This window comes from Triturus cristatus, chromosome 3_1 (assembly GCF_964204655.1).
Source record: "Triturus cristatus chromosome 3_1, aTriCri1.1, whole genome shotgun sequence".
Classification (NCBI taxonomy): domain Eukaryota; kingdom Metazoa; phylum Chordata; class Amphibia; order Caudata; family Salamandridae; genus Triturus; species Triturus cristatus.
The window spans coordinates 778,020,024-778,308,381 of NC_140583.1; the positions used below are offsets into that span (position 1 = coordinate 778,020,024).

At 46.5% G+C, this 288,358-nt stretch overlaps 1 protein-coding gene across 1 annotated transcript; it reads left to right on the forward strand.

Moving 5' to 3' along the window:
• Positions 1-49,666: 49,666 nt before the first annotated feature.
• BET1L (Bet1 golgi vesicular membrane trafficking protein like) lies at positions 49,667-208,641 on the forward strand. Its single transcript, XM_085644964.1, has 4 exons — positions 49,667-49,783; positions 101,401-101,492; positions 206,090-206,146; positions 206,390-208,641. Exons 1-4 carry the CDS (start codon positions 49,765-49,767, stop codon positions 206,555-206,557), a joined length of 336 nt encoding a protein of 111 aa, XP_085501090.1. The 5' UTR covers positions 49,667-49,764; the 3' UTR covers positions 206,558-208,641.
• Positions 208,642-288,358: the final 79,717 nt, after the last annotated feature.

The window sequence follows — 288,358 nt, forward strand, 5'->3', positions numbered from 1 at the left end:
TGGCTTCATTGCATATACTATTGAAAATGCTTCCGTTCTGAAATGGTGAGACTGTGAAAGAACTATAACGAGTTTCTATGAAGTTACAGCGCAGGCAGCGCAGAATTCAGATTGACTTTTTTCATCCTGAGGGGGAGTGAGGGCAAACATGGAGAGCCCCACAGGAACCCGTCTCAGTACCTGCTCTCTAGAACTGCCAGTGCTGAGCACTGGCAGGACCCGGTCCACTCAAAGCCCTGCCTATCACATTAATAAGCAACCACAACATCGGCAGGTCCACACAAAAGTACCAGGTACATACACTGGATCATTCACAGGGATGAACCCAACATAAGGCATGAACACAGAATCAAGCTCACAGAACATCGGAGAGGCACAGGTGTATTTATATGTGGTATTGTAGAATGTCTATTTCGCTTCATACCTCTGAGGCATATAGGGTCCCTGGGAGCTCTTACAGAGTACACGATTGAAAGGATGTTAGCCATAGTTGCGTGAGTGAGGTTCAGAGATCCTCTGAACATGGTGTGGCAATCTAGGAGCAGGTCATTAGCGTGATGTTTTCAGAAAGTATGACGATAGAGCAGTCAGGGCTTTAAGCGGGCCGGGTCCCGCCGGTGCCCAGCACCGGCAGTTCTAAAAAGCAGGTGCTGTGACGGGTCCCTATCGGACTCTCCATTTTTGTCCTCACCCTCAGGATGAAAACAAATCTTAACTCTGCAGCAGTGCCACCCTTCACAGCCTTTGATGTAACTTCAAAGGGACTCCTTATAGTTCTTTCACAGTCTCAGCATTTCAGGCCTGAAGCATTTTCAATATTATATACAACGAAGCCATGGTATTGCTCTTATGCAACTAGCAAGCATTGAAAAAAGCCAATAGTCCTGGCTTGTAGGAGGTATAATGGTACCAGTTGGATCACATATCTGGAAGCAATGACTGAAGCAGCCAAATGCTAGTCGGGCGCCACAATTTGCTAAACACAGATTTTTAGCTTAGGTGTTTTTAGACCACACCCTTAAATACATCGACCACGACTTTTTGAGAGACCCCCACACTCCCCGTTTTTTCGTCCCACTTAAACCCCTGGAATCAGTTGTGCCTGTGGACACCTTACCTTCCTTGGAGAGTTCCTTTTCATAGCTGTGTGTGGGAAGAGCCTCATTTTAAATGCTCTGAGGAATTGAAGGTGGCTGTTGATTATTCATTTTTCAGCATGTTTGGAGTTTCTTATCTTAGCTACCAGAACTGTAAACGAGTTTCCACGAGTGTAAGACTTCTCGAAGGAAGCCATGGTCAGAAATAGGGCCAGTTTGGTTTGAAGAGATCCCCTTAGCTTGGTAATAGCTTATAATGAAGAAAAAGAGGTTTATTACAAATGGCTTGATGTAAATGTGCATTGCTTTAAAAGTCGTATGGCAGAGTCACAAACAAGTAGCAAATCTACACTCAGAGGTTTACATCTACATCCAAGTATAGATTTACTCCTTTTTAGAATTAGGTATTCACATGGCTAGCTAGGCCAGGATCCCATGCTGATTTCTGGAAAGTCATTTGATTTTCCAATCGAGATCCCAACCCGCCGTGCAGAGTTCAATGTAGCAAAAAGTTCCACAGAGAGGGAATTAGCTCCCCTATGCTAATGCATATTCTTTTCCACCATAAGGAACCCTAAGGAATACCTACATTTCCATACCTTAAGTGGGATTTATGAGTACGGAGAACGCTAATGGCAGATATCGTCGCACTTGTAAATGGGCTTACGTCTGTAAGAACTCTCTTTGTGAATTCCTGGCAGCTGTAAGTAGGGTAAATTCAGTGCTGGCTCTAGGGTGGTGTGACCTGTGCAGCTGCACCTGGTGCTGAACTCAGGATCGCCATGTTTAAAAATAACACAGGTTTAAAAAGCACATGCAGCAAGGTTCCTTGTGTAGCAGTTTTCAGGCAACAATAAAAATGTCAAGATAACTGGGGTGATAAATGTTCCTGCTGGAGAGAGATCTTCTGTCTAGTGGCAGTTTCCACTCATGATAAAGTAGCATACAGGGTTAATATGCTTGCTGCGAAGAACGTGCACCATGCACATCCCCGAACTGTATTTTATGTAGATCGCTCAGTGGGCTATTGCTTTTGTCACAGCGATCCTTTACCTACTTGCAGTTCGTTACAACCCTAATATAGCACAGTGAGATATGAACTGTCATCGAAGAGCTACATGAAACCTGCACAGTGTAGGTTAGAATGTTGTTTTTCCCCCCCAGACTTTCATTATCCTAATTTTGCTAAAAACTGTTAATTTGGGTAGAAATACATTCCTTTTATTAAAGCAAACCACTGTGGTACATTTTATGGTTTAAATCTTTTATTAAGTTTTCAAGCAATAACAAACAAGACCCCAGCTCCATATGATCAATGCGACATAGACAACAAGTGTCCTAAATAATAGCATTACCGAGGTAAGACGCTCGGAGCGGGTCAACTTTAAACAAAAGAAGAGGCTGCTTTTTGCCCAGTGCATGGCAGATCTTAGTGCAGAGCAGAGTCCAGTGACAGATGGTCCTCTTTGCACGGCCTTGCCTGTTTTTGCTTCAGCGAATCCCACAAAGAGTTGATAACCCACTTGGTGTTCTCTTGTACAATTGATATGAAAGCTCAGTGCTCTTTTAGGGTCCAAGGGCAAGGTTGGACTGGCCTAAAGGGCAATCAGTGGGAAGTGGGAAAAACAAATGACACTAATCCAACATTTCCTCCCCCCACCCCTCACCCCGCTCGTCCACCAACAAAAAGAAAATGATACTGGGGTCAAAGTGGCCGTATACGTTGTTGCAAGGCATCAGAATGTGGGGATTGTGTATTGGAAAGACGGAGAAGCCTGAGGTATCTGGGACATGTCAGTTCGCGAAACTCCGATATGAGGAGGGTCAAAAAAGGCTGCCAAATTTCTTGAAAATCAGTCCCCTTCCCCGCTAGAGTGAGGGTTAATTTCTCCATACCCAATACCTGCCAGAGCCGCTGTAGCCAGCCCGAAAATGTGGGGGTTTGGGGAGTGCGCCAGTGAGTCAGGATGTTCTGTGTGGCTGCGCCCAGCGCAATGGCAATCGGTCGGCCTCTCTGGGATTTAAGCGGATAAGTTAAGGGGTTGGGCAGGCCCAGTAGGATGTACGCGGGGAATCTCGGGAGCTGTGTCTCGAAATGAGTGTCGACTTCATCCAGCACCTGTGACCAGTATGGCTGGGTACAGTCGCATTCCCACAGAAGATGTACCAAGGTGCCCACCCTCTCACAGCCCCTCCAGCAGTCAGCACTTTGTCGTGGGTCGAAGCGGTGCAGGCGTTCATGTGTGTAATACCAATACGTGGCTATTTTAGTCAGCGTCTCAGTGAGTCCCATGTGTTATGCTGAGTGTCGGGCCCTATGGTATATACCCTCCCATTCCTTGTTACTAAGTGTCCTGCCTAAGTCCCGTTCCCACCGAGCTCGGCTGGCGTTGTATGTGTGTGTGTTTGTTGCCAATAACATTTTATAAAGATCAGAGATGATTTGTTTATCGGATGTGCGGGTGATAAACCATTTTTCGTAGGGGGTCAGGAAGCGGTGGGCCTTAGGTTTAACCTGTGGGTGAAGTGTCCAATGACAAAGCTGTAAGTAAGGCAGGCGCTCCGATTCGGTGAGGCCATGGTCCGCTTTAAGTTGTTGGAATGGGATAATCCCTTCTAAATCGAAGAGGTGGCCCAGGGATCGGCATGTGGTGAGGCGCCAAGCAGGAAAGGCCAACACACCCATACCCGGGGTACGTTTTAAATCCTGAGTGTGTGCTTCTCCATTCCTAACACTCTTAACATATACTGCCTACTAGTATCGGTGACATGTGATTCCTACAACTTGTAATCCTTTTTATTTTATGTAAATTTCCTAAAGACTGGCTTACACACATTGGATTAATTGGCTCAGTATAATGTGTAGGTGATGTAAAGTGCTCTGAAACCCTACACTGGTATGAGTAGTGCTATAAAACAAATGAAGTGCATGTTATGAAGAGATGAGGGGCACTGGCGGAGTGTGGAAGTGAGGGAATTTGTGGAGAAGGAGGTTTTTGTGGAGGGACGTCAACAAAGCTTTTTGCACTGGGCGTCACCAGTACTAAAGCCGACCCTGGGTAGGTTCAGTTGTAAACCTGTGTTTTGATCCAGATTTACTTTGTGAATAGGCTCTCAAATGTCTAGTCACATACTGCCAATGTAAGGATTGAAGATTTGGTAAGGTGCCGGCCTGGATAAGGAGGTTGTCCGGCAGCTGCTTTCTGGATTCTCTGTAGTTCGCAGGTAAGGTGGTGAGAATGCTACAAGGTAAATACAGTATCGATGGGAAAAGTAATAGGTCAATTATGGTTTTTATTCATTAAGGGAAGCCCAGATAATTGAATATTCTTGGCATTGTCTTATGTAAAAAGAACTTTTGGAAATTTAACTATAATCGCAAGAAAGAGACTAGAGATCCATATTCCCAAAAGTGAGGCCAAGCTCTTTTGACCAGGTAGTGTACGTGTGGCAGTGATCCTTTTTCCACAAGATAGTATCCTAGTTTTTAACAGGTTCATTTTGATGCAGTTAGTTAGCATGCAATGGTCAACAGCTTGGATGTATTCACCTGTGGCAAAGGAATCGAGATGAACAAGTTACTTACCTTAGGTAACACCGTTTCTAGTACAGACTCCATCTACCAGCAGATTCCTCACCTTTTGAATATTTCCCAGGCATTAGACTGGATCTGGAAACTCTTAAGTAGCACCTCTGCTCCAGTAGGTATTGCCTTGCGACTCCGAACTGACACTGTTCTGCCCCCGAAAATGATGTGCTCGGCCTATATAGGTGCCACTCCTGTGCGCTGACGTCAGTTGCTTTCTAGACTGTCCATGGCTCCAGTAATTGAGCCCCAATAGCCAATCCGTTGTGACCAGTGTGCAGAGTGCCAGACTTGGGATCTTATGGGCTAGAGTCCAACCACAGGACAAGGAGGATGGTTGGGTAGGTAAAGAATCTGTGGTTAGATAGAGCTTCTACCAGAACGCGCATCACCAAAGGTAAGTAACATGTTCTTCTGATAGAGACTTTTAAGGGCAGATTACTCACTTTCTGTATAGATACCAAAGCAGTACCTATTTGGAGGCAGGTCTGTGAAGGGACTCAAACCAAAAAGTCCTGAAGGACTGAGGGGACGAAATGTCCCCCTTTGTGAAGTTCAGGAAGCACTGTCCGGACAGTATTGCTTCCTGAAGTTCAGGAGTGACACCCATATAGCTGTCTGGGAGATGTCCAGGACAGGAACCCCACATGCCAATGCAGTGGTATTAGCTTTGGCCCTAATGGAATGACCTTGCAGTGTTCTTGAGGCTGCTTTTTGCCCAGTGCATGGCAGATCTTACTGCAGAGCACAATCCAGTGACAGATGGCCCTCTTTGCACGGCCTTGCCTGTTTTTGCTTCAGCGAATCCCACAAAGAGTTGATAACCCACTTGGTGTTCTCTTGTACAATTGGTATGAAAGCTCAGTGCTCTTTTAGGGTCCAAGGGCAAGGTTGGACTGGCCTAAAGGGCAATCAGGCAGTCCCTAATGGGCCTTTCTGAAAGGTCACTGTATGGGCCATTTTTGTGGAGGTTTGTGGACCTGTTTTATTATCTGGTGGGCTGTTTTTGTTAGATTTGTGGGCCTGTTTTATAGTCTGGTGCTCACTGTCTACTGTTAACTTTCCTGATATTACCACAAACATTGCTAAAAGCAAGTTCATATGGAAGCAGTCTCCCATTCATTGTACATAAATCTGAGAGAACCAGAAAGTTGATTCCTGGCCTTAGATCCCAATGTGGCAAATATTTTGCTGCCTCTGGATTTCAACCTAAAGATTATCATTGGAAGATCTAAGAGCCCTTTGAATTATATGATGCACGAAGCAGTCTGACGGATTTTTGGAGCCAGCTGAATGGAAAGATCTGAAGATCAAGACCAAGGGTTTAAAAAGAACCCGCATGTGAATTGGTAGGCAGTTCAATTTTCTGAGCCCCTGAGAGGCGGAGTTTTTCAGGGGAAGCTTAAGAACAAGTCTTGCGGCCGAGTTATGAATCATCTGTTGCCTTTAAAGTAGATCCTCAGACATGCCTAGGTAAAGACTGTTACAATAGTCCAATGTAAAAGTTATAAGCGCAAAGTCTACAGTATTTCCTGCACCAAGAGGACATTTTTTAAATTATTTTTTAAAGTGATTTAATCACGGAGAAGTATGTGCCAGTTACTGATAGAACTTAAGGAACTTGATGAATGGAAGGGAGGATTTCAATGCCAAGCGGATGACCTCAGCTCCAGATTCAATGCCACCATCTAGTCATCCCGTCTCCAGGGTCGAGTGTAGACAAAGCCAGGACAGCAAGACCCGAGCCAGTGTGAGCATTTTGAATTCGTCCTATGGGAGAAAGGCATTGAGAGAGTGCAGGTCTAGAATAAGACAAAGACCTCCATCCTTTTTTGCCATAGGAATAACAACCATGACTGACGTCTGGTGCAGACACTCTCTCGATAGCCCTGCTTGCTAAAAGGGATTGCATTTCTTGCCATAATTTAGACATATGGTCCCCTGCCAGCCATTCAGGGGACAATGGAAGGTTCAGTGGAGTTTCAGTGATGGAAAAGGTATATTGGTTTTGATCTCATTGGCGTGGGGCTGCAGGTCGAGAACTTCAGCAACCCTGCTCATGACCACTGTGAAGGAACCTGTGGGTGTTAGAAGACCAGAATCAGGGGAGGTGTCAGGGCCACTGGCTCTCGAAAGTCACAGCACCTGTTATCCTCATGGTAGGGTTGGACAATTTCATCACCTGTGTCATAATTGTTGTCAGAATCGGTACCAAAAAAGGAAGCTAGTGTATGGAATCTTCCTTGTAGTGATGGAACATCAAGCAGTGCATGTTGCGGCTCAGTGGAAACCAAATGTCTACTCGATCAAGGTCATAGCGGCGCAGACTCGGAGTGGGCACCTCATTCTCTGGCATCAAAAGAGTTGGCATCAGTGTTGATGCTCCAGAAAGCAGTGTGGAATGTGGAACTGGAGGCAGAGTCTAGACAGGAGCCAGGTAGGCTCAACTGTGTTTTAAGTGGGTTGAAACGTGGCCTTGCAGAACTCTTAGATCTGCTGCAGTGTTGCAGACTTCTCCAGAAACTCAGGGTGTGCTGTGACAAGTTGCAGGATTGGCTCTGAAGTCAACCAACTTTGGTAATGAAGCCCTTGCGCGTCCTCATAAGTTTGCAAGTGGCAATTTTCTGTTTTATCTTTAACTTACCCGAAGATTTGGAGTGCGACAACGATCAATCTCGGTATCAGCTTCTGGGACTTCTGGATGCAGGGCCCAAGTTTCCAGATGATATAATTTCAAAGTATACCTTATTTCATTTTTTAATGTAAAGAAGAACACAGCCACCAGGTTTCGTCCCAAAAAACCATGCGACTTCTTAAGGACTTTTCAGAAAACAAAATAGGAAAAAATCGAACTGAGAACCCCTCCGTCTGCTACCACACCAGAACAAAATGCATGTTGGCAGAGTATTTTACAGAATATCTTATAACCCCCTACTTTAGAAATAACTTATCTCACCATGTTCCCAGCATTTACCAAGTAATTTCACCCTCTACTGCATAATAAATATTTACATTCAAGCACTATGTTAAGTTGTGTTAGAAATGAGGGTCTCTAGTTGGCAGAGGTATGTATCTTTGACCAAGGAGGGACTCTTGCTTCTAGTAAGGGTAAGGGGGAAACACATTTTGCATAACCTCTGCTCACCCCCTTGGTAGCTTGACATGAGCAGACAGGCTTATCCAAAGGCAATGTGTAAAGTATGTGTACTCAAAACACACAGCAACACAGTGAAAACACACCACATATGGACACCACACCAGTTTAGAAAAATAAAGCATCTTTATCTAAACCAAACAAGACCAAAACAACAAAAAATCAAAATGCATATATCAAAATAGCACTTAATAAAACAGTTACTTTCATAATAGCACTTGTAGAAACAAATAGCTCCACCTGGGGATATTACGACGTTGTGACCGGTTATGACAGGTATAAATCCAAAGTACCCTGGTTGCCACAGGTGAAACGAGGCATCGTGTACGCGAGGAGGTGACGTGTCAGGTCCAGGACAGGGGAAGACGGTGGCGGTGACGTTGAGGTGTCTGTTCCAGTGAGGCAATGAGAAGTTGAAGAGTACGTGAAGTCACCCTCATCAGGTATCAGCTCACCCATAATGGGATGCAGGCGCTGGCAGTGACAGCAGCGGTGCGAGCGCTGGCGTCGGGAAGGGCGATAACTGCAGGCGTCAGCAGGTGACGGAGCCGCGGTGCAGGCGGGGCGGTGCATCGTGCACTTCCCACGCGGTTGCTCCTGGCCTTGGTGCAGGTCACAACGTCACTGGTGGTGTCGCTGACAGCGTTGGAATTGTTTTTCTTGTTTCCTTTAAGTTTCTTCCAGCTTCCAACACCAGGAACATCCTTCAGAGCTGGAACAGGCACCTCCTGGCAGGTCAGAACTCCCAGCAGTGGAGTTCAGAGGAGCTGGTGGTGAAGTCTTTGTGTCCCTGAGACTTCGTAACAGGAGACCAGCACACAAAAGCCCTCGGTAATTTTTCTTCAAGCAGGTTCACAGCAGAGTTCCAGACTTTGTCCTCTACCTTGGCAGAAGCAGCAACTACAGGCCAGCAAAGCAGACAGCAAAGGGGCAGTACTCCTCCCTACAGCTCTCCAGCTCTTCTCCTTGGCAAAAGGTTCCTCATGAGTCCAGAAGTGATCTAATTCTCTGGGATTTAAGGTCCACTACTTATATCCCATTTTGTCTTCGGTCTCTTTGTGGTAAGAGTCTCTGAGCCCCGTCCAATCCAGTTCTGTCCACAGGAGGTGGAGACAACATTGTGCAAAGTAGACACAGCCTATTCAGGTGGAAATGAAACTCCTCCCATCACTCTAAATGCAGCCAAGGTCTATTCAGATCAGCTATGAGTCACCTAGGAAAGGCAGGACACACCTCAACCCCCCTTGTGACTCTCTACAGCGACTGCACATCCCCAGCCCCTGTCACTCCAAAACCAGACAGTCAATACACAAAACAGCAGAGGCATACAGAATGGTTAAATAAGAAAATGCCTACTTTCCAAAAGAATAGGTCAGAGCACTCATCTCACGCCCTTCTGTCGCACTGCGTAGTGGGGAACTTTTCCCTCATTAATCCATGTATTCCTTGTAAGCCATGTTTATCTTTAGAAACCCGAATTCATCCACTTCTTCTTGCAAGCTTAATGAATCACTGCAGAGACAGCGTCATGCCACTTCTTTGAATTTTATTTTCAAAACTCCAAATGAATACTGCGTGCCCATCCAGGCTTTTCACAGCAACACGTAATCCAAACAGTGGATGTACATCCGAATAGGATCATCGCTTCATTTCCCAATGCATTTCGAGTCTAATATGACTCTTCGTCAGGGGTCACTGCAATAAATTAAAAAACAACTGAACCGACTGTTCACAGGTGAGCTGAACTGATACCTAACTAAATTCTAATCCCGTGAATTTTATTCTAACCCAACCGTCCCACAAACCCTGCCCTAAACTAATTCCTCACTAAACAACACCCCCGAATTTATCCTCAACCCCTCCCGTCTCGCAAAACCACCCGTAACAATCGTGAAAAATTAACACACCGCTTGTATTTTTAAACCCACTTCATGCAATTATGTTCTCATTCAACGAAACCCAGAAACCCAGCTACAACACAAAAGAACCCAAAAACTATGTTTTGCTATAAAAATGCTTCCCCTTTAAACTAATACCCCAACCTTCAACCAAACAACACCCCTCCTTCCCCCACGCCCAGCAAGATTAATTACCATGAAAAAGCCGATGTCGACAGCCTAACCTCCCCGTTCACCTCTCTCATTAGTGTCAATGATAATGCTTTCACGCTGCCATACCTTCCTGTTTTATTTAAAAAATTGCTCCTCCAAGTAACCAATCATTCTCACTCATCATACCCCCGTGACTCAACACCCCACAGCTGTGCATCAATAATCCATACTACACCCAAAAAACTTCAACTCCCACGAAGCACTCAACAAAATTGCTCCGTGATTCAACTAAACTCGATCACCACGTGAAAAAGCAAAACCTGATTAACCTCATGAAGCACTTGTTCTACCCCCACAACCCCAATTTTTCTGTCCATTACAAGCCCTAACAAACCCTTGCTTTCTCTCCCCTGCACCCGCACCCACCGAAGACAAAAAGCCAAAACAAACTGCATGGTATATAAACATAAAATAAACAGAATTACGAGATCCCAACGATAAACAAACCTTTTCAGTGCTTCAAAGAAGAAGAACAATAAAAAGAAACATTGATGTGAAAAAGGAAACAATGTGTCCCTCAATAAGTCAACTGTTCGTAAGTCAATCACTGTTCTCTAAAATATCGTCTGCGTAGTTGAAAACTGCATAGAGTCCACTCCAAACTTGCGCTGTCTCTGCTGCGAAAAACTTAGTTGTAATCCATTCTAATTTTCATCCATGGGGTGCAAAACTCCTTTGGGGCGGGAAATTGCGAAGCACATATGTATAGAAATGGAGGATGCACACCTTCTCTTATATTTATTTATTGGTCAAGCATTTATCAACCTATACATATGTGCTTCGCAACTTTCCAAAAGTGGCATTTTAGAAACACAATTTAAAAACCATCTTCCTAAAAATTCTGAGTTCAGAGAGCCTAAACTCCACTTTTCTATCTTGTCACTATGGAAAGTTATACTTGTAAGATGTTACAAGATGTTACAAAGTAACTCCCATGTTAGTCAATGGTACAGATAGCCTTTTAATAGTGAAAAACGAAGTACACAGTATTTCACTATCAGGGCATGTCACACACACCAGTACATGTCCTACCTTTCACATACAATGCGCCCTCCCATGGGGGTACTTTGGGCCTACCTGAGGGGGGCCTTACATGTAAGAAAAGGAAATGTTTGGGCACGGCAAGTGGGTGCACTTGCCAGGGTGACATGGCAGCTTAAAACTGCACACAGACACTGCAGTGGCAGGTCTGAGATACATTTACAGGCTACCACTGTGAGTGGCACAATCACTGCTGCAGGCCCATTAGTAGCATTTGATTTACAGACCCTGGCCCACTCAGTGCAATTTACTAGGGACTTACTAGTAAATCAAATATCCCAATCATGGACAACCAATCATACACAATTTACATGGAGACCATATGCACTTTGGCTCTGAATAGCAGTGGTAAAGTGTCCAGAGTCCAAAAACCAACGAAAAATAGGGCGAAAAAAGGAGGGCAAAAAGCAAAAAGTCTGAGGGCAAACGCACTAAAAAGCCAAGTCAAACAGTAACTTTCTAAAAGTAACATTATTACGTTTAATATTGTATGCCAGTGCTTTTCTATGGGATCACCGCCTTGCTACAGTAAAAATAGCTTTTGGGACTTTTTCACTGTAAGGACGTGTAGCATTACATTTGTACCTGACCTACTTTTAAATACTATACACACTGCATTATAGCAGGGACATCTTAAGGATTTTGGGGGCCCTGGGCCAAACATACTTTGGGAGCCCCTGTTCAGAACAGCTTTAAATTTATGATCCAATTTCTATTTTTTCATGCCCTCTTTGGCCAGGTCACTGAGACCGCACAGACATACTTGTCCATATTCCAAATGTATTTACATCTAATATTCAGGCATGGTGACATGTGTTTTCAATATTGTAATACAGCAGCAGCTCACTAATATTACTGCAAATATTCTCTGTGACACCCTCCCACTTCTGATATGTGAGGTCATGTTTTGATTTAAACGAAAACTTTTTGGGGGGAATGTTGCATGAAAACGGTATTTCAAGCAATCTATTTAAGATTTATTAAAGGTCATCAAGGCAAGACTCTCTGCAGATTAATGCTGGCTCTAGCAGGAGCCACCTGACAGGCTGGGGCCCTGGGCCAGGACCCACTCTGAATAGTGATAGGAAACGGTTGCACTCACAATTTTATGAATGATAAGTGTATAGGGTAATCCTTATGTAATATTCTTCGGTGCTGGTGAGACCACCTCCTAATCAGTGAGGTGTGAAATAAATAAACTGTCTCGCTGCGTCTCAGGGAAAGACGTCCTCACTTTAGCACTCGGTGCGGAAGATCCGCATTAAATCAGATACATTCTTTGTAATTTAGTTCATTGCTTGTTTAATTCATATTCGATTCGTATGATTATTCAAGGAGTATGATGAAGCTCATACTGTCGATGGTTATACAATCCACATAGAGGTTCACACATGTGCTTTCGTTAATTAGGCAAGCCAATTTTGCAATTGTCCCCGATGCATTTCGGGACTCGCCCTTCGTCAGGGGGATTCTACAAAAAAACAAATGTACAAGGACATAAGGCTGTTGTCCAGGATGTGTAAACGCTTAAGAAATTAAGACTGAATAGAAAGTGATGAGTGTGTAAAACATGCGCGATCCATCAATAGTTAGTAGTGAAAGTGGAACCAAATATATTGCAATAATCTTAGGGCTTGTGAAATGGTGCTCGATGATTAGCCACAGTGCATAAGAAACCAGAACTCGAGAGTGTAAGAAACTCGTGGCGCGAAATAAAAAGTGTAGTGAATTAAAGAAAAATCAGGAATAACCGCAAGCGAGTACGCTTGTGTTTACCAAAGACGTCAACGTGAACCTTTAACAGGTGTTTTCCACCCCGTGTACGTGATGTAATCAAAGCGCTCAAGTGAAAGACTACGGCAAGGAACTCGATGAATAGCCACAGAGCATGAGCGACCGGAACTCAAGAGTGTAGCAAACTCGTTGCGCAAAATAAATGGTGTTGTTAATCAAAGAAAAAAACGCAAGCGAATGCGCTTATGTTTACCAAAGACGTCAACGTGAACCAATTAAAAGGTGTATTCCACACCGTGTACGTGATATAATTAAAACGCTCAGGTGAAAGACTACGGCAAGGAACAATCAAAGTTACCTGGCTTGCTTCGATAACGTGGGTGTGCGATAACCTCGTCCACTATTCCCATGCCTTAAAACGTCTCTGCATTATAGGCAAGAAGGCTTACTTCGGGGTGAAATTAATATTTCAAAGGAAGTTTAAGACCTGTCAAAAGTGCTTATTTTGATAGTTCAAATTGCAGTTTAAAAGCTTTAGTCAGGCTAATGTGGTAGGCCTGAAGTCATGTTTTACACTGTTAACTGTAGCACATGGCACATTGGGTGCTGCAGTCCACTAGTGACATTTAACTAACAGGCCCTGGGTACACTTTGTATCATATACAAGAGGCTTATAGTTAAGTTAAATATGCCAGTTTGGGGAATACCAATTTCATCATGTCGAAAGGAGGAGCCCAGGCACTTTACCAGTGGTTAGCAGGGGTAAAGTGCACAGAGTTCTATAGCCAGCAAAAACAGTTAAGGCAACAAACTTAAGGTTACACCACACAAAAGTTGGTCACTTCCTACAAAATGTAGTAGTGATGGATTTGTTTAGCAGCTCTTTTCTCCTTCTACCACAAGGACATCCCCGTTTGGTTAGCTTTGCGGGAATAGGCCACACACCAGGCTATCACCAGGTAAATTTCTCAAAATGAAGGGTATGCAAATGTGTATATTAACGATATCCGGAGAAGGAAAGAAAAACAGCAAAAAAGAAAAGAACATTATGACACGAGTCATGGAGTCAAGGTTTGCAAGATAAAAGTGGGAGAATGGGAAGGCTCCTTCAGGTGGAAGACTGTGTATTTTGTTTTTCACTATTGAAAGGCTGGCTACTGCATAGATTAACATGGGGCTGCTGTGTAACATCATAAAAGAGTAAACTCTTTAATTAGGACAAGATAGAGAAATGGAGTGTAGGCTTCTGAACTCAGAATTTAAATATACAACTTCTAGTGAACATGATTTTTAGGTCTCGCCTTGCTATCGCGTAAGCGATCGCAAAGCGAGACTATTGTAAGGGGCTTTTAAAAGTGCTCCCAAAAGCGGATTGCCTGGCTAGCACGCGCACAATCACGCGCATCGTGCCGCCATGCAATCCGTTTGGCATCGCACTTCAAAGGGTCCGCTCCCCCGCCTGGAATGCGCTCCCCGCCCCCGCCAAGCGCGCGCGCCACGCTCCGCCGGGCTTGTCTTGTTAATTAAAGCTTGTTTGTCTTGGAACTGTACAAGTGTGAACTCTGCACTTTTCGTCATTGCTGGCTCTCGTCTGTACTTTTTTTCCCAGTGACTTCTTGCTTGTGTCTGCATTGTGTACTGCCGTGTGCTTTGATTTCCACTGGTGCTGCTACATTCCAACAATGGGGTGAATAATTCAGGCCAGGAGGCCCATGCAACTTGTTTTCCTTGCTTGCATTCCGTCACTTGGCGTCTTTGCTACCCACAACCATCTGCGGTTTGGAATCCGTGCTCTGACTGGCAACAATGCTCGAATGGCCATGCTAATGGTGTTCTCACTTGTACAATATTCTAGTGAGAAGCCTGGAGACAGCCGTCCATCACAGAGAAGTCACAGGGTGGTGTGATCCTCGGCACAACCCTCGGACCGGTGCGGCGCAGAGGGGAGGCGAGGGCTTCAACACCCGCCGGGACGGCGTCTACTCTGCAGGGACACACAAACACACACACCGGGGAGCTGTGCAAACATCCAAACCACAGAACGTGCTGTAGGCACTTGAGGTGATTGTCGACACCGAACAATCTATCTCAGCCTATTTTAAATATAGAGTGAATGGGGCACATGCCTGGCTGCTGAGACTTCTGATCCTCTGCACCCCAGCCCTTTCTCTCAGAGACAGATCAGCATGTGCAGTATTGGCCCTTCACATGCCCCAGACATTATTACCCTTGTTTTAGTGGTCTTGCGGACTGCCGTCTGCTGAGGATCAACAGCGCTCTGCCCTAAAATGAGTGCCTTGGTTGGGTATTTGGGCACAATTAGGCTGAGAGAGCAGAGGGGTGACAACATCTCTGGAAGGTCAACACAGTGTATCAGTTGCTGGCAGCTGCTAGCTTCCTCTGCTCTCGCACTCGGTGGGAGAAGCAACAAGCATTTGCAATGCAATAGGTCTCGCATTTATGTGAGTTTGAGCTATTGACATTGCAAATTACAATGCCTTTTATTTATGTTTTAAAAACGAAAACAAAAATAAAAGGCACTGTCATTTGCAATGTCAATAGCTCAAACTCGCGTAAATGCGAGACCTATTGCATTGCAAATGCTTGTTACATTGTGTGTTTGAAAATGCCACTTTTAGAAAATAGGAATTTCTTGCTTTCCTATTCTGTGTGCCTCTGAAATTTGTGTATTCAACAGCTGGGTTTGGAATGACAGGAACTGGGGATGTACATTCATACTAGACAGAGACAAGGGGGGTTGAGGTGTGCCCTGCTTTTCCCCCGTGACTCATAGCCAGACTGAATAAAAGTGACTGCATTTAGAGTAGTGGGAGGAGTTTTCACTTGCACCCGAATGGACTGTGGCTGCCATCGCCAAAGCTGTCTCCACCTCCTGTAGTGAACCTGGCAGAACTGGTTTAAGTGTGCCAGAGGTACCAACATCAAAAGTAAATGTGATATAATGATTGGGGCCCTGACCCCAGGATTTAGGAACTCTTTGAGATCAAGAAACCTATGAAGGAGAAGAGCCGGAGAAGCTGTGAGGAGGGACTACCACGTTGCTGTGTCAGGATTTGAAAAATCCACTCACCCACACGCATTGTCGAGCAAGATTTATTCACGACAAGGTATTATTAGGGACTACTTGCCCTTTCTGACAGTTGAAAATCCTCTAATTTCAGGAAAGACAAACTGACTTTTGACCTCTGTCCCTGAAAGCGGAGCAAATGTGACAAGATAACAAGATATAAAGGCATCTTTGTTGCTCACAAAGTGAAAGAGCAATAAAAATGCCATTAACTCTTGTTATCCTGTCACACCCACATTTCCGGGGTCAAAATTCAGCTTATCTTAATACATTTATTGTTCTTTCTGTGACTTAAGTCAGAGGATGTTGTAAAGTGAACTGTGTGACAATTGAGCCATGCAAAGCATGTTAAATGAAAGGCTGTGAAAAGTCTCGCTTTTTTCTAACACAACACCGAAATAGCTAAGTGAACTGTTCAAACATTTCAAATATATTTCACTAGTTATGAAGACCCAGTTTTGTAATTCTGTGGTGAAAAAATATTTTTATAGGATCAAAACAAATTAGAACACTTTACTTGGTGATGTACACATTTTGAATATTGTTGCTGAAACCCAATTTCCCAAAATTGTTTATGCCCTATTTTCAGTATAAAGCAAACACAAGGAGTTCGGGCTGGACTGTTCCCATTGGGCACAGGGTCAAGACCGTTTTGCATATGGCTGGGTTCAAACTAGAATGGCATGGGGAGCAAAAGAAAACGATAGATTTAGGCCCAGATCTCTGTATTGGGGTGAATGTATGACATTGTTCTGGGTGGGACGAGCATGCCCAGACGTGGGTCCAGTGCTCTCCATGCCACTGGAGTCAACCTATCCTGGCTGATGAGGGTGAAACCCCGAAACAAGTCCTAGGATGCTTGTTTCCAGTCCAGGGAGGACCTGGCTTGGCAGTTCGGGCTGGACTGTTCCCATTGGGCAGAGGGTCAAGACTGATTTGCATATGGCTGGGTTCAAACTGGAATGGCATGGGAAGCAAAAAAAAACACAAGGGATATAGGCCCAGATGTCTGTATTGGGGTGTATGTATGACATTGTTCTGCATTCTGTCCATTAATTGTTCTTTTTGCTATTATCAGTAAAACCACATGTTAGTTGGGAAGCTTTGTGGCCATTTCAATGGAAAATATGCTATCTGTAAATGACAATGCACTACCACATCATGCTTTGATAATGTATTTATAAAAAGTGAGTTTTTAAACTTGAACTGGGGATTATTGCTGCTCCTGCCCAGATGGCAATGATATTGGGGAACTAAGAGGCAAGCCAGGAATCATGTGTACCCTATATATGGGCTTGATTCTTGTTACACACGGAGCAAACATTTGGTCTAGTAAATATAGAGTTTTCGTGTACAGCAGAAATAGTGAACTTGCATATTTGAAGGTACTTTCTTATGTGATAATAACGAAAAAGGGATCTCCATATGACAACATATTTGCCTAGGATCACACAATTTGAGACCAGTTCATAGGTCAAGTACATTACAGTTAGGACAAGTAGATTATTAAAGTTACTAGACCTGCAGGTCTAGTAAAAAAATTTAGGATTTTTCAAGCCCTGTGTGTTCTTTGCTGTGATGGCCTACAGTGACTCCTTCTGTCTTGGGCAGTGAAAGGACTGGACTGAACTTTCTACAACTTCTTCTTCTGAGTATCTCCAAGGGCTTGAAGTAGAGCTTGGCCCCTGTTCAGGAAGTCTCAGGAACAGCAAAGACGTTGCCTTACTCTGGGTACCACCTCTGGGATCAAGTGTTTCAGTCACCACAGAGGGAAACCGCAATCTGCCACTGTCACCGAGACCGCTAGTAGCTCTGTGACTTGAAGTCACCGCAGAGGGCACCGCCGCACTTTGCACCGCAACCCTGGTTTTACCGGTGCAACCACCGAGCCGCGGCTTGAACCACACCCTGTGGACACTGCACTCTGCACTGCTTCGCTTCACTCCACCACGGTCTCACTGATAACGGCACTGCAAGCTGACATCGCTGCTGCGGCCTGCACCATAGTTTGGGGACACTGCTCATAAGTTACACGATGCACCGCCCCATCCCACACTGCAGCCTCGGCCCACCGACGCCAGCCCCATCGATCCCAGATCATCAACAGACACCGTGGCCTGCACCGCGACTGTCAGCACCACATCCCTGGTCTCACTGACGCCGCTGGATGACCACCACAAGCCACTCCCTGCACCCTAACCTGAGGGCACCGCACACCGCACCACTCCGTTCACACCGCAACCTCGACTTCCGTTCAGCTGGCCCTCACTGCCTCGGTCGGCCATAATAAAAGGTACTGTTTGAGGGTCTTCCAACACCACAGCCGGGCTGCACCGCCACCGTCAGTCAGATCCGTGGGATTTGTTGGTTCACACCACAGTGGTATCCATGGACGGAGCTATCCACTTCAAGGAATTATTTCTAAAGTCTATTTTTGATTATTGATATTCTTGAGTAACTGAATGTTGGATTTTTATTGTTTTTGGTCTGTTTTACACAGATAAATACATGCTATTTTTCTAAACTTGGGGTGGTGTCCTTTTGTAGTGTTTTCACTGTATTACTGTGAGTTATGTGCAAATGTTTTACACATTGCCGCTGAGATAAGCCTGACTGGTCGGGCCAAGCTATCAAGGGGCTGAGCAGGGTTTTTTTCGGAAGTGTAACTCCCTTATCCTGACTAGGAAGAAGGGTCCCTACTTGGACAAGGTGAAAAGCATTGCCAACTAGAGACCCCCACTTCTAACAGTTTACCTACCTAAAGCATTTAGAGACTAATTTGCACTAACCATCCAATAGCAGTCCTCTGAGTGCCTAGCCATGAATGAGGTGTGAAAACGGCTCTCAGAGGAGGAGACGAAGGCTTGGTTGTGGTAAGGTGTTTCTGCTCCTCTGGCAAGATGGCCATTTAGATTGCACTCAGGAACTTGATTAACTTCAAAGAAGGCCTACCCTGTCACAAGAAAATATTAGCTGAAACCTGGGCAGAGCCTTTCTTTGTTTCCCCAACCAGGCAGGCTTCTGTCACAGTGGGAGGAGAGCTGCCCCCTAAACTGGTTTGAGGGGACCACAGAGGAAGGATGCTCATTTTCCTGGCACACTGGCTCCGCACAAGGGGAAAAGGATTTTATCATCTTTGATTTAGGCAGGAAGGGGCACTGTGGGATTATTTGTTATAAGGAACACAGGAAATGCTGCAAATGTTGTAAAAATGGGTAGGGGTTCTCCTGGGAACTTTAACCCATTGGTTAGAGAGGAGCCAGGAGTCACTCCCACCCACTGGCTAGTGCCAGGCATACGTGTGCCACTGAAAGTACCCTACTCAGAATACTACTGGACCTGTGGAAGAACACAAGAGGACTGAAGCTGCTGGCTGTCTGAGGCCTGAGAAGAGCCCTGAAGGACTGGACCTGCTTTTCCTCTTGTATCCAGGATAAAGAAGTGCAGTCCAAGTGTCCTAAGGCTGACCTCCTGTTCAAGCTACAGAGACACAACACTCTACAAGAGGCCTTTCATGTAATTGCCTAGTCGACCGTTTCCAACTGGACCTGCCCTGGACCTTGTTGGTGGCATCTGCTATAGTGAGTCTTGACCCTCCAGTGCTGTTCCTACGGTCCTGGTACCCTGGGCTGTGTCAAAGTATACTCCTCCTCCATCCTGAAAAATCTGGGACTTGCTCCATAGACCTCCGGAGGAGCGGAACACACCTGCCAAGCCGATCCATCCAAGGTGCATTGCTGCAGGCCTGATGATTCAGGTTTCCCCTGAGCTGAGCTTTTTGCCAGCAGCAATTACAGTTCAGCTGGACCTGACAGAGACGTCATCCAGCCTCATGAGCACTCTTCGACTACAGCCTGCAACACTGCCCCCTTGAGGAATCGAGCTCCAAAATACTGAATAATTGCGAACATATACATTTTTACCGGTGAAGGCGCTAAAAGTATCTGGCTGTCAAAAGAATTTCCTTGGGTGTGAAATTCTAATTTCTCCCACTTTGAGGTTTCCTGCCAAAAGTCAACAGCTTCACTGGGACTTTGTCTAACAGCTATCCAGCCTCGTAGAGCCCTTTTTGGCCACAGCCACTGAAGATTTTGGACTTCCAATTTAGAGAGTAAGTCCGAAGGTAGTGCGCTAGGTGGCGCCTGACCGTCATGGACGCCTTTCCGTGAGGCTCCCGGCGCCGGTCCCCGCTAATCCTCCTAAATCCCTCCTGCACTGCCCTGGCCGGCACGCTTTGAGTGGCGGTGACCTGTGGAGCTGCCCTGCTGTCCCGGGCCTGACCCAGGGGCGCCGCGGACATTGCAGGACCCGCTTGGACATCGCGGACCCCGACCGGCGGCGGATGGTGGCGGCCGTGGAGCTCTGGCCCGGCCGCGCTGAGAAATTGAGCCCGCGGCGCCCACGAGGGGCACAGGCCGGATCCTGCAGGAGACGAGGTGAGGGCGGCCGCGAGGCTTCCGCGGGTCCTGGTGGCACCGGGGGGGTGCGGCCCTCCCCCACTGGCACATCGCGGAGACCCGGGAGTGGGGCGATGACCCCCCCCCCCTGAGTGGACTGGAGCTGCGGAGCAAGCGGTGAGTGCGGCTGCGTGGGACCGCCTGGGACCGGGTGCGGAGGGGAGACCCCCCCATCGGGCTGTGCATTGGCAGCCGGGGGCTCGGGCCCCCAGCTCCCCCCCCTCTCCCTCTTCCCCCTGGCTGCAGTGTTGCACTGGCCCTACGGGCCCGAGGTCGCCCGCTGGATTCCGGGCGCAGGGGTCCCTTCTGGACTCAGGCCGCGCATCGGCGGTCGGGGGGGGCGTGTGGGCCGTCCTTCCCACTCCCCCTCCCATCGCTTTGAGCCCCGGATGAAGAGACCCGCCGAGTGACGACATGCCCCCCCCTGGGGCTGTGGGGGGACCACACCGGTGAGGCGCGGCCTCGGAGAGGTGGACTGTGCGCAGGAGTCGAGGCCTGGAGGTTATCAGCTGCGGGGCACTCGGGGGACATTCTAAGGGCCTGGGACCTTGGCCCTCACCTTGTCGGCGGAGGGCAACGGGCGAGACTGTGGCTGGGGGTCAGATCGGCTGTCCCGCTGGGACTTGACTGCTGGGGCGGGTGGTGCCCATCCACTTCTCGCCGCGGGACCCCCCGGCCGTTCCTCCTTCTGCTTCCGCTTCAGCCCGGGCACCCGTCCACATCCCACGGGGGGGTCTTCATCCTGTTGCCCGGCTTCGCTGAACGCCGCCCCCGCCATGGGTAAGGACAGGGCCACCAAGCCGGCGTCCGGGGCCACCCAAACCAGGATGGACAAATTCACGACCTCTGAGAAGGGGCCCGGCCCCACTGGCGAGCCGGCCCCGGCCCCCGCTGCGGACCTTGCTGCCATCCTGCAGGCCATCAACTCATCCCGTGCATCCCTTGAAGGCATGGTGGGAGCGGTCAAGGTGGATGTTGCTCTCCTCCGGCAGGACCTGCGGAATGCCACTACCCGCATCTCGGAAGCCGAATCCAGGTTATCCACCGCGGAGGATGACATCCGCCATCTCCAGGACCAGGTTCGGGAGCTGACCACCCACTCTAAGGAGCTACATCGCCGGGTCGAAGATGCAGAAAACCGCGCTCGGCGCAGCAACCTGCGCCTGGTGGGTTTCCCGGAGGGGGTCGAATCGGGCCGGGTGGATGACTTTATGGAACGCTGGTTCCGATCCTGGATGCCGGCGGACAGCCTCTCTGCTTCGTTCGTGGTGGAGAGGGCTCATCGCGCCTTGGCCCCCAGGCCCCCTGGTGCGCCCCCCCGGCCATTCATCCTCAAGCTCTTGAATTTCAGAGACAGAGACGCCATTCTCCGCGAGGCCCGGCGCACTGACACCCTCCACTACCAAAACCACAAAATTATGATCTTCCCGGACTACACTCGCGAAGTCCAAGAACTGCGCCGCTCCTACACTGAAGTGAAGCAGAAGATGCGTTCTCTGGGCCTCCAGTACCAGCTTCAGTTTCCGGCCCGCCTCCGGGTCATCTTCCAGCACAAGACATTGTTCTTTGACACGCCACGAGCGGCCTGGTCCTGGCTGACGGAAGAGCATCCTCTGCACCGCTCTGGGCGCGGCTCGCCTGCGGGTGTGCGGGGGGGACGGGGGAGGCCCCGGACATCGAAGACCTGCCGGCGGCACCGCACGTTACCCCGGGAGCGCACGGCGGAGGAGGTGATCACCACGCGCTCTGGGGGACGGCCGCGCCGGGGGTCGAGAGCATCTTCTGCCTCCTCGGCTGCGCCCACCAGTCCCGCGGCTGACGGGCGACGGGCCGTGTCGCCCCGGCTTACGGGCCCTGCGACCCACCCGGCTGAATTGGTGGATACTTTGGACCTCTCTCGCAGTCCTACCATTTGACTCTCTGTGTTTCTTTTGGGGGGGGCATGGGGGGGTGCCCGGGCGGGGGCTGGAGTGCTCCGCTGTTAATGTTGCTCTTGGCCAGGGCAGGTGAATCAGGCTTGACTTCAGCTGTACCAGGGGTCCACTAGTGCTCAAGCCCGAGCGTTCTAGCTTGGTGGTTCTTTCACTTGGTTCGGGCGACAGATGCTTCTGTTTTCGAAGTATAGGGTGGGGGGTGGGGGTTTGGGGTTGGTTTGGGGTTGTTTCTTCCTCATGGGGAAGGTTTTGTTGATGGGGGGTTACTCCTTCTTCGTTGTTGTGCCAAGGCATCTTGTACTCTTTGACCTGCTCTTCTGCCCGATGTCCCGCTGTCCATCCCTTGTAGGGGCGTGCCCAGCCGCGCCTCCAATGGCCCCCTCTTCCGTCCTGGACTATGGTTGACCCACCTGTTCCTAGGGCCGCCGTGCGTGTACTGTCCTGGAACGTTAATGGTCTTCTGGACCGTTTTAAATGCATGGCGGTCCTCAAATATGCGCAACGCGCAGAGATTGATGTGCTCCTCCTCCAAGAGACTCACCTTCTGGGCAATAACTATCCCTTTCTGTCCCGCTATGGTTATGACAGGGTGTGGCACTCCGGTTTTGCGCGGGGGTCCCGAGGGGTAGCTATCCTGCTCCGCAAATCCTTTCCCTTCGTCCTGACCCAGGTGCACTTGGACCCCCTGGGCATGGTGGTGGTGGTATGTGGTACTCTGGAGGGGCGACCCCTCACCCTGCTGTCCCTCTACGCGGCTCCATCCCTCCTGTCGTCGGCCCTCTCCTACACCGGGGGCCTCCTCCCGAAGCTTCCGGCGGGTTCTCTCATCCTCGGCGGGGATTTTTATGCGGTCTACGCGCCCCACCTGGACTCGACGGGTCCGGTATCCCTGGCCCGCGTCGCTCGTGCAAAGCAGCTTTCGACCTGGGCCGAATCTCAGGGCCTCTGTGATGGTTGGAGGATCTGGCACCCGCAGGCTCGCCAGTACACCCACACGTCGGCGGCACATCACTCCCATGCCCGGATCGACCTCATCTTCGTCCCATCTACCGACTGTGCAGGGGTGCAGGATGCGCGCATTCTCCCGAGGGGCCTCTCGGACCACTCGCCGGTGCTCCTGGCTCTTGGCCCCCCCCCTCTCTGCCCGTCCAATGTGGCGTTTGAACGCTTGGTTCCTCCACGACAAGACTTTTCGGAGGGTGATCGGTGGCGAGATAGCCGATTATTACTCTCACAACGCGGGCTCCGTCCCCTCCCCTGCTGTCCTGTGGGAGGCCGGCAAGGCGACTATTCGGGGGGCCGTTAAGGGGCATCTGCAACGGCAACGGCGAGCTCAATCCCAGAAACTCGCGGACTGCGAAGCTCAAGCCTTGGAACTGGAGCGCAACCTGGGGGAGTTGGGAGACAACACCCGGTCGCGTCGCTTGGCCTTCCTGCGGGAAGAAATTCGCCTACACTCCCTGGAGGCGGCAAAGACGTTGTGGCGCTCCTCGGTGGCCCGGGTATACGGCTGGGGGGACAAAAACGGCACTCTTCTCCACCGGCTGGCCACTTATCCTCGGGCAGGCAGGATTATTCCAGCCATCGCAGACTCTGCGGGCGGCCTCCACACAGCCTCGGTGGCGATGGCCCAGGCGTTCGCTGGCTATTATTCCCGGCTGTACCGACGCCGGCCGTCCACGCTCTCCCTGGAGGAGTTGCTGGGGACGAATGGAGCGGTGCTCAAGCGGCTGCTGCCCGAGGTTTCGGAGACCCTCGATTCACCTATCGAGCTGCAGGAGATTGAGGCCGCGATCAGCCGCCTGGTGCCCGGGAAAACCCCGGGACCTGATGGGTTCCCTCAGGAATACTACGCTCACTATCGGGAGACTCTGGCCCCGAGGCTTCTAGACCTGTTTGCAGACGTGGTGGAGAAGGGCTCGTTCCGGCCCGAGACGGACACAGCAACCATAGTTGTCCTCCCTAAGACGCAGCCCCCTTCACAGTCCTGCTCGGACTACCGGCCGATATCCCTTATTAACACCGAGCTCAAAATCTATGCCACGGTCCTCGCGCAGCGGTTGCGCCCATCTCTTGCCTCCCTGGTCCACCCGGACCAATGTGGATTCATGCCGGAACGGGGGACCAGACACTGCCTGCGGCGCCTGCACCTCGCTCTAGCGCACCGCAGCCGCCTTTCCCCCTATCTGGCCCTCCTGCTGGTCGACTTTGAAAAGGCCTTCGACTCAGTGGGGTGGGAGTACCTGGGCGAGGTCCTGGAGCATATGGGCTTCGGCCCCCAGTTCCGTGCCATGGTTGCGGTCCTGTACGCGAGCCCGCGGGCCCGTGTTTTAGTCAACGGAGCTCTATCCCGCCCGTTTCCCATAGGTCGAGGAACACGCCAGGGATGTCCGCTCTCGCCCCTCCTTTTCGCTCTGGCCATGGAGCCCCTGGCGGTCTTGATTCGCTCGGATCCCGCTCTTCGCGGGTGGGACTGGCCAGGTATGACCCCCGATAAGATCGCCCTATATGCGGACGACGTTCTCCTCTATCTCTCTGATCCAGCGACCTCGGGGCCCCAGGTCCGCCGGATCCTCCGTCGGTTTGGCCAAGCGTCGGGTCTTCATCTGAACCCTAAAAAATCCGCTCTAGTCCCTCTACACCCGTCAAGGGACTGTTTCGACTGGTAATCGGACATTCCCCTCCGGAGACTCTCCTTTAAATACCTGGGGATCTGGGTCACCCTCCTTCCGGAACTCTGCTGGGCCCTCAATGTGGCTCCCATAGTCAACAAAACCAGATCAGATATGCTCCGGTGGCAGACACTCCCATTGAATCCGCTGGGGAGAGTCGCCCTTTATAAGATGATGATCCTCCCCAAGTTTCTGTACATGCTACAAAACACCCCGTGCCCCTTTCCGCGCCCGTGGTTCCGGGAACTGGATAAGATGGTGGTCAAATTCCTCTGGGGCGGCGGCAGGCCCCGGCTGGCCTTAGATCGCTGCAGAGTCCCCTCCTACGACGGTGGCCTGAGCATGACTAACCTATATCTATATTACTTGGCCACCCAGCTGCTGGTGATCCACGACTGGTTCTCGAGTGGATGGGGCGATCCGGCCTATCGCCTCGAGGTGCAATGCCTCGAATTCTCCTCTATCCAAAACATGCTCTATGGAGCATCGGTCCCCCTGTCGCTCCCTGGCGTCGTGCGGGCCCCTTTTCTCGCGTGGCGTGCAGCTCTGAGGCACACCCGATGGTCGGGGACGAAAACACAGCTCACACCGCTTTGGCACGGGACATGGCTTCGGGAGGTGGTGGGACTGGCGGGTTTTCGGCAATGGGATCTCCTAGGGATCTCCACTCTGGGCGATATATGGCGGGGGGCCACATGTGTTCCTTCCAGGAGCTTCAGACCCGCTTCTCGCTGCAGTCTTCCCAATTCTATTGATACCTTCAGCTGCGCCATGCGGTCCGGGCCCACGTCCCTCTCGACTCCAGACTGCCTTCTCATAGCCCACCTGAAGCTCAGGTGATGTTGGGGTGCCTGGGGAAGGGTGGCATATCCCGCATTTACAAATCCCTGATTAACAATACCCCGGTAGACTGGACTGGACTGAAGCAGCGATGGGAGGTCTGGGTGGGACCCCTGGATGACGCGGATTGGAGGGACGCCCTTATGGCCCCTCGATCGCTTACCACCTCCGCTAGGCTGCGGCTCATCCAGCTCTATTACCTCCACGCCGCTTATCTGACTCCGGACCGCCTGTATCGGGCGGGCCTCCACGCGGACGCCTCCTGTGCTCGCTGTGGGGTGGCTCCGGCGGATTTCTTCCATATGGTATGGTCTTGCTCCCGCCTGGAGGACTACTGGGCAGCGATTGAGACCGACCTAGCGGAGGTCCTGGGATGGGAGGTCCCCCATGAGCCTAAAATGGCTCTGCTGGGCATCACGGACGGGCTGGATGGGTCCCGTAACGACAAGTATTTTCTCACTACTGCCCTAATGGTAGCTAAGAGGGATATAGCGGCCGTGTTGTCACAGCCAGACCCACCTAGCAGGGCTACTTGGAGTAGAGGGGTGGATTGGTGTGCGGCCCAGGAGCGGTCGTTATACGCTGCCCGGGGCTGCCCCAAAAAATTCCGCAAGATATGGGGGAAATGGCTGGGGGGCATAATTTGAGGGGTAGGGGTGCGGGGGGCGGGGGATGGGGGTGGAGGGGGGGGTCTCTACATCTGTTTGTCAATGCTTCCCTGATTGACGTTACTGATGCCATGTTCAATGCACTGTTGTGTGTCATCCTTGATATTGTCCTTGATGCCGAAAATAAAAATTTGTTTATAAAAAAATTTTAAAAAAAAGTCCGAAGGTAAAACTTCGGACCCGGTCTTATCTGGTTTTTATACCCGATCCGTGCTCCATCGCAGTTAGCGCCTAATGCTTTTTGGCACTATTTCTAACCTCAAACTTTAAAAATACATTTTTCTTGTGTTGTGTTTTGACTATAATACTTTTTTGGTACTGCATGAATACTATAAGTTAAACCTGTCTGCTCTGTGCCATATCCTACAGTGAGTTGAGCTCAAGTTAATTTAGTGACTTTAGTGGTCTACCCTGACAAAGACTGTGATCATTACTGGAGGTGGGTAGTTATCCCCTTCAACTAATTCTTCCAATTTCTTACACTTCCCAATCAAACTATTCCCACATGCAAATTGTATACCTTTCTTTAACATGAAATGAAACCTTTCTGGAACTCCATTGGAATGGGGGTAATATAAGGAGCATTTTTAGGTGTTGGCTGGACAGTGCATGCACTGTCTGGAAGAGACATGTTGTTTACAATACAACCCATAGGCTTAACATTTGTTTGCCACATCGTCGGTATTGTATCCTTAATTCCAGTTTGTCCATGGCATGAATGCTTCATGCCTCTTTCTGTGTTTAGCCTTCCCCCAGAGCATGGGCAAAGTACTTGTGTTGATCCACTGCTCTCGTTTTAGGAGCTCCTTTTTTCTTTGCAATTGAGATCTCCACATGAATGCTTGTGTTTTCACTAAGTCGGTCTCCTCCCACGCTCCCCTAACCCTGTTGCTTCTTGTCCTTCACAAATCGTTTTTATTTATTCACCTCATCACCTCCTTGTGTCATTTCTGTACCATTGTGTATGGTTTTTCATTATTTTAAAACAACTGACATAGAAACCCCCATTCCAAAATTAATACATGGAACTGTTTTGCTGAGGCCCAAGGCTTTTAAGATTACACTTCATATGGCATGTTGTTTATCAAGCCTGGGGCCACTCACATGTCCTCTTTTTTTAAAAACTTTTGCTTTGTTTTCACTCTTCCAGTTTACCCACTATGCCCCTCTCATTTAAATGTTATTGCCAATTTCTGGCAGGTGAGTCACAGCGGTGCTCACTACAGCTCAAGCAGACAAAAACAGGTCTGCTGTTGGGGGAATGGGCATGTGCCCAGAACCTGGCCAGACCAAGGAGGAGCTGTGAGATATGGGCTCAGGTAGTTGCTGCTCAAGCACTTAGTTTTGGTTTCTTTAATAGCTTCTCCTTGTGTGCTCTAGCCTAAATTTTTATTTCACCAAAACCTTTTTCTTCATTATCGAGCATGAAAACACTTCAAATATGTGAGCTCAGAATACAGCGCAAGGTGGGTCATGGCGCTTTTTTACACGACTTTCAGCCATGCTGAACAACAGCTGTGCTGCTGTTCAACTTGGCTAAAAGACATTGACAATGCCAATGGCTCTAGGGTGGCGGAGAACAATTGGTGTTGCCAATGCTTGTTTATGTTTGATGCCATTTTCTAGAAGGATAATTTCTACTTCCTTGGAACACAATTGTGTATGATTATCCATCAACATAGGTAATCCCTCATGCTCAAAAATATCCCTGCGAAACTTGATAAATTTGTGGATGTAATTTCACTCCCCCATATTACTTCTGACCACATTCAATAGAAGTCCACCAGAACTAACAAATTCAGAGTTATCCTTTCCCCATCTCAAGAAACACAATGTTTTAAAGCTACTTCATCACATGTATTGCTGGAGCCGCCGGACTACATGTAGGGGAGACATGAGGTTTTAACATTTTGCCACTCAGAGGACGATTACTACATTGTCTTACAAATTGCTCAAATTCCAGATTCATACCTCTCCACCAAAATCCAAACATAGCCTTTCCTTTGACTTCACCACATCAAAATGTCCATCATGTGGCAAATAAATAAGACTAGATCACAAAACCTTTGGTGGAACCAATTTGGTGTCTGTGTACACCAACCCATTCTCAACTGTCAGCTCTTTCTTAATTGTCCACCACGGTTTCATCTCCTCTTTAAACATGTTACGTCACAGCCAACCAGAATTCAACACATCTTTTATTTCACATAATATTTTCCTGGAAAGATACTTCTAACAGATTCTGCACCTTTAGAAAATTCCTTGTACGCCAGACTGGACCTGGAGGTTTTCATTGTAGTGATCCAGTGCGAAGCGAGATGCTGTCATGCAGCTCCGCATTGGCCTCGTTCAACCCCGGAAGTGAGAGGTCGGAGTGCATGTAAGCGCCATCTGTTTAGGCTGTTCCATTCTTTCTGCGCCTTTGTATGCAGATCCAAAGCTCTGCTCTATTTCAAAATTCTTTCCAGTGTGAAAGGGAACATTGTCCTCATCGCAGACTACTGGGTTGAAACCGTGCTATGACTGTCAGAAACAGATGTCGGTGATTGAACGCATGAGATCTGCCTCTGATGTTTGGCTCAGGGTACGACTCCAAATTGTGCAAAGAATACGCCCTCTGGTGATCCAGGACTGTGTAATGAAGCTGTATGTCAACTGACACCGAGAGAAGTCATCAGCCTCTTGCAACTCCCTGACCAGTTTGAGGGTGCAGTCTCGTACTCACTCCTGAGGCCATGCCTGCAACCGGTACTTATCATGAGTGAAGCTGTTTGGCAAGTCCAGTAGCATAAGAAGATGAAGAGGGACTTGACCAAATCCTGTCTAAAGAGAAATCAGGAGGGGCATCATGGTGCCAACTGATCGATCTCACGATCCCCGACTGTGGAGGCGATTCCTCAACTGGGCTCGGCACGCCTCGAGTTCCCGAGCTATTGGCGATGCAGCAGCAAGTTTAGGCCTTCATGGAGGACATGCTGCATATTTTGGCAACTTTACTGGCTCCTTTTGGTGTCCCTTTGGGCCTCAAGGATCCACAGGGGCCCCCAGTTATGTTAACACTGGCAGATCCATTCTTGGTGCCATCTGTCCCCTCTAACTGCGTTTTGGTCCACACCAACTTCAGTGCTGACACGACTTTGCCGAAGCTGAAGGTTGCACAATTGCTAAATCCACTGCCCCGCCAGCCAAAGTGATGGCTTGATTCCATTCTGCTTACAGCTGTACATGTTCCCAATACATTCTAATTCTAATAAAACTCTTCCTCTCCCGCGATGAGTTCCTCAGAAGCTTCATCACCTTTTGGGCTTGGATTCGGATCAACCTGATGATGGTGATGGTGATTATGGGAATGATTTATCCCCATTCAATGATGATGATGACATTTTTATGGACTTACAGGAGGCCAGTGGGCTGGATACATTCTTAGACAAAGGGTTGGTGTTTCCCATTAGACCTCCCTTCAGAAGAGGGGACATCTCTTGCTGTGGTGATTAGGCATGGTGCAGAGGTCCTGGATCTACTGCTACCTTCTGTGAAGTCAAGACAAATGTCCTAATAGAGGATTTGCAACGGGGACCTGCTTCATCTGACCCCTTACTTTCATTTAATTAAGCTCTGACTGACACACTTATGGGTAACTCTGGTGAAGCCCTGCTCTTGCCCACCAGTAAACAGGCAGGTGAGGTGGCCAGGCATCATAAACTGGCATTGGTCAAACCAGATTTTCTTACACAGCACCTGACTTCAGAGACTTTGATGGTGTAAGCATTAACCAGCAAAGTTAACCCTTATACATTACCAACGACTCCTCCCAACAGGGAATCTAAAAAAAACAGAGGCATTCAGAAAGCAGATGTTTTCCTCGGCCAGCTTGATGTTGAGATCTGTCGATGTGGTCTGCCTATTTGGCTGCTATTTCCACAGTCTTTGAGACATAGCTAGTGAAATCTTGTCGCTGCTGTGGAGGAGTTGTGGGCCTCTTTGGCTCAAACCATATAGGATGGTTAGGATGCAACAAATTATGTCATTAGGCCTGGTCTGGATATGACTAACTGCTTGGGGCATGCAGTGAGCACCATTGTGGCGGTCCACCGCCACACGTGGATGCAATCCACAGGCTTTTCTGGGGAAATACAGGTGTCTCTAATGGATATGCCTTTTGATGGACCCTGCCTCTTTGGCAAAAAGGCTGATTCCACCTTCGAGCATGTTAGAAAATGGGTCTCTAGTTGGCAGAGGTGTGCATCCTGTCCAAGTAAGGACCACCATCCTAATCAGGGTAAGTCAGGTACACAACTAAAATTTACCTGTGCTAACCCTCTGGTAGCTTGTCACCGAGCAGTCAGGCTTAAAAGCCAATTTCCACTCCAGGCACAGTATTACAGCTTTGAATTGGAAAAATACTAACCAAGCCAACCTGAAATGAGTAAAAGCAACCCCTGACACAGTGTTTCGCTCTCATTAGAGCTTTTCAGAGAGTGTGGCTGGTGTTGAGGATGCTCTATACAGGAGCTGCTTTCCACCTAAACTTGACAACTACCCAGAGTTCTCTGCTTCTTTTTTTGCATCTATATATATCTCCTTAAAACCCCCAAAACACATACCCACCCTAAACCCTAAAAATTCTCTTGCCACCCAATAATCCATACCCACCCTAATTCCTAAAAATTCCCTTGCCACCCAAAAACCCATACCAACCCTAAATCTTAAAATTACCCTTGCCATCCCAAAACTCATACCCACTCTAAACCCTAAAAATATATATATATATTGGATTATCATATAGTCCAAAAAGTGACTTCAATTACCCACAAACACGTATTGACATGTTTAGATTCATACGCAACCTTCAATCACGCAAGTACCACCTGGTGCAGGGTGTATCCAAGCAAAACCAAAAGGAAATACCTACTGGTGATATACCCAGCCCCTCCATGTTAACAGCAGGTGATGCAGATTTGTTGCAGGATCTAATTTGTCTACAGCAAGACACTGATGGTACAGATCTTGGAATCAATCAGGAAATGCAAGCGTATACTGGGGTATTAAAAACACCTTTTAAACCCAAGTCCAAGTTCTGTCCAATCATGTGAAGGGACAACATTGACGTGTTTAATGATAAAGTGACACAAGAACTGAAAACTCTTTACCGCAAGAGCGACCAAGTATTATACAAAGCAGGGCAATGCATATTTCCAACTAATGAAAAAATTGCAGGCTAATGATGACCTAATTATCCGTCAATCTGACAAAGGAGGGACAGTGGTGTTGTGTCTGCGCAATCTCTACATGGAAGAGGCATTGAAACAGCTTAAGGACCGGGATTGTTACAGGCGCAGCACCATGTTAATTGTCAGGTCATCCTAGAACAATTTCTACTCAAGTCTTATAGCTTGGAAAAGTGCAGGATTGTTGACGGCTGATGAGTTCAAATTTCTAAAAAATGACCATCCTGTTATGCCTGTGGTATATTTCATACCAAAAATACATAAAGATGTTAACAAACCACATGGAAGGCCTATAATATCTGCCTGCAACAGCATAATGGAAAATGAGTCCAAATATGTGGATTATCATTTGCAAGAACATGTGAAGAATCTTCCTTCCTGTGTGCAAGATACCAGCGATTTGTTAAGAAAATTGACTAACATCAAGTGGCAACCTGAATATCTTTTGATTTTGCTCGATGTTTCGTCTCTTTATACGACCATCAATCATAGAGATGGAATGAAGGCGATCAAGCATTACCTTGACACTCGACCTATGTACTTTTACCAACACAATAAGATGTTACTGGAAATGATTAGAACACAATTACTTTCTCTTCCAGAACCAGGTATTCCAACAGGGGAGAGGCGTGGCTATGGGGGCATGTTTTTCCCCCAGCTACGCCTGCTTGCACATGGATTTCTGGGAAGAAAAGGTCCTTAGGGTGTTATATGCAGAAACAATGTCTAACCATATCATGCGCTGGTATCGATGGTATCAATATATTGCCGATTTGCTCATATTATGGAAGGGCACTGATGAGAGTGCCCTCCATTTTATTGAACAAATCAACGACAGCAATTTGAATCTACAATTCACTGGCCATCTCAGCAGGGACTCCATTTTCTTTTTGGATTTTGAAATTATGGTTGTTTGTAACAAGCTTGAAACCAGATTGTTTAGAAAACCAATAGCTGGTAATACGCTGTTACATGCCTTGAGTCACCATCCGGCACATCTGGTCCGTTGCATTCCTTACGGTGAGATGCTGCAAATTTGTAGAATTTGCAGCACTGATTCTGAATGTGAAACTGCACAACATGACAGCTGCAAGAGATTCTTGGCCAGGGGTTACTCTGGAGGCGAAATCAACAAAGCCATAGAGAAAACTAGAAAAATTAGAAGATCTCAGGCCCTGATTTGCAAAGTTGATATCAATACAGAACAACCCACATTATCAGAACAACCATCAAGACTAATCCTGACTTATAGTAACCAACACAAGGCTATACGTAGGATAGTCAATAAAAATTAGATCTTGGTAAAAAATTATCCGGTATTGGGTGCTAATCTCACCAAATCGCCCAATATAATATTCAGGAAGGCAAGGTCCATGAGCAACTCTTTGGTCAGGAGCATCCCAGAAATAAGAACTAACAGTTCTTGGTTAGATTCCAGCAAGGGTTTCCGTAAATGGGCTACCTGCCAGGCCTGTAAACACGGGATAAACAAAACAGAATATGACACGCCATTTAGAAATGAGCCCACACACATAAACGAAAAAGTAACATGCAAAACGGAGTTTGCAGTTTATGTGCTGGAGTGTCCTTGTGGCTTGCGGTATTTGGGAAGTACGAAGCTGCTGGTGCACAAGAGTATACTCAAGCACATAAGGGCAATCAATAATGGTAATCAGGCGTATCCCGTTACCATGAGAAAGATGCCAGTGTCCTCAAGTATTTCGTGGTGGACACAGTCCCCCCTTTGAGACGAGGAGGTGACCGAGAAGCTCTCCTTAGACAACTTGAGACAAGGCATATACTAGAATTAGATTCTAAAACACCTCATGGTCTTAATTCTAGTGAAGATTTTTATACTTGCCTATAGTTTTACAGCGCCCAGCATACTTATATATACTTTTATCTGCTGCCTCTGCAATTGTTTTTATCATTCCCTATTTACTATTTCTATTTTTGCACATTCATACCTTTTGGTGGCAATTTATGTTAGTTGCACTTGCACTTTTTTGACGACTAGACATTGAGGGTCGAAAAGGCCCACTTGGGCTTAATTAACTAATCACTCAGCATGATTGACAAGTTGGGATTTCTTAGTACAGTTGGGAATGTTTATACATAAAAAGGTTTTATTTGAAAAACTTTGTAACATGTATTTTACCCTGTATTTTACTATGAAGTCTCGTTTTGCATTAACATATTTTTAACAGTTTTGCACCTATTTAAATATTTATTTTTTATAGCTGCATATTTATTGATAGTTAATCAAACTGTTGAAAATGAATTTAACATCAGTTAACTTATTGTCAAATGCGGTTATTAGTGCTGACTCCTCTATGTCTATTGTAAGTTTAGTCACCAGTTACAAGCACTGTCACTTTAAATAGAAGCAAACAAGGAACAAGTGCGTGATGTGATCAAGGCCTTTGGAAGGCCGAAACGCGTAATGGAGGTCGGTGCAGGGCACAAAGCAAAATAAAATAACAGCACCAGCAATTTGGGTCCGCTTCGTCTTTATCCTGATCTATGGGAGTGCATACGAGACGAGTAAAACTAATATATATATATTTAAATACTTAATAATTACCTGCAAAATACTTACATTTACTTGTAAAACCTTTACCACGCTTATGCCTTTACCATTCATGCCTTTAAAACAAAATTTGTTACTAAGGCATGTTTGGTAAAGGCATAATCGTTGTGAAAACATGCTTCGTAAAGGTTATGCATGCTAACAGTAGCTGAGTTGTAACAGCCGCGTTGTAAAGGTAATGCATGGTAACAGCCATGTTGTAATGGCTATTTCCCAACCCAAATGTATATTCAGAGACAGGCAGAGGCACAGAATGGTTAAAGTAAGAAAATAATAACTTTCTAAAAGTGGCATTTTTAGACTTACAATTTAAAATCTAACTTCACCATCAGTTGTGATTTTAAATTGTTCGTCCAAAGACACCAAACTCCAAATTTCTATATTTTCCCAATTGGAAATTTCACTTAAAAGATATATTAAAGAAATATTAAGCCCTGGGGGTTATAGGTCTTGCAGTAATAAAAACAAATGCAATAGTTTTTCACTTCCAGGACATGTAAAACCCCAAAATACATGTCCTACCTTTTAAATACACTGCACCCTGCCCTTAGGGCTGCCTAGGACCTACCTAAGGGGTGACTTATATGTAATAAAAGGGAAGATTTGGGCCTGGCAAGTAGGTTAACTTTCCAGGTTGAAATGGCAGTTTAAACTGCACACACAGAATCTGAAGTGGCCCACCAGAAAGATCCATTCCCAACAGAACAATTTAAAGAAAGCAGAGTCAACACTCTTTCCTTTGGCCTTCCCAACAGTTTCCTCATTAGTTGTGGCTCTTTCTAAGCTACTCCAGAGGAATGGCATGTAGGAATTGCCAGGCATCGCCACAACTTCAACAGTCACCCCAGGACATTTGAGGCCAAGGAGGGTGATCTGCCAGACATCGGGCAGGTCAACAGGGACACTGTTCCACTCAATCAATCAATTCTTTCTTTATTCGGTTATTGAAGATGAATAACCATAAAAGTACAGTAAAAAATGAGATAAGCATCTACATAAATAAATATAAATATATAAAAAAACCACGAGTATGTGTATAAACAATCATCATTACCAGTTCATATTTATATTACTGTGAATCAAGAATTGATTTTCGAGATCTAAAAACACTTTTAACAAAAGTAGAAACTGAGACCTTAGTTCAAATATTATCTAATCTCTGGATGGCTAAAAATGCAGGGCGACACTGATTGAGACCCATTGTCCTCAATAACTGTTCCACTCAGTCCTCTACCTTTGCATCATCAGCCTCTAAGCTACTTTAATTTGCCCTTAGTGGCACAAAGTCACCCAGTGGGAGGCAGGATCAGACATGTTCTTCAACAGTGGCAGGCCGTTACATCCAACAGATATGTCCTGGAAATCATCCTGTCATACAGTTCACACTATATCAGTAAGACTGTGCACTTGGACAGCATAAATGTCAAAAGTGTGTGAGACTGAGTCCACGCACATCATCAGGATATGTTGATCTTAGGGCTGGCTAGCCCACAGTGTACTTTCTAGATCTTTAACCTTACAGGATACCAGATGGTATGTATAACCTTAGAAAATGACAACTCTGACTCCACAAGGAAAACGTTATAACAGATTAGTCCCTTTCATTAGTCACTTATGCATACCCAAACAAGACACAAGAAATATTTGGATTGACATTTCAATCATTTATTGAAGCAATATTATCATTGTGTATAAGTGTGCTGCAATGATTAATAGTAGGAAACAGAACAGAGTAATCAGCATTACGAGGATGGTAAAGAAGATAAACAATTCAACCATTGTGCTGTTATATTGATTATATGCATACATATATAATCATACCTATACTCCAACCTAGCACTTCCTAGTCTAGTGGGCTTAGGGGGTGTGAATCTGCCAGAATACCCTAAGGTGATATGACTCACCAATTACTTGTGGGTATGTTTCATCTGGTAGCCTGTTCTGTGCAGAGCAGGCCATCATCCTTCTCAGGAAGGTAACCAGGATTCAGGTGGGCTTCAATTTTGGCATGGGGTAAACTCAGGAGTGACAGCGAAATGCTTCTCTGTCTAAACAAAGGATTGGTGTCATTTATATAATAAACTTCACCCATGTTACCATGTTGGAGCTCCAGTCAAGCTTTCATTTTTAATCCTACCCTTGCTGGGCTGTCGCCGAGCAGACAACCACAAACATTAACATTTTGTGCAGTGAACTTAAGCCTGGTATTAAATGTTCAATGCCCTGATGATATGCCTACAAAGTAGTGTAAATGTAAGCAAATCCATTTCAGAGAATATTATCCCATATGGTCGCACATGCAAATGTGTGTCAAGAGTCAACACTTAAGAAAGATGTCAACTTTACATATGAACATGTAAAATGACACGTATGTAACCCCATGACACCCACTCTTTGGATGTAAGGCGACTAAAAGCTTCCTAAAACATGTGCTAAAATATAAGTTCAAATATGTCATTTAAACCTAAAATCTCAAAAGCAAAGTGCTCTTTAAAATTAAAAGCACATAAAGAAAGCCAAAACGTATTTAAAAGGGAATATAAAAACAATGTAACAAGGCTGCATAAAAAGCAATTTTTGTAAGTAAAAACTTTGCCGAAGTCAAAAAAAATCTTCATTGCTTGAAACTGCTAGTTTGTTTAAATGTGTCGAGAAGCAGACAAAACAATACTGTTCCCAGCTGCTGCAGATGATGTTTCCATTGTCTCCCCTCTCACAAGTTCCAATGATCAAACATAGGCAAATTCACAGCCCACAAACAAGCTCTGTAGGTGTGACAGACAGTAGTGCATCTGCAGAGGAAGAGCCAAGATGCAGAAATTCAGGATCCAAAGCATCCCAGGATGGCTCATAATAAGCATCCTGTAGCAACAGAAATTGCACAGGGCAACTTGGCAAGTGAGCCCACCAGCAGCTCTATATTTGCAGTTTGAACTGGTTGCATTCCGAGGAATGCTTCTAGGGCAGCCTCGAAAGGGCACAGTAGACAGCGGAACACAGGCTGCATGCAGTGTAACTAGATAAGCCGAAAGGACAGGAAACAGTTATTATTTAGTTCCTGAAGCAAGGGTGAGACAAAATACTGAATCATCCTTTCACGACACAGGAGCACATGTGGTAGTACCTTCCCCATTTGCTGTGTGACGGAACATACATTGCTGAGCAGATAAAATAAAATCAATATCCCGGCAAAGAAGAACAGGACAAGTGGTAAGCCTCCAAAAAAGCTCTCAAGCACGGAGTGTCTAAACGATGGAATTGCTCTGCAACAGTTGAGATTGGTATTGAAGGCTAAATACTCTGTTCCCTAACTGAGCATGCAGGTGGTAAAAGCACTTGTGTACAACAAGTGAATGTATGACGTTACTACGCATACATTTACAACACGGTATTTTACATCACGTTCGTTACAACGCAAGTCGTTACAACGACTTGCGCTGGAGGGTGCTGGACTTAGGAATAGTATGATTTACTATTCCAACTCCAGTCTACGTACAGTAGGGAAGGTGTTGGAATAGTAAATCATACTATTCCTTAGGTTAGATCTCGATCCAGCACAAGTCGTTGTAGCGACTTGTGTTGTAATGACCGCGAAGTAAAGGCATTGCGATGCAATGCCCGCGTTGTAATGGGTGTTTCCCATAACAAGTCACAACCTTAGAAACCGTCACCAGATTCCCGACCTCATCCCACAGAAACCTTGGTCATTCAACATCAAATAGCTTCCATTCTAAAGCATTCTGAATGTTGGACGAATTACAGCAGCTGGTGATCCTTTCAGATAACAGGACAAGTTTGGCTTGGATGCATTAGATGCCCCATGAAGTATAACTTCCCTGCAAATTAGAGAATAGCCCAAAGTGTTCTAACAGTCTATAGCACTAAGAAAAACCTCAGTTGTACCATTTCCACATTTGTAAGTGAAAGTTAAGACCCATGCCTCATATATAAATCCCTCCTCTAGTGCTTCATATTTTACTACTTGATAGTGTTGTAAGTTGAAATTGGCAGATCAATAAACCTGTGTATCATCCAATGAGCTGATGGTGTCTCTGCTACATTGAATGTTAATTTTTCTATGTATAACATTGTGTATTTTGCGTCTTTTCTGGGCATGGTTTTCTATTCTTTTGTCAAATTAAAGGGTAAAAACAAATTTGTGGTGTTTAAATGCTTCCATTGCTTTAAGCCTGAAAAATCCACCTCAGTAGCATAACAGACTTAAGCTGCATCTGTCCATGTTTTAAAAGGGACATGTCACTCTGTATGATATCAATAGCAGATGACACAGTGTTACTCAGAGTATATATCCTATTGGATAATGAAGTCATACCATTGTCTACTACCACTAGAACTTTCTCTAAATTTGCTCTGTCAACTTCATGTATGTATGAAACTTTCCATAATTTATTGTATATTGCATACAAAAAGCGCTTTTGACAAGGCTTTCTAGGACCTAACAAGAAATCCTGTAAATCCATGTTATCAGAAATGAGAGACAAGTGTTGTTTCACCTCATATAACGTTGAATGTTTTAGCCAATCCAGGCTCAACTTTCCAATGCTATATGTTGTTAGCACTCCTGAGTGTTGTGTCTTTATATAACATGGGTCTTGCCTTTTGATCCTGAACCCTTTTGTGTTAAGAAAACGTGCATGAGATCCATTAGTATCTACTGACCACACTAGCCATCCCTCTTAACTGGAACATAATTAGATGTACCACTATACATATCTTCACTTTCAAATACAATTTAATGTTCTGAATTATCAAGCATTTGCTTTACTGCACAAAAGTCCTAGCCATCAGAGATGCTGCCAGAAGTGATAAGATCACTGAGAGAAGTAATAAAAACATATGGGACTTTTAGAGTCTCCATCGTCCAAATATATCATAGGGTACCTTATCCCAAACAATTCCACCATGAACCCGAACTGCTGAAATGTTCACAAGGGACAGGTCTCTTCACACTTAATGAAGAATGAGGCCTCAAAACCTCGTTGACCAGTTCAGCAGCAGAGCATTCTGGGAGATAGTGTCCATTCAGAAGTAAGAAAAAGACAGTCACAAAACCAATCCACTGGTAGAGGGAAAGTAATGATATTGAAATCCAAATGTATATCCAGGGTGGGATAAAGTATGTGCTATTGAGCCAAATTAAAAATGTGCATGTTCTATACTGTGGAGGAGGGTCAGACGTATCCAAAGAAAAGTCATCAAAGCCGACAAAGTAACCTGAGGCAGTATGTGCAAATGTAAGAGGCTCATGGAGCTGTGTAGAACTGGTAGATAACTCCAATGGTGGGGTGCTATAAACAACTTGTTTGCTTGTTGTGTTGAAATCTGTATAGTCATACATGATTATTGTTGTTTGTAGATGTAACTGGAAGTAGTGATAAACTTCAGTGTAAGCTGTCCCCAGCTGGGGAGAAGAAACGTCATTGTTGGCTAAAACTTGCAAAGAGATGTCCTGCATGGTAGTGAGAGGAGGCAGGTAACTACCCAGGAGACCTTGCGACTTACTATGTAGAAATGGCCACATAGTTTTGTTTGATGAGATCAATCAAAACAAATCTCTTATGTTTGCTGCCTGCAAGAGGCAGTAAAAGTACAATTCTGGTACATTCAAAAGCCAGGACAGGCATAGGCTGTCATGGCCTCCGTGTTTTGCTCTCTGCATGTACATCTCAGCACACCAATGCCTCTCAAGAGGTCGTGCAGAGTGAGGAGAGGAGCTTAAGTTTCCCCATCAAAGACCCACCCCTGTCCCGTGCAACCAGCACTGCCATATATACAAAGTGTTGTGTATTAGGACCTTGATATATGTGTATAATTAAGGCACACGTTATGTTTATATGATGCAAAGGATATCAAAAGTACATTAGTACCTCATTTGCGCACTCAGAACATAGCAACGGTTTGCATGTACAAGCGCTTGTTTTCTAATAAACATGCGCTTGGTTCGCTCACTTGATTTGTATCTGTGTTTCTCCTTTTCTCTGTCTCTTAACATAGGCACGACAAAAACGCATGCGCGGGGCACAATAACAATGCGTCATGACGTACACAGCCATATTGGTTCTGGCATCAGTATATAATGCCACACCCGACTTCTAGAAGGTGCTTAGCCCTCTGGATTCACTGTGTATACATGCACGTATCCAGGGGCGCTTTCCTGTATACCACATGATCCTGTTCTCTAGCTTTCTGGATCCGATGCTGCAGCAAGATCCTCGGCTAGTTCTTCCACTGAAGAGCAACCTGAAAGGAGAAAAGCACAGCATGCGAATGCGACCTGGTACCCAACGCAAGTAAGATTTATACTAACTATTTCTTTGCAAGGAACAATTTTCGGAACTCCTCCAAGCTAGCAATTTTATGCGCTTGGTGCTTCACAGCTTTTTTCAGATTTAATACATTATGTAATGTGTGAAAGAGTCAAAACAACTTTGTGAAGAAACAAACTTAAATAGTTATGTTACCATTTAGCGTCATTTGGCAATTTCAACCCCTCAAGAGTATTTAGGTGTCTACAAGGAATCTCCCCAACTTATCAAGAAGACAAAAAAACACAACGTGTGAGTATACCAATAGTGGAGAGACCTATCCAGAGTGAATTGGGAAGAGGGAAGGAAAACAGATATATATAAGGAACATGTCAGTTATTATTTCTCCTTCTTTCTTTTTTATAGTAATCAGTTTCACTGCCGCACTCTCCATCTCTTACAAGAGGAATCCTGACAGAACATCTTACTTACTCTTCACCCATACCAACGGACGCTTAGCAGTCGAGCAATTGGTCGCAAGCAGGACATCAGGGAACACAAGTGATGTGGTTCATCATTGTGGGTGGGAAGGGGGTTCGCACTCATGGAATTCAGAGAAAGTGATAGTGCCTTCTTGTTGCCTTGCAGGTCGATGACCAAGAAACATTAAAGCGTCCATCATCAGGCTCTCCTCCCTGAACCCTACTGCATCTCCCTTGTGTTACATCCCAATCATAGGCAGTAAGGTAGGGTGCTAGGAAGTTGGTCTATAACGTCTCTGTGAATCGAACAGTGCAGACTTTCCAGTAGGAACACATTGTTGATCCTGACACATACACTCTGTAAGATGGACCGAACTCCTTCTTGTCTGTTATTTTCTCCCGCACTGGATGACCGACCTTCATAATCCAACCTGGAGTTTCTTGTGCTGTCTTTACTTCACCAGTGGCAGAATGCTTCTGTAGCTCATTGCTTTGCTCATCTTGGAAGGTGTTTAGTTCCTCTAAGACAGCCAAATGTTCAGTGATATCAAAAGGTGTTTCTGCCACCATTGTACTGTGACTGTCAAGGTCTGTAACCCAAATCTTAATCCCAAACAGAACCTCATAAGGAGTCCGACCACCCAAGGATCCTATTGGCAGATTGTTTAAGGCTCTCTGTACCCCATACAGGTGATGGACCCAACTGCAACCTGAACCTCCTAGTCTAGCTGTTAAAAACAGCTTTAAGTCATGGTTTTTCATCTCCACAGCTCATTTCCCTCAGGATGGTATGGGAAGGAGTAGTGCACAGTCACACCCAATGTTCCAATGGTATCTAGGAAAGCTTGGGATGCAAACGCTGGGCCCTGGTCCAAGAGGAATGTGGCTACTGTATATGTGCTGATGAAGACTTGCAAGTTCTTTGTAAACAATTCAAGCATCAGCTGTTCGGTGTGGCCATACCCACAGGATTCAAAAGCAGGAATCCACTGGTAACATGATGTATTTATAAGACCTATCAGAGTGTAGTGGTCCGCAGAGGTCCAAATCAATTCATGCCAGAGGCTTATTTGAGATCAATAGAGGTGTCTGTGGTGAGCGAGCTGTGGAGGAATCATTTAGTTGTTGACAAATGTCAAATTTAAGGACAGAGAGGGCCTGATTTAGATCTCGACAGACAGGTTACCCGTCACAACGGTATTGGATATCCCATCCGCAGAAATATAAATCCCATTATATCCTATGGGATTTATATTTTGGCAGACGGGATATCGTTCACCATTGTGACAGACTAACCCATCCATCGAGATCAAAATCAGGCCTTTAGTCTTTTGTCTGTTTGATTAGACCTGCCCCCAAGTAGCACTGCTCCGTAGGGACCACTGTGAATCTTGAGGGCCTTTTCCCTGGTGCAGCGCTGTGGTGAAGAGAGGACTGTTGCCTTTTGCGGTGTTGTGACCTGAAGAGGTACGCTGCTATGTGTGCTCTGATCATGACGCCCACATGCCAATGGAGGCCACGGAGGAAGCTGAAGGCCTTTGCCCCTGAACTGTGTGCAACTGTGAATTCAGAGCTGCTACGTAGTTATCGGAACTCAGTGAGCACCCCAGGCCTGCCCTCAGAGACAGAGAGTATGTACTGCAACAACGGAAGGGCGCTGTGGAGATCCATATCCTGTACTGGCCGTGACTACAACTCATCACTGACACCAGCCGTCGTCGACAGCGACCCAGCCTCATCTCCAGTGGGAGTGGGTAAAGCTGCAACACAAGTCACAGAGTTTCTGTGGGGGAGAGTCTGCCCTGACTGGAGCGCCAAAGGCGCTGGGCCACTTTTGACTATGAATAGCCATTGTGGGACCTCTAAGACTTGTCTTCTCTAGCAGTACCCAGCTAAGACGTTGGCTCAAGTAAATGGGGAATAATCCAAGTCCATAGCTAGAAGTGCAGGATGCTGGTGCCTGAGCGAACAGTCCTACAATACAGACCTTATGCAGAGTGTGTTCCATATTTCGCTTTGTGTCTGTGTATAAATACTACTTTTTATTAAAGCAATAGTTTGGCTGGACATTCCTTTATTGGTGTTGCAGAATGCAAGTTAAGTTGGGAGCCTGGGTCCGCCCTACACCGACCTCAATCTCGAGAAACCTTGGACAGTTTAGCTAGCGTTACCACTGAGAGTCAAGTGTGGAAGGGGTACTTGACCCAGTTATTTGGAGTCCATAGGAGGCCAGGCCCTAGGGCATCATGAATAAAAGGTCTCAACCACCATATGTGGGCCAAGTAGATCCTGCTTGCTCCACAGTCCTCTGAAAGGGGTTCTAAAAATTGGCAGAAAGCAGTGGGATGCCTAACGATTAGGAGTCCAGGTTTTAGGTGTGGCATTGGTCTTTTCGAATTTACACCACTTACACAATAAGATCGGTGTTATACACAAAGTCTGTTCACATAAATGATGGAGAACACAGGGTTGGAAATATACCTCAGCTCCAAGTCTATAAATCAGATAAAGTACCTATGTACAGATAGAAGGTAAAGGGTTCCCAGGAGTAGGTATATACAAGTCTTTGCTGATTTCCTAAGTGACCAGTTTGAGACATTGGGTGAACAAGAAGAGGCAGTGGTAGACTCAGGGATGGGAACCATGTTAGAAACCCAGGAGAAGAGCACTGTGGAGTCAGGCTCTCGGGTCCCCTTTTCACAGATCTATCCTAGACACACACCAAGTGTGTCCCCTTATGCACTTTACACAGTTTACAGAAACACTCCCCTACTTTAGTTTCTAGAATGCCCCACTACCTTGGTTTTCTAGAGTACCACTGTCATCAATTTCAGGGGGAAATCCCTTGTGTGGGTTGAGTTTTGAAGAGACCCTGAACTTGACGTTGGCTCTTCAGAAAGATAAAGCTGAGCAAGAGAAGATGTATAGTGAGTTTGAGAGGGAGAAAATGAGACTAGATCACCAGAGGACAAGAGGAGAGGAGTCAGGAAAGACAGGAGGAACAGGCCTGGGAAGAGAAACAGAAAGAAAGGGAGGAGCAGGAAAATAAAAAGGAAAGAGAGCTGGAGAAGGAAAAGATAGCCCTTGAGAGAGAGGGAAGCTTAGGATGACAGCCATGACAACTCAATTGGGGATAAGTGACTCTACCATCAGTTCAGTCAGATTATGGGCAAGGTTCCAAGAGTTCCTGTGCATGTGTTTGCTGCAGCTCAGGACATCTTTTATGGTTTGTGAGCTCTGAGGTCACTTGTAAAGTGCAGGCCTTGAATGAGGTGTCTAAAGCAGCTGCCTTAATAGGTTGCTTGCCATTAGGAGATATAGCTGTCATTGGAAGGATGCCTTATGGTCTATGAGCGAATGAAGTAGGCTCTGATTCGAAGAACAGTACGTTCAAAGGTTCAAAGAATGCAAGAGAGAAGGCGGTGTTCGGTTTGAGACATAGATTCATGGAGAACTGTAGGATTGGAATGAGTGGGTGAGAGCGATGAAGGCCAAGAATTTGCATTCCCTTAACCAGTTGATGGTGACAGAGTGACTCAAGTTGGAGTGTGCTACTCTACTTAAGCAATACTTGTCAAATCAGACAGATAAGGATCCAGGGAAGCTTGCAGTGTTTGCTGGAAAGTGATTAGCTAACAAGGTGAACAAGGGGTTGGACCAGCATGGTTCTGACCCCAATGGGGGAGAAGAGCTCTCCCTAGTCTGGCGCCAAACAGGAAGGTAAGGGCCAGGGTTATTCCCAAAGAATCAGAGAAGGGCCCAGGAAAATGGTAATGGTAATGGTGTGTCTGATAAGGATCATCATAAAAAGGACAGGGAAGTTCTTCCAAGTCTAAGGTGGTAACTTTCTTCAAGTGCCACCAGGTGGACACATCAAGAGAGATTGTCAAGTGAAAGACCCTGAACATGCAGCGCCCGTAATTGCAAGTCTGCTTCACATGGTGAGTGGGCCGGCAGGATCTGGTTGCACTCAACCTGTTTGCTATGGACATTTTGGAGAGGGACCTAGATGTTCTGAAGCATATGCATCCTAACATGATTGGATTTGTGCAGAAAGTTAGTATCAATGGGAGGAAAGTGCGTACCCTGGGGGATACTGAAGCCTTTCACACAATGGTTGAGAGGAAGTACCTTAAGCCTGAGGAGCTTCTTGTAATTGAAATTGTATTTATATTGCACTTACTACCCCTAACGAGGCATTGATGTTCATTTCGATGAGTAGCACGCTACTGCGGAATCCAGGGTGGGTTAGTGATGGGTTAGTATAGAGAAATATAAGTTGTTAATTGGAGCGGTGTTAGAAGTGAGTCTGTTAGTTGGTTTGAATAGGATAAAGGAGGGAAAGAGGAGGAAAGAGTCTAGAAATGGTTATTTGGGAGATCATAGTAGCAAAATGAGGTTTGGAAAATGAGTCAAAGAGCGGATGTAGAGGATATATTGAAAGAGATATAGGTTGAGACGTGGAGTAGTGAATTGGTGAGTTTATCTTTTTTATATACAGTGAGATTAAAGTAATAGTAGTAGTAAAGAACTGAATATGTAGATACATAACTACATAAAAAGTATACATGTGAATGGAAAAAATTAAAGAGATATAAAATAGTATTATTTAAAGTCCAATATGTTCATGGATGGATGGATGGATAGATATTTAGAAACATGTGCTTTCAAGTATTGCTGTACAAAAAGATAATTTCTTTTTATAATATTTGTTGGTAATTATATGTTCCTTTTAATTTGATTATTTATTTAATTGGTGCACTGCCCAAATCTTACTATAACTTGTGCATCTGTGTACAGAGTGTCGTCCACTCGCTAGCCAGACTAAATTAACTATTACTCCACCCTCTACCATGCACAGTCTTCTCATAAATTATGTCATTTGAAAAGGCATGAGCATTGTTGTTATGAATGCCATGATTTAACATGCTATAAGTGATCCAAACCTTTTTCCCTCTTCTATCCCTCCAATGTCCTTCTCAATCCAAATAACTTACTAACATATCAACCACTCAAATTACTTTCATATCTTCACTACACTAATTCGCCACTAATCCTTTTTTGGTTCCCGAGTAGTGTGCTACTCGCTGAAAAAGCGCTTTGACGCCTCGTCAGGGGTAGTAAGCCCTATATAAATGCAATTACAATACAATACAATACAATGTAATATGAAAGGGTATAAGTAGTGCATTGGAAGTCGTGAGCTATAGTAAATTTAGTCTGGCTAGCGAGTTGACAACACTCTGTACGGAGGTGTATGAGATATAGTAATATTTGGGTGGAGAACAAATTATAACTTTGATTTATAGCTATCACTTTTGAATTTCTAAGGTTTGTGATTTATGAGTGTATGTCACATACACTAAAGTATCTATTGAAAACTGCCTATCTGCTTTGATTTCTCCTAGTGAGAGCCCTGTTCCCCATCATTTGCAGGTAGGGTTGCCACAAACCTGGCGTGTTTTCTACAGGCATGACCAGTATATATACATTTTTTTTAAACATATTTTTATTGGGTTTTGAGAGTACTAAGGCAAATACCCGACATAATCCACATGAAGACAACCTAATAAAGGGTTATCAGACGTGAAAATATCAGTGGGTACAATTTGTATATATAACAAACAAACAAACACTGAAAACGACGCGTGGACTTTCCCATCCCATCCACATAGGCATGCAAATTTCAATACCCTTGCATACCCAAAGAGATGAAACAATACATTGTACATTATGGTCAGCAAACCTCCGATAGGGCTATTGTTAAGGGGATTGTGATGGGAGAGGGGAAAGATCAATGCCCCGGTACGCGATCCACCGAGACCACATTTTTTCATGACCAGTATTTTTTAATGACCTAGCCGTACAAAAATTTGTAAAAATCCATTTTATTCCTTTGTCATTAGGTACTTAAAACTGCAAATTTAAATATAAGAATGCACTAACTCGTGCTTTCGAGCTTCATTCATCCCTGACTGATAGAATAGGCAAAGACAAAAAAAAGCAGTTATAAAGTGAATTCGGATTAGCTTACATAAAGTTTTATTAAAGTATCATGCCCAGGACTTTGGAGAATCTTAACACATGAGCAAATGGCCAGGATTTTTTTTCTGGGAAAGGTGGCAACGCAACCCTACTTTTATTAGGTCTCGCCTAGTGCAGCACGCATGCGTTGCACTAGGCGAGGGCCTCTTGGAATCAATAATGAAAGCACGCAAATGGCCAAAGACGGGTGCATGTCCCGCTTTTCCTCAAAACTTTCACTCCCATGGCCTAGGGGTCTCGGTAGCGAGCAGCGGCGCGCATTGTGCCAGCTGCATTCCTCCCTAGTCTTTATCTTGGCTTCCTCCCCGCCCCAATTTGCCAGGCAGACATTTAGCACCTTGTCACTCTAAGGCTCCTCTTGTGTTGCTATCTTTTGATCTTCGAACATAGAGTCTGCAACCCAGTCCTCTCTGCCCCATTCTTGTTTGGCTTCTCACGTTCCCTCTGCCCTTTTGTTATTCACACTCTTCATCTGTCCTAGTTCTCTCGCAGGGACCTCACTGTAGCTTGTGCCACCGCCATTCGCACCTCGGCCATGTCACAGCTCAGGTGTTATATCTGCCACAACTCTTCAGAGGCTGCGCCTTTTGTTCAGTGTTGCCCATTTCACCTCTGGTTTTCAACACTCGGTGCCGCTTGCACCTCGTTTCACCAGTTGCAGGGTGAGTTCACTATGTGTGACCTGAGAATCGTGAAACATTTTGCACCATTTTAGGTTTTTGAAACCACATCCTGTACAAAGAATGTGCACACCACAAGTACTACTTTTAATGTCAAATTATGTTTAGTTAGCCCGGAAAAAGTATTGTTGAGCGAACTTATGTAGGACTGTGGCAGACAAAAATAACACAATTAACTTTATTTACATTGCAATGTCTACCATTTTTGTTTGGTATCTAGGCACTGATATGTACATTACTACCCAACTCAATGTTACTCATTTTATCGACCTCTGAAGGATGAAAGACTGAATTTGGAGCATGTTATTACTATTATTATTCTTTTGAGATTAGTAACTAGCTAGACCCGAAGGTATCAGAGCGCTTTACATGTTATATGATAAAGTTTTTATCTCTACAATGTTTGCATTAGTTCACTTAGCTCTTTCACCAGCTTCCAAGCTGAGAAACAAATCACCTACCTCTACAAACGTGCCTCGTAGAATGATGCTAGTGTCTCCAAGCACTTCTGCATGAATGGGCTTTGTGTTTTGTAGCACTCTCAGAGGGGCCCAGCTCACTCCAGAAACAATACGAGATTTGCGAACTTTCCTTTCAAAAAACACCTCAATTGCTATTTTGGTCAAATTGCTCGGAATCCCGCACCTCTTTTCGAAATAGTACCAAACCAGTGCAGGGGCGCAGCTATCCAAAGTGCAGCAGGTGCAGTGGCACCAGGAGTCATAGGGGCCGACTGCATCCAACTACGGCTAATTAATTTTTTTCTATAACTTCCGCACTATGGGATGGGGGCTGGCTTTTTTCTTACTTGCATGAGGGCCCATGGCACCCTTGCTAGGCCGCGGAATCACTGGTGACCCTAGCTTCACATGTTATAGTTTCAAGCAGGAGCATAGATCATTCTCTTGGTGACGGACTTCTCACATAGTTAAATGAAGAGGTGTTGGACTCACTGCTGCCTTGTAGGTATGGTTTATCCTGGGCTCTTTTGTGATTACAAACAACTCGAGCCATGTGCATTGACAGCACCTGCAGTATACAGAGGGCACCCAGGCCTAGGGCTAGGTCAGATCTCAAGGTAATTGCTTATGTTCTTTCGGGGGTTTTCAGCTAATGTCTCTTGGGATCATCAGGTCTATTACTCTAAAGACTAAATTGTGCGCCATAAGGCAGCACATCTTGTGATACTAGTACCCGAGTCATTACTTTATCATATTTACACGTTACCACTATCTGGGCAAAGGTTTCACCTCAGCCAGAAATGTAAGTGGAAGTTTCCATTTGTATATGCATGAAATATGATAGAAAAAAGGTTTCGATATAAATAGATTTAGAAAGGCATGCTCCTGGTGGGAGTGGAGGGGCAAGGGGTGCTGTTTTTCTGTATCGTGTAAAAGTACAATGCAGGCTTCCCCGGAATGTACACAGCAGACCAGCTGGCAGGGGCATGCGGCATTTTCAAAACAAGTTGAAAGTTCATATTTAAAAATAACGTAAAGGGGACCTAGTGCCACCCAGGCCTGGATCGTATTTTGCAATACGCTTTGAATGAAGTCGAATACACTCTAGTTATCCTGTTCATTTTGCACATTATTTTTTGAAACTTTTTTGCACTTGTATAAATAAATGCAAGAATGCAAGGTCCCCTCAATTAAAAAACAAAAAAAAACTAGCATTGGCATAGCTAATAGGTCTCGCTTTTGGGACCTTATAAGTATTTAGTTATGTAGCACAATATCCTCGGTGCAACAACATCAACTGTTGCATGGCTAAACACTTATAAGTTCCCAAAGGCGAGACCTATTGGCTATGCCAATGCTTGTTCAATTCATATCCTAGAGGCGCATTTCAAGTTCCCAGTATATGCCGCTTGGCAGCAGATAGTCAGGTCTCTCGCCCCATCCATCCTTTATGTCGATGTCCGTTCTCTTCCTGGTGATTGTGAAGTCAGAGCGTGAGTTCCAAGCCTCGATGTGATAATTTTAATGCGTAATAAGAAACGTAACTCTGATTGGACGAGAGCAAGAAGGGGCTTGGTTTCGGTATCAGCCGGTTTGGTTCCACGTACCAGCGGATCCGGAGAAGAGCAGGATGGCAGATTGGGGGAGAGGTGAGGAAAAGAGTTGTCGAAATCAGGGGAAAAACCTTTCTGATGTGGGCTTTAAAGTATAAAGAAAGGAGAGAGAATATCTGTGGGAGAGCGCGGTGTTCAAGGAATGGAGGAGGATGAAATCGTTAGAGGGCGGAGATTTGTTTCCTGAAATGCCGGGTCAATTTTATCTCCGAGAAGACACTATAAAAGTACCCAAAATCCCAGTCAATTAAAGATTGATACCTCTCGGACCAGGAAACTTTACGTATTATATAGAATGGCGAATAAAGAACCTGCTTTTGTTATTTCAGTGTGTGATGATAAATAGTACGGTCTTTTTGGGGCAGATGTATGTGGTGGACACTGTGGGACCGCCACCGCATAGACTAGAGTGTGCCGCCCTGTCTGTTTCTAGGGTAGTTGTAGTACATGCTTAGTGTTTCTGTGCTTATGGAATGTTTATCCTTCTATGTTCTTCTCTGCCCTGTGTGTTCTACGTTCTCTTGTTAGACAGTTGCTGTTGGCTTCTGTCGTGGAGAGTCCGTTCTTGTGCTTGCTCTGTCTTATTAAACTGCTCTTCAAGAGGATACCTTTCTATGCCTACTTATTTACCACAATAGTGACATCCAGTGGCCACGATATAGTGCAGTTGCCTTGGAAGGGTACTGGTTGCCACCCCGGTTGTGGTATAGTGGGAAATTGTAAACCGGTGACGAGGTTTTTAAACCCGGTCTTCCCATTTGGCCAAATAGTGTGCATTTGGGAATATTGTGTGGTTTAAAAAGAACTGATTTGGTGTTATGTGGCGGGCGAGGAGGGACAGTGCCCATCTTCATGATCTTGTCACTAAAATGTAACATGGTAGTTAAGCTTTTGGAGCAAGCACTACTGCGCCTCTTATTTTAAACTGTTTAATCTTGACCAAGTCAAACTCTCCTTTACCTCTGTCCACTAATCATATGTGAAGTGTAGACATGCTAAGACCGTGGATGGATGGGATAATGATTAGATGCAGGGCTATGAGGAGATAAGAGAGTGAACAAATATATGTTTTTATGAGATGCGACAGTGATAAGTTGCAAGGGCGTGGAGAAATTATGAGAAGCTGGAGCAATGCTAGGTCTGTGGAGAGAAAGGGCAGTGAAGGGATTCAGGGGCTGGGTAGTGGTGGGATAGTGAAGAGTTGCAGAGGATGTAGCAAGATGTAACATAAGGGTGTCGAGCGAGGAAGTAAATAAGAGATTCTGGATTTTTACAGTGATTGTGAAGTGAAGAGAGGCAGAAGCTAGGTCAGAGCTGGCAGTAACCAATATGACTCTGCCGTACTTCAGAGTTGCCGTGGCGTTTTGTGGGTTGTTTTCACCTTCAAGCATTCATATTCTGCTCGCAATGTCACTTCCCAACCCACCCAAAACTTTTTTCTTCCATTACATTACCATAGGGCTCCATGTCACAAAAGATAGAATGGTCCTATTCGTGAGCTTCCTTTTCATAAATATTCGTAATCCAGTAATATAGTCCAGTTGTGGGCATTCATGGGAGTCGAGAACAAAAGTATCACAATGCATTGTGTTGTAAAATAAAAGTCCAGGACTGGAGGATTGTGCCCTTGGTTCAAGGAGTCATCTGGTCACCTCCACATGTTCCAGCATGTTAAGTGCTGTGTGTACATACATATAGATTTTTGTGGGTGTACATATATCTATGTATGTGTGCATATACTCACAAAATTCATTATTTCATTTGTAGGTTGCCCTACCAAATTTATCTGTGACTCTGCGTACCATCTAAAAATCAGGACTAAAAGTTCCACTGGTGATGCATACATATTGTGTATATGTAATGTCTGATTAAAATAAAAAATGCTGTAAATAACTACGCTTTGGTAACCTTTTTAATATGTATATTATTAGGCTTGTTAATAGAGCGTGTATTTGTTGGATGTTGGCAATAGGATTGTATCTATTCTCTTTGATGATCTGCATATGTTTTTAGGTCTCGTATAGGCAGCGCTTGCGCTGTCTCTTCGAGACATGGTGTATTCAGTTATGGACTTTAAGCTCTTCCTATTTTCAATAGGTTTAGTAGTCCCTCCTTAGTACCTCCTTTTGTCCTGTTGTAACCTCCGATGAGGACTACCCCTGTTACATGTGTTGTTAATCTGGATGTTTTAGTTCCTGTCAGTGAGCACTATTTTCTTAAATGACTTTCTCCTGCCTGCTGTTGCAGACCGGACACGCTATTCCACAACCGCTTTTTTTTTTTAACCAGCGCGGCTAGCCTGTGAAATTTGAGAGCAACTGACAAAACAATTCAGTTATTTCAGAAATTACTCCAGTGCACCACTTAGCCTCATGATTCGATTAATTTAAAAAATGGCGTTTGACTCGACTTCTAATGTTAAGTAAAAATAAAACACTGCAGCGATTTGACCATCCATCTCATTATCTAGAAGAGGGGGAACATTCAGCCTCTTTTCTACAGGCAAATCTTGCCTCCAAAATGAGACTTGGAATAGCAGTTGCTGAGTTAAGTCTGTTTGCGCTAAATTAATTGACGGTAAAATGACAGCCTTCGGTTCAGGTTGAAAGATTATTTGCATATACGTAAACCTCTCATATCCTGCAGTAGTGTTTCATCCTACAACAGCGTAGATTAACGTGCTCAAGGAAATAGTTAGTGCTTATGTGGGCAGTGAGGGAGTCAGGCTAGCAAGTACCTTGGGCATTTAACTCTCATTTACAGAAAAGAGGTTCTGTCTGGTACCCCCTCTTGTTTTTTTAGGTCTCGCCTGGCGTTAGCAGCGCGCATGCGCTGCTCTCTCCATGGCGAGGGCCTTTTGGAATCAATACGGATTCCAACCGTGCACGCGGGGAGACAGAAGATGTGCACGCGGGTACTGGATGCTTTACTGGCGGCGTGACACTCTGGGGACTTTTTTTTTTTGGCACACCGCCAGTAAAGCATCCAGTCCCCGCTTGCACATTAGGAGTCGGCAATTTAGGTTTGTTGTCACTGAGATCTATTTTTGGCTACGTGAAAGGGGCGTCACGTGCGTTAACCAAACTAAAAGCCAAGCGTTCTTGTGTTTTTCGTTTCTAAAATGTTCAATGTGTTGTCTCAGCGAGTGGCCGCGGCGAAACAAGTCAGCAAATATATATTCCCGCCTTAAATCACCAGCTCGAAAAGGTCCACTATAAATAAAAGACGTTTTACTGTTCCACTTGTTGCATGTCACTTCCAGGACACGCCCCTAACCCCAGCGAAGAGTGCAGGGGGCCTTGTTGTGATGTTTCATACATCCCTACTGTGACTAATAAAGCAGCGACGCACAACATTGTCTGAAAATGCAGCCGGAGACAGTCACAGTCATCGTTATCTTCCAAATATTTTTAATATTCTCTTTAATTACAGTCCTGCTTTTTCGACCCTTCTAAAAAAAACTAAGAAAATGCCAAGGCCGCTCCGTTAGGATCTCTTAATCGTGTGGTGTACCTTTTATTCACACTGCCTCATTGTTTGTCCCTGACCCAGACAGGGTGACTTGCTGAGCGGTTCTATAAGGGATTTGTTGTTGTTAGACTATTCACATGTCAATTAACTTTTTTTTGCCTACTTTCAGAAAAGCACTTGGCAAATAGGATTGTGTTTGTCCTCGTGTTAAATCAGTCCATGTAGCTTTCCCAGATGGCCTGAGCCTAAGCGAACTAGCAATAGTCCCTGCGATGGGCTGTAAGAGCTTTGCACCCCTTGCCAGCTTAGAACTCAGCCACCTGATCCGAACCTTCTAAGCATTTTTTCTACGGTTGCGGCTACAGCTGTAGTGAGACATCACTGCCTTGAAACAATTGCCACCAGTGGGAAGGGACTGCAGAGGAACTTGTCTCCTCCTTGCACCACCACGTCCACCACCACTACGCCTACCACCACCACCACTACGTCCACTACCACCACCACGTCCACCACCACCATGTCCACTACCACGTCCACCACCACCACGTCTACCACCACAACTACGTCCAACGTCCATGTCCACCACCAACACCACGTGCACCACCACGTCCACCCCCACCACGTCCTCCTCCACCACCACGTCCTCCTCCACCACCACGTCCTCCTCCACCACCACGTCCTCCTCCACCACCACGTCCTCCTCCACCACCACGTCCTCCTCCACCACCACGTCCTCCTCCACCACCACGTCCTCCTCCTCCACCACCACGTCCACCACCACAACGTCCACCACCACAACGTCCACCACCACAACGTCCACCGCCAACACCCCCACCACGTCCACCCCCACCGTGTCCACCCCTACCACGTCCACCACCATGTCGTCCACCACCACGTCCACCTCCACCACCATGTCGTCCACCACCACGTCCACCTCCACCACCATGTCGTCCACCACCACGTCCACCTCCACCACCATGTCCACCACCACCACATCCACCACCACCTGTGACAGGTAAAGTGTCACTGGAGGGCAGGGGTGATAGGAGTGTCAACCCCAGCTCCACATGGGACATTTAAGGATGCATTGGGTGCGAGAAGACGGGAATAGGGGCTAGAAGTATTACACCAGACCCAAGATACATTTTATAGAGGCGCAATGTCACAGGGGCTCCTGTAAAAGCACTCGCAGCATCTCTACCTCACAGTGGCATACCTGCACGAGCCACTCAAAACAAGCATTGGCCTAGCCAATAGGTCTCACCTTTGGGACCATATAAGTGTTTAGCCATGCAACACTTGATGTTGCTGCACCAAGGATATTGTGCTGGATAACTAAACACTTATAAGGTCCAAAAGGCGAGACCTATTGGCTATGCCAATGCTTGTTTGTTTGTGCTTATGCAACATGCCTATTGCCCACCTGCCAGCAGCGAAGGGTGTTATGCAGGAACACATGGCGGGGGTGCTGTGCATTGAAAGACAGAGACAGTGGTGCTACTTTGCTTTTTAATTTTTATTACTATGGCGCACATTTCACAGGCCGCCATGCACATAACTGTAATTTGCACAGGTGCCATGCTTTGTTTCAGCCTGGCGGCTGTTTTCATCTTACAACACAGGCGCTGCGCTTTATATTTCAGCACGGCGCTCAGTTTTCTGTTGACAAAGCTAATAGCTGTAAGTCTCACAAATGTGAGACCTATTGCATTGCAAATGCTTGTGTTCTTCCCAGTTTCTTCCCTTCCCGCTGCACACTCTAAGTATGTATGCAGTGTTTTTATAGTGCAGACCAAGCCAGAAGGCAGCTGTACAGGGCCAAAGACAAGCATACAGTCAACGAGAGATCGGAGGCATAGCTGGATTATGGGTTGTTGCATAGTGTTCTTTAAAGAAGTCTGTCTTCAACTCTTTTCTAATTTAGAACAATGTTGGGAGTACAGGCGGCGTTCCACTTATGGATGCACAAATGGAAATGTACACTGCCATGTGTTTTTTTTTATTTTTTTATTTTTTTATTTTTTCCTTTTTTTTTCTTTCTTTCTTTTTTACACTTCTTAGTGTTTGAGTCTGCTGGTATCTGCTTCAGGTGTGCTGAGAGTCAGCAGAGATGGTGAGGAGCTGGTCTGCATAATAGGCAGGGGTGCTGGTCATGATGACTTGGTACATGATGGAGTTGGTTTTAAAGATGGTGCGGGCCAGCAAGGAGCGCACATGGAGTTCCATCACAAAGTGGTGAAGTGAGCATATTTCTTCCTGCCCTGGATGAGATGTGCTGCAGCATGTTGTCTACCCTAAAGTGAGTGTGAGAAACCATGCATCAAACTTCACTTCCCTTAGAAGAGAGACCTGGTACTAGGCCATCTGTATTTGTTGGCAGTGTGTGTTCCTTGAGGGGGAGGTTAGTGTCCAGGATGAGTAAAAGTGATTTGGCATTCAGTGAAAATTTGGGTTTGAAACCATCATGGTCCAGGTCATTGAGTTAAGTTTGTACTATACATTGTTTTCTGTTCTCAGCAGGAACTTCGAAGGTAATCCTCAGTAACATGGGCTACTTAAAGAATTCATGGATGAAAACTACTGATACCGCTTCCCCACTCCAGCCGGAAATACAGAACCGGCTTGCCCTGTGAAACAACATTCATAATACAGAAGGGCCATGCTGAGGTGGCCCCAAGTCGGATCTTTCTGGCGTACATTCAAGTATCTTGGGAGAGAGAGATGTATCGACTTTAAAAAAAGAGAGAGTGGTCTGAGCGATGCAAATTACTGATAGATTCCTTGCACTTGCTCATTCCAGTCATTGATGTATAGCGATTTACCCAAGCAAGCCACTTACTAGATCCGAAAACCTTGTAAAACAGTACGAATGCTTGCAATCACACCACCACCACCCGGACACACCACCAGCATATATTTCATTGTTATGTACCAGAACTTACAGCACACCATTACCACACATGTTCCATTACAGTGGCAATTCTAGCACCAAAAGTTCAAGTGCCAGCCTTTCACACTGCAACTGGCAATTATACGCAAAAGGAGATAGAAAAGCCAATAAGGCTTCCCTGAAAATCTCCACCAGGAACCTCAACCCAAGGTAGTGGCATGCCTCCTGATGGCTGGCTCTGCTGGTATTAGAGCATCTGCTGTGTCTTAAGCTATTGAAACAGCTGAGCTGAACCTCTGACCAGAAAATTGTTTCATCCCCTGCTTTTCGGGACTACAAATAGACCATGCTTGTCTAACAATCTATCACTGATGTACAGATATCCAAAAATATCCCTCTTTCTGAGGTGCAGTATGTATCAAAAGAATAGCCACGCAATTGCACTCTGACTTCTGCAACAAGTCCTTTATTTTATTATGTGACCTACATGGTAGTAGGTTGCATTACAAAATGTCCAGTCGCAAGGGATTGCAGAACATCCTTGCTACTGCATATTAATTAGGCAAACCCTTGTAATTGACCTCAAACACAGGGAGGAACAACTTTGCATTTGCATTCCCAAGCAGAAAACCTTTTTTGTTTTTGTTTAATGTTGTCCTTTTGGGGAAACAAATGGAGCAAGCAGTGTCCCTGTGGACCTCTAACTACCCTCCTCGTCCCCGAGTACCTCCGGTATCTCTCCCAGTCCCCAGGGCTCTCTCTTTTCTCATAGAGGAAGGGGTGCCAGTGGAAAACGTTCCTCTTTGAGAATCTGCTATCCCCGCCCCCTCCACCTCTCCCTTGATGTGTAGGTAACTGATCAATGGCTCATGACTGCGACTGCTGCCACAAACCACTTGTACATATTGCGACTTGCAATTTGGAGAGGGCTCCCCTTCAAGCTTCCTCCTAATTGTGATTCGAAATTCTAGGAAAGTGCCTCTCTTTTGTATGAACAACTACAACCCCCCACCCTCTCCTCCCAAGTATCTGGACTGATGCTGTTGTTTTTTCGACTTAGAAGTGCACTGGGCCCTGCTGTTCAGGCCCCAGTGCATGTGCTCTAACCAGGGCTTGAAAAATCATAAAAATGTTACTAAATCTACTCGGCCTAACTGTATTGCACTTGACCCTTGAACTGGTCTTAACGCGATTGTCACACAGTTCACTTTACCAAGTCCTCTAACTTCAGTCTCAGAGAGAAAAGTAAATTTCGGAAGATAATTTTTCTTTTGACCCTTGTCTCTGAAAGCTGAGCAAATATGACAAGATAACTAGGGTTAAAGGCATCTTTATTGCTTATTCAGTTTGCGAGCAATTAATCTTGTTTTCTTGTCACGTTTGCTCCACTTTCAGAGACAGAGGTCAAAAGACAGTTTGTCTTCCTACATTTACTTTTCTTTTTGTGACTGAAGTTGGGATATTTTCAGCTCGTCAGAAAGGGCGTGTAGGTCCTTAAAATAGCTCGTCCTGATTAATTCTGGCTCGCCCTAGCGAGCGAGTGGATTTTTCAAACCCAGCTAACCCTTAAAAAGTAGATGTGCAATTGAGTGACACCCAATTAGCATACATTGTCTTACTTAGAAGTCTCTAGTAGATGGTACTACTTGTGCCTAAGACCTGTAAGTTAAATGTCACTCAAGGACTGAAACACTTATTGTGCCACCACAAGGGTGACAGAGTAAATAACCACTCCCAGGCTGCTATTGAATGAATGAATGAATGAATGAATGATTAACTTATAGAGTGCAAACAAATGCCCAAGGGCGTCATGGCGCTAATAGTGGGAACCTGGTCAGAGGTAGGGAAGTATTAATCCTCTAAAAGATTAGAGGGCAAAGAGTCAGGTCTTTAAATATTTATGGAAGAGAGGGTGTGATTCTAGACAGGCAATTTATGTAGGTAGGGTTGTTCCAGAGTTTAGATGCAGCCACAGCAAAGGCTCTTCCTCCCCACTTTGCCCTCCTAGACCTGGGCACTATCAGCCAATTTCTGTTGGCAGATTGCAGTTGTCTGGCAGGGAAATAGTGTTGCAAGAGGTGTTTAATTCCTTCTGGACCTGAGTTATGAAGTGCCTTGTGAACAATACGTAGGGCCTTAAACAGAATTTGCTTCTTGGATGAAAGCCAATGCAATTTTCGAATGGCAGCGGGGATCAAATAAAATTTGGGAAGGTCTAGAATCAGTCTCGTTGCAGCATTCTGGACAAGTTGCAGCTTATGAATAGATCCCCTGTTAATGTCCACATAAAGGGCATTACAATTATGCAATCTGGACTGAATCAGGGCAACAGCTGCGTGTTTTCACAATGAGAGGGATAAAAATGAAAAGATCTTCCTCAGGGTCCTAATAACCCAGAAATGGGATGCAACAGTTCTGTTGACCTGGGGATCAAAAGACCGAATGTTGCCAACTATGACCCCAAGATTCTTTTCAGAGGCAACAGGGCAAGGGCATGATCCAAGCATTTCTGGCCACCATGAGGGAGTCCATATATTTTGTTGGTTGCTAAAGACTAGAATCTCTGTTTTGTCACAATTCAGTCGAAGAAAATTGTTTGCCATCAAGGAGGCAGCAGCCTGCATGCAGCTGTTAAAATTGGCTGCGGACCCTCAAAGTTTTTTGTGATGGACACAATTATTTGTATGTCATCAGCATAGGCTAAGGCCTACACAAAGGTTCTGATCACCTTAGCCAGCGAGGAAACATATATACTAAACAAGGTAGGACTCGGAGAGGAGCCTTGCAGTACTCCACAGAAAGTGGATATGGGATCAGAGTGAAATTGGTCCATCTTCACTTCCTGTGATCTATCTGTTAGGAATGAGGCCAGAAGCTCCAGAGCAGAGTCTGACACCCTGATTTCCTAAAGATGGTCAGTCAGCCTTGTTGAGGAAATGGTATTGAAGGCTGCAGAGATGTCCAACAGTATCAGCAATGAGGTTTACCTGGCATCTACTTGGGTATGTATGTTATTTATTGGAGCTATTAACGCAGTCTCAGAGCCATGGCAACTCCTGAATCCGTATTGGGCGGAGTCAAGCAGGTGCTGTTGCTCCAAGTAGTTGCATAGCTGAGTGTTTAGGTGTTTCTCCATGACCTTTGTGGGAACAGGTACCAAGGAAATGAGCTCCGATGGGTCCAGGTTGGTTTTCTTAAGTAGTGGCTTGACAACCGCTCTTTTCCATCTGGTAGGGTAACATCCAGAAGGAGATGTTAGACGAGGAACCATAAATTCCCTTCCAAGCTTCGTAAGCTTCAGGGAGCAGGGTTCTAATGGGGAGCCAGACGTAATTCCCCCTAAGAGCTGATCATTCTGACCTTGAAAAAAAGTGGACTGACCTGTATCCCTCTTTCCAAAATTGAGATTGCTGTGAGGTGGGAAATTAATCTTTTGGGTGGTAATAGAGAGTTCAGAGTTAAGTTTTTCCAGAGAGAAATGGATCCCGAGAATTTTTGAGTGGAAATTTTTGGCCATCCTCCTATCACAGAAATCCTGCAAACTATCATTATATAATGGAGCAGGCGGCGAGGATAACAGATTAATCACTTTGAATAATTCAGTAGGAGATTTAAGCGATGTTGTCTTCGGAATATAAAATGAAGATTTTTTCTAATTTAACAGCTGCTTCATATTCTGATAACTTTCTCTTGTGACTTACTTTTTCGATTGGATCAAGATGTCTCCGCCAGATACGCTTATGGCGACAACAGGCTTGTCTGAGTTTTCTAAGTTTATCTGAAAACCAGGGAGCTCCAGGCTTTTTTCTGCCTGCATAGAGTTCTTTGATGGGGGCAGGAGAGTCAACTGCTGCCGTAAGTCGGTTTGAGTACTTAGAGGCTGACAAATTGGGGTCATTATGCGCTGTCCAATTTTGGTTGCTGAGGGCCTAGTAAAACGATTCCTTGCTAAAGTTTTTATAATTTCTTTTTAGCACCTTGTTGTTTTCCTTAATAGTTTTTCTTTTGTGAGGTTGGGGATGAAAGGGAAAAAGGGACAGCATAGTGATCCGACCAGTAAAGGGCAAGAGGTTCAGCCACCGTGAGACGAGGATCATTGGAAAAGATTCCATCCAGTATATCTCCTGCCTCATGTGTGGTTGTCCTTACTAGTTGCGATAGACTACAACATGCCAATGTTTCTTTGAGAATCTGAGATATCTTACATGAGGTGTTCCCCCCCAAATGAAAGTTAAATTCTCCCAATGGTGTTAAATGTTGTTTTCCCAGCTCTATACGATTAGTAAAGTCCAGAATAAAAGATGACCTAGCCCCTGGAGGCCAGCAGGTCAAAACTCTAGCAAAGGTTTCTGTTGGGAGTACTTTTAATGACATAAATAGTGCTTCACAGGAGTCTGTATGAGGAGTTGGTGGCTCTACATAGCAGATATAAGAATCCTTAAAAATCATGCCTAAATAATACCTAACCCCCCCCCATATCCCTATTGCAGACTGACATAGTGGTGTTTAAACTGGTAGCTCGATTTTGCCCTTTCAACCATTGGCAAAGGCCACACATGGACATCATTTAGGGCTTGCCAGGAGTCACAGCTGCGACCCCTGGCTTGCCCCTTGCTACCCCTGGCACTGCCTTTGAGACCCCTGGCCTCAGAGGTGGCAAAATCAGTGCCAGGAACACAGTGTTAGCTCGTCCTTATGGGCGTCCGTTGGGGCTGCACTCTTTGTATACTGTCAATTCTGTTATTACACTAATATTATATAAATAATATTTTTCACTATTAGTGTTGTAAAAATGGAGTTCAGTTAGCTGAAATATGACCCTCTCTGGCAGCTGAGGTATGTAAAAATGCTTTTAAATGTATGTTGTGTGCATGCTTGCGAGTGACAGTGTGTTTGTGAGAGTATGTCTGTAATTGTGAATGTGTGTGTATACGAAAGCATGTGTGTGAGTGAAAGTGAAGGTCAAAGAGTGTGTGATGTGACATCCACTACCTAGGCATTTTGGTGAATTGACGTGCTTGAGTCCAGCCTTCCTTTTTAGGTCGAGCCTAGGCAGCGCATGCGCTGCTCTGCGAGGCATGCTGGATTCAGTTTGGGACTTGAAGCTCCGCCCACTCTGCCCATATTTTGCGTTGGCTTGTCATTGTCCAATGTAAGCTGTGGCTGTTCATTGGTCAATAGGCCTAGTAGTCCCACAATAGTACACTTTCTCTCCTAACGCTTCTTTTATTGCACGCATTTGCAATGCAATAGGACTCGCATTTGAAAGAGTTTAAGCTATTGTCATTGTAAATGACCATGCTATTTATATCTGTTTTAAAAACAACACATAAATAAAAGGCATTGTCATTTACAATGGCAAAAGCTCAACCTCCCATAAATGCGTTACCTATTGCATTGCAAATGCTTTTTAATATTTATAAGCTACCAGTAAAGTAGACCTTAAGAGCTCCTAAAGGCAGAGTGCATTATACTAACAAGCATTTGTAATGCAATACGTCTCGCATTTTGTGAGTTAGAGCTATTGAAGTCTTAATAGATGTCTTTTACCTATGCGTTTTTTGTTTGAAGTGGAGTGGATGCATGTGGCTAGGTTGTTTTGGCTTTCCCACTTGAAGAGAGTAACATTCAAGATACTCACCCACGCCTACAAGTGCCTCCACAACACCGGACCTCAATATCTCAAAAAAAGAATCTCCTTCCACGTACCCAAGGAAACCTCCGATCCGCTGACCTAGCCCTCGCCTAAACCCGCGATTCTGCAGAGCAAGAACGGGTGGAAGAATCTTCTCCTACGTCGCGTCAAAGACTTGGAACGAACTCCAGATCAACATCAGACTCTCCCCCACTCTTCACATCTTCAGAAAGACTCTCAAGACCTGGCTCTTTGACTGACCGGAGCCGCACGCCCTCTCCCTGCTCCCCACCTTCACCCCCAGCGCCTTGAGACCCCTTCGGGTGAGTAGCGCGCTTCACAATTCCCTGATTGATTGACTTGAGTATGTAATTGATGGTGAGTGAGTAAAAAACGACTTTGTAATTTGAAGAGCAGTCTAAAAGCATTTGGCATTGGCTGGTGAGGGGGGCTTTGTGTTTAGGTGCTGTAATATTGTTAAGTATCATCCGCATTGTGCAAGGATGTGAGAAGTTGGCCTGATGTATGATGTCACTAGTTCTAGTGTACACCTTATATCAGTCCAAATACCCTTATGGTGATTGGTTGTAAAGTCAACCTTATAGACCAGCTATCCTAGTGGTAGCATGGACAAGAGCAGTCTTAGGCTAAACTCTGAATGGCATGTGAAGCCAGCTGTGATACCATATATAATCCCTTGAATACCAAATGAAAGGACACCACAACAGATATATATATAAAATAAAGTGTATTTATTCTAGTCAAACCCTCAGCACTCTTTATGAGATTAGAGGTAAGTACAACACAGTCTTATTTAAGCATACATTAAGTCACACAGGTAAGTAATACAGTTAGGCCCTAGGGGCCACGCAAACCATATACTAAGTAAGTGGTATAAGAACCACTGTCACGGAAATAGAATAGGCCTAGGCCTAGGAATCGCTGGGGCTACGCTACACTACACTAGCGTTAGTTAGGAAGTGGGAGGCCCACGGGATTCGTGTGCAGAGTGGAAACACTCACGCGTAATGCGTAAAAGTCAATAGTACAGTTTAGAAAACGGTAGATTTAGGACACTTCCGGAGTAGCTAGGAAGTTGAGACTTGAAAACTAGACACTAGGATAGTCACTATCCTGATGAGCACCGGAGTACCCAAGTTACCTAGCCCACAGGCTGCGGGTGCATAGGGGTGAAGATGCGTCGTTTTCGTCGTCGACTCCTATGGATGCCTGAAGAAAGATGCTGACAGGCAGTCAGTGAAGAGTGTCCGGTGGATCCCAAGGCTGGGATCAAGAAGAGAAGAAACCTGCAAGCAGAAGGGACAGAGTCAAGGTCACTAGCCAGTGACCACGTGGAACCAGGAAGGAACCAGGTGATGTCGTGAAGATTGCAGGTGAAGGTGAAGCTTGTCGCTGCAGCCAGGAGGACCAGGAAGCGTCGAGGACGACCAGGACCAGGAGGCGAGCTGTCCCACGAAGGCTCTTGCTGTCGGCGGCGTCGAAGTTGGACTAGGACTCACCAAGCCTTGGCAAGCGGAACCCACGAAGAACGAAGGACTTGCTTCGGGTGCAGACCAGGAAGGTCTGGGGTGCTTCTTCTTTGCAGAGAAGCGGGAGCCAGTCTGGAGGAGCCAAACCAGCGCAGAAGATTTCAGGGTGCGTCGTCACAAAGGCCACTAGCCAGCGGGCAAGCAACCGGACAGACGCGGCAAGCAGGAAAATGCAGAAGGGCCCCACGCAGGACTCGTGGAGTGTGGGGGGCTGATCTTCGGTGCAGATGGTGCTTGGGGTTGGGGCTTCGCAATCCCCGGTGCACAACTTCGAGGGTACCTCAGAAGCTGCGCTTTAAGTTACTAGCCACTTTTCCCAGGTAGCCGGTCCCACGTCGCTCGTCGCCTCCACGGATCTCAGCTCTGCTGTAGATGTGGATCAGGGTAGGAGAAGTCTGGAAGTCAAGGCTCTGGTCAGGCTCTGCAGTCGGTTCCTCGTAGAACGTGGGCAAAGCAAAGGGTAGTCTCTTGATGGTGCCTGTTTGCACAGGGTAGCCACTCCTTGGCTACAAGGGAGATTCTTCAGTCTTCTTCTTTCGTCGAATGTCGAAGGTCCAGAGTTTCTGTTCAGTTTTGCAGGTTCAGGATAATCTAAAGTCTTGAGGCCCAACTCCCACTCTTATACTAATCTGGGGGGCTGGGATACCTGCTAGGTCACGCCTTATGGGTGGGACCTGGGAGGGGGTGGTTACACCCACTTCCCTTTGTCCAGTTTCGCGCCAGAGCTGGGGCTGGAGTGCCCCAGCGCCGGTTTGAACTGGACTATACAAGGAACACCTTGTGTGCCCCAGGCATGTCTCATTCCTTTCAGCCCACCCTGCCCCAATACACTAAAGGCTGTCTGGGGAGGTGCTAGCACCTCCCCAAGCAGGAAACCTATTGTCCAGGCCTCCCTGGCTGGGATCACTCCCAGCTGCAGGAGGTCAGACTTGTGTCGTGGCAGCAGCATCCATTTTGTGATGCTGAGGCTTTGGTCAGAGGCTAACAGTTGAAGTATGATTTTAGCATGTCTTTCCCTCTAGAAGGGGGGAATAATATTCTCATGTCCAGGAATGTCATGGGGGTATTATTCCACAGTGTTAGACACCTTACACGACATGTTTCGATAAAGCCAAACCATAGTTACCATAACCGTCTAAGGTTATAAGGCACTTTAAGAGTATATGGTAGGCTATATCATAGAACAGCTATAAGGACAAGGTTCCGAAAGCTGCAGACAGGCTCAGCTCATGCTAGAGCACCATCTCACATGTTACCAAGCACTCTGCCTCCAGGATTGTTAAGGCCTGCCATAGGAGTGACTGATAGGTACACATGTGTCTATATGTAAGTTAGGTATAGGAATACTACACCTAAGCAAGGGGTGATTACACGACCTTGCCCCAGCTGAGTGATCAGCCAGTTGTGTCAAAATGGAAGGCCAGGCCAGGGGTGGCACAATACATGCTGCAGCCCCTGGTAGGCCTAGGGTACACCTATGCCCTGGGTACCTAGGGTACACTGTACAGGGGCCAATAAGGTGATCCTATCCAAATGGGTTATGCACCTAAAGTACATAGTATTAATTTAGAGAGAGAACAGCAGGGCTGTGGGTCTGATTAGCAGGCCCACAGCCACATCTAAGTCGAAAACCAGTAAAGCAAAAGCAAAAAGTGGGGGTGAACATAGAAAGCAGACCCTACTCTCCTACACAACCCCCCCAAACTTAGGGACATTAAACTAACCTTGACCAGTTGAGTCTTCATGTTCTAAGTGGAAATATCTGGAGAGTCCATCTGCATTGGCATGGTCAGTCCCAGGTCTATGTTCCACTGTGAAGTCCATCCCCTGTAGGGAAATGGACCACCTAAGAAGTTTGGGATTTTCACCCTTCATCTGATTTAGCCACAAGAGGGGCTTATGGTCTGTCTGAATCTTGAAGTGAGTGCCAAACAAGTATGGCCTCAGCTTCTTCAGGGCCCAAACCACAGCAAAGGCCTCCCTCTCAATAGCTGACCAACGTTTCTCTCTAGGGGTCAGCCTTCTACTTATAAAAGCAATGGGCTGGTCTTGACCATCTACATTCAGTTGTGAAAGAACAGCTCCCACACCTAACTCAGAAGCATCTGTCTGGACAATGAACTCTTTGGAGTAGTCTGGACTTTTCAGAATAGGTGCACTGCACATGGCCTGCTTCAGGTCATCAAATGCTTTTTGACAGCTTACTGTCCACTGAACTTTCTTTGGCATCTTCTTGGAGGTCAAGTCATTAAGTGGTGTCACTATGGACCCATAGTTCTTAACAAACTTTCTGTAGTACCCAGTCAGGCCCAAGAAAGCTCTGACCTGAGTCTGGGTAGTTGGAGGAGCCCAGTCCTTTATGGTCTGGATCTTGCTCTCCAGTGGTTGAACCTGACCCCCACCAACTAGGTGGCCCAGGTATACAACCTTGCTCTGCCCTATCTGGCACTTAGTGGCCTTGATAGTGAGGCCTGCCTTTTCAGGGCCTCTAAAACATTCCTCAGGTGGACCAGGTGATCCTCCCAGGTGGAGCTAAAGACAGCAATATCATCAAGATAAGCTGCACAATAATCATCCAACCCAGTAAGGACTTGATTCACCAACCTTTGGAAAGTGGCAGGTGCATTCTTCAAACCAAAGGGCATTACCACAAATTGATAATGTCCTCCTGGGGTCGAGAAAGCAGTTTTGGCCTTTGCACTCTCAGCTAGTCTGATTTGCCAGTAGCCTGCTGTTAGGTCAAATGTGCTCAAAAACTTAGCAGCTGCTAGTCTGTCAATGAGCTCATCTGCCCTAGGTATTGGGTGGGCATCTGTCCTAGTGACAGCATTGAGACCTCTGTAATCCACGCAGAAACTCATCTCTCTCTTACCATCTTAGGTGTGAGGTTTTGGCACAAGAACTACAGGACTAGCCCAAGGGCTCTCTGAAGGTTCAATGACTCCCAGCTCCAACATCTTTTGTACCTCAACTTTTATGCAGTCCCTGACATGGTCAGGTTGCCTGTAGATTTTACTCTTCATAGGCAGACTGTCACCAGTGTCCACCTCATGGGTGCACCAGTTTGTCTGACTTGGGGTCAGAGAGAACATATGTCTGTAGGATTGCAGAACCTGTCTGCAGTCCTGTTGCTGATGGACAGTGAGGCTGTCAGAAAAGACCACACCATCAACTGAGCCATCATCAGGGTTCTGAGTCAACAGGTCTGGGAGAGGGTCACTCTCTTCCTCCTGCCCCTCATCTGTAGCCATGAGTAGCCCCATGTCTGCCCTGTCAACATATGCCTTCAATCTGTTGACATGAAGCACCCTGTGGGGGCTTCTGGGAGTCCCAAGGTCCACCAAGTAGGTGACTTCTCCCTTTTTCTCAACAATAGTGTGGGGTCCAGACCATTTGTCTTGGAGTGCTGCTGGGGCCACTGGCTCCAACACCCACACTTTCTGTCCTGGCTGGTAAACAGTCAGTACAGCCTTTTGGTCATGCCAAGCTTTTTGGAGTTCTTGGCTTGCCTCAAGGTTTTTAGAAGCCTTCTTCATATACTCTGCCATCCTGGAGCGGAGACAAAGTACATAATCCACTATGTCTAGTTTGGGTTGTCTGAGAGGTCTCTCCCATCCTTCCTTCACCAAACACAGGGGTCCTCTTACAGGATGCCCAAACAAAAGCTCAAAAGGGCTGTAGCCAACCCCCTTTTGTGGGACTTCTCTGTAAGCAACCAGAAGGCAGGGTAAAAGGATGTCCCATCTTCGCCTAAGCTTATCTGGTAATCCTTTTATCATTCCCTTTAGGGTCTTGTTGAATCTCTCAACAAGCCCATTGCACTGTGGGTGATGGGGTGTGGTGAACTTATAGTTAACACCACACTCCTTCCACATTGCAGTCAAGTATCCTGACATGAAGTTGGTACCTCTGTCAGAAATGACCTCCTTTGGAAAGCCCACTCTGGAGAATACTCCAAGCAGGGCCCTTGCCACAACAGGAGCTGTTGTGGTCCTCAGGGGAATTGCTTCTGGGTACCTGGTGGCATGGTCCACTATCACCAGTATGAATCTGTGCCCAGATGCTGTTTGTGGGTCCATTGGTCCTACAATATCTATGCCCACTCTTTCAAAGGGGACCCCCACCACAGGTAGTGGTATGAGGGGGGCCTTTGTGGTGCCACCTGATTTGCCACTGGCTTGGCAGGTGACACAGGAGCGACAAAACTCCTTAGTATCCTCTGACATATGGGGCCAGTGAAAGTGAGGGACAAGCCTGTCCCAAGTCTTGTTCTGGCCTAAATGTCCTGCAAGGGGAATATCATGGGCCAAGGTTAGAAGGAAGCCTCTGAACTTCAGTGGTATGACCAACCTCCTGGATGCACCAGGCTTGGGGTCTCTAGCCTCTGAATACAGTAGCCCTTCATCCCAATACACTCTATGGGTACCTTGAGCATTCCCTGCAGCCTCCGCAGCAGCCAGCTGTCTGAGGGGTTCAAGAGAGGGGCAGTCTAATTGAGCCTGCCTCAGATCTGCCCTTGAAGGTCCCCCTGTCCCAAGAAACTCAACCTGATCAGGTTCAAGTTCTTCTAGGACAGTTCCTTCAGGGCTCTCAGAATCATCCTCCTGGGAGGGCTGATCCACCACCTGAGGCAGGGGGGAAGGCACAGCCTTAACCCTACTGCTCTTTCTCTTGGGTTGTGACTGGTCCATAGTTTCAGGATCCAGCACTTGTTCAGTGGTGCACTTTTTGGCCTGTGACCTGGTCACAGCAAGGACATGTGCATCTATCCCCAGCATTTCTGCATGGGTCCTATACTCCACTTCAGACCAAACTGAAGTTTCAAGATCATTGCCCAGTAAACACTCTACAGGAAGGTCTGAACTAACAACAACTTTCTTGAGGCCAGTTACCCCTCCCCAGGAGAAGTTAACAATAGCCACACTATGGGAGGTAGTGGCATTGCTAGCATTGGTCACTAGGTAATTCTCACCTAGTATGATCTGTCCAGGGTCCACAAAAGCAGGTGTCACCATTGTGACACTAGCTCCAGTGTCCCTGTAGGCCTGAGCCATTCTTTGGTTGATAAAAGGTGTCTGTCTGTACTTGCCCAGGTTACTGGGGCCTACAGTAGAGGACAAAGCTAAGTCCCCATCACAGATCAGAACAGCCTGAGTAGGTACTCTGACTAGGCCAGAATCCTCCTCAGTTCCCAGGGTTAACCCTACTACACCCTTTTGCTGGGAACCACCACTTACAGCTGAACTAGGGGGTACAGTTGCCTTAGGGGCAATGGTGGCTGGGGGCTTATCCTTTTTGGTGCACTCACTAAACCAATGTGAGTTGGACTTACAATAGTTGCACCATGGTTTCTTTTGGCCATCTTTCTTTTTATCCTTTTTGGGACCACCCTCCCCCTGAGCCTTTTGGGGGCCTGGTGAAGACTTCTGGTCTTTTTGTTTCTGATCATTACCCTTCTGGTCTGCCTTTTTCTGATCACCGCCCTGGTTCTGGTTTTTCTGCTTAACTCTAGTCCTGACCCATCTATCTGCCTTCTTTCCCAATTCTTGGGGAGAAGTCAGATCAGAATCAATCAGGTGTTGATGCAATAGCTGGTTTTGACAGTTGTTAAGTATTTGTTCTCTCATGATCAAATTATACAATCCTGTATAGTCCTTAACCTTACTTCCCATTAGCCAGCCTTCCAGAGCCTTAGTGGCACAATCTACAAAGTCAGTCCAGTCCTGAGTCTGTGTCTTCTGGGTATCCCTGAACAACAACCTGTATTGTTCAGTGGTTAGGCCAAACCCATCAATCGGAGCACTCTTCAGGACAGTGTAATTATCTGCATCCTCATCACTAACTGTGAGGAGCTTGTCTCTGCCTTTCTCGGAGAAGGAGAGCCACAAGATAGCTGCCCACTGACTTTGGGGTACCTGCTGTACTTTGCAAGCTCTCTCCAAAGCAGTTATCCATTTGTGGATGTCATCCCCACACTTGTAGGGAGGGACAATCTTGCTCAGGTTTCTATTATCATAGTGCCTGTCTCTATCCTTAGGGATATTGCTGCCACCAGTGGGTTCTGACCCACTCAACTTTTGTTCTCTAGCCAGAGCAAGCTTCTCTTTGGCAAGGGCAAGTTCTTCCCTCTGAATCCTCAGATTAGCTTCCTTCATTCTGGCTTCATGCTCCTTTCTCTCAGGGGAAGTCATTCCCCTGTGAGAGGAAGCATTAGAGATGTTAGAGACATGGGAGTGGATGGATTCCCTTGAAGGGGATCTGTCCCTCCTGCTTCTCTGTGTAAGCCTACTTGGGGGTCTGTAAGGGGGGACCCCATGCAAACTCCCATGTAAGCTTAGGTTAGCCTGGCTAAGTCTTCCTACTTGGCCCTGGCTGTCTACCTCTTCATCTGAAGTCTCCTCTGACTCCTCTGTGGTGGGTAGACCCTCCTCTGTACCTAGGGTACCTGCCTGAGATGCCCTAATAATGTCATACTCCTCTGGGAGTTGTCTTAACTGAAGGAGGGTAGGGTTTGCACCCTGTTTTATTCCTCTGGAGGTACACAAGTGTCTCATCTCCTGGAATGTTAAGGTATCATATCTAGAGGGGGTCTTTTGCAGACCTGATCCTCCTAAGGGAGCATCTACTTGATCTCCTCTCAGAGACATGATCTAGTGAGGGTGTGGTGTGTGCACCTACCTACACTAGTTGTATCTACTAAACCTCTCTAGTAGTTGTAGTCAGGGTGTGTTACTCCCTTCAACCTACAACTACAAAGTCAAGTAGGACTTAAGTATTATAATCTATGTTATATGTACCTAGACAATATCTGTGTGATCTTTCAATTTAGTATCTCAAGATTACAATGGTATTACAACAGCAAGCTCAGATCCCAACCGCTGCTCACCAATGTGAGAAGTTGGCCTGATGTATGATGTCACTAGTTCTAGTGTACACCTTATATCAGTCCAAATACCCTTATGGTGATTGGTTGTAAAGTCAACCTTATAGACCAGCTATCCTAGTGGTAGCAATGATAAGAGCAGTCTTAGGCTAAACTCTGAATGGCATGTGAAGCCAGCTGTGATACCATATATAATCCCTTGAATACCAAATGAAAGGACACCACAACAGATATATATATAAAATAAAGTGTATTTATTCTAGTCAAACCCTCAGCGCTCTTTATGAGATTAGAGGTAAGTACAACACAGTCTTATTTAAGCATACATTAAGTCACACAGGTAAGTAATACAGTTAGGCCCTAGGGGCCACGCAAACCATATACTAAGTAAGTGGTATAAGAACCACTGTCACGGAAATAGAATAGGCCTAGGCCTAGGGAATCGCTGGGGCTACACTACACTAGCGTTAGTTAGGAAGTGGGAGGCCCACGGGATTCGTGTGCAGAGTGGAAACACTCACGCGTAATGCGTAAAAGTCAATAGCAATAGTACAGTTTAGAAAACGGTAGATTTAGGACACTTCCGGAGTAGCTAGGAAGTTGAGACTTGAAAACTAGACACTAGGATAGTCACTATCCTGATGAGCACCGGAGTACCCAAGTTACCTAGCCCACAGGCTGCGGGTGCATAGGGGTGAAGATGCGTCGTTTTCGTCGTCGACTCCTATGGATGCCTGAAGAAAGATGCTGACAGGCAGTCAGTGAAGAGTGTCCGGTGGATCCCAAGGCTGGGATCAAGAAGAGAAGAAACCTGCAAGCAGAAGGGACAGAGTCAAGGTCACTAGCCAGTGACCACGTGGAACCAGGAAGGAACCAGGTGATGCCGTGAAGATTGCAGGTGAAGGTGAAGCTTGTCGCTGCAGCCAGGAGGACCAGGAAGCGTCGAGGACGACCAGGACCAGGAGGCGAGCTGTCCCACGAAGGCTCTTGCTGTCGGCGGCGTCGAAGTTGGACTAGGACTCACCAAGCCTTGGCAAGCGGAACCCACGAAGAACGAAGGACTTGCTTCTGGTGCAGACCAGGAAGGTCTGGGGTGCTTCTTCTTTGCAGAGAAGCGGGAGCCAGTCTGGAGGAGCCAAACCAGCGCAGAAGATTTCAGGGTGCGTCGTCACAAAGGCCACTAGCCAGCGGGCAAGCAACCAGACAGACGCGGCAAGCAGGAAAATGCAGAAGGGCCCCACGCAGGACTCGTGGAGTGTGGGGGGCTGATCTTCGGTGCAGATGGTGCTTGGGGTTGGGGCTTCTCAATCCCCGGTGCACAACTTCGAGGGTACCTCAGAAGCTGCGCTTTAAGTTACTAGCCACTTTTCCCAGGTAGCCGGTCCCACGTCGCTCGTCGCCTCCACGGATCTCAGCTCTGCTGTAGATGTGGATCAGGGTCGGAGAAGTCTGGAAGTCAAGGCTCTGGTCAGGCTCTGCAGTCGGTTCCTCGTAGAACGTGGGCAAAGCAAAGGGTAGTCTCTTGATGGTGCCTGTTTGCACAGGGTAGCCACTCCTTGGCTACAAGGGAGATTCTTCAGTCTTCTTCTTTCGTCGAATGTCGAAGGTCCAGAGTTTCTGTTCAGTTTTGCAGGTTCAGGATAATCTAAAGTCTTGAGGCCCAACTCCCACTCTTATACTAATCTGGGGGGCTGGGATACCTGCTAGGTCACGCCTTATGGGTGGGACCTGGGAGGGGGTGGTTACACCCACTTCCCTTTGTCCAGTTTCGCGCCAGAGCTGGGGCTGGAGTGCCCCAGCGCCGGTTTGAACTGGACTATGCAAGGAACACCTTGTGTGCCCCAGGCATGACTCATTCCTTTCAGCCCACCCTGCCCCAATACACTAAAGGCTGTCTGGGGAGGTGCTAGCACCTCCCCAAGCAGGAAACCTATTGTCCAGGCCTCCCTGGCTGGGATCATTCCCAGCTGCAGGAGGTCAGACTTGTGTCGTGGCAGCAGCATCCATTTTGTGATGCTGAGGCTTTGGTCAGAGGCTAACAGTTGAAGTATGATTTTTTTTTTTGTAAACAAATTTTATTCGTCAAAGACACGTCATGCGAAGCTCCGTGACCCAGAGACTTCAGCCATATCAGAAGACAACATACCAGCTTTGACATTTTCCTCATGAGATATCGTGTGTAAATTACAAAAGAGACATGCAGAACCAATGCAGTCCCCTCCCTTAAAAAAACATAACACCACCCCCCACCCCCCTCCCCCACCCATCGCACTGTCCATCCAGTCAAGGCAGCAGATCTATGCTCAACCACTATTTTGTGCCGTCCATGACCCATACCCCCCAAGCTCGGCTGCGCCCGGCACTCCAGTGTGCCATGCCTCTGTAGGGCTGGAAGGAGACGGTCCACCCCCCACCCAACTATTCCTCCAACATGGGCTCTAAATCTAGTCCCCTGTAGTCTGCCCAGCGCTTCCATATTTTATAATGTTTACGGGGGCAGCCCCGCGCCACATAGATGGGGGCCTCCAATCCCATACAAAAATCGAGACCGGTCTTCCAGACAGATATGGACGGTGCAACTGGCGCCTTCCACGCCCTCGCTATATCCCTTTTAGCTAGCGTAAAACCCAGGAGCATCAGATGGCGCTTATAGACATTGCCCCCTATATCCTCCATCACATGCAAGAGCACCAGTTTGGGGGACCGTGGGAGATCCCACCCCAGCACTTCCGACAGACAGGTCAAGACCCCCCGCCAGAACCTAGTTAACACAGGACAGTCCCATATCGTGTGGAGCAGCGTCCCCTCAGCAGTCAGGCAGCGGAGGCAATGCGGAGAGGCCACCAGGCCCGCCTTATACAGCCTAACTCGAGTGAAATAGACTCTGTGCAAATACTTAAACTGGATGAGCCGAAGGCTCACAGCAACAGCCGCCCCGCGTGGCGAGGCCAGAGCCTCTGTCCAGTCCTCCTCCTCCAGCTGACCCACATCCCCCTCCCAAACCTCTCGGAGGTGCTGCAACGACGGGGAGCAGTGAGTTACCAGGGACTGATATATTCTCGAAATCTTGTGGTCTCGTAGGTCCCCCATGAACACCTTCGCCTCAATTGGACTAAAATCGTCCAACACCTCAAGCCCCACCAGACTTGGGGAAAGAGCATGTCGGAACTGCAGGTATTTAAAGAATTGGGTACGCGGCATTTGAAAGTCCTTCTGAAGCTCCTGGAAGGATTTCAGAATGGGCCCCTTCATAACGTCACCCAGGGTGGAAATCCCTATCGCATCCCAGTCCCGAAAACCGGGGAGGGCCGCCAGCTGCGGCAGACCCCCATTTCCCCAGAGCGGAGTCTCCCCCGTAAGGCGATTCCACCACCCCGTCCTCCGCAGCGCCTGCCTCCAAATCTGAAAGACCAGTTGCGTCACACTAGGTAGTAGCCGTCGCAGCGGAGCGGAATAGAGGAGGGTGTGGAGCGAGTGATCACCCATTAGGCGGCGTTCAAGGCTATATGCCGGATCCGACCTGTCGCCATACCACCATTCATTCAGGACCAGCAGGTGGGATGCCATATAGTAGGAGAGAATATCTGAGGTGGCAAGTCCCCCACAATATGTTGACTTAAAACATGTACGCAGCGCCACCCGCACTACCCCTCCACCCCAAAGGAACTGACCCAGTACTGCGTTGACTTGGCGGAACCAGCCCCCGGGAATAGGATAGGGATGATTCTGCAGTTGGTAAAGCAACCGAGGCAGGGCCACCATTTTGAAGATGGCCGAGCGGCCATATATGGAGAGGGGCATGTGAGACCAAACACGAACATCCTCCCGCACTCTGTTCCACACAGGCACCAGATTGCCCTCCCACGAGGTCAACCGAACGTCGGACAGGAGTACTCCCAAGTATTTCAACCCTCCACTCGCCACCTGAACCGCAGACGCCCAAGCACCCGGACCCGCCCCGCTCCCCAGGACCCAAAGAGTAGATTTGCGCTCATTCATACGCAGGCCCGTAGTCTCCCCGAACACCTGCATAATGCGTAGCAACCGCGGGTCAGTCCTATCTAGTTGTGTAAGAAAGAATAACACATCGTCGGCGTAGAGGGCAATACGATCTGACAGGCCATCCGCCCACTCAAACCCCGATACTTGCGCGTCAACCCGCACCCACGCCGCCAGGGGCTCCATCGCCAGAGCGAACAAATAGGGTGACAGAGGACACCCCTGTCTAGTGCCACGACCAAGAGGGAAGACAGCGGAGACAGAGCCCGCCACTCTCACGGATGCGGTAATGTCTGTGTAAAGTAGAGACACGTAGGAGAGAAAACGAGGCCCTAGGTTCAGTCGGCGCAGGAGGGCAAACAGATACGTCCAGCTTAAGGAGTCGAATGCCCGATCCATATCCGCCAGTAATAATGCCGCATGGACCCCCACACGACCCACAGCACCTATGGCCACATGCGCCCTGCGTATATTATGGCGGGTCGCCCGCTGAGGCATAAAGCCGGCCTGGTCGGGGTGTATAAGAGACGAGATGTGAGGACGGAGACGATTAGCAAGTGCTTTTGCCAGGACCTTGGCCTCCACGTTGAGAAGGGAAATGGGGCGATAAGAGGCATGATGCTCAGGGGGTCGGCCGGGTTTATGAAATACCACAACCTCCGCATGTCGCCAATCCCTGGGCAGGCTGCCCGCCTCCCTGGCCTCCTCCACCACTCTGCAAAAGTGAGGGCCCAGCTGTTGGAAGTATCTTTTAAAAAACTCATTTGGGAATCCGTTAGGACCCGGTGCCTTACCAGACTGCAACTCCTGAAGAGCGGAAGTTAATTCGTCCGCAGTGAACGGACGGTCGAGCTCCGCGCTCGCGTCATCTGTCAAAATCTTAGGTGGAAGATCATCCAAGAACCGGTCAATAGCCTCAGCCGGCAAACATTCTCGTGGCGCATAGAGCTCCGCATAGTAGTCCGCGAAGCTCTCAGCAATAGCCAGCGGGTCTGATAACGGCAATCCCCCAGGTCCCGCCACCCCCGGGAGAACAAGGGGCCGTGTCGCCCCCTGGCACAATCTATGCAGGAGTTTACTGGATTTGTCCCCCCACTGGTAAATTCTGCTGCGGGTCGCCAACCACGCCTGCCGGGCCTCATCCAGCAAAAGAGAGGAGAGCTCCCGCTGCGCCTGCAGCAGCTGACGGCGGGCCTGTCGTCCCTCCGGGCCTCCACTGCGCGCCTCCAGGTCCAAAATCTTCGCCTCCGCCCGCACGAGCGTGTCCCTACGGGCCCTACGTGCCGAGGCACAGTAGGAAATATCAACCCCGCGGAGCGTGGGCTTCATTGCCTCCCACAGGGACGCCGCCGTCGACACCGTCCCCAAATTGCGCTGCAGATACTGCTCTACCGCGTCCCCCATATGCGCCCTATATTGCGCTTGTTGGAGGTTCCAAACAGAAAGACGCCAACGGAAGGGACCTTGTTTGGGGCCGACATGCAGCGTCACCGCTACTGCCGAGTGGTCCGAAAGCCCTCGGGGGAGTATGTCCGCCGCCACTACCCTGCCTGCGTCGTCCCGAGACACAAAGATACAGTCAATACGGGAGAGGGAGTCATGGACCGCCGAAAGATAAGTAAAGCCCGGGGACCCGCCATGCAACCTGCGCCACGGGTCATCCCATTCCTGACCCATCATAAGAGAGTGGAGTTTGGTCGAGCCGCCCCCGGCCGGGGCGCCATCGGGCCTCCGTCTGTCAAGAGCCAGATCCGGTACATCATTCCAGTCACCTCCAACCACCGCTAATCCCTTCGGTATATCCGCCCATACAATCAGAAGCCTTTCAACAAAACTCCAGGATAGCGGCGGTGGGGCGTACACGCTACCAAAGATCACAGGGGCCCCCCACAATTCCCCTTGTACAAAAATATACCTTCCCTGCGTATCAGTCCACGCTTTAACATGCTGGTATGGAACTCGCCTATGGACCAGCACGGCCACGCCTCGGGAACCCCGCACAAAGCCCGCATGGAACACCTGCACATAACCAAACCTTTGAAAGCACAGCGCCTTCGTCCCCATAAGGTGTGTCTCCTGGAGCATCAGGATATCCGCCCCAGCTCGCTTGGCCTGTTTAAGAAGAGCGCCACGCTTAATCTTGTCCAGCGCACCTCTAATATTCCAGCTCACGATACGCAGGGACCCCACGGGACCCAGCACTCTACCCGTGTCTACGGCCATGGCAAACCATCAGAGACCAACCGAATCCCAGCTGTCTAGGATCCGCCCCACGGTGCAACCCCAACCCCCGATAAGACAGTGCGATACGAAAACAGCAACAATCCCCAACACAACCCCTACACCCCCCTCCCCCGCCCCGTACCTCAAGAACAGTGAAGTACCTGTCGCGGCAGGCAGTGCCAGCAGACCCCAACAGGGGGTACCACCCCACGCCCACCAATGGATCCCCAACTTACAGTCCATTAACCTTCAGTCTCCATCCCCCTTGGGCAACCCAAACGGGATGGCAGCCCAAGCAAGGCTCCCCTGGCCACAGCGTATACAACTGTCGAAGACAGAATCCTATATGTGAACGGGGATCAATCCACTGGCGCCTCCTGTTCCAGCGCCGGCCCCCCCAGACCTGGACCGCCGTCTGGACCTCGAGCGGCGAGACCTCTTTCCCCGGCCGCCCGGTCCACCCCGGGCCACCCCACTTGCGGAAGAGTCAGAATCCTTTCCCGGTGGAGAATGAGGACGCAGTCGCACAGTCTCATCCATCCAGGTGAACGCCTCCTCCGGAGTGTCAAAGAAGAGCGTGCGGGAGCGGTAGGCGACCCGCAGGCGGGCCGGGTACAGCAAAGCATAAGGAAGCCTGAGTTCCCGCAGACGGGCCTTGGCCGCGAGGAAAGACTGCCGCAGTTGCTGAGTTTGTTTAGTGTAGTCCGGGAATATAAGGATGCGGGCATTATTAAATTGCAAGGGTTCGTGGGCTCTGGCTTGTTTAAGGATCACGTCCCTATCATGATAATTGAGCAGTTTCGCTATCACCGGTCGCGGCCTGGCTCCCGGAGGGGGCTTCTGCATCAGGGCTCTGTGCGCCCTCTCCACCACGAAGCAGGTGGACAGGGAGCCGGCGGGTAGCCAACCCTCCAGCCACCGCGTGAGAAAGTCCTCCCTATTGCCAGACTCGCAACCCTCTGGAAAGCCAATGAAGCGTAAGTTGTTGCGTCGGGCCCGACCTTCTGCGTCCTCGACCCTAGATGCCAGGCCCCTCTGAGAAGTCTCCAGGGCCGCTACTCGTTGTTGCAGGGTAGTCACCACGTCTTCTACCCCGGAGACCCGGGTCTCGGCCTCGGTGATACGTGCCACGGCATTACGCAGGTCCTGGCGCAACAGCATGACATCGGAGCCCACCTCTCCTATCTTGGCGTCTAGGGCATCTCTGGACTGGGTGATGGCCGCCAGGATGGCCGCAGTGTCTGGGACGGCACCCGGGGCTCCAGCCCCCGCCCCGGCCGAGCCCCCGGGGCAGGTGTATTTCTCCAGCGTGCTCTGTTTGGAAGACCCTCCGCCAGGTTTATCTCTCGTCATGGTGTGGAAGGCGTCCCCCCACAGTCCCTCGCCCCTCAAACCAAGTCCGGGCCTTGCAGCTCAATGTAACTGCCGAAGCAGCCTTATGGGGGCCCCAGCCAAGTGGCACCGGTCAGCACGGATCCCGCTGCCCCCTCCTCGTCACGCAGCCACTCCAAGGCTCACGGGGCACCCCAGAGTCACCACGCTGATCCCTGTGTCGCCACGCCGCTCGGGCACCAGGCGCCACCAGAGCCCACGCCGGGTCCAATGTATAGTTCCGAGGGACAGGCCAGATACGGCTTGAGGCAATCCCTGAAACGCTACGGGCCTCCCGGCCACCCCCACGCGGGCCGACAGCACCGCCGAACCCCCAAGTGGGCAGAAGTCAGTGGGATGGGGGGGGGGGGGGGGCGGGAAGCCCAAAATCCCAGCCACCGGGGCGAACCACTCACCCCGCAGCTCCTCGACGAGCGCCGCGGCCCGGCGACTCCCAGGCCCTCCCAGATCAGCTCTGCTGCACGCGGGGGCCACAGCTCGCAGCCCTCAACCACCACGGGGGCTCTCTCGGCGCGGGCCCAAGATGGCGACCTCCTTCACAGCATTTGCCGTTCCGCGGGCCTATTCTCCAATCTCACCCCAGCGGGGGAGGGGACCACCGACCAGGATCACAGGCGGCCGCTGCTAGGCGGGGAACACCCGCCGCGCCTCCGTCCGGGCGCTCTTAGCTTGAAGTATGATTTTAACATGTCTTTCCCTCTAGAAGGGGGGAATAATATTCTCATGTCCAGAAATGGCATGGGGGTATTACTCCACAGTGTTAGACACCTTACACGACATGTTTCGATAAAGCCAAACCATAGTTACCATAACCGTCTAAGATTATAAGGCACTTTAAGAGTATATGGTAGGCTATATCATAGAACAGCTATAAGGACAAGGTTCCGAAAGCTGCAGACAGGCTCAGCTCATGCTAGAGCACCATCTCACATGTTACCAAGCACTCTGCCTCCAGGATTGTTAAGGCCTGCCATAGGAGTGACTGATAGGTACACATGTGTCTATATGTAAGTTAGGTATAGGAATACTACACCTAAGCAAGGGGTGATTACACGACCTTGCCCCAGCTGAGTGATCAGCCAGTTGTGTCAAAATGGAAGGCCAGGCCAGGGGTGGCACAATACATGCTGCAGCCCCTGGTAGGCCTAGGGTACACCTATGCCCTGGGTACCTAGGGTACACTGTACAGGGGCCAATAAGGTGATCCTATCCAAATGGGTTATGCACCTAAAGTACATAGTATTAATTTAGAGAGAGAACAGCAGGGCTGTGGGTCTGATTAGCAGGCCCACAGCCACATCTAAGTCGAAAACCAGTAAAGCAAAAGCAAAAAGTGGGGGTGAACATAGAAAGCAGACCCTACTCTCCTACAAAGGACATATCTGAATACAGCATGACTCGCAAAGGTGTTGCGTCGGATATTAGATGAAAAGAAAGAAGACTCAAATGTTTGTCATTCAGACATTCATGCCAGGATCACAAACCGTTTCTCAGGCTGGCCCAAAACAGGCCCATGAACTTTTCTACAACACATTGCACTCCCACACATTTATAAGATTTACAGTGTGGCCTTGGGAGGAGGCAAACCTCCATGAGCTGGCACGCTCCACACCTAACAGAATCTCAAACATAAAAACAAACGACGCCACTTTGCCAAGACCTGTACAGCTGGCACTCTAGTTCACGTTGGAGAGGAATTACTTTCTGAACAATGGCATAGCTACCTTATGCTTTTTTATGCAAACGGGAACGCCCAAGACCACAACGCTGGTACAAAATCCTCTTACCCTCGTGTGGACAGCCTGGGATCAGAAGTTATCGTATTGAATGATTTTCTAGAGTTCTTAACCAAAATTGCATCGTGGTGCACTGACCAGCTGCAAAATGTCACCCTCTATTGCCATTGCTCCAGTGGAAATCTCCCCGTCAAGTCCAGTGTCTGGGGAAAACATTACTTTTAGCGGTGGCCGCTTTAAAGGGGCTGGTAACGGTCAGACATACAAGCCTCATTTCACATTGTTCATGCAAAATGTATTGAAAAAATGTCTGCTTTTCACTATTAGCAGCAAATGCCTTTTAGCCTTGGATCTTTAAAAAAAAAACAGGAACTGTCTCTCTTAAGTGTCTTCATGTAGAAGTCAAAAGTGTAGATCACAGGTTGTGGCCTGACGAAAGTGTGACCTCATTAACACACTGTCAACGACATGAATGTGATGATTATAATGCGCTTTTACCAGTTGGTTGCACTGTACTGCATCAAAAAATAGGACAAAGAAAGCTGCTAGTGAAGAAACGTGCCAGACTGAATACTGTTAAAACAAGCATTGAAAATGCAATAGGTCTCGCCCTAGTTTAAATTTAAACCAATTCTGTTTGTAATTAGCTGGCTTTTTAGCTTTGCTTTTTTTAGTTTTTCAAACTTTCATGTACATAACATGCGTATGTATGCATATATGTATATGTATGCATGCATTTATATTTGTATTTATATAGCTATGCAGATGTGTGTGTGTGTGTGTATATATATGTATATATATATATGTATATATATATATATATATATATATATATATATATATATATATATATATATATATTACCTACTGGCGGTCGCCAGTAGGTAGTTATAGTTAGGACCACGTTTCCATAGGAAAACCTCAACATTCTATTTTGAATAACTTTGGCGCCGGTCGACGAATCCTCGCGAATTTCTCAAAATAGGTGGGGCGCTACGCTCCGCTCCTACCCTGAAAGTCTCGGGGGGATCCGTCAAGCGGGGGCTGAGATAAAAGGGGGGTCCCAAAACGCGTTTTTCCCATGCATTTTTCCATAGGACCTTTAGAACGAGCTACAGCCCGAACGGCTGAACAGAATTACTCAAAATTTGGCAGAGAGGTAGTCCCTAGGTCAAGGAAGTGCCTTTTGTAGGTTTGGTGTAAATCTGTTCAGTAGATTCTGAGAAAATAGCCTTTAAATCAATATATATATCTGAGCCCGCTTACGGTACGCTTACCGTACGCTTACGGTAAGCGTACGGTGGCGTGCGCGAGCGCGATTCTGATTGGCTCTTAGATCTTAGTAAACATTCGAATCGGCCGAAACCAGGAAGCGGCGGCCGCCATTTTCTGTGTTTCACTCTGAAAAAAAAAGAGTGAAAACAAGGAAAGGGGGCAATGAGGAGAGTTACAGACCCCCTAACATTTGTAAGGGGGTCAAAGAAGGACAGAAAAGTACAAAAAAAACATTTATTGATTTTAAAAAAAATCACGGGGTACGCGTACCGTAAGCTTACGGTAAGCGTACGGTAAAAAAAAAAAAAAAATGAAAAGCAGATTTAAGACTTTGCTCTTCATATGTCCTCCATGTGCGCACGGTGCGCGAAGCGCATCGTGCGTTCATGGCCCATCTAGCGTAATGTGGGCACGCGGTGCGCGAAGCGCACCGCGTGCTCACTGTGCGCGCACGGTGCGCGAAGCGCACCGTGCGCGCATGGAACGAAATGCGTTAAGTGGGCGCGCACGCCACAAATGGCGTAAAGTAACTTAGCATTTAAAAAACCGTACAAATTCACTGAAAAAACCATAGGTTTCACACATGTTATAGTTAGCTGGACATTTTACTGATAAAAAACCAATGAAATTCCCCCGTTATAGTTACTGTAGGCAACTATAACTCACGCGACCGTAATCCTCTGCTGATGACATATGTGTCTTTATGAAAAAAAAATATTTGTAATATATGTATAGCTAAAATTTAATGGAAGAAGACATGGGCAAATAAGTGTCTAAATACAGTATTAGCATCAGCAGAGGATTGCGGTCGCGTGAGTTATAGTTGCCTACAGTAACTATAACGGGGGAATTTCATTGGTTTTTTATCAGTAAAATGTCCAGCTAACTATAACATGTGTGAAACCTATGGTTTTTTCAGTGAATATATATATGTATATACACATATATAAATGTGTGTGTATATGTGTGTGCGCGTGGAGAGGTAGAGAGTGAGCAGTGGAGAGTGAGCAGTGGAGAGTGAGCAGTGGAGAGTGAGCAGTGGAGAGTGAGCAGTGGAGAGTGAGCAGTGGAGAGTGAGCAGTGGAGAGTGAGCAGTGGAGAGTGAGCAGTGGAGAGTGAGCAGTGGAGAGTGAGCAGTGGAGAGTGAGCAGTGGAGAGTGAGCAGTCTAGCGGGCACGGCGCGCTTAAAAACTGGCCATCGGCTTCTGGGTGGCGCTGTTCCTGCCTGGAGGGTGGTCACGGGCACCGAGACCAAGTCCTGTCCCCACACTGCCCCAGACACTCGCGGGGTCGCCCGTATCGGCGCAGTTCGCGTGCATTTCTTGGCTAGGCCCCTGCCAGACTCCCGTCTGATAACTGTCTAAATATAGCTGCACTATTTATTTTCACTTCAATTTTTGGTGTTGTAGCCAAGCAACAAATAACATTGGCCCCTCCTCTCAAAGATTATTTGCCCTTCGAGGGGCTATATTAACTGCTCGTCATGTCGCCAGCACCCAAAATAAACTGATATTCAGGGCTTGCCAGAGACTAAGGGTCATCATTGCCCGCCATGCCAAAACATGTGGCTCACTTTGAGGTGGCGGACGTATCTTTATTCCCTTTTAAGAGTAGAAATCTCAGGTGTCTTCTGCTCAGGCAATCCCCGTTAAGAGGCAAATGAAGCTAATACCATCTGCCTAAGATCACACATAATGACATTGGAGGAATTGGAATAAATCAAGTTAGTGTCTGAGTTCCATCCCTCACACTGACACGTGAGGCCCTGCCGGTGCGGGGAGATGGATATCAGTCAGCGCGCAACCGCGGGCCAGGAGAATGTTGGTGCAATACGGAGCACGTCTTGATTAATCTTGGTGTAATACGGGGCACAGCTTGATCAATATTTAAAGGTCAGACAATGACATTTGCATGCTGGTCCTGCTTCCACCAGAAGCCAGTGTTGTTTTCATCAGGCGCCCTACACGTGGTCCCTTGGGCACAGACGGACTTCAAGATGGACATCCAAATTTGTGGCTTGCTGAATGAAATATTGGCCAGTACTTCCTAACTACATCCAGCGGTACGCTTTTCAGCAGCCGATAAAGAGGAAATCCCAATAAAAACCAGTACAGTAAGTCAAACGGAAGCAGTTGCATAATCACTTGCTTCTTTGGGTCAGAGAGTTGATGTTTAGATAAAAGTGGTCTGGGGTCCCACGATTAAAACTTCATCAAGTACAGCAATCCAGAATCTTGACTTTCTGTGCACGGGTCACGGGTCACGGTCCAATTGAAGAAGAAATTAAGCCCATCGAATAGATTAAAAAGCACCAAAAAGGTAATTTATGTTCTAAAGTCAGATTACAAGTGCCCAAATGTGACGAGTCACTCATAATGGACAACTCAACTTGCTGTCCCTTGGGACTCCCCAGGAAACTGTTTTTTGACTACTAAGGTAGCAAATGCATGAGGCTCCCTCCCTTCAACTGAGGGGCATTTGGAGTATCGACTCGTGAACAACGCTAAATTGCCGTGTGGCCTGGTTTGAAGGGCTGAGCGCTTTGCTTAGGGATTTGGGGTGTGGGACTCAAGACTCCTGCCTTCGCTGATGAAGCCAAGATTGTGCATGGGCTGCCCAACCCCACTCCCTACCGAGGCGTTTCACAACTGATTAACTCAAACTGGGCCACCGCCTTGTATTCCAGGCCCTCGGTAAACCACGCACTTCCCTCCTTGGGCCTTGGTAGGAGCCGTGAACACGGCTTGTTGTAACTTCCTGGTGTAGATTACCGCCGGAAGCGAAAAGTAGCAAAGCCTCATTGTCAAAGTCATGTTCGCCTATCGTGTGATCTTACAGCGATAATGTGCTATCTAATGCAACTGCTCTTGGCGTTGAGACAACACATCATATACTAATAAAATATCGTCAATTACTAAAACACAGACCAAAAGCTGAATCATCTTTCGCCACGTGAACAGGAAACTTCCATTATTACCCAAGTTAAACATAATCATTTGTGACAGTGAAACTTGCTTGGACTTTTCGAAAACACGCTGTTCTGTTCAGCAGATACATTAACGCACTAAGCTATCTTAGAACGTGTTATGTGTGATTGATTGCAGGACACGGGATGCACTTCGCTCGACAGGACCTTCCTTACATGGAATGTTTTCCATATTTTGTGCTAGTTGCAAAACTCACCTGGTGTGCCTAGGAATGCCGAGATCACATATGTGTTAGCTGCTAGAGCGATGTTGCTCTAACTTGTCAGAGTGCAGGTCAGGAGTCAACCATGTGTGCAATGTCGGTCACAGATTTACTTTACTCCTACCTAGAAGCCATTCATAATGTGACACCCAATGCCCGGCATCTGGCCGGCTCTGCTGTGCCCTGCACCAACATAAGCTGCCTTGACGTTAACTGTCTCCACAGCCAGCAGCGTTTCCGGGTGTGCCAGCCTGTGCCTGGCATGTGACCGAGTCTGCTCAGGAACAGGAAGTCTCTCATTGTACTTAGCTTGTCACATGCCCAACTAAGCACCGGCATTATGGCCTTTTAGCAGCACGTGCCTCCCTGATCTCCGTCCCCCAGCATGTCTGACACGTGACTGATGCCTCGTATTACTGGCCATGCTTTCTGTCGATCAGCTGTCCTGCAGTTCCCCCAGCGCACAAGCAGGCATCCACTTCTGTCAGGACAGCTGATCGCAGCAAAAAGGCAGAAGTTGATGCCTGCTTGTGCCACGGGGGAACTGCAGGACAGCTGATCGGAACAAAAACACAGAAGTGGATGCCTGCTTGTGCCCCTGGGGAACTGACATAAAAAAAACACGCGAAGTGGCATTTTCGTTGCTATGGCAACAAAATGGCGTGGGATTGTCCACAGTCCCTACGAACACGCGCATGCTGTCTACTATGGATAAATGGCAAGAACAGCCATGTTTGTCCATGCAGATGCGTGCACCAAAGCCCTAGGCAGAATCGATTACAAACGGTACTCGCAATAGCGAGAGCAGCGCATGCGCTGCTTTCGCCAGGCGAGACCTAAAAATAGCTGTACCAAGAGCATTTTGCACACCCCTTTATACAGCAAGCATTTCAACTTGCCTATAGAAGTGAAATCTGACTCCGAACGTGACTGCTTGCAGTTGCTAGTTGCTATGGAGATGCCTTCATCCGGTTCCAATGGCCATTGTAAGGGCAGGAGTAGGGTGGTTGTTTTTTTTTTTTTTTTTAAACCGTTTATTACAAAGTTCAAAGAATATACAAAGATGGGCCTACAACCTTCAGGCCGGCCGCTAGCAAACAAGAGGAGCATATGATACACACAGTAGAACGCATGCTGCGGCAAAGGGAAACGTACAGGAGTTAGCAGCGTTGATGGCCACACCATCCGGACCCCACATAACTGTTTCTTTTAAACATAAATAACAACAAAAAAATCAAACCACAAGGCAACCCACAATCGAAAACAGCAGCATGTGCTCCCCTAGAAGGGGGACCCTACCGATCCACAGGAGTATCAAGGGGGGGAGAAGGTCAGGACAGGGACTGGGTGGACTTCGTGCCCGGTACCGGAGAGCTAAACCGGCTAGGGGGACGGGGCAGGCGATGGATCAGGCAATAACGGCGGGGTACAGATTCCCCCGCGGTAGGCGTTCCAGGGGCCCCATACTTTCACCCATGTCCCAGGCTTACCTCTCGCTACATACACCACCTTTTCCCGAAACATGCACCAGTCCATATTTTCCTTCCAGGCCGAAACAGTCGGGGACCTCTGGGAACCCCACAGTTGAGCAATATCGCGCTTGGCCACCATATATCCCAGAGTCACCCACCACGTCTGTGGCGCCGAGTAGTCGGTTGGTTCCCACACGTTCAACAAACATCTCCTCGCTTCAGGCAGCAGCGACACACGCGTGACCACCCGCAGGACCTCATGCACACCACGCCAGAATCGCTCCACCTCTGGGCATTCCCACAAAATATGAAGAAAGGTCCCCAAAGAACCACACCCATGCTTACACAACACGTCCACAGCATAGCCCATACGCAATAGCCTTGGCCCCGTTATGTAGACCCTATGGAGTATCTTGAGCTGGACGAAGCGAAGGCGGGCCGGTATGGCCACCTCTTTCGGGGAGGCCACCGCAGAGACCCAGTCCTCGTCGTCCAGCTCCAATCCATCGGCAACCCAAGCCTCACGAAGATTAGTCAGCAATCCCGAGCGGTCATTAATCAGTTTTTTATAGATCAATGAGATCGTGCTCTCCGGTACATGTCCATCCAGCACTCTATCCTCCAGAGGGGAGTACTCCGGGATGGAGGCGACGTCCGGGAAGGCGGAGCATCGTGCATGACGGATCTGCATATACCGAAAGTACTCCCTGTCCTGCAACTGGAATTCCGTCTGCAGCATCTCGAACGTTTTGAATCCCCCCCTCGTCCAGAGATCCCCTACCCTGCTGATGCCTATCATGTCCCACTTCTCGAAGCCCTTCGAGGTCCACAGGGAGCCCAACTGCTCAGATGCGTATAGTGGTGACGCCCGGGTCAAACGATCCTTCCACCCCATCGCTACATTAGCCGCGTGCCACACTCGTACCATGACGCGCGTGGGGCCCGTCAGACGTGCGTCGATCGAGCTGGAGTAGAGCGCTCGATTATAGTCACCACCCGGCAGTAGCATCTTGTCCATTTCAAAGGCCGGGTTTAGGGCGGGCCCGTATAGGTCGTGATTAATCGCAGCTAGCTGGGAGGCCCAATAATACCGTTTGATATCCGGGAGGGCAATCCCCCCGTCATACCACGGGAGCGTCCGCTTCGCCAGGGCGATACGCGGTCTCCCGTCCCAGAACAGGCGGCGTTGCAAACTCTCCACCTCGCGGAAGTAGCGCGCCGGGACGAGGTCCATTGTATTCTGCAGCGCGTACAGGAAACGCGGTAGCGACATCATCTTAAACAATGCCGCCCGGCCGAGCGGCGAGAGCGGCAAACGCCGCTAACTCACGACATCCTCCTTCAGACGCTGGAGGGGGGGAAGCAAGTTCCGATCATACCGGGCCGCCGCGTCCAGGGTAATGAAGACACCCAGGTACCTAAATCCCTGCGGGGCGATCTGGATAGGACAGCCCCGCGGAAGGATAGGAGCCTCCCCAGAGAGAACATACACGCACGATTTAGCCCAGTTGATGACAAGGCCGAAGTTACGACCAAATGAATACAATACATCAACCAGTACTATCAGTGATTTACGTGGGGAAGCCAGGTACAGGAGAATATCGTCAGCGTATAGAGATACGCGGTCCTCATACTCGGGGGTCCAGCGGAGACCACGAATAGAAGGTTCCCACCGCAGCCACTCCGCCAGGGGCTCCAAGGCAAGCGCAAAAAGGAGCGGCGATAACGGGCAGCCCTGCCGCGTGCCCCTGCCCAACTCAAACGGAGCCGACACTCTACCGTTCACAACCACCTGCGCCAGTGGGCCAGAGTACAACAATTTAACCCAGCTAATAAACCCTGGGCCAAACCCAAATTTCGCGAGCGTCGCCCAAATATATGGCCATTCAAGTGTGTCAAACGCCATAGTGGCGTCCAAAGACGCCAAGATGGCCGGCTCCCGTATGAACGGGACACGTGCGAGCACCCCATGCAAATGCCGCAGGTTAAGCGCTGTTGCGATGGGGAATAAAGCCGGACTGGTCCTGGTGGACCAAGTCACACACTACGCCGACCAGCCGATTGGCCAACACCTTGGCGAGAATTTTGGGCTCTGCATTCAATAACGAAATGGGTCGATAGGACGTGACCCGGTCCCGTGGCCTCCCCTCCTTGTGGATAACCACGATGGTAGCCAGACGCTGGTCTAGCGGGAGGGAACCCACCGAGTGGGCCGCAAGGAACATAGCACGGAGATGCGGCGCCAGCGTATCCGGTCGCAGTTTATACAACTCGATGGGAAGACCATTAGGACCCATGGCCTTGCCGGAAGTGACCGAGCGTATGGCGAGGGCAATTTCTTCGGAGGTTGGAGCGGCGTCCAACGACACTCTGTCCTCCGAAAGGGAAGGCAGCGCGATATCTCTGAGCAGGGCATGGGAATCCTCTTCAGAGCGGGAAGACACCGGGTAATACACCCCATGGAAATAGTCCGCGAAGCAGGAGACAATTTCCTCCGGTTCAGTGACACACACACCATTCGTTTTCTCAATCAACGGGACAACTCGACTCGCTCTCTCCTTTTTGTCCAGCCACGCAATCAATTTACCAGCCTTATCACCCACATCATACAGTCTCCCCTGTTGCTCTCTACTGAGGCCCCTGGCCGCCTCCGTGACGAGGGCCTTATAGGCCGCTTGCTTGAGTTGGAGAACATGTAATTTGTCATCCGTCACCCCACATTCTAGATCCCCCTCCAACTCGGCTATCTCAGCTTCAACACGGGTCACCTCCTCCCGCTCGCGCCTCCGGGAGTGGGAAATAAGGGACAGGGCCTCTCCTCGGAGTACTGTCTTAAACGCCTCCCACAGTGAGACCACCGATGACACAGACCCCACATTCTCGTCAAAATAGCGCTTAAGGGATTTAATCAGCTCTGCGCGAATGGTGGGGTCACGCAGGTACCAGGGATTAATCGGGGCCACCCTACCCTCTCCCCTCGAAATAATATCAAGGTGCAACAAGAGTGGAGAGTGGTCCGAAATACCCCGTGCCAAATGGCGCACCTCCCCTACCCTCCCAACGTGTGCCGCCGGAACCAGGACATAATCTAGCCGTGAGAGACTACCATGAGCCCCTGAATGGAAGGTGTACTGTAGCTGCGTGGGATGTTTTAAACGCCAACAATACACCAGCCCCAGGGTATCCATAAGGCCAGATAACCACGCTTGGGCCCGGGGGAGATCCCTAGGGGGGTGACGATCCACAGTTCCGGAAACTACAGCATTAAAATCCCCCCCCCACCACTAGAATCCCCTCCGGAAGGCCAAGGAGGAGGCGCCCCAGGTCCGCAAAGGCGGTCGTCTGCAGCCCCGGCGGGACATATACTGACACAAAAACGACCACTCTGCCCTCCATTCTGCCCACCAAAACCGTGTAACGTCCCCTATCGTCATGGCGCACCTCATCAATCGCCAACGGGAGCGAGTTTTTAACCATAATGCCCACACCCCTTGAACCAGACGTGAAGCCTGAATGGGCCACGAGGCGGTAGCCCCGTCGATTCATAGCGCAAAAGGAATTGCCAATGAGGTGCGTCTCCTGCAGAAAAACTATATCGGGCGAGATTCGCTTCAAGAACTGCAGGACCACACCTCGCTTTATCCTGTCCCCCAGTCCATTAACATTCCAGGACAACAAACTCAGTCCTCTACCCCCCATCATAAACAGAAGTCATCACTCGTCCCCCAGAGAGCACTGCAGAGATAACACAATGATCCGTTTGCCTTGTGGTGTAAACAAACAACAACCCACCCCAACCCACCCATCCCAACAAAACTCCCCCCTCCCTGCACCCCTGCATGAGCCCGGACAGCCCCCCCAACTTGCAGTGTGCCTGTCGCCCCTATAGAAGAAACTAGCTAGACCCCCTAGAGGAGGAAAGAGTACCCCTCCTAGACCCCACACAACCTCCATGGGAGGGGAATGTACAAAGACAGACGCTTGATCGAAAATAGCATCGTATTCGTCCAGAGTGAGGCCCAATATTGAACCCTCAGTCGCGATCCAGTGGGCCATCTCCTCCCGCCGCCCCCCCCCCCGCCATCCCGATCACGATCCCCAGACAGAGTGTCCAGCCAGTCCCCAGCCGCTTCGGGACGATCAAAAAAGTGCGTGCGACCATCCACCTCCACTCGCAGCTTGGCCGGGAAGAGCATGGCGTATTTTAAGTTCAGGTCCCGAAGTCGGCGTTTGACGCCCAGGAAGCTCAGTCTCTGCTTCTGGACCGCTTGGGTGAAATCAGGGTAAAAGTTCACCTCCATATTTTCCAGCTTAACCGGCCCTTAACTGGAGGCTTGCAGGATCGCGTCTCTGTCCCGAAAGTTAAAAATCCGGGCAATGAGAGGTCGCGGAGGGGCTCCGACCTTCGGCCTTCCCCCGGGAACTCTGTGGGCCCTCTCCACGGCAAAAAATCTACTCAGTCCCCGAGGCTGGAGATGGGTAGCGATCAGGTCTTCCACAAATAGATCCGCCGCCGCTTCCTCCCGTCCCTCGGGTACTCCGATGATGCGGATGTTGTTCCTCCGGGCCCGACTCTCGGAATCCTCAAGGCGTCGATCCATAAGTGCACTCGCCTGAGTAAGCCGGCGCACCTCCGTTTGCAGTGCCGCCACCGCAGTCGTAAGGCCCGATGCGGTTTGGGCCAAAGAATCAACTCGGTCGTTGGTCTTGGAAAGATCGGCCCTCACCAGGCCGACATCCACAAGGACCGCGTCGATCTTCTGTGCCAGGGTATTGAACCGCTGGCCCACCGAGGCTTTCATCTCCGAAATGGCGCCCATGACGTCGTGGAGAGTCAGATCCGTGGGCAAGTCCGGGGCATCAGAAGGGCCCTCGGGGGACTTGTGCGGTCCGCCGGGAGATCCCCTCTGGAGGGTATGGCGGTCCATGCTGTTGGCCTGATGGACGGTGCCACGCCGGGTCGACTTGGCCTTTGACCGATCTCCATCTTGTTTCGTGGCCATCGCCACTGGTCCCACAATCGCACCAGCAACGCCGTAGAGAGCAGGCAATCAGGGCCACGAGCTCCGGGGGCGGCCACCCCAGATCGGCAGGGTGGGTCACAGCCGGCTGGCAGGCAGGGTCCCCCAGCGAGGCCACACCAACACAAAAGGCTCCGCGATCACACTTGCAGAGACGGTGCGAAAGCGAAAGTGCGGGGTACGCGACTCGCCAGGCCCGGCCCGCCGTTGTTGTTCACTTTGTCACTGGGTCACCCCCCAACGCAAATCCGGGGTCCGGCGAGGAGAAGGACGCAAACTTCAATCGGTGCTCACTCCGGCACCCGAGGTCCGATTTTGAAAACGGAAAACGGGTACCACCTAAACTCAGGTTCACCAACACTGTCCCCTCAACCGAGGCAGGATGAAATCAGGATAGACGTAGGAGGTTGCGGAGGTCCTCGGGAGCCTCGCACCTACGCGGCCATCTTGGTTGCGCGCTAGGCTCCTCCTCAGTAGGGTGGTTGTTGTTGAAAAAAAAAGGCATGCGGCCGCCATTGGTGGCTGGTTCTCCAGAGACAAAAAAAGGTGCACAACTGCTGTAGGAAAAGCGTTCCGCACTCGCAAGAAAAAAAATAATGCATATAAAAAGGGGCAAGTTCCAAATAGAAAAATTAAAAAGCCGTCTGAACGCTACAGTAAAAGTGTACCGCGCTGCCAAATAAAACAAGCTTGCAGTAATTCTTCAGACACTACAGAGTGAACACGCACTCTGCACGTCCCAAATTAGGCAAGTGGTACCTCTAAGCAGAGTGCCCCTACCCAGGATCCTGTGAACAAAGAAGTCTGTGTACTCACAGGACTGAAGCCAGCAACAGTAGTCAGTGGCGGTGGAGCTGGCTCGGCACACTCCAAAACGTCCAACACATAGGCTGGAGGAAAGCAGCACCCAGACTGGCAACAGCAATGCTGCTGCTGCTCCTCCGTTGCCAAAGTTGGTGACTGTGTGTGTGAGGCGTCGGCTATTTTTAAAATGAAAGCGTGCATGGTGCACTGCAAATACAAGAAGCGGGTGACAGTGTCCCGCGAGTGCTTAGAGGGGGCAGCCACTATTAAAATGAAAGCACACACAGCGTGCTGCATATGCAATAAGCAGCCGCCATTGTCCCACGAGTGCTGTGTGGGCGTGCTGTGAATACAAGAAGCGGCTGCCATTGTCCTGAATTATTCATTAAAGAAAATAGTGCTCGCCGACTCATAAAGCAGACCGTATAACAACACAAGTAAACAGTCCAGTCGTTCTGGGAAGTTACATATGCAGACATGGCAGTACCAAGGAGGGACTACTAAGCCTATTCACAAATGAAAAGCAACGGTTTGGCAAGGACAGTAACAGGAGCCAATTGATAAGATGGGCAGGAAATGAGCAGAATTTCTATGCCAGCACTGCTAACTTCTAAATGCGACTCCCAAAATTTATACTCCAAGGTACCGCAAGACTAGTCACATTAAACCCAACATATTGCCGAAGTCGGAAATAATGTAACTATTTTGCAGAAGGCAACTTTAGAAAGTTAAACACAAAAATGGTATGAAGTTCCTGAAGGAATAGGACAGGTTGTGTATCTAGACAGAGAGGGGAATTCCTCTTGTTAGAATTAGGACACCCAGCCAGCTAGGTGTCATGCTTCATCATTGGGTCTGCTCCTCATCGGGTCGGCGCTGCAATACACGATGGGCACCCATGAAGGGGCTCTTTGGTGGAGATCTTTTATTCCTTGCCGTAAGGTGCAGTGCATGTGAGGGGCATAGTGTGTGTAGATGCAAAGGAAGGTGAGGCTAAAATAGGAGGTAGTGGTCCAATCAGAACAATTTTAATGAGTATGGCCTCTCTCCTAATTAAAATTTAGTGTGGTGCACCCCTGTAGTAAAGTTTACACAGTACCGCGTTCAAAGGTCAACATGTTTCTTGGCAAACTGTTCATTGGATGGCAATTCTTCAGGACCAGTATCAGTTTCTATCTACACTATCAATCGTGGTCAATTGTAGTGAAAGACCACATACAGCACCCTAAAAAGTGGTACCTCTCACTCTAGAAAGACAACTCTATTAGAGTCAAAAGTTCATGTCCGCGTATCCCAGCAGAATGAGGGGTAGGTCCTCTGCCATTTGCACGGAGAAGACGCTGCACTAGTCATTATAGTGTCATCACCTGCTGGGATGGCAGTATGGTCAGAGGGGGTGAGAGCCCATGCGGCAATTTACAAAGAAGCTGCCTCTGAAGAGCAAATGCAAGTTGCACTAGTCAGGCCTTCCCTTTTGTTCAGCCACACATGCTGGCATCTTTAGCGGGAAGGGAAAACCTGTTGCCAAATTGGTTTTCCACGGGGGAGTGTAGCCCCCAGTGAGCCACTCCTATTGGTTTGGCTGCTGAGCTCTACACACGGAGAGAAGGGTCTGGCCATGTTCGTAGTGGACTGAATAGTGTTCTCTGGGATAGCTAGATACCACACTTCCCAGGAAGTTTTCACTAGATGGGAAGGATAGCCCAGGAGAACTGATAGCTTGTTGGCTAGTTCATCACCCTCCTCCCCAAGCTCATATGTGGCACCCAGATATCAGATTACTACTCGACAGGGAAGAAGGACTACCCTGCTGAACCCTCGACCCGGGAAAAAGAGGCTGCACCAAAGACTGTACTGCACCTGCTAAACTTCAGGGACACATAAAGAGATGACTGTGCCTGCTGTGACCACTTGGGCCAGGACAGAAGTGACTCCAACATTCAGTTGGCTGACTCCCTGTAATAGCCACAGGGCAAAAAAATGATGAAGGTGTTTGCACCTCCCAGAGTCCAGTTCTACCTGTTCACTGCTGGGTGATAAGGTGCATTCTGGGTGATCAAGTCCTGTCCCTCACAAGGTGCCTTCTAAGTCGTTGGACATGTGAAGGGCATCTGATTGCACTCTTGTCCCACCTACAAAATGAATTTGGTTAACTGGGATCATCTTTGTTGAATTGCAGCTTTTGTTGTGGGATCAATTAGCCAGTGATGACTGGACCTGCACTGGATTCCCCTGGTGCATCCAGAGAGATCAAGTCCTGAGTCCAGAGACAACCCCCGACATTTATGGACCACAGGGGGGCCTTGAGAGGACTCTCTCTGCATCACAGCATCTTACACAGCCTCCGTATCCTCAGCGTCTTCAACAACCATGTATGCTTTGCATCCGGACTGTATTATTGCAGGAACCCACTGAAAGGAAAAAAGACAAGGATTCCGAATGGACACCAAAACTGCTGAATTCTGCAGGTAGTTTCCCCCATGAGACTGAGTGGACCCTGTGAAAGCCCTGATGCGCCCCCTCCCCCTTACGTTGTGGCTTGTCCAAATGCAAAGTTAGGTCGTTTTTAGCCCTCTGGTTATAACTAACGCTAAACCACAAAATCTGTTACTTGTGTAACGATATATCTGTAAGAGACATTAGTTCGTGATAGATTCCTTACTTTAGAAAATCCCAGGCGTCAGACTGGATCCGGAAAGTTTTCGTCAGCAGTACCCCTGCGCATTGGTAGGCATCATCGTGCCGCTCCGCGTATGTCGCTGGCGTTTTATTCGCCGTGATAACGTCATGGGAGTTACTTAGACCGCCCATGCGTGCTGATGTCAGTTCTGTACACGACTTTCCGCGCCAGGAACGCAGAGCCATGCCAGAGACCGACTACTGGTGCAATAGATATAGGGCCCTGAAAGGGATAACCTGAACCCTAGAGTACAGTTCGCAGAACGGGGAGGATGGGCGGGCGGTAAGGAATCAATCACTAACTAATGTCTCTTACAGATACATCGTTACACAAGTAAGTAACTTGTGCATCTGAAAGAGACATGTTAGTGATAGATTCCTTACCTTAGAATACATACCCTAGCAATACCAACCCCGGTGGTGGGGTCTGCGAAGTGAGATTACACCAGAAAGTCACAGAGAACTGAACGGCCAAAGAAGCCGCCTCTCTGGACCGTCAAGGCTGTCAAGGCAATAGTGCTTAGTGAAAGTATGCAGCAAGGCCCAAGTGGCTGCCTGACAGATGTTCTGCAGGGGGACACTGCATCCCAATGCAGTAGTAGCTGCTGTCGCCCTGGTAGAATGTGCGCACAGCCTTACGGAGGTTCCTTTTTCGCCAGAGAGTAACCGGCGTTCATGCGCAGGACAACCCAGCGGGAGATAGTCAGTTTGTGCACAGCTCGACCTTTCGTGGCGCCCACGTAGCTAACAAAGAGCTGGTCATCCACCCGGAACGGTTGTGTGCGGCTGAGGTAGAATGAAAGCACACGTTTTGGGTCCAGACGGTGGAGCCTCTCTTCCTCTCTGGAAGGGTGCGGTGGCGGAAAGAAAGTGGGCAGAGTGACAGACAGCCGCAGATGAAAGGCAGTGACTCCTTTTGGTAGAAAGGAGGGATGTGGCCGAAGCACAACCTTGTCCGGATGAACCGCCAGGAAAGGAGGTTTGCATGAAAGAGCCTGGAGTTCACTCACACGCCTAGCGGAGATGATAGCCACCAAGAAGACAGTTGTCAAAGTCAATAACCGTAAAGGACAGTTATGAAGAGGCTCAAAGGGAGCACACATTAAGTATGTGAGAACCAGGTGCAAGTCCCAGTGAGGCATCGCAAAAGGAATGGGAGGGAAAAGGTGAGTTATGCCTTTGAGAAATCTGTGGACAACAGCCTGAAAAAGGCTGAAAGAGCAGAGAGTTAGCCCTTAACAGTGCCCAGGGCAGAGCCCTGCTGGGACAAGAGAGAAGGAACAACAGGACCTCAGAAAGAGGGGCAGAAAGGGGGGGATCCACAGCTTACGCTGTGCACCATGCCACAAATTTGTTCCACCGGCAGGCATATACAGTTAAGGTGAGGGACGCCTGGCTGCCAGAATTGCATTACAAACTTCAGGAGGCAAGTCAAATGGAATCAACTGTCGCTGCTGAATCTCCATGCAAGGAGGTGGAGGCTGGACAGGTTCGGGTGGAGGACCGTCCCCTGTTGCTGCAACAGAAGATCCTCCCGAAGAGGCAGTCGGATCAGAGGATCCTCGCTCATGCTGAGTAGCTCGGGATACCAAACTCTTCGAGCCCAGTCCGGTGCCACAAAAATAACTTGGTCGCGTCTGATCTTCAGCACTCAGGATAGAAGTGGTATAGGCGGAAAGGCGTCTCCGAGCGAGTGCCGCCTTGGAAACTCCAACGCTCAGAACTGCTGACAGTGCGCGTTCTGTTTGGTGGCGAATAGATCTAACCAAGGTTCTCCCCATTGCTAAAAGAGACCTTGTGCCACCTCTTGAGTGAAGACGCCATTCGTGATCTATGATGCACTGGCGGCTGAGTTTGTCCGCCCCGGTGTGCACAGAACCTGCCAAGCGTTGAACCACCAGTAGAATGCCCTGGCAGTCCAGCCACGTCCAGAGCCTCCTGCCATAGGGTCCACAACCCCACCCCGCCTCGCTAGTTGCAGTACCACATGGCGGTGGTTTCGTCCAAGAACCCCTGCACTACTGTCCTCATGACAGAGGGAAGGAATGGTTCGAGTGCAAGCAGGATCGCCGTAAGCTCCAACTGATGGATATGGAGCTGGGACTCCGCCGGAGACCATAAGTTTCTGATCTCCGCCCCCCCCCCTCCTCCCCATATGGTGCCTCATCCCCGGAGGGACACATCTGTTACCACTGTGTGCTCCGGTTGGGGAAGGAAATGGGATCTGCCGCTGACCCAATTCATAGGCTGAATGACCCGGACGAGCTGTTCGTGAAGATAAACCCGAAATCGCGCTGTCCAGTACCGCTCCAATGAAGAGGAGCTTCTGAGAGGGAGCCAGATGCGACTTCGCCACGTGGATGGAGAACCCTAGCAAATGCAGGAGGTTGGCCGTAGTTTGGAGGTGTGAGACTACTCGGGGCGAGCCCGCCGTCAACAGCCAGTAGTCGAGATAGGGGAAGACTGCAACCCCTGATATGCGCAGATGAGCTGCGACCACCGCCATCACTGCTGCGACACCCGATGGGCGCTAGTAAGGCCAAAAGGGAGTACGGTATACTGAAAGCGGGAGCCTTTAGAACTTTTTCGTCCGAAGGAAGTAAGTGACGTACCGGAGGCCCAAAAGAGGACGCAGGCTGTTGTCCTTTTATTTTAAATCAAGAAGTAGTGGGATATAGAACCACGAACTACTATTTGCGTCGGAACGCGCTTCACGGCCCACTCCGGCCAAGAGGGCCGGAACGTCCTGCTGGAGAAGCGCCAAGTGATACACCAACATGTGGTGGTACGGAGGGGGCACAGCCGGAGGGGCAGTCCGGAGTGGGAGGGAGTAGCCCTTTCGGACTATCTGCAAAACCCCACTGTCCGAAGTGATGGTGCGCCAGTGGGGGAGGCGATGGCAAATCGTGCAGCCCACGGGTGTTCGGTGGGCCCGAAAAACCCCGGACTAGGAAGGTTTGGAGGCTGTGGTGGCAGGGGCGGCGGTGGACTGTCCCGGCCGCTGGCCCTGTGACCCACCTCTGCGGGTCCCCTTTCAGCGGCTGCGCCGAGAGTGCTGCTGCGCAGACCTGCGGCTTTGAAAGGAACGTGTTTTGGACGCCCCGTCCCTGCCAGGAAAGGAACGAAAGGCAGACTCCGAGGGAGTGCACTTGACTGAAAGGCCCAAGGAATGGACCGTTGCCCGGGAGTCCTCAAAACGTTCCAACGTGCCATCCGGGTTATCACCAAAGAGGCGCGTGCCACCAAAGGGCATGTCCAACAAGGCATTCTGGACATCCCCTCAGAAGCCAGTGGCTCTGAGCTAGGCGTAGCGGTGGAGCGCCACAGTTGTGGAAATTGCCCTACCGAGGGAGTCGTTGGTATCAAGGCCACCACGTATAGTAAACGGTGCCGCATCTCTCCCCTCGGTATAGCTTGGGAGAGTACCGTCCGAGCGTCCGTTGGACACTGAGGTAGCACCATCGTCATTGTGTCCCACACAGAGTGGAAATAGCGGGCCAAAAGGCATGCAGTATGCACTGTCCGCAGTCCTGAAGTGGCACAGGTAAAACCTTGTTCTCAGACCGCTTAACCTCCTTCTTTTTTTTTTGTTTTGTTTTGTTTTGTTACCCTATCCGAAGGTGCAGAAGGGAATGCGCTGGGAGAAGCAGAGGTTTGGGCAACCAGACTCTCCGGCGTCGGGTGTTATGTGAGGAAACTTGGGGTCGCACGGGACTGGGCGATGCCGTTGTGCCACACTCCTATCCATAGGAGTACCTATGGGAGGTGTGGACCAGGCGCCCAGAGGACGTCTGTAAGTGCGTCTGTAAGTGCATCATTAAAGGCCAGCAGCGGCTCCTTGTCAGGAGATTGGTCATGAGAGATACCGTAGGGAGCTTGAGGTTAAGATCCTCAGCCGCCCTGCGCATCACCACAGAAAATGTACCATTCTGCTTCGTAGCCACGGAGGAAGGGGACAGTGTACCGGGGCGTAGAGAGAAATCCAGATCGCTCAGATCATCCACATTGGCATCCTAGTTTGGCGCATCCTCGCACTGAGCTGATACAGGGTCCCCAGATCCCTCCCAGTCTTTGCCGTCGACTGTGTAAGAGGCTGAGAAGGACGAGGAAGCCTGGGAAAGGGATAAAATTGCCTCTCCCGGGCAAGGAATTGGTGGACAATAGGTCAGTCCAAGCTAGTCGCAGTCCGGCCGTGGAGGCAACTGAGCCGTGTCCGACGCCGGGCCCGGAGCCATCGGCAGTGCCGAGGCCAGAGCCAGCGGCGGCGTCAAGGCCGGAGCCAGCTGCTGCACCGAGGCCAAAGCCAGCGTCGAGGCTAGAGCCAGCGGCGCCGGAGGCGCCGAGGCCATAGCCAGCGACAGGGCCGCGACCAGAGCCATCTGTGGGTCTGAGGCCAGGAGCCAACGGCAGGGCCGAGGCCGGAGCCAACGGCGCCCCAGGGTATCTTGCCAGCGTTGCCAGGGCTAAAAGCAGCGGCACAGGGGCAGAACCACCCAACGGTTCCACAGGGCCTGAAGGGGCAAATAAACGGCCCATGGCCAATAGGAACACTTGTATTCCTTCCGGAGTCACGTACGGCCCTGGGGAAGGGCCGCAGGCAACAAAGGGGGCTCCACCGGAGCTGCTGGGGAGTGACCATCCACCCCCTCCACCAAGTCCCGCGACCGGTGAGGGGTAGGCAAAGAGCGACGCCACGTCTTCGACCTAGTATGGAGCTTCGACTTACTTGACCCCGATGCTGACGAACGATGGTCTAGGCTCCACGACCGGCCCCTCGAGTGGCGCGGAACAATTGCCGGGCCTCCAAGAACTGTGAGGAACGCTTTCGCAAGTCTTCGGCGCCATGGCCCGACAACTGGGGCACGTCTCGGGGTAATGGACGTGCCCTAAGCAGAAGAGACGCACGACATGCGGGTCCCCCGCTGACATGTTCCGACGGCAGTCCCAACAGGACTGAGACCCGGGAGTCCCTACTGCGCCAGAAGTCGAGTACTCGACAAACAAGAAAAACAAGTCTCTCAGAAAACAAGTCAAAAATATGACTAGGAGTACCGCTCTCTCTCGGATCTGTGCTTGCTGGCGCGGAAAAAGAAAGAACTGATGTCGGCGCACGTGGGCGTCATCTCGGCGAATACGACGCCATCGATGTACGCGGAGCCGCATGACAATGCCTACCGACGCGCAGGGGTACTGCTGACAAACTTTCTGGATCCAGTCTGACGCCTGGGATATTCTAAGGCAAGTAATCTATCACTAATGTGTCTCTTTCAGATTGCAATATATATATATATATTTTTTTTAATCCGCTCTGATTTTCTCAATAGATTTTAGTAACTTTGGTGTCTATTTAAAGATAATAATACAACTTATTTTTATTAATTGTCGTATTTTTATTGTGATGTGTTCTCTACTTATTGACTGTTTTGATACTTCTGAACGCTTTACACTCGTCTTTAGTTTACGTCTGACTGCTCCATGCTACAGCTGCCCAGGACTAAGCTTGTTTTCTGAAACAATCGTAACTGGACCTGATAGACATTGTGACATTATTACTTGGTGAGGGCTCCCATTCACACCTCATAATAATCTACTTTCTTACCGGAATAGGCTGCAAAAATAATTTTGCGAGTTGGAAAGGCTTTTCCGACGCACAAAATTGGTTTAGTACTTAAAAAAAAAAGTCCTTTGCGTTGGCAAACTCTGTGACTTTACAAATGACCGGATCTGCAACTGAAAAGGGGTTTTGTATATCTTACCGTTAGTGCGCACAGCCTCCTTAATCCTTTCATTATCATCACAAGTAAAAAACATTCAGGGTCAAATAAAATCAAGAGCTCACATGGAGCACCAGGCGAGAGATATAAACCAGCTTGGAACTAAACCTTGAGTGATGTTTGAGACATTGCAAATTCATTCAACAACCTTACAGCATAAAGTTCTGTTATCATTCCCTCTAGCCTAATCAGTTTAAGTATGCTTTTAAATAGTTGCAATGTTGTCTCTTTCAGTCTCATTGCAGAATCTGGAATCTAATTACTGTCCCTCCAGTGATTCCTTGACAGGAAGCTCAAGAAAATTCATAATAATGTATTTTAGACTCTCCCCGGGGAGTTTGTTCTGCAGCGGGAATTCCTAGGGCAAACATGGTCTCCAATCCTAGCTTTGCAACAACAGACCAACAAGTGAATGTAAAGGAGAGTTGGAAGAGCCTGATTCTGGATACTAAGTGCAGATGTACCCGAGGTGAAGTTAGGCCAAGAGCAGCTTGAATAGTGAGCTCCCATAACCCTCTGAGGCTGGAGCCACTACCTCACCCTGAGGCATTTTGAAGCAGAAGGCTGGTCATAGATTTGAACAATACTGCCTTGATGATCTATGAATAGCGCGCTGCCTTGATCTATTCAAAATTTGACCTTAATGAATTTCAAATCTTGCATGATGATTAGATTGTGATCAGAATGTAGTACTATTAATCAGGAAATATGTCTTTGCAAGTTATCCAACTGTTGAAACTTGGATGTACTAAGATACCACAGTCAAGCAGTATCTCTACCGAAGGTGCCAGGATTGGATGTCAGGCCAGGTTATAAGAGGCAAACCAGAGTTAATACCTCTTCAGAGCAAACCGTAGAAATCATTTGTGCAGCCTCTGAATCGATTTGGCAGGCTGGTTGCTTGCTGATCCAAATATGGTAGAATTTATGTCTAATTGGGATTAGAAGAAAACAAACTTATTTTAATGTACTGGTTGCTTCTACAGTTTGGCAGCATTACAAATAGTCTGGTCCTATTAAACAGGTTATTCAGTTTGTGCCCTTATCATACTCCAGCAGTCCGCTGCAGATCACACATGTGACTGCTTCAAGTGCTTATCCCACTGGAAAGCCCCATCAGTTTAGGCTAGCAAGTGCAACAGTGACATAAGAAGACCTTTTTTTCCAGATCCTATGTCAAAAACGTACAGGTTTCATGCCTTACACTTTATTATTTGTAATAGCAATTGTATGTTATGTTGGTTAGTGGTATAGAGCCTTAGGTTGCACCAAAGTACAAAGGTGCGGGCATGAAAATGTTCAAAAGAAGGGGCTAAGATTGATTGAATGAGTAAGGAGCACAGCGGTTGAAGTAGTCTTTCCCAAACGTTTACTAGAAAGGTTAGAGTTTCAATGGTCTTGTTTCAAGTGACTTCATCTACAGATTCAAGTAACACACTTCCCAACACGTTTGGGCATTGCCTTTAGCAAAGGGGTGTTATTGTTTTATTTAATGATTGAGATTGACCGCCTGCTGCTTAAGAAACAATCATGAGAAGCATATTCTCCCTCATACAGTCTTTTTTTTCTGTCCATACCCAAACTCCATCTTCTAGTGCCATTTTATACTTTTTAGCTTTTACTTTGCATGTTTGACATTGAATGCTTTTCATCTTATCAGGTGCGAGTCCTGGCTCAGTGGAGCAGATGCTGGATGAGGAGAACAGGCGCATGGCAGACGGCTTAGCTTCCAAGGTCACCAGACTCAAATCGGTATGTTGCTTGTGGTGCCTGACTAGTTCGGCCTCCGCTTTGAACTGACCGTTGTGGACTGGGAATTGTAGAAAATAGATGTAAATAACTCAGAGTGATGGGGCTGACTTGTTTTTTTTTTCAACAACTTTTGAACTCCCTGGTGGGGGAGAATTGGGAATGCTTGGAATGGGGAAGTTAAAATACATTTCCCATTTCTTAAGTGTTCCTGTCTTGTCCTCATATCTATTGACCTGAATATCACAGAAGCAAAAGTGTAGAGAAACGTTTCACTTCTCCTTAATGTTTCTGCCTAGTCCTTTTAATTCCTGCTATTGGACAGTCAGAATGAAGGTATTTGAATAGGCTAATCAAAGCACCTAAACTATTTCACCTCTTCTATAGGAACATGTTTGCCTCATAAAAGACCTTCTCAATGTATGCTTTTGTACATATTTTTAAGATGCCATTCATTATATAGCAAGTGTAAATGTTTACTAAGAGTAAAAACTGAGTATTGACTTGCCTAAATCTTGGTGAAGGTGAAAACATTTTCCAGCTTCAGCAGATCTTTGGTAGCCATGAAGCATCACAAGAAAGTTAGTATTGCATGTTTTTGAGCTGCCAGTAACAGATTGTGACAGTGCTGATTGTCTAGGCATATCCGATTCCCCTAAGATGTCTATACCTACAGCTGGATCATTCCATGGACTTGAGTTAAGAAATACCAGTCAAGGAGCTTAAATTTCCAGCTTCTTAATCTAAAAGCTTTTACATGATTATCAGTTTATTGAAGTAGTCGGGGACGCAACACAGGCCCCCGCTGTGGGTGGTGGGGGGGGGGCTGTGCTGAGCTGCAGGGGCCCCCCTCAGGACTGTACTCCGGCCTGAGAGCTCTGGATTAAATCTGGAACTGGGCCCCTCTGTCTAACTTGCAGGGGGGTGCCCTCAATCTTCTTTACGCTACTGGAAGTAGTCACCTAACTACAATCCCAGCTCACAGAGGAAACAATGGAACAGTGTTCAACTGAATACAATGTTACCATATATTTACTATGTGTATCTTTGCTTACATTTTGACAATGAGTAATAGTGTTCAGGGAGGAGGCATGGGCTGTATGTTACCAGTTTTAATTTTTCATCTGTCACACCAGGTGCTGGAAGCAAGTTGTAGTATTCACCGTCCACATATAGGAAGGTTCACTACAATAAGTAAGTTATCTCTGTATAAATGTAGGTGTAAGTGTAATAAAGTTGCTCATCTACAAAACTCTCCCTTAAGCAAGATCAGCCCCTCGCCTAATGAGTTCACCTAACCTGCTCCTGGTGCAATACTTGCACATTAAATCTCTCTCTCACTCCATTCACACAGCAAATGCCTCAAACCAATATACCGCACACCTACCTTTGCAAAACAGAACAGTTCCTTACAGCTAATAGAAGATGCACTTAATTTAATGTATATCTCCCATTTGCACAATAGAGGTTTGCCTATTCTTGAGAAAATGCACTATTCACTCCCAATAATTAATCCCCAAATATTCAATACCTATGCGCTCGCACAACAAATCCATATTCCCACTGAAAACATTCTGTCAAACAGTCCTCACACCGTCAAGGCTTACTCACCTTGAAACAAACACACCTGCCCATGGACTCAATATTCTACTTCCACCACAAACCCTTGATATCTGCATGGCTTCTCTCTCTCTCACACACACGTAATGTAAAGTATCTGTGTAATCGTTAAGCGCAGCACTATAATCCTCTCCATGTGCAGTTGTTTGTAACAAAAAGAAGAAAATAGCAAGAAAATAAATGCTTACACATGGGGAACATACCCACCCTCCCTTCAGTCTAATATATCAGAGTAATCTGCTATTTGCCCCCAATCCAGTGGCACACCATTGCAGGGTACGGTAGCCCAATATTACTGTATGGGAGCCCATTCAAGATCTCACTGATGCTGTGTCCCAAACTCTCCAATAAATGTCTAGACAAGTACCATACGTATGTGTGCAAAATTATCTGCGTGTGCCAAGGGTACATCACGGTGGCTGGATATCATCTTTGGTGTTGTCTTTGAACTTCTCCAAAATCATATCCCAGGCCTGGGCAATAAAATATTTTGTCAGGCCTGCTTGTTCCTCTCTGTGAAGCAGTGTGCTCTCCGCTCAACCCCTAGAGGCCAACGATCGAGCCCAGGATGGTAAGGTAGAGGCAGTAGATTGTTTCCAATGAAGTATAATGGAGCACTGTGCCAAAAGCAGGTTAAGATCGAAGAATTGAATGCAGGTATCTCCAATTTCGGGCACCCATCCAGAGAATTAGATATGAGGAGGCTGGTTGTGGCACCTAGTACTTGCAGTACAGCGTCTTAAAAATTGATAAAAAGTACAATGTATAAATACTAAATTGATCTCTTAAAAATATTAATATAGATTCCCCACTGCATACTATCGTACTCGTTGAAATATTGCACATGGTCTCTAGAAAAATTCTTCTGAAGTGCCCTGGCATATTCAATATTTCAAAATTCAATCATGCATTTGTATACAGAACAATTAATGTAATATTAGTACAAGAAGGAATACAATGTCCATTCATATCCCTTGATAACAAGCTCGTCTTGGCAGTACCAAATTACATTACATAACTTTGAACTGTCTTCCGCAAGTTGATAGACATTGCTGCTTTCCTTGCAGCAGTTATACAGCGTGGAGGTGTCTGGCTCTAGACTCTTTGGGAGCCATCTTGGAAGAGACTACCCTCATTGCTTTTAATGTGTTTATTATGTACGTTTCTCACCATTTTTAGTTTCATATTTGATTTGCCAGTACTTTTGCCTGGTGCAGAAGCCTTCCAGGTGGGTTGAGAGCTGCTGGACTCCTAGTTTTATTTTCCCCTCCCAGTTCCGGTGTTTGTCACGCCCATAGCCACACCTGCTTTTAGGAGGTGGACTATTTTACTGTGCACTGTGTGCATCTGTGCTGGTCTCGGCTCCCACGAGGAGCGCTAGGCTGTCAGCTGATCACTGTTGATACATTGTTGCTTTCCACATAGCAGTTCTACTGTGTGGAGGTTCCTGGCTCCATACTCTTAGGGAGCCATCTTGGTAGAGGCTGCCCTCATTGCTTTTAATGTGTTTTTGTTTTTCACCATTTTGTTTGTTTCACATTTTATTTGCCAGTTCTCTCACCTGGCGGGGAAGCCTTCCAGAAGGGAGGGAAAGTGCTTGGTTCCAGATTGTTTTATTTTGCCCTACTGGTTTCGATGTTCATCACGTCCATGGCCGCACCCCCTTTTAGGAGTAGGGCTTTTTTACCGTTCACGGTGCCCGTCAGTGCAGCGGGCGCGCTTAAGGCAAGCCCGTCTGTGCCCGAACAGCTCCAGGGACCAAGACCCCTAGTTACTTTGTTCAGGCCCTTTGCAGTACTCTAAAGCTACTGAGCCTAGCGACTTCTGCCCAATGCCCACTACGTCACACTAGACGTCGCAATGCTGAGATCTGATGTAACAAATGCGGATTCTCACTCTCTATCTTTCAGGTCACAAACACTATAGTAAGTACAACCTCCCTGCCTCGGTGTTCTGCCAAGTTCTTCTCTATCAATTGTAATTTGCTAGTTAAGCATAAACTCGAGGTTTAGGACTTTCTCGAATAGTGTCTGCTGGATGCAGTCTTTTTGACTGAACCCTAGCTCATTGAGGACTCTTCCCCTGACTTAATACAAGCCATTCCCCAAGATTTTGCCATTGTAAAACTTGACAGGGAAACGTAGAGGGGGAGAGATTGCCATCATTTTCAAGCAGACTTTACACTGCACCTTCTCAGAGCTATCTATTGATGGGTGTGAAACATTTCTTTTTTCAGCCCTCTGTAGCAATTTTAGGGTCTCCGGGTTAGCAGTTACTTGATGTGATCAGTAATATGGCGCTTACTCATCACAGACTGCTAATATTGGGAGATTTTAACCTTTGGCCCAATGAAAAGATGGCGACAGCTTACAACAACATTATTCAATCGTGTGCCAACTTAAATTTGCCGCAATTGGTTTTGGAGGCTACCCATACTGCAGGCCATGTGTTAGACTTGATATTCTCTGGGGATAATGTGGTGGCTATGGACGGAATTTTACCAGTGGATTGGTCTGATCATCATATGGTCAAATTCCGAGTGTTGCCTGTCCTAAGAAGTAGGCCCTCCTCCCGGGAGGAAAGGTGTGTCCTGGGTAGGGATTGGAAGGCCTTATTGAGGAAAGCCCAATCAGCGCCACTTTTTGGCCTCGACTCCCTCTTCGATTTGGGGAAGTCGGTTGATGAGAACTATGGAGCTCTTTGCAGGCATTTGTTGGACACCATTAATCTGCTTGCTCCCCTGAAGCGGATCAGGAAACGGGGGAATCCCTCTGCCCCATGGTTCACGGAGGAATTAAGGAGTTTTAAGACCCAGTGCAAACCTGCAGCGAGACCGTGGCGTAGACAGTAATTGGATAATGATAAAATTATTTGGAAGGATCTTTTAGCCAGGTACAAAAAAGCTATAGTGGCTACTAAGGCGACGTACTTTGCGGACCTTCTATTAAAAGAACCTAACAGTGTGAAATGTGTTTTTAATATTCTGAGAGATATTACCAACCCGGAATGTATTGGCAACAAGGTAACTCCCTCGCAGGAGCTATGTGACGGGCTGGCAGTCTTCTTTCATGATAAAATCAAAGGAATTATTGAGGGTTTGCAACCAGATTCCTTGTCCGGTACTAGGGTTGGGGTAGAGCCAATGCTAGCTAATCCATCCTGTTGCATGGACATTGGAATAAAACTGCCAATGTCAGGGCCTTTTCTTGATCACTGGACCTCCCCCACAGAGGAGGAGTTCGTCAGGCTGGCCACGGACGTGTGCTCTGGATCGCCGCTGGATCCTATCCCTCAGAAATTTTGGAAGGAACTGGGTTTTGAGACTTTTCCGCAACTCTACCGGATATGTATTCAATCACTCAGTAGTGGAGTGGTTCCGTCCTGTTGGAAGGATGCGATGGTCTCACCCCTTTTGAAGAAACCTTCTTTGGATCCCTCCTGCTATGGGAACTACAGACCTATCTCCCTGTTGCCTTTTCCGGTAAAGATAGTGGAGCGCCTGGTTAGCCAGGCGCTCTCTGGGTTCCTGGAGGGCAATAATAAGTTGGAGGAAAATCAATTTGGCTTCCGACCAGGGCACGGGACGGAGACCGCACTGGTTACCGTGTTCGACGATCTTCGGATGCGTGCGGACAAGGGTCAATCTGCAACGTTGATACTGTTAGATCTGTCTGCCGCATTCGATACGGTTGTGAGAAGTTTGCCTGATATATGATGTCACTAGTTCTAGTGTACACCTTGTATCAGTCCAAACAACCCTTATGGTGATTGGTTGTAAAGTCAACCTTATAGACCAGCTATCCTAGTGGTAGCATGGACAAGAGCAGTCTTAGGCTAAACTCTGAATGGCATGTGAAGCCAGCTGTGATACCATATATAATCCCTTGAATACCAAATGAAAGGACACCACAACAGATATATTATAAAAATAGAATATATTTATTCTAGTCAAAACGCCCTCAGCACTCTTTATGAGATTCGAGGTAAGTACAACACAGTCTTATTTAAGCATACATAAGTCACACAGGTAAGTAATACAGTTAGGCCCTAGGGGCCACGCAAACCATATACTAAGTAAGTGGTATAAGAACCACTGTCACGAACACAGGATAGGCCTAGGGAATCGCTGGGGCTACACTATCCTATCAGTTGCTAGGCAGTGGGAGGCCCACGGGATTCAGGTGCAGAGTGGAAACACTCACGCGTAATGCGTTAAAGTCGATAGAAATAGTAGTATTTAGAAATTAAGAGTTTTAGGACACTTCGGAAGGAACTAGGAGTTAGAGACTTGGAAACTAGACACTTGGATAGTCAATACCCTTGTGAGCACCGGAGTACTCAAGTTACCTAGCCCACGGGCTGCGGGTGCATAGGTGTGAACTTGCGTCGGGTTTCGTCGTCGACTCCTATGGATGCCTGAAGAAAGTTGCTGACAGGCAGTCAGTGAAGAGTGTCCGGTGGATTCCAAGGATGTAATCAAGAAGGAGGATACCTGCAAGCAGAAGGGACAGAGTCTAGGTCACCAGCCAGGAGCCGGGAAGGAACCAGGAAGGAACCAGGCGATGTCGTGAAGATGCAGGTGAAGCTTGTCGCAGCAGCCACGGGTACCAGGAGGCGTCGAGGACGACCAGAACCAGGAGGCGAGCTGTCCCACGAAGGCTCTTGCTGTCGGCGGCGTCGATGTCGAGTTAGGATTCAACAAGCCTTGGCAAGCGCAACCCACGCAGGATGGAGGACTTGCTTCTGTCGCAGACCAGGAAGGTCTGGGGTGCTTCCCTTTCACAGGGGAGCGGGAGCCAGTCTGGAGGAGCCGGACCAGCAAGGCAAAATTGAAGGTTCGTCGTCACAGAGGTCGCTAGCCAACGGGCCAGCAACCGGACAACACGTCGAGCAACTCAGGTGCAGAAGGGCCCCACGCAGAACACGTGAAGTGTGGGGAGCTGATCTTCTTTGCAGATGGTGCTCGGGATTGGGACTTCTCAATTCCCCAAGCACAGCCTCGAGGAAGCCTCAGAAGTCGCGCTAGTCCGTTACTAGCCACTTTTCCCAAGTCGCCGGTCCCACGTCCCTCGTTGCCTCCACGGGTCTCAGCTTTGCTGTAGATGTGGATCTGGTTCAGAGGTGTCTGGAAGTCACGGCGCTGGTCAGTCTCTGCAGTCGTCCCTCGTAGGATCAGTCGCAAAGCAAGCAGCGGTCGCTGGATGGTGCCTGGTTGCCCAGGGTGATCACTCCTTGGCCACAAGGGAGATTCTTCAGTCTTCTTCCGTAGTAGAATGTCGAAGGTCCAGAGTTTCTGTTCAAGATGCAGGTTCAGGATAATCTAAAGTCCTAGGGACTCAGCTCCCACTCTTATACTAATCTGGGGGACTGGGTTACCTGCTAGGTCCCTCCTATGGGTGGGACCAGGGAGGGGGGTGGTTACACCCCCTTCCCTTTGTCCAGTTTCGCGCCAGGACTGGGGCTGGAGTGCCCCAGCACCGGTTTGAACTGGACTATGCATGGGACACCTTGTGTGCCCCAGGCAGTGTCTCGTTTCATTCATCCCTCCCTGCCCCAATACACTAAGGCCTGTCTAGGGTGGTGCTAGCACCTCCCAAGGCAGGAAACCTATTGTCCAAGCCTCCCTCGCTGGAAGGTCTCCCAGCAGCAGGAGGTCAGACTCGTGTCTGTGGCAGCAGCGTCCATTTTGTGACGCTGGTGCTCTGGTTAACTTTAACCGGGTAGTAGGTCTTCAACATGTCTTCTCCCTCTAGAAGGGAGGAATACTATCCTCCCCGCCAGAAATGGTGTGGGGGTAGTATTCCAAAGTGTTAGACAGCTTACACAACATGTTTTGATAAAGCCAAACCATAGTTACCATAACCGCGAGGATTATAAGGCACTTTAAGAGTATATTGTAGGCGATATCATAGAACAGCTATAAGGACAGGGTTCCGAAAGCTGCAGACTGGCTCAGCTCATGCTAGAGCACCATCTCACATGTTACCAAGCACTCTGCCTTCAGGATTGTTAAGGCCTGCCATAGGAGTGACTGATAGGTTACCCATGTGTCTATATATAAGGTAGGTATAGGAATACTACACCTAAGCAAGGGGTGAGTACACGACCTTGCCCCAGCTGAGTGATCAGCCAGTTGTGTCATAATGGAAGGCCAGCCAGGGGTGGCATAATACATGCTGCAGCCCCTGGTAGGCCTAGGGTACACCTATGCCCTGGGTACCTAAGGTACACTGTACAGGGTCCAAAAGGGTGATCCTTACCAATTGGGTTATGCACCTAAAGTGCATAGTGAATTTAGAGAGAGAACAGCTGGGCTGTGGGTCTGATTAGCAGGCCCACAGCCACATCTAAGTCGAAAACCAGTGCAGCAAAAGCAAAAAGTGGGGGTGAACATAGAAAGCAGACCCTACGCTCCTACACAGGTTAACCATGATATTCTATTGCAAAGGCTAGAGGAGGTGGGAGTCACAAATTTGGCTTTGAAGTGGCTTCGCTCTTATCTGTCAGGTAGACGGCAGGCAGTATTTCTGCCTCCGTATCAATCCAGTTTTTCTGCCTAACGAACATGGTGTTCCTCAGGGACCTTCAATCAGCCCTGTCTTGTTTAATGTATATATGCGACCACTGGTGGAGATTATTAAAACTAATAACATCAGGGCGGTCAATTATGCTGAAGACACGCAACTGATTGTATTCCTGGAGGGGGATCATGCGGACTCTCAAATAATGTTTCACAAATGTATGACCGAAATGGTGTCTTGGTTGAAAAACAATGCTCTGCAATTTAATAATGCCAAAACCGAGATTCTGCACTGTGCAGTGGGTAAAGTGCCGAAGATTTTGCCATCTAATTTTTGGCCTCTCCCCTTGGATACACCTCTGGTCCCTGTGAAGACAGTGCGTAACCTGGGGGTTAGCTTCAATGAGAAGCTTAGTCTGGAGTCACATGTGAATAAAGTAGCCTCGAACTGCCATATGATCATCAGAGGCTTACGCAAGGTGCTACCACTTCTACCCTTTAAAGTTAGAGGTACAGTGGTCAGATGTACTATTCTTACTCGCCTGGACTACTGTAATGCCTTGCTGCTTGAGTCTCCTGGCTACTTGGTTCTGCGACTCCAGCGTATCCAGGCAGTAGCAGCAAAGCTCGCTTTAATGAGATCTCGCAATGCATCAACTACTAAGGCATTAGCGGAGCTACACTGGCTCACGGTGCGACAAAGAATCTTGTTTAAATCTTTGTTCACAGTTTTTAAAGCTCTTCATGGGCTCGGACCTAGACCGTTGCAACGTAGGTTCAGCTAGTATGTTCCCACGCGCAGCTTGCGCTCTGCGGTAGCCAGATTAGCCAGGATTCCAAAGACAAAGATCTACTATGGGGGGGCGAGCGTTTAGCGTTGCAGCTGCCAGTCTGTGGAATAGTCTCCCATTAGAGCTGAGACAGATTCAGGATCTGTTGCAGTTCCGTAAGCTAATTAACCCCTTCAGTGCCCATGACGAGCTGGACTCGTCATGGGCCGCGGTGGCGCTGTGCCCATGACGAGTCCAGCTCGTCATAGACCCTGCCCGCTAATTCAACGGCCGGCACAGGGCGGGGAAAGGGGCGGGCACAGAAGGGGTTAAGACCTGGCTTTTTCCCAGAGCATAATTTGCGGGTCTTGTCCACCTATAGTTGTGTTTAGCTTCCTTGCTCTGTCTTAAGCGCCAGGATGCCCGTAGGGTTACAGTGCGCTCTACAAATGAAAATACATACACACACATACAGGGTCTTTGATGTACTGCCCCCCCCCCCCACCCCAGTCCCATCTCTGACTTAGTTACCTCTCTGGCCGACCATCTGTCTCCACTAGTTTTTGTCTACTCTAATTTTATAGTGGTAGGGGATCTTAACTCACACTTTGATTATTCCAACTTCTCTTTGGCTACTGCTTTGATTGCAGACTTGGAGGGCTTACAGCTCTTTCAATAGTTTCCACCACCACACATGGACTTGGGCAACGCCTTGATCTCATTTTTTCAAACCATGCCCTTTTAGTGACTGGCCCTCCCCTTCCGCTCACCTGGTCTGACCATCTTGCAATCTCTCTTTCTGTCCCTTATGATAAGCTGCCCATAAGTTACGCTCCCTTTCATGTTGTACGGGCACGTCAGTGGGCCAAAGTTACCCTATCTAAATTCAGCCAAGTGCTAGACACCTGCCGACCCACTCTAGATAGATGTGTCGATGAGGCCAACTCACAACTGGATCAGTGGAGCATTGGATCAAATAGCCGCCTTAGTTAATCAGAGTTTTCGCCGACAAAAACCATTGGCTGACTGGTTTAACGATTAACTTCTAGCATTAAGAAAGAACTGTAAGCACCTTTGGTGCAAAGCCTATGATCCAGCTTGCAAAGTGGACTATAAGTCAGCTCTTTAATTCTACCACTGCCATATAAGCAATCTCGTTGCGACTTTTACACTAATAATATTGAATCTGCTCCGAACTCTTCTCACAAAATCTTTGCCGTTGTGAAGTCCCTCTCCTTGCTGTCTCTAACCTCAGCCTCCACTTCACCATCAGAGGATGGCTGTCATGCCTTAACACGATTTTTCTCTGAAAAAGTGGCAAATATTGATGCCTTTTTTCCTGCTAAGACCAGATACGCTTCTTGTCTAAGCACCTAGTTTGATCCCTCAGATGATAGCTCTAGGCTGTTGAACTTCAAGTCCTTTGAACTGGAGGTGCTGACCCTACACCACGTCTTGGTGAAGTCTGGCTGCCCACTTGATCTAGCATCCCCCTCCATTTCGGACTGGGGCCTGGAGGTTGTGCACCCCATACTAAGTGAGCTACTAAATAGCTCCCTGGCGACAGGCCGGGTTCCCAAGCAATGGAAGCACGCCATGGTGGTCCTACTCCTTAAAAAGCCCACCAAGCCTGAAAACTACGGCCCCATTTTGCTGCTTCCACTTTTCTCTAAGATCACCGAGAAGCATGTCATTAAGCAGCTTTCTAACTTCATTGAGGCCAATAAAGTGCTTCATAGGACTCAGTCAGGTTTTTGTCCCTCCTACAGTACTGAGTCAGCCTTGTGGCTAGCTACATAAACAATCTGTCAAATTTTGGCCACTCTCGATTCGGCAGCACTAGTAATGCTGGATCTCCATGCTGCTTTCGACACAGTAACTCATAACATCTTGATTGAATTACTTTGGAACTGCGGCGTCTGCCCTAAAGGCCTGAGGTGGGTTGCCACCCCCTTTTGTACTACTTCCTGCAGGGGCGCAACTTCCCGGTGTCCCAAAAACCTTTTCAGTCAAAGGTGCTCCCTCTGCAGCTAAGAGTGCTGCCGGACACTTCCTTAAGCCCAACCCTCTTTAATATGTATGTGTGCCCCCCGGCTGAGGTCATCGAATGCAATGGGTTTACCATCATCTTGTATGCAGATGACTGCTTATCATCCTTCTCTCTTGCTGAATTCCTCCCATATAACTTCCTCTCCATGTCTATGCCTTGCAGAGATCGCCATGTGGATGGACTTGAACTGTCTCGAGTTACTCTGGGAAAACCGCTGTATGGATCCAATGCAGCTTAACATCTGGTCTACTGCATGGTTCCCCAATAACCTGAGTCCACTACCCTTTCCTAAGCCTAAAGTCAAGAATGTGGGCATCTGGCTTGATGAGCAGCTTTCTTTTGATAGCAAATCACTGCCCTGGCAGGAAAATGTTTCCTGCTGCTAAATACTCTAAAAAATATCTTTCACTTCCTGCTAGAGTCGGCAAAAAAACAGTAGTCCAAGCCCTGATTATGTCCATGCAGGACTATTGTAATTTTCTGTTCCTCTGGGTGTCGCTGTCCTGTGTGAAAAGACTCCAGCGAGTACAGAACGCTGCAGCACACCTTTTGTTGAATCTCCCAAAGCGTGCCTATATTTGGGCCACACTTACCAAGCTGTAGTGTCTACCGCTGAAGCAGATGCCTTCTTTTAGAGCCCTAGGCTACTGCTAAAAGGCATTTATCAATACAGGCCCACCATATCTCCAATCCTTTATCATATCCTATGTACCATCTAGGAACCCAAGATCTGCAGGTGCTATGCTAGCTAGCATTCCCAAAGTGAAGAGAACGTGCGTTGATGGCAGCTCTTTCAGTTATTTAGCGCCCAGACCTTGAAACTCTCTCCCCCCTTTCAGTACGTCAAGCCCTGTCTGAATCTGTGTTCCTGAAAAAATACATAAAACTTCACTATTTAGATGTGACTGGCCCTGAGGTAACTGCTGCCTTCTTGGCTCGAGGGAATCTGGACATTAGCGCTGGGACACTTCATTTGAAGTAGCTACGCACTTTACAAGCTCCATAAGAAGAAGAACTCAATAGAACATTAGAATCCCTACTCCATATAGTATAAGTTAATCTCTAAAAAACAAAAGTTTTTCTAAAGTGGCAGTGCATACAAAAGTGTCTCCAATACAGTAGACCTTAATCAAACTAGGAGCTACTCACATAAGCCCACTTGCCCCATATTTTTCTATAAATTAGTATTTTATTTAAATGGGCGTGATTCCAAAATCCCTCTTTACTAATTTTCTTATTCAGTCTCTCTGCATCGGTGTGGCTTATAGAAGATTACAAATCTTTAGTTATTCTAGAATGGGCTATGAGCATAGATATAAAAATGAAATATAAACCTTCATTATCTAAAACAGAGGGTGCTGCTAGGCCGAGCAAAGCTGTTAATGTTGGTTTGAAAATGTGCCCAACTCTGTCAGTGATGGCCAAAAAGATATCTTCCCAAAGGCTGGACACCACTTCACAAGACGAGAATACATTTTCCCAATCCCCTTCTTTTTTTATATAAATTGGTTTTATTTGAGTTTGCATTTTAAATCAGCTGATAAAAATTAAACGCAACAACCCCCCCCCTTCCTTTGGACAGACACACGTCAGGCAGCATATACAGAATTTATATGCCAAGTTTCTTAGAGAGTTTCTCTCAGGATTCCATCCACACAATACTCCAAATCCTGCTGTCATGATTTTCCCAGGCAACCCCTTCTTATTGTTTGTCATTTCTCTCGGTCCACCTTCTGTCTCATTGCTTCTGAATGCTTGGATGATATATAAATGTCCTTCAGTCTGCATGTACCAGTCCATATTGGCTTCCCACCTATCTAGTGTCTGGATGACCAGATTGTCCCACTTCTGGACAACATCCCTTCTTGCCACCATAGGAGCTATATTTGTGAAAAGAATATTGTAACCATTCCCCTTTATCACATCTAGGACATTTGTTGCTGACTGTGGGGAGCATTTTATTTAGTATCGGAGGAGTCCTCCTTCCCCATTTAGCACAAGATCCTGGATCAATGAATTAATATTTTTTTTAATAATTCCTTATACCAAAAGCATAGAGCATATTTAGCATTTTATTCATATTTCTTTCTCTTATTATATTGGCTGACAGAAATATTTCAGTTGCTGGTAATTTGTGAAGAATAGAAACAATTTGCCTATATGAGCAGGCAGCTATAAAAGGACCCATAGAGTCCATCTACATACATGATTTAATTCTAGTACAGTTAAAATAAATAAAACAAAAGTCCCCTTATGCGCAGATCCTTAATGTCCTGCATCTATTAATGACCGTCTGTTGAGTAGGAGGGTAGATGTTTATATTTACAAATGGGAGTTTCAGCATGAATCGTAAGAATTTTATATTGCAACAACAGCTGTCGCTTGTTTGCCCACTAAAGTTGCAGTGTCTTGAACCAAACTGTTTTGGGCACCATCAGTTCCATTATGGTCCCTGGCAACCTGTGTGTGCCATCATTTTTTAAGATATTAGGAATTAAAGAAGAATTCAGAAACCAACCTAGAGAACCATTGTATCAAGAACACATAAGAAGCCACATAAAACACATAATTAAGCAGTCCTAGGCTGCCTTTGGATTTTGGCATTTAAAGAACTTCTTTTATATTCACTTGTGCCTCCTTATTGTTACATATAAAGGACGTAAGGATTTCTTCCAGTTTAACAACAAATTAGAAAAATAAAAAAAAAGGACGAATGGTCATTTTTAATCTGTAGAATTTTACAGATCACCGAAAAGGGAAGTGCTTAGCATATTGAAAGAGGTGAGCAAATTCTATCCATAAAAGGAGTGTAATTTAGAAAGAATGGATCCGCTAACTGATCTGAGTAGTAGACCAAAAGATACCTTTTGTGGTTCTGACTATATTTCGCCCTCAGTTTTGAAGGAAGGATGTATGGGGTGGTATTAAATAATATTTTGAACTCTTTCCATCTATATCAAGTCCCTGGGCACTGTGTACCATTTTATATCTTGGAGAGCCCTTTCACTATTGCTTCTGTGCTAGAATAAAAAGAGGGTGACGTTCGCATATAGCTTTAGCATAGCCCCACACCCCTAAAAAGGTTAAAGGACAGAACCCCTTTCAGAGGGCCACAGGGGTTACTGGGCCCAACTGTAGTGATTGAGGCATTTTACTCCTGCTGTCCGACGGCCCGGCCTACTAGGTCCTGAGCAACTGGGCCAAGTACCCTTTCTGCAGTGGTAGCCGAGCAGTCGAGGCTACCTTTGGGGGGAGGGGGATGTAGGTACAGGTCAGTGAACACGACTCATGACTCAAAATGCAAAGGGCGCACACGGTTAATCAATATCCAGTCCAGTACTCCCGTTTTTAAAGAAAATAAGTATTTTATTTCTAATTCTACGCATGCAGCGGGATACAACATTCAGAAGCAATATTACAATCCTCTCTTCAGGTCGGGGCATGAGTAGTTACCCGGCAAATCCCAGTCCCAACCTTCGTGTAACGTGCTCAGGGTTATTCCCCGTTCACTGGGGGACGCATTCAAGGAATTTTGCAGATAAACACTATCCTCTCCAAATGGACAACTTCACAATCGAAGGAGGGGGAGTCACACTGTAGCTTATGCCAGTTGGGAGTTGATGAGGATATCTCACACGTTTTGTTCTTCTGCCCAGTATATAAATTTGCTAGAAGGAAGTGGATAAAACAGTTAGGCAGGTGCCTTAGTGTCTGGAAATTGAATGAAATGCTACGAATACTAAAAGCAGACAACTCCCACCTCCTAGTATTTGGGCTCAGCCGATTCCTACTGGCTATTTTACAAGCAAAAAGAGAGGGCAAAATCTTTAATTCTATAACCCGGACGCCAGGCCGCAGCTTGTATTTAGTGGCTATGGTGCACTACTTAGTATGAGTAGTCATGTTTAAAATATTCAAGGGGAACATATACCTCAACCATGCACCATAATGCTACCCTCAAATTATTACTTAGTGAAGATAATAACCATATATCTTTATAAAAGGTTGACTTGATAGGCTCTGAAGATGGCGAAACAATTAATTTAATGGGGTAGATGCACTGGAAAGGCTTTAGTTTAAGTTTGTATGGCATTGAAAGCGAAATTGATAGTTTCCTGGGTAATTACCAAAATATTTTTATCTGTCATGCGTTTTTTTTAAAGTTTTTATATTTTTTGAAATATTTTGATGATTTTATGAATTGATAGGCCTGGTTTCACATAAGCATTTTATTGAACTTACTCTTAGGAGCATCTAAATACTTTTAACTTTTGCACTTTTTGCACATGCACTCTAATCAGCTTACGATGATGGTCGAGTGTAATAGACTATCGTAACAACTGCGCCATTGCACATCTATTGTATACGCACTTTTTCGGAAAACGATCCTTTGTATAAGACAAACGGCACCATGCTGCTCATATATTGCACAAGCTCTTTACATAGTAATATGATAATAGGTTAGCCTTTAGACTGTTGAGGAAACCCCGTGGGACTCAATTAAATCCATTGTGAATTTTTACAAACCAGATGTATACTGGTGCGCTGTAGCGAGCAACGGATGAGTGTGTTCTCTAAATTCATATGTATGTACTGCATTTCTTTTGCTTTTTACTTTCATGGCCTCACAGGCCAAAGTAAAGTATTTTGATTGATTGAAGGAATGCAAACGTTTAGGCTGTACTCAAGAGTTCTCCCTTTGACTCTTTTAGGAATTAGTCAAAAGTGTCTATGGTGCTGCAGCGCCATTAGCAGCAAACCGCCTGGGGGGCCGAAGGCCTGGTTTCAGTCTTACGCACTCGGCCATATGGCAGTGCAGCAAGTGCCCTCTCTTTTAGTTCTGCCAAGTCCGAATCCTGTATGGCGAAGTTGGGTTGTCTGCGATGGACGCAGCAGCACCTGGTAGCGTATGCTCTTCTGGATGAGGTCGCTGCCGGTCGGTTTCCAGTGATCTGAGCTGCTTCCGCTTGCCAGACACAAGAAGGTGAATTTTTTACCATTTGCTGGTGTGAACCTCTGGCTCCCGACCGGAGCTCCAACGAGGTTGCGATGTCCTCGGTGGCATCTTGGTGAAACTCTGGGGCATCCTCACGTGCGTATCACAGCGTGCAGGCTTGACCCACTGGTCACAGCAGTACTCCTTTGGTCTGGGTGACGACCCGAATCCTAGGCCATAGTGGTACCTTCAGCCCCTCCTGGCATATGGGGCTGCCGCGGTAATAATGATCCGGATGCAGACTCTGCTTATTCGATCGCCCTCACTATGGCAGCCCAGTGTGTGTCCCTCCCAGCTCACAGGGATGCAACAATCCACAAATCTGTCTGAGGATATTCCTCTCCTCCTCTTGTCTTCACCCACCAGTCCTGGGCTTCCCAAAATGGAACCCAGGGTCCTTCATTTAATGCACCCTTGCAAGCACCTTTACTGTTCAGCACTAATATCTCTATGCATTGTACCCGTAAATGTACACATGCATTCAGCACACACTGGCCAACTTTTTTCAGGTAAAAATCTCTCACATCGCGGGCGTGGTTTGGACGCCGGAGAAGATGGCGGCTTAGCGCGGTGCTCCTCCCGTGGACGGCGATCACGTAGCGTTTTGGGAGTCACGAGCATTGCTATGCCCGGTGAAAAGTATAAATATGTGGATCGGAGGGTCGTACCTTCGTCTGGACTGGCTCTGAGACACCTAGGTGACCCTGAGGACGAGTTCTGATCGGGAGCACTGGAGCCTGTTCCCGTGCGGTAACTGCGAACGGCGCCTGCAGCCACAGGACCCTGCCGAACCCGGCGGCTCGCGTTGGTGCTACTACGACCTCCTGGGACCACGGACGGGACCCTGATGACCCTGATGGCACACAACAAGAGTGAGTGATTCGTATGTCACGTTTGGGGCTGAATAAGACGGAGTTTGCCATCCCGGTCATGCGGAACGCCGAGAGGTAAAATGGCGGCGGTCCCTGGGCGATTATCGGAATGTGAGCAAACGGGTTTGTGAGAGGAGGTCGGCGTGGGAGCAGCATCCTTGGACTGCGGGAGGGGTAGTATGTTTTCTGACAAGCCGGCATGTCAATCCAAACACCCTCACCGTATGGAGCGCTACCGAGAGCCGCAGGTACACAAAGGCATCAAAATGGCGGCGATAGGGGCTTATGTCGGTTTCTGAGGCTCATGTGAGTTCGGCGGAGTCCGGAGTTGCTGTCCTGAGGTGGGAGATCAGCATCAGTCTGCCAATAGTGCGAATGGGAGTGAAGTCTCTTGGGTTCAGGGCGATACAGATGCTGCAAATGCTACAAATGCTGCAGATGGCGAGTGGCTCCACGTGTAATGAGCCGGAATGATGCATGGACTTACCTATTTATTTATAAAATGGCGGCGGCAACAGCGGTGAATAGCAGATCCCTCTAGTGTCAATACAAACAGCATCGGTTCATCTGATATTCAATATTGCATTTGTGCATTTCTGCTGCGCATGTAGGAGACTGGACTGTAAAATGTGCATTGTGGGAGGCAAGTGTTATAATCGATGGAAGCTGGTAAAACTGGTAACACACTGCGCATCTGTGCTGTCTGCGAAGAAGATGTTTGAATCTAACAAGGTGGAGCTGTAAGTTGGGTTTGGTGTTCGTGTTCGTGGTGTGTTACGAGCCTGAGCCTGAGTCTGCATCTGAGCCCGTCGACATCGCTCTTCCTACGTGGTACAAGCCACATGTGGGGCATTCTACGCTCTCAACTTCCTAACTTCCCAGTCGCGCTGTTATCAGGTGGTGGGATTACAGTGGTGAATATCTAGTCGGTGCACGGCTGTGGGTCCGAGTAGGAGGCTTTTTGCTGCGAGCTGACTGGGCTTAGATCTGATTGGGCCCTCTTAAAGTTCGTGAGTTTGGCATTCAAGTCAAGCAAGCAGTCTCTACGAAAACGCACAAGATGGGGGACAAAGACACAAAGAATCTAAAAAGACTCAAGGCTGAACCTCCTAACCCGATCTCCCCTGTCAAAGGCAAAAAGGATGTGACAGATACGATGGACATGATACTAAATAGATTGGAAGAGGTTAGGGAGATTGCGAAAGCCACAAAAGAAGAAATTGTGGCTATCCGTAAGGACATCAGAGACACGAATGCCAGACTCACAGAGTCGGAGTCAAGAATCAGTCGGCTGGAGGACTCTGAGGCCGCAACATGTAGCTCACTTAAACGTCTGCACATCTCCACGGAACAGATGTCAAGGAAGCTGTCGGAATTGGAGGACAGAAATCGGAGAGGGAACCTAAGGATCTTTGGAATTCCGGAGGGTTCCGAAGAGGCGTACGAGTCCTGTGTCCCATTCCTGGAGGCATGGTTCTCACAGGCAACCAATCTTAACTTTCGCCACCCACTGGAGTTTGGTAGAGCTCATAGAGTTCCAGGCAGAATCACACCAGGTCAAAAAGGCCCACGGCCTATTGTTTGTACGCCCTTACGTTACCAACACGTGGATCAAATACTGTCATTTGTGCGCAAAAACAACCATGTACTTTGGAAATCTAATAAAGTATACATATCACAAGACTATAGCAAGGAAACTGTTGATACGAGGAAAGCCTTTCTTGCCCTACGTCCAAAGTTGAAATCGCTGGGCCACCAATTCGGCTTTGTGGGTCCTGCAAAGTTCCGTGTAATCATCAAAGGGTCTCCACAGGTCTTCACAGACCCAGTAAAACTGGGGCGAATTCTGGAAGGTGATGTAGAACAACGTATGGAAACCTCGTCGATGGCCTCTGCTTCCTCCTCTAAATAGGTTTCTTAAGGACCGTGGCAGACTATTGTGCCACTGTTAAGTTGATGGTAATATAATGATGGGTCCTGACGTATTGTTGATATATTGAGGTATTGCAGTGCTGTTATTGGTCTGTTATGCCCAAGTAGAAGGACGACGCTCCAGATTTATTTCCGTGCTATTAGATAGAATGTGTGCAATTTGAATGCTAATCACCAGTCTTTAGCTGATATACGATAGGAACCCTCAACCACTTGTAGCTATGGAGGTGAGCCTAATGTCTCCTCAAAAAGGGATTTGCGGGAAGGGGTAGGTAGGATGCGTCATTGGGGATGGTCCAAGTGTACTATGTCTATGTTCGCTGGTTGTTACTTTAACAAATGCTACTGCTTGAAGGAAGCATAAGTTATGCATAAGTTATGCAATGTTTTACATGTTTGATTAACTCCTAAATTGTTGACATGTACAAGGATTAAGTCCATGGGAGGGATGCCATTTTTCCCGTGTCACCATGTCTACTAGTTCATCTCGGGGTGGGGAGGAGGGAGAGGGTGGGTTGGTGGGGGGGGGGAAGGGTGGAGGGAAGAGGGGGGTGAGGGGGGTTAAATGTCTGTTTTTTGTATTTATTTCCTTTTGTATGGGTATCGTCTGTCATGGTACGATGCACACCTGGTCCCACGTCATTTTATTGCCTGTGCCTTTACCGATTGTCCCGCCATGGCCCTGATAGAATGCGTTGCCGCATTGCCTCGGATGTCACTTTTCGACCGACGTCAGTCTCATTTAGTCGGATTCAGGATAATTACCCCTGTAAGCCTAATACTGATGCTGTGTTTGTGGGGGGATCGATGGAGAGAATGAAGGGGGTCTACGTTTGTACACTCAAGGTTAGGCTGTTAACGCTTCATCATGTTAGCTACTGATTGGTTATGGTACTGTCTACGATTAATACTCCTATAGGAGTAACAGGTTTGAATCATCTGAAAATACTATCTCTTAACGTCAAAGGTCTTAATCAGCCCGTTAAACGCCAGAAAGTGCTGGATTATGCACGTAGGCAAAGAGGTGATATTGTCCTGCTACAGGAATCTAAACTTGATGCTCAGCAGTTTCATAATCTTAGGAATAAATATTTTGTTGAGGTCGCAGGTTCAGGCGCGATAGGGAAGAAAAATGGGGTCCTGACATTGATTGCAAAAAAAAAGCTAATGTTGATTTGCTTTCCTCCACTACTGATACCAAAGGACGGTGGGTGACGACTAAGTTGTTTAAAGAAGATACTGAATTCTACGTTACGAATGTATATGCTCCTAATACATGTGATCTGACATTCTGGTCCGATCTGACCAAGCAATTAGAAACTATCCCCGACTCAGCCATACACATCCTTGCAGGGGACTTCAATTTACCATTTGATCCCATATTAGATAGAGACTCCAGATGTTCCTTCCGGTGTAATAGATCTCATAAGGCCTTCACTAACCTGTGTACCCGATTTCAGTTTGTAGATACATGGAGGTTGCAGAACCCCGATGGGAGGGACTATACCTTTTATTCTCCTCCACATGATTCATTCTCCAGGATTGATTATTTATTTATTACTAAAAATGGAATACCCAGAATAGAAGATTTATCCATAGAACCCAGGGTTTTATCCGACCACTCATGCATCTCCCTGTCCATATCCAACGTCAAATCGTCCACCCGACAATCAATATGGAGATTTAATGAGGAGGTCCTCGAAAAGGAGCAATATAGAGTAATGTTAGAGACCGCAATTAAAGAGTATTTAGGGCATAATAATAGGGGAGATACTACAGACCTGACCCGATGGGAGGCATTGAAGAGTACGATACGAGGAGTCGTAATTAAAATAAAATCGGCTATAAACAAGAACCACAATAAAGCGCTGGAGACGTTGGAGGTTGAAATTGCGGGGTTAGAGAAGAAGCACTTGTTAGATAGGAAGGAAGAAACTCTGAATAAACTAGCCAATAAAAAATACGAGTATAACAAAATAGTGAGTGAAAGAGCAGGGATCTGGCTAAATAGGAGGAAACAATTCAAATTATGTGAATCTAATAAGGCAGGGAAGAGCCTAGCTGCATACCTCAAATTCAAAATACAGAAAAATATGATAAATTCCATCAAGGATCAGGGAGGGGCAACGCATTCGGATCCGGTCAAGGTAGCGGAGGTATTTAAAAATTTCTATGAACAGCTTTATGCCAAAAATACAGAAGTTGTCGAGTCAAAAATTGCTGGCTATTTGGAAGAGTGTAATCTTCCATCCCTTTCTACTATGGAGCGCGATGAACTTAACGGCCCCATCACGCTTCAAGAAGTTGAGTCAGTCATTAAATCATTAAAGTGCGGCAAGGCACCCGGACCGGATGGGTTCACAGCCAGATTTTATAAGAGTTTCTCCTCACTCATATCACAACCGCTATTGCACCTATTTCAAGAAATTAGCACTATAGGTGAAGTGAAGGGTACGCTGTCTGAGGCCATCATTGCGGTACTTCCAAAGGAAGGGAAGGATCCAACTCTTCCAAAGAATTACAGACCTATCTCGCTTATAAACCTAGACTGTAAACTCCTAGCCACGATCTTAGCTAATCGACTTCAAATGGTCCTGCCCAAACTGATACACGCCTCTCAGGCGGGCTTTTTAAAACATAGATTGTCAAGTGATAATACCAGAATACTAGCTCATGTGCTCGAAAAAGCAAAACTGTTATCTACTCCCACTGTCGCAATTACGCTTGACGCCGAAAAGGCCTTCGATAGAGTCGACTGGAACTATCTGAATGCGGTCTTAACTAAATTCAACTTGGGTCAATCCTTCACGAAGATGGTGATGTCTCTATATTCCTGTCCCACTGCTAGAGTTAGAGCTGGAGGTTCACTCTCCTCTGCGTTTCAGTTGCACCAAGGTACCAGACCGGGATGTCCACTCTCACCCTCACTGTTCCTATTGGCCATTGAGCCATTTCTTTACCACTTAAGAGCTAATGAGAGTATTGCTGGAATTCCATTTGGTGATTGTATTATAAAGCTGACCGCTTATGCGGACGATGTCCTAATCGTATCAAAAAAGGCGGAGGAGGCTATATCGGCCCTCATGACTACCATCGACGACTTCTCCAGGGTGTCAGGATACAAGCTGAATAAAGATAAAACAGAGGTTAAAATGTTGAACAACTTGGGTAACAGGGAAGTTATGGGGAACTCTGGCCTGATGTGGCAACCAGGCTGCTTTAAATACTTAGGGCTGGAATTTGATAAGGATCTAATCACAACACTGGGGGTTAATGAGGGCCTGGTCTTGAAAAAAATATCTAAATTGCTAGAGGGATGGTCACCGAAATTCCTTTCGTGGTGGGGCAGGGCGGAAACTCTGAAGATGATGGTGACTCCACTGGTGAACTATCTGGCGAGTATGCTTCCAATGACATTTTCGGAGGCCTTTTTGACAAAGGTGGGGAGGCTGTTTGGTGAGTTCCTGTGGCAGGGGAAGAAGCCTAGGATATCAATGAAGAAGCTTCAGTTATCAAAGGGTAAAGGAGGCCTGGGTCTTCCTAGCTTCAGGAGCTATCAGACGGCGTTTCTCTGCAAACAAGGGGCACAGTGGTTGACTGAGGGTGCGGACTATACTCCGCTGTGGATCGGTATCGAAAAATCCCTAATTGGTGATGCCCCTCTAATGGCACTGCTCTCGATGGACCTTTCCCACCTGCCTCATTCCCGATACATTTTACTAAACACCAGAAGAGCACTGTTGAGGCTTGATCAAACTCATAAAGTAGGGTTGCTATGGAGGAAGTCTACCTTGATATCCCTATGGTATAACCCATCACTTAAGATGGAAGGGAAGCCCATACAGTGGAAGAGTTGGTCCAGGAAAGGAATTAACCTAGTGCGAGATTTATTTGAGGGGGGACACCCGTTGCCGTTTTCTTCGCTTCAGACAATTCACAATCTGTCACCAATGGACTTCTATGATTTCTTGAAACTCATAGTTATTTTGTCTCCTCGCTCCCTCAGCACGGAAGACCCTTGGCTTAAGACCCAGGTTCCGCGCTTTCTGAAATCCGGTCATTTTGTTTCCAAAATTTACAAATTACTCCTTCCTGAACCGAGCAGGGCACATAAGAAAAATGAAGTTAAGTGGGAATCTGAACCAAACTCTACTGGTTTAGTATTTGACTGGGGCCTGATACATGCCGCTGCCCTAACGAATAAGATCTCACCGATTTTAGCCCAAACCAAGTACATGCTCATTAATAGGACATACTGGACGCCAGAAAAACTTCATAAACTTCACTTGAGGGACAGTCCGATATGCTGGAATTGTGATGTAGAGGTGGGAGACCTAGCACATATGTTATTTGGTTGCTCTGCGCTGGGAGCGTTCTGGAGGAAAGTGTTTGACTGCATAGATCATATTCTTAGGCTCAAGTCTAAAAGAGAGTTCGTCTATGTGCTACTGGGAGTGTTGGATCAGGACCTACATAATGACAATGACCGTCAGTTGTTAGATGTCCTGCTTACTCTAGCTTGCAAGGTGGTGTTGTGTAAGTGGAAGAGCGCATCTGAGGTATCATTCAGGGTCTGGCAGGAATGGCTCTCGTTTTTAAGAGGAGCGGATAATCCAGCTTTGCACTCCTCCCCATGGCGTGCTCCTCACAAGAGGCTATGGAAGGCCCTAGACAGATCTGCATTTTCATTCGATCCACCCTGAATGGAAGATAAGGAAATAGAAGAAAGGGCTACACACACAGGAAATAAGACACTGGCTATTAGGGCGCCCTATCACACTAGCGCAACTGGACATTGATGTGCTGTTCGTGGTACCATGACATATTTTAGTCTTTCAGTCTTTTAGTCCTTTTACGTTTATTTAACTTCACATAGTATAGCTAGTCCATGAGTTAGTCAATGTTCTCTGATATGAGGCCCTGATTTACTGATCAGTTCTAATGATCTTATTGTTCCGTTTGTGAAGAGTTTGTATTCATACATGTCCGGAATGGGTGTGAACCATCTACAGACTCACCAATCTCAGGTACTAGCTGCTTGTTATGTAACGAGATTTCATGTGTCATTTATTGTATGTCTTGTGTTTTTTCTATGCTTTTTCAATAAAGATTTGAAATAAAAAAAAAAAATCTCTCACATCTACACAAAATGTAATATTTCCTCTCCCCATGGAACGGAGATTACCACCCCTGACGTATATCAGTTAAAGGCTACTCCCTACACATTTGATAGCTTCGGCCTTTTATAATGGAAGAAATACTTGGTTCTCTGATGTTGGCCAAGCCTGTCTCTTCTCTGGACATTTGCCCACCTAAAATAATGTCCTTACTGGCTAATGTTTGTGCGCCGGTTATTTTGGAGATTTTTAATTGTTCGGCCATAACGGGTACTATCTTGCTGAGTGGAAGGCAGCATGTGTACGGCCCATTAAAAAAAAAAAAAAAAAAGCAACAAAAAAAAACTGTGGACCAAACATCCCCGGTCAATTACTGCCCTATATCCCGGTTACCTCTCCTAGGTAAACAGCTAGAAAGTCTAATTAATAAACAATTGAGCACTTACCGTGAAACCAACCAAATTCTGGATCCCTCCCAATCAGGTTTTCGGCCAGGCCATAGCACAGAAACTGCTCTACTGCCTGTGACGACTCCCTGCGCCTTGGGTTGGATGCAGGCAACCCAGTTATGCTGGTACTATTAGACCTTTCTTCAGCCTTTGATACAATCTCTCATACGAGGATGATAGAAAGGCTACAAGCAATCGCCATACAGGGCCTGGCACTTAAATGGTGTCACCATTTTTGACAGTTAGACATCAAACTGTCATCCTGGGCCCTTACTCTTCACATAAGACAACCTTGGGTCCCACAGGGCTCATGCCTGAGCCCCACTTTGTTTAATATTTATGTGGTTCCTTTGGCCGTGACTGCGGAGCACTCTGGCTTTGAAATAGTATCATACGTGGATGACACCCAGTTGATGTTTAAGTTCGACCAGGACGCAATAGCTACGAAAAACGCTTTGCCTTAGGCATGTTAGCTATTTCCGATTGGATGAATGAGAACTGTCTCCAATTGAATGCGGATAAGAGGGAGATTATGCTGCTTGGCAAAGCTTCCTCAATCTGGATTGACGACTGGTGGCCTTACCATCTGGGTAAAGATACAGAAAGTATGCTGTTCCTAATTACGGGACAAGGAAAAACTAGGGGAACCGGTTTTGCGTTGTCATGAGAAGTAGGAGGACGCCGATTCATCCTCTTAGAATTTGGGGCCCTCACACACATGGCTGGGTGTCATGCTTCATCATAGGGGATCCCGGCAGAAGTGGGTAGGTCAGAGAGCCTGTTGCTGATTCAGCAAATTGCTTAGGGAAATTCCTTGTGTGATACCTGCCGGGTATTGATGAAGTAAAATGAGAAACCCGACTGGGGTTGGTCATGTTCTATCAGGTACTACACATAGTATGTGTTTGTGTTAGGCTGGTTTAAAGAGGTAGATTAAACCATATAACCACCCGTGTGTATATAGATTTGATTTTAGACGGTCCTGACGAATCGCCACCAGATTGATTGACTACCAGGCGAGAAACATGTTGACCACACAATAGAGTGCCCTACCTGAGACATAGCCTCAGACATGCGCCTTTGTTTCTTTTAATCAGGTTGGGAGACCTATTGATTAAAATTGTTTTTGTTGGTACTTCCAAACCTGTTTTAAACTTCCTTCAGGTTACACACCTCCACTCACTCACTTACACTGGTTAGGCCCCTCACCCACACGGCACCAAACGGCAATTTGGAATAAAAGATCTCCGCCAAAGATCCCCTCATAGGGAGCCCGTCCGGTATTGCAGCGCCGACCTGTCGAGGAGCAGCCCTATGATGAAGCATGACACCCAGCCGGGTGTGTGAGGGCCCCAAATTCCAAGAGGCGGAATCCCAGTCCTCCTTCTCATGACCACTCAAAACCAGTTCCCCTAGTTTTCCCTTGTCTCGTAATTAGGAACAGCATACTTTCTGTATCTTTACTAAGTTTGGGCAAATATGCTGGACCTGTCCAAAAAGCCCAGAGTCCCTCCTGTGTGATTGCTTACCAACTGGGTGCCACTCCCATGCCCAAACAAGTAGTGAAGGACCTGGGGATGAAACTGGACCATGCCTTAATGATGAAAGAAAACATCTTGGCTACCACTGAAATATGCTATTAAAGCAGAATATTCCCCTATCTTACTACCTCGGCCCGTAGAACCTTGGTCCAAGCCTTAGTAACAAGTAGGCTGGACTATTGTAACACCCTCCTGGCAGATGCTAATGAAACCTTAGTTGCCAAACTTCAGGTCATTCAAAATATGGCAGCCAGGCTTGCTCTTAATCGCCCTTCTGGGACTTCATCTGCCCCCCTGCTGAAAGAAATACGCTGCAAACACAAGGAGATGATGTACGGAGTGCTGAAACTTTTCAAACGCTTACCCTCAGTCCTAGATCTGGGTTGAATCTATCATCATTCTTAAGCTCACTTTGCCACCCCAGTTTAGACACCACTATATGCAAATCAGAATTTACCCTGTGCCTCATGGGAACAGTCCAGCCCGAACTGCCAATCCATGTCTTCCCTGGAGCGGAAACAAGCATCCTGGGACCGGTTTCGGGGTAACACCCCTTATCAGCCTGGCTAGGTTCAATCCAGTGGCAAAGTGAGCAAGAGACCCACGTCTGGGCATACCCTGCCAAGTTAGAGTGAACAAAGGAAAAACACTGGCTGCCTGTGAAGAAACACTCTTATTTTAAGATTTGTTGCCTCACGTATAATACCATAAATGGTAAAGGCCCACTAGATCTTTTAAAAAAAAAAAAACATACACACCATGCCGCAGTCTAAGATCTCGGGACAAAGCCTTACTGTGTGTTCCCCGCATTTGTCTAATCCACAGTGGTCAAAAGGCTTTTTCCTTCCTCGCCCCTTTGCACTGGAATAAGCTCCTCTTTCATCACACTCAAGTCTGTGTGCACTGTTCAGCACTGAAGCTTTCCTATATTCAACCAAGGTGTGCTTGTTTTAAAACAATAACATTGCCAGCACACATACTCACTATGTGTGCGCTGCACAACACTTCACCCTTCATGTATTGTACTTAATGCAAGCACGCATACACCCAGTACATGCTTTCCATGCTCCCACACTGCACAGCACTACTTCTTTCATGTAATGCATTCCTAGCAGGCTTACACACACACCCAGTACATGTACCAACCACACATGCCCTCCACAGTACTGATTTATCGTTACACTGGAGCCTTCTCAGGCACACATACAGCCAACGCAGAGTCACTCCGGTGCTGCGCAGCATTCAGCATCTACATGATGTAGGTCAAGGGTGAGTTAAGCAAACAGTAGAACTTGAGTGGAAGGAGGCCAACATGGCAGTCGCATTTTAACGTGACTCCGCTCTGAAATCACCTTTATCTGTCATAAATCCGGACCACCATCCGCCTTCCACTTTCCAGGACACAGTTGAGGTCCCTGAGCAGGGTATGGCACTCTTTCTTGCTCCCAGTGGCTTTTCTGGTGGATCCCAAGGGCCTGGCATAGCTCCGGAGCCGGTGGTGGGCCTTGCAGCCGCATTGTGTGTGGTGTGGCGCGGCCTGGGGGCTCCTTCCTTCTGGGGCTGCACCCATGATTCTGGCTGGTGCTGCAGTACCAGTCGGCGTAGCGAGCCACACGCCGGGGACCGACTTGAGGCGCTCCAGAGCCTGAAGGGACCTGCTTTCGATGTGGCTGAACTGCAGGACCGGTGAGCGCCCTGTTGCGTGGCTGCCGGAGTATCGCTGAGGAGATCCTGTGTGTTCAAAGACTGCTGAAGTGCTGCTGCCTCCTGACTCGGCCCCCGCTTGCCGGCTGAGATGCGGTTGCTGCCCTGCCTTCTCCCGAGCTGGGGAATCGGCCCTGGTTGAGCAGTGCCTCTGCAGGGACTGCGGCTGTGCGGTTTTCTGCTTCGTCTGAGGGCTGGCGCAGTTTCTTGAAGTTGGTACCCTACTGTGTGGCTGCATTCTGGGCGTGCCTCACCTCTGTGAAGGGGTCACATGACTGCTGCTTTGCCTCTCAGGGCTAGCCCCCCCTCCCTGCCAGAGTACTGCTGTGGAGATCTCTGCGGGCACAAAGACTGGTGGTGGACTGCGACCTCCTGACTCTGCCCCTGCTTGCCAGCTGACATACTCTTGCTGCCCTGCCTTCTCCCAAGCTCCCAGGACCAGGTCCTGTTTGAACAGCGCCTCTGCAGGGACTTAGTTGGTGTGACCTCCTGCTTTGGCTGGGATCTAGGGCAGGTGCGGGCCTGCGAGGTCAGCGCCCTGCTGTATGGCCGCAAGGGTGTTGCTCGCCATCGCTAGGGGCTGCCCACCTGTGGCCTAGTCTTTTAGGGGCAGTGCCCCCCTCGCCCCCCGCCTGAGTGACATCTTTGGAGTCCCCCGTAAGCCTGGGGACTGGTGCGGGGGCTGTGTCCCCTTGTGGGGTGGGGTGGATTCTTGATTGGGCCCCCCGCTCTGTACCCTGGCTTGCTCTCCCCAGTGCTGGGGGCCTGACCCTCACTGGGCAGTACTTACACAGACCGCCCTATCCACTTCCCGGGAAGGGCTGTGGCTCTGCGGCAGACTGACTGGGGGTGGGGGGGGGGGTGTCTCCTGGGGCAGGCCGCATAGCTCCCCACAAGCCGTGGACTGGGCACCCTGTCCCTGCATTCATGGACTCCCTGCTGAGCTGCTCCCGAACCCTCCCCTCCACGTGCGACTGTTGCACTGCCTACAACTGGTTGCCCCCACACCCTCCCCCCTCACACTCACACCCCGCCTCTCACACACACACACCCCCTTAGAGACATAGCTCTGGACTGAAGGGAGGCTCACCCCAGCACATTCAGCTTCTGCCTTAATCTCGTGCACCTGCAGACTAGCTGCTGCCACCTAGGAAGTACCCCCCTCCCCAACCTAAATGTTTCTCTTAGTCTGAGTGCTCTACTTTTCCCGTGCAGTTGGGATCAAGGGTGGCTCATCTGAGGTCTGGACTATTTCCCCCTTCCCCCCCCCCCCCCCCCCTCCCTCCGCATCCCTCTCCTCCTTCGTTGACGGTGGTCAGAGCACAGTCCTGTTTGGCATTGCGCCGCCAGTCTTGCCACACATCGCCTCATCACAATGGGTAAGGACAGAGCTGTCCACCCAGCGCTGGCACAAATATAAATGGACCAGTACACGACTGGCTCTTACAGTGGTCCTCCAGGCCCGCCAGATGGCGACGGATCCACCTCCTCCACAACTGACCTCACTGTGATATTGCATGTGATCCAGACCTCACAGACGGCAATGGATAACAAGATTGATGAGGTTAGAATGGATGTGGCTTTTCTGCGCAACGCCACAGCACGACTGAGGGAGACTGAGCCCCGGATTTCCTTGGCCGAGGACAGCATTTCTACTCTCAAAAGACAGGTCTCCATACTACACACCGAACAGTCCACCTCCACAGGCACGCCGAGAACGCTGGAAACCGTTCCCGGCGTAACAGGATCTGCTTGATTGGAGTCCCACAGCGGGCAGAGGTGGATCACGTGGAATAGTGGATCAAATCCTGGATGACCACTGATTGCCTGTTCTTGTGGTTTGTTATAGAAAGAGCCCACTGAGCCCTGCTCACCCCTAGGCCTCCATCAGGGGCCTCACCCCGGCCCATCATAGCCCGCATCCTTAATTTCTGGGGCAGGGACGCCATTCTCTGGGAGGCTCGACAACATCCTGACCTTGGATACCAAAGTACTCCTTTTTCCAGATTACATTTGTGAGGTCCAGCAGCACTGGCACTCACATACTGAGGTTAAGCAAAAGCTGAAAGCCACGGGACTTCAGTACCATCTGCTCTTCCCGGCACACGTCTGTGTCATCCATCTCAATAAGTCACATTTTTTCGACACCCCTGACTCTGTGTAGTAGTGGCTGATGGAGGAACGCCCGCTGCAATGCCCCATCTCCCCTTGCGACACCAGGAAATGCCCGGCAATCGAAGCGCAGGTGCCACCCAAGCCACGTAGACAGCGCACCCGATCACAGAGGGGGCGCAAGGCTGGCCAGTCGCTCTCGCCCACGAAGTCCCCCCGGGAGCATCTCCATCTATCGTCGACAGACCTCGAACCCCGCACATTCTTCTGACTCTGGTCTTATCCTATTTGCTTATTCGCAACGGCCTGAGAACATTTTGAGGGCTTTGATGCTGCGGCTGTTATCCTCGGATGCCAAGGTCCGCGTTGGGTTTGGCATCAACAGCTGGAGGAGACAATGGAGAGTGTGGAGGTGGCACAGCCTCTCACCTCTGATTTACACTCACTGGTCGGCATGTTGGGCTTGCCATGCCCAGGGCTCTTCCATATGGGGGGGATCTGACTAGTGGCTTCTCACTCTCTCACTTTGACTGTTACCATACTCCCTTATCCATCAAGCTGCTTAGTTATCTCTTTCCTCGCCTCCCAGGTCCACCCGATACTTGAGGGTTCCCTATCTGCCCACATGATGGCGACTGTGGTTTTGTCTTATTGTCTTCTTATGCAATGGTGTGGGTTTCCTTCCCTCAGGATGTACATGATGTTGTGTTTATTGGTTTCTATGACGCACCTTTTCTGCAAGGCGACAGATGCTTCTAGGGTAGAAGTGTAGGGAGAGGTGGAAGTTGGGGGGTGGGTTTCTATTTACACAATGTTGTTTATGGCTTTTGTTAGCCTCCTTTTTTCCCTCCTTAGGTTTTGGCATGCACACTTGCCCTATTCCTATGCACAGTCTTGTGAAGACATCACTTACATGGCTTTTCGCGTTCTCTCATGGAATGTTAATGGTCTGCTGAACCGAGTGAAATGAGTGGGGATTTTTACCTTTGATCACCGGCCAGAGGTCCTGTTGCTGCAAGAAACCCACCTCATGGGTATGCATTGCCCCTTCTTAGCTCGCAAGGTCTTTGTCAGAATCTTTGACGTGGGTTACTCCCGTGGGAGAGGGCGGGGAGGGGCGGGACAGAGGGGTTGGCGTCCTTTTGCGATGCTCCTTTCCTCTTCTGGTCAAATGCGTAACTCATGTCCCAGAGGGAAGCTTTATCACCTTGGAGGGCACCTTGGAAGGGCAAGTGGTCCTGTTGATGTGTGTTTACGTACCACCCGCCTCGCTGTTTCCTGGTCTTCAAGACCTCTCTCACCTTCTCGCTTGCCTTCCACACCGGTTCACGATAATAGGAAGCAACTTTAACACAGTGCCTAATCCTGAACTGGATAGTTCTTGCGCCCTTCATCTCACTGATTGGGCCATGACTCTGGGTATCTGCGATGTGTGGCAATTCTGGCATCCCTGACGTCGGCAGTTCACACACACCTCGGTGACTCACCACCCTCACTCTCGGATAGACTTTGCCTTCTTACCTGCCCCTGACTGCCAATTGTTGAATCCGATTCAGATTCTACCCTGTGGCATTTCGGACCATTACCCTCTGTTCCTCCATCTTGGGCACCCTCCAGTGGGTCAACGCCCTTTGTGGTGCTTAAATGCTTGGTAGCTCCAAGACAAGGAGTTCACCAACTTCCTTAGGTCTGAGCTCCGTGCTCACTTTAACAATGATGAAGTCTGTCACCTTTGTAGGAACAATATGGGCTGCGAGTAAAGCAAAACTATGAGGCTCTGCTAAGAGTTAAGTTAGGGCCCAGGAGCAAGAGCGTTCTGCTCTTGTTGCTCAGCTGGAGACGTGTGTCCTTCACCTGGAGCAGCAGTCTGAGGTCTGACCCGTGTCTGAAACCTATCGACAGTTAAGCCTCATCCAGGAAGACATTCGTCTGCACTCCCTTGAAGCAGCCAAACACCTCTGGCAGGCCACAACAGCTACGATTTATGGCTCGTGGGTTGGGGGAATAAAAATTGAAAATTACTTTATTGGCTGGTCTCCCGTCAACAGGCCGATTGGATCGTTCCTGAGATCCTCTGACACTGGTCAGCCTCAGCAGTCCTTTCCTGCGGTAGCCTAAAAAATCGCTTAAAAATTATTATCGAACATTATACTCCAAGCAAGTGGATAGGGATGCGACTGTGCCACGGTCCTTCCTTGACTTGATTCCCCCTTCCTCAGTTGCCTCTTTCGATGCTCACCCACTTGACGAGCGTCTCACGGCAGGGGAGATCGGAGTTACACTGTTCGGTATAACGCCAGGTAAAACCCCAGGCCCGGACGGCATCCCCATTTAATAGTACACTACGTTCTGGGAAACGCTTGCCCCTTAAGTTCTATAGCTGTATCTGGAGGCCTGTTGGGTTCGGTCTTTCCTGCGGGAGTTAGACTCGGCCACTATAGTAGTAATACCCAAGACAGCCCCCCTACACTTCTTGTGCGGATTACTGCCCGATATCACTCCTCAGCTGCGAGGTAAAACATTTTGTGGCGATACTGGGGAATAGGCTCAAGCAAGTCCTGACTGGGCTGGTGCAGCCGGACCGATGTGGCTTTATGCTGTCCCGAAAAACAAAGCCATGCATCTGCTGGCTGCACGTGGCCCTGGCCCACCGTCATTGTTTGCCTTCTGATTTAGCTCTGCTCCTTATTGACTTTTAGAAAGCTTCTGACACACTAGACTGTAAATACCTCCAGTCGCGGTTGGCTCGTGTCAGTCTTGGGACCAAGATTCCAGATCTTGGTCCGGCTTCTTTATTCAATATGGTTCGCGCTAATTGGGTCCTCTCCGACGCATTTGCCATAGAGCAAATGACTAGACAGTGTTGCCTCCTGTCTCCCCTCCTCTTCACCTTAGCGATAAATCCTCTGTCCGAGTACCCTCCATACAAAGGTTGGGTCTGGTGTAAGGGACATAAGGACCGTATCGCATTGTATGCGGCCGATGTCCTAATTTATTTTGGCCGCCTGGTTGTGAGCAGACCCCATTGTCTCCTCTTGCTCGAGCGCGCCTCTGGATGGACCCCTCTAAATCGGTGCTGGTCCCTCTGGCACCGTCTAGGGACTGCTTCGACTGGCAAACAACAATTCCCCGACGTTGGCTTAGTATTAAGTGTCTGAGCATTTGGATCGCTTTACACTTTGAACTCCCCTGGGCCCTTAACCTCCAAACCCTGGTTTGGAAAGCCAAGTTACATCTTTTTAAATGGTGTACCCTTCCCCTCAATGTCCTGGGGCGTATCGCTCTCTACAAAATGATGGTTCTCCTGTGATTTCTTTGTTTTTCTAAACTTGCCACTTCATTTACCTTGGGCATGGTTCACTGCGCTAAATGGTGCTGCTAAAACATTTCTGTGGCAGGGCTCATGGCCATGCATTGCATTTGTGCATTGTCAACTAGGGCCCCTACGATGGAGGCCTGGGCATGACCAACCTCTATCTCGATAAATTGTCTTCCACCTCCTTGTGCTCCATGACTGGCGTATTGGGGGATGGACTGGCCCGCCTATCATCTGGAACTTGCATTGTTGGGCTATCCCATCTCCAGGCCATGCTGTATGGGTCTCCGGTTTCCCTCTCAATTCCGCTGCTGACCCGGGTGGTGTTTCTTGCGTTTTTAGTAGGCCCTTCACCATGTTCAGTGGGAAGATACACTTATGCAGCAGACTCCACTCTGGCATGGTATTTGGTTCAAGGAAGTGCCTGCTCTCAGCGGTTTCAGCTCCTGGGATCTCATTGGTATTACATGGCTGGGTGATGTATGGACGGGGACGCATATGCATTCCTTTCAATACCTTCGACAGGTGCACAGTCTTGCATACACCCAATTATAAGTACCTCCAACTCAGACGCCCTCCACGCTCCCTCTCTCCCTACCGACGGCCTCTCGAAGTTCAGTTCCCTGGAAGCCAAGTTACTTTTGGGACACTTGGGCCGTGGGAGGATTTTTCAGATCTATCGCTCACTCATTATCAACTCTCCTAGTTCACTGGACCATCTTCAGACTCGTTGGAAGGGTTTGATGGGCCCGTGTAGGATGAGGACTGGCGAGATACCCTGATGGCCCCTTGCGAGCTCACCACCTATACCTTTTCCCACTTCGCCAGTACCGGGTGGGTTTACGCCACACTTCCACTTGTCCTCGATGCAGTACCGATCAAGCTGATTTCTATCAGATGGTATAGACCTGTGCAGTAGTGCTTCAGTAATGGACAGGAGTTACCCAGGACTTGTCGGCGGTGCAGGATGGGTGGTTCCCCTCTCTCCCGTGTTGATTCTTCTTGGGGTGTTTGAAGACACTGGGGTCACAAGGGTTTAGAAGGCTTTTCTGAGCACGGCCCTCCTGGTGGTGATACAGGACATCGATGCATGTTGGCTGTCTCCTGGCTCGACTACCTGTGCTATGCTACCACCACCACGCTTGTTCTGCTTAACTCCTGGTGAAGGCAGCAGCCTTCCACCACTCTTGAGGTAGCGCTTTGGGCGCCCCTCCTAGTCCAACAAGACCGCAATTTGTGAGACTGGCCTATGTCATGGCGCACACACGCGACATGTTTGACTGACAAAGTCTGCATTAGGGATCCAGACAGTAGTACAATATGGCATTCAGGGCAGGGGTAAACGTGCCTTTTTTTCTTAATATTTTATCAAGATTTATTAAGGGTACAGCAAATACAAAGTACCACAAGCATAAGGACAAATCGAACAAAGAAAACAATCCGAGCAAGACCTCTATATCAGTGCAGAGAGACAAGAAACTGGAGCAACAGCACCACACATCTGCCAAGAGTTAACAATTGTACCCAATGGGCCCACAGTATTTTGTTACACAAGTGTGCTACATTCAGTAGGTTTTATGACTCCATGATCAACAGGGATCACACCCAATGAGTGCCGGGTGCAATCAAGGTAGGAAAGATTGGCTATAGAGGAGTGTCAACACTCTCAGGGGGAAGCCTCCAAAAAGCCAGTGGGTTGAGGGTGTTCTGGGCTCCCACAAAGTCTTACCGAATTAAATATCGTCAATGAAAGGGGGCCAGATATCTACTGGGCGGGAATCCTGGGCAACAGTTCCAAATATGCTTTAAGTTGCTCTTCACAGTAGGTCACTTTGCACAACCAGCTATGTATTTGAGGTACAGGACAGTGCCCCCAGTGTATTGCAACTCCACACCTACCCAGGAGTAATAACAGTGCAGTCAGGTGTCAATCTCCACTAGGGTTGTCCTTGGCATAGTCTAAAAGAGCAATCGGCAACCATGCAAGAATGACACAAGACCGCACATACCCAGTGGTCAAGGGTGGGCTTGACATACCTCATCTCCTGCGCTACTATCAAGCAGCTCAGCTGCGCTTTTTGGTAGAATGGCAACGTCCATACACCGAGAAACATTGGTGTTCCTTGACCAGGCTGTGTTGGGGGTTCATATTTGGAAGATTCCTTGACTTCTGCGATGAAACCGTACGCCGGAGGGATACATCTCCTCGGAGGTTCGGGCCACAGTGGGGGCTGGGGACAAACTCCCGTCTCTCCAAGCTACTCTCCACCCCCATTTCACCCCTTACCCCATCATAGGGAATGCACATTTCCCCCTGGCACTGCACGGCACGGCCTACTCTCAGTGGCAGAAGGCGGACTGCAAACGCATTGGGCATCTGTTCTATGTGTGAGGGTCTGCTGGAATTTTCGCAGGTGCTACAGGATTTTGGGCTGCCGGACTCTGAACACTGGCACTATGTAGCAGTCCGACATTGGGTTACCCATCCGTTGATATGTCCACTACCTAGGAGGCAACTCACCCAATTTGAACGTTGGCTCTTGTCGAGGCAGGATGACCGGTGTCTGCTGTAAGATATTTATGCCCTCTTGAACACCATAACCAAGATCTTTGCTCTCCCTGGCCAGGGCACGGTGGGAGCTGGAATGTGAGCAACAATTCTCAGACAAAGAAGGGTCTGACATCTTGCAGCGGGCTCATACCTCGGCTGGTAGCACCTCCCTGCTCTAAATTGCCCACTTCTGTTATTATACACCCTCCCGACTAGTTAAGTGGAAGAAAGGAAGCGACGACGGGTGCTGTCGACATTGCAATCATTCTGGCGCACGATCCCATCTATTGTGGCACTGACCTAAACTACACCGCTACTGGTCTGAGGTCCTCACGGATATCAATACCATGTTTAACACTGCACTGCCCCGCTTACCCAGTTATATTTTATTGGGATTGCCCAACACCCTAATGTAACCACTACATTCCACTAAGCAGGTTTTGCTGTCGCATTGGGGCACGGATGCCATACCCACACATGCAGACTGGACAAACAGACTCTGGAATTTGCTCGCCATGGAGAAGTTGACTGCAATGGTAGACCACACACTGCCCAATTTTGAAAAAATGTGGGAACACTGCCTGAAATACTTGTCCACTACCTTTAGATAGCTTACCTGCCCAATATATTTGTGAGTGCTACGCCTTACGGCAGGCATGGAGCCCGACCCATAAGATCCTCACATGCTGGGAGGGGAACGGGGAATAATGGGGGTATTATATGCAAGAGCATGGAGTGGTTATTTTGTCTATATGAATGTTGTTTATTTATGATTTTGGTCTTTCCCTCCACTTTACCCTCCTCTTTGTACACTGCCAGCCATTGGATGTAGGCGACTGTATTTTTTGTAATTTTCTAACGAAAAATAAAAATAGATCCAATCCTAAAAGAGCAATCGGTGGCATCTTTTGGGGCCAATATTCAGTGATTGAGACAATGACATCATAGATGTGGGACCAAAAGAGGAGTATTGCAGGGCATTCCCATGCCAGATGGAGGAATGAAGCACTGTTGTGTCCGCACCTACAACAGTATGCATCATCTGAAAGCCCCATACGGTACAACTGCGCAAGAGTACGGTACATTTGATGAAGAAATTGTACGTGAATTAAGCGCTGCCGGTAGAGAGTGCCCTAGTCAGCCCGCAGCATTATCACCACTGTGCTGCAGTGAGGGGAGGATAAAGTACAGTTTCTCAATTGGAGTACGCTGTGGGGGTGCATCTGGCTGACTTATCTTGCATGATCCCGTACAAGGGTGTGATCAATTTCCGTGGAGAAGGGTTGGTCAGTAACATGTCAGTGCATGGAATGTAGCAGGAGCAGCAGAAAACGTATTGTGTAGGGCTCGAAGTGCAGCCCGAAATCTGAAGTATGTGAAAACATTGAGCAGAGTATGCTGCTGTAGTGTAGATATGTGATATGATGATAGTAATTGTCCCTCTGGCTATAAATCACACAGCGTAAGGAGCCATAACTGAGTTAGTTGGCGGCATATTCAATCTACCGCCAGCAGCTGCCCGTGACCACTGGGGGGGGTAGTGAATATAGGGTGGTTAAGCGGGCACAGAGTTGCAGTCTATCCCATGCCTATGTTGTACAAGCAATGCTGTTTTAGTTTGACCTGAGGGCGATAGGCAATCAGATATGGCGCGGTTCTTAACGGGAAGGGTTGACAGGGGGTGGATGTATTCAGAAATGTGCATATTGCATTCGCGCTCAAGAATAATAAAGTTCTTTGTCTGGGGTGCTCGGTCTGCCCTGCTCAAAGGGGAGGGTCAGTGTTTCCCAGGAGACCCTTGGTTACTTGCCAGCCCAGGACAGTGTCACAAGTTTATGCGTAGTTCTTTTAAAAAGTGAGCAGAAAATGGTATAGGAATATATAGGACTAAGTACGGGCAATTTGGAAGGATAAACTTCTTAGCGTTCGCAGTTCTCCAAGCCATGGAGAGTGGTAGGCGATGCCATGTTGACACTTGGGCTTTGAGCCACGTCATTGTTGTTGATCCGTAGTTAGTTCTCCATAGCTTCTCAGTTTCACTACTGATCCAAATAACTAGGCAACAAACTGGGCCACCAGCCCATTGTAATTGCTAATCAGAAGTGAAGCAGTCCATCACAGTGATAAGGGGGAAACTAATTGGTTTAGACCAGTTTATACCAGTGAAGCCACCAAAACAGACGACCGCACAAATCACTGGGAAATGTTAGCATGTGGGTCCCGTAAATATAGGGTGACATCATCTGCATACATGGAAACTAAAATACTTCTGGCATGGAAGGAAAGTACTCTGTGTGCATGGTACTGGTATAAATGGGCCGCAAGGGGCTCCATCGCGATGGCAAAAAAGCATAGGTGAGAAGGGACAACATTGCCTAGTTCCTCCAGTGATCGGTCCAGGAGCCATGACCGCCCCATTGGTTTACCCCCGAGTTGAGGATTCTTAAACAACGCGTGTAAACTATTGGAGAGAGCTTGGCGATCTAGTGGCTATTGTGCCATTGCTAAACGCACCCTTAGAGCTAAACAAAAATTATACTATACGGCCATTGGTGAGGCCAAGGACCTTTACTACTCCGCCCGCATTGAAAGGGCTAATAACAATCCAAAATAAATTTTTGCCATTGTTCAGAATTTCCTGTCCCCTAGCGCCCAAGCGGTATTAACGTCTATATCGGAGATGTGGTGTAACACCCTGGCTAATTTTTTAGGGATAAAATAATAATTACCGTCCAAGAGTCGTTTTCGTCGTCCCCTAGGAAGTTTAGCGGTGCCGTCCTGGCGCAGCCGAGGGAAAAATCTGCTCTTTCTTTTTCTGTGTTTAGACCGATTGATTTTTCTAGCTCTCTTAAAATTCTCAAGGCATTAAAGTCGGGTTCTCCTAAAGACCCGTGTGCGGCTAGACTTCTGTCTGACGTGGCAGATACCATCAACTTAGAAGTGAATTATATGATCAACAAGTCACTTCATGAGGCGCATGTTCCTCCCTCTTGGAAGCAGACTCTGATTCTTCCCCTTCTTAAGAAGCCATCTCTTGACCCCCTGCTACCTGAGAACTGCCGCCCTATCTGGCTTTTGCCAAGTTTGTCTAAGGTCTGTGAGAGGGTGGTTACGTCGCAACTTACTGACTTTGTCTAGGTATCAGGCTTGCTTCACCCGGCTCAGTCAGGCTTCCGTGCTTTACATGGCACGGAGGCAGCATTGCTTGAGGTGACGGAGGCGATCCACGAGTGTTTGGATGCCAGTGGGAAGGCAGCCCTGGTGATGTTAGACCTCTCGGCTGCCTTCAACTCCGTGCCCCACTCCCTGCTCCTTGACCGCCTCTTGGAGATAGGCATCTCTGGCTCGGCTTTGCAGTGGGTCAAGTCGTTCTTGATGGGTCGGTCCCAGCAGGTCTGGCTTCCCCCATGTGCCTCTGCGTCGTTGCTGGTGACTACAGGTGTAGCTCAAGGGTCATCACTTAGCCCCTTGCTTTTTAACATCTATACGACACAGCTGGTTTACCTTGCGGAGTCATTGGGGGCTAAGGTGATGGCGTATGCTGATGACACTCAGCTCTTATTTTCTTGGACTAGGGATGATGATTCGGCTGCAGTTGCGCAGCTTTGCTTATCCTCAGTATTCCATTGCCTGGCGAATGCTCAGCTGAAATGCAATGAAGGCAAATCCGAAATACTTTTTTATGGCTCTACTTCAGCGGAGTTTAGAGAGAGGCTTTGGCCATCGGATTTTCCTCGACAAACTATTAGTAAAAGCGCTGTAAAAAATCTTGCCATCTGGTTCGAGGAAAACCTGAATTTTTCGACTCCGGTGAAGAAGCTGGCCGGTTCCTGCTTTGGCACTCTTAGATCCCTGAAGAAGTTTCTTCCTCTGTTGCCAGGTAGTGCCAGGGAAACTGTGGTCCGCGCTCTTATTTGATCACGTTTGGACTACGCAAATGCCCTTCTGGTGGGCAGCCCTGGTTTTCTAGTTAAGAAACTGCAGGTGGTGCAGAACTCGGCGGTTAGGCTTCTTCCTGGCCTGCGTTCTAGGCTCAGTGTTCGCTCTCACCTGCGCTCTTTGCACTGGCTCCCTGTCGAAGCCCGCTTAAAATACAAATTGTTATCCATTGGTCATCGGGCCCTATATGGCCTGGGTCCCATCTATCTGCACAAGAGATTTGTATTTTACATACCAGGAAGACAGCTGCGTTCGTCTGCTCAGCTGTTGGTTCAGCCCCCCAGGTTTAAACGTCAAAGGCTGGGGGGGAACTCCTTTGTTCGCAAAGCTGGCCTTGCCTGGAATCCATTGCCTTTGGCACTTCGGGCTACTCCGAACCCTATTTTGTTTAAGAAAAAACTAAAAACTCTGCTTTTTTTAGTCGGGTTTTGATATGCACTTTCCTTTTTTTAGGTCGAGGACTACCGGTCTGCCGAAAGGCAGAACCGGAAGTCGGAGATTTAATGACTTGGAGAAGAGGGGCTTGAAACCGCCCCTATTCTCCCCTGTTCTCCATTGGCTGGCCTCGTAAATGCTGGCCAGCCACTGGAGAAGAGGTCAGTCACTCCGATTAGGCCCCGTCCTTTTCGGATCGGGGGGCGTGTTTTTTAAAGAAAGTCTCATTCTCTCCTCCAGCCAATGGCTGGAGGAGAGAAAAGACAAACACGCCCCCGAATCCGAAAAGGACACTGCGTTTCTCCGAGGCATTTCTTCTTGACCTCGGAGAAAGGCAGTGGTGTGCCTTTTGCTCTGCCTTGTTTGGGAGAAGCGTGGGGGGCTTGGTTGTGGAGCAGAGAGCCTCTTAGGTAGCTCTCAGCACAAGGCCCCCTCCAAGGCCCCTCCTCAACGTGGCATTAATTTGTAAATTGGCAGATGTATGAGTAGAGATAGCTGGACATGGCTGGACGGAAATCAGGGAATTCTTTTTCCACCGTCACGTCCTTTAGAGCACTGGGCAGGAAGTTGGAATTCTCAACAGTTGCCAAAATTGGAGTCTAAGTTTTATTTTCAAAATTACACCAAAAAACAAACAACTAGGTTAGGTCGATGGCCATTTAGAATGCGCCACATTTTAGAAATGCTCTGTACAGCATTATGCAAATGTTGTTTCCGCGATAACCACTGGGAGAAAAGCACACACTGTCTGTCTCAACGTGATTGCGTCGCCCTGTGTGTCAGAGCCGGAGGTCGCCGTCGTTATTTTGCGGAATCTGCGAGAGATCAGCAAGTGACCAGCAACAGCATAGGGGCCTCGCGCTCGGGTCATCAATCAATCCATCCAGATTTTAAAGGAAGGGGCTCCAAATGGTGAAGGTGGCAGCGCTCCTTATTTTTTGCGCATTATTCAGTACAAGAGACTGCGACCGCCCTCCATCTTTCATCTCCCAGCACAGGCAGCGTCGAGGCTCGCGCTCTTCTGTCCCTCCAGCAGCACCACCGCAGGACAGACAGAGGCCATTATCAATCTTCCGCAGCAGCATCGCAGCAAAGAGGCCCTTCCCGCCCATACAGCACCAGTGAGGCCCGCGTCACACCTCCGAGATGCCCACCTTCGTAATGAACACCAACGTCTGCAAGGACGCCGTCCCCGAAAACCTGCTGGGCGAGCTCACCCAGCAGCTGGCCAAAGCCACGGGCAAGCCGGCCTCGGTGAGTGCAGGCAGTGTGGGGTGGGGGGTGCCGAAGCACGCCTCTCCCTTTCTTTAGATTACATGAATGTTTATTTATTTGTCTTGAAGTTTCATTTCGGCGAGGACAAGCCCCCTCGGATGTTAGGGCGCCTCGCATTAATGCAGTTTATAATTGATGAGGTACACATGGCCACCTTACCACATATTGAAGAAATAACATATGGCAGGCGCGCAACACCCATTGAACTCAAAGGGCTTCAGACACCCCCCCCCCCCCCCCCCCCTCGTGTGTGGCAGTCCGGGATGAGACCGCTTCCCGGGCAGACTCAAATTCGCGCCCGAGCACTTCACAGGTCTTTAAAAAGACCATTTGCGTGTTAATGAGGCCTCGCTGTTGTTTCACCCCTTCTAAGAGCCCCTTCAGCTCCACTCTACCTAGATTCAGCCCCCCCCAACCCCCAAAATCAGCGCCACTCTGCCTACTGTTTAAAGATTCAGCCCCCCCCTAAAAATTTTTGCTTAGCCCCCCCAACCCCCCCAACCCCCACCCAAATTTGTCTCTAGTTGCGCCTCTGACATATGGGATACAGAACGAGCTTGCAGCGCCCCAGCATCATAAATTACAAAACGTTTAGTTTAGTATTAAAAGTCTGAAGACCAGTCCTGTATCTTCATTACACACGAGTGCATTCTGGGAATCGTAGTCCAGGTTTAGTTCACTTGGACCAACAGACCTGAAAAAATAAAGTCTGTGCCATGCTTTGGAAGTTGATCCAATTAGTACCGTTGAGTTGGATGATGTAGCTCGTGCTAGTCACAGCACTGAAGATGGGAGATTTTAATGGTGTTCTGTACAAAACAAACGCATTCTATGATAACGGTATTAAAGTAATATAACAAGCATTTACAATGCAATGGTCTCGGCATTGGTAAAGTTAGAGCTATTGGCATTGCTCATTACATTATTTTTGTTTATGTTTTTGTTTTCAAAACATTTAAAGAAACGGCATTGTCATGAGCAATGCCAATAGCTCTAACTTTAACAATGCCGAGACCGTTGCATTGTAAATGCTTGTTTTTAAGCTAGCGCCGGGACACTTTCGAGTAGCCGTGCACTGTATAAATTAAATATATATAACATAACATTGATGCGCAATTGGGTGCACAGTAGCATGTAGAGCAGTTTCAACCAGCTGATGAAGTGGGGGCTGAGGCCCAAACGTCCCAGCTGCTGGAACATAAAGGGACACTCCAGGGAGTACAGCACCTTGGTGTCGTCAAGCACAAGAGCCACTGCCTTAACCTGTGTGTTAATGGAGTGCATGAGGGAAAACATTGTACATAAATTATGAGACTTGTCTCATCCAGAAACAAAGGCCGATTGGTCCGGGCGGACAATATCGTTCAGTAGTGGCATCAGTTGGGTTGCGAGTAATTTAGCAAGTATCTTGTTGATCGTTTGATCATTGATGGAGGGTTGTAGGAGTCGCATTGATTAGGGGGCTTTCCTGGATTCAGAATGATGGCAATTACTACCTCACGCAGGGTTGGGGGCAGGTGACCCAGCCGTACACCTCCAAAGGGTGAAGAGTCATCTCTTTGCTTTCCCTTGCCTGTCTCTCCAAACTTTCCTCATGCTCAGTTCCTCCAGTCCATGGGTTACAATGGCTCTGGTGCGGGAGGTACTACAGCTGACCAAGGTGGACCTGAGGGCTCTTCCTTGTGTGAAGAGGGCTGCTGTGTGAGTTTGTATGCATGTGCATGCCTGTCAGTGTGCCTAACTCTGTCTCGGTGTGCGTTTAGAAGGTGAGGGGCGTCTTTCACATGATTGCGTGTGTAGGGTGGACTCACTGTGAGGGGGTGTGTCTGTGGTACTATCATTTCACAGAAACCTTTTTCTTCATTATCAAACATGAAAGTGCTTTCAAATATGAGTTCAGAATGCAGCGCAGGCTGGGTCATATCGCTTTTTTACATGACTTTCAGCCATGCTAAACAGCAACCGTGCTGCTATTCAACATGACTATAAGACATTGCACTTGACAAACCTCAATAGCTCTTGGATTGCCAAGACCTATTGGCTTTGTTAATGCTTTTTGAATCTGGTTGTAATGTGTTAGTCCTTTCATTTCTCTTTGCCACTGCATTCTTACGAAGATGGCGATCCCCTTGGCGGTAAATTCGGGTAAGTGCTTATTGAGGGGATTACCCCCCCCCCCCCCCCCCCGGCATGTGTGAAAGGGGCATGTGGATTAAGGGGACAGGTTTAATTAAGCCATTATCTGGTCCAGCAGTGACTTCCCCCATACATATGGCGCATGCCCCCACCCACCTCTTAGTCAGTTGCCTACAGCCATTCCGTAACTGCACGCACTGCTATACGCGCTTTCCTGACATCGCTAGAACAGTACGTGCATTTAAGCCCATTTAAGAAACAGGATTGTGGACCCACTACGGCCTGTTTCTGTCTCTTGCTGCCCTCGTCCAGACCATGCCCACAGGTCTCTCTTTCCATTACGATCCGCTTTATTACTTCGCAGGATGAATGTTGACATCTGCTTGGCCAATGTTTTACACCTTTCTCGTCACCTGCCAGGCAGTGACCATGTCACGCCGCTAATGACTAGAGGATTGTGTTTGTCAGTAACATTATTTTTTTAACAAGTCACCTGTTGTGTAATTTACAATTTTTGCTAATAACATTTTTTTACCTTTATATATTGGTCGTTTATTTTTGTACATATTACTATTAATATAATGCCCCAAAAAAATCGCCTAATAACTAACAAATGATTTTTTAGAAGTGCAAAAAATTAGACAACTATTACCATAACCAATACGTATCACCTTCATATTCTAAAAAATATTTGCAAAACTTTTACAGTATTCAAATTAACAACTAACTACATTTTTTGTCAAATATTTCTTATCATCTGCATTACCTGCTCTATCTTTTTCCATTTCTGTACATTATTAATGGGTTGCTTTGCAAATAAGGAGTCTATTATTGCACATACACAAGAAACATTAAAAAACATAGTCATTTTCAATGCCAACATCTCCAACTTTAACAAATGCGAGACCTATTGCATTGAAAATGCTTGTTCTTTTTAGGTACCGATCCGAGTTGGATCGGTAACTAAAAAGAAAAACAGAGTATTATAGTTTTATAAAGTGAGTGTGAGGAAAGCAATATGGGGGTGGAAGGTGGAAAACTGGGAACTGAAGCCTATCAAAGGAGTGCTCATCATTGCATCTAAGTGTCCTTACGTTGCCTTGCATATTACAGCACTGGTGCAACATGGAGACTGCCGGTTCAAGCTGAACAAAGATACTGAATAATCCTGAAAAATCATGTGAGGTGCAGTATGCTGTTCTTAAGGGTAGCGGATCTGTGCTGCAGGATTAAAAGTACACGGACATGCAGACTCTTGCTTTTGTGTCATTCTGCTGGCCATTTCCATCCACCACAATTGTATTGTTTTCCTAACCTGCCTTCTATTTCGTAGCAGCAGATGACCATCACAGTGACTCACTTTTAATGGCAGGCCTTGGCAAAGCAGAAATCCAAACCAATAACTGTGTTTTACAAGAATGGTATGTTTAAAGGAGAAGCGCCATGTGAGCTGGGTAACATGGCATAAGATTACTGTATCGGAGCAGAAAGGGGGCTTGTATGTGCCCTAGGGGCAGGGTGAACCAGCCTGTTGGGGAAAGAACTGGGTGTGACCAGGTTGAGGTGGCTCTAAAATATGTGGAGAGAGACTCATTGAAAGACGCAATAAGGGGATAGTTTGGCTTGGGCGAGGGTGTGCGAAAACAGCTGGCTCCTAAAACAGGTGAGGGGCACGGTGGCATTTAAGAAAACATACTGAGGGAAACACAAAGCATGATGAAGGGAGCAGAGAACGACGTGAGGAAGGAAAAAAATAAATGCACTCTTGCAACATACTCCACATGCGCTGTCTTGTAGGCTTAGACTGAAATTAGTCCTTGTTTTCAGCTGCATAAGTAGAGAACTGTTTGTTTATTCCATTGTATCTCTCAAGAGAACTCTTTGCCAGTTCCTGTACTCACAACCCACAAGGGTTTACAGTGTGGGCACTGCTGTTCGTAAATAGAGTTTCACATGAAAGTATCCCTTTCGTTGATAGGATTATTAAAACATGGTCAACGGGGTCCCTCCCCGGCCACACCCTACAACTTTGAAGGGCAGTGAAGTGTCTCAAAAGCAGCAAGCAAGAGCTATACACACAAATGTGTACACGAAGGAAAGTCCCAGTCCGGTTGTTATGCATCGAAAGATGTTAGATAAGACAAAAAATCCACTGTGAATGCTACAGCGTACTATGAGCTTGTGGAGAAGATTCACAGATACACGCATGCGGAGGGCAGAAAATGGGGCAGTTGCAGTGGGCTGTTAGCAAGACATTCACCAGAGAGATGAGCGCCAGCATTGAGGCAACATGTGGAAGCAAAATTACAGTTTGAAAATGCCATCTCAGATATCCGGCTAGACCTGTGCTGGTTCAGCTGAGTGTTGTCATGCAGCTTCCTAATAAAATACTCTCTAACCTCACCTTTGAGAAAACAAGACTTGCCTTATGTGCCTGTGAGTCTGGAGAGAGCTGAACATGCACCGAAGACTGGCAAACAGTGTCTGACATTTGACCTCTGTCTTTGAATGCACATCAAAGGTGATGAGATAAGAACAAGATTTACCTGCCTGTTTACAGAGGAGCTCGGAGGGAGTGAAAACGGGACCGATTGTCTCAATTGCTTTTCAAGAGAAAAAAGTCGTTTGTAAACAGATGGTAAAATGGTGACCAGTGGATTGATGTAGTACTTGTTCCCTGCTCTCTGGGAGGGCTGAACACAGAAAGAAGCATGGCAAATGTTGCTATGGACAAATGAGGAGAAATAATAGGAGAGCAACGCTAGAGCCAGCACATGAGAAGTCTATGGGTGGGCTGAAGCCCACAAAGCATATACAACATGTCTCAAAGAGACCCTGCAAGTGCTATCTAGACGAGACCTAAAAAGGCATGCATTTCTCATAGTGCTGTGAAATCTGTTACCTCCTCAAGCGATCCTCGCCCATACATCTGTGCTCGACCAGAGCCATTGACACTGGGTGTTTCGGGCAGTCCGAGTGGCAGTGGGGGCATGAGCAAAGCTACTATTCTGAACAGCAGAGGCATAGGCTGAGGTAGAAGCGAGCATCTCAAGCTTCCCCTTTGCAAATGTCTGTAAGTCTGCAGATCAGTTCTACAACAGCAAAAAAAATAACAGCCATGATATTAGTCAGAAATGCCGTGCTCTCTACTGCACCCTCCTGCTGCTTTCTGACTGCATCCGCTAATTAGACCACACAGCGGCTTTAGTCCAGGGCAAGTTCGGTGACAGGAACCCTGCATGGTGGCAATAAAAGTTAAAGCCTGTCCATTGCACCCGTCACTGATTCTTCATGCTTTTCTCCATTTTCCTCTGCAGGCATATAGGAAGACATTAGCTTGTCGTTAGTGCTCTGAGCCCCAGGTCGCCATGACTGATTCAGGCAAAGTGTCTGCGAATGTCTCCCTTCATCTCCATCTTGGTCGCACACACCTGTAGGCTTACAAAATTGGCAAATCTTGTACTCCAGAACTGACTGGGGACTCCATATCCCAGCCAAACAATTACACTGGCCTGAGGACTATATACCCAGGACTGGTAGTGAATAGTACAACAACAAATAGAAAGCAATAACTACAGGCTTCTCACACACCTGCAGTCTTGCAAGACTCTCAAGCCTTGTAATTTCCAACTTACAGGAGTTTCTTAGTTCCCACCAATCAATGGAACTGTCAAGGGGTCCACACACTAGTCTTGTACTAACTCCACATGTATTTACAACAGTAAAATGCATGTCTGTATGCTTTCCCTACGTGCAATCCAACCACACACAAGACGCTCGACCAGTCTTGTGCTGCAGCCATATACAAGAGCCTCTAACCCTAGCCTGACGACTAAACATAACCAGCAAGGAACAACCACCCCAAAACAAAACTAGTAAAAACAATTACACAGGACTCTGCAGTCCTGCCAATCAACAGAACAAACGCATGGTCTATGCACAAAATCAAGCTGAGCAAGTATCACTTAGGAAGAACAAAGTCAAATCATCCATAAATTAACAAGTCTCATTTCTCAAGACACACCATTGGCACATGAAAAACGTACCATGCATTATCCAGAGCACATCTTTAACAAACACTGCACACACTCACCCAAACAGAAATTAGATGCATCACTTCAGCACAGTACACTCATGCACCAGATACACTTCTGCACAGTGTACAGCTCCACAAACCTTTACTCAAGATATACATTGTGCTATAGGCATAGTTGTATCAAAACATATAACCATATGAGCTTTTCAGTTGAGCAATATGAAGAACCCTTCAATTGTTTTAGAGAAGAAAAAACACCATCAACATCCAATTTGATGTCCAACTTGTCACTAAATGAGAAACTAATCTAAATACCCACCTCAATTACCCATTTAACTATGCAAAATACATCATCATCCGTCCATCGTCTTAACGATGCAGTCTTTATACAGAATTCAACACTGCGCAGTATCGTGACACACTCAGTGACTGCAAATGTTTCTCTAAACTAACACTGAAAAGCAAAGATAAACAATTACTAAATAACAGAACATTTCTACAGCAAGATGTACAGCACTGCATCAAAACAGTCTCAGAGACTGAGAATGCGTCTGTCTGGCAAAAAAAACTTTCAGGCTGCAGAACACAATGAGAATGTAAATGGGGTCAGAAAGTAAACAGGTGAGCAGCTTCACCTCAGAGCTCTGACCCTTAAATCCATGTACTCAATGCTTCTCACTTTGCCACAAAGAACACTTGTTTCATTTTCCTTTAATGAACTATCCATTGTAGTCCATTTTCAGCAGATCTGTTCGAAATAGAAAGTCAAGCTATTTCTCACTACTTTGCTGTGAAGCAGAGCAGTAGCACCTTCCCTTTCTCCAGTGCAACTTTGAATACTGCAACACAAAACTGCATTTTTCTCTTATTGCAGTTTAAGTATGTATTTCCACGGATGTTCTACGTTACTCTTCTTTCCAGCATACCAAGATAGCTTCAAAGGTCTGCAGGTACTCTTCTCCCCATAAGCCACAGACACTGTTCTCGGGCTGCTATGTCACAGTGGCACTGGTAGTGTTTTTTTCCCTCTTCTTTTGTTCTTGTGAAAACTTAATTGTAGAAGTCATTGATTTTCTTAGAGCTCTCAAACGCTGTTAATGTTCCAAAATCCAGCATAACGCATTGCCAAATCCTACTATTCACTGTTCACATATAGGAAGGTTCACTTCAGTGAGTTTATTTAACTACGTACACTTTTAGGTAATTAAGTACGGTATCTACTGAACTTCACCACCAGCTTGGGTGGTAATATAAGCTCCAGCTTTTCTTCTAATAGGTTTCTTAAATGACACCTGATGGAATACTGGCATACCCTGAGCATTCTGCAGCACATTCTCCATCTCATGAAAGAGCTTAGATCTTCCCTACTCCCTCTTTAGTCAAAGACTCTCTCAAGGCTTAATTTCTGATTGTCGACTTATCACAGGGACCGTTTGCCTTCTAAAGCTTGGATTTAACTGACGTACAATTAATGCTAATGTTTTGAAATGCAATTACCGGCAGAATTGCACCTTGGGCCACAGAATTTTCGTGGACCTCCATTGACTAGGAACCTGCATCCCGCAAGTCTTGGCGGGTATGTGACTAGGCCCTATACCTATCCAGGTTGCCCCACCCTGTCCTGAAGAAGACCCGCAAGGACGAGGCTCACACCACCCTCGTGGCCACAAGACGGGTCGAAACGTCGACGCCCCTATATTTAGCCTGGACCCCATACCCATTCCTAAACGTGCCACGCGAGAATGTATTTCTATGTAAATTGAAATTGTAATTAAATTGAGACTCTTTACTGCGAACGTGGCCAGGCCCGATAGGACGGTGAATTACAACCAGTCCAGCTGTTCAAAAATACGAATGTTTTCTTCTATGTCACTACTTTGAAGTCCCTTCCACACCCTTTTTACACTTGAGCACTTTTCCTTCACGCACGTTCCATCTGGAGCAAACTCCTATACTCGACGATAAACGTACATCATTTTGAAAATGTTTTTGAGTTGTACACCATTGGCATAAGAATAATATGCATGGTGAAGTAGGCAAAGGGTTGTTGCACTTCTTGGTTTCAGTTTTTGAATAAGGTATTCAATACTATGAGCAGGTACATCATGCCTGAGAATGCTCATGTAAATTGTTACTAAATATACCAAACAGGGAATTGATTTATGTCTTTCCAAAGAAGGTCTAGGACCACTGTTTTTTGTATCCTAAAGATAGGACAGGTCACACCAACCCTGAAAAAACAAATGAGTACATGCCTGAACTCAGCAATTTCCATCCAGTCACCAACATCCTGACACTAGCAAAGCTACTCGAGAAATGTGTACATCTGCAACCACATTGACCAGTTTTATCTCATTGACCACTGCCAGTCTGGCTTCAGAACAGGATATAGCACTGAAACGGCTCTAATGCACATTGTAGATGATGCCCTGAGATTGCTTGATCAGAAAGAATCCTGCCTACTTATATTTCTTGATCTCGCCTCTGCTTTCGACACGGAAAAACAGGACAACTTAATTGACCTTTTTGAAAATAGAATAGGGCTATCTAGTCCCGTTTTAAACTGGTTTGCCTTGTTCCTCCATAACAGAGCTCAAAGAATCCAAGTTAATCCCTTTCGGCCATCACTCCGGTCTCGATTGGAGTGCCTCAAGGTTCCACACTCTCACCCACATTATTCAACTTGTGTACATGGAACCTCTAATAGATATTCTGAAGCATTTAAACATTAAATACCATATGTACATGTATGATACACAATTGCACCTGAAACTTTCTTAACTCCGTAGATATTGAAACTCCCACTGCAACATACTGAAAACCCAACAATGATCAACCTGCAATCACCTCATGCTCAACACTCTAAAAACAGAATTCCTTTTGATCGCCTCCACAATCACTCTTTCACCATAGAAGAATGGCTCAAACAACTTACAGCTCTCAACTGCATTCCCCCCAAACCCCCCCCACATTATCGAATCTGATAGATCACTATGTATCAAATTGGACAAATACTTGAATATACAGGATCATATCAGTTCAACCACCAGGGGAGCTAATTAGCAACTGATCACATTAAGGAAAATTAAACCCTTCTTGCCCCATTTGACTTTCAGCTTGCAGTCCAAGCACTAGTCCTCTCCCGATTAAATTACGAGAGTGCTACTCTTGCAGATCTACCCAAAGTAAGGCTGGTGCCGCTAAGGGCCACATTGAACTCCGCTGCTAAGCTTATTGTTTTGGGCAAGTATGAACATAAGCCACTTCAAGTAAACAAATGAAGAAGGTTTATTGTAGACTTCGAATCACATGGCAGAGTCCATCCAGCTCTACGATCCTGCTAACGACTAACAAGACAACTGACCACCTTTACCGGTGGGGAGGGGGGGCACAGAACATGGAATGACTCTCAGAAAATGCACTTCCAAAGATACACCTAGCGTTAAAAAAAAAAAATGCATACATATTATGTGGAAGGAAGAATTCAACATAAGAACATATGAATACATAGAATACCAGACTCCTCACGGGAGGTAGAAGATTCAACCACTTTACACAAGACTTAAAACCTCTAAAGTGGCTCCCGTTTGAAGCAAGAATCCTTTTGAAGATAGCCTGCATGACAGATAAGGCCCTCCACCACAACACTCCTGTCTAAAAAAATAAAAAATAAAAAAAAACTTGAACTTGGACTATTTTTTGCTGTAAACACCCCTGGATCTTGTATCTACCAGAGCAATTGTTTATACTGTATCTGCATTGCTGCTTGCTTATGGCTCTTTGCATTTTCCCTTTATGTATGACTTGACTGTTAGCTGTACAGTGCTCCGATACCCTGATGGGTCATGTTCACCCTAAATAAAACTACTCAAATAAAAATAAATGAAATGGGAGGAATGGAGAGAATATTACCAAACTTTTAAGAAGATAGTTTTTCACCTGGATGAATGAAACCAATCCTACTATATTGTTTGAATCCAAGAGGTCTTAAAATCTACAATTGCCTTGAAAAATAAACAATCCAGAGATGAAGGGGATGTTTTTTCCCATGCCTTGGAAGACTTGAACAGATACTTTTCACCTACTGGATGTCTAGCTATTGACGGTTACAAATTTTTGACATAGGAACAGGGTGCTAATGAAAAAGTGGAGGACTATGTAGCTGCATTGAGGAAATTAACTCTAGTGTTTAGATTTGGGAATTTATATTTGAGCTAATCAGGGAGCAAATTATAATGCATTGTAACAATGCCAATACACAGGTTAGATTATGAGGAGCTGGACTTGAAGTTGTGGCGATTGTTAGTTAGACAAAATTAACAACTAGGTGTTCTAAGGCTGTCATAAACATTAATTCTAAAAAGTATATTGTAGGTAAGTTTGTGGGCAAGCGAAATGAAATTAAGAGACATCAAAAAGAGATTTTCAAAGTTTTAATGTTAACAATTGAAGAATGGAAGGGTTAAAAGGAAGTGCAGATTACTTCACTTGGACACCAAAGCTTCGCAGGTGAACCTATAAGGTTACTAGGTTTTCTGAAGCTCAAATTTGAGTTTACGGATAGGAGTGCTTAGTGAAACTGGATGTCGCTGAAAAAGGGTCATTGATGCTCGGATGGTGGAACCAAGGGGAGCCTGGCTTACTATCAGGCCCCAACAGTCCAGAACCAGTTTTGTTAGTAAATATAGGGCAACAAAGCTGAGGATACTGTTGTAAAATGTTTTCTGACTGTGTTCTCTGAGAAAATATGGAAATTAAATGCAAGTCTCGCCAACGACGCTCAACATCCTGCGTTTCTGGGCAAATCACTTAATCTCCCCGTGCCTAACAAAAAAAAATGAATGTGTCCATCTGTAACGAAACTGGTGCTCATGTAAAGCTTTCTGATACTCGATGTCTCGGGTCTAGTTCGCGCGATATAAAACAAAACAAAAAAGTTATTCTTAAGGAGACCGCTCAACCTTGCATACACAAAGTTAGGAACATTCATTCTGGCATTAAGGATGAAGTGCTGGCGAAGTTGCTGGTGTACTAGAACTGGTAAAGTCATCTGATTAGGTGGCTCCTCTAGTGGTGCCACATAAGGCCAATGAAAGGGTGAGACTTTGTGTTTGTGAGACACTTGAACAAAAACTTCCTTGTGAACAGACTTCCTTTGCATCAATGAATTATTGGCTTTGGCCAGGGGAATGAAGTGGTTCTTAACCATAGATCTCACCGCTGTATTACAGCAGGTGCCGTTACACCCTCACAGCAAGCACTTTGTGACCCACAGCACACCAGTTGATTGTCTCCAGTTTGTAAGGGTACCTTTTTGGTAAGCTTAGAGGATGAAATGTCTCAATGACTTATGTACATTTAATTGACATTTTTTAAACAAGTCACATGCTTTCAGGATGAGATCTCAGTTCTGGGGAAGGACAAGGAAGACCATGATCAGAAAATAAGTGAAGTTTTGGAAATCCTTGGAAAAAATGGTTAACGTCAGAATTTGTCAAGTGGACCTATTTCCAAGGAACGTTTTGTCTTTGGGTCATGAAATAAGTTCCAAAGGTACTTTGCCTAACAAAGATCTTGTTGAGATCATTAGATTAGTGCCAGGACCTCAAAATAAAGATGACCTTTCTGCTTTCTTTGGGTTACCAGAGTTTTATTCAAAATGTGTAAAGTAATGTTTATGGGAAGATGTATCCTATCCATAAATTATTGTTATTGAAAAATGGAGTGGTCACCTGAATGCCAATTTGGTTTTGACAATATCGTTGTACAAGATTTTGACCCAAAGTGCAGAAATATAATAACGAAGTGGGAAAGGATTGGGTGCTGTTTTATCCCAACTAGATGGAAAGGGAAATGAAATTTCATTTATTTTGTCTCCTGAACATTGAATCTTCTGGAGGAGAAGTATTTAGCTATTGCAAGAGAAACACTTCGATGTGTATGATATTTGAACCATTTGTGGCAGTTTGTGTGAGGTTCCAGTGTGTTGGTATGTTATCATAAGTCTCTAACCAAAGCCCTCATCACACAAGTTTTGATAAATGTGTCAAGCAGAATTGCTAGATTATATTTACAACTCTTGGACTATAATTATGAGGTGCAATACTTACTTGGAGCAAAGGACCAAGGGGCTGATTTTCTTAGTAGAATTCCCATTCCCAACAAGGAGGATTTGAAATCTGAATACGATGAATGTTGTCTCAGTTCTAGGAGTAGGAGAGGTGCATGGTATAGGTCAGGAGGAATGGAACCTTGCATTGGAGGACATTGTTTTGGGGTGGGCAAGTAAGTACATAAACATGGGTTGGCCTCAAAAGAATAAGCTAGACCTTGGTATGTCCCTTTTGGGAGGTAAGGAATGAATATCCCTTTGGATGGTAAGGAATGAATCATCAGGAGAGAATCTATTGTTCAGGGCAGTTTTGTTCCCCAACTATCTTCCGTAGTTAGATTGCGGGTTTGTCATGAAGGGCAAATGGCAATAGTTAAAAATAAGTGTTGAGTCAAGGAACTGTATTGGTTTCCGACCTTGAACAAGGAAGCGGAAAGAGTTATATGTGAGTGTACGAAATGTTTGAATTCTGACCAGATGCAATTCACCTTTAGGTCTCCTTTACATCCTATGCAATTTCCTAATATGCCTTGGAAAAGAGTGGGAATTGATGTGATGGGAACTATTTAGAATGGTGATGATGGTATGAAGTATGCTGTAGTATGGTCAATCATTTCTCTAACTGGCCTGAAGTTAATTTTTGTACGCAAGGTTGACGCTATGTACTAACTTTTATTGTTGAGATTGCACAACGGGAAGGATTACCAAAAAGTGTAGTGAAAGACAATGGCAGACAATTGTTAGCAGAAATCTCTCAACATTTTGTGAACAGGAATAGCATTAAACACAGGACTACCTCATTTTATCATCCCGAAGGTAACGGTAGTGTGGAACATTTTAATAGAGTAATCAAAGGGATCATTGAATTAGAGAAGAGGAACAATTTCAACTGAGAAAGGGAGATTGTCAAAACCCCTTTCAGAGGACAACAGGGCATGCAGGGATTACTGGGCACAGCCGTGGGGGTTGACTCCATTTACTCCTGATGTTCCAGGGCCTGACCTGCTATGGATCCTGAGCGACTGGGCCAAGTACCCCTTCTGCACTTGACTCTCAGTGGTAGCTATGGTTGAGTGGTCCAAGGCTCCCTTGTTGGGGGTTTTAGTGTGAACATAACTCATAATTCAAAGAAGGCAAAGCAGTGTCATCTATGTTCAGTCAAATACTTCGTTTTATAATAAAGAGAATTTTTTTTTTTTTAACTTTACGCATTTAAAGTAGTTATACGGCATACTTGAACAGTAACCCATTCCCCTTGATGTCAGGGCTCTAGTGTTATGCTGATAAACCCCTATGCCGCCCGTTGTCCATAATGTAGTAGCAGTTAGACCCCATTTACTTGTGTCCACATTCAGGTAATGCTCACTAGTAGGCCTTAACTCAAGAGTCCGCTCAGACTCTTAGCAAAGTAGTTAAGTGTTTTGGTGGTACAGCACCCCTAGCAGTGAGTCTTCCTGGGCCTGTTAGGCCCATAAACAATCTTACCTACTCCACCAGCGAGGAAGCTTGCAGTGCCTCAGAGGGTGCCCCAACTGCGGGCACTCGCACTGCTTAGGTCCTGGTGGAAGAGCCAGCTCCATGCAGGAGGAGCGGCAGCACCATGCTTGCAAGCACTTTATCCTGTGCTCACGCAGCCAGCTCCAGCACTGATCAGCGGTGCTCCTCCTGTACACTAAGTCTGATGCTTCACAACGAAGGTGGGAGGAGGATTAGATTTCAATGCTCCCAGCGAGAATTCTGGTTAAGTGGCGATGCACTTATGGCGTTCTCCTCAGTTCACAGATGCACTACGGCACAATCCTTGTTGCTCGAGGTGACCCACGGGTCACACAAGTCACAGTTCTGTGGCGAGGGCCCGATCCTCAGCAATTCTTGATAGCAGCATTCCCTCGTGGCATATGGGGTTGTCGTACCGCTACCAGCCAAGGCACCAGCCCTCACCACGCAGTAGTCCGTACCACAGCACATGAGGTCATCGCAACAGTCGCCGCCCGGGGCTTTATTTGCCCCACACTGCACTCTGCTCACAGCTATCTTCACAGTGGCCCTTTCCTGGCATACGAGGGTCGCCGACTAGAATCTGCACATGGGCAATGGCCCAATTGGTGCAGCAGCAGTCTCATCACACCTCGCACGGGGAGTCCACTCGGTTAGGCTCCCCATTTAGACCTCGCTCCCTCTAACGCTCTCCTCTTCTTCACTGGGCATCCTGGTCGTGGCAAGCAGGCAGGCGCTGGTGCTCCAGAGAAGGTGGGCTTGGTTTCCCTGGATGATGTCCCTTCACCCAGCAGGCAGTGGGGGCTAGTGACATTTTAAAGTGGTGGGGCGTGAAAGTTTGGGAAGATTGCCCGGTGGCAAGCAAGCCCGATGGTCATATGACCATTTTGAAAAAAGAGTGGGTAATTGGTGCATTTTCAAGCATATGAGAGAGAAAACAACGTTGATAAAGCAATTGTGAAAGTGTAGTTATGACATCGGTAAAGAGATTTCATATGATAATGACTTGGGTAGCTGCTTATTCGGTATAACTACACAGAACTTGATAACAAAATGTATAGACTATCTCAGATGATTATGAAGTCGAATTACACAATATTATCTCCATAAACTGCAAAACAAATCTAATATTTGGAAATTAAATGTGACGATGAGACTCGTTCACACATCCAGTTATCCGAAGCATAATGTATAACCTTCCTCCTGGAAAGGGGTTTCCTGCCATATCTCAAGCTTAGGGTACTCAACGCAAATCTCTCTAGCAGGCACATTAACCCACTAGCAATCACTGGTGTTCCTGTCATACTCACATCGCTTGTCGCTCTCCCTTGTACCTAGAACACGACACGGTACGTTGTCAAGACAGGCTTTTCATATAAAGCTCAAATTAATTATAGAATTATGTGCGTATACATGGTCTCTTTTGAGAAGCAGATATAATATATACAATTTGTAGTCGAAAGAGAACCCGCTTTAGCACGGACGGATGAAATAGATCTGTGCTCTACCACTAATGTATTTAGTATTGTTTTGCCGCATGAAACATCCTTTGCAACAAAAGCTACAACATGCACGCTGAGTTCATCCTGCTGTCGCCTGGGATTATAGTGATTTTGCGATTAAAGTGGCAGCAATAGATAATGAGGGAAATCTGTCTGTAGTGCTATTTGGGAAAGAGAGTTGATCAGTCAGACATGGTCAGATGAGCACCTGTGATTTAGGAATACGAAAGACACAGAAGCCCGTTTTGATCTCTCTCATTATCATCGTGGACTTCACAAAAGGAAAATTGTAATGAGTTTGCAAAAACACACTATGCAGTTGAAAGAAATAGATGCATAAGGAAGTGTACGAAAACTATGCCGCCAGTTAATTGGCTCAAGTAAATACAACCAACGTGATATCTTTTGGTAAAGATGAAGAAATTAACAACCCTTCTTATTTATATATCTTTAGAGACAGTGTCTGTGTAATTCATTTTAACTGTTTTGAAGAAATCCTTAATTGCTCACAGGATATTCTTCATCTGTTCAAATCAGATCCCTCCATTCCAGATAGGACACATGGAAAACCAGCTGGATTACTTATGCGCTTGACGCAAAATCATACGACCTCGGGTCAGCTGATAACTATTTTATTTCAAGGATGAAACTGTTCTATTGGTCTGTGCACACACAAACATTTGACCGCCCTCACATAAAGCAGACTGCATAAAAACTCGTTCCATGACTCTAAATCACAGCACAGACAAACTGCTCATTATGTTTTACATAGTAGCTGCTCAAGGGGAAGTGTCCGGGCTTGATATAAATTGAAATTTATAGCTGCAGTGGGTTTCCGCTGAGCCTCTGGTGCTTGCGGAAGTGATCTCTGCTTGGCAGGCACTGAGCCAGGTCTCCTTTAAAATCAGGTGAAGGCAACTTGTTCCTCTGCAATCATTTCCCCCTCTGTGAAGATAGAAACCGTAAGTCACCCAGACGTTCTCCCTGCTAGAGCCACAAACAGCAAAGGGCCAACCACAGGCAACACGAGCTTCACACACCTGCACATATGCGTGCACACACTGACACGCACGAACACAAGCCGCACACACTTACCAGGCATAAAACAATACCAGCGACATCAAACTCCAGGTCCAGCTGACGTCACTGCCGCTCACTCACGCCACGGTTTCCTTGTGATGTGCAGCAACACACTTTCAAACCTCCCACAGCACTGAAACACCACCCCTGTGCACAGCAGCACTTCTAATGTGATCAACCGGAAATAGCGTTCTGGGCCCAGCTCGGTCATGTGAATATTCCATCATTCCAAGGGGAGCATGCGAGGCGGTAGCAAAGTTCAACATATCATGGACATGCTTCATTGAGAATTATTTAAGGGTCATTTAGTCGCATCCGGGTCTTTCCTAAGGCAATAAGGTTAAATAAATGACAATAAGTAGATACTTAAATCAGAACATGTCCTTTTGCTCAGCAACTAAGGTCTCTCTTGATTGTTTAAATATTCGAGTATCTTAAGACTCTGTCTTTCAACAGGCTGCTGGTCACCTTAATGACTGTAGAACACACAGATGGGAAGATTGTAAACATGGCTGCCTGTCTTTGCATGTCTGTACTCTGCAGTGCTTCCGCCAGGTTTTCTTGCTCATTAAACCATCATTATATGAACATCATTGAACAATGACCAGCACCGTGACCGAACCTTACCAAACCCAACCTCACCTCTCCGTCATCATTCTTCTGACCAAATCGTGCTTCCCCCATTTCCCCCATTAAACTTTATCTGCCCCTTCCTTTATTTATCCAGTTCCACTGTCCACATTACTGAGCCACCTACATTTGCTCAGAAGTGGCTGGCTGTTAGTTGTGACCAAAGTAGTGTATACTTCTCAACTCCGGATCTTCTTCACTCGAGCCTGCCTGGCCACAGCAGCATGAGGTGAAGTCACGTGTGGTCTAACTCTGTCGCTTGCCGAGAGGGGAGAGAGACATACAGGCTGGCCAATCAGCCCAGCAATGGCAGAAATGGCCAGCCACTGCATGGCTTCACAAAAAGCCAATGCAGTGAGTGGCCATGCTCCGTGGGCGGAGCCTCCCACCCCAGCTGACCCCATGTGCACAAATTCTGCACCAGAGACCTACACTAGACATGGCAACTGAGTCCCTCAGCCAATCCTGACGCTTCTCCCTTACTGTTACACAGCATGAGGGCAGCACCATGATTGGCTTGAGCAGGCCATCTCACCACTCATAAGGTGACTGCAGGTCTGCGGTTTTGAGCAACCCCACTCACTAATGTGCAGTAGAGAGAAGCCTCCAGAGTGATGGCCCGGCTGGCCGAAGAATCTTAGCCATTCAACCCAACATGCACCCTTTGTGGCCTAAGTGCCATACACTTGTTGCCACACAGCAGTACCAGTATGCCTATCAAATTGAAGCCCCACCCCCTTCAGAGCCCCACCGCGGCTGAAGGCTGACTCGCTGGCTGATTAGATAATGTAAATGAAAGTAATTTGAAAGTTTCTGTTTGTCAACACAAGTGTTTTATTCACATGTTATAAGGATTCTTGGGGGGGGTTGTCAAAATATGAGTGGGGCAACACGCCATAAGGTAGAAACCGCTACTGCTTACGGGAGACTAGCAGGCTTTGACCCCCTAGTCCACAGGCAGAAGTCTTCCAGAACTTCCCCTCCTCACACAGCCAGTCCGTCTACTTCATAGGGAACACATTTTGGGATCTCAAGCTCGCCTTATAGACTATTTTCAGATACTAAATATGATACTGGGTCTGGGTTTTCGAAGTTTTATGTTGGGTCTCCTCTGTTTTTTTGAAGTACACCCTTTTCCTCTCACTCTAGATCTTGGAAGGCTACCTGTCATAGCAGGGATGACTCTGAAGCTGATAGTTCCACAACACAGGTCATGGAAGGGTCACACCTGGATATGAGCCACCGTGAAAAGTGCATCTTTATGATTCCCTCATCTCCTTTCTGAGATCTAACCCTGCCCTTTCCTTGTGAACTCTCATTACATCAAAGAACACCCTTTGTTTGAAGTGCTCAGGCGGAGTCAGTCTCTCTCTCTCTCTCTCTCTATGTCTCTCTCTCTATGTCTCTCTCTCTATGTCTCTCTCTCTCTCTCTCTCTCTCTCTCTCTCTCTCTTTGTTTGTTTCTTTCGTTCTTTCGTTCTTTCGTTCTTTCGTTCTTTCTTTCTTTCTTTCTTTCTTTCTTTTGTTCTTTCTTTCTTTCTTTCTTTCTTTCTTTCTTTCTTTCTTTCTTTCTTTCTTTCTTTCTTTCTTTCTTTCTTTCTTTCTTTCTTCCCCCCCCTCACTGGAATGCAGCAAATCTGTCTTGCGGATGGGGGAGGGGTTGGTTGTTTTCCTCCACTCCTCATGTCTTCATCATGCAGTCCTGGGTATTCCAAAATGGAACCCAGAGAGATAGATATATTTCATTCATTAATTCATTCATTGCAGGCACCCTCAGTGTACATAAACAGCCCACACACTGTTCAATAGTGATACCTCCAGGTATTGTGCCCCAGTCACACATACATTCAGCACACGTATTCACTCTGTGCGTTTTGCTTAGTACTGTAGCCTTTCTGTATTGTGCCATGGTGTGCTACATCCAAACACACACACTGCTAGCACATATATTCACCATGCATACACTGCACAACACTTAACCCCTTGCGTATTGTCATTTTTGCAAGCACACAGCAGCGCATGATTTCACTATGCATGCACTGCACAGCACTATATCTCTCATGTAATGTATTCCTCTCCATGATGCAAACACCCCGTATATGCACTCGCCATGCATGCACTGCACAGTACTGCTCTATCTCTGTACTGTGCCTTGCCAAAGCACACATACATCTAGCACAGTCACCACTCATGCACTGCACAATACTTAACATCCAATTGTTGTAGGCCAAGGGTGAGTTAAGCACACAGCAGCGGTTCACTCCTACTGATCACTATATAGTATGCTGCCACCACTGCGTTCGTACTGCTTAACTCTTGGTGAAGGCAGTAACCTTCCACCACTATAAGGGTAGTACTTTGGGCACCCCTCCCGGTCCAACAACACCCCGATCTATGAGACGGGCCCATGTCATGGTGCACACTCTTGATCTGTGTTTGCCTCTGACACAAAAATTAACATTAGGGATCCAGGCAGTACAGTTGGGCACTCAGGGCAGGGATACATGTCCATAACCATGCAGGGGACTTTTCTGTGCCAATAATGATAAAGAAAATGTTATGGGTGCTCAAGATCACACCAGGTGAGAGCATGGGTCACATCCCATTTGCATTGATGAAAAGTAAGACCCCTTTCACTAAGGATTTTTTTTTTTTTTTTTTTTTTAGAGTTTTATATAGCTTGAACTAGACCCGAAGATATCCGGTATCAGAGCGCTTTACATGAGCACCAGTTGCTTTACAGACTGACACATTCATTAGGACACGCCTGATCCAGCGCATGCGCTGGTCTGGCCGAGACATTTAGTGTACGGTTTTCAAAGTGCTGCCACACGGCCTAGCGCTTGCGTTCACGTGCGCAGCCGGCAGCTTTCAGCGCCCGAGGCGCCATCTGGAGCTTTCACTTTTTCGCCCGCGTTGCACGGCCAATGCTTGTTTTCCATGCTTTGGCCGTGCGCGCACACAACTCCCGCTCCCCCACCACATATAGCGTCTCGCGCGTGCGGCCAATGCTTATCCCGTGGTTCAGAATTCCGTGGGCCGGCTCCGCATCTCATGCTTGCCAGGCCGATAAAATTATTACGTTCAGTTGGATATTTGTACAAAACCAGATTAAGTCCCAAGGGACATTGCAGTTGCCCTGCCATCAGTGGTACCCAAGGGTATAATGTTTAGTTCCCCAGACCAGGGTAGTGCTGCATTGGTTTCCTGTGTGTTCATTTTACTGCCTGGTTCGGTGTTGGCTATGAAACGGTGCTGCATTTCTCATGTGTTAGCATTTAGATTTTTAACTGGTGGCATTAGGATGCTGGACAGAGCTAAATGATCAAAGCCATGATGTTGAACTTTTTGATCTACCATGTGCATTATTTGGGAGAAGGGGGAGACTGATGTGGCTGTTTGCTTGTAGAAGAACACTTCACTTCTGCTGCTGTTTTTACTGCGCCTGTTCTCTCTGTGAGCTAAACGTGCGCAATGTTGGCTCATACCGAGCCTGTTCTCGGAGTGCGAGAGGGAATCCTGCCAGCCTGAATAATGCCTGTTTAGCACCTGTTCTTGGGTGTGAGGCAGCTTGCTAAGTTGCAGCCATTGCCAAGCCTGGTCTGTGTGTGAAGGAAGCTTGCACTGCATCCTGTAGTGCACATCTGTGGTGACTGCATGAGGGATGCGTGTGCAGCTGTCTCTGAAGCTATCCCTGTAATGTGAGTGGGGAGCTCGGGATGCTAATTTGAGAGCTGCACGTGTTCTGGCACAGCTGTCTGTGCAGTCCTTGCTCCCTGTGCGAGAGGCGCGGTCTGTGCTGCAGGCAGCCTTATGTGTGTGGGAAGCTCGCTCAGCTCTCTGTGCAGGAGGAGACGAGTGTGTTGCTGCCTGTGCTGCAATCACACGGGTCAGGGAAGCCTGGAGTGTTGCTATTAGCCTGTTCTCTGTGTGGGGGTACTTAGATATATGTATTAATAAAAGATGAATCCATAATCAGTTGATTCCACCATAGGGGCCGAGGTGTACCGCCTGGTCGCAGTTCTTTACCAGCAGACAGATTGAAGGAGCAATATGGCGTAAGTGTGATTTGGACTGACCGGCCAACCCATGAGAGAGAGTTTCAAGAAGTCTGTATGAAAGAGTTGGAATGTCTTAAAGGGTACATTCAAGGAGGGGACTGACGCTAAAGTCTTGAATGTGTCCATCATGGTCAGTGGCGTTGGCTTGGTGTCATGGGCCTTCATGCAAGCAATGCAAATGGGCCCTGGGTACAGTAATAAAATCAAGATATAATTCGGGCACAGTGCTCCAATCACACCTTCGGATATCTGTCACTGCACCTTCTGCACTATTAACAGATGCACGCCTGCTTACAGAAATCAAGTCTCCCATTCAACCTTTCTTTCATTCTCTTCTCTCTATCTCCATCACTCTGTCTTCTCCTTCCTCTCTTTCAAATTATCCTCCTTCACCCCTTCCTCTCTTCCTTTTCTGTCTCTTCCTTTATTTTAATTGTTTTCTCCCTTCTCAACATCCTTATGGCTGACACGACCTTTCGTCTTTGCTCTCCCCATTTGCTCATACTTACATTGTTTCTCTTTCTCTGTTTTTCTCCCATTCTGTTACATTTCCCCCCCTCCCGTAGTTTCTATCTTTTCATTTTCTTTCATCTCTTTCCACACCTACATTTCTCTATTATCTTCTACTCTTTCTATGCTATTTCCTCCCCTACCTACTCTGAAGAGGGAACACAAAGCTAAGCCACATGAATTCTCTGTAACGGGAAATTTTTGAGAAGGCAGGTTTTAATAAATGAAGCTGGAGCAGGGCAGAATAGGGCCCACCCCTCTCTGGTTCCCGGTGCACTGCGCCGGCTGCACCGCTGGTAGCTACACTTCTGCTCATGGTCACTGAATAAATCATGAAAGTTCTAGGGAAATCTAAGGAGATTGAATTTATTGAGGAAGTGAAAGGCACGGAGTGGTTGCCACTGACAATAGTAGCATGAAAAGACCATGGGTATTCCAGGCTGTTTATGGACCTAACAGCAGTGAGTGTTTGATTGTTGATGATTACCCGCCACCCAACATCACAGGGATTTTATCCATGCAAAGAATTACAAAGTTTCTCTTCCAGGGGATCCTCATCAATAGTCATAAGCACTGAATATTCCCGCCCATGTGCGGGGACCCCGGAAATAATAAAATTATATATGTAAAAAGCATACATATATACAGCTCTGTATATGTATAAACATATATCATTTTTTCCAAGCAAATGCAGCTCCCATAAAAGGCTAGGCAATGTAAATATACACATCCAATAACACATATATATATATATATATATATATATATATATATATATATATATATATATATATATTACCTACTGGCGGTCGCCAGTAGGTAGTTATAGTTAGGACCCCTTTTCCATAGGAAATCCGCAACATTCTATTTTGAATAACTTTGGCGCCGGTCGACGAATCCTCGCGAATTTTTCAAAATAGGTGGGGCGCTACGCTCCGCTCCTACCCTGAAAGTCTCGGGGGGATTCGTCAAGCGGGGGCTGAGATAAAAGGGGGGTCCCAAAACGCGTTTTTCCCATGCATTTTTCCATAGGACCTTTAGACAGGGCTACAGCCCGAACGGCTGAACAGATTTACTTGAAATTTGGCAGAGAGGTAGTCCTCAGGTCAAGGAAGTGCCTTTTGCAGGTCTGGTGTAAATCTGTTCAGTATTTCCTGAGAAAATAGCATTTAAAAGCATATATATATGTGGGCGGAGCCTAACCACACATCTCATCCTGAGATCTGATTGGCTGTCAGCACTTCATCCAAGAAGTGTTGGCAGCCATCTTGGGACCAATATACATGATAGCACCTCATTAAAAAGCATTGCAGTTAATAGAAGGTTTTAAGACTTTAGTTACATTATAAATCATTTGTTGATGGTACCATACTCATTTTAGGAATTGTGGTATGTTCTAAGGTGATTTCACCATGTGAAAAAGCCTTCTGCTGGGATATCATGATTGAGAGAAAAATATTTTCTCATGCTTTTACCACAGAGGTTTGGAAGGTGATCTATAAGCTAAACTGAGAGCTTATTTTCTGTAAATTCACATTATCTTTCTCAGTCATGTGAGAATGAAGTCTGACATTCTCAGTAAAACATGTACATCGAACAAGGGCAGAGACTGTCAGTTGATTCCTTTGTGTTCTACTGCAGCTTCCCAGAGTGTTCCAAAGAACTACTAGAGCGCTAACAGTCCTACCTATGATAAACGTATGGCACACCTGAAGCCATCTTGCTTGGAATAAAGTGGTAACTCTTAAAACATTTAATTTCAAAAGGAACAAAATGAGGGGGTTCATTTTTCCATAAAAAGTATGATTAGTGCTGCAGAAAGAAAAATTAGGGCACATTTTGAGTGACTTCTCAAATCCTCTTCTATTTCATTAAAGAATTCTGACATGAGACTGAAACATGAACTTTCAATACCAGCAGCAGTTTTCCCTGGTGAGCAGTAGCTTTACTACAGTGATCTAATGAGCAAAAAGAGTGCTAACATTCTGAATTTATGGCAAATGTGTGACACATCTGAATGCCTTCTTGATGGAATCAAAGTAAAAAACTGAAAGTATTTCCTACTGAGGAGACTGCAGTAAATGAGGAAATTAGGAAACTTCATAACAAATAAGTCTCCCAAGATGGCCACCAGAGACAAAAGAGCCCAAATGTAGCCCAAATATCACCCAGATGTAGCCCAAGTATAGCCCAATGACAGAATGTCCTAGAATGTTCTTAAAAACAACTAGAGCGCTTACTGTCTTCATTATGACAAAAGTATGGCACACCTGAAGCCATCTTGATTGGAATAAACTGGTAACACTTAAAACATTTAATTTAAAAAGGAACACAATGAGGGGGTTCATTTTGCCATAGAAATTATCATTAATGCTGAAGAAAGAAAATGAGGGCACATTTTGAGTGACTTCTCAAATCCTCTTCTATTTCATTAAAAAATTCTGACATGCAGACTGAAACATGCACTTTTAATACCAGGAGCAGACTTCCATGGTGAACAGTAGTTTTACTACAGTGATCTAATGAGCAACTAGAGTGCTAACATTCAGAATTTATGGCAAATGTGTGACATATCTGAATACCTTCATGATGGAATCAACGTAAAAAACTGAAAGCATTTCCTACTGAGGAGACTGCAGTACATGAGGAAATTAGGAAACTTCATAACAAATAAATCTCCCAAGATGGCCACCGGAGACAAAAGAGCCCAAATGTAGCCCAAAATCACCCAGATGTAGCCCAAATATAGCCCAATGACAGAAGTGTGCAAAACACTTATTATTTAGTGTTTTTGCAGTGTTATATAGTGCAGACTTGTCAGGTATTGGAGTGCTTTACATGAGCATTGGTTACATCACACAAGCACATATTCATTTTGGTTGTAGACATGGGGAGACTGAGTGATTTGACCAGAATCACAGAATGTCGAGCTGAAGCAGAAACTTCAACCTGGTTCCCCAGTTGCAAAGTCTGCAGTTCTGGAAGTAACACCACATCCTCTCCCCTAAGTGCAACATTTAATCAAGTGGTCAACTGGATAAAAAAACTTAAAGATAACAAATAATTTAAAAGTGCTTTGTCGCTATTTGAAAACTCAGACAAAATGTCCTTATTTTAGTCTTTTAGAGCACTAACCATAATTTTGATGCCAATAAGACCCTCTCATATATGTAATTTCTAAAGGAAATGCTCTAGGTATTACAGTTTTGATTACATCAAGATGATGTCAGGCGTTCCACACTTTTGTAATAAATATAGAATGTTAGCAATCTAGTTGTTCATTGGGATACTGTTGAGAGGCAAAGGCCAGGGGCACGGACTCTGAAAATTGAAGGCAGGTAGGAGAGTGAAAAGGCAACAATTTAACCACACTGAGCAGGCAGGAAGGGCCGTGGAAGCACAACAGACTATGGAGGGCAGTGGAAAGGGGGGCAGGGGCAACAAACCAACAATACAGGACTTGCAAGAGAGGCTGTTGGAGGGAAGATCTATTACGGGTCAAGGAAGCTAGAGGCGGTCCCCAGAGCCCCGGGAGCCACCACAGAACTGAGCAGGAGAGTGAGTCAGGGACAAAAGGGGCACCTTAATTTGAGCCGGGGTGCCCAGGAACGCTTGCTCCAAAAATGAAGAAAACAGACATATGAGACATGGAATTGGTGGCAGAATACAATGGCAGTTTAATGAGAAGATACAACTTCAAAGAAACCGCAGAATAGAGACATAAAGTACAAAATACAGAATCCAGATAATCATACAGCTGTCATGATATTCTCTGTATCTCAATTAATGTACTGACAGAGAGAGATAGAAAACACATCTATAAATGCATCATGAGAAACAAGTTACACCAAGGAAAATGTTACCTAGGAACACTCACGTTTACTCTTAGAGCAAGCATTCCTGCAATTACAATACAAAATCTTTTAAATGCAAAAGTAAAGAGAACAATGGTTAAACATAACATGACATTTCATATAGGTAAAATAGAATAAGATACTTCAAGCAAAGCAGAGCAAGACATTTTAAGCAAAGGAAGACAAGAGCTCCCAGCTCTTGGGGAAAACCTGCACAGCTTGTTAACCTACATACAGACGGCGAGGTAGTCCGTCGATATCTGTGGGTGCTCCCTTTTTATATCATTTTGTGGGCTCCTTTGCACGCTACATCTACCTACGTATGCTACCCAAAAGCTTCGTCTGCAGATTTTACCAGACATTTCGTCATTTACCCACTTAATGCTGACAATGGACTGGGTGAAAAGGTCAGTCTCTCAGGCCAATCGCTTATCGTAAGTTCCATAGAGCAAGCAGAAAATAATGGGTATTGAACGGGAATTCAATATATTCATGTACAAAATCTCCTCAGTTCTCCTAACTTGACGCTCTGCGGTTGCCACTTCCTTAAAAGCGGGAAACCTGCCCAGGAAGCAAGTACCAGTCCAGGATGCAGCCTACTGTATGTCGACAGCTTCAGTGGGATGTTGAACTTTGATACCGAGCACGGAGCACTCGGGTAGGGTGGGGGCTACTAGTTTCGAGCAGAAGGCCTCGCAGACCTGCCTTCAGACTGCTATACACTAAAATTGCAGAGCTATGGTCAATTTAACAAAGAGGCCTACATATTGAACAGAAGGGCCTACACAGGGGTTTTATGCTGGCTGAGTGGTAAGGATGTCTCAGGATAATTATATAGCAACACAGGACCCGCTGGTCAATTTAATACGGCCTACAAATGCGGCTGGCAGGGCAAGGACAAGGGTCTCATACTTCAGGTGTGGACAGAACGGGCCAGGGGCCCCCTGTGATACAAAATCTACCCTCCTTCAAGGATGTGGCAATGTAATAGACCATTGTGGGCAGAAGGAAGAGGCAATGGTAGTACAACCATACATGCCAACAGACCCGATTCAGCCAGGAAACGTCCAATGTTTTTAAGCTCAAATGGGCTTTATTTGATCTGTCTCCTGTCTACAATATTCTCTTTTTCAATGTAACTCAAAGGGGAAAATCAATACCCCAGTTTTTTTTCAAAATCTCCCTCTTACCAAGTTCAAAATGTTCGCAAGTATGGTACATTGGATCATGGAAGGAAATGGGATAGGGACATGGACTTGGATAACAGAGGACAAGAGGGACATGGAGAGGTGCACCAAACTGACCCTGCAGGGCAGGCATCATGGTTTGCAGCAGCACAATACACCACACAGGGCATGCAGGACGGGAGTGCAGCACAACAATCCATAGAAAGCAAGAGGGAGGGGACAGGACCATGCACATGGACAACAGAGAACAGAGGGGCAAGAGGCAATGGTAGCTAGCTGACCATAATGGACAGACAGGAGAGAAAGCTGCAGCATTACAGACCATAAAGGGCAGTAGGGACGGATCAGGGGCATTACAATGGAACAGACAAGCCAGGAGGGAGGGAGTAGGGGTCTTCACATGTAAACAGAGGGCTGGGGGCAAGGGGGCAGGGCAGGAGCAGAAAGATAGCCATGGAGGTCAGGCAGGATGGGCACTAGAAGCAAGACACACCATGAAGAGCAACAGTGAGACTGTGATGGCATACACACAGACCATGGAGGGAAGGTGGGAGGGGGTCAGGGGCAGCTAACTGACCACACAGGGAAGGTGGGAGGGGCCATGGCAGCACAGAAGACCAATGGCTATGATGGGCAAGAAGGAGGATGCAGGGGCATGCACAAAGGACGATGGAGGATAGAAGGGAGGGTCAGGACCTGTGCACAGACAAGAAAGTTCAGGGGAAGGGACCTCACAACAGACCACACGGGGCAGGCAGGAGGAGCAGTTGCAGCACAACAGACCAGGGAGGGCAGAAGGGTGTGGCAGTACAATGGACCATGTAGGACAGGAGGAAGAGGATAGGGGCATGGCATGTGGACAGGCAGGGTGGAGGTGGCAGGGACAGGTTACAGTCATCTGACAATGCTAGGCAGGTGGGAGGGGAGTGGCAGCTCAACAGAACACTCAGAGTAGATAGGAGTGGCAGGTCCATGGGACATGGTGGGCAAAAAGGATGGAGCAGGGGCATGCACAAAGACATCGGAGGGCAGGGGGAAGGAGAATAGGGGCAGCAAGCTAAGCACAGAGTTTAAGCAGGAGGTCAATGATGGGGCATAGAATTGGGCAATGGAGGGCAGGAGGAGTGGACTGGTACATCATACTAAATTGAGGGCAGTGGCAGCACATCAGACCATGCATGGCAGGAGGGAGGAGGCTATTCCATGGATTCACACAACAGAGGATAGGGAGGAGGGGGATGGGGCAGCAAGCTAACTGTTCAGAGAAGGCGGGTATTAGGAACTTTATTGTTTTTAAAATATTGAGTCTGTGCGAACTACTTAAAATATGAACAAGTATGCAGCATAATCTCACTTTTATTCAGGAAGAAGAGGACGTTTGTGACTGTGACTCCGGGCTCACTTGGCAGAAACACCCCCTGACCCTCCACCCCCTATCGCAAAATGTAATGCCCGTGAAAAGGGTAGGTGAACACAGTGTTATATAGAACATAGTCCTGAGAGCACGATTGAAAATGAAAACTAGATATAGTGTATGGTATAAACTATGCACCAAAAAGTGTGATATAAGATGAACCGGGCGTGAAATATAATATGCAATACATTGTGCGCAATGACAGATTCATTGGAGAGCGCGAGATAGCACAGGCACTAGCGCGTGCTATGCGATATGCGCCTTGGAGTGTAATATGCACAGGGCAGTGTTGTGTAACCTAACTAGTCTCTAAAGTTGTAATATAAAATATGTGCTGGGGAGTGTAACGTTGCATATGCACTGTGACACAGATATGGATCGCAGATTGTAATATGTATGGCATAGCACTGTGCGTTATAACATAGGCATCGAGGAAGGCACGTTAGATGGGGCAATATAACCCGTGCGAAGACAAGTGTGGCATGACATATTCACGGGGTGGTGTTACAGTGCACATGGGCTAGAGAGTGTCATAGCATATGCACTAGCTAGTGGAATACAACACAGAGGTGTGTGGCACTCGGCAGGCAATGGTGGGTGTAACACAGCATTGGGCTCTGTCAGGAGCGCGCTGTGACTCTCAAGTGATGTTCGTCCCCTTTCCAGAGAGTAAAATAAAAAGTATTACACATCCGGCAGTGGATGTGTGTTTTATTAACCGTGAGGGGGGTTTCTTGCATAGTTTTGGTCGAATTTTTGTCGAATCCCCTTTGAATGGCTTGGTGTGCATGTGTATTAAATGTGCCCGTCAATAGCTACCCATGTTTGTATAAATAAACGACAAGGGTGTCTACCGGGATTAGGCACGGTAGGGCATCAGACATGTCAGAGCTTCACTAGTAGTGTAAATACATTCCACGTGGATTCATTGCATGCATAGTCGCCTTTTAATGAATATCCCGCAAATCGTCATGGTGATAGGTACGTACGGTTTGTCCAGCATGTCCTAGGTGTGTCTATAAATAAATATTTTTTTAAAATAATAAAAAACAGTGGCCGGCCCTAGGGATTGGGCTCAAAAAAATATAATTAGGAGACAGGCCCTGGGGGATGGGGTCATCAGGGCCAATAAATTAGAATAAGAAGGGGAACCACACAGCCCCCCTTCTTAAAAAATTAAAATAAATAAAAGACTGGCATCGTGCCGGAGGCCATGCCCCCTCCGTGCAGCACTCTGCAAACGCGCCCCCAACAGGCATCTCCAGTATGCGCCAGGGAGCTGCGCTGCAGACAGGTGTTCTGAGGCCAAGCCCCTTTTTACACCTCTCTGCAACACAGCTCTGTGGCGCTTACTGGAGGTACCTAGTGGTCTAGTTTGACCCTAGGGACCCTTAGGATTCAAGGGGACTTAATCTCTCAACTTAGAACAGCCACAGGGCGCTTTTACACAGTGGTGAAGGGAGGGGACGGGGCCTGAGGTGACGTGTGCAAACACGCACTATGGCACGTTTTAAATTGGGGATATAATTTCCCTTCAATACTGAGGGCCCCTGGGGGCTAACTAGCCCACCAAGTGCTTCCAGTAAGCGCCACTGAGCTGCATTGCAAGGAGGTGGTCCAGGCCGTGCCACTTTTTACACCTCTCTGCAACACAGCTCTGTGGCATTTACTGGAGGTACCTAGTGGGCTAGTTGGACCCTAGGGACCCTCAGGATTCAAATGAACTTAATCTCCCAACTAAAAATGGACACAGGGCGTGTTTACACAGTGGTGAAGGGAGGAGACGGGGCCTGAGTTAACGTGTGCAAAAACGCCCTGTGGCCTGTTTTAAGAGGTAGTTTTAATCCCCATGCCCTATTATGTACTAGGGGCTTACAGAGGAGGTCATGCTAATCACAGGGGGACCCCAACGCATAATGTTCCCTAGTGTATGTAGGTGTTTTCACTGTATTCTAAGTGTCTTTTAACATAGCACTGGCTCTAGGACTGGCTAGTCAGACTCAGTTACCACCAGTATCCGTCTGAAAAAGTTGAGGGTACAGGATGATTTTGCAACAAGGCTTCTTTCTGCTCTTCTTTTTGTTCTTTCTGCACGTTATCCTTCTTCCTGCACTTATCTTCGTATTTGAGGACTTCTGTTGCTTCTTTCTGCACTTCTTTTGTTTCTTTCTGTGCATTTTTTCTTCTTTCTTCACATGTCCTATCTCTGTAGGCATAGTTAGAAATTATCATTTAAAAAACCTTTGAAATTCACAGAAAAAACCATAGGTTTCAGGCACGTTATAGTTAGGAATTAGCATTTAAAAAACCTCAGAAATTCACTGAAAAAACCATAGGTTTCAGGGGTGTTATAGTTAGCTGGACTTTTCACTTGTACAAAACCATTGAAATTCCCCCGTTATAGTTAGTTCAGCTAACTATAACTCGCGCGCCCGCAATGCACTGCTGATGACGTCACATATTACATCACTCATGACATGGTCAGTGACATCACTCATGACATCACTGATGACATCTCAAATGACATCACTGATGACATCACTGATGACATCATCCTTGTGATAGAGTGGCAGACCTCCTCTCACCCTAATATAACCTTTGATACACACATTCAAAAATAGAGACTAAAATTTTCAAAACAATGGACATACCAATACCAGTTACAACAACCTCTTCAGTAATTCTAAGATCCACATACACATCCACTCATTCACCAACAGTCCTATACAGTCACTCATACATGTACTCACTCATCATATGTACTCATGCACCTATACATCCTGTTACACAATGCCACTCATCCATAGAGTTACTCACACACATAGTCACTCATGCTAATAAAGAATCAAACATACATTTACTTGCATATACAGTTATACACACACCACCACACTTACTTCTATGGAAACTTACACATACTTAGTCTTTTAAACAATCACTTATAGAAACACATACTTATTCATACAGGTACTCTTTCAATCTCTCACTCTCACATATACTCACATATATACACCAATAGTCACATATACTAGTTTAAAACATATGTAGTTACTCATAAAGACACTATTGAGACAGTCATTCACTCACTAACACACCCATACACACACTCATCCACCCATACAGTCCTGCACACATGCTGTGTTCAACACATACAAAGAGTGAATCACTCATTCATGCACCTATGCACTACGTAATACCCCCCACCGAACCATGCAGACACTCAGACTGATACTCAAAAAACCAACTAATAACCTATATAGACACCCATGTAGCTACTCACCAACCCATGCAGCCACTTATACACAAAGTGAGAGACTGATACAGATATTTACATATTTAAACATTACTCACTAAGCCATGTATTCACTATGATACACTTAATCAGTCAGTTACACAATCAATTTTTCAAAAACAAATCATCCATTTAGACACTTATATACCCATTTATTCTTCCATCGACCTTGAGATATACATATATAAAACATATTTAATTTTCAGAAAAACACACATTCACTGGATGATGTAATCAGTGATGTCATCAGTGATGTCATTTGAGATGTCATCAGTGATGTCATGAGTGATGTCACTGACCATGTCATGAGTGATGTAATATGTGACGTCATCAGCAGTGCATTGCGGGCGCGCGAGTTATAGTTAGCTGAACTAACTATAACGGGGGAATTTCAATGGTTTTGTACAAGTGAAAAGTCCAGCTAACTATAACACCCCTGAAACCTATGGTTTTTTCAGTGAATATATATATATATATATATATATAAAGGTATAACAATACACCTAAATCTCTTTTTTTTTTTTTTTTTTTTTTAATGAGGTAAACACTCATGAGAAAGCAAAAAATAAAGAGAACAAACTGTGGAAAAACACAGATGTACAACACATTGCCAGCCTGCAGGCTGCATTGCAATATAATACCATAGAGACTAAAAAGCCCTGTACAGGTAAAAACTGGCACCGTGCCTTTAAGGCAGCCCTGACTTCCATATCCCATCATGCCTCAGGGGTGACAGTTAGGTCAGTTGTTCTTTCCGGCTCCTTCAGTCAGGACCCTGGAATTCAGCTCTCTTCTTTTTTGACTCTTTAGTCAAGAATTATTACTACTTTAAGATTTATTGGACTTCTTCTTAGAACCTCTTTGAGGAAGTCTGTATCCTGTGTTTTTCTGACTGACTTTTTTGCTATTTTGTCAGAAAAATGCCTTCTTTATTTGTTCCATGTCCATCTTGTGGAAAAAAGAAGGCGGCTTCAGACACACATGAGGTGTGTATTATCTGTCTGCCGGACTCTCACTCTCCAGCAACTTGCCATCATTGTGAAGACCTTTCCAAAAGGACTTTGAAGGAGAGGGAGAGGATTAGGCTGTATGGCCTAGCAGAACGGTCGACGTCGAAGCAGTTGGTCCCTGTTTGCTCCCCATCGACGCCGAGCCCGACGTCGAAGACTCCAGCGGCGGGATCGTCGCTGAGAGGTGAGGAGTCAAGGGGAAGTCATGCTGCAAAGAGAAAATCGCCGTCGACTTTAGATTCAGCGTCGAAGCGGATGCGTTCGACGTCGACGGCGTTTAAGAGCTCGGCGTCGAGGACTCGGCGCCATAGTTCAACGTCGAAAAAGCATCTGTCGACGTCAAGAGAAGATCGATCGACGTCTGCACAGAGATATCGTTCGTCGTCGAAAGAAAGACATCGTTCGACGTCGAGGTCGGCGAGACATCATTCGACGTCGCAAGAAGTACGTAGACGATCTCCACAGTCGACGTCGAGACCAAGATCGCCGTCAAGATCAAGATCGCCGTCGAGGAAACATCGTTCGACGGCGAAGAGGCTTTCGACGTCGTCGGAGCATTCGACGTCGAGACAGAAGTCTCCGTCAGGAGTGACGTCGAGGCAGACGCCTCCGTCAGGGCCGACGTCGAGGCAGGAGCCTCCGTCGGAGTCGACGTCGAGGCAGAGGCCTCCGTCGGAGTCGACGTCGAGGCAAAGGCCTCCGTCGGAGTCGACGTCGAGGCAGGTGCCTCCGTCGGAGTCGACGTCGAGGCAGGTGCCTCCGTCCTCACAGGTCTCCAAAGCTTTGGTGAGGTACATGAAGCCTCCGTCGAAGATAATCTCGACGTCGAGACAAGAAGCTCGGAGCCTCGAAGATTCGAGTCAAAGATCTCCGGTGATAGGCCTATCACCGTCGAGACAGCCCTCTGTTGAGGGTACGCAGGAGGTGTCACATATTCGCCTCACGATTCGACCAGTCTCAAGGCGGAAATCTCCTCATAGACTGATATATACGACTCCTGAATCACCGCGTCTCATATCTATCTCGCCTTCAGGATCAGAGGGCTCAGGTTCAAGATCAGAATCACCAGAGCTTGTGCATCAATCTCCAGTACCTGCAAGAGAAAGTTCGCAGGAGGAGGACAATGCTGTACCTCAAAGTCCCGTAAGGGAGATGCCTCAGGACCCTGCTATGCCAGACACAATAAAGGCATCGCTAACAAGAATAAGGGGCGTGGTATTCCCAGCGACACCGATCAGACCAAGATCTCGAGAAAGGGAATCCCGAAGTCACTCTCGAGCACCAAGAAGGCGATCCAGGTCTCCCTCCCGCAGAAGAGAGTCGACCAGATCAGAGAGAAGGCGCCGTAGGACCCCTTCTACCTCCCCTTCTTCCAGATCATCCAAAAGGGATTATTCACCGACACTCTCGGAGACGCCACCCTCTCGGGTATCTCCGGTAGATGATATTTCTACGTTTCAAGAAGTGTTGTGTAGAGGAGCTACAAAATTAAATATCCCTATGCCGGTTCAGGAGACCACGTCATCCATAATTTTTGAAACTCTTCATGAACGCACAGTGTCACGCCCTTTATTGCCGTTAGTCCCCGGTTTGCTACAACCGGTAATGGATATCTTTCTCACACCAGCAACCACCAAAACGGCGCCGGCGAGAATTCTAAAAAAGTACCGTCCAGCTCCGGAGGATCCTCTATTCCTTAAATCGGATCCTCCACCGGACTCTGTCATCACCGCCGCTGCCAGGAAGACGCATGCAGTAGCGGGATCTTCAACGGTACCACCAGATAAGGACAGTAAAACACAAGACTCCTGGGGGAGGAAAGTTTGCGGCTCAGCATCCTCAAGCCTTAAGGTGGCGAGTGCCTCGGCTCTTCTGGGGCGCTATGATAGGTCATTATGGGACTCTCTGCAGAGGTTCATTGACAAAGTTCCATCAGAGGACAGACGGGACTTTGAAGAGATTTTGCATGAGGGGAGTCTGGTTTCTAACCAGATCATAAGTGCAGCGGCAGATGGGGCAACACTGGCAGCGCATGAATATGCACATGGAGTCACAGCCAGAAGATCATCCTGGCTTAGATTGACGGCCTTGAAACCGGAAGCGCAGGCAAGAATTTTAAATCTGCCTTTCTCCGGTAGTTCTCTTTTTGGGTCCCATGCAGACGAAGAAATGGCCCGTATGAAAGCAGAGCTGGAGACCATGAAAGCTGTCGGGCTTGAAAAGAGAAAAGAGTTTCGACGCCGCAAGGGAAATGACAGGCGCAGTTACCAACAGAGGGTTCAAACCCCTCATTGGCAAAAGAACCAGGACCAGCAAGGTCAAAAGAGACAACAATACCAGTCCCGCAAGCCATCCAGGGGACGAGGTAACAACAGGCAGTCTAATGCTGGAAACAAAGCTCCGGGGAAGCAATGAGAAGCCGCTTCCTCCGATGCTGTCCACCGCTCCGGTGGGAGGAAGTGTTGCACATCATCTTCCAGAGTGGCAATCCATCACAAAGGACAAGTGGGTACTGAATATACTGCGTCATGGGTACTCGCTTCGTTTCAAAAGTCACCCCCCATCGATTCCTCCTGTCAATTCATCCCAGCATCTAAAGCAGCTCAGAGAAGAGGTAGCGACGCTACTACTCAAATCTGCAATAGAGAAAGTGCCCATAAACCAGAGAGGAAAGGGAGTTTACTCCAGATACTTTCTCATTCAAAAGAGGAGTGTGAAGGTAGAGTTCAGACCCATTTTAGACCTACGGATACTGAACAAGCACATAAGAAAGGAAAGATTTCGCATGCTGGCGCTCCACCAAATATATCCTCTTCTCCGGATGGGCGATTGGATGTGTTCACTGGACCTTCAGGATGCATATTTCCATATTCCCATCCTAAGGAATCATCGAAAATTTCTCAGGTTTGTGGTAGGCAACTCTCACTATCAGTTCAAAGTCCTCCCATTTGGCCTGAAGTCAGCTCCTCGAGTATTCACAAAATGCGTGGCAGTAGTAGCGGCTGCTCTGAGACGCGCAGGAGTCTTCGTCTATCCCTACCTAGACGACTGGCTAATAAAGGGCTCATCACCACAGAATGTGCGGTCACAGCTGTCGCTATGCCTGAACTTATGTCGCAAGTTGGGTCTCAGAGTGAATGTCAAAAAGTCCAATTTTTCACCAACGCAGAGGATCCACTACCTGGGTGCAACTATAGACTCCGTAGTAGGAAAAGTGTTTCCTTCGGAGGAAAGACAGTCATCCATTATGCTAAAAGGCAGACAGATCATAACCAGCAATCTGTCGTCGGCAAGGCAAATCTCATCTCTGCTAGGGGCCATGGCATCCTGCATCTTCCTAGTGCCCAATGCCAGGCTAAGGATGCGTCCTCTCCAGCAAGATCTCGAGGACAAATGGGATCAAAGGAACTCCCTGTGGGAAGAAAAGGTTTGCCTCTCCTCTGCAGCCAAACAGTCAGTCAAGTGGTGGCTGAAGCCAAGGAATCTACAAATGGGGATCCCCTTCCATCAAGAGCCCCCAATTCAGACCTTAATCACCGACGCATCCCTTCAGGGATGGGGTGCGCATTTTGGGACTCTGCAGACTCAGGGACGGTGGTCCAGCAGCGAGCAGTTGTACCACATCAACATGCTGGAGCTCAGGGCAGTCCACCTAGCCCTCAAAGCGTTCCTGCCTGCGATCACGACGAGTACCATTCTAGTACAGACGGACAATACCACCACAATGTACTACCTGAACAAGCAGGGGGGTACTCGATCCGCTCTCGCTGGAAGCTCAGTCCCTGTGGCACTGGATCCTAGCAAGGAACATCTCATTGAAAGCGGTGCACCTACCAGGAGAACTCAACGTGCAAGCAGACTTGCTCAGTCGGCATTTTCAAGAACCAGAGGACTGGGTGATCAACGACGAGGTGTTAGAAGACATCTTCGAGGAATGGGGGCGCCCGCAAGTGGACCTCTTCGCGGACGAGCAAAACACAAAATGCCGAGGCTTCGCCTCAAGATACCATCGACCAGGATCCCTAGGGAATGCCCTTTTGATCAATTGGTCAATGACATTTGTGTACGCTTTTCCGCCTCTCCCACTAATTCCCAAGGTGGTGACCAAGCTACAGAATTAATCTGCCAAGATGATCCTCATAGCACCGGACTGGCCGAGGCAGTGGTGGTACACGGATCTCCTACACATGTCGATCCGCCCCCACAAGCGGCTGCCGTGCAGGCCGGACTTGTTATCCAAGATGCAGGGGAAGATTTACCATCCCAGCCTTCCCTCGCTGAGCTTAACAGCATGGCTCCTGAAGTCCTCCAGTATGGCCATCTGAACCTCCCTCAAGAGTGTATGTCCATACTGAAGGAAGCCAGGAGGCCTTCGACAAGACACTCCTACTTCTGTAAGTGGAAAAGATTTTATATATGGTGTGCTCAGCATCATTATGATCCCACTAAATGCCAGGAGGATGTAATTTTGCCCTATCTTCTACATTTAGCAAGGGCAGGGTTGAAATTTTCATCCATAAAGGTTTACTTAGCAGCCATAACAGCATACAGGCGTTCGCCTTCACAGCAGTCATTTTTTAAAGTGCAGGTAGTGAAGGATTTCTTGCAAGGACTCAAGAAAGTCTATCCCCCTGTTAGACCTCCCTCTCCTTCCTGGGAGCTAAACTTGGTTCTGTCAAAGCTCATGGGTTCGCCTTTTGAACCTATTCATAAGGCTACCCTACAGCACCTCACATGGAAGACAGCATTTTTAATAGCCATCACTTCAGCACGGAGGGTCAGTGAGATACAGGCCCTCTGTTCTAAAGAACCCTACACAATTTTTCATCTAAATAGGGTGGTGATGAGAACTCATCCTTCGTTCCTACCCAAGGTGGTATCGGAGTTTCATGTAAACCAAGCCATCTCCTTACCAACCTTTTTTCCCAACCCCTCCTCTCCGGCAGAGAGGGCGTTGCATTCTCTAGATGTCAAAAGGGTCCTAAAATTCTACCTAGATAGGACTAAGAATGTCAGGAAATCTGATCAATTGTTTGTGAACTATGGGGTTGTCCGTATGGGCTTTGCTGCATCCAAACGTTCCATTGCTAGGTGGATTGTTTCAAGTATTACATTGGCCTACCAACTGGCTCAGAAACCATTGGGGGCGCGCCCTAAAGCGCATTCGACAAGAGGAAAAGCGGCTACCGCGGCTTTTCTCAATAATGTCCCACTCTCCGAGATCTGCAAGGCAGCTACTTGGAGATCTGTCCACACTTTTACCAGGCATTATTGTCTGGATTCGGACACCAGAGCAGACACTCAAGTAGGACAAGCCTCCTTGAGGAATCTGTTCCATGCATAATCATTTTCATGATTCTCTTTCTCCATGGGTGATACAACCTTAGTTTCATTTGCCTGCAGGTGGAAGGGGAGCTTGCTACTCTATTCAGTGCTTATGACTATTGATGAGGATCCCCTGGAAGAGAAGGGTAAGTTACTTACCTGTAATCCTAGTTCTCTTCCAGGGGTATCCTCATCAAAGTCATAAGCAACCCACCCACCTCCCCAGGCAAATGAGAAGAAGTGTATTATTCATTATGGAAAGGATATATCTTTGTGTTTAGGACTACGGTCCCGCAAAGAACAACTGACCTAACTGTCACCCCTGAGGCATGATGGGATATGGAAGTCAGGGCTGCCTTAAAGGCACGGTGCCAGTTTTTACCTGTACAGGGCTTTTTAGTCTCTATGGTATTATATTGCAATGCAGCCTGCAGGCTGGCAATGTGTTGTACATCTGTGTTTTTCCACAGTTTGTTCTCTTTATTTTTTGCTTTCTCATGAGTGTTTACCTCATTAAAAAAAAAAAAAAAAAGAGATTTAGGTGTATTGTTATACCTTTATATATATATATATATATATATATATATATATCCAGCTCAGGCTTGTACCAACACGGTGAGAGGCACTCGAGCGCAGACACGAGCCTCAAGCAGCAGCTCACTCTTTAGTCAGGAACCTCAGACTTCCGATACCTTAGACAGCCTAACCACACTGCCTGACGCGTTTCAATATCTTCCTCAGAGGCTGTTTGTGGAAAGGAACACGCACAGTCCAGAATCACAGGTGAGAACTTTCTTTAATTGCGCGCCCCCTATAGGCTGCTTCAATAAGACTGCGCATAGTCTGCTGGTACCTGTAGTTCCAGAAGGATGCAGATATCCCCTTGAAAGTGCGTTCAAATGTTCTGCCGGAAAATGTAAGCCCCCAATGAGCCTCAGAAGTCGCTGGTTCCCTCAATTTAGTGTCTGACGCCCCACATCTCGAGGCTGCTGAATGTACACCTCGGTGGCCCCCTAGGTTCACGGGGTGGTGCACTCTCGGCGGCTTGGCAACCGCCTATAGATCCAGCTCAGGCTTGTACCAACACGGTGAGAGGCACTCGAGCGCAGACACGAGCCTCAAGCAGCAGCTCACTCTTTAGTCAGGAACCTCAGACTTCCGATACCTTAGACAGCCTAACCACACTGCCTGACGCGTTTCAATATCTTCCTCAGAGGCTGTTTGTGGAAAGGAACACGCACAGTCCAGAATCACAGGTGAGAACTTTCTTTAATTGCGCGCCCCCTATAGGCTGCTTCAATAAGACTGCGCATAGTCTGCTGGTACCTGTAGTTCCAGAAGGATGCAGATATCCCCTTGAAAGTGCGTTCAAATGTTCTGCCGGAAAATGTAAGCCCCCAATGAGCCTCAGAAGTCGCTGGTTCCCTCAATTTAGTGTCTGACGCCCCACATCTCGAGGCTGCTGAATGTACACCTCGGTGGCCCCCTAGGTTCACGGGGTGGTGCACTCTCGGCGGCTTGGCAACCGCCTATAGATCCAGCTCAGGCTTGTACCAACACGGTGAGAGGCACTCGAGCGCAGACACGAGCCTCAAGCAGCAGCTCACTCTTTAGTCAGGAACCTCAGACTTCCGATACCTTAGACAGCCTAACCACACTGCCTGACGCGTTTCAATATCTTCCTCAGAGGCTGTTTGTGGAAAGGAACACGCACAGTCCAGAATCACAGGTGAGAACTTTCTTTAATTGCGCGCCTCTCACCGTGTTGGTACAAGCCTGAGCTGGATATATATATATATATATATATATATATATGTGTTATTGGATGTGTATATTTACATTGCCTAGCCTTTTATGGGAGCTGCATTTGCTTGGAAAAAATGATATATGTTTATACATATACAGAGCTGTATATATGTATGCTTTTTACATATATAATTTTATTATTTCCGGGGTCCCCGCACATGGGCGGTAATATTCAGTGCTTATGACTTTGATGAGGATACCCCTGGAAGAGAACTAGGATTACAGGTAAGTAACTTACCCATATTTCATCCCTAGATTTGACCTTTGCTTACTACTAGGTGAGATTACATTCCAAATTACAAGATTTCACAGCATTTATCATGCCATTTGGATAGTACAGGGTTTAAAACGAGCATTGGCATAGCCAATAGGTCTCGCCTTTGGGACCTTATAAGTATTTAGTTATGCAGCACAATATCCTTGGTGCAACAACATTAACTTTTGCATGGCTAAACACTTATAAGGTCCCAAAGGCGAGACATATTGGCTATGCCAATGCTTGTTTTTGTTGGGCACAGGGAGCTTAAGTGATTTGCCCTGAATCACAAGATGTTGAGCGTCGTTGCTAAGACTCGAACCCGGTTCCTCCGCTTCGAAGTTGACCGTTTTAGCCGTAAGGCGTCATGCTCTCCTCAATAGCATGGGGTGGATGTATAAGGCCACGGTAGTGGTTTGGTCTCCAGAAGGAGGCAAAGAAAGGATATCTTGTGCACACACCGTTTAAAAGGCTAGGTTCAACAGGTCGCATGGTTTGAGTGAAGTGTAACTTTAAGTAGGTGACAGAGTGAAACAAGCATTGGCATAGCCAATAGGTCTCGCTTTTGGGTCCTTATAAGTGTTTAGCCATACAACTCTTGATGTTGTTTAATCAAGGATATTGTGCTGGATAACTAAACACTTATAATGTCCTAAAGGCGAGACCCATCGGCTATGCATTGGGGGGGCCTTATAAGTGTTTAGGTAGAGCTATTGACTTTGCCAATGTTTCTAAGCTGTGCAGTAGAGAAGTGTGTCTGCTGTGCAGCATGCTGAGTAGTTGTAATTATAAAGTGTAATAAGCACTGAGTGATGCTGTGGTGTCGTTGAGTGATGCTGTGCTGGCCCCGATTTATGCTGTGCTGGCCCCGATTTATGCTGTGCTGGCCTTGAGTGATGCTGTGGTGTTCCTGTGTGATGCTGTGATGTTCCTGTGTGATGCTGTGGTGGTGCTGACTGATGCTGATGGGTGCTGTGGCGCTGCAGAGTGATGCTGTGGTAACATATAGTGATGCTGTGGTGTTCCTGAGTGATGCTGTGGTGGTGCTGAGTGATGCTCCCAACCATTGACGCTAAGAGGGAGGTCCATTTGAGAGGTCTGGCATAGACAAAGTTTGTCTCTGAAATTTTCTCCATCAGTCTTCATCACTTAATTTTATCTACAGCGGATCACATCATATGGTATCCGGAAGGAGAATGTGGGGGAATGCTGCACATGAATGCAGAAGTCTCTTTGCCCTAGTCAGAGGTTTAAGACAAAATCTATTGGCACTGTGTGGAGCATTCAGCTTGACTCCACTCTATATACAATCACCAACACAATGGGCTTTTGGAATAGTTTATTTGAAGGCCAAACAATTATGAAACCTGCAATATAAGACCGATAGGACAAACAGCCTTGCCACTGTACAAATGTAAAATATGCACACTGTAAAACATCTGCAAAAATGACACTTTGCAGCTGTACTGATCAGGTGGGTGTAACCAACAGCCTTTTCACCAATGCCCAAGTGTCTATAACCGGTGAAATGAGGTCATCCTAGTGAGTGAGTGCTGCAGTAGGGAAGGCTGTAGCCTGTGGGTGGGAGGAGATCCAATTCAACTTATTACTGGTTGTGCTAATATAAAAGGTCCTGTAGAAGTCTGGAACCGGAGGTGGAATTCAAAAGCAACAGGTTTATCCGATATCAAATACGTTATCACCAAACGTCATCACTTGAAATAATCAAAATCATTTTACTCCGCGCCCCACCCCAACGCACACACAAAATGGGATTATGTTACTTATTTTGGCACCATAGCACTTTTGCTCAACGAGGGTAAACAAAATGACTGTTATTACACGAGTGAAAAACGGAGACATAAACAGACACTGAGCTATGCCTAACCTGCCGCAAGGAATGAGTGCACGTGTTATTGTGCATAATTTTATATGGGTGTTAGAATGACGCACTGACACTATTTTACGCTCGTTTCCAGCACACGGACAACATACATCTCATTCAAATGGACCCAGGGCGAGAGGCACCGACCTGAGTTTAAACAAACACACGCAAAAGAGACTGGTTTCCAATTCAGCGCGCCAGCTGGGTTAAGGAGGGCGCCGTCCATGCCATAAACAAGGGAGGTAGAGAGGTGTCAGAGAGTGATGGCGGGTAAACACTTGGAAACAGCAGAACTGCAAGCATACCCTCCCGCCCACAAAGAAGGGGGCACGTGAAGCGGGAACATGTGCCTTCCCCTCACAACCATCAACTGCATTCCTCAAAAGGAGTGAACTCTTGGAATCTCATCCAACATCAGAAATGTTTCGAACTGGGGATAGTCCCTGGCGGGGACGGGAAAGGCTTGGCTGGCTGGTCGCCAGTGCGTAGGTCGCACCAGCTGCCCATCCGGCCACCAGGTGTTTAAAAGCATGCAAGGTCATTTAGAGCGGTATGAAACCGTGTACACCCAAACCAATGAAACCAAGAAACAACGGGATTCAGGGAAAACCATTGTGTACAAACTAAAGGCCCCCAGAATAACGCACGTGGGAATATCGGAGAGATGAGAATACAAGTTGTCCACCTTATATTTGAGGAAAGTGCGCGTGCATAGGAAGTATAGACGATTGTGGCATAACTTATGCAGGAAAGGTGCACCAGCCTAAAATCAAAATGGGACCCCTCCGCAAAGCACTCTATGATGCACTGAGGACACATACACTTGTACCAGAAGTTGTAACATAAACAAGGGCACGGCGGCAGCCGCCTTACTGTTCTGCTCCTTGGCACTGCTGGTGTGCAGCTTGCTGCTGAGGTTGGATGCCACCCAGGATCCATGCTGCTGGAGGCGCAGGGCAGAGGCTAAGAGGAGGAGCAGGGCAGGCGCCAGGAGGAGGAGCAGAGCAGGCGCCAGAGGGGTCATTTGGAAGAGCTGGGTGCACACGGGTAAGAAAGGCACTCGAGGACTGCACGCTCAGTCACCCTGAGAGCCGGGCCGGGCAGCAGAGATGGGCAGGATGCTGCCAGTAGCGTCCGACCATAGGAGCTGAAAAATTTACAGAAGTGATCTAGAGAGAGGGGCATTAACAACAGAAAAAACAAGTGGGAGGGGTGGGTGGAGTGCACGCATGCGCTGGAGAGAGATATGGACTTAAATTAAACGGATCGGGGGTGGTCATGAGCGAGCTGATGGGTGAGAGGAATAGAGACGAAAAGACGAAAGAGTCTAAAGAGGCGGGTGGAGGAGGGGAGGGAGGGGTGAAGGGCCTGTTGGAAAGAGATAAACAACCGCGGTGAAAGCTGTGTGTTTGCACATATGGTTTCAATTAACATGAGACGCGGCTGGGGAGGGGCGGAGGAGTGTTCAGAGAGCAAGCGGGAGGAAAGCCAGATGGCACTGAAAGCTGACGGCTGCACGCTTGCGTAACCGCAAGTGCTAGCTAGGCCAGCAAAAGCTGTGGTAGCACTTTGAAAACTCCACTCCTAAATGTCTCATCAGAGCAGCGCATAAATATTGAACCCGCCAGACTGCTGACAATAGGCGTAGTGGCGACATTGTTAAAGTTAAAAGCACAGCATTTTGCCGTTGTTGGGGCAAAAATAGGAGTTTGAAGAGTTATTTAGGCGAGCCACGCAGCACAAAAGAAAGGCGTGGAGCCGCCTTGGTAAATCGGCAGCGCTGTATGGCGCATTGAAGAAAAAAAAATATTTAAAGTTAAAGCCGATGTCGGTATATATATATATATATATATATATCTATCAAGCTCCCTGCGTGGAGCGAAACGCGTCATGGAGGACACTGGTCCTGTTATTTTCTTGGTTTAATTTTGGTTAATAAACCACCTGCTTCACCCACTCTTCGTGTTGTAAGATTTGTTATCCGATTCTTGGAGGTGAGAGGTCCGTGCCTATATCCCCGCTGAGAAGAGAGCGGACAGTACTGTGTGTGTGCTCGCAGACTAAATGAAACCTCATGAGTAACGCGCATGAGGGCCAGTACTTGGGGGAGGTTACAAAAGGAGAAAAGGCGGTACTAAGGAGGGACTACTAAGCCTATTCAGGAATCAAAAGCAACCATTTAGAAAGGGCAGTAACTGGAGCCAATTGAAAAGATGGGCAGAAAATGGACGGAGCCTCAAGTTCTCACCAGAATACAGCATGTATCGAAGAGACTGTGCAATCACTGCCTAGGTAAGACGTAAGAACCTCCCTCATTAGTTCTGACCGTGTCATAGAGCTAGGGTGAATTCGTTTGTCTTTCTGTACTGCTCTACCGCATGGCTACAAAACCTTGCTAAAGCCAATCGCTTTTATAGGCATGACCTATTGGCTTTGTCCTTTTGTAAGATGCATGCTGTTATCCACTGCATTGGCATTATGTGGCCACTCCGAATAAGGGCACAGGGGTCGTGATACTCCGATGTTGAGAATAGGACAGAGCTTATGTACTTCGAGTGATAGGGTTACTGTGAAGGAAACACTTGTTTTCAAAATCTGGCTAAAAACAAAGTTAAAATGTTTTAGTAAAGAAAAGTACCCTTTTACGTTCGCCAACCCAAGTTTGTTTTGCTGTCCACACTCCTCCATCATTCAAGAACGTGGTTTCTGCAAGCTCGGGCTTTTGTGCTTCCTATTAATTTTAAAATTTGAAGTTGAGTTCTGCCATTAGCCTTCTTGGACAGAAAGTATTTCTTGCGCACACAAGTAAGAAACATGCGGGCCTAACACATTAAATAACATCCTGCGCTCAGCAACCTATAACACAAGCGGCACGAACAGCAGCAGTTTCAAAGAGTATTTAGACCAATCTCTATCAAACCTGCAAGTTGGAAACCTATGGGTGCTGTCAATCACATATGATGCTCCTAAAAAAAAATCTGTCAATTCTGCGATGGCCAAGCTCTCCACCCTGAAAGATAAAGACGAGCTTGCAAATGGAGTACATGCCTGGACGGTCCGTAACAGTTATTCTCAGTTAAAGCGGACAAAGTATCCGGCTTGCATATATCCACTACAGCTGCTGCGGTGCCGCTTGGGCTGTCCTCCCACACTAGCGGAACAAGCATTAGCAGCGCGCGAAATAAAAAAAAGAAACAAGCATTGGCCACGAAAGTCACCACGATCGCTGTGGGAGCGAAAGTGATCGCGATGAGGCAGAAAGGCGTTCATGAGTGCTGCTGGCTGGCCTAGCGCATGGCGGCTACGCGCGTGCACGCTCACGTACACGCAAGCGCTAGGCCAGCCAGCAGCACTTAAAAAACTCACACATAAAATGTCTCTCCGAGCCAGCGCATGCGCTGGGCCCAGCGAGACCTAAAAAGGAGGTATTGTGTTGAAGGGTGAAAGCAGATCTTCATCACATTTGAATTCGAAGAAAATTGCATGCAATGCAGCTCTGAGTGATGGCAAGTTGTGGCATGCCAGTCGATTATGCTTGTACAGCGGTGGGAAAGACATTCAAGCTCAGTAAATTAATTGATTGCTTTGAGATTGATGGCAGTGATGGTGAGAAAGTCATGCATCGTCCCAGTGTTTGAGGTAATGGCGTGAGTGGTGATGTTGATGGTGTAGGAGTAGCTTCTTCTACTCCATTGGGTGTTCTGGTTATTAATGGCAGGTTTGGCAGAAACATAATTAAGACAAAAAAATCACAAGATTTGTTTTGTAAGTAATACATATGTTAAGAAATATTTATTCGGGTGCTGAAGCTAGAGTAGTTATGAATGCTGAGCAGCTTGGATCAGTATCTATTAAACGTGGGACCAGACAGGGTTGTCCCCTTTCCCCTTTGTTGTTTACGTTTTTTATAGGGCCTCTGACAATAAGAATTAGAGAAAATTCCGAAATAAGACCTCCAATAAGTGGTATGGAGAAACTGAAATTATTTGCCGACGATGTAATTCTTTATTTACATCCGGATAAATCTAATTTAGATCATCTGCTGGCGGAATTCACAAATTTTGAATCTATAGGGGGATACAAAATTAATCAAAATAAAACGGAGATCATTATATTAAATCTAAATGACAACTCCTTCTTACCACCCACTTTACAAATCCAAGCTGCTAAGTTAGCCCCGGTACGTTATCTAGGTATTTTTATTTCTAAATCAATAGATCAATTATTCTCTCTGAATTACAGGGCCACATTGACTAAAATAAAAACTCTTCTTGATAAATGGTCTGTACTTCCTTTTATCTATAATCGGTCGGGTGTCCCAGATTAAAATGATGATTCTCCCGCTTTTTTTGTTCCTTTTCAGTAATGTACCTTTAAAAATTAATGCGAGTTATTTTAAAGAAATCGATTCTTTATTCAGGAACTTTATATGGGCCAAGAAGGCATCCAGGGTTAAACTTGAGGTTCTACAGCTTGAGGTAGAAAATGGGGGGCTCGCCCTTCCAAAAATGCGAACCTATTATGAGGCAGTCATGCTCGATAAAATAGCTTGTTTTTTAGACACTAATAATTCAGAAGATCATTTTTTTTTTTAACAAAATGCTTCAGGAGGCAGGTGTACAACTTCCTATTTTTTTGAAAATCATCAAATTGCCAAACAAAACTAGGTATAAAACACTACGGGATTTTTCTTTTAGATTGTTATCTTTATTTAAACAAAATAGTTTCCCAGGATGGCTTTACTTAAAGCTTCAAGAATGTAAGGCTTTAGGAGTATCTCTACATCCAGGACGTATTCTGAAATGGAATGAAATGGGCTGAGTGGAATTGCGAAATTTTTTCATGAATAATAAGATTATCTCGTGGCAGGAGATTCAAAACAAATTTCCAGATGAAAGTGTGCTTAATTTTCTTGATTACTCTCAGATTGCTCATTTTCTCCAAACGGTCAATTTCCCCCCTCCTTTCGCGATGATATATCTGTCTTCCCTTTTATATGAAATTAAAGTGAAAGGCATAGGAAAATGGTATTCTTTTCTACGGAAGGATAGTGAGCTCCCTATTTTGAATAATTTTTTGGTCAAGGTTCAGCGGGAAACGGGGTGCGCTCTCTCAACTCAAGAATGGCAACTTCAAGCTCAGCTAGGCCATAAGGTTTTGAGAGCGGCTAATTTTAAACGGATGGCTTTTCTAAGTAGATGGCTAGCATATTTTACCCCTGCTGCCCTGAGTAAACGATTTCCGGACGTAGAAAGTAGATGTTTTCGTTGTCGAGTTGGAGAGGAAGGGAACTGGCTTCATATTTTCTATACCTGTCCGGAGCTTAATGAATTTTGGCGAAATATTTTTCGAGCCATAAGTCAGGCCATCCATAAATCGATAGATCCTCAAGAAAAGATAGCCTTATTTGGAATTTCTAGAACTATCTCTGGTTTGACTAAATATGAAGAGGCCTTTGTTATGATTTGTTCACTGATGGCACGATCGTTAATTTTGCAAATTTGGAGATCACCTGAGATACCCTCATTTATGAAATGGTTCAATAAAATGAAGCGTACTAGGGCGTTTGAAGAAGCTTATGCGATGAGGGTGGGAGCAATGAGTAAATTTAAGAAGACCTGGCAGTTTTTTGATTATTTTGACATGACCTGAAGTTGTTGTGGTTTTTTCAGCTGTTTTCATATCTAATAGTATAGAAAAAGTTTTCAATTATGTTTTATTTGGAATATGAATGTGACATATATGAAGAGTGACTTCTTTTGATTGTATTTGGTTTTATCCCTGCTCTGCTCAATAAAAAAAAAAAATATATTTGTTTTGTAAGTAATATGACTCAATAATTGTTGTATAGTTGACAATAGTCTTACATTTTCAACTTTTTTTTTTTTCATGAGTCCGATTTGTGCTTGGTATTGAGTAGTGTTTTTTTTTTCTTTCTTTTTAATCCTTAATGTTTCATTTTCATATTTTTGCTGTGGGGGGAGGGGGGAGAAGTGTTGATGCTGCCATGGAATGCCTTCCTACATTCGATTTTTCTTTCATTCATGAATGATGGAATGCGAAAAAATTGTGCAAGGCTAGCAAACAAGGCAGGACCTTCTTTGCTTCGTGTTGGGATTGAGAGAATGAATAAAAGGTATTCAATGTAATTCACCTTGGCCGTTCTTGAGCCTTATATTGTATTCTTCTGTTGTGAGTGATATTGAACCCAGGATGAATATGGAGATATAAACCGTTCATATACTGGTTCAGAAGATTTATATCTAGAAATATCTGAGAAGAAACTTTTCTTAAGTGCGAGAAATTTCTTAGACTAAACCCATTACCAAAGAAATGGTTGTGTCTTAAGAGACTAAGCTACCCATCTAGTGCTTTACACAAAATGTCTGTCAGCCTAGTTGCTTATCGAAATGTGAAGCTTCTGGACCCCTTCCATATGTCTTTTCTGGATGCAGTAGATTGTTTTATGATTAAAAAGAACCTGTTAGTTTCAGTCCTCAGATAATTGGGCGTGCTGAATGAATCCACTTTGAAGATATGAGAGACACCAAAAAGATTACAGAGTTTATTTGGACTACTCCTGTCAGATTTAAGTCTATTTTCTATGATATGTTACACAGTTTTTGCAACATGCATGTTTACCTGATACTTGGCCTCTTACCACTCCAATGCAAACCTCTGCTGTTGTGAGTTCATCCACGGAGGTATCATAAGGTGGATGTCTGGCACTATGAGTAAGGGTGGTGCAAAATAAATGTACGGTTTCCCTGCAGATTGCAGGGAGGAGAAGGTCTGAGACCTGCTGTCTATACCCTTGTGAAGTTGGCATATGTTGAGGTTGTGTTTCTGAGGGCATTGCAGTGGGAGTGCAGGGCTTCTGACCCTCTGCCTAAACCAAGTCAGTTGTAGAGGTGTATTCTGCTGCTTGAAGGCTCTCTTCTCTCTGGACCATGTATTGCACAGGCTGATAACTGCCTTTCCTGTATCGTGTTGGGTGATTGTACTTATGGTGAAGAAGCAATACAATTTGCTGCTACCCCTTGTGTAGTTATTGACAGTCTTAAACTAGCACTTTTATAGGGTGGCCTGGTCTTTTCTTTAGACATAGAATCAGTATTGTTGTGTTGCTCGCTTACCTTACTGCAGTTATTCCTGAGGTTTTCATTGTTGCTACATTTCCAAAAGGTCCCTCCCACAACCGCTCTTTTTCCTTTGTGATCGGTCAATCACTATTGTCTTTTTTTCATACAGTGATGCTTACCGTGTGCAATCTATCAGTGGTGAGTTGTGTTACTAAATGGCTTGTGACACGTGCAATTGTGATTCATGAGATTCTCATTTGGGTGTAAGTTTAATGGGGTAAAGGTTGGCTATTCAGGGCTATGGAAGAGAAGCATGGTAGGAAGGGCAGGTAGAGTACATGCTGCAGTTCGAAACTCATCACTGCTTGTCTTGAAGCGGTGAAAGCAGTTGAAATGAGCAGAGCATGGCAGACTGCAATGTCCAATGACCACTTGTAATATGACTAATATGGCCTTAAAGCCAGGTTCTACAAAAAATAAGGATGTTCCGGGGGAGAAAAATCACACAAAGAGGCAATGCAGGCCAACCATGCCAATAACGAGTGAACCAATGAACATCCTCATTTTTGCCACCATTCACATGATCATGATGCATTTGAAGCTAGGAAATCTGATGTGTGATCAACCTGCCAGGCCTAGTTACCCGGGTCCCCTGCCCTCAAGAAGTGCTGTCTCACTGTAGCACATCTTCTCCAAATCCTGTTGTGGTCACTGATTGTCCCAGAAGGCTGGTGACTGCAGCGTCGGCTCAAAATTGGAATCCACCTGCTGAGCAGTGATGCTCGACACTCTTCCTCTTGTTATTCCACATGTCTATATTTGATTATATACAGCCCATTCGTAACGTTTGCCCACTAATGAACAGTGCAAACATTGTCTCTGAAGTCCTTGCCTGGAGAGAGAGCAATGTTTCCAGTGATGGCCATTCTCTAAAGTGTAACAGCATAGTGCAGGAGGGACAATGTATATCAAGCTGCAATGAGGCTTGCCTGTCTTTCCAGCTTCTACACCGTTTTAATGTTCTTTAATGTAAAAGCTACGTACTGAGGTCTCAAGGTGCTCCAGTTTGCATTGGGTTCTTGTGCTTGCTGTTGGAGTGAGTGGTTGAAATGTTGTTGGTGTTTAGAGGTCTTTCAGGAGGTGTTGAGAGACGTGCAGCGATATTCGGTGCAGATGCTCAAATGGATGCCTAACCTTTTATTTCAGAGCTAATAGTAATTTTACTGTCCTCTAAAATTCTAGATTGTTGTAAAATATTCTTAATTCTAGAAGCGATAAAGTTCCATAACTTAAACATATGAACTGAGAAGGTGTTTCCACCATGCAAGAGTTTTTGGAGGGAGGAATGGTCAAGAGTGGAGACCATCTGATCTAAAACCTCTACGTTAGTGGTAAAAATGAAGACCTTTTTGCTGAAAGAACAGGTTAGAAGCTGTGAATGGCAAGAAAAACTACACACATTGGTTTGAAATCTGGTCAGTGCATAGAATTAAGTGATGATAAAATGCAAGTTTTATATGAAGCTTAAGTTCTTATGAAGGAGCAGCTTTCTATAACTTTCAATTCAAATGAAGAGAGGCTGTAAGGCATATACCATTAGCATAGACTAGTCTGAAGATGACTTAAAAGATGGTGGCATGTACCATTTGAGAGAAAGCCCTGCCATGGGAAAAAAATAAAGTGAGCTTCTCATTATGTAAAATGATACACATGTAACTTAATTCATTGTGGCATAAGGGAGAGGTTAGAATCCATAATCGCCCTTAGATTTCTTACTTAGTGCAATTGTATTGGGGGTTAGCCATGCTCTTTAGGCTGTATGGTGGATGGATGATAGATGATCCATGTTCCACTGGCTGTATCCTAGTGTGTGATGTATTAAGCGTGTGATGTTTCTTTTGCATCAGATTGTAAACAGAAAGCTCTTGCCGATGGCACATGAATCTAGTTTAAATGGATTATCAAGTTTTAGTATTCTGTGTGTGTGCTGTTGATGTAGTTGTATCAGATGAGTTTGACTGAGTTGATGAACTAAGCTAAATAGCAGAAGAGAAATGATGCAAACATGAGGAGCTCTGGCAGTCGAGGGAAGCGGTGTAGAGTAAAGGGGGAAAGTGATAGAATGAAAGATCTGTCAGATGGGAAAGAAGCAATCCAGTAAAGGCCAGTTCTAAGACTGCATCAAAGGCACAGGACCTGTCCCATGGCTGAAACACTGCACCTTCCTTTGAATCCACTGTAGTACTGATGTCATCCCGCATCACAATCCATGCTGATTCCGCACTACACCAGGGCCAAAACATTTTTAGATGTTAGAGTAAAAGGTTGTTTAGTTCGGTGGTGAACCATTGAATATAGGCAGCTCTTTCTTCCAGTTTACCAAGGCTATTGCATATTAGGGGCAATGGGTTGCTAGCTACATTTTAGGTCTGGCCTGGAGACCTGTTTAGCAGTTTTACGAGCCTAATTTAATTAAAAAAACTCCCCATGGTGAAGTGGTGACCACTCTGGTGATTACTGAAGATCCTTGAGACTTGCATGTTCCAAATCAACTGAGTTCGACCCAAAAGATTTCTCATTAGTCGAATAACAGATGCAGCACATGCAGCACGGATGAAGAGTTTTGAAAAGAGCATTGGACGTATCCCAGGAAGGAGGTTATGTGACTGTCTTCAGGGTTTGTTCGGTTGACTCTGGCCACCTGGCAAACAGTGGTGTAACATTTTTGTTTAAGTGCATAATTCAGAAAGAGGTGAAACGTGAGGGAAATGTGGACATAATTCAGACCCAGTGGAGGGAGAGGGTACCACAGGAAAGGTATATCCACCCACCTGGATCAAGTGTGGTGTCTGGTATTAGGTGAGGGTGGTAATCACTGGCGAATGCAGATGATGATGAAGTTGAGAAGACCCCCCTCACCTCAGACCGGCATCCCTGCACATTGCTCACTAGATCGCCAACATGCGCAATCTCTTATTCCTGACTCGAGCTAAGGGCCAACTTTTGCATACATATTGTAGATGGCATCTGAAGCATGCGAGTGTTGTGTCCTACTTTGATGTTGATGTGTTGGTATGTGTGGATGTGTCTTTAAGGGGAGAGTGTGAGCGTGCATGGAATGTCACTGAGTAAGTGCCATTCGGATTCGGGGCAGTAGCAGTTGGTCGGCGGTGGAAGTAGAGGTGTATCCTGGCGCTCACCTGTTTATGTATCTTGTTCAATAAAGTATTGAACTACTACAAGGAGTTGTGTCTTCACTACAATTGGCGACGATCGGATGGGATAAGGAGAAGAGAAGCGGCGCGCAAAGGACTTTAAAAAAAAAAAACAACGGAAATTGATTTCAGCAAGGTGGATTATATCGTGAATCATCGGACCCCTCCTGCATCGGATTTTTGACATCAAAGACGAGGTTAAAGCAGTGAAAGGAAGTTTGGTGGTACATACGTGCTGAAAAGGAAAGGATTTCGGACAGTTGAGAGGCCCGCACTGGGAGCGTGATACGATTCGTGGTGAGATTCCAGAATTCTGAGCGTGTGAGCTTCTGACGTAGGAGGTGCGTCCAGACACGTCAGGAGCATGCGCATTGGAAGGTAGTCACGCAAGGTCACGCTGCGTGACCCTACGTAGTGGCCATTTTGGAGGAATTGTTTTGGTGTCGGTTGCTTGGCAACATAAGGATACGAGCGCCGAAGAGAAGTGCCGTAGAAAGGGAGGCACAGGGGGTTTGGAGCAGCGGAAAGCAGCGTAAACAGGTGAGGCTGCCGGGGGGAACACCACGAACAAAGTAGTGGAACAAAAGAAGATAAAAAAAATAAAAAAAATTACTTCACATTTAAGTTGAAACATGGGTGATGGGGATAATGAAGGAGACCCCACAAGTGTGGAGATAGCTCATCAAAATTACTCTATTAGTAATCCACACACCTTTTGGGCGACAGGAGCGGAACCAAGTATTAAATGGTTAGAATGGAAGGAGTACTTTATAAATTACATTTCAGCGGTGGACGAAGCTGGGAAGATGAAACCTGAACAGAAAAAGAGAATACTTTTACATTCATTGGGGCCTATGGGGTTGAAAACCTATTCGAGGATGTCCAAAGTGATAGACACAAATTTAAATACATTTGAGAATGCGATAAAGGATATGGACAAATATTTTGCCCCAAAGGTTTGTATTGGAGTAATTAGGCATAGATTCTTTCAAAGGAAGCAAGCTAAAAGCGAAACTGTGGATGACTGGTTGGATGATCTGAAGAAATTGGCGATAGACTGCAAATTTGGTGACTTACATGATGATTTAATTAGAGATCATTTAGTCATGCACAACAACAATTCACCTCTACAGGACCGCTTATGGGTTAATGGTGATGCACCACTGGAGGACGTTTTGGCCATTATGAGGAAATCGGAAATGTCAGGGAGGTGTGCAACTGTGGTCAAGGCAGCAGAGAAAGAACCGGAAAAGATGACAGAAGGAGTATTCAAAATACAGAGTAAAGCTAAACCTAACGTTCAACGTCCACAAGGGAGATGGACAAATCAACCATTGAGGAACCAGGGGAGAGACTTTAGGACTGAGGAAAGAAGATGCTACCATTGCGATAGCAAGGAGCATTTGGCCTTTAGCAAAATGTGCCCTGCTTTAAAAAAAAAATGTGGTATTTGTGGATTGTTGGGGCATTTTAGCAAAATGTGTCGTAGGCGCAGTAATGTAAAGTACATTTGGGATGGTGATGAGGAGGATGATAATTGTGAGGACGAATGTGTAAAGAGTGTAAGAGGGAATTTCATGTTGAATATAGAGGATAACTCTATGGATGGGAAACCTATTTGTGAGTTATCTCTAGGTGGGGTTAAGGTGATGGTGTATGCGGATTCGGGGTCACCCTACACAATCATTAATGAAGAAATATGGAAAGAAAAATTTGTTGGGAAGATCGGAAACCAATTAAACAAATCAGATGTAAATCCCATTAGCTATACAGGAGAAAAGATTGACATGTTAGGTTTCAGGTGGTTAACATTCCTTTTTAAGGGAAGGTCCACAAGAGGGAAGTTGTACGTAGCTAAGAGGGGACCGTCAGTTTTGGGGTGGTTCGATCAGAAGGATTTGCATATAATCTTAGACCCTAATAGTGTGGAGAAAGTGCTGATAATGGATGAGTGCAGTAAAATGAGTGAAGTTTTGAGCAAAAGATTTCCTAAGGTGTTTGGGAAAGATTTAGGGGAACTCAAAGGGTTTGAACACAAGATTGTGTTGAAAAAGGATGCAATACCAAAAGTACACAAAGTAAGGCCCATTCCGATTTTAATTAGGGATGAGGTGAAAAAGGAAATACAGAACTTGCTAGGCAAGGGGGTGATTGAAGAAGTGGAGACATCGGAGTGGATTTCTCCGGTCGTAGTTGCCCGCAAGTCCAACGGAAAAATCCGTTTGTGCATAGACTTGCGCCATTTAAACAACAATATTGTGATAGAAAAGTTTCCTTTGCCTAAAATCAATGAGATGGTAGCGTCATTGAGAGGGGCTACGTGGTTCTCTACCATCGATCTATCCGCGGCCTACCATCAGGTCGTACTGGAACCACATTCAAGAAGTTTAACAGCATTTATTACCCCATTTGGGTGTTTCCAATTTACACGAATGCCTTTCGGGCTTGCATCCGCTGCAGCGGTTTTTCAGAAACTAATGCACAGGTTGTTTGGTGATGTGGATGGTGTGCGTTTTTTTCAGGATGACATTTTGGTTGCGGAAAAAAGTAAAGCGGAACATGATAACAAACTGATTCAGGTTTTGGAAACGTTGCAGTCTGTGGGATTAACAGTTGAGTTGACTAAATGTAAATTTGCGCAAAGGAGTGTCTCATATTTGGGACACATTATAAGTGAGGAAGGGGTGAGACCTAAACCTACCTTGGTTGAGAACATTATTAAGTCACCAGCTCCTGTGTCTAAGGAAGAGATAAGGTCGTTTCTGGGAATGGCGGAGTATTGCGCAAAGTTCATAAAGAACTTTGCGTCAAAAGTTTACAATATTCGTTCTCTTTTAAAGAAGAACGTCAAATTTGAGTGGAGCAAGGAGTGTGAGAGAGAGTTTATGGAAGTCAAAGTGGATCTTCAAGCGGTGAATGCCCTTGCCAGTTTTGATCCGAATTTGGAGAGTTTGTTGACCACGGATGCTAGTGACAAGGGGCTTGGTGCTGTGTTGTCACAGAGAGGTAAAGATGGAAAGGAGGAAATTATTCTATTTGCATCTAGGGCATTGTCACCAGCGGAAAGTAAGTACCCGATCATAGAGAGAGAGGCATTGGCGTGTGCATGGGCACTTGAACATTTTCGTGCTTTTGTGTGGGGGAAGCCGGTGCTGATTCGTACGGATCATAGACCATTGGTTCGCATTTTATCTAGTGAGGGTACGGCAGTTGCTTCGGCTAGATTAGCCAGAATTTCGATGAAGATGAAAGAGTTCATTTATAAGATGGTTCATGTTCCGGGAAAGGAAAATGTGGTGGCGGATTGTCTGTCAAGATTGCCCACTCCGTTGGAGGAATGTGTGGATGATCCGTGGGGGAATTGTAGTGTGGCTTTCATACACGATTCTGGTGCATCCGCTATTAGTAAAGGTGAATGGTTGGAGGAGCAGTTAAAGGATGAGGTGTTGGGAAAAGTGTTGGAATATGTTTCTAATGGGTGGCCGAGGAAGGCGGGTGTCACCGGGAGTATGCAATCTTATTGGGAGGTACGGATGGAATTGGTTCTAGACAGGGATGTGTTGTTGAGAGGAGATAGAATAATTCCCCCAACAACGTTGCGTGGAAGGATTTTACAATTATGCCATGAAGGGCATTTTGGGATTGTCAGGGCAAAGTTGATTGTGAAGGGCATGTTCTGGTGGCCTGGAATTGACAAGGAGGTTGAACATTTTGTGAAGAGTTGTTCAGTTTGCTGCTCAGCAGATAAGTCTCTTAAAACACTAAGACCCACTATGAGTGAGGGTTTGATTCCTGAGTTGCCGTGGGATACCATTGCGGTAGACATTTTTGGACCGGTGGGTGAATTGAAAGAGTATGGGTTGGTAGCTATTGATTTGTTTACCAAGTGGCCGGTGGTGGAAATTGTGGAAAGGGCGGACACCCAGTCTGTGTTGAGATTTTTAGATAACATTTTTGTGATGGAAGGGTTGCCGGGTTGCATTCTTACAGATAATGGGGTGCAGTTTCTTTCTATTATGGCAAAGGAGTATTTTAGAAGGTGTGGGATTAAACACAAAACTACTGCGTTGTACAACCCAAGTGGGAATGGTACGGTAGAACGTTTCAATAGGGTAATTAAAGGAGTCATACAGGCTTCAATGAACAAAAATCTGGATTGGAGGATACTAGTACAGAAAGCTGTGTGGTCATACAGAGTTACGTCTCAAGTTCAAGCTGGGTTATCTCCTTTTGTTATGATGAGGGGTAGAACGCCTAGAAGTAAGTTTAATCCAAATTGGTTAGTACAAAGTGAGGTACAACAGTGGTCTCCTAGTGATGTACGGGGAAGGTTGGAAGAAGTGCATTCAAAGGCAAAGGTTTATTATGACAGAGTGCATGGTGCTAAGGAGGTCAATGTTGAGGTTGGTGATTGGGTACGGGTCAGGAAACCTTTCAGAGTCGTTAAAGGAGAGAGTAGATTTGAGGCACCCAAGCAAGTAATGGAGGTTTTGAGGAATTCTGTGAGATTGAGTGATGGAAGAGTGTGGAATTTGAAAGACATAGCCGTGGTTAGCGGTCGGGATGGAGATGATCGTATGAGAGATCAAGGAGTAGATTTTGACTGGGTGGAGGATTATTTTGAGAACAGTAATCTACAATCGCAGTTAGCTGCTGAGGAAGCGAGGGATTGTGAGGTGGCTCAGGAGGATAAATTAATTCATGAGGGTGAAGGGAATTCTTCTGTTGTTACGGAGGGGGAAGGGTCTGTGATGCGTCCGCCAGTCATGGTAGCTCCAGCACAGGGAAGCGTCACGGTACCTACACATGGAAGTGCTGTTTCTGGTGAAGGTGATATTGGAAAAAGGAAAAGGATTTTGCCTAGTTGGCTCAAGGAGTATATTGTGTAGTAGTGTTGTTTTTGTTTTGTGTTCCTGGATGGAAGCTGTTATTTTATTTTGGTTTTTTTTGTTTGTTTTTTTTAAAATTTTTGGTGGTTTGTCGTGTTTGTTATTTAGTGGGGGGGGATGTGTTGTGTCCTACTTTGATGTTGATGTGTTGGTATGTGTGGATGTGTCTTTAAGGTGAGAGTGTGAGCGTGCATGGAATGTCACTGAGTAAGTGACATTCGGATTCGGGGCAGTAGCAGTTGGTCGGCGGTGGAAGTAGAGGTGTATCCTGGCGCTCACCTGTTTATGTATCTTGTTCAATAAAGTATTGAACTACTACAAGGAGTTGTGTCTTCACTACAGCGAGTTCCTTGTGTTGCAGACACCAGCACAACAGTGGAGTGAAGTGTGTGGTAGAAAGAAACAGCACTTCTAAGGCTATGTCCACAGATCAAATATTGTACACTATTTGGTCTTTCCTGACTATATGCTGTTCAGGGTGCATGTAGTATAGTGCATACCATTGTATAGAATGTCATTGTAGAACGTAGAGTGTTCTTATATTCCGTATTCCATTAGAGGTAGAGAATGTTAGAGATCAGATGAGGTGTAGCAGAGGACGTGTTCACAGCTTTACCTGACTGCTGGCAGAGGTTACCAATAAACAACTATTTCACCTCAAGAGTACTACAGAGTGTTCATTACAGAATATGGCGACGAGTGGGAGGTAACCTCGAACGAATCCACGTTAATTTCTACAACCTGGAAAATCGGAGGTTATATTATGAAACATCCAGCGTCTGGAAAAAAGCAAGAACATTCAAACGGCAATTAAATACGTGTCCGGTAAGCAAAAAGAAGATTTTCTCAAAAGAAAAAGAAATTTCTCAAGTATTTGCTTGCCTGTTGCTGCAACGGTTAACCGTCTTAGCCAGGAGTTGTATTGATTTTAAAGACTAGCGTTCTGGAGGCTCGAGCGGCATTGTCTGTGAGCTCTTCCTGATGACGTTCTCTCCGCTTTGACGTAGGCTGAGACAAGTGTGCGCGCCGATGTCATCACGAAGGTCATAACCTTACGCGGCGCCATCTTGAATTTTCAGTTACCAAGGTATCACAACAATTTGGGTCCTCGTAGCTCACCGATGAATTTCCTGTTCGGATCTTCACTTAATTAACTTACCGGAGCATTCTTTTCAGGAGAATAAAGAAAAAGTAAGTACATTTTCCACAATTTTGGATTTTTGTCAATTTCACTGCAACGATGTCTACAGAAGCCAATACTCCAAGCGAAGCACCCCCACGTGGTGACTCTGTTTTGCAAATCAACACTCCAAAAGAATTCCTGCCATCTCCTGGAGAGCCCATCATTCAATGGAATGAATGGAAAGAGTATTTTTTTTAATTACATAGTTAATCTTGAGGACTGCAGTGGATCATATAATCCTGAGAGGAAAAAGAGAATTTTAATGTACTGTCTTGGTCCTGAAGGACTTCGCATTTATGGTCAATTACAAAAACATGACAGGTCTGGTGATATCGATGTATGTAAAGCAGCATTATTAGACTTAGATTAACATTTCTCTCAGTTTGCGTTGGCGTAATGCGTCATGCTTTCTTTCAGAGGAAGCAAGAGAAACATGAGTCCATCGAAGACTACGCATCCGCTTTAAGGAAGTTATCCATAACTTGCAAATCCGGTACTTTACATGAGGAGCTAATCAGAGACCAAATAGTTATGTATGCTAACAACAAAGCCATCCAGGATAGATTATGGGTGGAAGGGGAGTCCAGCCTAAAGGACATTATTGCAATTGTAAAAAAAGCTGAGTTGTCAGAGCACTGTGCTAAAGCTACTTTGTCTACAGAGAAAAAAGATAGCAGTGAGTCCGTCAACAAGATTTCAGATACTAAAAGCAAAACTTCTCATAATGCTGATTCTAAGTGTGAAAAGAAAGATGTAAAGAAAGGAGATCGGTTTGTAAAAAAACAAGCAACAAGTATATTTGCTACCGTTGTGGTAGTAATTCTCATGCTGCCTGGTATGATAAATGTCCTGCTAGATCTGCAAAGTGTTTAGAATGCGGACTAATTGGGCATTTTGCACGAGCGTGTAGGCGCAAGAATTATAAAAGAAAGGGTAATGATAGCTAGCATAAACGAAAGTGATATTGATGAGTATTCATCTGATGATGGTGAGTACGAGAATAACAGTAAGTATGATTCTAAAAAAAAGGTTGTTTTAAAATTTTCTGGTGATGGAGAGGATAAACCTTTATGTTGGATTTCCTTTGGTGGCGTTACATTACAGGTCGTTGCGGACTCAGGTTCGCCTTACACGATTGTTGCAGAAAATGTTTGGTTGCAACATTTCAATTCCATCATTGGATGTCACTTAGAAGAATCTGACATCAATCCTGAGAGCTATACTGGTGAAAAGATTGACATCATTGGATTTAGAGAATTGGTTTTCAGGTTTAAAGGTAGACATGCCTTATGTAAATTATATGTTGCCAAGGAAGGACCATCCATACTAGGGTGGAAAGACCAACGTAAATTAAATATAATTTTGGACCCTAATAGTCCAGAACAAGTTTTAGTAGCTTGTGACGCTGAAGACACCAAGAAATGGGTATTAGACTAATTTCCCAATGTTTTTAGTGGGAGATTTGGTAAATTGAAAGGCTTTTCGCATTCCATCAGGTTGAAAAGTAATGCTGTTCCCAAAATTCATAAAGCGCAGAATATTCCACTCCTTGTCAGAAATGAAGTAAAACTCGAATTAGACAAATTAATTAAACCTCATGTAATGGAACCTGTCGAATCCTCTGAATGGATCTCTCCGATGGTCGTCGCCAGGCGCTCCAACGGCAAGGTCCGTGTATGTGTTAATTTAAGAGGATTGAATAACAACATTATAGTGGATCAATTTCCGTTGCCTCGCATTGATGAAATGCTGTCTTTGACAAGAGATGCTAAGTGGTTTTCCACGCTTGATTTATCGTCAGCATATCATCAAATAATGCTTGATCCGGAGTGCAAACAGTTAACTGCTTTCTGTACACCATTCGGATGCTATCAATTCCGTCATATGCCATTTGGATTGGCATCGGCGGCAGCTGTTTTTCAAAGACTCATGACACAGTTGTTTGGAGATATCCGTGATGTAATATTTTTCCAAGATAATATCCTTATCATGAGAGAAACAAAAAAAATCACGATGACACTTTACGAATGGTTCTGCAGGTACTTGATAAGAAGGGTTTAACTGGTGAAATTCGCAAGTGTAAATTTGCTGAGTCCAGAGTTACTTATTTAGGTAATGAAATTGGTCATTATGGTATTAAACCTAAAGAAAAATTGATTGAGGCTATTCTCAAAGCTCCACCGCCTCAAAATAAAGATGAACTTCGTTCTTTTTTAGGCTTTGCAGAGTATTACTCCAAATTTGTAGACTAGTTTTCTGAAAAAACACATGAAATGCGTTCTTTACTTAAGAACAAGAATACGTTTGTTTGGTCTAACCTATGTCAAATGTATTTTCTTGAAATCAAATCTGCCATTGCTAAATCACCTACCTTAAAGGGATTAGATCCTTCTGCCAAAACTTTCATTACCATCGATGCAAGTGGAAAAGGTTTAGGTGCGGTCCTTACTCAAGCTAATGTTAAGGGTGGTGAAAATGTTATTGCTTTTGCCTCCAGATCACTATCCCCCACTGACGAAAAATATTCAGTTATAGAAAGGGAAACGCTGGTGTGTGTATGGGCTCTTAAGCACTTTAGAAAGTTTGTTTGGGGAAGGGAATTTGTGGTAAGAACAGACCACAAACCTTTGACGAAGAAACTTACCACTGAAGGTTTGTCAAGGGCATCTGCTAGGATCGCCAGATTATCTATGAGGCTACAAGATTTCTTATATAAAGTGCAGTATGTACAAGGGAAAATGAACACTACTGCAGATTTTTTTTAGCAGAATGTCTTTGCCTTTAACCGAAATTGACACAAATCCCTGGAATGATGTATGTGTTGCTGGAATTTTTGTCAGTGAGAACTGTAAAGGGTTGCAAGAAAAAGAATGGACAGATGCACAAACGAATGACAACGTTTTACGAATGGTAAAACATAAGATTGAGAATGGTTGGAAGGATTGTGTAAAAAATGAACTTCTAGGTCAGCTGAAAGCGTTTTGGGAAGTACGAAAAAAATTGGGTATTGAAGCGATGTTTTTATTTAGAGGAGAAAAAATTATTCCACCCACTGATTTGAGGAATAAAATCATCGCTCTGTGCCATGAAGGACATCCAGGTATTTCCCGAACCAAACGCAATATTAAATCTTTATATTGGTGACCCAAAATTGACATTGAAACGGAACGTTTTGTCAGATCATGTGTTGATTGTGAAACAGCAGATAAATCACAAAAAACGTTAATCCCTCCTTTAAGTTCTCTTGCTTGTTCTAACTTACCGTGGGAGGATGTTCCATTGGATATTATGGGCCCTGTTTCTTGGAATGATGGTTCTCAAAAATTCATTATTGTTTTAATGGATATGTTTTCTAAGTGGTTGCAATTGAAGGTAGTAGCAAAATTTGACACGCTCTGTAATCAAATTTCTTGAAAGCATTTTTATTAGACAAGGCTTTCCTAAATCTTTACTCACCGATAATGGTGTTCAGTTTAAATCCTTAGAAATGGAAACATTTTTAAGTTATGCCAGCATCGAACATAAATTCACAGCACTTTATCATCCATGGGGAAATGCTGTTGTAGAAGGAGTCAACAGAGTTATTAAAGGTACTTTACAACAAGCTTTGCATAACCAAAAGAATTTGGATATTGAATTAATGAAAATGGCGTGGAGTTACAGAGTCACTGCCCATGATTCAACTGGCTTTAGTCCTTTTGGTGTCATGAGAGTCAGAGTTCCCTTTTCGAAAGTTAACCCAGGATGGATGAATAAAGGAAGCAAAGTAATTTGGCAAGCTGCTGATATCGAAGAACGTATTATGAATTCTCAGCAGAAAAACATTGCTTATTTTAATAAAAAACATGGTGTCAAAGATGTCACCGTACAAGAAGGTCAATGGGTACGAGTTAAATCTAGTAGAAACATTTCTAAAGGAAAAAGCAGGTTTAGTTCACCTAAGAAAATTGTTAAAGTAAATAAAAATACAGTCCAGTTAGCATATGGTTCTGTTTATCATTTGAGCAAACTGGCGTTAACTAAAAATGTGGATATTTGTGATACTGTACCTGATAACGATTTTGAAACTAATTCAGATAAGTATTGGTGGATCACTTCCGATACTACTTGTAACCAGGTTTCCTTTCCCAGTGTTTCTACTCAAAATCTTGAACACGATAATGTTGATGATACCAATGCTGTCAATCATCCTGATGTTCAGTTCAATGCTAATGAAGGTAAAGTTAGTAGTTTTGGGAGGAACATTGTTAAACCTAAGAAACTTAATAATTATGTCTGTTCCACTTGATTTCGTTTTATCTATTTATTGCTTTTTTTCTTTCCTTTTTTTTCCCTTTTCTAGTTATTCTATAAGGGGGGGTATGGGTATGTTTTTATTGAAGAAAAGGGATGTGTAGTATAGAGCATACCATTGTATAGAATGTAATTGTAGAACGTAGAGTGTTCTTATATTACGTATTCTATTAGAGGTAGAGAATGTTAGAGATCAGATGAGGTGTAGCAGAGGACGTGTTCACAGCTTTACCTGACTGCTGGCAGAGGTTACCAATAAACAACTATTTCACCTCAAGAGTACTACAGAGTGTTCAGTACAGTGCACATGCCTAAAGAGCTGCTACTACCCGACTCCGCTTGGAGGGGGGGGAAGACCTCCCGGGCCACACTCCACTTTGCTTTGATCAGTGACGCTCAGATTTTCCCCCTTTTTAATGAAGAGTGCACTTTGCACTCCTTCAAGACTGCTCTGCCACCTCATTGATGGGTGTCACAGAAAAAACAGACACTCACCTCTCTACCTCATACAGCGTGTCCTGCTCACAATGTTTACATCACTGGGAAACACCATATTGTAGAAAAAGAAAACACTACACACCTACAGTTCAGAGAAAGGAACCTGAGTCACCCGAGCTATGAGAACCAACAGCAGAGGACACTGGCGCAGAGCACACTGGCGCAGAGCAAGATATTGGGTCAGGTATGGGGAAATGAGAAGACTGGTATTGCAAGTATTCAAACAATGCACTTCCCTAGATTCAGGCAAGGTACTGGTGGGATTAGATTACTAGGTGAAAGGATGAATTAATATGGAATAAACAGCAGTGTGACAAGCTGCTAAAGAGGCTATTTTGATGACATTCATCTTGTATAGTTCGCAGAGGACAGGCTGTACAATGTGCTTGCCAGAAAGCTGATACAGCCTTTACTCTAAAGGCCAGGTGTATGCTCCATTCAGTGTCCATGGCACACAGTCTATCGTGGTTTATGCTATATCTTTGAACAACTTGTTGTGCACACTTAGACCGCCCTGTACCATGCTTTCAGGTGAGGATTGTTTTATGACTGCTATGTTGTTTCTCTCGCTTTGAACTATCCCAACATTGTCTTCTGTTTCCTGGTCGCTATCTCAACTCGTCTGTTCTGGTTTTATGTTTTTTGCAGTTGGCCCTGGACATTGACAAAGATGCAGAAGACCAGAACAAGTATGTAGATGGCATGGTAAGAATGGAGCACTTCAAGGTTCTACTCTTAGGGGATGTTTATAGTAAAATAACGTGTGGAAAGCATTCTGTATGGGATCCTTAAATTTCAAAGGTATTGTATTGAAGATGGGATGGTCATTTTGTTTGGTTTCTAGTTTACTTTAGTGAACATTAGATATAGGTTGTGCTTTATGCTTGGCCTATTTACGCCTGCATATATAGACTTCCTGACTGTTTTCATTTCTCTTTTGTCCTCAAGGATTCTGACTTCATGAGTGTGACTGGTTTGCTGACTGGGAGTGTGAAGCGTTTCTCTTCCATGGCACGGTCAGGCCGGGACAACCGCAAGCTCTTGTGTTACGTGTCAGCTGGGCTCATCGGAGCCTTCATGGTCTTCTACTTTTTGCTCTCACGAGCTCGGACTTGAACTGAGTGCAGGAAGGCATCTCTGCTGTCTCCAAATCTGAAACACTTTACCAAGAGCCTGCTAGTCCACTGAGTGGGCTGGGCGTTGTGTGTGTGTTACTACTATTACTCTGTGCAACTTTGACCCTTACTTCTGCTGAGAGGATGCTTTTATCCACGTGTAACCAATGACGTGCCATCGATTGTGTGAGAGGAGGATGAGAATTCAAGCCTCCACTAAAGACTATAATTCTGGTAATTGAGTATAGCTGGGTAACACCGTTATTACCATCAAATCCTGCAGCTAACCTCACAAAGTTCCTCAAACTGCGATTTTCTGTGTGTTGCTCCCACCACAGTTTGTTTCATTGTTGAGGGATATTCACCAGCGCACATTTGGGCTTTGCCAATGTAGAAGATCGTTCATGTAGCATCTGAATGGCTAGAGAATGCAGTCTTCATTTGCAAAGCCAACCCTGTTATGTATGTCCAACCTGCTCAGGTTTTAGCCTGAAGTGATACTGGTCTGGTAGGCTCAGTTTTTGATTACAGTAATGACGTGAACGTTTATAATTTGGACCCTTTGAAATTGACAAAACTGATTTGGTGTTAGATGTGCAGCTCTTGGAGTTGTCCGATCTCTGTGTTTTCTTATTGGTCCTAGCTGTGTTCAAGACATCGATCAAGCAGCACAACGTTCAACACAGGCTTCCCTGAAATTAGTTCAATGTTAAGTGCAGGCTCAAATATCTGCTGATAAAGTTCTGTGTAAAATGATGTGTTTTTAATTTGGCGATTTACCTGTAGGTGCAGGCTGCAAATCCTAGCTCCCTCTTCAGTGTGCTGATTAGTCTTGTTAGTCAGCCATTGACTTTAGTCACATTGTGCTTCCCATCGTTTTTTGCTGCACTTCGGCGGAAGCGTATGCATCACAACTTTGCCATTACCTTCTGGAAATTTTGAACTTTTGATACTGTTTGACAATGTAAGGTATACAGCTCTAAGTCTTAAAAATTGCATGTAAGGTGGAAGAATTTTAAAGTATCGTAGAATGAGACTTGTATAATAGCCCCTAAAAAGGCAGAAAATGCATCTCCATTTTATTTTATCTTCAAGGATGTATGGTTAATTGTAGGTTGTATCCTTCACATTTCATTCAAATGATGATAGAGGTCTTCTAAACTATGAAAATTACTCCTCCGTGCACTTGCAAGCAAAGCGGTCTGTGATGGTACAGTACTCTCAACAGGACCAATTTCAACTGTTGGGTGAGATAAAACAGATGAACTGGATGAACCGAGTTGAACAGTACTGATCACATTATCCACGATTTGCACATCGAATAGATGCAAACCTGTCTTAATTAAACTCTTCAGACATATTTCATATACTGAGGCTTTTATTCTCCAGGTGTAAGACTACCTTCCCTGGTCAGCAGTCTCAATGTAGCAGTTTATATGGGGGTTGGAAGCATTTCTAGATCAGCACAAAGGCACCTTCTGTATTAACTGAAACAGAACTGTTTCATTTTTACAACTTGTAATGACTAGTTTAAAAAAAATGTTTGAACTTAAATTCAAAGATTTGATGACTGCCAAATTTCAACAAACTGAATTTGTGATCAGGTAAAAATATGTTTAATTTGGTTTCTTATTGCCTCCACTTTGCGGGTGCTTGAACAATTCTATTTTCTCAAGATGGCTATCACTTTTATGGATGTTTTACCTCGATATTCTTATTTTAGATTTTTTTACTGCACTTGTGGGTTAAAGAAAGATGCTTGGGATAGGCAGAAAAATATGACTGTAATTTTTATCCTATGATTAATCCCTAACCCTGTATGGCTGACCACCCGGACTCCTAGGATGGAGGAGAGAGCTGAATTGTGAATTAAAAAGTATGACACTCCCCTTCCACCCACCCCCATGTGTTTCTGCTTATTTTGATTGTTGGTTATATTACTATTAACTTACCGTGTGTGTATATGTATACATGCAAACCTATTCAGAGGGAATATTTTGTGGGAAATTATGACCCTTTACCAATGAGAGAAAACGTTTAGTTTAAAAAAATAAAATTTAAAAAACTTTGAAATTCTCCAATAAACTTTAGTTGTGTTATTGCTACATACTGAAACTCTGAAATTGGGCTATGCAATAACTCCCAACAGCGTACTGCTTTTGAACACTCACAAGATGCCATATATGACCTCACAAATGACCTCCTCACTCATATCACATGATCATGGACATTGGCATCAGTGATCTCAAGGAAGGACATTGCAGCGCGGTCATTTGGCTAAACATTTGGCCATATCTGGGTGTACTGAAAGGGAAGGATGCTAAGGCCATAGACCACTTTGGCTCTACCTTTCTGGCTTTTGACACAGGTTCCAGTTTTTGACCCAGTCAGGCAGTGACAAGAAAGGGATAAAGAGCCCCTTTCAAACCTGGTCCACAGGCTGTGGCAGTGGTGCTTGACCTATGGCCACGCTTTATACTCAAAACCCCTGGTCTTCGGAGAGAGTCTGCCCTTGGACCATGGCCTTAAAATCTACCCCCATGGCTTACTGAACTTAGCTTTCAGCCATGTTGAGCGGGCCCTGGTTGCAGGGCCTGTAATTCGTTCATGTTCCCCGAGCCTATGGCCATGCCCTACTGTTCTCTTGGCAGTCCTATGAGCAGCACTCCTTCCTCAGAACCAATAGGACATGACCATCAGAAGTTACTGGTTATCTCATTTAATGTCTATGAAACTTCAAGCGCAATTTTTCAAAACCTTTTTTTCACTCTATTACACTCCTGAAAAAATAGCAAAATGGGGGACTGGGATTGGAGCGTTTTGTCCGCGATGTGCCCTTCCAGCGGCAGATATAACGCATATGTTTGCCTCATGCCCCGCTTTAATCAAAGTCCTCTCTGAAATCTCTGACTTTCTATCGAGGATTTTACATTGTAAGATTAACATTGCGAATATAGAAGTAATGTTGGGTGTCTCTAATAACACATGCTCTAGTCAACAACAGGGACTGATTTTTGTTGGCATGGCCATCTTCAGGATGTGTGTCGCCTCAGCCTGGATAGATCCAATACCCCCTTCATTCTTTGAATGGAGAGCTCGGTTATTGGCGACCTGCAGTTTGGAGGTCGCCATATATAAGAATAAAGGGAGGGATAAGAGGAAGAGGGGTATGAAGATCTGGGCACCATTGATTACTTGGTCACAAGAAAATTGATTGTGGAAACGGGATGTTGATCTGTGGTACACAGCAAAATCTTGTCTCTCTTTCATGTTTTTTTTTCTTTATGTATAAATATGCTCTCTGCTAGTAAAAAAAAAAAAAAAAGTTACCGGTCATCCTTTGGATAGGTGTCCAAAGGCTATATATAGCTTGGTATGTTTAATGTTCCATGCTTGACCTATGTCATGGCCCTGAACTCAGCAACCCTTATGCTACAAACCACTCTCCTCTTCGGTTGGTTATGTATAGCACATAGCCTGGCTTTTGGCCCGACCCTACATACAGAACTCCAGCAATGAAGTCCGTGTTGATGTGATGTCACCAATGTAATTTGTCATGTCATTTGTGACGTGTGAAGTTATGAGCAGTGCATGCTGGGACTTATAGTTTTAAGCTCAGCATAAATACCTCTACCACCATTCATTGGGTGCATCCAATGTTCTTTGAATGAGACCTTGCCCTCCATAACCACACTCTCAATTCACATGCTTGGTGCTCCAGCAAGGTGCACAGTTTTTGGTCCTACATTAGAAACTGTCAAGCAGTGTACTAAGGTTCCTTGTGCAACATATCATTCCCCCAGAGATCACTGCGTCAATTGTCACACCAGGCGTAAAGTCCCAAACAGTGCATAGGCTGCCTTGGAGTTTCTCACTATAACTGACAGATTTTAGTGTTTCTGATGGAGACTTCTAGCTGCAGATTTCTCACCTTTTGAATATTCCCCAGGCATCCGACTAAATCTGGAAACATTTCAGCTGTACCTCTGCACTCCATTAGGTGGTGCCATGCGGGTCCACACTGACATTGTTCCTTTCTTTCCACGCCACCAAATAAGGATCCGGAGCACCCGCTAGTCTCTTTGAGACTCTTACCTCGATCAGAAAAAGGTTTTACATTGCGCAAGGGACATGTCACCTCCCAAAATGACAGGTTGTAAACCCTGTAGGGATTGTCACATACAAATGTCTGTGACAGATCATCACCAAATTTGCCTGGGGTTGAGCCACGACACTAAGGTTGCAGTGACTCTTCGGTTAAGAACCTGAAGTCCACATGAGACTATGTGGCGAAACTATACATCGCCATGCACCAGAAGACTCCACATCGGGACTGGTCCAAGTCGGAACTTCGATCTTGGTCACATTCGAGATCCAGAAGCCAGGTAAGTCGTTCCAGGGGTAAGTTTTACTCTTGACCCAAAGCCAAAGAAAAAACACAAGAAATTCAAACTGGATTCAGCCCTATCCTTCCGCTCACTCCCGAAGGCGTTGGTTTGGCACCATACATCTCGATTTCACTCCCGTAGTCGTTTGACTACGAAGCCGATTCTCCCAACTTGATTCGGCACAACCAGAGTTTCTGGGACTGCCCACACTCCTAAGCAGATCGAAGAGTTTCGCATGGCTATGCTCCGACTCTTACCCCCACATCAACCAGACTAGCTTGATTGCAAGTTAGCCTGGTTGATGAGGGGTGATGCCCCTAAACTGATCCCAGGATGCTTGTTTCTGGTCCAGGGAGGACCTGCCTTTGCAGTTTGGGCTGGAATGTTCCCATGAAGAGCAGGGGCAAGACTGATTTGCATATGGCTGGGTCCAAACTGGGGTGGCATGGTGAGCAAAGGACGATGGATTAAACCCAGATATTTGTGACTGGGGGTGAATGTTTGCATTGTTCATCATTCTGTCCATCATTTGTTCCTTTAGGTTTGCCCCTGGCGCCAGCTAAACCCTCTGAGCCCATAACTGGGCAGCCTCAGCTTTAGACTCCACGGTTGTTCCTGGTGCATTGGCGGCAATGCAGACTCCCGAAGATGAGGCCCCATTTGTCCTCTCGGTGTTGTCGGTGCCGGTTCGACCATGCTCAAAGTTGCGCCCGGCCACCGCTGAGGCTCTATTGCTTCCACTTGATCTGCCTCCCCAACGACAGCAGCACTCCCTGCATTCCCTGTTTGGCACAGAGTCTCATAACAATTACGATGTGGGTGATGAAGTTGGCCAACCTTCTCACACCCAAATTTGGTATGACGACATGCAGAAGGCTAATGGCCTTGATACCTCCCCAGAGTCCGGACTCCTCTCACCCCCAGACCCAGTCACTGAGGAGAGTGCTTCCTGCACCAGGGTTATGCATAGAGGGGCCAAAGTACTTTTTTTTTTTTTCTTTCCTTTCTATTTATTGACATTTTCAATAGTACAACAAGACAACCAGTTGCAAACACAGCCAGTCATTTGCTAATGCAATACAGAATTATCTTTTCGTAACCTAGTCTTGTGAGTTGCTACTCCATATGTATACTTGATCACTCCGACATATAGTCCCAACAGCATGAAAGGTAGTTTCCTTAGAGAGAATGCAGCAGTATCATCAATACAATAAATCATTTCAGGACAGATCGCATTAAAAATTCAACAACCAGAAAATGTGAAAAGCGAATAGCATAATCTGACACATTTACATATTTGCTATATCCCCAACCTGTATGTCGCGGACCTTCCCTTCTCCCAAATGATTATTCCTAAGGTACCTCGGTAGCAGTTGTTTCTTGATGTGCACAGGCCCAAACCACAAATGGTTCCCATATGTTTTTGGGTCTAGACATGGAAGGCATCAGCTCCCAGAAGGTGGTCAATTGTGAGTGTCCAAATGTTATGTCTGCTATCCATTCAGTTTTGGATGGGACCCGCTTACTCCCCCAATGCATAGCGACCCTCCTTTTAGCGAAAAGGAGCAACAGTGCGTGTAGTTTCCAAAGCTTGGCATACCCTAGCAGTCCTTGTAAAGGATTAGGCTCTCCAGTCTGCCCAATTATTTGGTGGATTATATGAAATGCATCGAGCCAGTATTTTTCTAACCCTGGGCAATCCCATGCAACATGTAAGAAGCCAGCCGGGGCCCTCCCACATTTCCAGCAATTTTCATCCTCCTTGAGACCTATATGATGCATGTTACTAGGTGCTCTGTAAAATCTATGTAGGAACCTAAAATGGACTAATCGAAGCTTATAATTGTGGAAAGGGCTGTGAGTTGGCTACAACAATAAAGCCATTGGTCTTCTGTGAGCGGAGTCTGTAAGTCTGCATTCCATGCCTGTAGTGCCCGTGGTTTCGTCAAGGGGGCTGAATTCTGCATGTGGTTGTATATTCTGGTGATTAGTTGGCAGGGAGAGGTTGACTTGAGAACATTTTCTAATGAGCTGAGGGTGGGTGAGGCTTCCGGAAAAGTGTTGTGTATGGCCCGGCACACAGCTCGGAGTGTGTGATATGTAAACAATTCAGAAAAAGGCACCTGTCGCTCTTCCGTGGATGAAGAGGGTGGTCGGATAGACCCTTCTGGGTAAAGATCCGCAAATGTGTGTAGTTTCATGTTATGTGCCAGGTCCTTTCCAATACCCTTCCCGTGGGGAATAGCATCGGGTTATGTGCTATGGGCATTGCTGGGACATACAGGATGGGAGCGCCGACCCTCTTCTGCAGCTAGTTCCAGGCCCATCGCATAGTCTTTACTGTATCTATATCCTCTCTAGGGAGTTTGTATTCTTTATATAGGGCAACCTGTAGAGGGAGAGGCACCGCAACCGCCGCTTCCACTGCCACATGGGGCTGAAATGGAGTAGGATGTGCCCAGTAGTGTAGGAACTGCGCTTGTGTGCTCCACGCATATAATTGCATGTCTGGAGCTCCAAGCCCTCCCTGCCGCAAAGGAGGTGTTAGAAGTTCCCAGGAGACTCTAGCTTGTCCACCCGCCCTTATCCGGGAGATCAGCAGGGACCATAGGGCTTTAAAAAAGTCATGTGTTCGAGGGAGTTGAAGATTTACAAATAAATACATTTAGGAAGTACCACCATCTTAGCCAAATCTATCCCCCCGGCCAATGAGAGCGGGAGCCCAGCCCAAGCAGCGACCTTCTCTTCCAACCAGTGTATGGCACGTCCATAGTTCATGTTCCACAATACCTGGATATCCCTGCTAACCCATATGCCTAAATATTTTACAGGGTCCGTCGTCCATGTAAGGGGAACTCAGATTGGGATTGGACAGTTGTCAGCCAGAGGGAAAATAACAGATTTATACCAATTAATCAATATTCCGGTGAGGCCACTGAATTTGATGAATTCTCTCAATAACTGATCTAGATTTGTTTCTGGATCAGATACATACAAGGTGACATCGTCTGCGTAGAGGGAAATTGGAAGACTACGGGCACTAAATCCAACCCCCTTGGCAGTATGATGTTGCCGGATTCGTGCTGCGAGTGGTTCCATCACGATCGCGAATAGCAGGGGGGATAGCGGGCAGCCCTGCCTCGTTCCACGTGAAATATTAAAGGGTGCCGAGATGAGACCATTCACTGTCCCACGTGCCAGTGGATGCGTGTAAAGCAGACGTATTAAATTTATAACAACGGACTGAAACCCATACGAACAAGGATCGCAAATAAGTATTGTCATTCTAAAGTATCGAATGCTTTTGTGACATCTAAAAATACAGTGGCTGCCTGTAATTCTGGGTACAAATAATGCAATACCGAGAATAAAGTCCTAAGGTTTTGGGAGGTGGACATCCCGGGGATAAACCCCGATTGGTCCGGACAGGCCACCAATGGGAGCAAGGGTTGCAACCGGTTAGCAATGAGCTTTGCCAGTATTTTAACATCCACATTTATCAGTGAGAGTGGCCTATAGGAATCTAGTTCATCCTCTGGCTTCCCAGGTTTTAAAAGGGTAATTATAATAGCCTCCCGCATAGACGGCGGCAGGACACCTGTTTTGCGGGCTTCCTTGAGGGACCAAAGTACTTGACCGCCAGCTCCCCTCCTTGGAGGTCAAGACCAATCTACTTACGGAGGTCCTTCAGCCAGGTCACACATCTACTGAGTCCCTCTTACCCTTTAACAAGCCCCTGACGGATACTTTTTTGGGGGCATGGACCAAACCTTGCTCTGACCCTCAGCTCAACCGCTAAATTGGACTATGCCACTGCCATGCCCCGGATGACCTGCATTTCTATCCTCCCCAACCCGCCACCCCCTCCTGAAAGCTAGGTAAAGAAGGCATTGGCAAGCAAGTCTAATCCCAGCACATTACCGACAACTCCCCATGATAGGGAGTTGAAATTAGTGAATATGTTTGGGAAAAGCGATTTCTAATCCACAAATTTGCCACTGTGCTCAGTAAATACTAGCTGCCTGCTGGGCCTCTATTGTCTTGCCCTTTGGGACTCGGTGGCTCAAGTCCTCCCAGGTGTCCCTGACTAGATCAAAATGGTCCACGCCCTGACCATACAGGACTGTCTCGCTGCAGCCAAGTTCACGATTCGTTGTGTCTTGGGACACTACTGATTCCATCGGAAGTCATTGGCCTCAGCATCACCATTCAATACCATGCTTGGCTGCAGTTCACTGATTTTTAAGGCAGTGTCCATTTGCTCTCATGGACATGCCGTTCGACAGGACTCGCTTGTTTGTGGACAAGACAGACTCTGCTCTCGAGCAGTTGGTGGAGGTAAATGGCCGAAACAATGCGGACAGAGCCAAGCATACCCGTTCCCCGCAAGTGTAACCACTCTTGCCTGAACCAAGCATCTACCTTAACCACGCATATGAGTGGTTAAGGCAGATAGCGGTCTAGTGCTCAGGATGGGCGAGGAGAAGAGAACAGGAAGCTCCGTACGTGGACAGATAAGTGGGCCTGGCGCCAGGTTTGAGGGGGGTAGTTTTTAGGGGTGGGGGTTGCTTTTAGGGCTCAGAGCAGAGTGGGGTCGGGGTACTTTTGGGAAGGGGGGAAGGTTTGAGGACTCTGGGTAGAGGGAGGGGGGGTCGGGGTAGATTTAAGAGCTGGGGGAGTTTTTAGGAGTGGTGCAGTTTTAGGGCTCAAGGTGGTGGAGGTTGGTGTGTTTTAGGGCTCAGAACGGGGGGGCTGGGGTTGGGGTAGTTTATGGTAGGGGGCAGTGTTTTAGGCCTCAGGTCAGGAGATGGGGAAGGGGTCGTTTTAAGGGCAGGCAGGTTTTAGGTCTCAGGGCAGGGTGAGGTAGGGAGTTACAATTTTAGGGCACGGGGTCGCAGTAGTGGCAATCTTAACCATGCATACCCCCTTACCACTCATGCCTTTACAACGAAATTGCATGGTAAAGGAATGCGTGTTTAAGACTCATTCTTGGTTCTGGCTGCATGGCAGAGGCATGTGTGGTTTAGCCATGCATGCCTCTGTCATACAACCTTTGGCAGAAGCCTTGGGGGCAAATGCAATCTCATATGCTGATGACACTCCGCTGCTGTTCTCCTGCGGGAGGGTAGAAGAGATTGCAGGAGAATCCATCAAAACCTGCCTTACAGCCGTGAGCAAGAACCCACCCACCAGCGCAACGAACCCCAGCCAAGCGGTCACCAACCTCACGAAGTGGATCAGCGACTGCGCAGACTACCTCGCCCCTCTGAAGACCCCGACTAGCAGACCCGGTAGCAAGAAAGCCCCATGGTTCACCGACGAACTCAAGAGCTCCAAGAAGAACTGCCGAGCCCTCGAGAGAACCTGGCGCAGAGACCCAACACCGGACAACATGACTGCCCTCAAGCTCGCCACCCGAAAACACCACCAACTCATCCACGCCACCAAGAAAACCGCATTCAAGGAACGACTGGACAACAACGCACACAACAGCAAGGAACTCTTCAACATCGTCAAAGAGCTCTCCAACCCCAACGCCGGTAACAACGACATCACCCCTTCACAAGACCTCTGCAACTCCCTCGCCTCCTACTTCCACAACAAGATCGCGGACATACACAACAGCTTCAGCACTCAACCGACGCACGCCACGACCGAACCACCGCCCCCCACCACCACCCTCCGTGCCTGGACCCCGATCAGCACCGAAGACACCATCCGCACGATGAACTCCATCCACTCCGGATCTCCTACCGACCCCTGCCCTCACCACGTCTTCAACAAGGCCGACGCTGTCATCGCACCCCACCTGCGGGACATCATCAACACCTCCTTCGACACCGCTACCTTCCCGGAGAGCTGGAAGCACGCCAAACTCAGCGCTCTACTAAAGAAGCCATCAGCCGACCCCACAGACCTCAAGAACTACCGCCCCATCTCGCTGCTCCCGTTTCCTGCAAAAGTCATCGAGAAGACCGTCAACAAGCAGCTGGCCGCCTTCCTCGAGAGGAACGGATCCCTCGACCTCTCACAGTCTGGCTTCCGGGCCAAACACAGCACCGAGACCGCTCTGATCGCAGCCACCGATGACATCCGAGCTCTGCTTGACAACGGAGAAACAGCGGCCCTCATCCTCCTAGACCTCTCCGCGGCCTTCGACACTGTCTGCCACCGTACACTAGTGCAGCGACTCAGCAACGTCGGAATCCAGGAGAAGGCACTGGAGTGGATCATCTCCTTCCTCGCCGGAAGGACACAGAGAGTCCGCCTCCCCCCGTTCAGATCTGAAGCCACCGAAGTCATCTGCGGCGTTCCTCAAGGCTCCTCGCTCAGTCCAACCCTCTTCAACGTGTACATGAGCCCCCTCGCAGACATCGCACGCCAGCACAACCTCAACATCATCTCCTACGCCGATGAAACCCAGCTGATTCTCTCCCTCACCAACGACCCCGCCACCGCCAGAGCCAACCTCCACGAAGGGATGAAAGAGGTAGCCGAATGGATGAAGAACAGCCACCTGAAACTGAACTCGGACAAGACGGAAGTCCTCATCCTGGGATCCTCACCCTCCGCCTGGGACGACTCCTGGTGGCCCCCTGCCCTAGGCAGCGCACCCAAACCAACAGACCACGCACGCAACCTGGGCTTCATCCTAGACTCCACCCTCTCCATGACCAGACAAGTCAACGCCGTCTCCTTGTCGTGCTTCAACATCCTGCGCATGCTACGAAAGATCTTCCGGTGGATCCCCACCGAGACCAGGAAGATGGTCACCCAGGCCCTCGTCACCAGCCGTCTGGACTACGGCAACTCCCTCTACGCCGGAACCACCGCCAAACTCCAGAAAAGACTTCAGCGGATCCAAAACGCCTCAGCACGACTCGTCCTGGACATCCCCCGTCGCAGCCACATCTCCGGACACCTGAGAGACCTGCACTGGCTCCCAGTCACCAAGAGAATCACCTTCCGACTCTTCACCCACGCACACAAAGCCCTACACAACCAAGGCCCAGGATACCTCAACAGCCGCCTCAACTTCTACGCTCCCAAACGCCAGCTTCGATCGACCGGCCACGCCCTCGCCACCGTCCCCCGCATCCGAAGAGCCACCACAGGGGGACGGTCCTTCTCCTTCCTCGCCGCCAGGACGTGGAACTCCCTCCCGACCCACCTTCGCCTGACCCAGGACCACCTCGCCTTCAGGAAGCAACTCAAGACCTGGCTGTTCGAGCAGTAGCGGACCCCCCTCCCCTAGCGCCTTAATACCCTCTGGGTGAGTAGTGCGCTATATAAATGCTTTGATTGATTGATTGATTGATTGATTGATTATTCCACTGGATGACCACCCATCAACTAAAATGTAATGCAGACAAAACCGGGTAGAATTCCCCAGAAACATGGCAGAAATTTGGGCCAGAACACACAGCCAGCCCACACCTATGTGCCCTCCACAGACTCCCAATAAGGAAGAGAATTCTGTTTAAAACAGTCGTTATGGTCCACAAGGCACACAGGTGTTGCCTCACAAGAGCCTTCTCCTGTCTAGGGCCATCTGCATGTAATAAGCTCACTCAGTGGATGCTATCTCGTTGTTCAAAAAAAGCTGAAAACCTGACTTTTTAAAAGAATAATAGACAGTCGATTGTATTCTGTTAGGTTGCTGATGAGCATAATGCCGGGACACTCCTTGGAGTAGGTGTGCGCTTTACAAGTTACATTTCTTTCATTCATTCAAGGACAGCAGAGCAGGGCCATGGCACGCTTCCTGGGCTTATTTGCGCCACCTCTACAGCCGCATCCGCTCTACCGTTCCTTTCGTAGCCTCGGCAGAGATACCCCATACCATCAGCCAATCCAACTCTAGCATGGCACCCAGTAGTTTCATGGTGGCGACCATGGTGCCCACTGCACCTGCGGTCAAGATCAGTGGCCCACCCATTCCACTCACCCCACCGCTCCACCTGGTAAGCCCCCTTACCATTTCCTACGTGGAGCAAATCCACCCGGTGGAAAGAAGGATGAAACGTTTCTTTCTGGGTTGGGAGGGCATAACATCACAGTTGGGTCCTGCAAATTGTTCCGCAGGGATATGCCGTTCCTTTCTCGCCACCGCACCTTCCACCGTTGCCCCAGCATCTGATGGAGGACCATCTCTCCATTTTACAGCAGGAAGTGAAAGCCCTTTTGGCCAAAGGGGCTATCGGGAGGGTGTCTGCACCAGATGTAGGACATGGTTGTTATTCCCGCTACTTTCTGGTGCCCAGGACACAGGCCTTCATCCTATTTTAGACCTGCACTGTCTCAACTTATTTGTCAAGTTCAAAAAAAGTTTTCCCCTCGGATGAATCATACATTAATCATTTCCCATTCAAACATTCATATCCATTTACAAACCATATAAACTACACGGCTCGTTGATAATTGAGGCACTTATCGATCAACCACACTCTGATTAAAAATCAATTTCCTTTAATTGGAAATATATCCACATATAATACTCATATGGGTTCATTCGCATATAAAATCACCAAAGATGAACAAATCTTTACATGTATCACAAAAAAGAAGAATTTGTCACAACAATAAAAAAATACATAAACAATATACTACAATATAAAACAATATAAAGCAATATACACCAATGTAAAATGAGGAAGAATACAAAAAGAGACAATGTACTATGTCATTTTTAGCGTTAATTTGGACATTTGAATAGGCAGCAACAAGCATAGGTATAAATCCCTTGTCTTAAACTGTTTGCTGACTTCACCAAATTTAATCGCATATGTGGGCGTCGACGCGTTTCGATGGTGTAGTTTGAATAAAGACCACCTTCTTCAGGACAATATTTTTTGTCTTCCTCAATCGTTAAAATGACCATATCACATATGGGCCTTGTAATTTCATTGCTATTATAGGTATCACAGTCAGTTTCGCAATAGGCCACTTCTTATACAGGCCAATGTACTGTATTTTAAATTCCAGAGTGCGAACCGTGATACCGTTCGTTCTGTTTGGGTCACGGGCTCCGCACCTTTAGCGGATGTTTTATTTAGCGCGTGGCTCTTTGTTAGATCACTCGCTCTGGGTATTGTATCCGGGGTTGATCGACTCGTATCCAGTCTCCACCGCGTCTAGCGTCCGCGTTCAGTGGGTCGCGTCATCAGTCCGCGTCCTGAGCCAGGACACGCGGACTGACACGCGCTAAATAAAACATCCGCTAAAGGTGCGGAGCCCGTGACCCAAACAGAACGAACGGTATCACGGTTCGCACTCTGGAATTTAAAATACAGTACATTGGCCTGTATAAGAAGTGGCCTATTGCGAAACTGACTGTGATACCTATAATAGCAATGAAATTACAAGGCCCATATGTGATATGGTCATTTTAACGATTGAGGAAGACAAAAAATATTGTCCTGAAGAAGGTGGTCTTTATTCAAACTACACCATCGAAACGCGTCGACGCCCACATATGCGATTAAATTTGGTGAAGTCAGCAAACAGTTTAAGACAAGGGATTTATACCTATGCTTGTTGCTGCCTATTCAAATGTCCAAATTAACGCTAAAAATGACATAGTACATTGTCTCTTTTTGTATTCTTCCTCATTTTACATTGGTGTATATTGCTTTATATTGTTTTATATTGTAGTATATTGTTTATGTATTTTTTTATTGTTGTGACAAATTCTTCTTTTTTGTGATACATGTAAAGATTTGTTCATCTTTGGTGATTTTATATGCGAATGAACCCATATGAGTATTATATGTGGATATATTTCCAATTAAAGGAAATTGATTTTTAATCAGAGTGTGGTTGATCGATAAGTGCCTCAATTATCAACGAGCCGTGTAGTTTATATGGTTTGTAAATGGATATGAATGTTTGAATGGGAAATGATTAATGTATGATTCATCCGAGGGGAAAACTTTTTTTGAACTTATCAGTTACTGGGTGCTCCATCCCTTCGGTGTGAGAGCCCCTTCTCCTTTGTTTAAAGGTCAACTTATTTGTCCACAAGTTAAAATTCCAAATGCTAACACTAGCATAGGCTCGTCTGGACTAGACCCTGGAGAAAGGACAAGGCACGCAACCCCTGCCCCCCATATCACGATTTTCCAATATGCAGCAAAATAAAGAAGTCAAATTGGGACTTTTGTAAAAGTCCTGCAGTGTCTACAAAAATGCCTGTGAAATTTTTAAATCTTCATTTATTTAAACAAAATTAGGTTGATTCTCCTTTTATTGGCTCGGCACTGTCGCTGTGCCAATTAATGGAGGGTGAGCAACAGGTCAGTTAGGGCAGGGGTTTTAACTTCCTCTCTCATCTGCCTGTTAAGAGCTTCAAATTGTAAGCTTCAGCCCTGGCTCCCTACATGTTTCCCCCTGCCTCCTCCTCCTCCACTGCCTCTTGCAACCAGTGTGCTGAAAGCCTTTTTAGGAGTTTACCAATTTAAGAACTGTCTGCAAAACCATTTCTCACAATGCACAGGAACACGTTAATTTTCTAATGCAATTAGAAACCACAAATATTTTGGGAAAGGTTTCGTCTTGGCACTTGTAAAAGTTTTGACAGCAAACTGAAAAACAGCTAAACAACAAGAGGAGATCCGGGCAGGCATAGCAGCAAAGTTTTCAGTGGTATCATGCTATGAACCAGTGCTTTGCTGACATGTATGTATGTTCCTTAAAATTATCATGCTGTAAAATGCTTCTACACCTGGCATGTGGATGTGATGGACGATATATTGCAAGAACATACAATAAAATACAATCTGGTTGAGGCAATGAATGCAAAAGCGCATCTGATTTTTGCCTGAAAGAGATCTTGCATTACTGTTTACTGCTGGGTGATGTTGAACAGTATTTTTAAGACTGCACATTTAATGCCTGTTGCTAAAATCTTGCAAATTTTGAGGCTTGGGTTTGCAAAACTTTTTTTTTGCTACAGAATTTGCCATCTCTGGTTGCAAAATCCTGGGGGATGGTCTGACTGGAAAGTGGCGCTGGATCTGCAAGACTCCTATTTTCATAAACTAGTCTTTCAGACTCCCTTCATTGTGTGGCAGTATCATTCTCAGTTTTCTGTGCTCTTTTAGTCTCACCAGTGCCCCTCGGGTGTTCATGAAATTGATGGCAGTGATGGTAACACACCTTCAGGAGTACCAGTTTTTCCCTACCGCAACAACTGGCTGTTGAAGGCGGGCTCACCCCAGGCAGTTTCTGCACACCTCCAGGCTAAAAATGGTGACTTCCTGTCATCTTGGGATTCACTATAAATGTGTCGAAGTCGCACTTCCCGCCTCCTTAGATGCTCCCCTTCATCAGAGCCATTATGCAGACTGTTCGGTTTTGTGCCCCTCCCCTCCCCCGAAAAGGAGAGTTAAAGTCGTTCAGGCTATGATCCCGATCTTTCGGCCTAGGTCCTGGATTTCGGTAAACCTGATACTTAGGCTCCAGAGACTGCTGGCCTCCTGCATCCTGCTGCTCAAGCATGCCAAGTGGCATATGCAGGCTCTGCAGTGAGATCTGAAGTCTCAGTGGCCCCAACATCAAGGGGACCACCTCTCTGATCATGTCCAGACCTTAGAGGAGACTGTAAAAGATCTGCAGTGGTGGCTAGTGGTCTGGATCAGTGATAGACCACTCCCCCTTCCCCACCAAAAGCTTACTGTGGTGACCTATGCATAGCTTCTGGTATGGGGCGGCCATCTGGGAGAGATGGAGATCATAGCCCCCTGGTCTCCGGCAGACACCCTGCATCATATCAACCTTCTGGAACCAAGGGCCATTTGCTAGTCGCTGAAAGCCTTCTGCCACCAATGGAAGGCTGGTGCAGGAGCTTACGGACGACACCACCACCATGTGTTACTGCAACAGACAGGGCAGGGTCTCGAACCCTGAGCCAGAAAGTCCTATGGCTCTGGAAATGGCTGAACCACCAAGGAATTTTCATGGCAGAAACCACCTGGCAGGATAGTTGGAGACCAGAGGAGATGAGCTTAGCCATCTGCACCTAGTGGATTATGAGTGCCAGTTACTCCTGGAGGTGACAAAAGGTCTCTTCTGCAATTGGGGAGAACCTTGGATTGATATTTTCGCCACCACTGAGAACGTGCAGTAGCAGCACTTCTTTAAAGCGTTGGAGTTTGGCACAAAAGCAATCCGGCTCAACTAGAGGCAATGTGTAAAGTTTTTATGCAGCACTTCAAACAGTAATAAAGTGAAAATACAACTCAAGAGAATGCCACACCAATTTGAAAAAATAGAGTATATTCAAGAAATTATTTGAGACCAAAATGGCAAATATTCCCATCAGAAGAACCGGAGATGTGCAGTATTAAATATTTAAGTGAAAATAGTGCCTAAAAGCACAAAGTGCCAACTGTGCTTATCCGGTCATGCTGGACAGGGACAAGTTCAGGCCGAATACGAAGGAGCAAGCCCGGAATCGGGGACCAAGGTAGGCCACTGAGCATTTCCCACGCAGCGGAGGCTCCAGAGGGCTGCGAGATGCGATGGGGAGTCCTGTGTCGAGGATGTGTCTCGCAGTCGTGGTTTAGAGGAGCTGTGGGGCTTTGAGAAGTTCTTTGTCAATGATGCATCATGCATTGGTGGTTCTGAGGAGCTTTAATGCGAAGTCCTGCGTCAAGGACGCATCGTGCAGCAATGGTTCCGAGGAGCTGCGAAGTCCTGTGTCAGGTTTGCGTCTCACAGTGACAGTTCCGATGCTGGTCTGTAAAGTGATGTCATGCTGCATCGGTTCTGACCACAGCTGGGCTGGCAGAGCACCTTCAAGCCCACTTCCAAGAGTCCAGTACTGGGGTGGCACCTCTTGAGGGGCAAAACTAGCACCAGGTGCAGGGTTCAAGGTGGATGAAGGCTTTTCTATCCCCGAGGCTCTGATCAGGAGGCCAGCCAAATAGCCCTTGGAGCCACTCTGGGGGTTTAAGATGTAGGTCCAGTCCTTCTCACTTAGGCAGCAGTGTAGCGAAGTAGCAGTCCTTCTTGCAGGAGAGCAGCACAGCAGTCCTTCTGAGACTTCCACAGGTCCAGAGGGGTACTGAAGAGTTTGGTCTGAGGGTCCAATATTTATACTTGGTGCCAGCTTTAAAGTAGGAGACAGTTCTGGAGGGTTACATCCCCTGAGGAGTCTGGAGCTTCACACACCCCCCTCCCTGCTCTTGCCCCATCTTGTCTGGGAGCACAAAAGCTTAATGTTAAACCCTTTTGTGAGTGTGCTCGGGCAGAGCCTTGGTGATATGCAAGTGTGGTAGGTAACAGCCACCCCCCCCCCCTCATCAAGTGAGAGATGGCCCATCCTGCCAACCCTATACCCCCTTTGTCTCAATGTCTGGGAGCAATACACAAAGACCAACTTCCAGCTGCACCTAGTTAAGTGACCAAGGAGCAAGCTGCAGGCACTAAATAGTTGGGACAAACATTTTGTCATCTTTCTGCAAGTGACATTTTCAGAATTGGGACTTAAAATCCAACTTTACTATTAAAGGGGGGTTTCCAATTTTAAAGTTATTACTTATTAAATGTAAAGTAACAAAGGTATCCTATAGGAGAGGTAGGCATTCCAGTCGTGAAGAATGAATTTTAGAGAAATTTCACTATCGGGACATGTAAAAGATAAAATGACATGTCCACTTTTTAAATACACTGCACTCTGGCGTATGGGCTGTTTTGGGCTGTATATATTAAAATGGAAGGTTTAGGCCTGGCAAAAATGTTCTTTTGCCCGGTTGAAATTGCACACACAGGCTGCAGTGTCAGGCCTGAGACCTGTTTGAAAGGCTATTTGAGTGGGTGGCACAATAAGTGCTGAACACCAACTAGTAGCTTTTAATTTACAGACCCTGGGTACAATTAAGTATACCAATTAGGTGTAATCCAATATTACCATGTTTAAAAGAGAGAGCAGAAGCACTTTTGCACTAGTTAGATGTAGTAAAGTGTGTAGAGTCCTAAAGCCATCGAAAAGAGTCAGCAAAAAGAGGAGTATGGAAGGCAAAAAGTTGGCAGAAAACCATGCCAAGGATGTCATGTCCAACATGTGCACCTACCTCCACCACCTCTCCCAATTCGAAAGCAGGGAGAATCACCCACCCTCATGGGAGCTTTTGCAGCTAAGGCAGAAGAACCCAGAGAGGTCATCATCATTGGTATATTGCATTCCAGGGCCATAAGGTTCATTCCCCTCCTCTGCATTAGCCATCTGAGTGACCGGGGGTCTGTGTGAACCCGGAAGTGAGTCCTAAACAGGTATGTTCACCTTCAGTGACTAGACCACTACAAATGCGTCCCATTTTATTGCAAGTAACTTATGGCTGATGAAGGCTACTGGTTGATCTAGGCTCTCTTCATTTAGCTGAGAGAGCACAGCCACTATGCCATACTCTGAGGCACCTGTCTGCTCAGTGAACCCGGGAGAAATCTGGTTCCTTGTACACGGGTGCCATGCATATGGTCTTATTCAGGGTGTCGAAAGCAGTCTGGCACACCTCTGTCCAGATCACCTGTCTGGGCTGTTTCTTAGAAGCAAGCTCTGTAAAGGGAGCAACAATGGTAACATACCCATTGACAAATTTCCTGTGGCAGGGCTGTACCTTGCCTCCTCCAACTTGATGGCCCAAGTAAACCACTGAACTCTGCCCTATCCGACACACACTGCGTTGATAGTCAACCTGCGTTCTGCAGAGCCTGAAGCACTTCTCTGAGGTGGCACAGGTGGTCTTCCCACCTGAAACTGAAGACCATGTCAACTACGTCGGCGGCACTGAAGTTCTCCAACCCAGCCAGGACCTGATTAACCAACCTCTGGCAGATGGACCCGAAGGGCATCACCCGAACCTGGAAGTGACCCTCTAGGGTAGAGAATGCTGACATCTCTTTGGCTCCATCAGTTAAGGCGATCTGCCCGTAACCAGACTTCATGTCAAAGTGCTGAGGAACCTAGCAGGCCCTAACTGATCAATGCGCTAATCAGCTCAGTGGATGGGGTGAGCTTCAGTCTTCGTGACTGCTCTGAGCCCCCAGTAATCCACGCAAAATATAACTTTAGGGGTGTTATCTGGATGGGCAGCCTTGGGGACCAGCACCATTGGGTTGTACGAAGGGCTTGTGGAGTGCTCAATTCCCCCTAACTCCAGCATCTTGGAGACATACTCTTCTATGCTGTCTCTCACCTTGTCAAATAGCCTATAGATCTACTTCTTCACAGGCATACTGTGCCCAGTGACAATTTCATGGGTACACCATGCAGTTACCCCTGGGGCTAGGGAGAAGAGAGAGGTCAACTGTTCCAACACTTGGTGACAGTTCCTCTGTTGCTCCAGGATCAGGGTAGGAGAGAGGTTGACATCCTCCACTGTCCCGTCCAGTTCCTTGGAAGAAAGGGGGTTGAGGGAGAGGTTCACTCCTCCGCCACTCCATCATCTGTGACCAGAAGCTTGGTAACCTTGAATTCTCAAAATGGGGCTTAAGGCAATTGACATGCAGGACCCGCAAAGTGTTCCTGGAGGTCTTGCGGTCCACCAGGTAGGTGACCTCCCCCTTATGCTCTTTCACTTCATAGGGCCCAGACCATAAGTCATGTACTGCCCAGTGTTCCAAAGGCTCCATAGGCTCCATCACCCACACTTTTTAGCCAAGCTGAAACAGGAGTGGCCTTCTGTTCATACCACAGCTTCATAACCTCCTTGCCAATTTCCAGAATGCATCTGAGTTAGAGGTAGGGGCTGTGGTATCACACCTAAATGCAGAGGGCCAGGTTTAACCTGTAGTTTTTATCTGCAGAAGATTGACCCCCAGGGAGAAACCCTGGTCAGCCATTGAGAGCGAAGTCTTTGCTGTGGTCTGGGCATTGAAGAAGCTGAGGCCACACCAGTTTGGCACTCACTTCATTTTTCAGACAGACCACAAGCCCCACTTATGGCTTAAACAGATGAATGGTGACATAACCATACTTTTGAGGTGGTCCGTTTCCCTACAGGGGATGGACTATACAGTGGAACATAGACCTCGGAGTAACCATGCCAATGCAGATGGACTCTCCAGATATTTCCACCTAGAAAATGAAGACTCAATTGGGCAATGTTAGTCTCACCTCCTTACATTTGGGGGTAGGGTGTTGTGTAGGAAAGTAGGGTCTGCTTTTATGGTTACCCCCACTTGTTGCCTGGTGCTATGCTGTTGCTGACTAGTCTGACTGGGATCCTGCTAATCAGGACCCCAGTCTGTGCATTCTCCCCTAAATTGGTATGGAAAGTACTCGGGTACATCCCAGATTGGACACCAGTGTACCCTTATCAGTCCCTAGTATATGACACTGAGGTATTCAGGGCATAGGTACACCATGGGTCTCCCATGGGCTGAGGCATGTATTATGCCACCCATGAAGGATCACTCAAACTGTAACTACAGGCCTGCCATTGCAGCCTGTGTAAGCTGTTGCTAGCACCATTTACGAAAGATATAGTTTTCCCTATATCTAAGGTCACTACACTTAAAACCTATAAGTCATCCCTAATGCAGGCCTTTCAATCCTGAAGGCAGGGTGCTCGGTTCCAAGTGTGAGGGTGCCCCTGTAGCCATCAGAGTCCATTCTCCCGGCTGTAAGTGCATCAGCCATTACGATACATAGCATGGCCATGTGTCACTATGCTACGACCATCTCTAAACAGGCTGTAACGAACCCCATCATGTTTGGTATGAAACCTGTTGGAATCATACCCTAACACGGGAAACTGTGTGGGAGGTATGATGCCATGCACTGTAAAGCTCCTCTGGGAGGCCCTCTGTGCTCCCAGTACCAGTCCTCTAGACCCGAACAGCACAACATGGCTACTGCCGACCAGAGACACGATTCTGCCCTCCTGCTGTTGAACCAAGCTTGAGCAGGTGAAGACAGAACAATAGATATCCTGTCACAGGGAGGTGTGACCACCTCCTAGACAGGGCTTAGTGTATTGGGGCCGGGTGGGAGCACTTGCCAGTGCCCCTCAGTCTGCCTGAAGGGCACATTTGGTGCCCTCCTTGCACAGTCCAGTTCAAACCAGGTCAGGGAGCCATTGTCTCCCGCTCTGGGGCGAAACTGGACAATAGACATGGGAGTATCCTCCCCACTGTCCGACTCCTCCCCTGGGAGGAATCCCTGAATCGTCCCAACCCTTTCCTCAGGGTACTTAATGGTTTATCTGATGGGTCCCTAGGTTCGTCGTGGGGCAAGATTCATTTCAAGATACCACTTCTTCGACCATCTGGGCACTCTGGATATTGCTCTTGGCATCAAGGCTGCAACTGGGATAACTCCTGCTTCTCCTGATCTCATCGCCCTGCTAGTCTGCTGCAACGTCCGTGACTGTGCTCCATACAGGAACCTTTCAAGGCCTGTGGGTATCCAAGACGCCTGAAGTAATCTCCCTTGAAGTGACTGCAACTAAGCTGACCGGTGTAGTGAAAGAGGCGCTCTTGTGGTTTGGCACCCTATGATGACCCTCAACTACCATCATTTTAATTGTGTTATTTTACCCTAGCCTTAAGGTAGGATGGTCCTTTATATGCCTGCTTCTCTTCTTTCTTGTAATCTTGCTGTCTTTCAGTGGGAGCTGTCATGGAGTAGAATAGTCTTGCCAAGAATAGAAGGTGTGGGATGTGCATTTGAAAGCTTGAGAGGGGGAGAGAGTGGTGTGGAATGTACTTTTTGGTTTCGAAGTGCAGTGTTGTGAGCGGTGGTGCACACATGTGCATTGTGTTGTACATTGGTGAGAATTACGAGCTCTTACTATTGGCTTTGACATGGCCTCATGTCATCTTGTTTTCTGACTTTGCCTTGCTTCGGCATGCACAGCAGTGCTTGCAAATTGTTTTGGGATATGAGAATTATAAGTGCTTACTATTGGCTTTGACAAGGCCTCATTTCATCTTGTTTTCTGACTTTGCCTTGCTTCTGCGTGCAAAGCAGTGCTTGCAGGTTGTTTGGGTTATGAGAATTATGAGCTCTTACTATTGACTTTGACATGGCCTCATGTCATCTTGTTTTTTGGCTTTGCCTTGCTGCTCGCACCTAGCTACAAAATATGGAGGTCCGGATTCTGCTCTTCACTTGTTGTTCACTCCTCACTAACCAGAGTGAACTGGATATTATCTGTAGAATGTGCAATTCTGCCTCGAAGTCAAAATACGGGAGATTGGCCAGCCTCCGTCTTGGCCTTGACGCAGACTGTACAGCCAACTCGGTTCTTTCTCATGAGAAGTGGGCGAGATTTTCCAGAAGCTTCGCCTCACGTTGAGTAATGGTATTAAAGCTGGGAGCCTTCAGGGGCCAGGTGGAAGTTCACTACAGAATAGACATATTGCTGCGGAGCTTGTGTCCTTATTGAAACTCCTTCCTGGGCTGTTGAAGGGTTTCCCCAGCTTGAGATGGCAAGGATGATGCAAATTCAATCGGTGAGGTGTTCCTAACCATTTTGTATATATTTTCAACTCTTTGCTACCTGTACATACTGTATTGTATTCTAATTGTTCATTGTAGTTAATTGATACTTGGGAATCTGCATGTATTGATATATTTGGCCTACCGTTTTAAACATTGCATTAATAAACTTGTGTGTGGTACTTTAAAAGCACCTGGATTTGTCTTTTTGCCTCCAGAGTGGGAGTGCTATGCAAACGTGTATTATTTAAAGTGGGAGTGGTAAATTTGCCTCCCAGGCGGGAGTGCAGGATTTGGGTCCTTTTAATGAAAAGCGCATTCATTACAACCGGTCTGCTGATCCTGGGCTCCCACGGACACCGAAAGGCTCAGAAACACAAGTGGTGGTTCTTCACATCCCTCGAGGCTAGCCCTGTCCTCTCATCAAGTTTGAGGCGAGTATCCCTCGTTGGAGCCGCAGGAACCAAACCCCTGTGCACTGCGTCGAATTGTTTTTGCAAAGGCTTGTTGGCGTCCTTCCATCAAGATCTTCGGGCTCCAAGTTCCCCCACCCCAAGAATCTCCTGTGACCAAGATCTTTGTCCTCACCTCATCACTTGCATGGGCCAGCATCTTTGGTGAGCTGCTCGAGGTCCCCTTGCGACTTTAGTGCCTCCAGCCTGTGGGTACTCTTGAGGGTCATCTTTGAATTCTGTTGGCTCCCCTGATTGCTTGGGGCCAGCCCTAACTCCCCTGCTTGTAATGAGCCACCAGGACCTTGCTGGTCCCGACACTGCACCTTCTTCGCTTTCTACACTGTTTGCAGTTGCCAAGGCTTTTTGGTGCTCCTGACGGATGCTAACCCCTCAACTCTCGACAGCCGACGTGGGACAGCTCGTCAATGGCACCTGGTCTTCCACAGTATCGCCTGGCGGTCCTCACAGCTCCAGCTCCAAGGTCCCCGTCATCTCTCCTGCAACACTCGACATCGGAGGACATTAGTCTTCCGTACTTCCTGGTCACTTCCAAGTGGCATAGACTCTGTACCCTCTGCTTGCATGTACTTCTCAACTTGAATCCACCTTTGGGTTCCACCGGACACTTTCACCTTCTCCAGCAACAGCATCTTCCTGAAGTCCCCCATTGGGTTCAACGGCGGTTTCCAACGCCACTTCACACCCATGCACTCTAATTCCCTGGTGTAGGTATCCTGGTTCTGAAGGTATCCACGGGGGGCTCTCCAACCTTCTGTCTTCCATAGGATCTCTTCAGGGTCCACTGGGAAGGGTCCTTCTTTAAAATTGCAACCGCGACTTACCCATTAACTTGCAGTCAACCAGAGATCTTGTTCCCACTCTGCACACAGCCTCCGTGGGGCTCCTGGTTACTTAACTCTGGTAGTTCCTTGGGTCCCCAGCACTTTTGCGTCTTCTGGGTATAGTCTTGACTCGAGTCGTGGTTCGCATACCGCTATTTTAGTATATGGTTTGGTCTCCCCCTGGTGACCACTGTGTATTTTGTGTTACTTACCTGTTTCTACTGAAAAGTATTATGTATATCTCTGGCTAGGAGATACCTGTATGTTAGTGAATGTCTTATAATAAGTACATATTTTTATAAATACACTGTGTGTGTGGTTCTTTTTCACTTAATCTATACCTATAATATTATGTTCTGGTAAAACAAGCTGCTTTAAACTCCTCCTTGAGTAAGCCTGAAGGCTACTCTCCACAACTACCACTTGGAGAGCTTTCTTAGGTTGTCTAAGACCACTAAACTCACCATATGTGTTGTCTAGGTTGGTGCTGGGTGCCTACTTACACAAGTGTGCATCATATACCAAGCCAGCTGCTCAAACAGATTCTCTTCCAGAAGTGCTTTATCTGGCTACAGAGAGCAAGCATGTAGCTGTCCCATCCTGAGGGGCTTTCCTGGGAGCTTGCTTCCAACCCTCCTTCACTAGTCTGAGAGGTCGTCTGGCAGGGTGACTGTACAGAAGTTCAAAGGGGCTTAATACGACCCCATTCTGTGGTATCTCCCTGTTAGCAAACAACAGTCAGGGCAAGGGGATGTCCCACTTCTGCCTCACAGACTTTGATAGGCTCATGATCATGCCTTTAAGGTCTTGTTGAACTTTTCAACAAACTCATTGGTTTGGAGATGATAGGGTGTGGAGAACGTGTATGTTACCCCTCACTCGTCCTGCACTAACTTCATATATGCTGCCATGAAGTTGGTACCTCGGTCAGATACTACCTCCTTGGGGAACCCCACATGAGTAAAGATCCCCATCAGTGCCCTGGCCACTGCGGGTCCAGTAACAGTGTTCAGAGGTATAGCCTCTGGGTACTGGGTGGCGTGGTCCACTAAGATGAAACTGTTGCCCAGGTCTGTCTTAGGGTTCAGATGCCCAATAATGTCGATGCCCACCCGTGCAAAGGCAGAATCGGGACGAAAGGGGAGCCTTGTGTTCCCCTCCTGACTTCCCACTGACATTGCAGGTGGGGCCTGACCTGAAGAACCCATATGAAGTCCTCTTTATCCGGGGCCAATAAAAGTAGGTGACAAGCCGGCCAAATGTCTTGTCCTGCCGTAGATGACCAGCCAGGGGGACATAGTGAACCAGCTCCATGAGAAAGGTCCTGCAGCACTGGGGGACCATCCACACACATGTTGCCCTAGGCTCAATAACCTTCGGCTCGCTGTACAAGAGACCATTCTCCCAGTAAATAAGGTGGTCACCAGAGGTTTTACCAGCTGCTGGGGCCTTGGCCTGTGGCCGTAAGCCCTCTAGAGAAGGGCACTCCTTCTGTGTACTCCTCCCTGGTGGGACCTCCTTCCTTCTGCCATTTGATCAGTTCAGGTAGGTTTCCCCGGGCATCAATGTCCTCCCCTGTAGGTTCCGGGGTGATGCCCTCAGGCTTTGGCTCCTCATAGATCATTGGAGTTATAGGAGCAGGTTTCCCAAACCCATTGCCCTTTCTTTTCTTGGCAGGTACCTGGGCCCTTCTTCCAGACTCCAGGTACTCTTAATTTACCTCCCGGGCAGCCATAGAACGTGTGCTTCATCTCATAGTGTAAATTCCTAGGGCAATAAATCATAACAGTTCTAATACAAGGAGAGACGAGGACAAAAATATGTATATTGAAAAGTACAAAAATAGTTTGGTATTGATAATAGTATATTCAATATTCCATCATTAAAACTAAAGCAAACCACACACCCCCCACATTTGTCTCATCATTTATACTCCACAGTCATAATGTATACATCACTGGTATGGTCAACAACTGGAAATTCATAAGTCAAAATATTATGTAGATGATCAGAAATGTTATATTGCCATCATAATATATGTTTAAACATGTTCTATAGATAGGCCTTGTATACAGGCTTTTGGTTCATAGGTATGTATCTGTGTCATAGAGTGGTTGCAACTCCCGGATGCTTTCTACGTGTGTTTCAGCATAAAAATCCCTTCTTCAGGAAAAGCCACAGCAGATACAGGCACTATTTGTAAATATAAACAGACCACATATGTATGCCATCTCCCCTAACTAGGCATTATACATAGGATATATAGGCATATGATAAAAGCTTCGTATTTTGAATGACCCTCACCTCTAAGAGTATTTCAGGAAAAAGAAAAAGGAGAAAGAACACCAAATCAATAGATCGCCCCATCTTACCAGTGATGATGTGAAAATAGTAAGAATATAATTGCTTGCTACAATAACTAAACTTGCTAAAAGTGTAAAAGGTGCCCTGTGCAAACCCACTCTTGCAGTCCGAATAGCCTGCTATTTTTGCTCCTGAGTCATGCAGTGTTCATTTAGTAATTTATGACCATCTGGTGCGGAGGCTGTCTGCCCGGACGTTTAGCAAAATGAAAGACGTATTACTTGAGAAGGAACATGGCCTGGTCTTCAAGGTGAAATGAAAGAAAACTTCAGGTGTCTGATATAATTATGATACCATGCTGTGGATGTGTGAAAGATGCAAAGGCATATTTACCATTCAAGTAATCAAAATCCACTTAAAAGATGATTCTGCGATGATTTAAGGCTCGATAGCCCGTCACTTGACAGCTTCCTACGTGGAATAAGAAAACACAACTGATGTCCAGGTACTTATACCACTCGCTCACTAATCCGGATTCTTTCAAGAAAAAGGCTCTATAAATTAACAGTCATACTGTCGTATAGATATACAGAGGTCTGGAGGCTAACAGTGGAAATAAAGCTCTCTTTGTCATGTATATATGACAGGACAGATTTATTGATTAGAAAGAGCATGATATATTTAATAAGTGGTCACTAAACACAAGGAGAGCTCGATTAGAGATTAAAAACTCACTTTAAGTGACAGCTAAACGTTTATATACATACCCGATTTGCCAACTGGACATGTGGCAGTGACCCAAAGTAACGATCGAAAGTAGCAATGTAGCAATTATACAGTTAACAGTGCTACAGAGCATCAACTAAACGAGTTCTGTGAGTCCCAATGCACCAAGAACGAGACACACCATATCGAGTTGATGTGCAATGCGATACCCAAAATGTTGATTTTCCCAAACGTACCATTATTTTTCTACTCTGAGATTCTTTAAGGGTTTCAAACGATGTGTCTCGAGCCACACTCCCCGTGTGTTGAAGGATGCAACACGAGTAGTGGTGAAAGCCGGGTGCTACAATCCAACCACCGCGGTCACACGAAAATTAAGTAGTCGTCGGGTGGAGGTCATGTGACCAGTCACAGGCTTCTGTCTCAAGCTTTAAAACGTGTTTAAATCCCTTGGAATCTGTGGCGGCCTTGCTAGAGAGGTACATTTCCCAGGGAAACGGACAGAATTATATAAGAATGAATGAAAAATAGGACAAATCAGACACCAGATGAAAGACGCCCCGATTGCAGAAAGATTTAGAAGTAGTCGGGCGGACGTCATGTAACAAATTCCTTGCTTCCGTCTCAGGCTTTTGGTTCATGCTTAAAGCCTAAAACCGGTTTAGACACCATGGCAACCATGATGAAAGTATAGATGTGCAAAGAAAAGATGCAAAATGAAATGAAAATAAAACATTGAAAACAATAAACCTAGCAATGTACATAAAGTCTATACCTCATTATGGTATGTTTTAGAGGAAACATTCTTGTGATTCTATGTCCTATTCTGTCACTACAAGACATTCTGACCACAAACATATCATAAGGTGTTCTAGAGAGCATTATGCTCAAAAAGTTTTTTTGCGATGTTTAGCGACTACAAATGAGTCCCACATAGTGACCCTAAAAGTGAAGGAACTTCCCTGGGACAAAATACAGAAATGAATTATCATAAAAGGCTAAAACCAGGTGTTAGATAAGGAGCCTGGTATAGAAGGATTAGTATTAGAAGGTACACATGCTGGTAAACTGTTCTCTGCTAGGGTAATTATCCATTATTATAGCGAATTGCTTGGTCCCATGGTATCTCGAAGTTTAATTCATAGGAACAAGTGTCAATAACAAAGATCCAATACACTTCTCTACCTTTCCTTATCTCCTCCATGTCAATACCTATCCTGTTGTTGATATTTTTCTAGGATAATCCATCTGATGTCCTCAGGACTATGGCCCAACTCCATGAAATGTTTAACCAGAGGTGCAGCAGTTTTTTTTTGTCCGTCTTGCCTAACGGTGTTCTGTTAAACATGTAGAAAAGGGTCGCGACGTCTCCTCTACATAACCTAACTCACATGGGCATAGCAACAGATATATAATGTTTTTAGTCTTAAAGTTGGTAAACGACTTCAAGTTGATCTTTATAGTGTTGTACATATAAGTATTGGCGACTATGGCCCCATCACATGCTTTGCAGTCGGAACATTTGTAGTTACCCATGACTGCATTTTGTCCTTCAATTGTTTTTTGTATAAAGGAAGTACTTGTCATCATCCTAGATTGTAGAACAAGATCTTTTAAGTTCTTGTTACGCGTGCGCGCAAACACAGGACGTGGTAGAATGGCACTTTGTTCACTATTGGCATTAAAGATGATCACTGAGCATTTATAATTTGGCGTATCTTCTCATTGAAGACAGAATGTAACACAGACCAGTTTGGAATTTTCTGCAGGGCAAGAAGTCTGTAGCAGATGGTCTCTGTCATAAAAATGGGCCCTTTTATATGCTTCACGGACTAGTCTTCTCGGATAGCCTCGGTTAATAAATGTAGCTTTCATAGCCACAGCTCTAAGATCATAGTGTTTGAGGTTAGTACATTTTTGCCTCAAGCGCAAAAATTGACCCATGTGTATACTCTCTGACTTTATGGGTGGTAACTGCTGAAGTGTAAAAGAGTGTTTCTTGCCATGGGTGTTACATATAAATCCACTTCCAGTTTTGAGTCACACTCTCTAATTTCCATATCCAGAAATTCTATTTTATGTGTGACTGTGTTCGCAGTGAAGTGAAGATTCTCATCACAAATGTTGACCCACTCAAGAAATTCTGTGAGAGCGTCTGATTCGCCACACCATACAGAACACGTCGTCAATGTATCATCTCATTACAGAGCAGAAACTTCACAGGCATGGATGGACTCATAGCTGCCCTTAAAGAACACCCCCCCCCATTTAAAGGGAACCAAAGCTACTGGATAGTGACTCTCATGTTTGTCAGCTACTATAGCCTGGTGCAATACATTAGGGACTGCCTGCTTTGAGGACGCCAGGTGACACCTGATGGTTGTAATACTGGTTCCTCTGTGTCTCTGAGCATCTACCTGATGCCCATTGATGGCCGCCCACTGCCTTTATTTTTTATGTTACTAGGCATATGGGCTCTTGGCACCATCTCACTGTCACCCAGGGACACTAGGGTAACCTCTTTACAACCCCCCCCCCCCCCACTAGCTGGAGCATTCTCTTCCCAAATCACTACAATAGCCAGCCCCAGTGTCTGCCCACCAGTGGGGGGCTGTGCCCTCTTGGGAACTTGGCATCACCTTTGATTGTGTCCAAACTGATGGCACTCCTAGCACTTAGGAGTGAATGTCCCTGATCAGAGAACTAATAATACTTCTGTTCAGGTGGGGATTGGGAATCCTGACCCCTGGAACTATTTTGGGGAGCTTTAAAGAAATCCTTGTTTTAATTTTATATCCCCCCCCCTTCTGGTGAGGACCCCATCCATCCTTGTGCTGATCCTCTTCCCTCCCCATCGTCCTCCCAAGATACCTTCATATGGACCTAGTACTGAGCCAGCAGTCCACCTCCTTCGCAAGCTCCCTGGGCTCAGTGAGCTTGCTATCAATCAGGTGTTTGGCGCAGCTCTGCAAAACAAAGACAACATGTGCTCTCTTGCCATTAAATTGTTATGTCCCTAATAATAGTTTACTTTATTGCCCATCACCCAACCATCCACTGCCTGTACTTTTGTGGGGTTGGACCATACTTCCTGACAAGGGTCTCATTCATCCAGTCCCCCATCTCTAGGGCCAACAGGGCTTCCCACCCTTCACTGGGATTATGCCTCCAGAGACTGTCCCAATCCTCCTCAGAGACCCTATGCATCTCCAGAGCATCCTTATAGGCTTTAAACCACATATCGATGCCATCTCCCACAGCAAAGTTAGGCACCATATCGTTTGGAATGTGGACACTCCTATTCCCAGTGGATAATGCGTGTATGCTGTCACCATTGAGGCTCGACTCTATCTGTTTAGCTCTGATGTCCAGCTCTCCGAGACTTAGCTCATGGGCAATTTTCCTCTCCTCCATGACTAGTCTCTTTTCCTTCAAGGCTCTCTCCGCCTTCCTCTACTGTGCTTCCAACTTGAGCATGGCCAATTGCAGCCTAAATTCCCTGCAGCCTTCCTGTCCGCCAGTTCCTCTGGGAAAAGGGCTTGCGAAGACACACTGCTCTCCACTCTGGCAGGGACTTCCAATTCAGTAGGCCAGTTATCCCCTCCTCTCCTGAATGCCGCTTTTCAGGACTGGTATACAGGTCCTGCTCCTCCATCATCCCCATCCTGGTCATCTGTTGCTGCCAGCAATTGGTGAGCCTCTGCCCAGGCCCTCCGAGTTTTCTGAAGCTCCACGTTTTTGGTGCCTTTACTGGTTGAAAGTTCTCTTTCCTTACAGGATTATTTGAGCTCAACCACAATCTAGCTTTCCAGATTGAGGAGCTCGAATTCCATTTCTGTAGGTATGGTCGCAGTCAGAACGAATGAGAGTCAATTTGGAAAAAGCAAAAGAGCCAATCAAGAAGAATTTCAAAACAAACTCAAATAGGTATCAGTATACTTTTCTGGGATTTTTAGTGTAACACAAAATTGTTAAATAAACACAAGTCCAAATCTCACTGCTGAACACCAATGTAAGAAATTAGGTTCCTGTTTGAGCGGGATAAAGCACTACTCGAGCAGCAGCCACAGTTCTTGTCAGGGTGAACCCACAAGCAAACCCCAAATTAACTGTGCTTAACCGTCTGGTAGCTTGGCGCAAAAGCAGTCAGGGCAATGTGTAAAGTATTTATGCAGGACTTCAAGCTGAAATAAATTGAAAACACAACGCAAGAAAAGTCCCACACCAAATTTGAAAAATATCAGTAGAACCGGAGGTGTGCAATTTTTAAGATTTAAGTGAAAATGGTCCCTAAAAGCACAAAGTCCTAACTGAGGGTATCTGGTCAGTCCTGACCAGGACAATCTTGCATGTTCAGGCTGACTGTGATCAGCACGAGCTGGTTACAGGGTCCAAGCTAGGCATGTAGAACAAAGTGCCTTAAAACCTGGTTGCGAAGAGTTGCAAGATCATGAATTGAGAATGCGTCGAGCAGCGGTGGTTCTGGGAGGCTGCGAGGTACTATGGGGAGTCCTGTGTTGAAGAATCACCATGCAGCGATGGTTATGAGGAGCCGCAAATTCCTGCATCGTGATGCATTGTGCAGTGGGGTTTCTGCTGCAGGTCTGCGAGGTGCTGCATTGGTTCTGCCCACAGCACCACAGCTCGGCTGGCAGAGCACCTTCACCTGTGTCCAGGACCATGGTTGCACCACTCGGGGGACAAGACTCACAGCAGGCAAAGTCCAGGTGCTAGGTTCATGGTGGTTGGAGCTTTTTCTGTCCCTGAGGCTCTGATCAGGAGGTCAGCCAACTAGCCCTTGGAGTCAGTTTGGTGGTCCTGGGTTCAAGATGCAGGTTCAATCTTTCTCATTCAGGTAACAGGGCAGCAGAGTAACAGTCCTACTTGAAGCAGTGCAGCAGTCTTTCTGAATCTTTCAGAGGCCTAGAGGTGTACTGAAGAGTTGAGTCTGAATGTACAATATTTATAATTGGTGGCAACTTGAAAGTAGGAGAAGGTTCTAGAGGTTTCCTTTCCCTGAGGTGTTTGAAACGTCATCCCTCTGTGCCCTGGCCCCAGCTTGTCTATAGGCACAAACAACTAGTGTCAAACACTTTGTGAGTGTGCTCAGACAGAGAGCCTTTGTGAGGAGCAAGTATGGTAGGTGATAGCCCCACCCCCTCAGCAAGTCAGTGATGGCCCATCCTGCCAACCCTATACCCCCTTTGTCTCAGTGTCTGGGAGCAATACACAAAGACTAACTGCCAGCTACACCAAGTCATGTGACCCAGGAGCAGGCTGCAGGCACAAAATAGTTAAGACTAAAAAATGACAACTTTCTAAAAGTGGATTTTCAGAATTGGGATTTAAAATCCTTCCGACATCAAACTCTTATCTTTGTACCTGCTCCCAATTAAACATTATCACTTATTCAATGTAATAAGGTAACCCAATACTATCCTATGGGGGAGGTAGGCCTTGCAGTAGTGAAAAATTAATGTATGAGTTTTTCACTACCAGGACATGTAAAAGTTAAAAGTACATGTCCAACTTTTTAAATACACTGCACACTGCCCTGTGGATTGTTTTGGGACTACCCTAGGGGCGACTTATATATATTAAATGGAAGGTTTAGGCCTGGTAAAAGGATTATTTTGGCAGAATAAAATGGCTGTTTAAACCTGTAGAATTCAAAGGAAGTCAGCGCACTACTGTAATTTTAACAACGATTAATGTTGAACATATGCTAATGACTCAAGAACATGATGTGCGTGCAAACCGGAAAAGGTAGCCGACCTTGAACAACATGCAAAGAAGCAGGTGCTGACGCACCTGTATACCGGGTGCACAGCGATCAAAATACTTGTTTGCTATTGCATAATATACATTATGTTAAGTAACATTGTCATTACTTGAATGAACCACATGGAATTAGTGAAGCTTATCATATCAAAAAGTATATACTCATTTACTTGTTAAGTTTTCAAACAACACAAATGAGAAAAAATTCAACACAAATTTTTGTTGAACCAAACATGATAGAAGAATCAAATTAAACAAATCGATTATCAATCTCAATACTTTGAAAACATCAGCAATAAACTTGTAATGCTGAAGAAAACGGCGATTATGGTTGATGATGCCCAATGCATTTCGGGATTCTCACAAAATCCCTTCTTCAGGGGCCTGTATTTGAAAAAATATAAGAAACATTTGCAACAATTCACTGTTTACAGTAACGAAACTCAAATTACATAGATTGTTGGCGGATACAACGTACAAGACCAGAGTGGTACTAGCACACCTGTACTTGTCCTTAGCCAAACATGTATCGGGTCCTATAGTGAAAACTAAAAAAGCAAACAAGGTAAAGATGCGTCTTTCAAATTTGGTGTCATCTTAATTAATAGAAATGAGCCAGAACATAAGACCAAAAACCAATAGAAACCACTCCCTTTATTAGTGACGAATACTGTGCTCAATAAAAGAAAACTCAAAAAGAAATGAGAAGACAAGGAGAAAATGTTTGTGAATTAATAAACCTTACGGGAAATCGCCGTAGTTTGTTAAGTTGATAAGTGTAGAAGTTTGTTTCCTCTCAGCTACAAAAACAAAGCAACCATGCTTGTAATGAAAACTACCACCAAAAGAACCTGAATATGAAATAGCTTGGTGCATGCTCGTGTACTCACTATAAAAAACTGTAGACCATACTCCGCTGGAAGATGTGCGGCAACTTCAACAAATATACTGTGATCTATGAAGACAAAGCAAACTTGAACTCGCAATTCTTACACTAATGTAATGCGAACATATAGAGGAAAATTGAGAAAGCTGATAGCTAAATTACCCAAAGACTCGTGGCTAAAACCGTGGATTATTATAGAAACCGTGGCATTAACAGAATCCAAGAGACGACGCGTTACGCTGTTGGAAAGGGTCCCAAACGTAACCATGCACATATAGCTGGCAACGGTAAAACTGTAGACAGAATCAACAAAACCGAAGAGACTGATTAACCGCTATGCTGTCGTTCTTATGTACTGCTGGACGTCGACCGAAAGCTGTAATATTGAAAAAAGGTTCCCCTTTACCTTGAAAATACTTGAATCGTGAACAAGCTGATCAGCGAAGCAAATGCATGGTGCGAAGTATGGAAAAGCGGCGTAAAGCCGCTGCAGTTTTATAATCCTATTACCACGTCTGACGTCACTGCGTGTGTGCTCGTAGTAGCAACCGAAAGCGACTGCAACAAATGGCTACTAATTAGATGCCTTGCTTGTATCATAAGAGAAACTGAACTAAAATAAAATGGTGAACAAAAACTCCATACCGGTGAATACTCATGCAATTACAATGCTCACACCTGAGGTCATACAACCTGCGAACCATCAGAGTTCATTGAAAAGCCGACTCAATAATGTAAAAATAAGGGTATGATGAATGAACTCTATTAAACAGTCAAAGTGTGTGAACACGATGGCAAACACCTACCAAATGCGTGGAGGTGACAAAGCCCTTGACAAAACTAAGAACTAATAATCATGAATGTAATAATTATGAGGCCACCGCTCTAAACTGCTTATAAATGTATATGTTGATGTAAGACTTATGAAGTACAACTTCTAAACACAGATATATGAACTGTGAGCCTCTAGGTATTCAATAAAAAGAATACACTACCGTGAAGAGTGCACACGGAATGGAGACTTGAAAAAATGAATAATGAAACCTGTGGAAATTGGAAAAACAATTTATATCCAACTTTGTTTTTATTAAGAAAAAGAGGTGAGCTCACTGTACACAGCTATGTGCCTACAACCATCCTGGCCGGCAGCGAACGAAATCAAGTCCCATTAAACAAGGGCATTACAGCATAGCATATCACATGTATTTCCCCTCCAATTCTCTGCCTTCAGCGTATCGTACCCAGAGAGCCCGTCACCCCATATCCTACCTAAAAACCGTGTTCACACCCGCAGGGGAGTCGGGTAAGGCAGGGGTAGCTGGGGTTGCACGCCACTCCCCAACAAAAGTCCCGCAGCAGGGGGCTAACCAGACGCTAGGCCGGGGCTAGTGCGTGCCGTAGTCCTGCCCAGAACAAGTAGGTGCTACAGTCTGCGCCTGATCTATGCCACGTGCGTATAGAATGTGTTGGGTAGCTCATGTATGGTAGTGTAGTGTCCCAGAGTAAGCGTGTAATGTTGGAAGGGGTTGGATGGAGGAGCGTCGCGCCACCGCGCTGGGTCACCAAGGCCCTAACACCGCACTTAACCTCTACACGTCCTGAGTACAGGACAAACTAAGTAACAAAGGACGGGGGGGGGCGGCGGAGGAGGGGAAGCAGAACGGCAAGCGCCGCAGCGGGGGGAGAGGGAAGTCCAAGGGATGCGACTAGTCTCGCTTAGGCTGGGCCGGCAGTCCTCCAGCGCCCCTAGTACCCCCGTGGGGATGCATGCCTGCACAGTGGGAGAATCCGACCCCGGCGAGCCCACCCGCAGCTAGGGACCCCCCATCGTCGAGGGTGGCAGCGCCACCGGCCGTGTGAGAATCTCGGAGCGCGTCAGGGAAATCTCGTCGTCAAACAGTTTCAAAGCCCGCAGTCTCGGCGGTTGCAATCGCGCGTGCTCTATCCTGCCCAAGTGGTCCACCAAGGGAGACCAGAGGGTCTTAAACCTAGTATCCCTGAACTGGAGGCGGGCTGTAAGCAGCTCCATCGCCAAGACCTGCCAGAGACGGGCGAACCACACGTTGATGGACGGCGGTTCCGCCTTCTTCCAGTACACCGCCACCGTTTGTTTTGCTGCACCTAGCATGTGCAGGCTCAGGTGCCAATCCCGACCTGTCATTGCCCGTCGTGACGTCGGCCGGAGGCCTAAAATAATCGTGAGGGGGTCCTCTGGCAGGGGGTAGCCTAGCACCCTCTTGATGTGGCTGAGGACTTCCTTCCAATAAGTAGTCAGACTCGGGCATGTCCACCAAATGTGGATAAAGTCCCCTGGCGCCTGGGTACAGCGCCAGCACAGCGGGGACACCTTGGGGAACATCTTCTGCAGCCGGACAGGGGTGTAGTACCACTGGGTCATCACCTTGTAGGCCGATTCCTGTTGGGGGATGCTGCGGAAGGTTTTAGGGATATCGCTCCAGAGCCTTGCCCACTGTGCGGAGTTAATCCCGGAGCCCGAAAGATTCTGCCACCGCTCTTGGTACGGATGTAGTCCTGGATGCTGGGAATGCTGGAGCACTTTATAGACTCGAGAGACGAGGCCCTTGTATGTGCCAAATGTGCGCGCTAAGTGCTCAAACGGGGTGAGAGGTCTCGAGGCCGCCTGCACCAGCGAAGAGCCCTGCACCCAGTGCCGAAGCTGTGCGTATTGGAACTTGTCCCTGTCTGTCAGCCCAAAGTCCCTTTGGCATTGCTGGAAGGATTTGAAGGTCCCTCCCTCAAAAAGATCTCGGATCGTCCGGCAGCCACTTTCCGTCCAGTTCTCAAAGTATGGCGGGCGGCAGGCCGGCGGGAACTGGGGGTTGCGAGCTATAGGGGTGTGCGGTGAGGGGAAGGTGGTGAGGCCCCTGCGGACCGCCACCCTATCCCAGATCTCCAAGACCGTCCTAGTGGGGACCGCCATATACGCACTACGGTGACGCGCCGCCCGGGGCAGCCAAGCGTGATCCCAAATCGGGCGACAGGTAACTGCCCTGTCCATGTGGAACCAAATTTTCTCGCTTTCCCACGCCCCCCACTCCAGGACATAGCGGAGGTGTGACGCCCAGTAGTAGTCCAGTAAATTAGGACAAGCAAGGCCGCCTCTATCCCGAGGGAGCTTCAGGATTTTGTTAGAGAATCGCGGCTTCTTACCTCCCCAAATAAAGGAGATCAAGTCCCTTTGTAGCCCTTGGATGTAATGTTCCGGGATGGGAGTCGGCAGGGTCTGAAACAAGTAGAGAATCTTCGGTAGCACGGACATCTTAATTGCATTGAGGCGACCAAGCCAGGAAAGCGGCAGTGTCTTCCAGGTGCGCAAGTCGTCCAGGACAGAGCGCCTGCACTCCGGCCAATTGGCCTGCGTCCAGGTGGCTAGGTCCGGCGTCAAGTTGAGGCCGAGGTATCTCACGGAGTCGCTCGCCCACTGATATGGGGTGCTCGTCCGCAGCGCCGCCACCTCTGCCTCCGGGATCGTGAGGTTGAGCACCCAAGACTTAGTGTGGTTAATTTTAAGCCCGGAGGCCCGCTCGTAGGTGCGTAGCAGCGATTGTGCGGCTGGGAGCGAGGTTGAGGGCGCAGACAGTGTGAGAAGGAGGTCGTCAGCGAAGAGCGCAACCTTATGGTCACGTCCCCGAAGGGAGATGCCCGTGACATCCGGCGAATGAGAATAGCTAAGGGCTCCGCTACCAGGGCAAAGAGCAGAGGCGATAGGGGGCAACCCTGCCGCGTGCCCCTGCAGATGGGGAAAGGCTGCGTGAGTTGGCCATTAACTCGCACCCGGGCTGCCGGGGCAGCGTATGGGGCCATGATGTGTGCTTCCATTTTGGGCCCAACCCCTACTTTCCGTAAGACCGCTCGAAGGAACTCCCAATCTACCCGGTCGAACGCTTTTTCAGCGTCTAGGGACAACAGGCAAACCGGGATATCCCAATGCCTGGCCTTTCCCACTATGTGAGCAATGCGACGGACATTGTCTGCCCCCTGGCGTTGGTGAATGAACCCCACCTGATCCGGATCCACGAGGTGCGGGAGGTGAGCACTGAGCCGTTTGGCAAGAATTTTAGTATACAGTTTAAGATCTGTGTTCAACAGGGCTATGGGCCGGTATGAAGAGCAGAGTGTGTGGTCCTTCCCTGGCTTTGGGATGAGGGCGATCTCAGCCATCGCCATGTCCGGGGAGGGTCCTCCCGAATCCGCGAAAGAATTAAAGAGACGAAGAAGGTAGGGTTGCAGCTGCGGCAGAAAGGCACGGAAGAACGCCACCGGTAGCCCATCCGGCCCAGGTGTCTTGCCTAGCGGAAGATCTCCCAGGGCTCCCGCTATTTCTTCCAGTGTAATGGGCTCCTCTAAGAGCTCGGAGTGATGTTTACTCAGCGGCTCCCAATCACATTCACCCAGAGTCTCCGTGATCAATGCAGGGTCCGGCGGTTCTCTCTTGTATAGAGAGGAATAGTATTCATGAAACGCCTGGAGCTTCGCTGCTTCAGTGGTCACCCATGTACCTCCCACCCCCCGCAGCTTCGCGATGTGGGCCCTGGCCGCCCTCGCGCGCAACCGCCGCGCTAGCACCGTTCCCACCTTATCCCCGCCGATGTAAAAGCGCTGCCGGAGCGCAAGGAGCGCCCGTTCCGCCTTATTCGTCCTGTGTGCCCGTAACTGACCCCTAAGGACCACTAGCCGCCGCTTATGGGCCGCCAACGGGCGGGTCTGATCCATCTTCTCCAGCGTCTTGAGTTCGCGGGTGAGTCTGGTTTCGTACAGTTGGGCTTCCCGTGTCCGCGCGGCAGCTATAGCCGTGAGGGTGCCCCGTATCGTGGCCTTGAAAGCATCCCATAGGAGGGGGAGAGGAGTCTCCGGCAACTCGTTGTGCTCAAAGTATTCCAGTATGGCCGTCTTTATTTCCTCCCTGTCTACCGGGTCCCGTAGGGCGTGATCCGGGAACCGCCAGCGGCGTGGACCGGAGGTACGAGTGGAGCGCTCGTGGAGTAACATCTCCACATGGGCATGGTCGGAGACCGAAATGCTCGAGTGTGAAGCCGAAATAGTGTCTGGAAGCAAAGAGTGGGAGACAAAGAGCATGTCGATGCGAGAGTAGGATCGGTGTGCATGTGAGTAAAAGGTGAAGTCCTTCAGCCCCGGGGAGTGATAACGCCACACATCTACCAAAGTCAAAGCAGTAAGGGATTTTTTCACAGTGGCCGACAGGGCCCCCACGCCATGGAAACCTCCCCCACAGCGATCTAGCTCCGCGTCCCAAACCAGGTTGAAGTCCCCCCCCACTATAAGATCCGAGCCCACCGGGTCAAGATACTCCCGGATGACCCCGCGCAGGTAGGCATCCTGCCCCTGATTGGGTGCATAAAGATTACATAGCGTAAGCCTACGGTGCCCCCTCGTGAGCTCCACCCTCAGGACCCGACCCGCAGTGTCTCTACGCACCTGAGTGTCCCCATGACAGAATCCCGCCCGGCAGAAGATAGCAACCCCCGCTGTCTTAGTGGCCGCGGATGCCCAGAATCTATGGGGAAAGCGCGGATGGGCCATACGACCCACATCGGCCTTTAGAAGGTGCGTCTCCTGCAGAAATACTACGTCGGCACCCTGTTGGAGCAGGTACCTCCAGATCTGATGTCGTTTGCTAGGTGAGTTGAGCCCCTTCACGTTCAAAGAGACGACCTTCCAGGAGGGTACAGTAGTCATAGACATGGGTCAACATGCGCAGTCGTCCCCCCCGCCGCCCCCAGCCCCCCCACAAAGCCCCCCCGCCAGAGGGTTAGGAAGTAAAGAGGGAGAAAGACAAAAAAGTAGGAGCAAACGAAAGAACCAAAATCACAAAACGGCCAACATGGCCAACAAGGACTATTCCAGTCTAGGGAGTGGCCAGGCACTTCGGCACAGGCTATCCCAGAGATGTCACTCTCCCAGGAATAGTGGTGAGGGTCCGTCGGCACTGCCGCCATTCTCCAAGTTAGAAGGAGCCCCGGGCCGCCGCCCGGCATCAGGAGCTGCAACATCGATCGCAGCAAATGGGCCGCAATCCCTTTCCCCACCAGCGGCCGGCAACCCCAGAGCGGGCCATCTCGTTTTCTCGAGGAGGAAGGAGCCCGAGTTGCAGGCTCGGAAGTTCACTAGGGAGCGGGCTCCTGTGATCCCGCCGGTGACGATCCGGCCTCCAGGGACCGAATATGGCGTATGATGTCTTGCTTGTCCCTCGAGGATCGACTAGCAGCAGGGGAGGAAGATCGCCCCGCCCGGCGCACCTTGGACCAGCTAGGCTGAAGCGAGGCACGAGGCCCCGCGGCACCGCGCACCGGGCTGGCCGGAGGGGAGTCCGGGATCTGGAGCAGCTGCGCGGCCTCCCTGTAGGACCGCAGCACCCGTCGTCTGGACTCCCAGTGGAAGATGAGAGCGAAGGGATGTCCCCATTGATAGCGGATGTTGAGGTCTCGCAGCTTGTCCGTAACCGGCCGGAAGGCCCGCCTGCGCCGGAGGGTCGTGGGGGCCAGGTCCTGAAACAGCTGGATCGGAGCCCCGTTGAATTTGAGGTCCGTCCTGTCTCTGGTCGCCTTGATAATAGCCTCCTTTTCAACAAAGAAGTGGACCCGCGTCAGGATGTCGGGAATCAAACCTGGCCTCCCGGGTGGGCCTGATATTCTGTGGGCCCTATCCAGGGCCGGCGGAGAGGCGTCGTCATCCCCCCGGAGTTCATGCAGGAGGTCCGCCACAAAGGTCATAATGTCTGTCCCCTCCGCGCCAATCGGGACGCCCCGAATGCGAATGTTGTTGCGGCGCCCCCTATTTTCCAGGTCCTCCTGCTTGATCTGTAGCTCAACATTCTGCTCCTCCAGGGCCGCTATCCTCTGCCACAGGCGCTCCTGGTCCTCCGTGCGAGCGTCCAGGGTCTTCTCCATGTCGTCGACCCTGTCCCCAAGCTCTCCCACATCTTTCCGGAGCTCCTTGACGCATGCCTGGACCTCCGTGCGCAGCGAGCCGATTTCAGACTTGAGGTCCTGCATGAAGAGCGCCATGAAGGACTGTGTCACTGGCTCCGCCGACCCACCAGCTCCTAACGCCTGCGAGCCCGTCGGCGCCCCTCCAGGCTTATTCCAAAGGTCCTTCACTGTGGTATATTTCGTGGGCGCCGATGAGTCTTTTCCGGGCTTGGTGCGCGTCATTATGTAGTTATACGCCGCCTCTGTAGGGAGACCCCAGCCTCAGATCAGGCCGTCCACTCAGCACCCCCGGAGGGCCAACCAGCGCCAAAGGGCGCACAAGCCAGGCCGAGTCACGTCCAACGTAGGGCTGTCCCACACTCCAGGTCGCGGGCCCTGTCGCAGCGCCGCAGCGGATGTGTCCCAGGTGCAGCAGGTGACCAAGGCCTCGTGGCCCACACTGATACGATTCGCCCTCAGGACACGGATGTTGCCAGATCTCCGGGCCCACCAGGCTCCGGCCCGGGGCCCTCCCCACTCTCGCCGGTAGCGAACAGCACAGCGTCCGGAGTTCTGAGGAGCGCGTTTTCCCCGCAGCCCACCAACCGCTCAGGGGGGCCCCGACAGCCAAGCAGTCCCGCCGTCCCAAGTCCCTCCAGCGCCGCACCGCTGTTCTGCTTGGGTTTTCAGATCAGATAGAACCCGCTCAACAGAGCCTCTCTAACCCAAACCAGAACGTTACCCCCTCCCTAGGGCCTATTTACACCTAAGTAACCACATATATGTACCACCTAAGGACAGGGAATTCCTACTATATATACCAAGACCTACAAGTCGCAGTCTCGCGGTCCCAAATGGACCCAGGACTTCCTGCCCAGACGGCAGCCACAGCCTCGCGGTCCCAAACGGACCCAGGACTTCCTGCCCAGACGGCAGTCACAGCCTCGCGGTCCCAAACGGACCCAGGATTTCCTGCCCAGACGGCAGTCACAGCCTCGCGGTCCCAAACGGACCCAGGACTTCCTGCCCAAACGGCAGCCACAGCCTCGCGGTCCCAAACGGACCCAGGACTTCCTGCCCAGACGGCAGCCACAGCCTCGCGGTCCCAAACGGACCCAGGACTTCCTGCCCAGACGGCAGCCACAGCCTCGCGGTCCCAAACGGACCCAGGACTTCCTGCCCAGACGGCAGCCACAGCCTCGCGGTCCCAAACGGACCCAGGACTTCCTGCCCAGACGGCAGCCTTAGCACGAGTTCATCCTATAATTACCACGACATACAACAAGGGAATCAGTGTTACTATATATCAGATCACACAAAGACAGCTAGTTGAGCACAACTTGTTCCCCAGTTCGAGGGTCTCCTTTCTCCCTTATTCAGTTACCACCTACCTGATCAGGATTAACATCTGTTCATGTCAGGTCACAGCTGACCAGAAGAATAGGTTACCCTCTTACACGTAGCACATATTGCTTTAATACTTTATTTAGTTATTACATGCACACTCACGGAACATAATACATATCACATAACCTGCAAAGAAAAGTGAAAGATTAAGTTGTATACTCTAATAGTAAGGGGTTGACATCACCTTGGTCGTATGTAGCCTGCACTCAATGGTCATCTAGGTTCCCTTCTCGTCTGCGCCTCGGCTTCGCCTGGAAGTCACACAATCACGGGTTTACTCCCGTCTCCCTCTCCGAGTCACTAATTTCTAATTTAATTTAAAACACTTGTAGAGCGCAGCATACACCTAGCGGTTTCTTGGCGCTGAGGGTTCATTGGCTGAGGGAAAGGAAGACCGGGGCGATAGTTTTTAAGCGGGGAAAGCCTGGCTGAAAAGGAAGGTTTTTAAGTCTCTGCGGAAAGGAAGGTATTGGGTTGCGGAGCGGAGATTGTCAGGGAGGGAGTTCCAGAAGGAAGGGGCCAGAGTGGAAAAGTTGGACCCGCCCCACTTTTTGCGCGAAAAGCGGGGGATCTGGAGAAGGGACTTGGAGGAGGACCGGAGATTTCTAGCGGGGACGTAGGGTTTGATGAGTGAGGTGATGAAAGCAGGGGCAGTGCCCTGACGGGCCTGAAAGACCATGCACCCGATTTTGAAAAGGGAACGTTGTTTCACAGGGAGCCAATGGAGTTTTATCAGGAGGGGAGTGGTGTGGTGATAACGTGGAAGGCCAAATATCACTGGGACCTCTTCCTCATCGGCTACTCTCTTCTCTTTGGAATATCTATTTCTCGGTTTTTCTCCACCTTCAAGTTTGTCATCTGTCTTCCCTGGAATACGTAGTAGCTTTACTGCTAATGGCCAGGTGCCGCCTATGGTCTAAAAGCAAGTGCCAGTATCTGCCTCAAACTTTCACTAATATAGATGTGCATTTCCTCATGGAAAATTCCAGCCCGTAACCTGCCGCCCACCAAATTCTTGTACCTCCCCGTGCCAAGGACACGTTCCCAGCCGGCCGGCCTGATGTAGTGTCTTCGGCATGAAGAAAAATACAATCCTTCGATAAGGGCCGGCCTGAACCGGTTCTCTCCAAGCGAATAACACCTCCTAACTAAAACACTGCCTATGACCTAGAAACATCCCAAGCTACCAGAGCAGGAGGAAAGATGGAGTCTCTCCCGTTTAAGGCCTACCAGGCCTGAATTCAGCACGGCTCCATGAAATACCCTCACTACAGAACAGATTACCCCTAATGCTAACGAATCTATCCCCTAGGATATGTATGCAAACCCTGATCTATGGGGAAGAACACAGGATCATGTCGAAGTGCCTAATAAATAGGCTCTATACACTACTCTAACCCTTAGACTTGAATGGAAAGAGACTGAAGTCACCTAAATCACCCTTCAACACAATAAGACCAGAAAAATCGAGCAGTACAACCGCTCAGCCCCTCTCTTCTTTAGTGTCCAGCAGGGGGGGGGGGCCAGTATCCAGGGCCCAGTCCGGCGCACAGTCCCACTGCCACCACCCGCGAGGATCGACCTGCCAGGCCGCCTCCGGTCCGAGGCTCGAGTTCAGGGCCGCGGTGACATCCCCCGCTCTAGGCCTCCAAGCGCTCCCTCCGCAGACGCCGCCACCCCCAGGACAGCACTCCCAGGGGTACTCCAGCGTTCGGGCCCACTGCTGCCAGGGCTCCCCCCGCTACCTCAGCCTTTCCGTCCCCTCCGGCGTCAGGGCGAGCCGCCCCGCGGGCCGATGCCTCCCGCCGACCTCCTCACCTCAGGCGGAGTCCAGCGCAGCAGAGTCCAGCGCCCGCTTGCAGAGGCCGCAGCTTCAGAGGCACAGGGTCCCAAAATGGCGGCCTCGCCCACCGGAGCAGACGCCCCAGCGCCTCTGCCCTCAGCCGGTACCAGGGAGTCTCGGTCCCCGCTCCCAGACACCTTTGATCGCTCCCAGGTTGATCAAACAGCTCTCTCTCGGCAGTTTCAAGCTCCCGGGCAGTCCGCGGGAACCGGCACTGTTCCCCAGCGCAGATCGCGCAAAATGGCGGCCGACTCCTCCGCGCCCGGGAGCGCCCAGTGTCCAGCCTCCGGTGCCGCCAGCCGCACTCCTCGAGCCCGCCGCACTAAGCAGCGGCAGCCCACTCCAGTTCCGCCGGCCTCTCGCACCAAGTGGGGGCCGTTTACCGGCCGTCAAAGTGCCGCAGCAGGCTCGTTTTAGCCGGCGGCAGCCCGGAGCTCCAGCAGCCCGCGTCCTACTCCATGCTCGGCTTGGCCACGCCTCTGGAAAAACAATTTAATAATCAAAAAGTGCTAATGAAAGATGACCAGTGAGAGGGAGTCAGTGCTATACTAAAAGTGACATTAATAATGTGCTAACGATTGTTAAATGAATGGTAAGGACAGTACTTACAGACTACACATTTCAAAGAAAACAAAGCAATTCCAATTTATCGTTAAGTCCTGCTGGTACTAGTGTATGAAGAAATTTGGTCCACCAGACCTCCCTTTGAGCTAACATCTTTGGAATATCTGTATCTGGTCTAAATGGAACCATTTCTAAATTGTGAATTTCAGTTGGGCATTGGTATGTTGATGTTCTAACCAATGCGTGGCCAAATGGGACTTGTGGCTTTTAGTTCGAATAGAGCTCTTGTGTTCGGAGATACGAATTTTAATCTTGCGCGAAGTCTTACCTACATAGAGAAGTCCGCAGGGACATTTGATAGTATAAATGACATTGGTACTGTTGCAATCTCCATTGTATTTAAGTATAATGAGTTTACCAGAATGTGGATGATTGATAACATTCCCAGTCATCACATTGTTGCAATTGACACAATTGTAGCATTTACGCATGCCGGTGAAGGGTGTCTGATTCACTGCTGAAGATCTTTTAAGCAATTCTTTGATGTTCCTTCTGCGTGTGTATGCAAAGAGAGGTGGTTCCAAAAATAAAACATTAAAATCTGGTTCATGTTGAAGTAATTCCCACCTAGTTTTAATTATTTCGCTGATATTCGACGAGTTGGTGGAATATTTAGAAATAAACACTTGTCTATTATGACTTCTGGTTGGTTGCGATGATAACAATCCTCGTCGATCTCTTTGTTTGGTTTTGCAGCATCAAGTACGTGGTCTGAATAACCACGAGCTCGAAACTTGGTGCATTGTTCAGAAAGTGCCTCCTCTAACTGGCTAGGATCTGATGTTATTCTTTTAGTACGTATCGTTTGAGAAAAAGGCAAATTACGTAACAAGGAGGGCGGGTGAAAACTCGAATACATTAATAAGTTGTTCCTGTCAGTGGGTTTGGAAAAAACAGAAGTTTAAAAAGAATTGCTGTTCTTAGTGATTAGTACATCCAAAAATGACAGAGATTCTGCACTTATATTATGTGTGAATTTGATCCGAGTATTCTTGTCGTTCAACTCATTGATATTTGTTTCGAGTGTTGCACGTGAGTTTGTCCAAATCAAAAAAATGTCATCAATGAACCGAGCGTAGAATGCTAGGTTGGTACTCCATTGATTGCTGTTAAAAATATAATCCTGCTCAAATTTGGACATGAACGTGTTGGTATATTCTGGAGCGCCAGAAAAACCCATGCTGGCACTGCTGATTTGTAAATAATACTCATCTTGCCATTGGAAATAGCTGTGTTGAAGACAGAATGTAAGTAGTTCAAGAATAAACACCTTATTGGTAGCAATTTCAGGTAACTGAAGCAGTGCCCATTCACATGCTTCGATTCCTTCCTTTAATGGTATTGATGTGTAAAGTGATGTAACATCTATGGTACACAAAAGCCAAGATGGAGAAAATTGTTCAGTGATGCTGTTCAAAAGGTTTAAAAAATGCGTGGTGTCTTTAACATAGCTACGCCATGACTGAACGAATTTTTGAAGAAAGTTATCGACAAATTTTCCTAAAGGCGTGAACAATGAATCACAACCAGATACAATGGGTCGGAAGGGGGGATCATGTAGGTTCTTGTGAACCTTTGGCAACATGTAGAGCGTGGGTCTTCTAGGATGTGTGACTGACAAAAAAATGCGAGTTTTCTGAGATATCCATGACATCTCCTCAGCATGATCTAAAATCTGAAGTAGTGTGTCTTTAATCATCATAGTCGGATCTTGGTCTAGTTTAAGGTAAGTGGTAGTGTCTTGTAAATACCTTGCCACTTTGTCTTCATAAAATTTTTTGTCCATAATGATGAGGGCGCCGCCCTTGTCTGCCATTTGGAATATGAGTCTGTCATCTTTGGCTAAATGCCGAATGATGGCAGCCTCATGTTTTTTAAAATTGGTCTCAATGGATGTGTGGAATTTAAGTTTAGCTAAATCCTTGCGAATAAGAGTTTCAAATGTGTCCAATGTTTTGTGGGACACAGGTGGCATGAAGACACTTTTAGGTCTAAACATGCTTGATTCAGCTTGATAGTCATCATCAATAGAGATTTGGGTAGGTAGGCTTGGAACGACATCCGCAAAAAAATGTTTTAAACGTAAATTCCTCATGAATTTGAACACTGAAGTGAGATGGGGGAGTGCAGAGAGTGCAGCACTGAGGCGGGAGGAAGCAAGAGGGTTAAGGAGGACTCCTATTGCGACAGAATGGGATGCTATGCTGGAAACGGGGCGCGCCTTAGATGTAGATTACCCTACCACTAACGACAACACGCAGGGCAGTGGCTGAGACCGAGACACGGGCAGACCAGTACAAAGCAGTAAGAAATGTGCAATGTGTATGATGAGGGAAGCAGCTAGATACAGACTGAACAGGATGAGGAGAGATATGCAAGGACCCAGGGAGAAAGGGGAGGGGGGAGGGAATGTTATTGTTGTGGATATATATTATTTGCTGAATCGTGCACTATGGTAGACAATTGCGGGAGCCGGGAACAGCTATGGGAAGCGGACAAGAAGCTATTTTACAGTGCAAGTTATATGCAAGAGTTATTATGTAATGTCACGCCACTGTAAGAACCGTGCAAATTTGGTAAAATAATAAAAATTATGTTTAAAAAAAATAAATGAATTTGAACACTGAAATTTCAACTTCGAAGGAGTTGGTTTGATAAACCGGTACGAAGGATGTACCTTTATTAAGGACCTGTAACTGCACAGATGTCAGTTCAGTTGAAGAAATGTTGATTACAAGGCTCTGCCTTTGCTCCTCATGCTTCGGGTTTCTGCTTCTTTTACCCCGCCTGGTTTTTTTGGGTCTGGAGGGCGACCTGTGGATTGGCCGCTCGCTAAAAAAGAATGCGTTTGGGATGATGGCTGAGATGCTGCTGTCACTACTGGCTGCTCATTGGAGGTGGTGGGTTCAGAGTGAGAACTGATTGGTACCCGAGCTGGATCTAGATCGCGGTCTGACACTACTGATTCCTGAGAAGAGGTGTTAGGTTTCTGATAGGGCTGCCTACGAGCGTAAACCTCTGCCCATGTATACACTTCGTTCAACTTGTAATCAATAGTGTCACGCCGGAACTTGCGTAAGTTTCTCTCCTGGATTTCTTTACCATAGATGTCAAGTTTGTTGTTAAGATCATCTAAGGTAAGCTTCCAGTAATCTGCCTCACAATGAATTGATAGATCTGGTTTGATTGCATTCATCTCTTCTTCAAGATCTCTGATGGTGCGTGACAATTCTTCAATTAATAAAAGAATCAAATCCAAAGAACATGTATTCAATATTGCCTGCCATTTCTCTATGAAGGCTTTATTAAATTGAAATGTATATAGGAGAGGCTTGATGGGTAAACGTAATCCGCGTGGGATACGTTGCACTTTGTGATATTGTATTAAGGTTGATGCGTGTAATCGTTGACTTAAGGCTCTGCGAGCAATAAATTCAAGTTGCCGAATCTGTTGCGAAATGGACACACTCTGGACATTAAAGGACCGTGTATCTGGTATTAGAGCATAAATATCCTTGACTTGTGAAGATGAGAATGTCAATGTCTCTGCTCTATTGTCTGTTAAATTGGAAATACTGTCGAAAGACATTTCGATTGGAGCAATTGAGAGTGCTGCTGGCTAAAGGAATGGCTAAAGGTAATAGTGGAATTCAAAGAAAGTCCGCGCACTACTGTAGTTTTAACAACGATTAATGTTGAACATATGCTAATGACTCAAGAACATGATGTGCGTGCAAACCAGAAAAGGTAGCCAACCTTGAACAACATGCAAAGAAGCAGGTGCTGACGCACCTGTATACCGGGTGCACAGCGATAAAAATACTTGTTTGCTATTGCATAATATACATTAGGTTAATTAACATTGTCATTACTTGAATGAACCACATGGAATCAGTGAAGCTTATCATAACAAAAAGCATATACTCATTTAAGTTTTCAAACAACACAAATGAGAAAAAATTCAAAACAAATTTTTGTTGAACCAAACATGATAGAAGAATCAAATTAAACAAATCGATTGACATTCTCATCTTCACAAGTCAAGGATATTTATGCTCTAATACAAGATACACCGTCCTTTAATGTCCAGAGTGGGTCCATTTCGCAACAGATTCGGCAACTTGAATTTATTGTTCGCAGAGCCTTAAGTCAACGATTACACGCATCAACCTTAATACAATATCACAAGGTGCAACGTATCCCACGCGGATTACGTTTACCCATCAAGCCTCTCCTATATAAATTTCAATTTAATAAAGCCTTCATGGAGAAATGGCAGGCAATATTGAATAAATGTTCTTTGGATTTGATTCTTTTATTCATTGAAGAATTGTCACGCACCATCAGAGATCTTGAAGAAGACATGAATGCAATCAAATCAGATCTATCAGTTCGTTGTGAGGCAGATTACTGGAAGCTTACCTTAGATGATCTTAACAACAAACTTGACATCTATGGTAAAGAAATCCAGGAGAGAAAATTACGTAAGTTCCGGCGTGACACTATTGATTACAAGTTGAACGAAGTGTATACATGGGCAGAGGTTTACGCTCGTAGGCAGCCCTATCAGAAACCTAACACCTCTTCTCAGGAATCAGTAGTGTCAGACCGCGATCTAGATCCAGCTCGGGTACCAATCATTTCTCACTCAGAACCCACCACCTCCAATGAGAAGCCAGTAGTGACAGCAGCATCTCAGCCATCATCATCCCAAACGTATTCTTTTTTAGCAACCGGCCAATCCACAGGTCGCCCTCCAGACCCAAAAAAACCAGGCGGGGTAAAAGAAGCAGAAACCCGAAGCATGAGGGGCAAAGGCAGAGCCTTGTAATCAACATTTCTTCAACTGAACTGACATCTGCGCAGTTACAGGTCCTTAATAAAGGTACATCCTTCGTACCGGTTTATCAAACCAACTCCTTCGAAGTTGAAATTTCAGTGTTCAAATTCATGAGGAATTTACGTTTAAAATTTTTTTTGCGAATGTCGTTCCAAGCCTACTTACCCAAATCTCCATTAATGATGACTATCAAGCTGAATCAAGCATGTTTAGACCTAAAAGTGTCTTCATGCCACCTGTGTCCCACAAAACATTGGACACGTTTGAAACTCTTATTCGCAAGGATTTGGCTAAACTTAAATTCCACACATCCATTGAGACCAATTTTAAAAAACATGAGGCTGCCATCATTCGGTATTTAGCCAAAGATGACAGACTCATATTCCAAATGGCAGACCAGGGCGGTGCCCTCGTCATTATGGACAAAAAAATGTATGAAGACAAAGTGGCGAGGGATTTACAAGACACTACCACTTACCTTAAACTAGACCAAGATCCGACTATGGTGATTAAAGACACACTACTTCAGATTTTAGATCATGCTGAGATGTCATGGATATCTCAGAAAACTCGCAGTTTTTTGTCAGTCACACATCCTAGAAGACCCACGCTCTACATGTTGCCAAAGGTTCACAAGAACCTACATGATCCCCCCCTTTTGACCCATTGTATCTGGTTGTGATTCATTGTTCACGCCTTTAGGACAATTTGTCGATCACTTTCTTCAAAAATCTGTTCAGTCATGGCGTAGCTATGTTATAGACACCACGCATTTTTTAAACCTTTTGAACAGCATCACTGAACAATTTTCTCCATCTTGGCTTTTGTGTACCATAGATGTTACATCACTTTACACATCAATACCATTAAAAGAAGGAATCGAAGCATGTGAATGGGCACTGCTTCAGTTACCTGAAATTGCTACCAATAAGGTGTTTATTCTTGAACTACTTACATTCTGTCTTCAACACAGCTATTTTCAATGGCAATATGAGTATTATTTACAAATCAGCGGTACCAGCATGGGTTTTTCTGGGGCTCCAGTATATGCCAACACGTTCATGTCCAAATTTGAGCAGTATTATATTTTTAACAGCAGTCAATGGAGTACCAACCTAGCATTCTACGCTCGGTTCATTGATGACATTTTTTTGATTTGGACAAACTCACGTGCAACACTCGAAACAGATATCAATGAGTTGAATGACAAGAATCCTCGGATCAAATTCACACATAATATAAGTGCAGAATCTCTGTCATTTTTGGATGTACTAATCACTAAGAACAGCAATTCTTTTTCAACTTCTGTTTTTTCCAAACCCACTGACAGGAACAACTTATTAATGTATTCGAGTTTTCACCCGCCCTCCTTGTTACGTAATTTGCCTTTTTCTCAAATGCTACGTACTAAAAGAATAACATCAGATCCTAGCCAGTTAGAGGAGGCACTTTCTGAACAATGCACCAAGTTTCGAGCTCGTGGTTATCCAGACCACGTGCTTGATGCTGCAGTGGTCAAAACCAAACAAAGAGATCGACGAGAATTGTTATCATCGCAACCAACCAGAAGTCGTAATAGACAAGTGTTTATTTCTAAATATTCCACCAACTCGTCGAATATCAGCAAAATAATTAAAACTAGGTGGGAATTACTTCAACATGAACCAGATTTTAATGGTTTATTTTTGGAACCACCTCTCTTTGCATACACACGCAGCAGGAACATCAAAGAATTGCTTAAAAGATCTTCAGCAGAGAATCAGACACCCTTCACCGGCATGCGTAAATGCTACAATTGTGTCAATTGCAACAATGTAATGACTGGGAATGTTATCAATCATCCACATTCTGGTAAACTCATTATGTTATGTTAAATGGGACTTTTATAGCGCAACGGCTACTCCAAAGGAGTGTCCCGGCGCTTTTGTGCTCCAGACCAAAGAAAGAGCTGGAAAACATAACAGTAAAAAGAGCAGGGGCCTAAAGAGGGGGCAGATTATCCAGTGAACAGCCAGGTTTTTAAGTCTTTTCTGAAGGCAAGCAGGTTATACTGGATGATAATTATAATGGAGATTGCAACAGTACCAATGTCATTTATACTATCAAATGTCCCTGCGGACTTCTCTATGTAGGTAAGACTTCGCGCAAGATTAAAATTCGTATCTCCGAACACAAGAGCTCTATTCGAACTAAAAGCCACAAGTCCCATTTGGCCACGCATTGGTTAGAACATCAACATACCAATGCCCAACTGAAATTCACAATGTTAGAAACGGTTCCATTTAGACCAGATACAGATATTCCAAAAATGTTAGCTCAAAGGGAGGTCTGGTGGACCAAATTTCTTTATACACTAGTACCAGCAGGACTTAACGATAAATTGGAATTGCTTTGTTTTCTTTGAAATGTGTAGTCTGTAAGTACTGTCCTTACCATTCATTTAACAATCATTAGCACATTATTAATGTCACTTTTAGTATAGCACTGACTCTCTCTCACTGGTCATCTTTCATTAGCACTTTTTGATTATTCAATTTTTTTTCCAATTTCCACACGTTTCATTATTCATTTTTTCAAGTCACCATTCCGTGTGCACTCTTCACGGTAGTGTATTCTTTTTATTGAATACCTAGAGGATTACAGTTCATATATCTGTGGTTAGAAGTTGTACTTCATAAGTCTTACATCAACATATACATTCACAAGCAGTTTAGAGCGGTGGCCTGATAATTATTACATTCATGATTATTAGTTCTTAGTTTTGTCAAGGGCTTCGTCACCTCCACACATTTGGTAGGTGTTTGCCATCGTGTTCACACACTTTGACTGTTTAATAGAGTTCATTCATCATACCCTTATTTTTACATTATTGAGTCGGCTTTTCAATGAACTCTGATGGTTCGCAGGTTGTATGACCTCCGGTTTGAGCACTGTAATTGCATGAGTATTCACCGGTATGGAGTTTTTGTTCACCATTTTATTTTAGTTCAGTTTCTCTTATGATACAAGCAAGGCATCTAACGAGTAGGCATTTGTTGCAGTCCTCTTTCGGTTGCTACTACGAGCACACACGCGGTGACGTCAGACGTGGTAATAGGATTCTAAAACTGCAGCGGCTTTACGCCGCTTTTCCATACTTCGCACCATGCATTTGCTTCGCTGATCAGCTTGTTCAAGATTCAAGTATTTTCAAGGTAAAGGGGAACCTTTTTTCAATATTACAGCTTTCTGTCGACGTCCAGCAGTACATGAGAACGACAGCATAGCGGTTAATCAGTCTCTTCGGTTTTGTTGATTCTGTCTACAGGTTTTACCGTTGCCAGCTATATGTGCATGGTTACGTTTGGGACCCATTCCAACAGCGTAACGCGTCGTCTCTTGGATTCTGTTAATGCCACGGTTTCTATAATAATCCACGGTTTTAGCCACAAGTCTTCGGGTAATTTAGCTATCAGCTTTCTCAATTTTCCTCCATAGATTCGCATTACATTAGTGTGAGAATTGCGAGATCAAATTTGCTTTGTCTTCATAGATCACAGTATATTTGTTGAAGTTGCCGTACATCTTCCAGCGGAGTATGGTCTACAGTTTTTTATAGTGAGTACACGAGCATGCACCTTGCTATTTCATATTCAGGTTCTTTTGGTGGTAGTTTTCATTACAAGCATGGTTGCTTTGTTTTTGTAGCTGAGAGGAAACAAACTTCTACACTTATCAACTTAACAAACTACGGCGATTTCCCGTAAGGTTTATTAATTCACAAACATTTTCTCCTTGTCTTCTCATTTCTTTTTGAGTTTTCTTTTATTGAGCACAGTATTCGTCACTAATAAAGGGAGTGGTTTCTATTGGTTTTTGGTCTTATGTTCTGGCACATTTCTATTAATTAAGATGACACCAAATTTGAAAGACACATCTTTACCTTGTTTGCTTTTTTATTTTTCCCTATAGGACCCGATACATGTTTGGCTAAGGACAAGTACAGGTGTGCTAGTACCACTCTGGTCTTGTACGTTGTATCAGCTAACAATCTATGTAATTTGAGTTTCGTTACTGTAAACAGTGAATTGTTGCAAATGTTTCTTATATTTTTTCAAATACAGGCCCCTGAAGAAGGGATTTTGTGAGAATCCCGAAATGCATTGAGCATCATCAACCATAATCGCCGTTTTCTTCAGCATTACAAGTTTATTGCTGATGTTTTCAAAGTATTGAGATTGATAATCGATTTGTTTAATTTGATTCTTCTATCATGTTTGGTTCAACAAAAAAACAAGTAAATGAGTATATACTTTTTGTTATGATAAGCTTCACTGATTCCATGTGGTTCATTCAAGTAATGACAATGTTACTTAACCTAATATATATTATGCAATAGCAAACAAGTATTTTTATCGCTGTTTAAACCTGTACACACAGGCTGCAATGGCAGGCCTGAGACATGTTTGTAAGGCTACTTGAGTGCAGGCGCACTAGTAGTTTTCAATTTACAGTCCCTGGGTACATGTAGTACCACTGTATTAGGGTCTTACAAGTAAATTTAATATGCCATTTGGTTGTAAGCCAATGTTATCATGATTAAAGGAGGGAGCACAAGCTATTTCACACTGGTTAGTAGTGGTGTTATATTCTATATAGGTACTCTATATAGGTGCAGGTAACATTGCAACCTTTCACCTATATTCTTCCCTACATCACATACATAACGGTTCATAGGGATTGACCTTTTACCTAGATACAACACTGCATTCAAAACTTGGGTTTTCCCCTATTTCGAATCTCATACATTATGCATGAGGCTTCTTGGAAGCACAGCAGAACTAACAGTAGGACGAACATCTCCTGTATAATATCTCTGTATAAAGTTCAGGCCCGACGTCATCCTTTAGGCTGACGCAGTATCACTGCAAGTTAGGACCCCCGGGGAGACCTATGGGTATATATACATCATGTCTTGCTTAGAAAGATAGAGGAGACTGAGACTTCCCGGCTGACTCACTGACCAGAGACGGTGAGGTACCTGCATGCAGACGCTCCAGCGAGCAGTGGTCTAACATCCCTCGCAGGGTGTCCAACTCGAGACCAGGACGGGGTCCCACATTCTCTTATTTCAGGTAAATGGGGTTGACTAGATCCTAGACGGATTCTTGGCATAACACCTATACAGATGCTAGGTACACCTAGTTAGGGAGGCATCGTAGGTGTACGCACCTCTTATCATGTATTTTATATACTTGTATGTATTCATGATTATCGCAAGATGGTAGAACTATACCATCCATTTACTTCTTTAGTGCTGCTAATCATATATCTCTGCTACTGTCTAATGGTTGTTGCAGCTCATCTATTCTACACTAGAATAACAACTGTTCAATAAATTCTTATTGAAACGCCCAGCCTGTTAACTCTGCGTATCTCTGATACAAACTAAGTGAGCACGAGTGACTGAGCGAAAGGTAGTATATTGTTTCCACGATTCTGAGGGATCAGGGTTGTCATGTTCTGAGGTTGCCAGAATCTATTCTCTCCTTGGTAAGAGGAGATTATAGTGGCACTGTGAGCTAGCTGATACAGACAGGCTAACGTATTCGGTGGGGGTGCACAGAATCAGTCTGCCACCAATCCCACAGTTTATGTTATCCAAAGCGCAGCTCCTGTATAAGTTATATAGGAACTACACAACAATGGTAAAGTGTGCAGAGTCCTAAAGCAAGCAAAAACAGGAGTGTGCAGAGTCCTAGAGCCAGCAAAAACTGGAGAATGGAAGGCCAAAAGGTGGGGCAAACCTACACCAAGGTTGTCAGGTCAAACACAGTCCCTTTATTGCTGTTCTCTTTGGGTGGAGGAGAGAACTACTCCTTCCCGCTGCCATCTTGGGCACTTGAGCATAAGAGGTCAGGGAGAGGCTCACTCTCTTCTTCCTCAGCCTAAACAGTCACCATCAGCGTGGTGCTGTATGTCCTGTTGTGGTACAATTTGAGCCTGTTCACATGGATGCATCGTACTTGGCACAGACCGTCATAATGCTAAAACATGTGTTTGAACAACAAAGTGAAAATCTCGAAAGCAAGCATTGGTGAGACTGTGTAAAAGGTTGGCTTGTTCTTTCCTATGAAGAGGTCTTATTAATTACGTCAACAGTTTTTGAAGTCTCAAAGTGAATGAGCCATAAACAGTGTTAAGTGCCCTAGATCACCATATGTTACAGTGACACCGAGAATCCAATATGGGTTTCGTACTTTGAAATGTTCATGCTCTGTGTGTAATTGCCCAATATGTCAGAGTTATTGAGAGTGTGGCAACAGAGTGCATTTAATGTATGTGAAAGGAGAAGACCAAAAATATTTAAATGTGTAAAGAAAGAAAACGTTTAATATTTGTTGTTGAAACACATCCTGTTTTCCTTTAAGGAGGGCGGGTTACATTTCAAAAGGGAAAAACCTTTATTAAAACACAATCATAGACATGGTGGTTTGCTGACCTCAGCGGGCCACCATCCCTGTGATGGCTGCGATTCCTAATGGGTCGCAAACTGCGACCTACCTCAATAATATTTATGGTGTGGGTCGATTTGCAACCCACTAGGAATCACAAGTCGGAAATAAAAAAGTTTCATACATATGAAATGGCGATTTCCAAGTGACTATTCTGATGACATCACTGTTTGGAAGTCGCTATTCCTATCATATGTGCTTGTGGCCCTATGTTTCCGAATATCAAGTTTTTATCTTGGTAAATAAACTCTTTTGTTCCCAAGAATCAGCACATGTAGCTCAAAATAGTTACATTTTGCCTCAAGTAGCCACCTTTTGTGTTCACTATATTCACTGATGTTCACAAATGCGATTCTTTATTTTTTCATTAATGCACCTAAGCCCTGTTCTATATAGCCACTACATGTTCCAGCCCTTGCCATCATTTACCCCCTTGTATAACTAGTGTTCCAGTCATGTGCACAGTTTAGGTGTGTGACGTTAACTTTGCAAAGCTGGTTGTAGAAGTTTTTAGCAGGTAAAACTTGTGTTAAAAGGTACGATGTGCAATAGAAATGCTTGAACAAAAAATACTTTTATGTGAAATTTCTCCTCTCCTAGCTCAGTTTTCCCAACTTGGGAAAGTTCTTAAAACTACCTACACACACCTCTAGTTCCCCCTAGGATCCCACATCACATGCGATCCATTGCCACAATATGCCCATGTTTATCCTTTTATATGCCTTTCAGTGCATCAGTGTACCCAGGTGTATGCTTGTACGGCAGTCAGTGGTGTGTGGTGTCTCAGACTCCTATGCCAGTTAATGCCATTATGCACTGTTTGGCGGTCAGTCCAGTGTTGTGCGCAGGTTATGCCCCCATATTCAAATAAGTGGCATGATGTTGCCATGTTACCGTCCACAAGCCAATCAATGCCAGGATGGGCCCCAGTTGTCTGTCATGTTACAAGCAGTGCCATTACATGCCCCTTTTACCTCCAGTTATCAGTCACGGTTATGATTTTCCCTTATACCGTCCCCACCCCATAGGATAGACAATGCATGATGTTCGACATTTCTCCTTATGTGCAGCCATGCCACAATGTGCCCCCATTATTCAGGGCCAAGGTGCTTTCCTTTATCACCCATCTCCCAATCAATGTAATGATGAGCCTCCATTTTTCTCTCTATACCAGACAATACCACCATAGCCTCCTACCTGTTCACAGCCAGTCAGGTCATCACAGAGGGGGCTTAGTCGTGGTGAGGAGGAGGGAAAGTACTTGGGTAGGTACCTGACACAGCATGGCATGGTATTTCTGAGCCCTGCTTGTGGAGTTGCCATGCATTACTATTGAAATATTGATAAAAAGATAAAATAGAATACAAATTGTTATAAAAATACACAAATAAATTAGCTACAATACAGCAACACTTGAAAGTCTGAGTTTATACAATATGGTTTTAAATATCGATATTTATTATCTTCCTTATACATGTATAGCCTTGCTATTTAGTTATATATCTATATATTTAGCTCTTTACTCTTACTGTAGAAGAAGAAAACAAAAAAGCACCGTTGGCTCTCTCCAATGCACTACTCTGTCTCACCCTATACCTCTCGATATATCCTCTGCCTTCACTCTCTGGCTCATCGCAACCCTCATTTTACTATTATGATCTCCAAAACAACCCTTTCTAAATTCTTCGCTCATGTATCCCTCCTTGGACTCATCCCAAAACTAATTTTACTACGGTTTCCCTAATCCCTTTCTAGAGACTCTTCCCTCCTCCATCTTTCCTTTTACTCACCTCAAACCTCATCTTACTACTATGATCTCGCAAATAACACTGTCTAGACTCTTCCCTCTTCTATCCCTCCTTTATCCTATTAAATCCACCTCACACACTGGCATGTCCACTGCTCAAATTAACTCAATTTTCCCTGTACTAATCCACCACGAATCCTTTCATGTGCTTTTCGCCGAAAAGAACGTCGACGCCTCGTATGGGGTGGTAAGCGCTATATAAAAACAATTACAACTCTACATAGAAATAAAGGCGTACAGTTTCAACAGATACTGTGCATGTGTTAAATGCCTAAAATATTTATTTTTTCTATCGGAAGGCTCCTGGTGAATGCATCGAGATGCAGATGTAGAAAGTCAATAAACAGCTGGTAGTTGTGTTTAAAATAGGTAATAGAAAAGATACATGTTTCAGTTTCGAATTGTTTGGCACAACACATTTCCATGCCTGCTTTCAAACAATGAAATGATCTGTATACATAGACACATAATTGTTTTTTTTTTTTTTTTTTACTTGTTTTTATTCAGAATTGCATACCATGGTACCGGACAACTTGTCACACATGGAAACAGAACAATTAGAAGGGGCACCAACCATCATATATTCTGTACCACAACTTGGATAGACATCTGTGTACAGTGTCCACACTCCCAGCTCAGAAATAACATGGTAGAGTACAAATCACCATATGTTCGAGGCATGTGGGCTGCTGAATTCATATCTGTGCATAGATCGCCGCCTAGTGTTGGGTCCGGATGTTTGCACGTTGTTGTCCTGGAAGAGTCTTCAAAGTATCCTGGGATAGGTGACTCCTCCCCTGGACTACAGTGCGCATGGTCATCCTCTCCATCCTCAGATTGTTTTTTTTCCGCCATTGGGTTCGGATGTGCTATCTTGACTCAAGTTAGGAAAATCTTTTTTCAGGCCAAAAGGCCTTTAGTTCGCGTCGGTACTGTTCTCGATCGGTATCGATAGTATCTTTGTTAGTTTACTAACTTCCAGAACTAACTTTCGCATCTTACCCGACCGTCGATTCGACATCAACGATGGAATCGAGGACACCATTCAAGAGGTGTCCGGTATGCAATGCGAAATATCCCCACGTCGACGTCCATCCGGTGTGCAACAAATGCCTTTCACCGGATCACGACGAATCTACATGCATGGCCTGTGCCAGATTTCGATCCAAGAAGACTCTACGGAATCGACGAGCGGCGAGACTCGAGGCGCAGCAAGCGGCACCGGCCCCGGCTGACATCTTCAACGCCGAGACCGAAGATGTCGAAGAAGTGGAGAACCTACCCTCCAGTCCCGTTTCCGAACATGACTCCGGATCGGAAGACGTCGACGAAACACTCTTTCGCAGAGATGAAGACGACACCGAGGTAGGAGACTACAATGAGGCCTTAGGGGCCGAAGAGAGTAGCTCCGGTGACGAGCAAGGCCTACCCGTTCAGACTGAAGAAAGCCCAGTGCAACAGTCTATGGCTCCGGTCGAGGGATCGCCTTCGGGCCTTACCCAAGACCTATCCCGCAGTTCTTCGGCCCCGCCCTCGGGCCCGGCCTCCGACATTCAGCGGCAGCCATTAATGCCCAAAACGGCTGGTTTCCCTTCTTCAAAACCGAAAGCTGTATTAGTTCAATTGAAACCGAAAGTGGTGCTGGTCGGATCGAGGCCCTCCACACCTTCGACGCCAGCAAAACACATCGGCACCGAGCGCACCAAACGAGACTTCGGTGCCGAACTCGAAGCGGCCGACGTCGGAGTCGACATAAGGAAGAAGGCCTTCGGTACCACCAAACCTGCTCGGCACCCGGCACCGACGCAATCGACTCCGACCCCAAAGGTCAAACAGCCTGCTGCGTCTCACACCGCTTCCACGGCGACACCAAAGCCACACTCATCGAAGAAGTCGACGGCCATTCCCGCCCCTCGACTCGATGACCCACCGGCGCCGAAAAAATCTACGACCGCCTCAACAGAACCGGTCGGTGCAAAAGACTCCAGGGCGCTCCAGACGCGACCCATTGCTGCGCAAAGCACCAAAAAGAAAATGGTCCTCCAGGACACGTCGGGCTCCGAACCAATTAAAGCTCCAGCAGCCTCTTCGACACCAGCCAACATTACTTTTGGCCTGCCACCATCCACGGCCCCGAAAATGTTCCAAATCAGGACACGGGTGACCCATACCACGATCACGCCTGCCGAACGCTCTGCGGAGACGTCTCCATCGCATCTAATCGACGCCGACACCGGCAGGATGATTATCCACAAACGGAAAATAACTTCGGAGCCGGCTTTGGACTCCTTCAGGATTCCACTTAAAAGAAAGCTGCCTGTGGCTACAGAACCAGTTCTTTACGAACCTTTCCACTCACCCTACCAGGATCCACAATCCTTCTCTCCCACACACTCCGACACGGATGCGTTGGTGGACTACATGGGTGACCAAGTCCCCTACCCCGGAGACATGGACCCTGACGGCCAACAGGACCCTGATCAAACTTGGGATGACCCTGTGGACCCAGGTGCACCTATGGATGCACAAGACCCGCAACTCTATGGAGCAAAAACATCTCCCACAGAGGACATGGCAGCGTTCAACGCTCTAATTGAACGTGCTGCGGCCAATCATGGGGTGCAACTTCACTCGGACACCGTCGAGGACGACTTTCTTATGGATACTTTTGCATCCTCAGAAAGGAATATAAAAAGTCTACCCATGTTGAAGGGTGTCCTCAAACCAGCAAAGGACATCTTCAAGGAACCCACCAGGGCAAGAGTGATAAACCCCAGGATCGACAAAAAATACAGATCAGCCCCTGGGGACCCTACTTACATCAGAGGCCAATTACCTCTGGATTCCATTGTCGTTGCGAATGCTCGCAAGAGGGCACACTCCCAAACAACAGGTGACGCTCCTCCCCCGGACAAAGAGTCCAAGGTGTTAGAGACCTCTGGCAAACGGGTTGCCGCCCAGGCAGCCAACATATGGCGCATTGCCAATACTCAAGCACTCCTCGCTCGCTACGATAGAGCGCACTACGACACATTAGAGCAACTAATCCAACATCTCCCTGACCAATTCAGAGAAGGTGCAGAGATCCTCATCAGGGAGGGACAGCTCCTCACAAACGCATCCATCAAGTGCGCACTGGATGCCGCAGACACAGCTGCCAGGGCCATAAACACTAGCGTCATGCTGCGACGACATGCCTGGTTACGAATCTCCGGATTCAAACCCGAGGTGCAAAACAACATACTCAACCAGCCTGTCAACCCCGACTATTTATTCGGCCCGGAGGTTGACACCACCCTAGAGAAAATAAAGAAGGACACGGACACTGCAAAGTCCATGGGGGCTCTCCAGACTCAGTCCTTTCGGAGCGGCTCCTTTCGTCGCCCCGGAAATAGAGGAGCAGGTAGAGGACAGGGGTCACAGCAAACATACAACAAGGGCAATACACAAACCACCTACGATAAAAACACCCGGGGTGGATATCGTGGCTCCAGTACAAAGGGCAGAGGACGCGGCTACGGCAACACCAGGTCCTCCCCCAAGAACAAGCAGTGACGCCCTCTCCCTTCCTCCCGACCACATAACACCTGTCGGGGGAAGGCTACAAAGGTTCCTGTCCACGTGGAACTCCATCACCACGGACAGGTGGGTCAAAGATATTGTCAAATACGGTTACTGTCTAGAACTAACCTCCACTCCACCCACAATACCTCCAAAAAACCGTCCTATGTCCTCAGAGCACTTAACGCTCTTACAGCAGGAGGTGCAAAGTATGCTTCTAAAAGGCGCAATAGAGGTCGTACCCCTCCACGAGCAAGGTACGGGGGTGTACTCCCTGTACTTTTTAATACCGAAGAAGGACGGGTCACTCAGACCTATATTAGACCTGAGACCCCTAAACAGATACATTCTTTCCGAGCATTTTCACATGCTCACTCTCCAGCAAGTCCTCCCGCTGCTCAAGCAGGGAGACTTTCTAGCCACACTGGACCTCAAGGATGCGTATTTCCACATACCCATTCACCCATCACACAAAAAGTACCTCAGGTTCACTGTTCAAGGGCAGCACTACCAATTCAAAGTCCTTCCCTTCGGCGTGACAACAGCACCCAGGATGTTTACAAAGTGCCTAGCTACTGTGGCGGCACATCTACGGAGGCAGCACATACACGTCTACCCTTACCTGGACGACTGGCTCGTTCAAGCGAAGTCAGCCCAGCAATGTGCCAGCCACATGTCCCGCACCATTCACCTCCTTCACAGTCTGGGGTTCTCACTAAATTACCCAAAATCCCATCTACAGCCCGCACACGTACAACAGTACCTAGGTGCGACTATAGACACTCTCGCGGCCACAGCTCAGCCAAATTTGGTGAGAATCAACAGCATGCAAATGCTGATTTCAAAGTTCAAACCACAACACTCCCTTCCCGCGCGAGTGTTCATGCAGTTGATAGGCATGATGGCCTCCTGCATCTTCATAGTCCCCCACGCGAGACTACATATGCGCCCGCTTCAGGAGTGCTTAGCACGTCAGTGGAATCAGGCTCAAGGACAGTTGAAGGACCTAGTGTTGGTGAGCGGTCGGGCATACAACTCTCTGCATTGGTGGAATCCACAAAACCTTTGCAAGGGCCGACCGTTCCAAGAGCCTGTCCCACAGATAATACTGACGGCGGACGTGTCTCTCCAGGGATGGGGAGCTCATGTACTCCATTACACAGTGCAGGGACTATGGACACAACAACAAAAGAAGATGCACATCAACCTTCTAGAGCTGATGGCAATCTTCCTCGCTATGAAAGCTTTCAAAGTACACTTGTGCAACAAAGTCGTGTTGATCCGGACGGACAACATGACTGCCATGTACTACATACAGAAGCAGGGAGGAACACACTCTCCACAGTTGTCTCATCTGGCTCAGAGCATGTGGAAGTGGGCCATTCAAAGGAACATGTTCCTCATGGCAGAACACCTCCCCGGCAAGGACAACCAGATGGCGGATCTGCTCAGCAGACACAGCCACCAGATGCACGAGTGGGAGTTACACCCATCAGTACTCCAACCGTACTTCCAGCAGTGGGGTCATCCAGAGATAGACCTATTCGCGACAAGCGAAAACGCAAAATGCCAAAGCTTTGCCGCCAGGTTCCCACATCCGCAGTCGCAGGGCAATGCGATATGGATGAACTGGTCCGGCAGATTTGCGTACGCTTTTCCCCCAGCACCACTGATACCGCTGGTGGCACGCAAACTGCGTCTACACTCACTGACGCTCGTCCTGGTTGCTCCAACGTGGGCACGCCAGCCGTGGTACACCACCTTTCTCGAACTTTCCGTGGTGCCGCATCAAAGGCTGCGGATCAAACCCGAGCATTTAACGCAGAACCATGGAGAGATTCAGCACCCAGATCCGCAACAGCTGAACCTGGCAATCTGGCTCCTGAAGTCCTAGAGTTTGGCTACCTCAACCTGCCACCTGACTGTATGGACATCATTAAGGAGGCCAGGCGACCCACTACCAGAGCTTGCTATGCAGCCAAATGGAAGAGGTTCGTCATTTATTGCAATAATAATGACATTAACCCGCTATATGCATCCATCCAAAACATTATTTGTTACCTATTACACCTATACCGATGCAATCTGGCGTACACCTCTATACGTGTCCATTTGACCGCAATATCAGCCTATCTGCAGACCAGGCAGCACCTCTCTCTATTCAGAGTGCCTGCCATCAAAGCATTCTTGGAAGGACTCAAACGAGTCATTCCACCAAGCCACCCACCGGCTCCGATGTGGAACCTCAACTTGGTCCTCACACGCCTGATGGGTCCACCCTTTGAACCTCTACACTCATGCGAGATTCAATTCCTTACCTGGAAAGTAGCTTTCCTAGTAGCGATCACTTCTTTGAGAAGAGTTAGTGAACTCCAGGCACTAACCGTTCAAGAGCCATTTATACAGGTTCACGCCAACAGGGTCGTACTACGTACCAACCCCAAATTCATGCCAAAGGTGGTATCGCAGTTCCACATGAATCAAACCATTGAACTGCCCGTTTTCTTCCAAAACCCACAAACTGTCGCAGAAAGGGCACTCCATACACTAGATGTCAAAAGGGCCCTCATGTATTATATCGACAGGACCAAACCCTTTAGGAAAACACAACAACTTTTCGTTGCCTTTGCCCCACACCACAAAGGTAACGCTATCTCCAAAGCAGGAATAGCCAGATGGATCGTTAAATGTATTCAAATTTGCTATCAAAAGGCTAAACGCACTTTAACGATTCCCCCACGAGCCCACTCAACATGTAAGTTAGGGGCCTCAATGGCTTTCCTAGGAAACATTCCTTTGCATGACATATGTAGAGCAGCCACCTGGTCCACTACACATACATTTACCAAACACTATTGTGTAGATGTGCAATCAAAACAGCAGGCAGCTGTAGGACAGGCTGTTCTCAAAACTCTTTTTCAGACCGCTGCAGCTGGCACTGGTAGCCGCCGCTAATAAGAGGGCACTGCTATATATTCTATGCACAGATATGAATTCAGCAGCCCACATGCCTCGAACTGAATATGCTACTTACCAGTATGCATCTGTTCTTGGCATGTAGGGCTGCTGACATTCATATCGCCCTCCCTCCTCCCCGGCGCCTGTAGCAGCTGCAGCTCTCAGAATTACTGTAAGCATGGTCATCACTTTCTATATCTACTCCATCACTGCCACAATAGCGAAAAACAATCTGAGGATGGAGAGGATGCCCATGCGCACTGTAGTCCAGGGGAGGAGTCACCTATCCCAGGATACTTCGAAGACTCTTCCAGGACAACAACGTGCAAACATCCGGACCCAACACTAGGCGGCGATCTATGCACAGATATGAATGTCAGCAGCCCTACATGCCAAGAACAGATGCATACTGGTAAGTAGCATATTCATAACACAGCAAGCACACAGTACGTCTCCTGTAGGAGTGAATCATCCAAAGAAAACCATAATAAATAATCATAAACTGGGGCGGCAGCAGAACGGCAAGGGGTGTATAATTGAAATGTTCTGAAAAAGAGCATCATAAAGAGATGAAATAACCAAAGCACTTTTTTTTTAAGTTCAAGAAAAGGTTTATTGGAAAGATTATTATGATCATAAAAACAATACTTCATATATGCAGTTATTTGTTAATACATAAATACATGAAGGTGTAATAAAGAACAATAACGATATATAATATCCATTAATAGAGTAAAAGGATAATATAGAAGATGATATGAATACAAGCAAAGGTTCACAGAAATCGTAAATAACAGTACATGTCAAAAATACACAATTAAAATTTAAAAAAAAATATATATATAGATATATAATAGAAAATGATAAATTAAACATAATTATAAATAAACAATAGGAGGTCACGGAGGCTTGGTCACTTCTTGTTGTGAGGGAGCAGGTAAAGGAGTTTTCTTCACGATATCGTCTAGAAATTGTGTGAGTGGGCCCCAAAGGTGAGAACGTTTAGTAGCAAGAGAGATAGGATGAACGAGTGCTGTATCAAGGCGAGGATTGTGACATACAGCATACCACCAAGCTAAATAGGACAATTTAGAGGAATCTTTCCAGTTTTTTGATATTTGCTGAAAAGCTACAGCTATTAACAAATCAATAAGTGGTAACTGAGATTGACTTGTTTTCCGGTCCGGTGTTAAACTATCTAGGAAAATGTTTGTAGGGGAGAGTGGAATTGTGGTGTGAAATATAGTGTTGATTTGGTGCCAGACCTGTTTCCAAAATATAAAAACATGTGGACATGTGAAAAGCATATGATGGAGATCAGCGTGAACCTGGAAACATGTCCAGCAAGTGTTGAGATTTGTGTTGTGTATTTTATGTAGGTATGTGGGAGTAAGAAACAATCTGTTGTAAATAAAGAAGAGTGTTTGTGTTGTGCTGGCCGCTCTGGATGATTTCCTAAGTTTCGTCCAAATTCTGTTCCAAAAAGAGATAGGCCAATTTGTTCCCAGATCGGATTCCCACGAGAGTTCCACTTTGGTTTTTTCTCAGATCTCAGGAGGTACCATTAAACGGAAATAAATGGTGGACGCTTTGGGCTTTATGTGCAAAAGGTTATGCCATGGGAAAAGGGAGTGGGAGGGTGAGGAAGGTGAAGATTTGAGTTTAGCATAAGTATCAAGTATTGCTTTCTGCAAGGTCAAAAATTTAGGTTTAAAGGAAGAAGGCAAATGATAAAGAGTTTGTAATTGCGTAAATTGAATGGGTGCGCCCTGATCTAAAAATTGATGAACCCAGAGTAGACCTTTATTTCTCCAAGCCTTCCAAAATATAGGTTTCCTATTGAGAAGGATTTGTTTATTGTGCCAAATTGTGGAATTGAGAAAAGTGTCTAAATTATGTACTACTAAGTGGGGTGCAGTGGATAGTAGTTTACAGGATTGCTTAATTATGGGAGTAGAGAGCTTTTGTGGTTTGCGAGTAAAGGAGAGATATTCCTGAAATGAAAAGGGAGCTAAAAACGAGGTCTCAAGATCCACCCAGAGAGGTTTATCTTCAGATTGATTAGTGATCCAATTTGATAGTTGTCGTAACTGAAAGGCTTTGTGATAATTGGAGAAATGGGGGAAATTGACACCGCCTTCAGATTTTGATCTTGTTAATTTCTGTAACGCCATTCTTGGTTTTTTAGCATTCCATAAAAAAGAAGTCAAAATAGAATTAATCTTTTGAAAGAATTTAGATGGAATGGAAAGTGGAATGTTAGAAAGGATATACAAAACTATCGGAGTCAACATCATTTTGATTGTGTCCAGACGACCCCACCAAGAAAGATGAAGGGGATGCCATCTTGCGACCAAAGTTTTAAGTTTGACAGAACATTTGTCTATGTTTAAAGAGATAGATGTCTTTATAGAGGGAGAGAACCAGATACCAAGATATTGTATATGTTTAGGGCTCCAGGTAAAGTTGGAGATCTTAAAATCATCCTTAAAGGTGTATTTGGTTAAGGGTAATATCTCACATTTTCCTCTATTCAGTTTATAGCCAGATACCAATCCATAGGCCTCCACCTCTCCCATGAAAGCTGTAAGTGAAGATTGTGGTTTGGAGAGAAAAACTAAAATATCGTCAGCATATGCTGCCAGCTTAATTTGTTGAGGATCCGAGACAAAACCTGTGATTGAGTTATTCTGGCGTATTCTTGAGAGAAAGGGTACTAAGGCCAAATTGAAAAGAAAAGGAGACAAGGGGCATCCTTGGCGTACTCCTCGTTTAAGATTAAAGTAGGGGGAGATGAGGCCATTGGTAGATATGGCGGCCTTGGTCGCAGAGTAAAGTAGGGCTATTAAAGAAATGATTTTCGGTCCAAACCCAAACCACTTGAGAGCGTAGAAGATAAAAAGCCAGTAAACCCCCTATCAAAGGCCTTTTCTGCATCTAACGCAATTGCCGCCAAGGAGTCCGGATAATGTGATGATTTAGATAAAATGTCAAAGAATAAGTGTGTATTGTCAGTGATGTTGCGACCTTTGACAAAACCTGATTGTTCTTTTCCAAGCAGCATGGGAAGATATGGTTCTAATCTTAGGGCTAGAGCTTTTGAGAAAATTTTATAATCTACGTTAACTAAGGATATAGGTCTATAATTCTTACAGTAACGTAAATCTTTATCAGCCTTTGGTATTAGACAGATCAAGGCTTCGGAAAAAGAGCCAGTGGAATTACGGGAAGAGATAAAGGAAGAAAGAAGAGTGTGTAAGTGTGGGAGTAATAGATGAACGAAATGTAAATAAAATTCCACTGTGAAGCCGTCTGGGCCTAGGGCCTTGTCTTTTTTAAGAGTTTTTAAAGCATTTAACAATTCTGTTTGTGTAAGTTCAGCTTCCAAAGAGGCTAAATCTAATTGGGGATTAATATGTTTTTGAATCGTGGAGAAATATTGGGATATGTCTGTATCTGAGGGTGTGTTTTTTGGTGTGTAAAGGGATTGATGGAAATGTACAAATTCTTGGGGTATTTCAGTGTCTTTGAATTTCGGTGCTTGGCTATCATCGATAATGGAATCAATATGAAGTTTCTGTTGTTTAATCTTTAGATAATTAGCTAGAAGTTTGCCTGATTTATTTTGGCCACCATAATACTTTGCTGAGGATTTCAGTAAGTATAGGGAGGCCTGTTCGGTAGTGGACTTGTTAAAAGCGATTTTTGCAGTGATGAGATCTTTAAGGGAGTCCTTCGACTTGGAGGTGTGGAAGGAGTGCTCAAGTTTTTTAATCTTAGCAAGAAGTGTGTTATGTAATATGCGGGAAACTTTACGTTTATTTGACACAAATCTAATGATGAAATCCCGAGCGGTGGCCTTAAAGGCGTCCCACACTGTATGAAAGGAGACATCATTCGTTAAATTAATGTGAAAAAACTCTTGAGCGAAAGAGGTAAAAGATGAATTGAAATTAGGGTCAAGGAGTAAGGAATTATTGAAACGCCATTTTTTGGCAATGTGGATTGATTTAAAATGTCTCATTGAATTGAAACAGGTGCATGATCCGAAATGAGTATAGGGCCTATGTCAGCAGAACGTAAGGATTGGGAAATGTTGCGTGAAATAAAAATATGGTCTATCCGGGATTGTGTTTGATGTGGAGAGGGAAAAAAGGAGTATTCTCTTGTGGATGGGTTGCAGAGGCGCCATGAGTCTAATAAGTTTCTTTGTTGAATAGTTTGTGTGAAAACTTTGTGTGGCGTGTTTGGGATAAAGGGGGATTTAGAATTTTATCAATAAACGGGTCCATCACTTGGTTGCAGTCTCCTGCAAGAATAAAGTTTTCTGATGGGTACTTGAGCAATAATTGAGATATACGAGACCAAAACGTGGCATCACCGCTAGTAGGGGCATAAATGTTAAGCAAAGACAGATGGGTCTTCCTCAGCAGGAGGTTAGTGAGAATCCACCTACCCTCTATGTCGGATTCTTGAGATACAAGCTTGGCATTCAGTGTTTTGTGACAAAGAGTTATAACCCCATTCCTTTTGCCATCTCCTGGTGAGAAAAAGATTTCACCAACCCAATTTCTTTTGAGTTTTAGTGATTCGCCTTCGGTAAGATGTGATTCTTGCAGTAACGCAATATTACCATCTAATTTGGAGAGGTGAGATAAGACTCTCTGTCGCTTAATGGGGGAGTTCAAGCCTCTGACGTTCCATGTGACAATTTTCAAAAACATTTGTGAGATGAAAGTAATAAAAACATAAGTGAACCAATAAAATCTCGTAAATTGTGAACGATAGTACATGTGAAAAATTCAGCAATAGGAACTATAAAAAACATTGAAGTAAACCTTATATTAGGTACGAAGATATTAAAAGTTAAAACCAATTGAGAGAAGCTGAAAAGGTGGGAAAGATGAAGAAAAGGAAGAAGCAAGATTGGAAAAAGAGGCAAATGATAGAAACATGTATGATAAGAAAGAAGAGGGAAAAAAGGAGAAGGGGTGAGAGCTGTAAAGAAGAATATAAGACAAGCATTTACAATGCAATGGTCTCGGCATTGGTAAAGTTAGAGCTATTGGCATTGCTCATGATATTATTTTTGTTTATGTTTTTGTTTTTAAAACATTTAAAGAAACGGCATTGTTATTTACAATGTCAATAGCTTAATCACTCTCAAATGCGAGACCTTTTGCATTTGCACTCACACACAGAGCCACACACACACAGCCACCCACACACAGAGCCACACACACAGAGCCACTCACATAAAGCAACCCACACACAAATAGAGCCACCCACAGAGCCACCTACACACACAGTTACCCACACACAGACAGAGCCACCACGCATAGAGCCACACACACAGAGCCACACACACAGAGCCACACACACAGTGGCTTCCACAAACCTTCCAGCACCTGTGACGAGATTAGCAATAAATCATCAAAATGCAAGTTGGGCGGCACACTATTCTAAGCACAGCTGTTTAGCTTACGTGTTTTAAGCCACGCCCTTAATTACATTGACAACGCCCCTTTGAGACCCACCCCCACGCCCAATCTTTCATCCCACTTAAAGCCCTGCCTGTAACCCTTAAATTTCAACACTGGAGAATACAGGGTTACTTCCTCCTAGAACATAGACGTCACACAGAGTAGTCCAGCAGGCTCATGAAAGAACTTTTGACGGCACAAGTCGGAAAACAGAGGTAATTGCTGTTTACGACTTGTCCTGTCTGCATTCATTAGGTTACATTTAAAGTTGTATCTGTATATTACCTTTAGACACCCCAAACTCAAAAAAAATTGCTGAGTCAGCGTAGTTCTTCTAAAAGAGTAAACTGTATTTCTTTTTTTTATAAAAACGTAGAGTAGTTCCGGGAGCGCGGTGGGCATGTTCAAGCAACCGGCTGGCCAGTATGGCGGCTGTCTGTCGCTTCAAATGTGCATAAGTGTCCGAGTAAGGACTCGGATCGATAAAATGGGCAGCTACCTGCATAAAACTGTGAGGAACTGTGAATGCCGCAGCTGTCGATGAAGATATACACTAAATATGGTTTCCACGTAAAAACACAGTCATGTCATTGCTTCTATACTGACTTTTAAACTGCAAGCCCAATGTAAGATGGCCGCCGAGTGACGTAGAGAAAACAGATGAAAGCGAGGCTTGGTATAAAAAGGCTGCGCGCAAGAGCCAATAGAAAGGCGCGCTCACCAAGAGGCTCAGTAAAGTGTGCATGAGCCAAACAAGCGACGCGCCTCTGTGCACACCAACAGCCGCATCCCCAAAAACTTTGCATTTGGCCCACAGTAAATTCCTATGTCTGGACTTGCGCAAGGAGCAGACGTTGCAGTACAGGCAGCAACGATAAGCCTCTGATGGCAACTGCATTGCAAGGAATTTGAGGTGAGGATCGTGGTATGCCGAAAAGTCGGTGGGTCGATAAAAAAAACACCTATGCGTTGCCAAATGTAATGAGTGAAGAAGGTCCACAAAGCAAAGAACGTTTGTAAGAGGGAGATATATATATATACATACACACATATATACATACATATACGCACATATGCATGCACGCTTATACAAACATACACACACACTGAGGCAAGTCCTGTCAGTATGGATCCCAACAGCTTCCTAGCTTACTGACCATTGGCTGTAATCACCACTGATCGTTTGTGTATCGCGTGTGCCAAATCAATTAACAATAATGCATGCATGCACACATGTGCATGAAAATCATGGAAAAACATACAACAATGCATTTACCACAACAGCGGTGTGTACACTTACATGGGTGTAGTAGAGGACCACAGGATTTTACAGTTTAATAATTAATAAGACGTCTCATTACATGATAAATAACAGTACTGCAATCATATAACAACAGTAAAGGAAAATGGTGTTGAAGGAAAAAAATACAGCCGCAATATATATAGGTTTTCTGAAATTCCAGTAACTAACAACTATTCAAAATTAAAAAAGATCACACCAATCGAAATATCAACTAAACGCCCCTGAAGGATAAAACCATTCTGTCTGGCCTTATTTAGGTGTTTAGGGTACACATAACCTGTGCTCCACATTGCTGCCACAGCTGGCTGGGTTTACTTTCAAAAACAGGTCGGAGGTGCTCAAATTGGGGGAACATGATATACTTTCTACCACTTTTGCCAGTACTGGGTACTACCAGCAGGTGGTAACAAATGGTATGCCTATGGCCCTGTCCATTACCATGCCCATGTTCATACACTCCATGGACACTCTGCTAGTATGTATAGAAAAATGTAAATGGCTGCAGCCCTAGAAAGTATGTTAACAGCTTTCCAAGGGTTTTAAACTGTCAGTAAGGTATGGCTATAGTTAAACAAGGCTCTTCGAGTGCCTATCCATCTCTCATTAGTCTAAGTGAAATATTCATTTTAAAAGCAAGATTACAGCCCAAGATCGATCGTTCAGAGCACAGTAGGATAAAAGAATTTGAAAATAGTTCCAATTCCGTGACCAATTTGAACATGTATATTTAATACGGGGAGATAGCACTGTACTGGAATATATAGACGACATATCAAAAAGGTAAGCAGCTAAGTTTTTTTATAAAATCAGTAACAAAACGTTGAAAACGCAATTGATATGTCACACAAATGACATAAATGGTCAACCCTATCATAGGGGCTGTCCATCTTCCCATGTGAACAGCGCATCTGAAGGTAATGGCGGATCAATAAAATAGTATTTGAAAAGAGCAAGAAACCGTTCTATTGTGGAAACCATGATTTACATGAGGCCTTAGGAAGCTGGGAGTACATATCCGAGTTCTCCGATTCATTAGTAGGTTTTACGATTGCTGGTCCTAAGTGCTCGTTCGGTTTGTCTGGCCTCGAAACAAGGCCATCCATCAATGCAGAAACGCGATTGCATTACCCGCGACATGTGAGGAAATATGAATTTTGTGATCAGTTATGTCCCCTATCGTAGACCCCAACGGCTCCATGTGCGTGCTATAAGTACATGTATGTTCCCTCCAGTTCCAGTTATGAAGACGCAAATACATGTGCGTCCACCGTCAACATGTCCTCTTTCAGATCCGCCATGAATGGGTCAGATATTCCATTCCTAAGTATGAAAGGCCACCGACTTTATGTGGTTCACTTTCCACATTTTACAGATTCAGGCGAGTAGGCCCTGAATTCTGCCATCAAGCCTTTTCCTGCCTTCTGCCTCTGAAAGCTCCAGTCCGAGCCTGCATCTGTATCCATGAACTTTGTCCTACTCCCTGCGCGGCTAACGGTGCCTGATCCAGCCTGTTGCCTGCCAAAAACTGTATTTCACCTTCAAGATTATCTGCTCCGCTCCTCATCCGATGCATTCCTGTCTAGTAGTTTAGGTAAACATTCTTCCAGCTACCGTGCAAAGGGCCAGGCCTCACTGTCCTCATGCAAGTAATTCATAGCCCCTGTTACCATGGAAGATTCCTGCCCCCTCGCATCTCATGTAGACATTTAGACGCTTGTACACACACTAACAGTCAGTATAGAATAGATTCCGTCCGAGAGACCTTTCCTTTTGGATAATACAGTTCTTTAAACATAAGATATTAGATATGATTTGGGATTAGGTTGACATGACCCCTCAGACTTCTGTCTCCACATGTAGAGCTAAATGTCAAGTCTCCTTCACCCTCTAGTTGCACGTCAATCACACGTCATGTGGCTGCGCGTGCATCTCTGCCAAGTATTTCTGCTGACATTGCAGGATTCTCTTATGGATCCACCCACCTGTGACATCATGTTTAATGACGTATTTAGTTACGCCTATGTTTACGCCTTTTTTCATTACGTATGTGTATCATTATCTGTATTATCAGCTGTTACGCCTCTTGCATCTGTCTTAATGTAATACTTTTCATATAAATATCATTACTTGTCAATAATGTATTGCCTTCCCTTCCTGAACCTTCGTGGTGATGGAATTTGAAGCCTACAGTTCGAACTGTAATTCCTTTATAGAGGAATAAAGCCTTTTAGAACCTCTAATACCACGGATTCTGCCTCTTATATTTACTGAGTTATTCTTACTAGACTTTACCGCATAAAAAAATAGTACCGGTAATGAAATATTTACCACATAAATTGGCGCCCGAACAGGGACACTTTCTCATCTCACGCGCCGGAGGTGCGTTGCAGGCCCGGTCTCCTGCCACAGCTGAACGGACAAAAACGCGTACCTGCAGGATTTCCTGTATCTCCCTCCGGCCAAGCGGGGGCGACTGAGGCTGCGATCAACACCCAGACGAGGCGGTGAGAAGTGCGAAGTATCCCGACCAGAGCCTAGCTGAGAGAGCAAGATCCGAGGTATACAGAGGCCCACCAGGTTCCGAAGTTCCGAGTCCAGTCGAGTCGAGTCCAGTCCGGTCCAGTTTCAGTTCAGCTCCGAGGCCTTCCGTTCCGCGCTACCCGGTGAGTACCATTGCCGGGGAGGCATTTAAACGTGCACATAGGTTGTGCCGGTCAAGACGGGTTTGGGTACACAAATCCGGTCTGCACTGTTTTAGCAGTGTATCTGTACTGTTTAGCAGTATATCTAGTATGTCTTGCATATAATTTAGTATTATCTAGTGTCAGTATTATGTCAAGTAACTAGTTTTCTATTAGTTATCATCGTTCGTTAAAACTGTTAAATGTTAAATGTTTTAATACGTTCTACATATTGTGGTGTGAATGATTGTTCATTATTGTGTTTATTGTATTAAGTGTGTTCAAGTAATAAGGTCTAAAAATGCCGCTCTTTTCAAAACTAAGACAGATCAAAACCAGAAAAGGGGTACTCGAAGAAGCTGTTCCCATTCCACCTAGGGACACTCCAGGATACTTTATGTATCATAAGCATGGCCTAGATGCCGTGTTATTTCTTGATTTATGGGTGGACTACACCAAAGAGTTGCCAGAAAGTCAGAGGTGGCCCGCAGCGGGGACCTGGGATGCAGATTGCATCATGAGAGTAGAAGAAGAATTATGGAAAAAGAAAGCCAGACAGTCACAGAAAGATGCCATTGAATTATGGCGTAAAGAATCATATAGACGTACAGAAAAAGCGCTCAGACAAGAAGAGAAAGGTAGGGAGAATTCGAATAAAACCCGAGAAAATTTATTAATTGAGGAAGGTACCCGAGTAAAAGCAGAACAAGTAGACAGACAACGAAACACTCTTATGAATGGTATGTATCCTCTTTTGGCCGAAGGGTTACCTCAGGCCACCCCGGAAATACCGAAAAACTTGACACCCCCATTGCTCCCGATAAAAGCACATCCCAAAACAGCAAAAGATATTTTCCTTTCTTCCTATTTAGATGATGTAGCTCCTGAATATGCTAATGCTCCGCCACACGCACCGCCCACCGATGGTGCTCAACACCAAGATCATCCGTCTGTATCCCCGCAACAACAAACTCCTACGCCCATTCCCACAGGTCCGTCCGTTTCTACCGTTTTTCCCGCATCTACAATTTCTATCTTACATCCAACAAATCCTTTCTTGCTCAGCACCTCAGATGGTGCTACAGGAGGTACGACAGACATGTCCCACTAAGGGAAGAAAAATGTATCACATAGATAGACAGAATCCGTTACGCGAAGTACACCCAATCAGAGGTGAAGATAATAACTCTACACGCGTGTTTGTGTACACGCCTATAACTAAAATTGAATTATTAGAAATGAAGAAAGTAGTACCCAGCCATGACAAGGATCCAGCAGGTTTCCACCGTGAGATAAAAGACATGTTGCTCATGGGAGAGTATACCTACCCCGACATTATGAAAATATTGAAAGTGTTAATGCCTGCCGGTGTTTACGAGAAACTCAAAGAAAAGGAATGGGAGGTGGGAGACCAAAAGATAGATTGGACAGCATTAGAAAACGAAGAAAAGGCCCGAGCTGCAGGATCAGGGCTTGGGGAAAAGACTACAGCACTACCAGGATTACTAGTACAGGTACTGCCACGTTTATTAACTACGAAAAAGGAGGACTGGGGTGCAATCTCAGCCTGTAAACAAAAGCAAGATGAAGACACTAGTGATTTCTATTCCCGATTTGAAAAATGTTTTGGTATCAATAGTGGCATAAAAGCAAGTAGCGAGTCATATCCACATCTGTTTGTGACAAAATTAGTTGAAAATTCCCTGCCGCAAGTTAAGAATAGAGTATTGAAATTTGAGAGTACCTGGCAAGGTAACACCCCGTCACAGATGTTACAGATGTTACAATATCACCACAATAGAATTAGAGAAGAACAAGAACATGAACAAAGACGTATGAAAGATACGAAAATGAAAATGCTTGTTGCCCAGTCAGTTCCAGCTGATGGTCATAAAAAAGGTGATTCCGCAGGTCCGACGAAAGGGACATGCAACTATTGTAAACAACAAGGTCATTATATACACGATTGTCCAGTCCTGAAACATAATATTGCCACAGGTAGAACCCAGGAAAGACCACGTCCACCTAGACAGGATCAGAATCAACAACAAATCCCTCAGCATGCACAACCTAGGTCAGCTCCGCAACAACTAGCTCCGCAACAGGCAGCTCTACAACAGACCGTAGCACTACCACAAGCGCAGCCTATTGCTGCCACACAAGCAACAACGCAACAGATGTACCAGTATGCACAAAATGACTATCCCGATTATCAGCGATACACATGAAATAGCCTAGAGAGGGAAGTTGGCTTACCCCTTATCGAGGTTCCTGTAGATCAAGAGGGACCTTATGTACATAGTGAACTATTAGGGGAAGACAGAAAGTTTTTACTTGATACAGGGGCAAGCAGAACAACTATACGACGCAGTGAAGTTCCGGGGGCACCCCTCTCAGGCTCACAGAATATTTCCCTTGGATTCTCAGGAAAGCCTATCATTAATGAAGTAACGCAACCCCTTCCACTTACGGTTGGTCCATTGACACGAACCACAGATTTATTGCTTACTAAATCATGTCCAGAAAACTTGTTAGGTATAAAAACATTGAAAGCTCTAGGAGCTATAATATGTTGTTCTCCGGAAGGAGTACGATTATTTTTACGTGATTTCAAAGGTCACTACGTGTCCAGAGACATGGATCACCGGCTGCAGAATTTACCTACACATCTATGGGCACAAGGCCCAACTGATGTTGGTTGCATGAACATTACACCATATCGAGTCACACTAAAAACAGGAGTAGTACTACCACGAATGCGACAATACAAGTTACCACCAGATGCTGTTGTGGCTTTGCTGCAAATCATTGACGAGCTCATTGCACAAGGAGTGGTTGTAGAAACCGACTCCAATGTATGTAATTCCCCGATAATTCCGATTCTTAAAAGAACGGATCCAAAAGCATCACCAGTATATCGATTAGTTATTGATCTGCGCGAATTAAATAAATGTATTGTACCACAATACCCTGTGGTCCCAGATATCTCTTCATTACTAACAGCTATTGACTCAGAAGCAACGTTCTTCACTGTAATTGATCTCAAGAATGCCTTCTTTAGCGTCCCAATAGATCCGGAAAGTCAATATTTGTTCGGATTCAGTTTGAATGGACGAAGTTTTAAATTCACACGCGCACCTCAAGGATTTACAGAAAGCCCCAGCATCTATAGCCAAGCACTGAAACAAGAACTTGACAGTATCCACATGCCAGTTAACACTGCCTTGCTTCAATATGTCGATGATCTGCTGATCACCGCCCGAAGCGAACCTGAATGTGAAAAAGCGTCACTGACGGTTTTAAGATTTCTGGCCGACAAGGGGCACAAGGTGTCCCCTTCTAAGCTGCAATTCTGTGTCCAGCAAGTTGTTTACCTTGGGCACTCGCTGTCCAAGGAGGGAAGACAGCTTACACCCGACCGCATCCAGTTAATTGCTAACATGTCACCACCAAAGACACAAAAGGAGGTGCGGGCTTTTATAGGTCTCACTTCATACTGTAGGCAGTGGATCCCTCAATATGCATTTCTAGCAAAACCACTCATCCAGTTGACAACACAGGAGGCAGCCACATCGACTGTCCTCCCTTGGACTCAAGAACATACACATGCCTTTGAAAGCTTAAAGAAAGCTTTATGCCAAGCACCTGTTTTAGCAACACCATGTTACAGTAAGCCTTTTACACTCTTTGTTACAGAACGCGAAGGTACTGCCTTGTCAGTACTCACTCAGGAACAAGCAGGATCACACAAACCATGTGCTTATTTCTCTAGTACATTAGATCCAGTAGCTCAGGCTCTTCCTGCGTGCCTGAAATCAGTGGCAGCAACAGCTTTAGCAATCAGACAAAGCGATGCCATAGTGTTAGGACATCAATTGACAGTACAAGTACCACACGCAGTAGAGGTTCTCTTGAACCGCACACAAACACAACACTTGACTATAGCAAGACTCACCGGTTATGAATTAACATTGTTTCAGCCACATATAGAAATCAGACGTTGTAATACGTTAAATCCTGCCACACTTTTGCCCGTAAATGGAACAGATCCATTAGCACATGATTGTATTGAAGTCATCACCATCACGACGAAACCCAGACAAGACTTGACAGACATCCCTTTATCAGATCCAGACCTGACATTGTATGTAGATGGTTCATGTATGAGAACAAGTACAGGAGAGTTAGTGGCCGCTTACGCAGTCACAACAGACACTGAAGTCATTGAAACAAATTGTATTAACACTTTGTCAGCTCAAGCAGCAGAGCTCATCGCTCTGACACAAGCCTGTATTCAAGCCAAAAATAAGAAAGTCAACATATACACAGATTCACGTTATGCATTCGGAGTCGTCCATGACTTCGGCGTACTGTGGCGAGAGAGAGGTTATTTAACTTCTCACGGTGCCCACATCCAACACGGACCCCTCATTCAAGCCCTATTAGACGCGATTCATCTACCTATTGCAATATCGATTATGAAATGCAAAGCCCATACAAAAGTTACCGATATCATTTCTCAGGGTAATGACCTAGCTGACAGAACAGCTAAACAGACTGCTCAGAATCAGACCCATACAACTGACACGACAAAGACAATAGTTCCGACACCAACACATTGCATGACAGTTAAGGATCCCGCCCTTGATGTAATTGACATACAGACACATGCTACACCAGAAGAAATAAAGAAATGGACTGAATTAGGAGGGATCCAAACGGATCAAGGATGGATGACGAAGGGAAAATCTATATGGTTTCTTCCCGATTCCATGGTTCAAGTCATCATTAACACAATACATAGTCCAGCGCACCTAGGAGAAAAAGCTATGCTAGACAGTATTCAACACATTTGGTTCAACAAACACTTGCGAGCAGCAGCCAAACAGAAAGTACGTACCTGTATGATATGTTGTCAGTTTAATCCAGGTAAAAGCATCCCCGTAGAGCAGGGTGGATTTCAACCTCCCGATCATGCTTTTGAAGTCCTCCAGATGGATTATATCCAGATGGAACGATGTCGAGGATTCAAATATGTTCTCGTAGTTGTCTGTGCTCTTTCCCGTTGGACAGAAGCCTACCCGGTTTCAGATTACACTGCCCCGACTACTGCCAAACAGCTAGTTCGAGAATTCTTCCCACGATTCGGTTTACCACGTGTCGTGTACTCAGATAACGGCCAGCCATTCTCATCCGAACTAATGAAACACGTTTCACTTCTGTTAGGTTACCAATGGAAATTCCACTGTGTTCGACATTCCGAGGCAGCAGGTCTTGTGGAACGTCATAATCAAACTCTGAAAATCAGATTGTCCAAAATATGTAGAGAAAAAGGTGTCGATTGGATAGTAGCCTTACCAGTTGCGCTCTTTTACATGAGAATGGTAGCACATTCTCGAACAGGGCTATCCCCGTACGAGGTGATCTTCGGTAGACCACCAAATATGTGGGGGACGCCTATACCTCGTAAAATCACTGATGTTGACTGTAATATGCTGACAGATTACCTGGCTTCCTTGATGTCTGCACTACAATCTTGTCGTTCACAGGTAGCTGCAGCTTTTCCCGATAACACTGAGGTGAAGCCCCATGACGTGGTTCCAGGTGATCTGGTTCTTGTGAGGAACTTCGACCGGAAGACCCAGTTGGAGCCCAGGTGGAAATCGCCCAAACTCGTCTTGCTGACAACAAGGACAGCCGTGAAGGTTGAGGGACGTAAAGGGTGGTTGCACTCGAGTCATATCAAGAAATTTTATGGACTACCGTCCGATGTGAACACTCAGCCCTGCATTCCCTCACAGACAGACTCAAAGCTCCCCTTGGTTGAACAGACAAAAAATGAACTCTATAAACTGAAATTAAGGTCTAGCAAGTCAGACAATTTGATTGTTTAAGTCCTCTCCAAGGTGAATCGGTTGAATTTGTCTCTGACATGTATCCTCTAGACCGAAATAGAGAGAGAAATAGACAGATAAAGCTTAAAAAACATGCGTACTGTAAATCGCTTCGTAGTCACTGCACAGTTACATTATTAATTTTGTTTTTTCTAAGTCTTTTGATCATCATTTCTAGTGTATTGTTACATATGTATTACCCTATTTCTAAGCATGCTTACAATGTTACCGCAGAACATTCTTTTAGCGAATTACCTCCGCATGAGTTGTCTTATAGATTTGCGCTGCGCAACAACACTTTTATTAGTATGTTACATCATTCCCATCAGACCAGCAATGCTACCAATTGTTGGATATGTGGCCGACTCCCTCCCTATCAGAACTATAAGGGAGTTTTGCCCCTCTTTCCGTATCCGTTCACACACAATGGCTCCTGTGGAGCATGGTTTAGTTTGATTAATTCCCTAGATTCAAATCCCGTAGTTTATCAAGACAACTGGGTATGGGGAAACCTGAACCTAGTTTTGCTTAAAGTCTGCTACCCTAACAAGGAGGGACTTCCCAAAAGAATAGGAACTGATCTAGAAAATGAAGTATATGGATTAGGTAATTTTACACTTAACCTCCTGATTCTGAATGTTGAATCCGAAGCTACGCCAATCTTGCCCGCTATGTCAGTATTCCCAGTTAAAGGGGAATTATGTGTAAGAAAGAATGGTTCCATACACATGGGCCATAGTAAATGCACCATTGTAATAAAATTCAGTGATCAAGGCAAGTCTACATTTAGAGCTTCCCGTCATTCCTACTTCATATGTGGCCAGACCGCATATATACGTCTACCTCTAGATTGGGATGGTACCTGTTACATAGCATTCCTTCTGCCACCTGTTTTCCTAGCCCCTCCTGATTATCACAGAAATACCCATTTAGTACACAATAGACAGCAGAGAGATCTCCCGATTGTCGATTACACTGAAACGGCATGGGAGCAATACACAGATTTCAATAAAGGTTTCTTTCCCTATATAGGTACAGTCACTAATAGTAAGGTGATACGTAGATTAACTAGAACCCTTGAAGCAGTAGTGAACGAGACTACTTCCGCCTTAGGCAATTTAACAGAAGAGCAGTCTGCTATGCGGATTGTTGTGCTTCAAAATCGTCTTGTCCTTGACGTCATCCTGGCCGATAGGGGCGGAGCTTGTAGGGTCATCGGATCAAGTTGCTGTGTTTTCATACCAGAAAACTCGCCGTCAGTATATAAAGCCATAACTCGCCTTCATAAGATTATAAGCCAGATACACCAGAGTCCAGGCACCTGGACTTGGTCCGGTTGGTTCTGGAGCGTGTTGTCAGCCTGGGGATGGAGGATCCTATCCTTCCTAGGTATTGGCTTTCTCATACTATTCAGTTGCTGCTTATGTCTACAATGTGGGCCAGCGATTTGTGGTCTGTGTGCCACATCGTGTATCCCGCATCCAAGTTTTCGTTCAAGATCCCGGAAGAAGAAAGAAGAACAAATGATGCTATATGAACAGATCGATGGATTGATGAAGATCGAAATCTCCTGAGGGTCCGTAGGGGACAAGGAGGGAATGAGGAAATATGAATTTTGTGATCAGTTATGTCCCCTATCGTAGACCCCAACGGCTCCATGTGCGTGCTATAAGTACATGTATGTTCCCTCCAGTTCCAGTTATGAAGACGCAAATACATGTGCGTCCACCGTCAACATGTCCTCTTTCAGATCCGCCATGAATGGGTCAGATATTCCATTCCTAAGTATGAAAGGCCACCGACTTTATGTGGTTCACTTTCCACATTTTACAGATTCAGGCGAGTAGGCCCTGAATTCTGCCATCAAGCCTTTTCCTGCCTTCTGCCTCTGAAAGCTCCAGTCCGAGCCTGCATCTGTATCCATGAACTTTGTCCTACTCCCTGCGCGGCTAACGGTGCCTGATCCAGCCTGTTGCCTGCCAAAAACTGTATTTCACCTTCAAGATTATCTGCTCCGCTCCTCATCCGATGCATTCCTGTCTAGTAGTTTAGGTAAACATTCTTCCAGCTACCGTGCAAAGGGCCAGGCCTCACTGTCCTCATGCAAGTAATTCATAGCCCCTGTTACCA

What these genes read in the sequence shown, in the direction of transcription:
- BET1L (XM_085644964.1), top strand. An exon ending in AGGTCACCAGACTCAAATCG is followed by an intron (nt 101,493 to 206,089) that starts GTATGTTGCTTG and finishes TGTTTTTTGCAG; the next exon opens with TTGGCCCTGGACATTGACAA. An exon ending in ACAAGTATGTAGATGGCATG is followed by an intron (nt 206,147 to 206,389) that starts GTAAGAATGGAG and finishes TTTGTCCTCAAG; the next exon opens with GATTCTGACTTCATGAGTGT.